Below are 250490 nucleotides of genomic sequence, written 5' to 3' on the forward strand. Positions count from 1 at the left end.
ATCCTAAAGGTGTGCAAGGGACACCAAATTCCTTTTTATTTGTAGAATATAAGGGAGTTTTGAAGCTTGCATTATGGGATAAGAAAGGACAGGATATTTGTTTGGCTGCTGCAACACAAGGGAAACAAATTAGTGGATCTGTAATTCCACTTCTATTAGCACAGCTACTAAGGGTGGTTGCTTTTCCCAGTTTCCATGGATAGTTTTGATGTTGGGAGGATTGCCATACTATCGGGAGGTTTTTGTTTTGTAACTTTTTGATACTTTGTGTTGAAGGAATAACTCATTAGTACTACTTTCATAAAAGTGGATCCAGGTAATAGTAGTGTGTATGTTCCTACTCTTGTGCTCTGCATGCCACCTCCTCAGCCTACCAGTGACCAAGAATATGTACCAAGAGCATCCACTAAGTGATTTCTTCCTTTTCGTGCCATATGGAGGAGAAGCCAATATTTATACCTCTCACTTGATAGAATTCATTAAAAATATTTTGCTAAATAACACTGTATATTACATATTCCTTGTCTAATATTTGCCCACAGAAGTAGTATTTGTAATGTGAGTTGAATGCCTAGTTAAGACCTAAATGAGTACAACATATTTAATATTTATTTGCTAGCACAATACAGTAGATACAGGGGTGATGAGAGAGAATGCAAATAGAGGAAGAAGTGATTAAAGGGCACAGATGGAACATGAAATATTTCTACATGACTGCAGTGATTCAGAAAAAAGTAAGCAGCATGAGAAGTTCAGTTATTTAGGTTTTAGGATTTAAAAGTCAATAATTTTAAGAAAAAAATCATGTTTAAGGAGATTGTAAATGACTATTAACAACAGTCATGCTTTGTCTAAAAATGTGTTGCTTTAAGAGAACTCCAGAAATGAGCTACTTCTCATCAGATCTGGACCATTTGGGTTCCCCACATTTAGGGCACCTTTTATCTTCAATGACAGGTCCTTAGTATGAGAAATCTTTATTTTAATTTTCTATTGTTTTAGTGTCTGATGTAGTGAGTAAAACTCCTACCACAGAAAATCTAGTCACAGCAATGACAACAAAATCCCCATGTGGTTGGGAGCTGTTAAAGCTCTGTTAAAGTCTGCTTACTAGAGAGATTGTATTGGTTAATGGGATTTTGTGAGAAATTACATTGCAGAATTTTTGGCAAAGAAAATGCTTTGGGCAGTAATTTGTTTTTCTGAAAATAATGTTTTGTTATAAGAGTAACATGCCCTGCTCTATTTTCTGAAATATAGTCTTTGAGAGCAAATGGAAATCACAACTGTGCACGCAGAGGAAGGATTGTGGCCATTTACATGATTTGAAGAAATCATGAATATAATCCACTACCAGCAAGATCCTGTGGCATGTTTAACAATGAACTTTTAATTTAATAAAAGCAAGTGAATAATGAAGTAAATATATCTTTACTTGACATGATACAAATGGAAGAAAAGCTCTATCAGACATTATACTGCTTATTTAACAGATATGTGTTTGCATTTGTAGCTGTGGACAGGATTTCAAAGGTGCCCTTTAGTAAATATAACCATGGAATAATCAACCTCATTTCTTTATTTGGTTTCTACCAATGAACTTCTCCTACTGTGTATCTGTGATTATTCAATCCAGACAGGTATTCCTAAGAATTTATTTTCTGTGTCTGTATATACTGGAATTGTGTGGTTGAGAATTCAATGGATTTTTTTCCAGTCACAATTAAGTGCATTATTAAATTTAAAGGGCAATTTGAAGAATTTTAATAGGCTTTTTCTAAGAAAGACACTTGTACACTACATCATATTATTTATCTTCCTATATTTAGTTAGTTCTGCTGGTTTTGCACTGTGTAATCAGAGTATCACTACTTTGGTAATGCAATCCCAAAGTGTGAAAACTGTTTTATTTGAAATTTAACTTTATTTTATGAAGAAAATATTTTTAACATCATGAGCAAATTTCAAAGTATTATCCTCAATTTTGAACAGGACAGCAATTTACCACCTAAAAAACCCTTATGGTACAGAAACAGCAGTTTTGAGTAAATAGTGTATTCTATGTTCATCCATCACAGCTTTCAGTTTCCTCTCCGAATGGATTCAATCATTTTATTGAAAAGATATCCCACAAACCAAATGCTGTCCATGATTAATTCCTACATGTGTTTGCTGTAACAGGCTCTTCTGTTACACTGCTGGCATGTTGTGCTGCTGGCTGCACAGTCTCTGCATGCATGGTCATACTATTTGTTGTATGGTGATGTCGTTTTGGTTTTGGATTTACCTGATTTTTTTTTTTTCTCCAATATTTTATGGTATTAGTTCCTTTCTTGGGAGTCACTAACATACATACCGACCACATTAATAAATGGGAAATGAGCGTTATGTATTGACAAATGGAATAGTATGATCTTCACAGAAAATTTCCAGGTAATATTATTTTCTTTTTTTCATTTGCAAAATTAAATTTTATTTTTAATTATTCCTGGCATCAGCTCATGTCTGGTAAAGCAACAAATAGGAGGGACCACGCAGCAACAAAACAGCACTGACATCATTGAGCAAGGAATTAAAATCAGCTGAAACAGAATGATTCTATGATTCTGTGATGAGTGTTATGATACTGTTTACAATACTGGGTTACTTTGTTAGCTGGTTTAACGCTCAGATGGTTGTCATTTCTTTCTGCACAAGGCACAGCACCGCGTGTTTCTGGCAGAGGTGCAGAGCAGCCGCGCTCACGGAGGACCAAAGCAGCGCTCACATCACAGCCATCCTGCACCACCTCTGGTCCTCCAGCTTGCTCGCTCTCCCAACAATTGCCTTCACCTTAGAGCAGTCAAAGTTGGCAAAAATGGCTAATATACCCCTCTGATGTATTTTAGGTCTGCACACTTTTTGTTTTTAATCACATCTGCAATTACTGTGAAGTAGAAAAGGACCTCGGAAGGGTCATGCACCTATGAAACCAATATAAAAACGCTCCCTCCGGAGAAATAGTTCTTTGCCCCCTGGTGGTGAATTAATTTTGAAAAATATTACAAAACACTTTTAGGGAAATTTACTTGAAATGAAAAATAAATGCTAATTGCTTCATTGAACACAAGTAATAATAAACTGCTAAGCAACATTTAGAGTTCAAACATAATTAGGAAAAATCCTATTATGAGAAAGCTCCATCAATCTTTGATAATCTCTGCAGAAAAATGAAAAATAGTTTGAAAACTGCATGAAACCTTCAATATTCCAAAATCATGCCTCTTACTTTGCTTTTTATGGGAGGATTAACATAAATGTCTTGAGAATGTGAGGTAGTCTTGCCATTCTTACTGGAAATGAACTATGGAAATTATATTCATCTGAACAGCTTCTTTACATCTTTACTTCTTTACCCCTTTTCTCTATGTTGCCCATACATTGAGTGCTCCCATTCTGGGCCACTAGAATAACATTCCCTGGATTAAACTTTAAAATAGCAGTACATATTTCTAAGGGTTGTCTAGAGGTTTTCAACTTGCATATGCTGAGCATCTCCATATGTGAATAGACTAGTAAGATGTAATTCTTGGAATAGTAATAACAAAATTAATGCTGGTAGTCACCCACTTGCAATTTTAGCCACAGATCATTTTGAAAGGTGTCATGAATACATTGTTTAAAGAGATGCCATTAGCCTTCTAATCACTGATTTTGTTCTGTCTTTTGATTATTGTGCCTCCAAAACTTCAGCCTGAGAGTGTTTTCCCATGTTGATGTTCTTCAGAAAATGTATATTAAAATTTAATGACAGACTATTGTCATGTCATGCAGCAAAACATTATACATTTATGCTGGGAAAGGGCCATTTATAATTATCAGGGTTTCCATGTTGGCTTTACACTGTTAGGGTATGACTGATATTCTGAAGATGATCTCACTTTTCCTGTTGCACACTCAGAGTATATTACCATATCTTGTACGATAGTAATGTGGCTTCAGGCAGATTTTGAGTTTGGAAAACAGCATCAAAGGTATGACATGCTCAGCAGGCACAATTGGGTGCTGGCACTAATGACATAACATGAAGAAAAAGAAAAGAGTGATGTAGCTAAGAGACGACTGAGCTGCCCAGACTAGGCACAAATGAGCTATTTTCTAAATAATATTCTTTCATGCCTGATGGACTGCAATAGCTTTCTGTTTTTAGCTCTGTAGCTTTTGCTTTTCTTCCCATTCCCACATTTCTTTACTTCGATTTCTGTCTGGCCTAAAGTAATAGCTGGTGTACACAAATGGCATATTCCTTACAAATCTTCCAGTGGGCAGCGTTACTATAAAGTGGTCCTGTCCCCACGGTCCTTCTTCTCCCACTGCCACGCTGGATGTCATCTTCCCCCGCGCTCCATTCCATTCGCCCGTTCGCATGGCTGACCGCTAAACTGCATCTGCAGAATGATCTGACTCTAGAACAAGATCCCTTAGAAAGGCGATAGGCAGGCGGCTGGCCGATGGGGAGGGAGCAGCGCTGCTCGGAGCGGGGCTGCCGCAGCCGCTGCGCTCGCTCGGGCAGAGCTTCTCTTCCGGGGCGAGTGCTGCGGCTGCTGCCGGCCGAGACAATTCCTGCTCCGCTCTGCCCAGCCCTGCTGCCAGCGTAGCGAGCCGCCAGCTCTCCGGATCTAGCTGTGCAGAGGGGTTTTTCACTGCAGAAAAGGCACTTTAAGTCGGGCTGTTTCCTGCCTGCTCTGCCCTCTTGCTCTTGCTCCCTCGCCGGGGCTCGCTGTCCCCGTGGTTGTGCGAGTGCAGCTGTTCGTGGGTTGAGTTGTACATCGCATCAGTGAAACGCCTGAGTTTTTCTGTGTGTGTGCTCGTGTGTGCGCGAGTTTTGCGGGGTTTTTTTTCTGTTTGTTTGTTTGTGGTTTTTGTTTATTTTTTTTTCTTTTAAAGCTGGATCATCTCAGTAGTTTGATTTATAATGTGGGCCACAAAGAGTTGAATTAGCACAGCTGAGGAGGCAGCAAACAGCGGCGCAGAGGTGGGAACCAGCGCCTGGGCTGGGGGGAGGGCGCAGGAAACTCTCAAGCCAGCTTTGTGAGCAGAGACAAGTACTGTGGCTGTACAAAACCGTGCCGAGCACCTACACTAACCAGCCAGAAGAGAGACTGGAATAGACCGCAGAGCAGCCAGGCTCTTCAATTGCTGGAGATAAGGCTTTATCTTTAGGAAGAAAAGGGGTGGTCCCTTAATAAGCTCTTTCCCCCAGACGTCTGCTCTTCATGTGAGACACCGAAATCGCAGGCTGTTTAGCTATTCAGAATATGATCGAGTGAATCCTACTGGGCTTATGAACCATGTTGGTCTTTCAGTGCTGTTAAAAACGCGAATAATAACTGGTTCATGCCTCGGGTCCTCGGTGCTACTGTCAATTAGTGTCAGAACAGAGATTTATTTAAACAAATTATTTCTGTACATGCCTCTTTCCCTTATGCTCTGTAAAGTAGAACTTCATGCTTAAGTGGATCTCTTTCAGTGACACCTGTCTGCATGTGCAAGCACAGAAAGAAAATGCTATCCTTGCCTTCATAGCTCTCTACATTCTTGAGTTAAAGGAGCTGCCCAGCTGCAGAGGCTATATGCAGGATTAAAAACTGCTCTCTGATCCTCTAGCAATTCAAATGTCATGGCTGAGTCACAGGAAAAAATACTAATACTTCCCAGCAGGAGTAATTTTAGACAATGATGAAAAAGCCATGTCTAGTCTTTTACTTTCCCCTCTACCTTTGTGTCAGAGTTTGCAATAGTGAGATTTAAATTGTCATCACATCACCAGGCTGTGATGTGTCATGTGTAGTTGGCCTCATAGAGAGGCCAAGCTTTGCTGAATTTGATTGTGTTTGTTTTATATTTTAAGTCTTTCTCTGCAGGCGAGAGAGAACCGACTCGTAATTTAACTGATTTTTTTTTTTTTTTTTTTTACTGGGGAGGCCTAATGTGACTTGGATTAATTGAAGTGCTGGACAAGGGTGAAGTACTCTTCATGACTCATTCTCATGACTTTAAAAAAGAAAACTGAAGAATGAGAAAATTTCATTATTATGGAGGCAGTTATAGCATTTTAATAGTATTTTCAGCATTTTCTTCCCAAAATTTCAGTATCTATGCTTGGAGTGCAGAACAATTTTAATGGAAATATTTAAACTGATCTCATATTGTAGAATTTTAAAAAATCCCTTTTGGAAATGTTCCATGCAGCATTAGGCCTCTGTTCCAATGGTTTAAGGAGCAGAATAAAAATGAGTCTCAAATTTCTCACACTGTTAAAACCAATTGGAGTAATTTAATTATGCTGACTTAAATTAAGAGATCTCTTAAATACGTGTTTTAGATAATCATAATCCCATTAACATTAGCACTTTTTTTTTTTTCTCCTATTATTCTTTCCAAATTCACATTCCTCTTGACTAAAAGAAGTCCATAATTTATCTGAACAATTCTGAGGTGTATCTTTAAAAATAGCTATTATCTGCTGTGTTCTCAGAAGCATTGGTGCCACAAACTACCTGCAATTTGTGTTCGGTGTTAGGATTGGCTTCCCTGATCTCGGTAGAATGGAATAAGTGACTTGTTTTTATCAGAGTTTCTAAGGGTTTTTTGACAGTTTCAGCAAGAGCAGCCAGAGGTGGGTTTGGAAAGGAGTAATTATTTACAACAAATTCCAAACACCCAAAAATAAGATGAAAATAACAAATGCTCCTCTTCAAGGTTCATCATCATACTAGATCAACTTAACAGGCTTAGAAGTTAATGAGACAAGAGGGAGTAGATATGAAAAATACAGAACAAGTCAGAAGGAAAGGAGAATTTGGAAGTATTTATTAAGGGCAATGAAATACCATTAATCTCACATTTAAAAAAATCTTCCACCTGGTTTAAAAACAATGTTACCTTATTAAACACTTTATTTACTCCTGGTTTCTGATGATACTTTGCATCTTTAAACTTTGTTCTACAACCTTATGGGCAGGTAATGTTGTGAATCCGAAGTTGATATTTTTGTGCAATAAAGCTTCAGACTTGAAAGAAGGGATAATGCAAATATACAGGGCAACAAATTTATACTGGCGTGGATACTGGCATGCAAAACAGAACAGATTAACAAAGTAAGGACGTGGGAAGAAACTGATCTATACCAGGTTCAGTTGCTCCAGCCAAACAAAGCAGCTGATAAATTAACTAACCCACGACTTTCTCTTTATTTGTCATTCTCTACAAATTTTTTTTTTTTTTTTTTTTGGTCTTTGTGATCAACTATCAACTATTCATTCTTATCATCTTTTTTAAGATGATAAGAATGAATAGTTAAGTGCACTTTTTTGTGAAGGGTAAGCTAAAAGAGTCTACATAAGTCACCGTTGGCTAAATTATAATTTCCTGGCAAATGGGTTTAGGACTCTTTTCAGAAAGCAGAGCCGGAGGCAGAATTGTGATCCTAAAAGCCCAGTGGGCATGCATATGGGATATGGAAACATGAGTTTAAATATCAATCTAATTAATATTTAAATAGTTTATACAGAAGGGAACAGTTTCAATAGTAGAGAATACCTAACACTACTCTATACTTTATGAGTTGGAAAATTGATAATGGCTATGTTGGTTCAAATCCCTACTCAGAATTGAGCAGAGTGGATTTTAAAGCCACATCTTGATATTCCCATGGAGTATCCAAGGAAGCGCTCTATTGTACAGTGGTTCTGTAAATGCTAGCTAGCTCCTCTTGTGTAAATCCAGGTGCAGATAAGATAAGCATTTGGGATTTTTTTCTTTAAATTGCAAACCCTATTTTTAAAAACTTAGTTCATGGATATTTTTCAGATGAGTGAATCTGTCTTTTCTTAAAAAGATTCCCATAAGTGAGTTATTAACCAGGCCTAGTTTTGAGAGAGATTAAACAGATGGGATGTGCCGAGGAGTATGCCCGTGCTGGAGAAAAGTGATTTAATGACGATAATTTGTATTGTTCGGCCATTATGTTTCCATCTAATTTCTCTTCTAGCGTCCCAGGTGAAACATTTCACATTAATTTAAGCAAGGAAAGAACAAAAGGTTCGGGGACAACACCTTAGAAATCGGGTTGATTTTGATTTTCCAACAATAGGATGGAGAGATTCTTAGGGTAAAATAGGTTACAAGAATCAAACACGCTCTTAAGGAGTTAATGAAGACAGAAAATCGAAAGACGATTTAGAGCGCGGGGGCCCCGCGGGCACCGCAGGCCCCGCAGACACCGGGATTTCATGGCCACCGCGGCAGCCGCGAGGGACCGGAGCCCTGCCCGTGTCCCCTCAGCCCCGTGTCCCCGCATCCCGGAGCCCTGTGTCCCTCAGCCCCGTATCCTGCAGCCCCGTGTCCCTGGAGTCCTGCGTTCACGTGTCCCCGTATCCCGCAGCCCTGTATCCTTCAGCCCCGTGCCCCCGTATCCCTCAGCCCCGTGCCCCCGTATCCCGTATCCCGTGTCCCCGTATCCTGTGTCCCCGTATCCCCTCAGCCCCATGTCCCCGTGTCCCCTCAGCCCCCTGTCCCCGCAGCCCCGTGTCCCCTCAGCCCCATGTCCCCGTGTCCCCTCAGCCCGGTGTCCCCAGCGGGAAGGGCGCGTGAGGGGGGAAGGGCGGGGCGGGGCGTCCGCGCGCACACAGCTCGCGCCCTTCCCCCTCCGGCCTCTCCACTGCGCGAGCGCCGACGGTTGCCGGGGCGCGTGACGTCACGAACCGCGGAGGCGGCGATTGGCCGGGCGGGGAGCGCCCCCCCTCCCCTCCCCCGCCGTGGGACCGCCGCTGCCGGGGCCGGGCCGGGCCTCGCGCGTCCCCTCAGTGCGGAGCGGCCGCCGCGGCGAGCGCGGTCTGTGCGGAGCCTCCCGGGCGCGTCCCCGCCCCGCCACCGCTCCGCTGCCGCCACCGCAGCCGGGGGTCATGGCCCGCCTGCGGCCCGCGCCGCGCCCTCGGCTGCTGCCGCTCCTGGCGCTGCTGGCGCTGCTTGCGCCCCGCGCCCGCTCCTGGGACAGCGGCGACTTGGAGCTCTTCGACTTGGTGGAGGAGGTGCCGCGGAACTTCTACGACTTCCTGGGGGTGCAGCAGGTGAGCGAGGGGCCGAGCCCGCCCGGCGCCGTGCCCTGCCCGAGCGCGTTCCGGGCCCCGCCGGTCCCGCCGCCCCTGGCCCCGGCACGGCGCTCAGCTGCCCGGCTTCCCCCGCCGGCCCCTCGGCCGCTCGCCGGGCGCTGTCACCTTCCTGCGGCCCCGGGGATCGGGGCCACGCGTCTGTCCCTTTCCAGCCTCCCCCGTCCCGCGGCGGGGGCTCTGCTCTGCTTCAGGTACTGCTCTCTTGCTTCTCCTTCCTGCCCCACCGTAAATGAGCCCTCTCTCTCGCACTGTACCTTTGTGTGTTCCCACTGCCTGTTGCTTTTCTGAACATACCTCATTTTCTCTAAATGCATCTACAGCCAGACAGAAGCAGCTTCTAGGCTTTTCACACTTCCCATTCATATCGTCGGTGTGGCAGTTTCTCACCTTTCCCTCGTTCTGCATAGCAGCTAGTTCCTTAAGATCCTGCATCACCATGTGTTGCAGCTCATATTTTCTCTCTCTCTCGTGCCATGCGGTAGACTGTGACCCTTTGCTATGTTAATGGCTTGTAGATTGTTATACTTGTTTACTTTCCATGTATCTTGGTTGTTGTGTGTGGCTTTCACCTCTCTTTGATAAGTAATACCTAAGATTATCTTAAAGAATTTTTTATGTATCTTCAGTTAATTTTTCATGCCAGTGTGGTCAAGACAGGAACTCCTGTTAGGAACATTTTTATCCCATGGTTCTTGTGTACATCTTAGATGTGGTTGCTGGTTTCGCTGCCATTTGGCATCTTCAACTTGTTTCACTTGTCTGGGCTCCCATGTGGTTCCCTTTCTTATCTCTAGATGCTCTGCTCTGTGTGTGACCTTGCTCAGTGTCTCTATGTGCATCTTAACGATTTTTTTTTTTTTTACTTTCTTCTAGTCAGTGTTCTTCTCCTCAATAATGAAATACACAATTCTATATATGCTGTTACTTCACCCAGAGTTCCTAAAAGACATTTTGCTCTTTCTCTGTCTCCTAGTACATTCTGTACCCCTAGTATCTTCTCTCTCAAGTGCTATATTCTGGTGAATGATCCTGTTTAAATGGCTTCCCTGCTGACTTTGAAGTTTATTCTGATTTAGTTCTTGCAGATTTTGAGAGTAATGACTGTATTTTCAGGTGCATTTCATTAAGGCCATGCCTAAAAAAGAGGAAAGATGTCTGCAATATATACGGGTCCAGTTTTGGAAACTACTGGCTGTGGATGTTCTGTTTCATCTCTTTCTTTCCTTCAGTCCTTCTTAAGCATCCATTGTTTAATACTATGGCATATCATCATCTATACAACACAGCAGTGACTGCTATTCATGTTTCATTTTCAAGACCCTAAAAAACTAGGTGTTAATTCTCAAAGACAATTTTACTGTTAGATAATTTAGGAATGCAAAACTTTGTTTCTGTTAGTGATGTTCGGGTCTGGTATGCAACTCTTTGTTAACATCTTCCACAGTCCTTTTTTCTAGGGCCAAATCTCTACCTTGCCCTGTATGTTTAGCAAAATGTTAATTTTAACAGGCAAATAATCTAGTTTACATTTCTACTCCTAGTCATAATGGAAAACTTGTATCACTTGCAGTGTGGGAGCAAGGATATAGTTGGTTGAAGTGCAACACAAATGAAACCAAGTTTTTCTTGTTTAAAGTGTGCTTTTGTTTAAAGTGATCACTAAGACTGTAAATGTACCTAGTGCTGATACTTTACACATGCAGCAGAATAGACCTGTGAGTGGGATAATGGAGTATGCAGTGTTGGAAATTGATCTTCAGTAGGAATTTGTGAGATTGTAAAATGCTGTGTGGATTTACGCGTTCATTCACACTGTATCCTTTGTGCCTGCTGCTTGCTTCTCAGGCTCTGACCTCTATCTGAAACTTCCAGCAAGGTCCTTGTGTCATCCTGAAGGGATGCTGTCTTGCAGTGACTCGCTGGCAGCTGCTGCTATTGAAGTTACCTTATGAGAAGGGTAGTTGGTCTTGTGACAGGATAAAGGGAAATGCACAAATCTCAGGTGTGCTCTATCCTAACTTGGATGTCTTAAGACAAAGTTGTCTTTTGCCACAATGTCTCTATGTGATGTTTGCACATTTCTTTAGGAATTCTTCTATTTTTTAATACTATGGTTTAATGGAGCTTGTTTATTTTGTATGTCATTATTGTTTTAGTTGAGATGTTTTTTACTACAGTGCTGTAATTTCACTTTTTGTCATTCTGATACTGGAGGTTTCCTTCCCTGAGTTCAGGTGGTTTACTTGTCAGCAAGAGTTGTGTGTGTGACAATAGCCTTTTATGGCCACACCTTTGAAGAACTGTTTAATTATCTTTCACTCATCAAAGCTTGCTTTTCCTCCCACCCATTCCTATTTAATTGCCTTGTATCATGTCCTGATAATCCTTTCTTCCTTCATGTAATTCTGGGAGAGGGTCAGCTTCTCCATTATGCAGGATGTAATGTCTACATCTGAGATAGCGATGTTCAACTGTGTTTGTTAACAGTAGTGTATCAGCGCTGCCAGATTTCTTCTAAACATGTCATTTTGTGTTTTGAAAAAATATAGGGAATGACTCCAATGCTTCCTTAAGGCATTAAAGCAGCTTAGGTTTTGATGGGAGAGCTGTGGCACTGATTGTTGAACCCATACACTATGTCAGAAGCTGATGTTGACCACAACTGACAAGATGCAGAAGGCATTGTGGGAAGTGCTGTAGCTCTCAAACATGCTTTGGTGAACTCTCTGACATGTGTATGTTTTTCACACAAATTGGAGGAAAATGATTGGAGTTTTGTTTTGTTGCTGCTCTATGCTTGCAGGAATATGGATTTTGTGTTTTGTCATTTTGAGGGCCTTGTGGAAGCCTCCTGGCATTGTCAGGTAACTCATCCTGCTCTACTAAGGTGTTGGGTTTGAGCTGCTGTAGTGTTTTCTGCTATCAATGGCAGAGATGGAGGATGATCTAAGCGAAGTGATTGTTATGATTCTGAATGTGGAATGACAAAGTAAGAGTAAGATTGTGACTGTTTTGGCTTAGTAACTTTTTTTTTTTTTTTTTTTTTTTTAATAACTGACCTTTGCTCCTGATTTCAAAGAGGAATTGGCTGAACAATCTGCGAATATTCGTGGAATAGCTGAGGCTGGAAGGTCCCTTCTTCTCCAACCTGCAGGTGTTAGGGCTGAGCACCTAGATGAAGAAGTATCTGATTTTTATTCAGGGACACAATCTATCTATTTTGGTTTTTTTATTAGATGTAATAGTAACACAGCATGAGGCAGTCTTGTACTGTTACATTATTACTATTGCTCTTCTGACCAGTGTGGGAATTGCTCTACTTTGCCTTTCTTTGGTGGTTCTTAAATTGATGATGTGATTAACTTAAATGGCTCATTTAGAACATTGTGTTTTCAAGAAGTCTGACCTGGCAGAATGGGGATGTAACCTTTGGCTTGAGAAAAGGTTCCCCAAGTGATTACTGAAGAAAATAGTCATACCATCTTGATAGATCTGATGTAATAATGATTTCAGTAATCACTTTAATACAGCCAGTTTCAAACCAATAAGGGAATCGGGACCAAATATTATTAATCTAAAAACTGAGATGAAGCAGCAGAATTAAACCAGAGGCTATGCAGACTCAGTAATATGATGACCTGTTACCTGAGAATGAGAACATAGAAATGCGATATTGACATTTTGGAAAAATTCTGGGAATATCTGAGGAGATATAATCTTGTATGGTGGACAAATGAATGAATCAAGTTAATGTTATAATCTCTTACAGCTTTTAATACTTGATACCTTCACGAATGTGATATGCTTTGGATAAATAAACTTTGCATCAGTTGAACCTGTGAATCTCCTTCCCAAAATATGCTTTTGATTATAATTTGTTAAAGCGGCTTCAAGGGAATTGTTTGTTCCTCCACTTTTTTTTTTTTTGGCTTGCAGCCAGGAAAGCCTCTGAATATATTTTTAAACTTTGTGATATAGTTCTTGGATATAAAGAACATGATAAAGAAATTTTTAGGTAATGTTTTTTGTGAAGATATATTAGAATCATGAGCTGTATTGCTGGAATCGAGCTGTGTAGAGCCATGTGCTATGTGTCAGGATCAAGGAAGGCTTTGGTTTCCACTGGTAATCACATAAGGAAAGTTCTGCTAGGCCTGTGCAGTGGAGAGAAACAAATGGAAGGGTTCTCTGGGTGCTCTTAAAGGTAATGAAAGAGGCCCTGGGAGCTCAGGTTCTTGAGAGAGAGTTAACAAGTATGACCAGCATGGTAGATAAATATATAACCTGAAAAATGCTGAGGGGGATATTTTCTTCAATATTGGCTTATGCCTTTCTTGTGGCACATGAGGTTTATATTGAACCAGGATCTAGTGTGTTTGTGTGGCTTTACTGTAGAGAACCAGGAGCATTATATCCACTGCAAGATGATGGGTTTGCTAGATGGTGTTGCAGCACAAAGTCAGACTTGTGTGTGCTCTACTGGATTTTGGTCTGACAGCCTGTGAGACATTGGTATGTTAGCAGCTCCAAGAAAGTGCATGATGTGAAACCCAAGGAGTTGGATTTCCATGGCTGTGGGAAACCACAACCTCTTCAGATGAGCTGGATGTGTTGGGCTAATAGCCTTCTTTCAAGAAGGCTGGAACAGATGAGCTGTTGTGTACTGTGTCAAGTTACAAGATCTAACAGGGTTATGTCTGTCGAATGCAATGTTTGGTGCTGCAGAATTGATGTCCATACTGTTTGCATTTCAGGGATTTTTTTTTTCTTGTTGTTGAACTAATTCCAGGCTGGCTGCATGGCCTCAATGCCTGTTTATGTTGAAATATGCTGTTTGTGCTCTTAGTTTCACATCTGAGGGTTCAGTTCTCTCTGAAAGGAATCCTGTTCATCCACTCCAGGACTGCTTTGTGATATGCAGTCAGTAGGTGCAATGAAGAAGTTTGCTTTCACATGCACTGAAAGTATGAGGTAGCTGCACCTTTAAGACTATAGTTTCTAGTAAATGTCTGACACTGAATTTTACTTCTTGGCATTGCTCTGTAAGAAGGGGGATGAACACAACACACTGTGTGGCTTTTATGGTATTATCAAGTGTTACTAGAGATGGAAGAAAATTCTCAGATGTTTCTACATGGTCTGTTTTATGCAAGTGCATCGACTGATGGCATGCAGTGAATACATCACCACAGTTTAAAATTTGTGAATTTCTACATTATATAAGTTCTTGGATGTAGATTAAGTAACCTATTTTTTAAAAAATAGTGGCAATGTTGGAAGTTGTCAGTGTTGTTTTGCCTGGCCCTGCCACAGTTTCGGCTTTGAATGGCTTATTGTTAAAAAAAAAAAAAAAAATCTACGTTGAACTATTTTTCCTATAGAGCTTCTAGGGAACTTTGAGTATGTAGATTGACCTTCTCAAGTGGGAAGAAACAGCTCTCCCTTATGTATCTGTCCAAGGAATACTCTTAAGTCCTCATCAAGAACAGCCTACCTGTACTCATGCAGTTCTGTCTTTCCTGGCAGACAAGGTACACATAATTAGAGCAAGGAAGGAGGGAAATAAGGAGAGGTGGCCTGGAAATTCAGCAGTTTGTTTGTTCTTCCCAATGACAACCTGGATCACTCTCCATAGACATATTTTGGTTGCTCTTTTAACACTTCAGACTGTCAGACTGTTCTCCCTGCTGCTCATTAAGGTTAATGTATGTGGATGCAGTGTTTCTAAAATCATGGCATGTGCATCATCTACAAACGTTTCATCAAAAATCTAGGTTGGTGATCGTGGTTCAGTCTTCCAAGCTTTGGAAGTATTTGATCAAGTGAGGCAAAACTTTTGCTTGCATGTGATTATAACATCATTTTTCAGATGATTGTGTCAAAAGTATGAGCTGTAAGCTATTCTAGCTTTGTTTTGCAAGATTATTTTGTCTTGCATGGCAAGTAAGATATTCACTGTGACCTTCAAAATTGTTGTGCTGTGAAATGATGTGGAGCCCTGTAGCACCTTGGTGTCTCACTCATTTCTGGCAAAGTTGTTTGGCTAGTGATCATGTCTAATGTCTCAGCCTGTTTTGAGATTGCTTTCTACTTCTTATTCAAAGTTATGCACATAACATATATGTTAAGGAGATCCAAATTGGAAGGCATTAGATTTTAACACACTGTCAATTGCAACATCAGAGTTCTCAGTTAGAAAGAGGAAATGTTTCCATTTTCTTGCTCCAAGCTTTCAAAAATAATTCACTTCCATAATGCACAACTGGGTGATAGTAGTAGCAGACCTTTATTTGGACACTGAGGGATTTTAGTAATTCCTGAAACTGTATTTCTTTTAAGCATGATTATGCTGTCAGCATTGAGGCAGTAATAGTCCATTGTACTGGTTCAAACAAAAATAGCATCAGAAAATCTAGTTTTGTTTCTGGTGGCTTTAGCTGTAATGCCAGTTCATTCCATAAAAGTAATTGTGTGTTTTCTCTTAGTATGTTACTGGGACACATGCCTAGATGATTTAAACTTCCTTTCTGAATCTGTTACTTGTAAATTATACATGGAACTGAGATTTTCAGCAGTTCTGGAAACTCTGCTTGTCCCTGAAGATGTGAATTATTAAGGTTGTGTGAAGTCATCATTAAGATTATTCACTTGGATCCTATAGAACAAAGTTGTTTTGATTTTGAGTAGCTTAATGTGTTGTAAGAGTCACCACAGAGAAGTGCTAATGATAACTGCAGCATTTGTAACTGAGGATGGTGCAGGGTACAGGTTTCTGTGTGTTTTGGGGTTTTAAAAAAATTGCTGAATTTACAGATAAGCTGCTGATAGATAATGTATTCTATTCTGTAAGTGCCCTGCCCTTATCTTTTTGTTCGCTGTTGTTGCATATAAAAATGTTTGAGACATCTAGACATGTAAAGCTTGTATTTTCCATAAAAATGGGTTTTCTGCATTGTTGCCTATTAGATTTCTGCTTGGATATTGTCCAATAATTTTTTTTCTTTCATTGTTGTCTTTTTTTTTTCCCTGAGACACTGAAGTGCTTTGGAATCCACCAATTTAAGTAGTTTTAAAGACACTTACTCTTGACTTTCCCTGACAACTCACTCATGTAGTACTTTCCCAATTTCTTTCAGATAATCTTTTTCTTCTTTCTTTCTGTTTAGAAGGACATACAGCAGTAGGAAATTACTATGTTTGGGAACCCAAGGGAACTGACAGTATGCAAAGTGCAGTAAAAAGAATAAAACAAGCAGTCTTGAATTGGTTTGGTTTGGGGTTTTTTTTTCTGTCTGCAGCAGCAATAATGTTTCAGCTCTTTCTCTCTGTACTTCTTGCTTCACTAATCCTTTAAGGATGTATCCATAATAGTTTGATCTTCAAATTGCAGAAATAAAAAATGGTTTTTTTTTTCCAAGTAGTTCTGTGTTCGATCTGTAATTCACTGAAGGGATTGACCAAATTCTCAGTGTAGAAGGGTAGGTAACCTGTGCTGAGGGACTTTGGTGTTTTATGCTTGTTCAAAATTAATCTCCTTTGCTGAAGTTCTAAATGTGTGTCCATGTTGGTATCTGAAGCAGCTACGTAATTGATCTAACATGGAATTTTGTAAACAGCTTCCCAGTGGGCCTTTTCCTATTTGACTACTGTGGATTGTCTGTAAATCTGTGTAAAAAAAAAATAAAAATCTTAGAGGCAGCCCTAATTTCATTCTGTTGAATGATAAAGCTTTTACACTCCATTTAGAGTAATTTTACAATTAAGATTAATGTGGTTTTCTAATCAGATCTAGAGAAAACTGTAGCTTTAAGGGAGATATTTGGAGGTATCCATGGTGCTATTTTAACTTTAAGTATGTGGTAAAATTTAAAAAATAAAATGAGAATTCAGCATGTAAGATGTTTCTTAATTGGCTTGGTGCTTCTTGTGCTCTCAGCAGAGCCTGTAACAAAGAGTCTGTGGTGCTGTTGCACAGCTGAGCCAGTGAGAATGAGTGTATAAGTGATAACAAAGGGATTTTTTTGTCTCTAAGAATGGGTCTGACATACATTAATTTCCTCCTTTTATTAATTTTAATATCTGAAATGTTTTGATTTTCCACAGAATCCTACTGGGCTAACAAAAGTCATGCAGCATATGAAAATCTGCAGTTTTGCTTTTGACTTGCTTCTTAGTCTTTGTGCTTTTGCTTTAGCTAGATGCTGTGCAAATTAGAAGTTTGCTTCTCTTTTGGTTTTTTTTCCCTTGCAGTATAAAATTGTTGGGTTTCCCTAAATTATGAGGAGATTTGGGGTTTCTGGGTTTCTTTTGCTTATTATTTGTGTATCAATCTTGTTTGGATGTTTCTAATACCGTATAAAAGTGATTTGTAAACAGTCTCACATACGTGGCAATATGTTGTACATGTGGTGTATGTTAGTTATGCAAACAGTAGCAGTTTAAAGCAGGATTGTGTGTTCCTGGGCTCTTATCTGAGGGTTTGCTTAAGTGCAGGTTTCTTAAATGATCTGGTTGCAGGCCTTGCAAACTGTTCTTACTGATGTCAAATGAGCAGTGGAGTGAGAAGTGAAGAAAGTTCATGTGCAGTCTCTGATAGGGATGAATTTCAGATCTATCAGTGTTAATCTGGAAAATTTGTGGAGGAAACCAGACGATGCATAGGAGCTGTTGAAATAAAGTAGTTTAGCAATCCTTTTATGACTGAAGAGAGAAAAACTAGAAGGGTCTTGCTACATGGATTATAATTATGAAATGCTGCTGTCTCAAATACTGTAAAGTACTTTCACTTGTTGAAGGAAGCATTTGGTGCTGATGAGGACAGGAGAAAGCTGTGAAATAGCCTTATTGCACTGATTTGGGTTGAATAGCTTCTCCATTAAGGGACGATGATTGTTTTTACCTACCCCTTAAACTATTGCTAATTATTTTTAGTGTGATTGAGAAATGCTTCATTAAATTTTATTTGTTTATTTATTTAGCCTAAATTTGTTTTCTCAAATTGATCAGTTTTAATTCAGTTTTATCAAACTGATTTAGACTAGCTTTTATATTCAATAAGCACCATTTCCAACTCTGATTTCTCTAGTGTTCTTCTATGGGATATAAATGCTGCAATAGGAGAGTAGAAGAGTTCGTATGCCATTTAACTTTGTGACAGTCCAAATCATATTATGAATTGCTTTACTGGATGTTGTGTCTAACAGAGGCTGCTAAAATGTTATAGTACAAAAAAATCTGTAAAACTTAATCCTATATGAAAGTCTTATTTAATTAATGCATTTCTTTCAGTTGATTAAAGTCTTGAAATAAATGTGTTTTCCAGTCTAAGTCTACCTATCTATTGAATAAAACATATTTATTCTGTATGTTGTAACTCATGTGGCTTGTAGTTTCAGTTCTACTTCAGAATTTTTTTTTCCACTTTAGTAGCCTTTCCACGCTCCAATCTAAGTCAACAACATTCAAAACAAAGCAATAAATTTGGGTGCTGGCTTGTGTCTCTTGAGAATGGAGTTTCCATAGTTGAAATACAGATTGAGGGGATCAGCCAATCAGTTGGTTTTTTTGCAGCTTACAATGGTGAAAGAGTACATAAGTTGTGTACTGTATTTGAAAATTAATTGTAGCTGACTTACATTCATTTTCACATACCTAGTACAGAGTTCCCATGCTGGAGTGCACCATTAGTCCATTTTGTAAATATTATTGGTCTTTGTGTTTTCTGGTTGAGTAATACTAGGTGCTGAATTAGAAAGCAGTTGTGTGAGCTTTTGGTTTTATTTTAAAGGAAATAAAGATTAAGCTAGTTGTCTGCTGAAGAGATAGAGACCTAGGCTATCAACGAGCTACTGACTTTAAGAGTTTTATCAATCATGAAATCTTTTCACTTATACTTACCTTTCTAACCTACAAACAGATATGATCTGTAGACACCTCGGTTTTCTGGATGAGGTGCAGACCTTTGTTTAGTGAACTTAGATTAAAGGACAATAGCTGTTGTATCAGCTAAAAATAATGTGATTTTTAATGCCCTTGAGAGTACTAAGCACACTTGTCTTGTCTGGGTTGTAGATGTTTAATAATAGTCTGGAGTTGTCTTGAGCAGTGTGTCCTGATGTCTGTGAGGGTCTGTTTCCATTCCATCATCTTGGTCTCCAGTTAGAGCAGCCTTCCATGTCATCCATGAGCTCCTTGGATACTTTCAAGGAATGCTAAATGCTGTCAATGTGCTGTCTGGTTTCTTCTCGTTTCTTATTATTTATGCTCTTCTGTATTATCTTTCTTTAGTAAAAGCAGTAAAGCCAGTGGCAATAAATGGTGTCACTGGGGAGCACGTGTAACCTAACCATGTTTTGCAGTCCATTTGCCCCCTGTACCTTTCAGCTGCCACAGTTTTTGATTAACAATGACCAAAGGTGCATTCCTGGTGGTACCTTTCAGTCTGGTGCTGTACAGTGGATTTGTAGAATTGTCAGCAATGTGTCTTGGATCACTCAGTGATTTATAATTGCAAGCTGCAAACTCTGCTCTGTGTTGGAAAGGTGTAGTTTAAGGCAACAGTCTTACCTACACTAAATCTCATCTCTCACTTTTTTGCTAGATCACTTGGTTTGGTATTCCCTTGCTTGTGTCTGGTACCTACCCAAAACATTTAGTGTCACTGCATGCTTGGCTCTTCAGGTTGTCTTTGAAAATGCTGAATGAAGCCAGTCCCAGCACCAATCCCCCAGCAGGAGACCTTTCAGCTGCCTCTTCTCTGCCCTGAAGACTGGCCATTAGACCTTGCTTTTTGTATCCTGTTCATTAATTTTCTATTTGTAAGACTTTTTCCTCCCATCTTGTGTGAAGTTAGTTACTTTAATAGCCTTTGGTATGGAACCTTGTCAAAAGGTTTTTCAAAATTGCCAGGTCCCTGGTGGCATTTTCTTTGCAGCACTGGCTTATCTTCCTCACCTGCAGGTGTGCAGTTTTCTGTATAAATTTATTTCAACAGTTTCAGGTGATAGCTATGGTCCTGACTTACTAGCATCTAGTTTATCTGTTTAAGGTAATAGGTCTAATATATATTTTCAAATTGAATTAGCTTTATTTGACCTGCAAAGGACACGTTGGTGTGGGAGTCTCTTGAGCATCTCCAAAAGGGAAGATTCATTAAGTGAATTATTAAATTACTTGGCTGTAACTTTGTTCCTGAATGAAACTTTTCATAGTTTTGTCATCAAGTCTCTAACACCCTGGCTTTGATTACATCTGAAAAAATAAAAGGGTTTTGAAAATCAAATAAATTGCCACTCTAGTTTGCTTGGACAAATGCAAAAGTCCTCAGTAACATGCTGGAAAGAAATAGGCAACACATTTTTTAGTTATGCATTCCTTGAATTCTAATGGAATTGGCACAAAAATCCACCATGTTACTGCTGTGGTTATTTATCATTAGAAGGAAAAAAACCTGCTGTTACACTGTTTTTGCTGTTTGATTAACTGCTGCACATGAATGATTGAGCACATTTTCATAGGAACCCAGGCTTTTAACTGAGATATCCATAGGGAGTTCAGGAATGTATTATCTGCTTCTGGTCACTGCTTTTGTTACTGGCCTCAACTCTGTAACATCTCAGTCATGGACAGTAGTTCTCTTTCCAGTAAGATAGAGGGCTGAGGCTTGTATTACTACTCTAGTTAAGACTTAAACAGAGTTGGTTTGTGTCCTGTTATTCCTCCTCCTTCCTTCTTTTTGACATATGGTTTCTTTATACCACAGTAAATCAGTGGATTTATTAATTCTGCAGCAAAGCTCTTACTTAAGTATAATATTTTGGAAACAATAAGATTATTTAAATCCAGTTATTGTAATTTTGATGGCACCAGTTACTTGCTATGTCTTTGCTTATTCCTACTGTTTAGGCAAAATTTTGGTATTGCATTGTTTGCTGTATAAATCACAATGAAAACTTCAATTTTGTGTCTTCTGTCAGACGTTGGGATTGTGAGGAGAAACATGACAGGATTATATGACATACCCTCACTTCTAGAAGTTTTTAAAAGGTAGAGACTTGCTGAAATAACTTTTGCAGCAGGGAACTTGTTTGAAATAGAGGAGCTTTAATTGAACATACTAAAGCTAAAAGTTGTATCAGATAAAGGGTATTGAATTTCAAGGTTTTAGTACAGTTATTTATTGTATAATCAATTTTCTTTTTCTTCTTAATAGAGTTGATCTGCTTATTGTTCAGGAACATAATAAAGTCTTAGTTCTGGGTCTTATTTAAAGGAATTAAGCCCTGTCTCTAATCCTATGTGTTGCTTCCATGCTGTGCATGCACCTTTGACTATCATCAAGAGATGAAAATTTAGGGTAGACTGTGCTGTTTGCTGGCATCTGCATGTCTGGTGCTGTACATTGAGAAGTTAAGTTTGAGACCACAAAGAAATGCTATCTGGAGAAAAGTGTGGGGTAATGAAAGACTAAATCAGACTTTTCTGGGAACAATAGTTTTGTAGGTGCAGTGTACTGGGTAGAGAGTTCAGGTGGAGAGTTTGGTAGCAGAGGTGTTGTTGGTAAATACTTCCTGGTTTCAGTTCCATTTGGGATTGTCTCTTTAAGGCAGCATTTTGTCGTAGTGTGTTGGCAAATTACAATATATAGTTAGCTTTATATTGATTTTTTATGTAAAACTGTAATATTTAATTTTCTCAGTCTTTGAAGATCTATGTTTGAGTAGGTTGTATTTACATCCAAAATGTGTAGGTAATACTACATTTTCCAATAAAAAGGGATAGAGTTAGAGAGAAATGCATTTAAATTAAAAATCACGCCATAACAATAAAGAGCTTTAATTTTGATATTATACTTCCTATTTTAAACCATGCTGTTTTAAAGTTTTCAGTACAAAACATTTGTTGGCATTTGTTTCATAATACCTGAAGTCTAAAAAGTAAATTGGAACACCTTCTGTTTAAAAAGTGCTTTTGCATAAGGTTGCCATTTTCCATTGCAGAATGTTGACTTCCCTTGTAAATATATTTGTGGAAATAACCACTGCTCAACATTGAATGTGGATATCCATGTTTTCTTTCTAAGAAACATTCTTTCATTTGTCTTCTGTATGTTTTACTCCCTCAAAGTTCAGATTTTTAACACAAAAACTTTTTTTTTTTTTTGTAAGAGAAAATATGACTGGTATTTAGACAACTGCTAACAGAAGCATTTCTTCTTCAATTTCTGACCTAAAAGATGCAGAAGGCTGTGAAATGTGAATATCTTTACTTCTGGAATATGTAAGATGCATTCCTGTAGCTTCTGGGGTCTCTCCTAACAGATTAACTCAAAGACACTGTCACTGAATTAATGGTATCCCATTATTATCAGGGTATTGGTTATCCTGTCTGCTGTCATGAGATATGAGAGCCTTACATGACAGCTGCTTAGATGTGATTGGATTGATACTATGGCCAGGAAAGACAGTACTGGACTAGGTTGCTTTCTGAAATTGATTTCTCAGTCAAGATAGAATTGTATCTTGATCAAGTATTCAATATTTTGCAATTCAGCTAAGACAAATATACAAACTATTTCCCATTCCAGCTGCAAGTGTAGAACTTGCTGTTGTCACACAACCAAACACCCACCCAGCCCCCAGCTTACACCAGGGTTGCTTGTGCAGTCTCAGAGTGTTTGGCTGCAAGCCTGGAAGGAGTACATATATTGTACTTACATTACATATGTATGTACTTATATATATATATATACTGCAAGCCTGGAAGGAGTACATATATTGCCATACTTCACCTGAGTATGAGATTCACAGGATAATTTGGTAAGATTACTATTTTGACTGTTCTTAAAGGATAACTTACTCAACTAGAGGTTCCTCTTGGACTCTTCACAAAAAAACCTGCTCTGTGTTCCCTCTGACCACTGCCCCTCCCCAGCCCAATCTATTAATGGATTTAGGCATGAAGGTAAGAATGCCTACAAAGATGGAATCTTGTATGAGTTGGCAAAGCTGAAACATAGCAAACTGTCACAATAAAAATCTAGTCTTTTGTTCAGTTATATGGTGAAACCAGTATTGCCAGTTAATGATGAGATGGTATGAATCCTGAAGTAGTGGTAAAAAGAAAAATTAAGACTCCGTGAAGGACACTGATATCTCAGATACTCTAAAAATATGGAAAAATCCAGTGAAATGTGGGAATTAACAGATCTTTTCCCCTCCCTCCCTGCTTAACTGTTGAGTTTCTGGGTTTTTTTTCGGTGTGACTGAATTAATACAAAAGATATTATCTTCTGTGCTAGGCTATGGTAAATGTATTTGAGATAATTTTTGGTCTAGAAAATGCTGTTCCAACTCTCAGCTCAAGGTTTTTGCTCTGGGATTTTGGTAGTAGCACATTCATATACTGGCCATAGGTACCTTGAAAACAGGATTTGTTTTCACAAGGATTCTCTCTTGCAGTGACTTAGTTAGGGAAAAACATGATTGCAAGAGGTGAAATAATATTCTAGATGAGCTATACTGGAGTAAAATCTATCAGTTTAGCTGATGCACAGTACAGGATAGCACTTAGCTAGGGCACAAGACTCTGGCAAGAGGAAGGAGACAGAAGAATAGAGTGAGCCAGCATGTGCTTAGACTGCAGGTTACTCCAAGGAAGTTTCTTATGGTCAGTCTTGGTGACCCATCTAACAGGCTTGAGGTCTTCGGTATTACATTTTTAAGATAAATATCTAATTGGTAATTTTAGCAAGAATTATTGCATGTGCTGTGGTATAACTGCTCTAAAATTGTGTTTCTTTTCAAGCATCAGGAAAAGTACTGCAGTTTCTAATATAACCCAAGGAAGGGAGCTAATCCTCAAGAGATTAATTGCTGATCTTTTGATGACATTTTGAAGTTGCATCTTGCTTATTATGCTGTCCTTTGGTTTCTGTTTAAGTTGCTTTTATTTGGATAAAATATGAATGCCTACCCCATTTTCTAGCAAAAGCCTGGTTCAGACGATATTTTGGATGAATTAATCTTCAATTTTTAGACCACAGCCTTTCTTCTGGACTCCCAGCGATAGTCCTGTCTTGACAGAGAAGGGCAAAGGCAGGTTTTCTTCTGGTTATCACTAGAATAACGCCTGTGGCCCCAAAAAGGAAGATGATGCTTCCTTCTAGACTTGCTGCATGTGTTTTTTTAATTGAGTTTTGTTGTATTCTTTACCCAGAAAAAATGCAAACAAACTCAAAATTACCTACACTGACAATTTTTTTGCTTCTTCAGTCTCTTCATTTCTGTCTAGATTTCATATCAGATCTTCCTTTGAGGACTTCATTTTCTAGGCTAATATTTGGCAACAGGTTTACAGTTTTTGCTGCTTTTAGCTTGCTGGACTTTCTGGTGGTTTTGTTGATGTGTTTTTGTTTTGCTTTTTTCTTTTTTTTACATCCTTTTCCCCCCAGATGAAATCCCTTTCTTCAAACCATTAATGCTAGAATAATGATGAAATACGAGGCAGTTAAGTAAATGGTTTCTTGTTCTTTGGTATGCCTTTGTTTTTCACCCAGCCAGTACCGAGTGTTTCTTGAATGAGGGCGGTGTCCGAGGTCCCTTGTGGCCGCAGCTGAGAACTGCTGTGCTGGTTGTGATGCTCGTAGTGTTACAGCTTTGTAAGTACATCCTAGGAACCTTCTGCAGTGCAGTTCTGGAGCTAATAATAATTCCATATTCTTTGATGGCATTTTCCATGGCTTCTGTGCTAGTTGTTTTTTGGTTTTCTTTCTGCTCTAATTTTTAGAAGGTGCAGGAATGAGCCGTCTAACAGTCCTCTCTGTTCTCCTTGAGTTATACTGTGCTTTGCCTTCTGAGTTCCTTTCCCTTTTGGTTTAAAGTTGTCCTGTCATTAAGAACCAGAGTTTCAATCAGGGATACTTTACAGGGATATCTATGACTTTTAAAGTACCCTTTTTCTGGTTACTTTTTCTTATCAATGCATTTGATTCTTCTGAGATATCTGTAATCAGTTCAAACTATACGTAATCATGTTTGGGAGGAAAAACTAAGGGGCTTAAAATTTCTTTTTAATCTCCAATGTCTTCTGTTTGTCACTCCTAATCTTTGAGGTCATCTTTTCTCTTTATTGTGTGGTTGGTTGGTTGTTTTTAAATGTATTCCTGCTGCCATCAAATTTTACTGTGGCTTTCACTGCTCATCATAAATTCAGTCTGCCCTTTTAGCTTGGAGCTAAAGTGGTTGCATGCACCCTGGTTAACTTACATTTCAATTACTTCAGGAACACCCTCTTTGTCTAATCCTTATGCTTTCTGTAACTAAAATGACTGTCTAAAATTGGTTTTGGCTTTTCAGTTGGACCTGGAGATGAATTGCCAAGCAACAGGCACTTAGTGTTGCCTTGATATTAAAGCTACATGTGGCTTTAGCCTGCATGTTACATTTGCCATGTATATTCCCATTTGTAAAATTCTGCTGTTTTAAAAAAATCCTCACTTAGTTTGGCATTATTGGTGCTTTTAAAATTTGTTTTTGGTTTGTTGGTTTTTTTTTTTTTGTTTGTTTGTTTGTTTGTTTTGTCTTTGACAGTTCACTGGTTTCTGTTCAGTTCTTAGTCTCTTTTTATTCATGTAATTCCTGAAGATGCGTTTTTACTTCTGCCTCCTGGTATCAGTTCTATCCCTCCTTTTCCAACATTGTAGAAGAAATAATTGTCCTAAGTTTCCTAATGCATGCTTTTATTATTTGTGGCTTTTAAAAGTAATTCTTAAATAAATACTTGATGTGTTCTAAATTTCAATATGTAGGTGTTGTATCAATTATTATTTTGAAGGAAGATATTTTACAACTGTGTATGAAAATTGCTGGTCTAGAAACTAAGTGTCTTTGGATGAGGTTCCAGGGTCAAGCAAACACAGAAGTCAGATTTTTCCAGCTGGAAGATGTCAGTCTGAAAGTTTGACTGTCTGGAGGTTGCTTTTTGAGTGGCAAAGTTTTAGCAGACTGCTTTCTGTGAGTCTTCTTTTCAGCAGAGATTGCTCTGCTCAGAAGTAGGTAAGTGGCCACCTTGTACTTACACAGATCAGGTTGAATCTGTGGACTGATGAACAGAGGGTTTGATAGAAGTGGATCAATAGTTCTTTCTTTACCAATGAAATAAGGATAAGGCATAGAATATCTCTGCTATTGAAAGATTTTTTTTCCTTGTTCATTTTAATTTGATACCTATTCCTTTTTCTGTTTTTAAATTTCTGCAACAGAAATTGAATTTCTAAGCTCCATTGCATGGGCTGATCACTATTCTAACAGGACACCACCAGGAAGTCTTTGTACTTTAACTTCTGCTATGTGCAACATACCCAATTGGAATAACTGCTGAAAAGAAAAGGTAGTGAAATAAGATTGTGTGCATGCAGGAGCACATAGAAGCTCTTAGTTCAGTGACACTGAGTGTATGCTAGGAGGTTTATTTCAGTGGAATTCCTAGTCATGGTGGAGAGCTTTTGGGCTTTCTGTAACTCAGAGTACTCTATGTGGGAGTGATGGGAGTAGTTGCACTATAAATTGAGGGGTTGAAATTGAAATGATCAAGGTCTCACAGCCTGGCTCCATTCTGGTCTTACTTTGTTAGCTCTTTTTCCTATTTATTTGATCTAGACAAACCCTCCCAGTTTTTTGGTGTGTTGTGTGCTTGTTTCCCAGCAGGTAACTTGGGACTGTAGAGCATTAAGGCTTCTCCTGACATAACAAATGTCCACAGTTGATTACAGCTGTGGAGCACAAAGAGGCTGACATAGCTGCATACTTGCTGCATTAGACACTGCTGGAGAGATGAGCTGCTGTTTCTCTCTTTCTTTTGAGTTACTGCCAGCAGGCAACATAGTCTGAGGAGATGTTTGTGCTGTTCCTTCTAATTATGTTATGAAATTCTTCCTAATTGCCAAATTAGATATTTTTAAAATGTTAAGCATCATGTTTATTATTTATTTTACATAAATAAATTCTTTTATTGTAATGCCATTCTTTTTCTAAATTTAATGTTGAGAAATATAGATGTAGATATTTATTCTGTGCAATTTGAAGTAAAAATAAAGCTTACAAAAAGTGATTTGAAACCATTGTTGAATTTATTGTGTGAGAGATTGTAGTGCTCTGGAGTATATATACCAGAACTTCAATGAAAAGTATACATAAAGATTTTCAATATTCAGTAATTATAGTTATCTCTCTACCATACTGATAATTTAATCTGATGATTGAGATTTTACATTTTTAAGTTCAGTTTGGGTTTCTTACCACTTGATGGCAGTGAAGGAGCTAGTGTTGCTGGGCAAAGGTTCAGGGCAAGAACCCATTATGAATAACAAAAGAGGAGGTACAAAGGAAGCCTCTGACATTTAATATTGTTCACATTTCTAGGTGATATTACATATACCACAAATGACAGTAGATGGAAAAAAGCCTCTAGATGGAGCTTCAGTACTTTCAATAGGGGAGAGATTTTTATACTCAAGTGGTTTTCTCCTATTTATAATAATTGTTTCTAACAACAACTTTCCCATTTAGACCTGGAATGATACCAGACATTATCAATAAGTAATGTCAGTGCTTCTGCTATTATAGCCATACTATGTGAAGAGCATGCAATTCTGGCTTGTTCTCACACCTTCTGTTCAAATCCTACAATCTCTCAAGATTCTAAGGAATTCTCAAGTATTGTTAGAAATGTGTGTTGTAGATTAAGGATCAACATAATTCTTCTTGATTTTGTAAGAAGAAAATAGTTGGATTTCACTGGTGACCAAAAAGAGAAACTTGAAAAATGCTGTTCACTGGGAGCTGCCCTGCAATATTTACTGTTGTGCGTGGTCTGGTCCCTTTGAGGAAGTGTTTGTTGTAACATTAATATTACAATGCACGGATGTGTGTTTGAGGAGCTTTATTAGTGAAGGTTCTTTTGCACTTCCTACACCCATGTACACCTCTTGCCAAGCTGGTATGGGGAAATGAACCATATAATGGCCCTGCTGTAGTAATTGGCTCCACATGGGTGGACTCTAGTGCACAGACAAAACCTTATTTGAAGTAATTGGTGCTTTGTGTAGGTACAAGGGTCTGTACATGCAGATTTATTTTGGATCCTGGGTCAAACCTTGGCATTAGTAAAGGTTTCAATTTCATGCAGTGTCTTTGACATGTAAGTGATTTTGAATGAGTATCAAAAACATCCATGCAGATTCAACTTGATTGAACTTTTTTGTTAAAATAGACATAGCTAATATTTTGCAGTTATATTTTTGATTGGATGGTAAGTAAAGGACTTGGTTTAAGTTTCTGTGTGTGCAGCCTGTTATTAATTTAAGAGAAAGTCAAAAAGCAAACTCTAAATTTGCATAATTATTGAATGTTTTAATCATTATCAACATTATTCTAGTTCTGTAATAATACTATATAAACTCACAGTTGAAAATAAGTTAATATTTCCGGAGCTATCAAATATTTATTTTGCTTTCAGGTGCCATTCTTATTTTTAAAAAGCATTAAAGCACATTATTCCTTGTAGTTAGTATTATTCCTCATATTAGTATTAGCAATTCAAATTGATGGATTGCTGTGCTGGTTTAATATAATGGCAGCCAGTGATACTTACTGGAAAAAATTCAAGTTTATCTTATCAAATAAGTAGCAAATACAAATTCTGTCTAGTGGTAGAAAGAAAAGGTTAGAAGATGGAGTCAAAGATAGTGCAGTATTTAGAATGATGGTTTTAGTCAGGGGAGACTCATTTGCTGGAAATGCCCTTGTGAGTCCGTAGCATTTCATCTATGGCATAAGTTCGTTGTGTTGCATAAAGCAGTATTGGAATGGGTTTCTTGTCAATGCTGTTTTCAATAAGATTTGTTAGAAAACAATGTGATTTTACTTCATTACATGGTATGCCTGCATTTATTTAATGTCATTGGAAAATCTTAGCTACTGTGGTGCACCACAATTTTATGATAAGGTGGTGCAAGCTTTTCTAGCTGCTACTGTTCAATTTAGGGGAATCTGAAATTTGAAAGCTACAAGAAAAGTATGGCAGCATTTGGAACATGAAATCTGTTTTAAGAAGTTAATGTTAATCTTACTGTGTTTTGCTTGCCAGGATGAGCAACATAAATGCCAAAAATCAGATATGGAAAGAATATGTGTATTTGTGCAAAATAAATTTTATTTTTTTAAGTGATTGTTAAGAATTTTAGCAAATGTAACTTTAAAAAAATCTGGTTTGTTTGTTTGGGTTTTTTTGATCCTAGAGATAAACTTTATCTAAGTGATGGGCAACTTATTCAGGGGTGCATGTTATGTTACTGCATGCAATTGATAAATACTGTATGGAAGAAATCACATTTTATAAAAGGGAGGAAAAAGACTGTCAGTATAGTGCAACTCTCGTGCTTCCTAGAGGGTAACTGGTTTGTGCTAAATAGTTTCTATATTAATCAGTGCAGTAGTAGCAATTCCCCAGAAGCAATGTGTTACTTTTATTTCTCCTTATCTGGTGAAGAGTTGCAGATAATAGTAAAGGTCTCAATTTCTAGGTTTTATCTCTGTGGAAGTCAGCAAATTCATATTGATCTTTTTAAAATCCTCTGGCCTTTTTCTTTTACTGTGCTAACACTTGGGATAATTTTTGCCCTGAAACTGTCTCTTAGTTATATCTTTATATTAACTTTATCATTAAAACTTTGAGGTTTGTTGATGTCATTTTTATTTATCCTTGACTGCTGAGCAAATCCCAAATGGTCACTTCCTGTGTGGGCAGAAGGAGCAAGTCAGTTCTTGGAAAAGGCATAAAATTGAACAAATTACCAACCAATATATGGAGTTAATATCCTTGAATATTCCTGTATTTACTCTGATGTGTATTTTAAACAAAGAATTAATTCCCTTTATGTAGGCAATTCTTTACTTTGTAATTTATGAACAAAAATGCCTTACCAGAACTGAAGACTGTTGTGGAGTTTGTTTTCACATTTACTTGCTTTTTAATAGTGGCAGAGAAGATTCACTACTCAAAGCTACTGAATTACTGAAAAGAAATCAGAAGTTTCCCTTCAGTGAAGAGACCTTCTAAACAATTCTATTTTATTTTGTTATAATTATAGAATGATAGAAAAAAAAAACCCTGATGAATCTGATTATAGAAAACTGTAATGATTAGCATTTCTTGTTGAAGTGTTTAGTGAGAACAGAATAAATATGAAGAATTCAAAATTGCTCATAGAAGTAACTCTTCATGTTTTATTTTGCTATAAGAGAGTCTTTCAGAATTTGAATTTCTGTTGCAACTTATTTATGCAGTGAACAGCAAGTTTTTTGTGTGCCCTTATTCAATACCCACTTATATTTCAGACCCAGCTAAAGATTTCTGTAGACTTGTTTCGTAAAGAAAGCAAAGTTTTTCAGTTTATAGCTATGAGTCTGACTGAAGATCTGTAAATATTATCAAATTAAACTTTAGTGTGCCTATCAGTTTGAGAGTGTAATTCCATCAGTATTTAAGCAGCAGATGCATTTGACTCCCATGTAAATAGATACATGTCCTAGGATTCCTGAAAACTTGTGTAGTTGGAATTTCAGTATTTAAAGCAATGTTGGTTTCATTGCATGCAAATTTTGATTACCCCATATGGGAATAGTATGGTTCTATATTTTAAGTTATTCTTTTATATAGTGCAGAAAAACTGCATCAAATATAAAATACATGAAACATTGTTTGAAAAATATTACTACAGTACTTAGAGTCTTGGGACTTTTTAAAGGAAAGGCTTGGATTAGTCATGTTTATTCAGCTTACTGAAATTTGTTTTCCATCTTTTCAACTCTTTGTCAAATGTTATACATTTAATGTGATAAATTGAGTTAGAAGCAATATAAAGTATTGTATGTCTTATATTGATAAATGATAACAATGCCATTCATATAAGTAAAATGATTTTGGATTATTTATAACTTCTGAAAATGTGCCTCACAAATCATATTTCAGTAAGATTCCAAATAATTTGGTTAAAATGTTGTTGCAGTTATTTGTGATCTAGAAGTAGACATCTTCATTTGTTTTTCTGGAGCATCCTATGGTGCAGGGAACTTCTGTTGAATTATTAAGGAAGAACTTTGTTGTGCTATAAGAGAATTAGTAATTAAAATACTTTACCACTTTCTCATGTGGCTGCCATTATTTTTAGAATCTCATTATTTTCATTATACTTGAGAGATTTTGCAAGGTGCTCGATCTTGGGCTGCTTTGTCATAGATGATAAAAATACATAAGCCTTGCAGAAAGTGCTTGGTAAATATTTCTGAGTCTTTTGAGACAAAAAGTACATTTTCCTGTAAGAGAATCATCAGTTGCATGGATACTGTTTCAGACCTGTCTGTCTACACCCAGGCTCGTCTGCTTCAAACGCAATCTCCTTTCCTTTCCTAACTGATGCATTTTCTTTACTGATTTCTCCAAGCCATTCTACAGTGATATTCTGATTTTTAGTTCTGTGCAGACACCGGTACTACTGCACATTTCAAAGAAACATTACACTTTTAAGGAAAAAATCGATTTTATGTTGTATTTGTGTTAAGATCTGTAATTTGAAATAGGCAAGTTGTTAACTAGCCAGATTGTTCTTAAATTTAGTGAGCCTGTTATAAACAAAATGATGCTTCAGAGAGCTGGGGTTTATTTAAAGGGAGGAGGGAAAAGCACTGCTTGTGAGTTAGTATTATAAAGCAAGTCTGCATTGGTTATGCAGTTTTTTTTTTCCTTTCCGAATCTGCTTGTTTCTGTCTTTTTGTACAGCAGCTATGTACCTTAATATCACTTTTAAAAGACTAGTAACAAATATCTGAGGCTGCGTATTCTAAAATTAGAGAATGTCAGTTTTCAGAGTGTCTCAAATCTTAATTTGGTTTCTTTGTGCTTGTTCATTGTGATGATTTTTAATTCACTACATTATATTCTACAGGGTCTTTACTTATTCAGGCTCAGGGAGAGATCTGGCCCCAGTGCAGCTTCAGGCTTATGTATTGAAAGAGACTGTTGTCTGTAAAAACTGTTTAACCTGTAGATGTTGAGGGTATGTCGAGAGTGGGGGAGAAGATTGCGAGGGGCGGGGGGAAATGGTTTCATGGGTAAGCTAGTCAGACGAAAAGTGCCCTTGAGGATTGAATTCTGTTCCTCTCTCTGCCACAGAATTCCTATGTGATGCTCGGCAAGTCGTTTAAACGAAACTTTTCCCAAGTGGTGACTAATTGATTTGAGTGCTCTGCAATTCTGGTTGCATAATTTGAGGTACTAGGGCCTTATATGCAGAAATGCTGAGGGTTTGCAGCTGCAGCTGAAGTCGATTAAAGTCTGTGCCCTGAATGTATGAGATGTTGTTTGATACTGAGCACTTGGAAAAATCATATCTGAGATAAAATTAGCACCTGAGATTACTGAGGATTTTACCTTAATCTGTGCCTCATTTTATGATATATTAGAAAAGGCAAGTAATGTCCTCTTGTCTCTTAAGATACTACAATGGTGAATAATATTGATGAACTCTGATGCCATTGAGATGAGCTTCAAAACAAATAACCACAGCTTCCAAACGTGTTTGAACAGCATGCAGCTACGAGCAGATGAGGCCACACATGAATAAATGCGTGGAGAAAAATCCTGAATAGCTGCTTGCTGGGTAAGCAGTCATCTTCTGTGTCACATAAAGACAGAGTGGCAGGAGCAATGACAACAGATTGTAGTTTCTTTTCAGGGACTCACTGAGTTCTTCCCAAATCCTCTTTACTAGTTTGGAATATTCATTGTTGTTTGTAGCATGTATTATCTTTATCATATTGCTGTTGTCTCCTAATTTGCAAACTGTAAATTTACATTTTAGATGGAATTAAATTCAAATGAACCTCTTATCTTTTGTAATCTCATTATTTTTTTAACCATCTCTTGCTACTTAGAAAGTTTCAGTCTGTCTTGATTCAAAGAACAAAAATAGAACTTGACCAAATATTTTTATCCTTTAGGTCTGTTTGCTCTTTGTTGACATTGCCACAGGGCATTGCTTCCACTGCTGGCATCTGCTTAAAGTTGGCTCAGGGTTTGTGTGGTACTAATTGGAAGAGGGGAGCTAGATGAGGAAACAGATTAATTTTAGTTCTTTCTTCTTGCTTACTGGTTTCTTCACTTTGAAGTAAATATTTCTATTACGTTGTCCAGTGGTACTCACTGGGACAGATTTTTTCAGAACTAATATTGCAGTATTTCTGCCACACTGTTTTGTGTTTGGGTTTTCTTCCTTTCAATAAAGACAAGTTATGAGAAGAAGAAATTGCATCTGATGGGAAAAAACACTCCATGGATTAGATTCCGTGGCTGGGATTGTGACACAGAGGGAAATGTAGTTTTGGTGAATTATTGTTACTTTCAGACTTGTCAGTAACAGAATGCTTATTTCCATGTAGTAGCTGTGTACTTGCAGTCCTTTCCTCTCCCCCGTGTGAAAAGTTAGCTACTAGTTATATTTTTGCTTGTATGTTGATTTTTCTTTTAGTCTTGACTTCATAACTTGAAAACTTGGATGAGAACCCACATTAGGATTTATCCTTGCTTCATTTAAATCCTACCTTATGCGTTTGAAATATTCTACATTTGCCAGTGTTTCTATTTTAGGCAGCAGAACACAGTTTTATCTTCCAACTTTCACTGTTATCTTTGATGCTGATAATCCTGTAATCCCATGTTGAGAGGCAAGTAATGAATTGGTAGTAGCCACTATCTTCTGCAGTCAGTTGGCTGAAACAGATTTCTGGGAGCACACTTAATGGGATGTAACCTGTGCCAAGTTTTTATTGCTGCTCACTCAACTGCTGATTCTTTTTTTTCCACAGGCATAGAAAAAGGCACACTTTTCCTCTTTATTTTGGGGGGTTTTTTTGCCTTTTGCAGTGTTTGTCTTGCTACCAGCTCTGCTCACCCAACTTTGTAGGTCCTGCAGTTGGCTATTGCTCTCTTTTCTGCTCTGTAATCCTTCCAGACCGAGGAGGTATCTTTGAAATACAGGTGTCATACGAAAATTCCTCTTATCTGTTGCTTCTGCTTGTGATGGTAGGGAAATTAAAATGGATATAGAAGAAGTGAGAGATTTCTTTAGTACTTCTGTTCCAACTCTGCTTTTATGACTTGAGCACAGGTCTCTATGGGTGGATGATACATGATGGGAGGCAAATGCAATCCATACATCTGCTATATGTGAATATAAGTAGCTGAAAAACTGAGCTTACATTAGCTCCTTCACTTGTTTTTCCCTCAGGAGCAGGGAGCATTTCCCAGTCTGTTTCAGGGCGAGTATTGAGTAGAGGCTTTCTGTGCGTTTCTCAGTGCTCTGAGGGTGACAGTGAACTATCTGTCTTTCTTACCAGCACAAAAGGCTTGTTTTTGCTGAATTATTTTTATGTATAAGGAGAGAAGCAGGCGCATACATGTGGTTGTTACCCATTGCCTTTTGTAGTGGTGAGGCTTTTGGGTATTGCACTCAGCTGACTGAAGAATGCTTGAAGTAGATCAGAAGTGTTTCCTTCACACTCGTCTTCTGTGCTTCTGTTCCTTGTGCAGCCCTGTGCTCTGTCTCTTGTCTTGTCTGTGTTTCAGGGTCTGGTTCAGCTCTTGCAGCCAAAAGAGGAGGCAGTTTATGGACCAGCATGAGTTACCCCCCCCTCCTTCCCTGATGCAAAAGATGCCTCCAAAGTACTGGAAGAGAAGAGCAATAACAGCTTGCAGGGAGTGGCTTTATGAAAAGCAGAGAAGGGATCTTTCTGCCCCTTACTTGGACCTGTGTGGTTCAGTTAAAACATTTTGATTTGAAAAACACAGAGGGCAATTCAGGGAACAGTGTGCCACTGTGCGTAACAGTATCTGCCCACAGCTGCCATAAATCTTGAGAGGTAATTATCTTCCTTAAGGATTATTTGACTCATTCTTGCTGGAAATAATGTCAGAAAAGCATTTTTAGAGACCATAATACCAGTTTTCCATACAAAATTACTAGTGAATGGGAAAGAGTGTTTTCAGGTCAGTCCCATCATAAGTCATTGCATATATGTGGCTTTTAAAATATGTCTGTAATTTTAAAATTTTAACATTATTTAGGCTTCAGTTGCCTATAAGTTAATTTTCTGTGTGAATTTTAATTGATGGTTTCTAATGCTAAACTTGATTTCTTTATGTGTGTACCTTTGGACATCAGCTTCCTAATTTATGACTCATACAGATTCTGGCAGATTTTGCCAATAGCTTTTTGTGATGATAATGTCCCCTGCCTCCTACCCTGGCCCTTGATCAGATTTGCAATATTTTATGCCATCAAACTGCAAGCTGAAGTCATCAGACAGTGCTCATGATTTCAACTCATTTTGTAGGAGTGTGCAAACATTTAGCAACACGGTGGGCTATAGTTATAGTAATCTGTTAAGCTTATTGGAATTTAGCTGAGATGCTTTTTAAGTTTTAGGCTGGGATGTGTCTTACATGGAGAAATTTTGCTGATGCTGGCATCTGAACTAGAGAGAGTGATGGAGGGCATTCCTACGTTCTTTCAAGGAGGCTATGTACTAACTCAGCAGTGAATTACTATATAGGTAGTGGCATGTTACAACCTCCCTGAGGTCTTCTGAGTCCCGAGGTAGTAATAGCTCATTAAAATGGTAGTTAATGAGTATAAAGGGATCATTATACGACTCTCCTACATAACGGGTAGGGCTAAATCCTAACTAGTTCAGTAGAAAGTATTCTAAATAAAGAAGGAAAGAATTTGACAAATGCTGCTGGTGGTTCTTTATAAATGTAGCTATTTAAAGCAATGTTTTTGAGAAAAATATTCATAGAAATAAATTTGGAATAAATTAGTACTGTTTTAAAAATGTATTTTAGGGCTTTCAGAAGTATTAGTATCCTGTATAATCTCTAAGTTACCTTAACATAGTGTAATGAAGCATCTTTGATTAAAAATATGCAGTTTTTTTAACTTCTGATCAGTTGGATTTGAAGTTACAAAAAAAAAAGAGAAAAATTATTTACCTCGTAAATGTTTGCATTTGATGGTTTTTTTATGATCACAGAATATTCTGAGTTGGAAGAGACCCTCAAGGGTGAAGTCTAACTCTTACATGAGTAGCCCATAGCTCAGAATTTGTAGACAGTTTCTGTCTTATATGCCAAAAATAAATAGTGGAACAATTTTGCCTTGTGGCAGGAGGGTGGCATTCCCCAGTATGGTTTTGTTCATGGAAAATATAACCACCTCACACATGAGGCAGTATTTTCTATTTCTTCATTTAGCTACAGTTATTTTCTGGAAAAAGGGGCTAAGAATTTATCCAAACTGAACAATGTGGATTTTGCAGCAGTGAGATGAAAAACTTTTTGATCTCACTTGATGTCTTCTTTTGGGCTCTAGGAGGATAAACAAACAGATGAAAGACTATGGACTCGGTACATCTGGATCTCACAGCTCAAGTGCAGTGGACAAGGTTATTTCTAAGTGTCCTTAACCTAAGAAAAATAACATTGCTTCTACAAAATGACCCCTTCAGTAATATTATAGGAAAAGGAAAGTGGAAGCAAATATGAAATATATAAAGATATTGTAAACATGTATAATATGTGTAAGATTTGGAGAGAGGTTGCTCCTGCTTTCTGTCTTAAATGAAGAAATTATGCCTACTGTGCATAGATGTGGTTTACTACTGCAGCTCTACCATATCCTAATTTATGTGTTTTTGTTGTAGCCTTTAAGGATGTATTTAAAATAAACCAAATACAGAACATTTTAAAATGTATAGTTTAATTTTGAAAATAAAGTTTTCCTTGTAGAAATTTCTGCTTGTTTTTCTTGTTCATCTTAGTCCTTAATTTCATCTGACATTGTCAAGATGAAAATACAGAACGTATCTGTTCTGTGTTACCAACTTTCAAGGTTAAAGCTGGTAATGGATGGAAAAGTATTCTAAACTCAAATTATATGTATGCCTTACTCATGATCACCTACTACAGAATGACTTTCTTAGTTTGGAGCAGCTGTGGTGTAACAGGAAAAAAATAAGCCTAATGCCCAGTAGAGCAAGTGGTAGAGTGGAATCCCATGGGGTTTCATAGCAAAGAAGTGTTTCCTGCCACCCTTTTTTATTTGCCACTCCTTTTGAGGCCCTTTTAAGTTTTGTGAAAATCTCATGGACTCTTCCAGCGTGAACATCTGTCATCTTCAGTGTGACAAGAATACTGTCTTTCAGCCAGGACCTTTTAAACTACATAAACAGATGCAGTAAATCCAGTTAGAATATTTTCAGAGTAATTATTAAATTGATCATCAAAAGGGTATTTAAATTCTAAAAGATAAGACTGTTAGTGACCTACTCTACCCTGCTGTGACAGAGCTGGTAAAATCTGAGTCCTGCCTGATAAATGTATGCAAGACTTGCTTGTAAAGGAGTCTTCAGCAGTCTGTTCCAGTGATATGCTAGTGTTGTTTATGGGATGTTTTCCTGGTACCTAGCTTGAATCTTCCTGTGCTGCCAGCTGACTAGTAGTGCTTAGCCCTGCGTAGATCAGGCAAAGCAATAAAGCTTCCCTTTAAAGCCACCTTTTGCATATTTAAAGATTTTATTTCCTTGTGTCAGCTGCCTTGTCTGTAAGCTTATATCACCCTAATTCTTTTGGTTTCTCTGAACAAGTCACTATTCTATTCTTCCAGACTTCTTATTAGTAAATTTTTTTTTTTGTTTATCATCTGAGCATGTTCCTGGCTGTCTTTAATTGTACTGTTTGAAGTGGATGCAGCAATCTGCTGAGGTCTTACAGCTGCTGTGTGCCATGGCTCGGCTGCTTGTTGCCATTCTGCTCGTGTCACAGCGCTGCGCGGTACAGAGAGGCAGCATCGTGCCTCTGGCTCAGCTCAGCTTGTGATTTACTGATCGTTTCTGCCTAACTGCTTTTGTCTATCCTATGGTTTTGTAGTTGATGAACTCTGTCCAGATGTAGACCATTAGTCTTTCACTTAGGAAATAATGTCTTATTTCTTTTCAGCAATTCTCCATTTTGTCCAGATATTTTTAAATTCTAGTTCTTTGATTGCATCATGTAGGCTTTTCAGGTTAGTGTTAAGTACTAGATTAATCACGGTTCTGTAATTTACCTGCTGGTTAAAATACTGAGTATGGATTTGGGACAGGCTTCATAAAATCCTGTTTGATACACCTTTTCATTTTTGACTGTTAGAGTCTTTAACTATTCAAGGTATATATTTCTGTTTTGTTCTGCGCTTGCAAGAGAAGCTTTATGATATCTGTGTTTTTGTCATCTATTTAAAAAAGATTGTACATTAAAAGCATTACTAAAGTCAACGTACAAAACTGGTCACACTACTCTTTCCAAGCTTATTTAACTATGTTCTTAGAATGTCTCATGAAGTAAAACAACAATTACAAGTATGGATTAGAGCATCCTATAAACATTAAGGACTGCTGGGAACATAAGGTTGTTTACACCTGTTTTTAAACTAGTGTGTGTATGTATGTGAAAATACATATGATGTATGTGTCAGGGAGCACGGGCATTTAAATTGGTGTCCTTTGCTGCTGATAGGCTTAAGAAGTTGCTAATAAATAGTTAATGTTAATTCTAAAAATTATTTCCTGTGGGGATTATTCACCTTGTAAATGTTGTTGATGCATAAGATAATGGGTAGGTTTTCAAAGACTTCTGTGTTGAAGGCAATTGTGCTCTGTTCACTTCTTGTGACACTTCTTTATAATGTTTTCAGTCATACTTCCTGTATCCTGTCCCTCAAATGCTGTTTCTTCATTTCTTGGCCATCAGAAGGAGGGTGATAACCACCTTACAAAAATATGGAAAGTTTTAGCAATTGAAATTATAGTCACAGAAGTGACAATAAATGTATAGGTGACACAGGAATTCAGTAATTAGAAGCTCAAGCAACTTTAGGGGGATTATTAATTTATTGTTATTTTTTTCAGTAGGTATTTAGTTTTTGTTAAGACTGAAGTCTGTAGTTATTAGAAATCTCCCTCCAAAAAGTTACCCTTGAACTGAAATCAGGGAAGCATTTTTTTGATAAGATGTCTAGGTGTGTTAGAGTGCATGAGTCAGTTCTGGTGGAAGGGTGCAATGAGAACAGGAATAGCAAAAGGAGGAAGAGGTAAAGGTGTGGTATGGATGTTACCTTGATGATTTTCTAATTTTCTTTAAGTCCCTGCCCTAAGAAAAGAAGTTGGAAACATTCTGAAGCAGAAATGTGGCAAGAAAACTATATAAACAAATAGCAGCATATTTTCAGCATTACATCATGGGAAGGGTTGGAACTTGTCAGATGCAACACCCCAAAATCTTTGCTCATGCTCCAGAGTGGTGAATGTGGACTGCATGCAGCTGTCCTTGGGTATAGAGTCACCTCTTGTCAATCAAGGCACTGTGCTATCTGAGAGCAAAGGCATTGTGCATGAAATGCACTGCAAGAGACACCACATTTTGCTTTTCCTGCCAACATGGGCTGCAAAAGCAGTAGTCTTTCTTTGGAGCAACTTAGTTCCTCTGAAAATGTTGCAGGATCAGGAATCTTGTAGGTGATGCTTTTATGTGAGAGCTATAGACTGGAAATCTGAGATGTAATAGGCAGATTTTTAAGAAAACTCACTAGAAACAACCATCTTTAGACTGTAAGGTGTATGCACACACATATATAAAAATATATACAACTATCTATATTATAAAAATATGTAACACATATAACTATGGAAACAATAAATGTAATACATCAAATAGAATAAAAAGAAATATGTAATAGTGTTTCTGGAAAAGCATATGAAATAAGTAAAGAATATCTGCTAATTCCTTTCTTTTGAACTATCAGAATACAAAACTAAATGGATATTGAATACAGCAGTAGGAAGAATTTTTAATAAGGCAATATTGCTTTGAATGTTCCTAGTTGTTATTTGGTAGCCTCAATCTGTTGTGAATTTGAAGAGTAATTCTAAAACTGTTGAGAGTTGATGAGTCTTCTCTGCATCTCAGAGACAAAGTTTATATTAAAATATAAACTTACAGTTATACATGACACTGTTCTCATGGACAAACTAATTTTTCCTAAGTAAGCAGCTTCTGAAAAAATGCAGAAGGTAAAATAGTTGAAAGCTGAGAGAACACTTTTTTTTTGGTTTCTCAAGCATGAGACAGCAGAATTTTCATTCATTTGGCATGCTAGGCTGAAAACAGAGTCTTCTTTCATTTGACACACTCCCCTGGAAACAAACATGCCAGTGAAGGGATTGTGCTAGTTATCAGAAGCTTACAGGAATACATTGTGCTGGTTTGTATTCATTTTTATTTCATGAATTGCTTCAAAACTTAACAGCATAAAAAAGCATTAAAACACCTTTTTAGCATTATTTTTAGTTCCTATTATATTTAGTTCCTATGTATTTAGTTCCTGCTGTGCTGTCATTCAGTTTAAATCAACGGAATGTTGTGATTTGGGTTTGTAGCAGAGCAGATCTCTCCTCCTGCCTGTGTATCCTCCGAGTATTCATCTGTAGATAAGCAGAAAATTTGAGTTAAACTCATTTTACATCCTTGGAAAAGATGAGTGTCTTAGAAAAAAAGTCCAGTAAAAATGAAGGGTAATTGAACAAAGGTTATGCAGCGAGAAATTTAAGCCAAAACTCAGCTGGTATCTATTAACTATGAAAGTTCACAGATAATGCTTGGTCTTCTGGGAGACACTTGTTTTCCTTTCCTGGAGTTATATTCTTCAGGGTTGCCAGCAGGTCCTTCCCACCTCTGGAATTTTCTACAAGATTCTATTTCCCTCATAAATGTTTTTCCACATGCAGACTTGGCAAATTCAGGTGTACTTCTTGGAACTAATCTGGTCATGGGAGCTTAAACAAGGACCAGGTTGCAGTGAGTATGTGTGAAATAAATCTGGGAGTGGTATTGAAAGTCCATGTCAGCCTGTGCTAAACCAAGAAGGGGGTAAAGAATAAGGAAGAAGGGTCACAGCTATATGGTTTCCATCCTAAGAGTTACCTAGAGTGGGGCTGTGAAGTCACAGCTGTCGCTGTTCTCTCCCCATATGATAAAGAGACACTGAGGAGGCGATCACCCTGAGTTCCTTAATGCTGCTTAAAGAATGAGGACAGTGGATGTTTCATCATTGACCTGCAGTCACCTTTGTTTGTTCTCTGACACTTAGGGATATTAGTTTTCTGTGGGCTTCACATGAAGACAAACAAATAGATAGTATCAATGTTGACACAATGTTTAATAGATGATGGTAGCTTCTGTCCAGTTATCTGCTTGTGAGTTTGGTGAGACAGGCTGTACATCCTGCTGTTTGAAATCGTAGTAGAAAGCCGGGTGATTATGAATTTACAAAGCTTACTTTGTTTCTTTTTCTGTACCATTCTGCTACAGCTTGTATGGCTGATGCTCACCAGAAGGAGAGTAGTGACTTATACCCTCTCTTCTGCACAGAAGTACTGAATGAAATGTTTTTGTTGAAGGAACCCAATACATTTGAATTGCTCTAGAATTTTTAAAAAAGCAGATTAGAAAATCCAAACACAGACGGTTCATAGGCTTGATTTATAGTTTGGGAAGGCTAAAAAGGGTCTCATGAAAGGTTGCCTGCACTAATGTTGCTTACAAGTTCAGACTTGAAATGAAGTCATCTGGTGCTCTATACAATTGTCACTTTTTGCCATATAGCTTCAGTGTCATGGCTGTGGAAAATTCTACACAGTCATTCAGCAGCTCTGGAATAAATAGATATATTGATGTCATTTTCCTTTCACCCATTAACTAGTGATTGGGCAAACTGCAAGTGAATACAAACGTGATTTCTCTCTGCATAGTTGGTTCCTGGGCCATGTGCCTTCCCATTGCTAATAAAGATACTGCCACCTATTTGAAGACATTGGCAGGCATATTTAAAACCCTAGATAAATTGAGCACATTTACTGTGTTAGAAGCAGTTGCTAAATTGTGAGTAACTAAGTCTTGTTGTATAACTGCATTGCACTCAAGGGAACAATTTAGGTTTTGAATTGTGTATGTTGGTAAGTGAAAACTATGTAGACATTGATTATTTTTTCCCCTTGACCTAATCACTGTTTGCCTATGGCAATATCTGATATGTTATGTGTTCACCAAGAATTGTCTTGGGAACACAATGAGGCTTTTTTTTTAGCTTCATTAGTAATCATAGTTACATTAGGAATAGAAGGCAATGGAGTAATATGCTTGTACTGTGTACTACACCAGTTGTTTGATTTATTGTAAAGGTGGCCATGAACGCTGTGGGACTCTGAATTTTTGTATAGACAGAGAAAGGGACCAGATTTAAAACTTTGTGCTTCTTGAGCAGGAATTCAATTTTTAAGGAATGGAAGTAAATGTGCCTTTTTTTTTGTTGTTGTTGTAAAAAATTCCTTTCTGTGTTCCCACTTATGTATTTGTAATATGAGAGAACTTTCCTGCGTAATACTAAAGAATATGGAAATGATGCTGAGTAAAATAAAATTTAGTAATGTGTTTTTCATTGTCAGAATTCAACAAGCTGCCAAAAGTACATCATAAATAGGGAGAAGAATGTTTCCTGTTCTATCCCACTCTTTGAATCTGACATATATTGCACTTTAGACAAAAATGTGAAAGTCCAACAGAGAACCTTAAGAAATGTGTTTAACTTTTGACATTCTGTTGATTACTTCCAATGTTAATTTTGTTTCTCTGCTAAAGTACGAGTTTGAAATATAAGGGGTTATTTTAAAAAATGTACAAGATTGAACTTCCAACTTCTGCCTAAAGTTCATGTAACTAGATACATGGACACTCTGATGGAGTGTTGGGCATTAAAAATGAATACTTGTATATTTCCATCCTTAAGAAGCCAGACTGTGGCCTACCTAAGTGTAGACTTGTTTGTATTTCTGAGAACTAATTCTAGCTCAAAATAAAGAGATGTTCAAGCTTGGAAGTATGATGGGACAATATTGCTTTGGAAAGATAGTTACTAGGAAATAAGGTGATGCTCATGATGTTTGTATCCACATGAGAGTGACATTGACAGGCTTATTGCCATAATTGGTGGCAAAACCTGCCAACCTTGAAGCAGTGTTGGAGAAATCAGTGAATGCACTTGCTGTCTAACAACACCAGCTCCTTCTGCTATTAACTGAGATGCCTCTACAGATTTTACTTTTCCCTCCTTAGATGCAATTGAGATTTCTCTTATAAACAAAGCAATCTAACATGTTGTTTCTTTAAAACAAGCAAAGCCTTGGTGTGGTCATGGCTTTCTCTAGTCTTCAGACTTCTGCTGTAATATGTATGATAATGTCTTACTCTGCAGAAAATACTGACTCCTAACTGTGTGTTTAAAAGCCTTAGTTTTTATAGAAATGTTATTGAGGGTGGCCAGCAGAGTCAGGTCTCTTAGAACAGCTGGCATCAATGTGAAGGATATTTCTCTATTGGTTGGAAAATAATCAGTCTTTATAGCTTATTTGGAGTCATACATGGTAGGAGGTTCTGTAGAGATGAGTCTTTTCTCAAAAACCAGTTACTTTAGTTCAGGGCAGGTCCTAGAGGATCTGGAACACTGCCTGAAGATGCCTAAATTATCCATAGGTGGCATTAATTGGCAAAATATTTGGAATATACAATGGTCCCGTGTTGTGTTTGGGGGTATTGTGGAGAACAGGTTAGCAGGCAGACTTTAGAAATTAGTATGTGCCAGGTGCAATAAAATAATTGACAGTAATATCCTATTATTTATTTGTTGATATTATAATATACTCTTCAACTTTTTACAGGCTTAATTACAATAACCTGATGTATTGGTAAAGATCACTTTCATGATTTGGATAAAACCATGGCCTGTAAAGTATTTCCTGTTTTTTTATTTGGTGTAGTAATGTTTAAATAGTTATATTTTGTTAGAAGACCAGCCCTTGTTGTTTATGAAGTAGCTGACTGGGTTGGTAGATGAGGAGAAACAAAGCAATCTCAATGTTATTTCTGGTAACTAAGATGAACAATCTGGTTTTGTAAATGTATACATTTTTATTTCAATTTCTCAAGGTGAAACAACATAAATATTTAAGCAACTTTATTATTTCAGAATTGTCTTGGTATCTTTTGCTTTGCTTAAGCATTGAAAAGAAAAATGATCTTTTGTCTTGATCTCTTACAAAAATAATCGTGCTTCACCCAAATAAAACTAAAGTTTCAATACTTCAGATACAACTGAAAACACTCTATCTTCTTTTTTGCTTATTTGTTTTTTGAAGTAATTGGAAGAATATTGCAGAACAGCTTCTAATATGCTTTTATCAGGTTTTTAACTGTTAATCATGAGTGCTCCAAAAATATCTAAATGTGTAGTAGAGAAGGAATAAGTTGTAGTTTATCCAAAACGCAAATCTAGAGGTACTCATTTGTCAAGGTTATCATGGTCTTGATCCCTAATTTTTAAAAGATACTTTTACATCTCATTTTCACATGTTTCATATAATTCTATTAAGTCTATGTCTCAAGGATTTAATGTTCTTTGAGCTTAGAATAGATATTTTGTCACTATCTCTTCCTTCCCCTTAGCTGAGAGTTAAAAATAAACCTATAAAACAATGGCAATATTAGCAGTAATCAAGCTGGAGAAAGCTGCTGTTTGAGCAGAGGAATTCTGCTTCGGTGTGCACATGCCTTTAGAAGTAGCTATTGAAAATGGAAAAATTTAAAAATTATATGTGGTCTTTTTGGGAGAAGTCTTCTTTCAGTATTAAAAGCATTTTCCTTTGACAGAGAAGAAACTATGGAAACTTTGGTCTTTTATTAGGGGAAAATGCAAACTTCCTTAAAGTATAGTTTCCATGCTGAATTTCCACAAATTCTGCATTTCTGCTTTTCTGCTTCCCCTTGTTCAGTCATTTTCTATTTATTCACTCTGGGCCTAAGCTTGTACACAGCATTTAAATAGCGTTATGTTATAAAACCGAAAATTTTAAAATTAAAGTAATGATCTGTAATAAAAAGCCTGGCAGACTAATTACAGTATTGCATTAATTGTTATCTTATTTCACTCCGTTCCACAGCTAATTCAGGTCCCTGTTTAGACTGTCATTTTGAGAGAGCAAATATGCTTAGAAACAATATATATAAAATCAAGAAATAAAAATTGTCAGATAAGCAGTTGATTTCTAAAGTATTGCCTTGGACATGTTACCAGTAAAATTCAAGTAGTTTTGTTTAAATGCTCTGCTTTGTGTATCTTCTGGTGAGGGTAACACCTATATGACATAGAACACAACTCTTGATATCTTCATTTCTGGATATCTTTACAGCATGTACTAAATAGCAGTCATTAATTCTGAAATTTGCATTTGTGCAGCTTACTTAGTACATCATTTTTTGTTTTGAGTTTTATTTTTTTCTCCCAAAATGTGTGCAATTCTTATAATGGTTAAGGTAAAGATTGATGTCAATGCTACAGTATAGCTCCAAGACTGCAATTTGAAGCTACTTTAGAAAAATACAATTCTTTAGACATGGTGAAGCTGAAGTTGAATGGAAGTCCTATTAGGAGTGAATTGCATGTAAATATTAATAAGGGAAGAGTTCCTAGCAAGTCCTGAGTTTGGGAAATTGAGCATGATAATTTGCTGAAATTATGTCTGTCTTGAAGATATGCAGATGCAATAATTTTCAGTTTTCAGTTGAACTTTTAAATGGTGCAGAAGGTGCCCAGGCTACGTTTTAAGCAAGAAAGTGTTTGGAAGTATTGGCAAATGTCGTTGTAATGGGTGTATGGTAATGAAAGGAGTTAAAATGAAAGATGAATTGGGCTGAATGGCTGTTAAGTCATTTAGGCTGGGCTGGTTTGGTTGTTAGATGTCTCAAATTACATTGCCTTAGTTCCTATACTCGGTTGGCTGTCTTCAGATCCTCAAAAAGTTCAGGGAATTGGTTTCTCACAATTTGCTTTGTTTTCCTTTTTTTCAGGATGCTTTGTCTGCAGACATTCGAAAAGCGTATCGAAAGCTTTCTCTAATTTTACACCCAGACAAGAATAAAGATGAAAATGCAGAAATACAGTTTAGGCAAGTAAGTGCAATTTATGGCAATAAAACTTCTAAGGGGAAAAAAAAAATTATGTTGATGTTGTTTTAGTAAGAACAGTGGTACCTTTGAAATTAGTAAGTTAAACATTGAATTACATTTTTGCTGATGCAGCTAGACTAAAACCAAGTGCACTTTTTTGAAATTAACTTGTTCAATAATGTGTATTTTGTATTTACCTATATATTAAAAATAATTTGAATGTAATACTTATGCACTTAGGAGGAAAATATGTTTTGCACTTCCAAAAGCAGTGGAGAAGATTTCTGATCAGTTCTCAACACAAGTCCTAGATAGGCATAATTTAATGAAAAGAAGTAATTTTATTTATTTTAAAATATTTATACAGTGAAATAATACTGTAATTAGCTCTACTGTTAAAAATGTACCTCAGGCTGAATTCAGCTTTCTTCATTTTAGTAAGATCTTCAGGAAGAAACAAGGGATACCTACCTGAGACAAGACTCAGTTTGATAGATGTGAGGACAGGAAGAAAGTCTTGTATAAGAGTTGCTTGTTTGTGTCTGATGACACTTTTTATATGAATATATTTCTCTTTCTTTTGCACACTGGGTTTGCTACTTAGGGGTATAGGGAAAAATGAAAACTAGCAAAGATCATTTGTTGGCAAATGTAAGTATAATACTGCTGGTCAAATTTTATAAAGTCAGTCACAAATTAAAATCTTTCTGTATTTTCTTTTTTGGTGTTTGTTTTAGTTAGTGGCCATCTATGAGGTTTTAAAGGATGAAGAAAGGAGGCAGAGGTGAGTTAAATTGCACAGGCTTTTAAATAAAGCATTCATACCAGTGCTATGTTGTCTTACAGCATTGTTTTCTGTTGCTTAGTTCATAGGAGGTTTTTTTCTTTTAGATGTATTATCTCTAATAGTGCAAACTTTTTAGTATTTTTTTACTAAATGCTAGTTGTCCTTGCTGCTTCAGGAGCAGTTCCAGCAGTACCTAAAGGGGTAGGATAAAGAGCTGGAAACCTGGGGCTAATTTGCTTTCTGGAAGATTATTCTGAACTTTTTTTTTCTGTTTTTAAACAAATAGGAATTTCAGCCAATGATTTCAGCCAATGATCTGAAAAACTGAGACACTGAAAGACTTTTGCTTTTGGGTTGGTGTTTTAGTAGATCATCTTTCAGCTTACAAGTCTTTAAACGGGGTTTTATGAGACATTTCTTGAAGGGATTTTGGCTTTGTAGATGTCTTGGCAGGAGTCCAGGGTTTATAGAACAGATTATCTACTTTTTTGATAATCCCCTTTTCAAGTGTCATGAAAATGTACTTCATAGAAGCACTTTTGGAAATTTGTGGGGTTTTTTATTTCATCCATCTAAGGAGAATTTAATTGTGAAGTTACACTTAACAAAAGTTTTAAAAAATGTTAGCTAAATTATTTCAGGCCACTTAAAGTGTATTATCCCCCAGATCTTCCCAACTTTTTGTTTATAGCATTGTTTGCATACACTTCAAAGTGTTGCTTCTCTGGAATTTAGTTCCATCATGGAACTTTTAGGAATCTCCTTGGAGCAGTAATAGAAGTTTTTTGCACTAAACTGTGATGCAGTAGCTTGCAAAAATTATGGTTTAAGCCTTACATACATTATAAATGTGGCTAGCTTACTCAAATAGTGTTAATTAGTGCATCAGTGATTAGGAATGAGAAGTTAAAGCAGCAGTGTTCTTTGATTGTCACTAACTTATTTTGTACATATTTTTCTTGCACTAGTGGATGTATGATTGATACTGATTTTATAGTTGAATAAATAGAAATGTGGTGGATTAAACAGTGCTTACTTTCTGAGAATTTTCTGGAAATAATATGCAGAGTTTAGAAATAACCTGTAGAGCAGAGCTATATGGTCTCATTGCTTTGAGAAGGCCTGTATTGATCAGGTTTATTGCACAGTGTAATGATAATCTCCCAGCTGTGCTGGTAAGTGGAGGGTGGCCTGTAAGGCCTTGTTGTAGCACGTCTCTAGTAAGTGTGATAGGAGCTGCTCTCCCTGTTATATTGGTTCTCTTGTAAGGTAACTCGAGACTTACTTGCAGCTGCACAGCAAACAAAAGTGTGGGAGTTGCTACTTTTTGGAATCTTTCTACTTTGAATGTTGATATTTGGCTTTGAATTGTGTGAGGTGATGGACATGGTGGAATAGGCTCAAAGCTTGCTCAGTGCCCCCACACTGGGCATAAACTGTGTGCAGCCTTACACTGGCTTCACCTGCATGGGGCAGGGCTTTACACCACTGGGAGAAGAGTCAGCTGCAGGCTCCTGTGCAGTAAAGTCAGCTGTACCTGGCTCTTTCTGCTCCTCTCAAAAGTGATGTAATCATTTTTGGTGTGTGCACAAAGAGTGGAGCCAGCAAAGGCAGGAATAAGGTCCTGCACTGTACCAGAGAGTGATGAACTCATTTTGAAACAATAAAACCCCTTCTCCGTGAATGTCATTCTTGGTGAGTGTCAGTGGTGGTGTTCATTTGTGTGAGTACAGAAACAGTGTTTTAAAAAGGCAGATCTGTTGGCCAGCTACATGTAATTATTTTTCTAAAGCCTTTGTGTTTTCTTATTTATCTCTGAATTTTTACTTTATCTGATGGCAGAAGCCTTTCTTAAAATATTACAGTTCTTCTACTGACAATTATATGACCGGGCTTTAAAATATGGTTTTCTTTTTTGAGAAAGTTGTGTAGTTGCTCATGAAGTGTACCAGTAGTATACTGTAGTAGTATATCATTAGTAGTACTACATAATATAGTAATACTACCATAGTATACATAGCATAGTAATACTACCATGTTAGTACTTCTCTCTTACACACTTTCGAGTGAAACATGGTCAAAATATTCAGATATTCTAACAATAAACATACATGCAGCATTATTTAATGTAGTACTGTTTAACATTAATTTAAACGTACATGCAGCAGAACACAATGTTTTATATTTTGTATAGACACTCCAGTGTGAAATTCTACAGAAAATTTAATCTTTAGGGTATGTAGAGATAGGTGCTTTTCCTGAAATACACTTCACCTTTAGGGCAGTTATTGGTAAATCAACTTCACAGTGATAAATTTTATTAGCCTTTGATTGTTTTAGTTTATGAAAAAATGGATCATTTTATGCACTTCTGTTAATTGTAATTAGACAAAAAAAAGAAATCTTAGATCTTAATTTCATTATTTGCTACTGTTTAAGGAGCCTTTTTTTCCTACCAGGCCTATCCTCTGTAACAATGTTGCCTTGATTACAGGAAACATTTGAAAAGGGATCAAAATACACTTGTGTAAAGTAAGAAAGGTGTCTGTCTTAGTTCTCATTAATAATTAAATGTCTGTATTTGTAGATATAAATTGTTCTGGCTGATGATGTGCTGGATGTCTTTGACAGCTTGAGGAAAATAGGACCCCAAAATAAAACCACCAATGCAATCTTTCCACAGTTCAGAATATTCCTCATTAATTCAAGGTTATAGTATATAAACTATATTAGATCTCTGAAATTATTTGAAATATGAAATGCAGTGGCTCTCTTAAAGGGAAAAGTAAATTATAATGATATTAAGATTGATGATACTGTAATTAGTTACTACAGTTAATGGACTTTTTACTTGCAATGTAATTGATTCACAAAGAACTCTAAAAACTATTTTATGAAATTTTACGGAAAAAAATGTTAATGATCTTGTAATTTATTACTTTTAGTGCAGGACTACCAAGCCTTTTATAGACTGCTGAGTTTTAAAATAAATACTTAACATAGTTTTAAATAGGGAATATTTTTGGCTTTCTGTTTCTGTAATGATGCTTTGGGGGTTATGTAGCTTGTTGACTGCTACATTTTGGAGATAACTGGTAGACATATTTCATGTGAAAAAAATTGCTGTTTTCTATGTGCATATGTTTGTGGGAAAAGCCCTGCAGATGTATCTTTTCAGGTTGTTTTTTTTTCCCTACATAGAGTTACAATTAATATAGGTTGCCCAAAGAATGCTTTGTAATTAAATTCCAAATGTAGTTCTTGATGCGCACGGATTAACTGTCTTTCATAGTCAATATAACTGTCTATACAGGAATTCTTTAATGAGAAACTTGCTTTTAATTAAATCACATTCTAAATTTGAAAATTAAGATTTAAAAATCATGGAAGCTTCTGAGTTCCAGTAGGATCATTTTCCAGTTGAAAACCTAAAAATCATTGATATCTTTATTTTTCAAATACAGAGCTTAATTACTATTGAAAGCAGTGATTTATCTTTTAACAGTATATATTCTAAAAAGTGGGTTATAATAGAAGCTATCTTCCCTTAAAATGGCCAGTCGTGTGAGCCATAATGCTCATTGATAGTAAAATCAATAGAGCATTGATTCTGAGACTTAATCCGTGGAGACTGTTGTTCAGAGCAGCGGACACAGCCTAGTAAATACCGAGTGCTGTTTAAAGCACTTAATGCAAGAGGCTCTGCTGTCTTAATTTATTTTTTCTTAACAGATAATATAGAATAGAACATGGTTGCCAAATGTTAGTTTGAAATCTTGGTTTGCCTATTACTGTATTGTTACCATCAGCATATATGGATTTTATTTATTCACTTGCCCCTTTTTCAGTATTATCAGTTAACAACCCTTAGTATTTAAGAAGGCAGCTGCTTAATAAATGTATATTAGTAATAAATTAGATTGTACATGTATTTCTCTGAAGATTTCGAAGGGAGAACATCTTATGCAAAACCTTGTTATCAATCTAATTTGTTTTAAAGATGGTTCTGTTTCTAAAATATTCTCTTCTATTATCACTAAAATCTTATAAATGCCTTAATCTTTTTAAAGGCTAAAACTTCTACTTATTTCTTAAACAAAAGTTAAGTAGAAAATTTAATTTTAAAATAATATTATAAGTGATTTTTCTGAACAGAGTTTGTATTAAGGTATCAGTAGTTAATTTGTTCTGACTTACTGGGAAGGGAAAAAAGTTAATAGTTCAAATTTTACAATAATGGGTGTTAACCTTCATATTCTCATAGTTATAATGGAAGATAGAATTTTGTAATATGAATTTTACTTCGGGTATCATTCAGAACACAGCAGAATCCTGAGATGTTAAATCTTTTATGCAGACATAATAATGCCAACTTGAACAAATGTTTTATCAGAAGTTAGCTTTTCAGATATGCACTATATTAAGGTATATTTTTTAATTGAAAACCACTACTTCTTTTTCTGCTTAAAATAAATTTGCTTGTAGAAAAATTTTTTTTAGTACATCTCCAAGGTATCAATTTAATAACTATCAAAGTAGCTAGTGCAGTTGTTGCATTTAAATTGATTTACATGTCAAGACTGGCAGTTTAGCAGCTGCGCTATTATTCCTGGATTGGTCAATTTACTTGAGAAAAACCTACTACTGAGTTCTACTGACCTGCATGACAATATAGACCCTATTTCTATTCCTGTAATTAGGCCTGCGACTAACTCAGAATATTTTTAATTAAAATATTTTGGTCAATGTGTTGCACCAAATTAGGCCTTTCAGTGCAGATTTAATTCTGGAAATGGTGTGATTAGAATATGTAATGAGTTGCGTTCAATTTGAGATTAACAGGTTGTGCATCTTGAACATACAGGTTTTTGAGTTTACTGTAGAGATTTTTGTTTGAAACTTTACTCTGAAAAGTTGATTTAAAAAAAAAAAATCTGGTTTGCATGTCTGTGGTTTGTTTATTTTTAAATTGATTAAATACTGTAAATAAAAGACCTCAGACATACTAAGATCTTTCAAGACATTTGTGTGAAAGAAAAGAGATTGTCATAAAATAGTTTCTGTACAGTTGGTAAGGCTAGTAATTAAATAGTTTTAAAATAGATTGATCTTTGAAGACAGTGTTTCAAATAGAAAATCAAAAACTGGTGAACTTTGTTTTCAAACATCAATATCAGGCCTCTAATTTAAACCCTTATTTTACAAAGAAGGTGTAAGTCTGTCATGTTCTTACCTAATGGATTTTGTGGCTCTAAAGGACAAAAACAAAAAGCAGAGGTACCTCTCCCCTCCCCCCAACACTTGTGCATTTAATTTGTAAAAGAAAAAAGGGTTTCTAGTGTCTGAGACGTTTGTTCTTGGCTACCTATTTAGTAGTTAGTGGGTTGTTACTTCGATCACGGAGACCTGCCCACTGATTACTGAGCACATAGAACAAATCGACATTTCTGGAAGTCTCTTACTTCCAGAGTGAATGAACTTGGAGGGGGAGGGGGGTAAGTGTTGCAGGAACATTTGAATTTTTTTTTTTTCCTGCCCCAGTGTTTGGAGCCTGTTTGTTTCCACATGCAAGCCTATCTGCTGACAAAACAAGGCATTGCTCTTGAAAAAAAAATTTACTAAATGATCTTTTGTGGGTGTATTGTTCAAGCACTCTGTGGATTATCTTTTGTTTTATAATTGGATGGTTTGGCTTATTTCATTTTTAGCTCTCCATGAAAGCTTGTTATGTTTGCCACTGTAGGTATGATGATATTCTGATCAATGGACTACCAGATTGGCGACAGCCTGTGTTCTACTACAGGCGGGTGAGAAAAATGAGCAATGCTGAGCTGGCATTACTCTTGTTCATTATACTCACAGTGGGTCATTATGCTGTGGTTTGGTCAATCTACCTGGAAAAACAGCTGGTAAGTATTGGTAATAAATCAAACTTGCTTCAATTATTACTACTGAATTTCCTATAGAAGTTTGTATATTGTAGTGATTTCTACCACTTCCCCTGGTTAGAATTTGGATTTTTGATAGTTTAAAATTATTATATTTAAAACTATGATAATTACAGAATGAGATATTTAGCATCTCAGAAATAGTCATCTAAAAACTACTTAATTTTTCTAGAATTGGTAATAATTTGCAAGAGCTGGTCCTGGGCTTTTAACTGGAAGGAAGAATAAAAAAAGTCTATCATTTGTTGATGAAGAATCATCTGCTACTGTAGTCATATCTAAGGTTTAAAAATAATCAGATTTTATTTGTTTAAAATTCATACTCGCTTTGCCTTTGTTCTAAGCTAAATGCTTTTTTGTTTTGGGTTTTTCTTAACAGGATGGGAATTGGTAAGCAGTATGAATCACATTATTTTTTGCTAATTTTTTTTTTTTTTGTTATATAAAAGTCTGTTTCACTTAGTAGACTAAGAAAAAAACTGAGCATAACTTGAAAATATTCATACATTAGCATCTATTTTTTTTTTTTTTATTTTTCCACTGCATTATTGAAGTTGATGAATGAGAAAGGAGGCAAGTTGAATGCTTTCTCCTCTTAGAAAACTTTGATTGCTATGGAGATACACATGAGTGACAGAACTGGACTTCATGTGTGTTTAAAGACTGGATACCATGGCAACAGTTATTGTTAAGATAGATCATTTTACTTAATCATGTAGGACCCCAGATACATTTGCATAAATGCTACTCTACTGTTTACCCTTCACATAAGAGTCCCAGTAACATTTGTAGTTTACATGCTAATGATAACCTGTAACCATAGTTCTTTCTATATCAAGGATGAACTGCTTAGCAGAAAAAAGAGGGAGAAGAAGAAAAAAACAGGCAGCAGGAGTACAGATGAAGCCAAACTTGCTGCTCTAGACAGAAATGAAAGGTGGGAAAAAACACTCTTATTTTCTGCATTTGAAAACATTCTGTCTGCTACTGATTTAGTCCTCTCGTTTTCTTTTTGCATTTTTTAAATACTCTGTGAGAAAAATGATTTTATTTGTAGTAACAGCCATTGCTGATACAAAGTATGCCAGTGCAGATGTGTTTTCAGGTTTGGATTTGTAAATAAACACGTGGTGTTTATTCAGCAGATCAATAGTAATTGAAATATTAAGGCTGAATTGAAGGCATCTGTCCTACAAAATGGTATTATTTCTACAAGTTGATTCTAGAAGTTTTTAGAACTTTTTCCTTCTTTAAGGATTTTTGCCTTTGATTACAGTTAACAAATTTCAATTTATTTGAGCTTTAATGTATTATTATTCCAAGCAACAAGTTTTTATGGTATTTTAATGCTTGTCTAAATAAATGCTTTTTATCTGATTAACTTAAAAATTAGCGTGTTGGTAAAGGTTTCTAACACATTGTTTGTCAAGGAACACATAGGGAAATAGTGACTTTCAGGACACTCCAAAAGATACCACTACTTCATCTATTGATTCATAGAAAGAAATAAAGGGTTTAAATAGTTCACACAGCAGGGGCATGAACTGGATCAATGAGGGATGGAGATCAGAGACCATTCTGCCTGTCGTCTTTGCTGATGACATCAGTGAGTAATGCTCCAGTGAACTGCAAATGACATTAATTTTTATGTATTGTTTTGTTTATGCTACAGTCTTCATATCTGGTTGTCAGCACTTGTGAACACTTGGTTGAGGCTTGAGTGGTTTTTTGGTTTGTTTTTTTATTTAAACTAAAGTGATTATGTGGCTTATGAATTTATTTTCTTGAAGAAAAGTCCTTTTCAAAATACAGAAATTATTAGAAGTTAGCTGTTACATATTTTGAATTAAATATTTAAAATGTATCTTTATTATTACATAGACATTTTTATGGGAGTTGACAAGTGCTAATCATCTTAAAGGATAATGGCAAAGTTCTGGTTTTAAAATTGTGTGGCAATAATGAAAAACCTACAATTTTATTTGACTGCAGGGTACTGGACAAACCACAGTGGCATGACTTACTTCCATGCAAGCTGGGAATATGGTTCTGTCTCACAGTGAAAGCTTTACCTCAGTTATTCCAGGTAACAGTAATAATGTTAAATTGTGATACTTAATTTTTTTATGGTGTTATTATGCATAATCAGATGTGTGACACTTGTTCTTAATTAATTTTTGGTTCAAACACATAGCATATATATATGTGTGTGTGTGTATATATATATATATATATAAATTACTCTTTGGAGGCAAATTTGATATCATAAGTTCATGGAAATATGAATGTATTTTAAATGCATATTAATCTTAATGAGCTAGGAAGGCAGTTTCTGTTAGGCAAAACTACAAGATTAAATTATGTGAGAGGGGTGATATATACCCATCTCATTAGGAATAGCAATGTTTTTTTAAGTGATGTTAACAAAAGTACTTTAATCTCAAATCAGCAAATGCACTTTCATAGCAAATTTTAATATGCCATTAAATTTGGGGTAACAGTGAAATTACATTTTATGATGGAGTTGCTTTCTCTAATTCACTGGATAATGATACAAATTGATACCTGAAATTGCTGAGGTAAAATAACAAAGATATGGTTGGGATTTATAAACATCAATGTGGCAGGCTTGCTCACAGTTATTGTGTTTTAATCTAATACTAAAAACTGTAAAATGTAGTTGGTGTTCAACCAATGGAAGTATTGTCATATCAGTTACCAGAATAATTTTTTTTAATATCACCTCATTTTTCTTTTCATCCTCCTTAAATACATTGTTTCCGTTTTAATACCTTTGTCACTGGTAATATGGGTCAGGCAGTGTGAGGTGGATTTTACTTTGGTTTACAGAAATATTGAGTAATAATTTAAAATTATAAGTAGTAGAAATGGGATCAGTGTTTGAGTTTTGTCTGTGTTCAAGCTAGAAAAAGACTGTAGTTACAATAGTTATCTTATTTAAACTCTTGTAAAAGTTATAAATACAGTAATGCCTGGTCTCTCAGCCTCCATGTTTATAGCCTTTAACTTTTCCTATGAACAGAGGCAAAAGTTAATCCATCTCTCTCTTAAAATTTTCATCAGAACTCTAGGGCTGTTTTATTAAAAAACCTTTCTTTTTTCGAGTGTGCGAAGCAAGTTGATTATGCTTAATCAACTGTTGTGTCCAAATTAAGCTTTGATGTTCATTCCTCATCAAGGTGAGTCAGAAAATAATTAAGCTCAGCAAACTCTGTTGCTGCATTTTTGAAACTTTATTCATAATTATACTACTTTCCCTTTTGCTTTAATTGCAAAATTTTTTAAAAAATCACATAATATAGTAAGATTACTGAATAATTTAAAATTAGGACTTCTTACAGGTTTCTTATAATTTTTATGATATTAAGATAGTGTTATGTTAGTATAAGAGGTTTCAGGTTTGCTTTTCAAAAAGCAGCTTCTTTGCTGTCAGAAAAAAAATACAACAAAAGTGATGTTTCATGCTTTGTAGAACTTAGCCTTTGTTTGGATTCCTATTCCATTAAATTAGTTGTACTGGAAAAAAAGCTGTCCAGTAATTGGAGACCATCAAGCAGGGGTTTGGTAGCAGGGGAAGCATGTTGTAGAGGAATTCAGAGCAGAAAGGCTTTGAAGCAAAGAGCATGGAAACAGGGGTTCTAGAGTAAATTGGCCTATATATAAACAACATTGCTGCTTAACTGCAGGGTTTGTTTTTTGTTTTTTAACATGACCCACTAGTTATGTGAGTTAAAATGCAACAAACCATAAATAATCTTCAATGTTAAAACTGTTCAGGACTTCAGGTGACTGAAATAAATTATTGTTGCTTATTATTTATTAATAAACAATACTTGAAGTATCATCTCTTCTGAAGAGGATAAGAGCAGCAGTGACCTCATGTTGGAACTGTTCTGAAATGACAGTTGAAAAGACACCTGGTATGTTATAACTACCTTGGCAGAGAGACCTGTGGGTTCTTTTTGATTTTTATATATATTTAACATTTTGGTGTAGTGACCAGTATGGAGCAAAAAGTTATCTATACTTGTAAGATTATACCCTGGTTCAGATGTCCTGTTTTAAATCTGAGTGCTCTTCAGTATTGCAAAGGTTTGAGATTTCAGGGTACTTAATGTTTTTAATATAAGTACAATCACTAAGGCAGAAGATGAAGGATCATACAGATACTGACTAGTGTTACATGTTGTATTGCAAGTGGTTGACATCAGGATGGATGCTACAGATTTTAGTTGTTTATTGTTTTAATCTAAATGATTTCTCCAGTCATTTAAGAGCCAACAAATAGTTTTCAAAATCTGTCGTTCAGCTGCAACTCATCCAATTGTAGATGAACTCAGGAAAATGCATCCATATTTAAATAAATCATGTTTGGGGCAGGAAAGGGGAAAAGTCAGCAATGCTTTTAACTGAATATTGCTCTGCCATTGAGATTTTCAAAGCCCTGCCAGTAAAACAGCTCAACTGTTTCCTCAAACTAACAAAACAAGCACCTGCCTGTAGCAGACATGTCCTTCCTCAGAAGAGACTTTGTTATAAAAACCCCAAAACAAATCAAATGTAGCAGCATAACAAGCATGCAAAATAGCAACAAATAAAACTTTTTAGCCTTTCTTGCATTTATTTTTTTTTACCTAGCATCCATCTCTCCCTCTATTAGTTAATGTGAATATTCTTCTTGCAACAGCTGTGTCTGAGGATTCAGGTGGCTGAGCTTCTGCTCATGCCTGACTCTCATTTATCCAATTGAGTGTCTTTCTCATACTTCCCTTCCTCCTTCAAAATGTCAGATTTCAGAAGGGGGCACTTAAAATAATTAAGGTGGGCCTTTACTGAAGAAAAATGCTTTGTTTTCATGCCCTTGTGATGGCCTATGCCACTTTATTGTAGCCTGCATTTTATGTCAAGAAACTGGAAAAAAAATGTGTGAGAGGAAGATGAGAGAAACTAAGAAAATGAGCAGGTTTTTTAAACTGTTGACAACTGTATTTTGAGAGAATAAACACAGATTTTTATACACACACATTGATTTTTGTTACATTTTGGAGTGAAAAAAAGCATTTTTAAGTTTGTTTGAAGAAGCAAGGCTGAAAAATACATAAAATGTATCATAAGTCAAATATGTGCTGTGAACGAAACGTTAAGTGGAGTGTAAATTACAGTGCCTATTACAAAGTTTAATTCTTATAATGCAGGATAGGAAAAAAATAGAAAAAGAAATTGTTTCTAAGGCCATTTTAATTAACACTTTCATGAGAATGGCCTGGAAAATAGCAATGTATTTTAAAAAAAGGGGAGAAAAGAACCCCCAAAAACTTAATTAAAATGCTTACTGAAACTGAATTTTCATCTTAGAGTGAAATAAACTGGCTACATGGAGTGTGCAAGAATTTCTGTTCAAATTGTGTACGTTATACAGAACAGATAGTTGTGTTAAGTGTTCTTATGTTTTGAGGGAGAACTGCCATAAGTAATTGCAGTTTATTCCAAAACCAGCTGACTAGAGGGTGGGTTTTTGTGGATGTTCGGACATGTAACTTAAGAAAAGCGATCTTTTTCAAAAATGTTTTTAATTGTTCTTCACAAAATCTTTCCTTCAAGAAACAAAAGATAGGCATATTTCTTAGTGTTTCTGTCAACTTTCCCTCCATACTGATGTGTTGAAGTTTAGCAGTGAACATCTTTATTTTAACACGGACTAAATTATGAGCCTGCTGTTGTCTGGAGGGTAATGGAACAGAAAGCATTTTTGTTTGTTTTGGACAGAAAGGCTTCTTGTTAGGAAAATAAAGTTTTCTTCTTCTATCTGTGTAATCCTGTAGGTGTAGAGCATACACACTTGCAGTGAGCTGTTGGGAGAACTGATGTCTCACCAGTAATGAGAGGGTAGTTTGAGCTCAGTACATAGTTGCACTGGGTATAACTTAGATTATCAACAAAGCTTTCAATTCCAGTTGAAACTTGTGTTTATAAAGACCTTCGTGTAGCACAAAGTGAATTAAAACAAAAAAGCCAATAATTTATTTTTATGTAGACTACCAGATGGTAATTACTGTATCTGATTTAGTAGTCTGGAATAGATTCAAACTAGTGACCCAGAGGTGTTTAATTTCTTGGCATTTTTTCCTCAGGTTTTCTTTTAATCCATGATCACAATTCAACACCTGTTTAGAGATGGTTCAGCTTTGGCCTTAAACGGATTGGCAATGTGTCATTAAACTCAAGAGGCTTTGCCAGCAGGGCATCTCCTTTGGCAAGTTAGCTTTCAAGCAAGATTTGATTAGTTCAGCAAATGTATTTGTGAGTCGTTTCTGTCTTCACATGTGACTTTATATAAAATTGTGTGAGATTAAAACAAAATTTATTGCATTTAATAACATACGCCTTAAAAACATTCTAAAAAAATTTATTAAAGTCTGTAAGGTTAAATATCTCTATTTCCCAGCTTTACAGGGTTTTGAGGGTTTTGACATGTTCCAATTTGCTGTATAGCACCAATGTTGGTGTAATTTGTGGGGAGTGAGCAATTGCAGGATGTGTGGCACGAGTGATTGCCCATTTGCTCTGTTTCTTGCTATTTCGCAGCTGTTGGGAGAACCAAAGTAAGGATGAAGCTCTTGACCCTGAGGTCAATTAGAAGCTTAGAAGCAGGTCAGAGGAGAATGGATTGTAAAACAAGTATTCTGGGTGTATGCAAGTGAAGAAAAATAATTTGTGTCTAACAGGGTACTGCTTGAAACTCTAGAGGAAAAATGTGCTGCAAAAATACTAAAAGTTTTAAATAAATGCAGGACAGTAAATAAATTTGCTTTTAGTTGCCTGCTGTGCTGTGGCAGCTTCTTTATATCACTTACTATAAGTCTACATGTCCTACCACATGAATGTGAGTAGCTCGTGTGTACGAGTCAATACTGGCTCTCAATTATTGCTACTGGTCTGCTGTGGTATGAGGCTTCATGGGGTGTGAAATGGGTCCCAGAAAGGCCTTGCAGCACTGACCTCTGTTTCCCCTTCTGGCTGCCTTTGTGTCACCACTGGGCACATGGAATTCCCAGCAGAGGCTGCAGTGGCACAGCCACTGCTGGTCACACAGGGCATTGAGGTTGGGAGCCAGGCCACGACTGCCCACGGGCTGTGCACAGCTGAAGAGCCCCTCCACACCTGGGATTATTCTACAGGAAAAGCATGATTTTTTGATTATAAAGGGGGAAGTAAGGCAATTCCTATTTGCCTACTAAATTACCTTTGGGCAAAGAAGTAAAAATACCAAAAAGAAGTATAAATCATAATGTTAAATTCTTTTTTGAAACATTATTTCTTACCATAAAACATTGATATCACTAGTCCAGAATCCTATCCAAAGAGTATTTTTGTTGTGTTGTAATGGCTGCAATTTTTATTGCATAGAAATACCAAATTGAAGGTTGGCTGGTAGAGTAAATTTAATTTAACTTTTTTTCTCGCTTTTTAATATAGATTGTATACAATAATACTGTGCTCAAAAAGACAAAAATTGGTTCAATAGCTCCATTAAAGTATTTATTTTTTGGATGCAATAAAAATTAGTCCAAAGATACTTAGTTCAGTATACTGATTTTAAGTATGCTTGTGAGAAAGTTTTCAGTTAACTGTGAATTTCATTTGTATCAGTCCCTTACCCAAAGAACTAAAATGTAAGCTGTTTTTATCACAAAATCTGAAATGAAGATTCTCATACAGCAAGTTGTTTCAAATTGTTTGCTTTCTTTCTCCTAATCTCCAGTTTCTTTTGAGGTATACCAGAAAGCCAGAAGGATTTAATATTTACTGGAGGGGAAAATGCCCAAACAAATACCCCAAAACCAAAAAGCAAGCAAACCAACAAAGTCTCCTCACCCTCCCCAAAAATCAAGGAGAAGCCAAAATGACTGAGTCTTACTCAGAATGAAAGGTTTTACTTCTAGAATTAGTACAGTGTGAATAAATGCTGTATCTCTTGATTTAAAAGCAACAAACAAAAAAACACCTGAAACCCCAACCAAGACCTCAAACCCTAAAACAAAGAAAGAAACCCTTCTAAGTTCAATATAAGGGATTTCTGTATTTCTGCATAATTCAGGCTCAGCTTTGTCTGGGCAATCTCAATTTAATAACATGAGATTATACTGATATAAAGAGAGAAACTATATTTTCAAGAATTTTTCAGTATTCTTCATTCTTATTTGTGATTAAAAATGAGAGTAATCATGGGATTTTCCTATATATGGCAGTTTAAATGTAATTTAGAAATAGTAATAGCAGAATTTTGCATTTCCAATGCATTCTTTTTTCATTCTGTTCCTTGATGTGAATTTATTCTATTCCTGTTTGAATTTATAGTATAATAAACCAGTGTACATCAGTCGTCTATTCTTTATGTTTAACTAATTATATGTTATACTGCTTTAATGGTGAGAAGAAATAGTGTATTTATTTTAATGGTTGTTTGAAAACTTCTTAAACTCCTGCAAATGAGATCATATTTCTGATTAGGTAAGGTGGAGTTTTAGTTAGAACTGTTCCAAGCTTTGTATTTGTGTCTCTTTTCTCTGTATCTTTCCACCCCAGATGTACAAAAATACTGCATTTCTTATGTCTATTACCTCTTGAAGATGAAGTATACATTAAGTATAAAATGTTGATGTTTTGAGCTATAAAATCATTGCTGAATCATGGGGAAGGTGCATTAGATTGGAAGAGACTGTGTCTATATAGTCAGTGTCTTTAGGGCACTAAAATGCTTGTATTGATACAAAATGACTGCTTAAATTTATCACTTTGAAAAAGTAAAAAATCTGAGCATAAATCTGTTTTTAAATACTTACACTACCAAAAGTGAATTTTCTTGAAAACAAATATTCCTATTTAGGCTGATTGAAAGCTAATGAAGAATAAATTGAAAGAGGCAGAAGTTTTCTTCAGAGAAATTCCTATGTTAAATGGTTTTCCAGTGTTTTTTTGTTTTGACACATAAAATTTGTGTCTGTGGTTAGTCTTTACTCAGGTATTCCTATTAATTTTCTCTACAACCTGTAGAGTCATTTTTTTGTGGGAAGGATTTGATTTTCAAATTTCAAAATCCATTTTGAGTTTAGCTTTTTGTTGGTTTTTTCTTTGCTATTCTTTATGTATATACATTTATGTATGCTTCAAAATGTGCAGTTTCCTCTTGTTTTATATTATGGTAGTAGCCATAATAATCTTACTGATAAGATAAAAGACTGATGCTGCTTTTGTTACCTGCATATTACTCCATTTGTAGTGATAATCCATTCTATATCTATAAAGTAACAATACTACCAAATTTCATTTACGTGCTTCTGACTAGTTTTCTTTGTTGTTCAGCTATTGTGTCTCATTTTCATCTGAGCCACATTTCCAATTGTTCTGTGATTGACGTGCTGGAGAGATTGACAGTTACCCCCTAGTGCCTGCTGTCTGGAGATCCCAAAAGCAATAATGGATTTTACACCAGAATTTAGCATCAAATATTGGCTTTCAGTGTCAAATGGGTTAAATTTAAATGCCAGTTAATTGTAGCCATTTTGAAATCATAGCCTTAAACAAAAGCGTTTTTTGGATATCCATAAATCAGAGTCCTGTGTATGCCATGCAACCTAAATGTCTCAAACTCAGCAGAAATGAACTATTGCATTTATGGCTGGTTTTGTTTCTTAATTTTGCAAGTAGACCAAACCTTGACAGTATAAGTAAAGTTTCAAGTGTGGAATTCTTATTTCAAGTTAACCACAAAGAGAACCAGTGCTGATCCTAATTTGGTAATTTAAATATGTCTCCTCTATGTACGTATCTGCTGGTAATGCTAGTCCTCTTTTAACTACACTTTTTTTTTTTTCAGCCAACAGCTCTACTTGGAGAAACCCCTTTTTCCCAATCCTAAAACTATTAGCATGTGAGATGCTCTCTTCTGTTATGTTTCACAAGCAGAGTTATGTAAACCCTTTAAAATTAGTTTTGTGTGCAGAGATTTCCTACATAAAACTAGCAAAAACTCCCAAACTTTCTATTTTCTGTACCCAGTTTAAAAATAATAATAAAAATATTTTTTTAAAAAGAGTAAGAAGAGTTGTTTTGGAAGGAGATGGGAATTTACTGATCTTTTGTGGGTATTTGTCAGAGTTGTTCTTTAAGCATGCTGACCTGTATCTATGAGATGTCTCCAAACCACTACAAAGTTCTGCTCAGATCTTGGTCACGATTCCTGTCATGTGCTTTCCAACCTCCCTCAAGTAGCTTTGAAAGGGTAGATGCAGGTATAAGGTGGAGAACAACTGTTGTATCTTTGCAGGGAGAATCTATCTAATACTGTAATTAATTTTTATGTGATACAATAAATATTCTGCATGCTTGATAAAGATAAATAACAATTTGTCTGTTTCAGCATTTCTATTATGGATTCCTTGTTTTGAATGACTAAAGAAGTCTCTTAAACTGGTGAGAGTAAGAAAGCTCTCTGTATTTCTTACTTTAGCAATCTGGTTGTTCATATTGGAAAGCTTTCATCAGAAATCCATAATTACTCTTTCATCAGATTTTGGAAGGGTGTACCTTATTGTGGTGCATGTATGACAGGACTTCCAGTTTTAAGTGTAACATTTGCTTTATCGATTTCAGATTAGAATCTTATCCTTGAAGGAAAAACAAGTATCTTTTCAACACTTTAATAGCAATGTAGAAGCTGGATTTAAAAAAAAAAAAAAAAAAAAAAAGAGGAACAAGTTGGCACATGCAGTTAGTGTTACCTTAATGAGTTCACATTAAGGTGATTGCTGCCTAGCAGTTGCCTTTGTTTGTCCCTACACACACTACTCTAATTAAAAACATCTCTTTCTCCCTTGAACTTCCAGATTGCTGATCTGAGCAAAGTGGGTGCATACTCTCTGCAAAGCTGTAGGTAGTTTCTGTAACCAATTTGCTTTTCAGGTTGTCAATGAACATCATAGTCTATAATATCAATGCTCTTATGTTTGAGCCTTTATTACATGGGTTCTATGTTTTAGACTGAAAATTGCTGTAATTCAAGGAAACAAATATCTTTTTTTTTTTTTTGTGAGGTTAAGTGAGATTTTAAAACAGAGCCATTGCAACTACTTGTTTGTATAAGAATGCTAATGCCATTGCAACATTTTCTTAAAGGATGCCAGACAATTATATGTAGAATATAAAGAAACAAAAATGAAGGCGAAAGAAGATGCCCTGGCTAAGGCTGAACTTGAAACACTTCAGAGTGAGTTTTTACCACTGTCTTAATAAACAAAGATGTAATACGATATACCTTCTACATTGGATGTATATGAACAGACAGTTTTCTAATCTTCTAATGCTTTATATATTTCTCTACTGCTATGAAATTTAAATAAGCTTTTAATTTCGTGGCTAATTTTGCAATAGGCTGCTGGTTTGTTCCTATAGAAACATACAACTCAGGTGGTCAGTTATATTGTAGCAAGAAGAACATATCTTGCTAGAAATGTTGCTTTGCTGGAGGGGAAGATCCCAGATACATTTTCAGAAGTGACCTCTTGGTTTTTTGAGCACTTTTGTATTCTCGTTGTTTGTAAGTATTTTTTTTTTTAAATCTTTTGTGCATATAGAGTTGATTTTTGTGCTAGAAAGTGACAATAATTTGAATTTCCAAAAGCATGGATGCAGATGTCAGAGATGAATTCATGCTGCTGTTGAAATAAATGCTTTAAAGTTTTTATACTTTTATAAAAGACCAGAGAAGGCAATTAACATTTCCTTTAATAAAGTATTCAGAATAATTATAGGTGACTTTTCCTTTTCTTCTTTCCGTTATTTGCTTTTGACAATGATTAAACCTACCCTTTTCTGAAGACAATTGTAACAGTTTTTTGTCCGTGTTTGTATGTGCATGCTTGCTTTATTTACTGTACTGAAGTGCATGCTTTTAAGTTCCTTTATTCTGAGAAGTGCATTGAGTGCTTTGTGATAATTTACTAGCTTGGAGTAAGCATAAGCCTTTAGGTACTTAAAATGCAGCTGCATTATTTATATTTACAAAATAGCTTAGTTTTGTAAAATCAGCAAAGAGATCCAGTTCCAGCAATAATTCCCAACTTATCTGTAGCTGAATCTATTTTGGGAAAATGAGCAACATTCAGCATCTCAGTGAGCATCATGGACCCAGGCCAAATCTAGCAAAATAGTGAATTTAATGCTTGTTGGGAAGACCTGCCTTTATGTTTGAGATACCTACCACAAAATGGGCTCTTGAAAAGGATATTGACTCAGGTTATTAAAAACTTGTTAAATTGTCAGTAATGTATTACCAGTGTTTGAAATAGCTGGCATGCATTCCTCATCAAAATCTGTGAACTACTGTTTTAAAAGGATTGTTTTTTGAAAACAAAAGTGCAAATGAAAGTATCAGGTTATTAATATCATAGTGTGTGTGTTCCTGTGTGTCACTGAAAGGCCACGTTTGAACTTTAAAGTATTTCCCTGCTGCCAGGTGTGTCATGAGAGTCACTTTTTGTTGTTGTTACCTCCAATAGCAGTGCCCTGAGAGGCACAAGTTTGGTGAGTTTGGCCTTCCAGGTCACCCCTGAGCTCTCACAGAAGCACCACCCTGTCCCCTGTCAGGCTGCTGGTGACTCCCATGTCTGCCAGGTGACCCAGTGTCACTCGTGTGAGCAGGGGCCAGTCCTCACCAGTCTCACTGACTGGCATCCTGCCCTCCCCTCCTAGGCTTGCAGGCAGGGAGCAAGGAGGATTGAGAATCACCACCTGTAATTAGCAGTTTGAGATTTGGCATGGAATTATTTGGTCAACCGTAGCAGTGCTATAGCTGGGCAGCAGAATGAGCTGTCAGTTACCTTTTTTTTATAATAAGTACGACTCCCAAGAGAGGAACAAGTGATGCATCCATGTTACTGTAGGCAAAAAAAAAAAAAAAAAAAAAATCTTTTTTTTCCTGAAGCTTGCATGCAAAGCATCTGCTAAATTTGCTTATTTCATTGTGTTGCTCTGCATTGTCACATCACATTTAGCATAAAAAGGTTGTAAATCGCCAAATGTGATTTTTGTTTCCACCCATTCTTCTTAATTTTAGACACTATCCCGGGGATGCAAGGTCATAATAAAGGTTCCTTCTATTTAATTGAGTAAACATATCTCATGCTGATTAGCAATAGCTGTTTTACACTGCTTGTTTTTTCATGCCCTAATTGCTCGTTTGCCCCCTTGCCTGTCTGCTTCCCCACAGATACTGCAGTATTCTGTAGGCAGCTTGAACTAAAACCAGAGTAGGGTACTGGAGAGGAAAATACAGTTTGCTAAGCAGGAAAGAGAGGACAGTATTGAGATGTCATTAAAGTTCTATTTTTAGGAAGGAGTGTGAAAAAATAATTTCTTGGTAAGTCAATATCATGCAGTTTTGATTTATTTTTCTGACACTTTTGCAGCACTTCTCAATCCATCCAGAACTATCATTGCTATATTAATAAAATATAGCAACTTTACCTTACATAAACAGAGCAACTTATAATGCAGTCTTAGGTGTCTAGGAAATATGGTTTTATAGGAATTATAGAAAGCTGTGTAGGGACAAAAGGGAAAATGGTACAAATGGTTTACACTACATTTTTTGATGCATTTTTCACATTTAAATGTAAGAATACAAAGTTTTATTTTTAAATGGAAGTGCTTTAATTAATAAATTTTCTTCCAACTTCTCCCTCTCCTGTGATGTCACATGTGTGATCCCTGCATCAGGGAATGGTTCTTTCACAATGGATAGCCCTGTTCCTCATGGTCGTGGGATATAAAGTACAATAGGTATTAGCTGCACTGAATAGGCATTATTAAACTAAGATGACATAGGCATACAATCAGGACAGATCACTCAGTTTTTAAATTTAAATAGCAAGTTTTGAGAGGTTTGAGTAGTTATCAGTAGAAATTCTAGCAGCTCTCAAGCTGTTTTTTCATGGAGTACTTCTTTCAATGATGTCCATTTTGGGGGAAACACATCTATTTTTCTTTCTTTATACTTAGCCTTGGCAGTTATCTTACTTTCCTTTCTTCTTAGTTTGTTTTCCCTGATATTCAGTATGAAAACTTAAATTTATTTTTAAAATACGCCTTTTCAAAAAAATGATGACTGCTAAGTATTGCAAGTGAACTCTTCACTGGCATCCCAGTTATGAAATATATTTTCATTGTAAATCCAGAATTCTTGCCATGATGTACAAGGCATCTGGAACAATCTATGCCAAGAAACTGTTTTGTTTCTACTTATAAACCATGTTGAATAGTATGTGGGTTTTTCTTCTTTTTCCTTACCCGCATCATTCAGGCTTCAACTGAAGTACAAAATTACAAGCCCTTTGGCTACTTGATGGGCTGCCTTTCTGTGTTGGGCTTTTATGATGTGATATTTATGTCTCTCCATAGGGTCTTACAGCACTCTTACCCGAGTGCCTGCCCCAAACATCCAGAGCTGTAGTGAAACCTTCAATACATTTGATCAGGTTTAGCTAGGCTTGGTTGGTCACCCTTCCCTGACAGTTTGGAATACAGCATGCTGCTTGAGTAGTTTGTTATATTGTTTCATGAAACCTAGGGATAGGAGACATCATTAGGTCTTTTAGCATAATGGGTTTATTTCAGACTCTTACAGGTGAAAATCAAGGAAAAACATTGATTCTCTTGACCTGTCTTGTTTGACTTGCACCAGTGGTGCTTTTCAAATTTGCACTTCCTTGTTACTCAAGGTACAACATAGATCAGTAAACCTTGAGATGCCTTCTGTTCTTTGAGGTTTGTTCAGATAATGAATTCTGCTGTTATATAGTTATATCCTAATTTCAGTATAAATTTCTCCAGGTTTAACTTTAAGTTGTTCATTATTAACATGCCTGTGCCTAAAAAAATTTATTTATCTGCAGGTTTTCTTAATATAAAGCTTTTCTTGATCCCTTAATTTCTGCGGATCTTCTGTACTTGATTTAGTCTTGCAATGTAACTAGAAGTATTGGCTCCTGGGCTTGTATATAGTGTTCTAAAGTTTGTCATCTTCTGATTATAAAATCATATTTCTTCTGTGGTTATTACAGAATCACAGATTACATTAGTTCCCATGCTCTGATAGTTCATTTCAGATTGCTTGTTCATTATTAATGCAACCCTTGATATCAAAGGCTCCTTTCCCAAAGTCCATTCTTAGTGCAGATGTGGCATAAGGCTCTTAACTGTGTAATTTTCAAAAATACTTTTGATTTGATAGTCCCCAGACTACCAGCTAGTCTGTGTTCCTACTTGTACTTTCCATTTCACTGTAAACAGTTTGATCCAAATTTATGGAATCTAGCACTATGCTGAAAGTTACTTTCCTTTTACTTCCAAATAATTGATAAATATTTCTGGTAATTGTGTTTAGTATTAATCTCTGCCAAAATGCAGTGTTGATATGGCTACTTAGTAATGATTTGCTGACAGACAGGTTCAGAGAAAATTAATTAATGCAATGCACACTTTTTTGGTTGGTATGAGTGTGAATGTTCTGCTCACTTAATTGTTACCTCTGAAGCCTAATTATGGCAAACTATGTATCATCCATTTCACTGATTGTTTTGGCAGGACTGCTGAAAGAATTTTGGACTTTCAAGCTTGTGTATTTTTCCAGTTGTTTTGACTAGGCTTGTAGGGTACCTCTCCCCACAAAACTTGCTTTAGAATTTATGGAAAATATTCCACAAAAATACAATATATGAGTCTCATTTGAGAGAGACATGCATTCTTCATTATATGTTGGAAGGCAAATTAGCACTCAAATATTGGAGCCTTAATAATAAACTTTCTAACCCTTTTGTATTTTGGGGGAATTGGAAGTTTTGGGAAGGGTAGGTCTTCAGGAGAAAAGGATGAAAGTCATCAAAAGCTGTAGCTTGAGAAGCATTTGCAGCTGAGGATACATTCATTCCTGAGCATGTCTTTAGTCAGTTTGCTCAAAAATAAACTAACTTGTACGTCCCAGTACAGAAGATAAGTATATCTGTCTCTAATTCTTCATGCATTCATATAATCCCTTTGACTTTGAGATAGAAATGTGTATTTTTTTAAGCATATGTATGTATTTGCATTGAACATAAATTGCTCCATTGTTTTTCAATAGACTGTCAAAACCTTAGTGTTTTTTTTTTTCCGGGCTTCTGGGTTCTTTGTGTTCTGTCTGACTGTGTTACTGTACATTTAAGTGAATTTTTCTCTTGTCATGTTTTCAACAAATTTTAATGCTACAGATGCTTTGGTTGTCTTTCATAGTTACATAAGTAAGAACTGTATTGAAAAAAGAGATACTGATTTGCCAGAAAGATGTTTGCTGTCTCCCTTTTTGTGTGGTCATATTTCTTGTTTACTAATGCATGAGATATCAGGCAGTTTGTCCCTTTGATTTTCAAGATATCACTGTCTTTTTGACTGTATTTTCTGTGAATTCTTGTTCATGCTTAAAGCTTGGAAGCCTTGTAGAGAGAGAGAGTTACAACTTGATGTGTCAAAATTTCTTTGCTGAAGTTCAGTGCTCAGTTTTGGTCTTATTTATTCCTCTGTGAAGCAGTTGTTTTTATATTTTGTGGAAATTCTCTGAGTTCTTTAGATCAGCTGACATGTAAAATCAATATAAATGTTTCTGAAAACTTTAAAATTCAGGACCTTTGATACTTGTTATGGAAAACACATCACTGTTTTATTACATGCCACTTGATCCATAGAGTCTAGTTGATTCCTTATCTGATTCCTGATGTATCTTAAAGCAAATAACCATTAGCTTGATACTATTAATTCTGCCAATGGTAAAATTATGTAGTAACAAGGTGGAAGAACTAATGAGGAAGATCAAAGTGTCTGATCATGTGCAAGTAATTCATCAGACTTCAAAACCCAGATCATGGCACCATAAACTAGTAAAATGTAAAGCAAGTAGAGGGAACAGTATTGGAGGTCTTTAGAAACATAAAGTGTTGTACTTTAGGAGAGTTAGCTAATTGTTATCTGTAAAGTCTGGGCATCCCAGTGATAGGTGTATTCATATGATGTTCAAACATAGGGGACATAGGCTGCACCTCTCTTTTTTAACTCTTACATTGTTAAACACACAGTAGATTTTATTCTTCTTGTAAAGAACTTGATAATTCTAAAGGTGTAAAATACTTTCAGAAATTAGTATTTTTGCCATATGAATTTGGAAAATGATAAAATTCCTCCTGCTGAAAAAGACTAGAACTTTCTAAAAGTTGTAAGTCATGTAAAATACTGATCTGTTGACATTGGGCTGGTAGATATTAAACAATTTCCATTGTGCTTACGATCTTGGATTCCATATACGCAAGAAAATTCCATTTGTTTTTTAAATTCTATTTATTAGACTAAAAAAGTTATTGCACTATAATTTGGCAATTAAAGTACATAATCTTCCCAGAAAATATTAATGAAAGTAAGCTTTTAATTTACCCTGTTGAAGTCAGGCTTTGTTTTACCAAGATTGTTTTCTCTCTCCAGTGTTTAGTTGTATGAGTGCCAGTAACTCTGGTTATAGTGAAGGTTTGCACTCTGGTCTGACTGGATCTCCAGCAGACACTGAGCTCACTGTCACAGAACTGAGAGGAACCTAGGAATTTTTTTCTGTATGTTTTTCCTGCATTTTAGGTAGATTTGGGTGTAACAATATTTGAGACTGGAGGAGGAAAACATCTTTTTAAAGCCTGTTCTGTTATAGTGCATGGCCTAAAACCAGCACCATTGGAAAACAACAGTAAAGATTAAGGGAACACTTGTGTTTCAAAATTTGGAATCACAGCTGCAGTTGTCAGCACGATCAAACACATCCTTCCTTTAGGTCATAGTGGTGGGCAGCTGCACCAACTTCCTGGCTGGCTGTCAAGCCTTAGCAGATACAGGATTCAGCTGTCTAGGCATCATCTACTATTTGGAAAACCTGATCCATATTCTCTTCAGGGCAAAGTGCCTGGTCAGGTCGGAAGTGTCTTTTAGGCTGCCAATTGAATTGCTGATAGTGAAAAGATAACAGGAAAGAGGGAAGTTTTCATCCTGAGTATCTCCTGTGCACTTCCGTTGTTTGGGTGAAATAGTTCCAGTGGTCTGTTTTGCTTTCTCCACATAAACCTGAGAGCACCAGTACTCAGCTGCCTTAAGTTGAGGCTTGATACTGCTAAATGTAAATTCTGAACTTCCTCTGTCTAAAATCCTTTATGATGTTACCATTAAACTGCTTTTTATGTGCTTTCCTATTCTGAAAAGCGGCTTTGAAAATTTTGAGGTGAAACTCTTCTTGATAAGTTATTGGGAGCCCTATGTCAAAGCTGCTGTGACTTCTATTTATTTTTTTTTTAATTCAGTATGGCAGCCATTGTGGTATCAAGAGATACAATGAACTCCTTCATCTTTTAGTGTATGCATGGGAGACAGTAGAGATAAGGTTTTTTTAATTCTGGTTGAGTGCTTGTTTGAGGTTGTACAGCCATCTTCTCTAGGTGGGATTTCTCATTCCTTTGATAGTCAGCAAACAGCAGGGTGTCTTATCTATGTTAGGTCTTCCTCTGTCACTTAACTGCCTGAAGAAAGCCTAGATACTGTCTTTGATACCTCATTTTAAAGTGGAGCACAGTGTCCTCTGGAAATAGTTACAGAAATACTTCCAAAACTACAGCAAAAGCCTAGATGACCTATTTCAGCCTATGCTCTTAATTTTTAAATGTTGGTTAGAAGCATTCAGGCTTTAACTATTTGCATATTTTGAGAGGTAAAATTAATAAGCAGTTGATAATGGGATGCAGGATACAGGAAAAGCCAACTGTCATGGGGTATCTCCACTGTTAAGTAATTCCAAGTGAACACACACAGTGTGCTTGATTATTTTGAGGGATTTAAATAAGGTGGTGAAAATTGTCATTGAATTTAATTTCCTAGAGTATTTTTGGCAGTATCAGTGTTTGCAATAAAGAGCTGGTAAAGCTATTGTTACTTTCCCATAATCTTAAGGGATTCTAGAAGCTGTTATACATGGCAGTTTTGGAGTAAAATGGGATCATATTTCATATATGTGATTTGATTATAAAATTTACCTTTTCAAATAGACAAAAAAATTGTACCCGTGTTGTCTTTACTATTATCTGCATAGTGAGGCAAATGCTGGTATTACACTTTTGGGTTTTCACTTGATTTTGAGTGTCATTTCAATATATTTTCTACACATCCCTACAGAAGGATGTTAAAAAGAAATCCGAATACATATTTTAACTTAGTATTTCATTTATTGATATTTGACAGGTAAAGTTGAAGATTCTTTACAAAAACAAGTCTCTGAACAATTTGCAGTGAGACTCTGAACAGTGAAAAGTTTAAAAACTCATTAGTCATCCTGTTAACTTTCAAGATCTGTATGACTTTTCTGTTCATTTTGGACTTGAAAAAGTTCTCTATCCCTTTATTGTTTTCTTGAATACTCAGTTCCAAGGGTTTGTCAAATCCCTAGAGTCTTTTTCAGTGTGCTGTTTCTGCACATGCACTTTTAGGAACAGAAATTCTGCTTAAGAGTCTGTAGGGAACAGTCCTCTATCCTCTTTAGGAATTTTTTAAAGAGATTTTTCTCCTCTGAAGTATTAAGGTGTGGTTGCAAAGGCAGATAAACTGATCAGACAAGTGTGGTTCTTCTTTTCCTTCCCCACCAACTTTAAATGACTTGGATTTTCTTCTATTTGTTTGAGTATTAAGAGTAGTTTTCTACTTGCTTAGTAAATTGAAGTAGTTTGCTGAGTGATTGGATGATTGTAGAAACACAGTAGAAGAGAGAGGAGCATAAAGACATGCAGTGGAGAGTGAAAAGGTGGAGTGGAGTGTAGAAATTCCCTCGATTGCAGTGGAGTATTAGATCAGTTGTTTTGGTTTAGGAGCATTTAGTTGTTGTCAATATGGCATATTTTGAACACAAGAGGGAAAAACAGAAGAGTCCCACTGGACACACCTGAGGCTTCTGGATGCTTTCTGTATGTTCAAGCTTCTTTCTGCTACTCATCTTCTTGTCTTTCCTAAAGTTCTGTCAATTGTCCCATTTTAAATCTTACTTTTGAAATCATCTTATATAATGGATGCATTTTTATGTGCTGGGGTTCAGGTTATTGTGGTCCTTCCTTCCTTCCTTTCCTGTGAGTTTGCTGCTCCCATTTAGTACCATTTGAAGGGAGGAGAGCAGAAAACAGTAATCAGTGTTAAGAAATGAGGCCCAAGGCCCAAAATTTAAATCTTCCTAGATGTGTAAGTGCTAGAACAGAGCTATTTGTGGTTGGAGAAATTTGAGAATAGAGAAGCCATCTGTTAACTCACAAGCTCCTACTTAGCATAGCTGACCATAAAGTAATACAGAATTTTCTAAAATTCACTTTGCCAAGTTCTCTGAAGCTAGCTGGACTTGAGAACCTTTTAACAGCTCCTATGCTTTTGTCTGTACTAATCTTCTTTGCCAAGTGGTGTAGCAGTAACAAGAGCTAACTCACCTGGCCCTTTCAGGCATAGTTCAGATGGAAGAGGGGCTAAGTGGGTTCATTGCTATTTACTTCTAATAAAAATAAAATTCTTATGCAAAACTCTGATTCGCTTTTTAACAAAGAAATTGAAGCCACTTCCTCAATGGAAGTTTTAAGATAGAATTAAGAGTTGAAGAGCTAAACCTGCTTCTGAAGTATTACCTGCAGTAATGCCTGCAGTACTAGTAGCATTATTTTTTCTTCTTTTTTGCTTTTGTATAGAAGAGAAGAAGCCTAAAGTCAAGAAACCAAAATTGGAATTCCCTGTATACACAGCTCTGGAATCAAGTGCATATATACCATCTTATGATCATGGTGCTTCAATTGAAGAGATTGAGGAACAGATGGATGATTGGTTGGGAGGCAGGAACAGAACCCAGAAAAAGAAGGTAAGTTCAAAATCTTCCATGTCGTTATATATTTTAAATGTTGATTCATTTGCTTGCCTCTCAGGAAAACAGAATATTGTGTATATACCACCACAGTATTCATATACCATTAAAATGTAGAGAAGTATTAATTGTCTGGCAGAGATATAACAGAAAAAATTATATTAATGTTCAGTGTAATTTGTGTAATGATACTGGAAATGTTGTTATAATAGGATGTCGTTGATTAAGCCTTTCTAATATAAATACTATTCTTGGTCACTAGAAATTAGTAGAACGTAATGCTGTCAAGTTGTATGAGGCTTGGTTCTTTCTCTTAATTGCAGTTAATAACATTTTGCTTGCAAGAATAGATTCTTCTCTATTAAAAGAAAAGCAAAGGAAAAAGAAGAAACCTTCTCTTTGTAATATGCAGATGTATAATCTTTTGATGATAGAACTGATTAGGTACTTTGTGCATTTTATCTGATGCATGGAACAGTTCTAACAATTCAATTTAGGCCTATTGTTAAGGTTCTTTCTACTCAGAGATAAGGGTTCTTAGTGGCAGTTAGTATAATTGTGTTCTGGTAAATTTTATTGAATCATACTAGCTTGAAAATGTATAATTTTCATGTTGGAACTGAGAATAAACATTGTGAATTAGTCTGCTGTCTTGAAAATCTACCTCCCTTGGAAGACAGGTGAAAAGGGTATGTTTGAAGTAAAGTTGGGTTGGTTGTGTGCTTGATCATCTGGATCCCCAAACTGATTTTCCCCTCCCCAAAGACAGAAATTGAGTCTGTCTTTAAATTTCCATGAAAATGGAGAAATTTAATAAGACTGGGCCTATTCCATATATAAATTTACATCTTACAAAAAATATAGAAGTTGTGTCTTCAGAGACACAGCTAGGAGAACTAGTTGTAGGTCCATCCTTCCAGGTGTCCTCAACAAAACTAACTTGATTTTCTGCACTTCATCTGGATATTCCAGTATTGTGTCTCATTACTTTGATAGTTTAGTGTATTTTAAAAATAACATTCTGTTACAAAAGGGATTTACCTTTTAGGGACAGCCAGGCAGTTTGTAGGTATGCTGTCTGGGTAAAGTGTTTGACCTGAACAAACTGATGAGTTGTGCTCCCTTTGCTTGACAGCTAATATGTTCATAGGGTGCAACATCAACAGTTAATACAGTTGTGAAGGGAAATAGATTCATAAACTGCACAAAGAAATGGAGAATATATGTCATGGGCTCTAGCAGCATGTAGGAGTCATTTGCATCTGATAGGAAAAGGGCTGTGTCACATGATTTGTAATAAGCTCACTGAGAAAATGGTTGTACCACAAGTGAATTGTTCCTAACTGTCATTTGACACATTTTCCATTTTAGAAATACATATTTTTCATCACATCATGGATGTGAACTGAATCAACATCCCTCTTCTGCCTCTTGCATGGACATGAAAGCAAGTGGTGTGTAATGTCCAGCTCTTAGTTCTGCTTGTTTTAGCAAAATGTTACTCTGTTGTAAATCATTTTGTCATCAGACCTTTTCTTGGGGTTGTCATTCTTCACTCATAAGGAAGCCTGTTAGCTTCTTTTTTCCCTTGTCTTCTGTGGTGGCTCAGGGATGTGGACTGTGTACCAGTCAACATCCAAGTAGTTTGCTAAAGTAGTATATTTGTCATCCTTCTAGGAGTAACAAGTGGAGTTGCTTTCCCTGCTATTGGCATCCCAAATGTAGATGATTACAGTAATTTAATATTGTTCAACAACTGCACTGCACTGTTGATATTTGTACTTTAGAGGTGCCTATTAATGAACTAGTGGAAGCGCTGTACTGTGCAAAGTGCCTGATTTGATAGAAAGATTAGATTATGTTCAGATCTTAGGTTGATTTATTATTTTTGAATACTTTGAGTTCTTTTTTTCTTGTGATTTATTCTTTTTGATTACTGCTTTTGTAGGATTTAGGTATCAAAGTAGAAAAAGAACAGGTTGTAGAGAAGAAAACAGCTTCCTTCTTAAGCATTGTAAAATGATCTACCAAGGAAAGGAGAAAGAGGAATGTTTTTCCTTTTCTTTCCATGAGATTATGTAGCTGGATGGAAACATGCTTACAGCATTATATAGGTATTTCTCTGCCCAAGTTTGAGAACTCACTGAGCTTATGTTCATAAGGAACTAGTTTTGCCATGTTGTTACTCTTTAGTTAGGACTGAAAATTAAATGAAATAATAAAAGAAAGCAAGTTGTTGGGAGATAGATAATATCAGTATTGCAAAACGAAGAGATAAATTTTCTGTATTTCTTCATAGCAGTGATGCATCTGCCTTTAGTACTTTTTTAGTATAGTTTTAACTGTGGTACTTGAGAAAAAAAAAAAAAGAATACTTTACAGAAAGACTAGGTCAATAATAGTAAATTTAGAAAATCGTATTTATGAAGGAAGGTTAAATAGTTGGAATTTTAGACCACAAAAAATGGAGAGGCTGTGTGGGAATAACAGGATACAATGCTTTTCTGGTCCGTTCCAGTTTTGTTTTAGGTAAAATTACTATAATTTATTATTATTTATTACTACCTTTCATAAATTCTGAGAGAAAGAAATACTCAATTTGCTTTGCAGTCAGGAGGCTTAAATTCAGATTTGGGAACACATGTAGGTGGAGGCACATACCAAGAGCATGTTACCTGTATATTTTATGAAACCTTTCCAACTGTCCTGTTCTTGAACTCGATCTGTTGGAAATCGTGTGAGCTGACTCAGTTGTATTTGATAGCATGTAAATGAAGTAATGGGACTCTAGAGAGGGTTTTGTGGGGTGTTTTTTTTTGCTATGCAGGAACTCATATACTTACCTAGGACTAAATTGCCTATTCGTATAGTGCTGGCTGTACTATTCATGCAAACTGCATGCAAACAACCTGGGAGGAATTGCTAAAAGCTTCTTCTCATGCTGATCAACAAAACTCTTCAAAGAAAAGCAAGCACAGAAAAAGTTTATTTCAAAGTTTATTTTTGTTTTATCGCTGAATGTTTGTGCTCTGTTTCTGAAAAGAAGATGTGTAAGATCTTACAGGTTGTTGAGATCTTAATTTACTTAGTTCGAGTTTTTTTCCCTGTATCTCACTAAAAGGTGACTGGAAAACTTGTTGTATGTATGCTTATTAGTGATTAAGGGAAATTTAGAGAGAATGGACTTCCTTTGAGATGTAATATTTTGTAGCCTGAATATGTTGTTAAGCCACTACTCATTAATTAGTAGTGATTTAACCCTTTGCTTCCCTATTGCACAACCTATTATGTGGACCTGGAAGAAAGAAAAGGAACTTATTAGAGGACATATTTTGTTACAATAATTTTGTTCAATCATTTCTGCAAATATTCATGCGAAAATATGTGTATTCACTGTTTTTTGGAATCATGCTATTGATGAATCATTTCTCTCAGTGGGATTTCCCTCATACTCTTTGTTCTGATTTGATTTTATGTGATTTGTAACACATGTTGTTTTCATGAGAGTTCATTGTGTATGTGAAGAATATTGTTGTTGCATGAAAATCTTGGCCCTTAAGAAATCATTGGGAGATTTATCATTGTCTTCAGTGGGACCAGGATTATAATTCCTTTTGGTTTACAGATTCCCCATCATCTCTGCTGGAATCTCCATTTCGTATCATTATTTCACTCATTCATCTATGAAGATACAGTTCCAAGTTCTGTCTCAATGAATGGTGAATACTTTTGACCTTTTGATATTTGCTTGCTCTGTAAAGAGGAGATAAAGGTGGAGAAAGACAGTGCCTGATCCCTTCCAGCTGGACCAGATGTATGGATAGAAAATGATGTTTCTCATTATTTTTGTTTTTCATGTTATCCTGCAGCATTTCTTGGCATTTTGGTATTTTTGATATTGCAGGAGCACCTGGCTTGATTTTACAAAAGCAGGAGCAGTAAAAACTTTTTGTGCATAGAGCATGGGAAACTTAGTATACATCATTTGCATTTGATATACTGTTAACCTTTAAATTAGGATTATTAAAAATACTGTGAAATAAAAGCATACATAAGCGTTGTTTTTATGCAGTTTATTAAGATGCTGGAAATGAAGTAATTACCACTTTTTCTTAATTATTGAACTGTAGACTCTGATCATTCTGCTGCTGAATTTCTTTCTGGTTAAAATGCATTTTGTGCTTTTGTTTTTCTCAGCCTGGGCCATCAAAGGACTGTGTTTCAGATATAAGATATTGATAACTGAGTGAGCTTTTTAATCATGTAGGTTTTATTTGAAAGCTGGCTGTGGAACAGCAATATAACTTTAAGTGTACAGAGGAGATCTCTCTGCTTTTTAATATTGAAAGGCAAAATGCTATACAAATGCTAAATTACTATTTTGTTAGCTTAAAATGTATAGCTTTGACAATTTAGTCATTTTATAACCTTGTACATTTTATAATTGCCAGCTAGCCTGCCACCTGCTCTCTTCTGCCTTGGATCTTCCCACATCTGTGTTGCTTTGAAATTTGAGTATGCTTTTTCTTTAGTAGCAAATAATGTGGTGCTTGTTCTAATCAGATGTCACGTGACAGATTACCTGAATACAGTTTCCAAGCTTTTAAAAAATTTTAATTTCTTAAACAAGCAGTTTGTATCTTAGCAGGATTAAGGTGCTGTGTAAACCAGATGTTATAATAAATTGGTCTTTGAGGGGAAGGGTTATTCTGTTCTGGTGTGCAGCCTGAGGTCATCTAGCTTTGAAATAATTTATTTTCACTTTCTAAGCAATGCAGCAAATATGCTATTTGTAAAGTGGGTGTGGATTCTAAGGCCCTTTTATTCTTGGGACAGGTACGAATAAGTAGCTAGCAGTCTGAGATTCCTCATAGTGTGAGCTACTGGGCCTTAACCCTGACTCAGAAGGATTGCTGTAGGTCCAGAAAGTAAATCTGTGTTCCCAGTGAATATAAGGTTCTGTATTGACACTGCCAGCAACCATGTTAGTGTCAGTTATGAAGCTATTCATTGGAGCTAGTCTAAGTTCATAACACATTTTAACCTGAGCTCCAAATTCTCATCAAATGTTGATGACTTTGAGTCATTATTGATCTGGGCCATATTGAATTTAGTAACCCTGAGGTGAAAATCTCAGTATTCTATTACTAAACTCTTAAAAATGTAATGTTACTGAAAAGGTGCTTAATTAAAATAAAAAAAAAATAAAATCTGCATTGTGTTACTGAAAGCGTTAAGAGTTCAGACTTTGCTGTGGTTTTTTATGCTTAATGTTGCTGCAAATATTGCAGACTCAGCCTGAGCAGAATACTGGGGTTTGCATGTTTAAAAAATGGTACAATTTATGTTGCATAAGCTACTCCTGCCGTTGGCATATTTACATTTGAGTTATTACTATTAATGAAAAATTATACACATTCTTTTTAAAAGAATTGTTTAAATCTACCTGTTTTCTTTGGCTCCTGTCTGAGGTTGGTGGACAGGTATGGAACAATGTATATATTTTTCTTCTGTGCAACAGAATTCTAGTGATGAAGTATTGATAAGTTAGAATGATAAAAGCATTTAGGTTTGAAAAGACCTCTCAACATCATCTAGTCCAACTCAGCACCACCATGTTCACCACTAAGCTACATGTAAGTGCCACATCTGTCAGTCTCTTGAAAACTTCCAAGGACAGTGATTCCACTGCTTCCCTGGGTAGCCTGTTCCAATACTTGACCAGTCTTTAAGTGAAGAAATTTTTTCTACTATCCAATCTAAAACTCCTCTGGTGCAATTTGAGGCCATTTTCTCATTACCTGATTTATCCTGAGCCTCCTTTTCTCCAGGTTAAACATCTCCAGCTCCCTCAGCTGCTCCTCATCAGGCTTGTGCTCCAGACTCTTCCTCAGCTCCATTGCCCTTCCCTGGTCTCTCTGCTGCACTTCAGTGTCCTTTTGGAATTGAGGGGCCCAGAACTGAGCACAGGATTCAGGGTGTGGCCTCCCCAGTGCTGAATACAGGGGGATGGTCCCTGCCCTGGTCCTGCTGGCCACACTGTTGCTGCTCCAGGCCAGGATGCCATTGGCCTCCTTGGCCCCCTGGGCACTCACTGGCTCATGTTCAGCTGCTGTTGACCAGCACCCCCAAATCCTTTTCCAGCCTGCATCTTTGCAGGCACTCTGCCCCAGCCTGTAGCCCTGCAGGGGCTGTTGTGACCCAAGGGCAGGAGCAGGCACAAGCACTTGGCCTTGTTGAGCCTCAGAGCTGTGGCCTCTGCCCATCAATGCAGCCTGGCCAGATCCCCCTGCAGAGCCTTCCTGCCCTCCAGCAGATCAACACTCCCAGCCAGCTCAGTGTGGCTGCAAACTCACTGAGGGTGTCCTGGATCCCCTCAGTGGGTCATTGATAAAGATATTCACCAGAACTGGTCCCAGCACTGAGCCCTGGGGATCAGCACTGGATGTGATTCCATTCACCAACAGCCTCTGGGCCCAGCCATCCCAACAGTTCTGTGTGCATCCAACAGAGCAGCTGGCCAAGCCATGAGCAGCCAGCTTCTGCAGGAGATGCTGTGGGAAAGGGTGTCCAAGGCTTTCCTGAAGTCCAGGTGGGCACATCCAGAGCCTTTCACTGATCCACTAAGTGTGTCATCTTATGATAGAAAAGGAGATGAGGTCAGTGAAGCAGAACTTGCCTTTCAGAAACCTGTGCTGGCTGAGCCTGAAACCCTGCTTGTTCTGCACGTCATGACTCTCAAGAGGTTCTGCTCCATGACCTTCCCTGGTACCCAGGGAGAGTGTGCAGAAGGCATCCTTTTGTTTCATGTTATGTTGGTGATGAAGAGAACAGGATATACCAATATAGTAGTTTTACAGCTTGGTTATTCTAAAATGTTTATTTAATTACATATTGATGGTTCTATTCCACTTTCTTTTCCTCTTTGCTAGCCACCAACTCAGTCAGCCTAAGGAGCACAAGAAAACCAGAAAGCTTTTTTTCAATTTTTCAAGCTTCTTAACTGACAGCTAAGTTTTTGTTGGTTTTCTGGCTAATCTGATTTTCTTTATGTGACTGTTGAACCAGAGCAGTCTGTTTCTAGGAAATTAGTGTATTTAGCATATTTCTATCCTGTCCATCTTGTTTAGAAACAATAAATTTATTTACTTTTACATCCTCTTTGAGTCATCTTTCCTTAAATGCAGACAGTAACCTTCTTTTCAGGCTTCTATCTTGAGTATTTAGGCTTCTAAGTACTTTACTTTGGACTTGAATAGCTTTAAGGAGAGAATAAATGTGATTCTAAAAAAGTATTATTTTTAATTATTAAGTTTTCCTTGGAGAGGATGACCCACATATTTAAATCTAGAGTAAGGCTTGTCTGCTTTTGAGCTGTGAATATCAAATCATTTGGGTCAGGAATCTAATTTAATCTGCAGTATTAAACATGCAAAGCTTTTCAGTCCTTGGGTTTTCTTAAAGAAGAATAAAATGATGGGATGATGATGTATTCTTTTACTAGCATCTCGAGTTGGTGATTTCAATGTTATGGCAAATATATTTCAAAGAACAAATTGTATTTGTAAACACATAATGAAGTAATTAATTTCTCCTATTCTTGGATTCAGAGAAAATAGTTATGACTGAGACAAATGCCACAAATAGTAAGCATGAAAGCAAGAGTTAGGGAGTTTTGTCTGAAATAGGTCATGACCATGTAAAGACTGTGAATAAACACAAACTGAATAACTGCTATGTAAGTATGTGTAATTTATGTGGGGTTTTTTTCTGTCTTTGACCTTTAGTTAGGTTAGGTTAGGTTAACAAAGCATAGGAAACATTATTTCTTTATTTATTCTTGTATTTTTTAAAAAAGTAATGGTGTGTTTTCAGAATATAGATCATTCAGTAATATCCTGCTTGCAAATATACCGTACTCAGGCCAGCTAGAACTGCAAGCAAGAAAGTCATGCTATGAACTTGTAAAGATAATATTAAAATTTATCTAAATGATATAGAGAAATTATTTGATATGACAACCAGAAAAAGAAGGGGGTTTGGAAAAGGTATGTTTTACAGCAGATCCAAAATTCAGTCTAAATTGCAAAGGAAACAAAGAGCCAAAATATATATTTCCCTAAGGACATTTCCTAAAGATAGTAACAATATGTTATATAAACACTTGTGCACTAGTTAAAAACATAAATCAGCCATGCATATGTGTTGAATTAAGGCAATACAGTTGACATTTGCCTGATATTTCCTGATTTTGATTGAGTTTTTAAACTTTCCTTCTAATTATTATAGTGGCATGGGTTCTTGTCTTGTACAGACCAGAGTAATACACTGATTTCAACACCATGCTATAGATGTTGTGGTGTCAAATTTTAGCTTTCAATAGTTTTCCAACTGAATCTGTGTTCCAGAAGAAGGGATTGATGTGACTTGCTGTCATAATTCAATCTGACTAGTTTCACACATGTACTTTCAGTATGTAGTCCTCAGTTTTTTGAGTCTCTCAGCTGAAAACTACCAGAGCGCTCTAGTTAATTGTGCTAAGTACTAACCTGTGGGGACACTAATGCAGTGTTTTTTAAATGCAGCTTTGTTTCTGCACTAGGCAGTACTATAATCTCAATTCAGGCACCTGCCTGGGTCCAGGTTAGGGCTGTGTAGCTTTTTACATTAACTTTCATAGTTCTGGTTAGACTTGTTAATCTACCTCAGATCCCGAGTCCTGTTGCATTTCTGAGATTGACATGGTAGTTGTGTATCACAGAAAAACATGGTAGTTGACAGAATAGAAACCTCATTCCTGTGAGGAGAAACTGGACATTGAGCCTTCCCAGTCAATCCTTGAAGATCTGACTTTTGTCATTGTCCGTGTCTCTTCTGTCCTGAAGGGCGTATCCATTTTGCATAAATTTGCAAGAAATTGTGCAGTGCTTTTGTAATTGATAGTTTTTGTTGCACCAGTTTTGTTTTCCTCTCAGCCTGGGAAGATGTGGAAAAACATCTGATGGGACTGCTCTGATTTAGCCCAGTTGGAGTCAAAGGCTGATGGAAATCCTAGTTTTCCTAGGTAGAGTTCCCTCACTCACTTCCCAAAACAAAGTCACTCCTATCTCAACTACGAAAGGAAGAGTAAAGAAGCAGAGGGAGTAGTTGCACATATCAGGGAGCTGGAAGAAGATATGAAAGCTGGTTAATCACTGTGACCTTGCCCCACTTGCCTGACCATCCAAGAGAAGAGAGAGAGCAATTCAACAATCCCTGTATCCTCACAATTTTGGCAACAAATGAGAAGCAAGGATGTTAAGTATCCCTGAAATGGGATTTTCACAGGATCCACAACTTAGGGATCAGAAAGAATTTGTAGTTTATAGCACTGACTTCTGTAGTTCAATTCACTGCTGCTCTTTTTGGCTTTTTAACATGAATTTGAAAAGTGCAAACTCTTGCAAAATAGTTACTTATTTTTCTTCATATGATTTTAGCTATCTTTAAGGTGGAGAAGGAAGTTAGCTTCAAATAAATCCAGTTTTAATTTATAAGTGTAAATCCATAGTGATGTTTCTATATCATATTTTCCAGACAAACCAATTAAAATTTGGTTAGATTCAGCATCTTTCTTTCACAGTGCATAGTGCTGTTACTTTCCTCTCCTTTTCTTCCTAAGACTATGAATATAGTGAGATTTGGTCAAATTTATTTATAGAAATTACCCAGAAATTGTAATTTGTGGTAGACTTCAATTATTAAAAATAAACTGAACAGTGTGAGAGATATTTGGTTTTTGTTGTTGTAGTAAAGATAAATATATAATCCTGCCTTGCAAAGGAACAATTTAATGTGTCTGACATAAGCATTTTGTCACTTCAGAATTTTCAGAGAATCTCAACCAGTTAATTAATGATTTTCTGTATAGGTTTTGTCAGGCAGGATGCAGTCTTGAAAAGATCACTTTTAGTCTTCAAACTCTCAGTTTGTACTTGAGCATGCAATTGTATTCCATTTAAAGGAATAGGAGTTGTGTCCATAACCATTCCTATAAAATGTTACTGTGTAATATATTACTCATCCAAACCTGCAAAAGAGGAGAGCACTCTTAAAGTTGGCACAGTATGAGAAATGGTACATTGTAGTAAGGTGAGTTTGTCATCGTGATGGCTCTTCCTATAATTTCCAAAATGCAGAATTTTTTAAATACCGTGACTTGAGATGCAAATTGTGAAGGAGTAGATGTTCTTGCATTATTTGCAATTGAGTATTATGGAAAGCTTGTGGTCTTTTACAGCCCCCAGACTTTCACAAAGTAAGCATGCATTTACAGTGTGCATTCCCCTTTTATGTTGTTTAGCATCAGATTTTTTTTACACAGACCTCTTAGGGAGCATCAGCATTCTGACCATCCACCCCCTGTGGTGTTCTTTTTATAATCATAAAGTAAACTGTGTGGCTGGGTGTGTTTGTTTTTTGGTTTGTTTTTTTTAAAGAAACATACAAACGTGAACATGGAAATCATAATACTTCAATTTTTGCTATTCACTTGGTGATATTTGTAATTCACATTGGAAATCTGGATTGAGATAGGTCTAGAAAGAAAATGTATCAATTGAGAATCTAGGTTTGTAGCTTCTAGTGTATGAGTGTATTTTGTCTTTTTTTAATGATGCTGGTCTCAATGACTGGTTATATACCAGCAACTGCAGTATATCACTGCCTTGAGCAATTTTTTTTATTGTCCTTGGTCAGAAAACTTGCCTGGTAATGAGAAAGTGAGCACAGGAAGAGTGAGGCTGACGTTAGTGGGACATTTTCAAATGGCCACAAATTATGGGAAAGAAAATCTGTGCATGTGAATAAAAGGCTACCTTTGATTTTTTAATTAGCCCAAACTTTATGGTTATATTTGGGAATTTGACAGGCATGTTCACTGTTTATATGTTTTAACTAGTTTTACTAGTGTTTCCCTTCTTTTCAATTACATGTATATTATTTCATCACAATTAACAATTTTGAATTTTGGGAGGTTTTTGGCAGTGCTCTGCTTGAGGTTGTCATCACAGATTTGTGTTTTATGAATATGTGAAAACTTCTCAGATTCCCCCACCCCCCCAACCCCCTTCATTATTACTTGACAGCTTAAGACTGTTGGAAAACAGAACAGAAGTCGAGTTTAGTACAGGCCATGTTCGTGATATTTTCCAGGTAGTCCATTTAGGATCCTAAATGCATATAATGTTTCTGATTCTTTCTGACTTATTCTGCTGGGACAGTCGATTTTTTCTTTTTCCTTTCTGTTTCTTTTTCTGTCTTACTTCATAGCCAAGATTCTCACTTGCCTTGAGCCATGTCAGAATATCTGTTAGGTTGTCAGTGAGATACCATTCTCTTTGTTTTTCTCTACAAAAGTGAATTTATATGTTGAAAGCAAGTGTCTAGTTTTGGTATTCTTTGTAGCAGAATGTTATCATCTTTGGTCATCTTGTCCCTTTGTAGAAGGGTGCTGAATTTTTCCTTTGGGTTTTAACATACTGGTAGACCTGAGTCATACTTATATACTAGTGGATTCCACTATGTCTACACACTTTGGGGATGCAAAGTATCTCCTGCATTTGAGTTAAACATTAAGAGATCAGAATATTCAGGCTGGTTTAGGGCATTAGAGCAAGATTGCACTGCTAGTAAAAGAAATTAGTTGCATTTGATGTGAAAAGAAAAACATTATTTAGACATTATCTGTGGTGGTGAAATACTTCAGAGGGAGACAGTTACAACTATATTTGAAGGAAGTCAAGGGACGCAAAAGCCCCTTGATTTTGGACAAGCTATTTAACATGAATGAAGGTAGGAGAAATATGTTGCCAGTACAGACAAATGTTAAAAAAAACCCCACAAAACAAAAAAAAAATCAAATGTTATTGGGGTAAGATCTTGAGCTTATGATAAATTGTGCCAGGAAGCCTGACAGAGAAGCTGGATAAAGGATAGAAAAAGGAGAAGAGGACAGCACTGCAGAGCAGTCAGCAGGATTAGCTATGTAATAGTATCTTGTTCATTATGACACCATCACAGGTTGGTTTACTGTATTGAATGTATTTAAATACCATATGTTAATGTTTTCAGAATACCCATAATATGCCATGTTGTACTGAAGTTGGTAAAAGAAGAGTATACAGGCTGATGCTGTAAAATATTTGACACTTTCATGAGTAAAATAATAACCTTGCAAGAAAAAACACTCCTTATTAGTAAGGACTAATCATATGCTTTAATGTATCTGCATGCCCTTGGGCTTGTCTTCTCCAGTGAATTTAGCATGGCTGAAGATTTTTAATGTGTCAAGTAATTATGAAATAAGCTGCCACGTGCAATCTGTTGAGACTTACTACCCTATGTACTTATTAAAGTTTATGACTTTTACAAAATTCTCCTGAAGAATTCATTGATCTATGTACTACAGAAGATTTTCAATTTCATGTTTTCTATCCAATGGAAATACTTTTCAAACCACATTTAAGAATCCTAATAGAGTGGTGTTTGAGGGAGAATGGAATGAAATGAAAAACATTCATTCCCTTTCTTTCAGAATTTGTCTCCACATTAATGTATCACAGGCCAAACCTAATTACATATTCAACCTATATTTTATTTGATCTACATGCCTGAGTGTCCTACAATCAAATTTACTGAAGAGGTTCTCACTTTTTTCTGCATTAAAACAATTGCCTTGAAGCAGCTAACAATTAAAAAATAAATGAGTTAACACTTTCTGCTAAGTGCTACCATTTAAGTTGTAATATGCAATTAAAAACTACATTTTAATTTCTGTTCAATTACATTGACTTAAATAGTAATTTTAGTGTTATACTTATGAACCATTTAATTGTGACATTTTTCCTCTGGCATGCATGATGCAAAAGTAGATTTGATTTTGAGAATGTGGCAACCTTTTCCCCCTCATGGTTTGCTGTAATGACAAAAAGAAAAGGAATTACCTGGGCATTGTGTAAATATGAAGGAACAATTTAATTTCAAAAGCCATAAAAATATGTTGGGATTCAAATAATTTTTCATGTTTTTAAAAACTATTTCAGAGGATGAATAGTCAGATTGCTTTATGGTAACATAGATGGATATTTGAAACATCCGTGCACGTGTTTGGTCACGTTAACAGCTATAGGTTATGGAAGGCTTTGTGTTAAGTCTAAACCCAAAACCTGGTAGAACCTGAAGTGTGAAAAATTACATTGTAGAGCAGTGGCCTTTTTCAGGTGTATATTACTGGAGACAGATGCTTTACTACTTTGACTTTAGCTCCTTATTTTAAAAAGAAAATGGTTTATGAGTTGATGCATTGCGAACAGCTAGTTAACACATTTTTATGTTAATGCTAGAGAAAACTTGCTATATAACAAGGTTCTTATCAGAATAGATTAAGGTTTTATTTTCCCCTCTGAACCCTCCAGGTCCTTTTAGCATGCTGAAAATCACATTGAAGCGTTTTCTAATGTCCAGAATAAACTTTTGGTAAATAACAATAAGCCAAGTCTGTGATATGTTATTCTGTTCTGTTCAGATTACTGGCTGTAGGGGTGTAAATATAATCAGAGAACTGTGATTAAGCAAAACAAAACCTGGCTTAAAGTGAGGTTGTGTCTCTGGGAGAATCTTGTTTCATCCATTTGGTAGTATCTTTTGTTGTTTTGATCTCTGAATAACAGAGGTGGTTTATAGTGACCCTTTGCCAGTAAACCTGGCTCTATATCACTTGCAATTGATGAGTTTCCAGCTTATGTATAAATTGAAAGTATCATGCACTTTATTCAATGCCATCCCAATTATATTACCAGACTCATAAAGTTCTTAAGATGTGCTGATCTTTGCAAAGAACCAGAATTTTAGAGTATTTTTTCTGGTATTCAATCCTGCATCATGAAAAATTGTATCTTAGGGATGATATGAACCTTAAGAATGAGCCTCTAGTTGTATTTCTTTCTATTACATAAGTTCAGGTATTGCCATGAACTGTGCCTCAGATGCTGTGGTGAGGACACAGCAGCTTCACTACCAAGAAGGGCTCTCAAAGAGATTGTTGCTGGAGAGGACATCACAGAACAGTGCTGTGGGTTTGGAATATTATTTCCCAATTTAGGATTATCAGTTATACACTCCAAACCATGTTCTCCTGATTGATCACTCCCCCCCTCTCCCTGTGATAGGCTGCAGAGGAGACTTGGAGGTACAAAAGATAAAGATCATGGGTTGAGATAGGAATAATTTACTGGAAACAGCAATGAGATAAAAAGGTGAACAGCAACAATAGTAATGACAGAGTTTACAGGAAAAGGTGAACGATTGACATGTGATTGCTCAACTTCCACAGAAACCCCCTGACAATACCTGACCTCAGCCCTTGCCACCTGTAAGGGAGCCCTTCCCCAGTTCCCAGATGACATGAGCTGGTATAGAATAATCTCCAAGTCCTAATGATGCTTCCTTCTGGCTGCTACAAAAATTAACTCTGTTCTGACCAGGACCAAAACAGTTTTTCAGTTCCAGTCCCAACCTCCTAACTTAGTGTCTTCAAACAGCAGTGTCAGCATGACTGGTGGACCTGCGTAGGAAGGGAGAAAGAGTACAATGTAAGAAAACTGTGTAGAATTTTAAGAAGTATGACTTTGAAAAACGTTTGATTTTTCTTAACAATTTCCCGTTTGATAAATCACTTGAACCTTCATCTAAATTCAAATGTTCTGACAGGTCTTTGTGGCTCAGGATACAAGAGTGGTTGCGAATGTGTCTCTCTGAATATCAGGAATGCTTTCTTATTGTGGGAGTGGCAGACCACTGACACAGGTAGCCCAGAGAGATTGTGGAGTCTCCCTCCTTGGAGACAGATATTCAAAAACTGGTCATGATCCTTTGCAGCTGACTCTAGTGAACCTGCTTGAGCTTCCTGGTTGAACCAGGTGACCTCCAGAGGTGCCTTCCAACCTCAGCTGCTCAGCTCCCTGTATTACGTGGTGTGTATTTACTCATGGACTTTAACCCTAGTCTCAAACAATTCCAGGGTGATGTCAGTTTAACTGACTGTAAGAAAGTATTCTGAGAGAAACATCTTATTCTTCAGATATAAGTGATGTCTTGTATCTTCCTGATCAAATAAAACTGAAATAGGAGTGATTCTTCCAAACACCTCTAGAAGAAAACCAAGGGTTCATTAGTTCATTTAGGCTTCTAATACTTCTGAGCTGTGGGCTCTGTAGGGAGTAATTGTTCTCTGACTTCAAATGGGGTCATTTATGGCCTAATGACCTATTTTTGGCTGTGTGTCCTTTTCATATGTGCTCATTTTATCTAGAATTGGAATAGAATTGGAATTTTTATGGAATTGGAATTTTTATCTGTAATCTCTTTGAACCTTTGAGATCATGAAAGGGCTTCAGCATGTAAGTGAAGTTAATCAGTATGTTCTGCCACTTAAAAGGGATGACAGCAGAGATGCCACCAGCTTGGCTCACAGGCTCAGCTGTGTCCTGCAGTGGGTCTGCAGTGCCCAACACAGGGCAGCTCCTCACCTCCTCTCAGAGAGGCTGCCTTGGCTACCAAAATTCTGCCCACAGGCAGATGATAAAAAATTCTCAGTTTTTCTGCCATATTTCTAGAAATTTTTGCAGCTAAATACTGTTTTCATTCTTCTACATCCCATTTTTCCAAGATGATGTAGCTTTAACCAGATTACTTTATATCAATGACTAAGCATTTAACAAGTCATTGTTTTTGAGCACTTTTAGCTCTATTGACAAGAAAGTATTTTTATTAAAGTAATATAAAGTTGTTTTTGAGATATTCTTGTTCTACAAAACCTAAGAATTCTGTTTAGCTGTGTCTTCCTCTACAGATTATTGATTAAGAACTGGAGCATTTTTAAAGTCAGTACTCAAAACTCCTCTTGGCTCTGAATTCTTGAAGCAGGAATAAATAATGAGTAGGAAAGGGGAAGGAAAATCAACTCTGAGTGGTTCATTGTCATTTAGAGATTTCCTTTTAAAAAAGGTGTAAAATAGATATAAAAAAAATCTAGAAATTTCTGAAGGGTTGGAAATAGTATCTACTGATATTTGGAGAGGGACCTTTATGGGAGAAAATACTTATTATTAAGGGTTTGCTTTAATACATCTGGGAGGAAGACAGCAAAAGGCAGAGATGTTGGAATGATTGTAGAATAATATAGCACTCATCTTGTGAGTATACAGCACATCTTGTGCTTCATTTTCAAGTCTCTGTTTGCCACCTTTTCTGTAGATGACTGATTAATACTGTTTTTCAAGTATCTGCAACTTTCTGAATATAGTCATAAATTTTAAAAATGTCTTACTTCTCCATATACTGGTTCTTAAATTGATTTATATTTAATTCTCCTCCTCCCCTGCTTTTTGCCTGTTTTTTTGAACACAAATTCTTCAGTCTTAAGGTATGGCTTATTCCAAATCTAGGAATACTCTGGCAGCACCAAATAATACTGCTGAAGGTGGAGAATCTCTAATTCATTACAGCTTCCTGCTGAGGTTAAGTAAGATACATGTGGATATATTTATATATAAATATATAGAGAGGCACGTCTTAGAAATGAGAGAACTGAATAGTAATTACTTTTGGACCTACATTAACTGTGAAGTGTACTTGTAAATAAATATTTTCGTTGCTGTTTCTGGTTTTTTTTCCCTAATATGTATGGAATGTGTTGTACTGGCATTATATGTTTATGGACATATTTGCATTTTGTTTTGTAATATGCTGAAACTCTCAAAGTTGAGTTTTAGTTTTGGTTTTTTTCATGGGGGGGTTTGATTTTGTTTGTTTATTTCAATGCTTACAGATCATCTCTTGACATGCAGTTAGGATGGGTTAATATATAGCTTGAAGGTAAAACAAAATTGTCAAAATTGTGAATAATTAATAGGGTGGCCAGAGGAGGAATCACAAATATAACCATTTTGCTGGAATTAAGTTATTCTTGCCTCAGATTACAAGTGAAGATATCTGCTTGGTGAGGAGCTCCAGAAAGGGAAAGGCTTATGCAAATCCAGAATAAGGTAAACCCAAGAACAAAAAAATTACAACTTTTTGTTTTCCCAAGAAATAGAGAAAGAAACATTGTCAAGGATTTTGATGAAATACTGAATGGTCAAAATATAAAGCAGTTTCTAGAAGATGCTAGGGCCAAAAGTTCTTTTCACCCATGTTTACTACAAGAAGTTTGGAGACTTTTGACATCATATATTGAAGACAAGTGAGAAGGGAATGTTTTAGATTGAAGTGTTCATCTGAGGATGATAAATAACAAATTGCTTGGAACAATGGTCTTCACCATTCGTTGACCTGAAAAGAACTCCAATATCAAATCCATTTAATACTGCTGTTAATATTTTAGCAATTACTTAAATGAGCCTTGAAATGAAAGATAGAAATAGGATACCAGTTTTTGAGTTTGCTTGAGGATTCTGGGAAGTACAGACTGTTTAGTATGAATTCCATACTGGGTAATTTTTTTAAGTTATGAAATGAATGGTACTATTAGGAATGCCAATTTAAAAATAATAGTAAGAAGTCAGTTTGAATTTAAAGAAAAGTTATGCCATACTATTAGAGCTTTACAGTGCACTTGGATTTTATAAAGGTTTTGACAGGTTCTGTCAGCAAGATTTCTTATAGACACAAAGTAATGTTAAGATGGAAAGGAAAATCTTTAGAGTAATGCTTGTCAAGAACAAGAAACAGATACATTTTTGTTATTGCCAAATGTCAGTAGAGGAGTTTCATATAAATCTGCAAGGATCTGTTCAGTACTGGAAATGGTCTATAGTGCAGTGATTTGCAAGGGGTAACAGAGTTATTCAGGGCAGCACTAATTGAAATATCTGTGAAATCCTCATTCTCAAACAGGCAAGGTTTAGAAAAGTCTCTCCAAGGAATTCTGTCTTTTCCTATGGACTCTCTTCAGCTGTGGATTTAGAAAGTAAAGAAATTGGGTTTAGAAAGTAAAGAAATCACATGACTGGGAGTGTGGGTTTTGGTGGGTTTCATTTTTTTAATGTGGTTTTATTCCCTTCTCCCTCATATATTATATCTGAAGCTGTAGAGCACAGCAGAAATATATGGGACAGAGAAGTGAAAAAGCATCAGGGTATGGTAAGAAGTGAGAAACTGAATGTGTAGAAAACCAGCTTATGATGTTGATTTAGAACAAAAATGGGATGAGGAGAGTGAACAACTTCATCATTGGCTTTGTATCCAAAATTGACTCAACTTCATGCTTAAGAAATCACTAATCCAAGCTGTGAGGAAGGAAAGAATCTCTGTCCTACAATATTTGCTGCTGCATATGGTGGAAGACCTGATACTGAGGCAGATGAAACTTCATGCTTCTGTTCTTAGATTTTCACTCTTCTCTAGGAGCTGTTGTCTACTTATGTATATTGTTTAATATTTTAATGCTTTTAATGCCAAAGGCGTTCCTGTCTGAGGAATAGTATAAACAAAAAATGGTTATGGTTAGGTTATTATTTTGACAACTTTGTAAGAGAAGACAGTTACTTCTATCTTCATGTTTACATGTAGTTGCTTTGAAAAATTCTAGAATTAATGTTCCTTTAAACCTCTGTAATATATTGTTTAAGATTAAATTATTTAAGTTACTGGGACCAGAGGATGTGCAACACAGAGTTCAAAGAAAATTTAAGGATTAAATAATTCAAGTAACTGTTTATATTCATGGGTGCCTGGGGACTGAAATGGCAAATGTGTCATTTTGCATATTTATTAAGTTGTCAGTGCAATTCAGGGACCTTTACAGGTCTGTACTTTCAACAGCTCTTTAGAGAAAACTAAAAAAAACTGATACAAAGAGAAGAATTTGTGAGCATCAGGTAAATATGACCTGCAGGGAGTCCTGAACATTGCTTCTATAATGGGAAGTCCTGCCTTAAACCCTTTGTGCTTCATAGAACGTTTAACAAACATGCAGGGAGAAGGTCATCTGATTGATAATGTCTATTTGTTTTGTTTTCCAGAAGGGTTTAAAAAGATTTATAGGTTTTTAAGGAAAGAAAACAGTCTTGGAATAAGAGGCTATTTCCCAGACAAATAATTAATTAGAAGATGGGAAATGGAGGGTAGAAATAAATACCTCTTTCAATAGAGTAAGTTTCTTTCAATAGAGCAGTGCAGTTTGGCTGAATTTCTGCTAGGAATTTTGTTCAATGTATTCATATAGTGAAGATGGTAATATGGTAAAAAGATGATTCTTGAGGTGGGAGAGTTTATCAGTGATAGTACTGTGTTGAACAGTGAACATGAGAACAAACACTGAAGAACTGCAGAGTCATCTTAGGAGTTTGACTACTTGGGCAATAAAATAGCAGAAGAATTTCCCACTATATAAATACTTAGTGATGCAAAGGTTGATACAGTGGATGGCTGTCTAAACTTCATGCACAAGATAATGAGCTCAGAGCTGACCTTGATCCTTGAAGAGTTGCTTCATTGAAAACATCAGCTCAGGATCATTCTAAAAACCAATGCAAATTGTCAAAATTATTAAAAAAAAAAAAAAAGGAAGAATCCATATTCCACTGTATAACTTATGATTAATCCTGCTCTGTGCAGTTTGGTACCTCATTTCAAAGAGATTGGTTACAATGGAATTGCATGTGATTTAGAAAAAGGCACAGTGGGAAGCATTGTGTGTAACATGGCTTTACAGCTAAGTAGATCAGAACTCTTTAGCCAGAAAGAGACAACTTAGAGAGGAATACTCTTTAGGGGTATATTGAACAAATTTGTGGAAGTCAGTAGATGCAGACTATTTGGAGGTGACTCTCTGAAAGCTGAGACAGATGTCATCAAAGCTAGTGGGAGCCAGGTTCAAACACAAAATTAGCTGAATTCTTGTATAGTGAGTAGCAGAATCATGAAGCACCTCATGAACACGATGTTGCAAATCCAGAAAGTTTACTTAGTTTCACGGGAACTGGAAAAAACTGATGAGCAGATTAATTGAGATAAATAAATCTAAATAGCTAAAGTATATCAGACTAGAGAAATTGCTTGAGATGAAAATAATTTGAGTTGAGAGAATATTAGGGGAAGTGTTGGTTACCTGTATGCTTGTCTTCATCTAACTCCTGTATGTGCATATGGTTCCTGTTTTTTCAGAGCAGGGTGGGACTGAAAAGAATGAATGATAAACATAATCTTTCTTGTTATCACAAAGTTTTCTGCTGCACTCCCTGAGCACAAACTGACCTGCTTTGGCCATTGCTCTGAAACAGCATAGCTGTCTTTTTGTTGGCTCACCTAATAAAAACAGTACTAGTGAAAGTTGGATGTGAATAAGAGCTTTGGAGGACCAAAGGGTTATATATGAACGTGTGGCTTTGAATATGAGTTCAGGTCATTAATACCCTTTAGCTGATCTTCAGAGATTCACAACACATCTTTAGAACTGGAGCAAGACCCTTTGTGTTCAGCAACAGCTAGATCACAATGCCAAATGTGTATTTGACTAGATAAAACAAGACTGACTTTAGACTTCTTGTAGGTAAAGCAAGAAATTGTAACAATATAGAAGAATATTGTAATAAAAATAAGATATTATGAGCAAAAAATTACAAATCAGGAAAACTTTCACATTCTGTTCCTTAGTTACTGCACCAAAACTCTACCATCTAGTAGGTTAAATGTTTTCTGATTTGCAAAATTTTCCACAGTTTTACTAGGACCTTTGGTCTAAAAATATTTGTACAGGTATTTTTAAATAGGTGCTGCCTCAGGTTTTATTGCAAGATCATAGACTAGATCTGCTCAAAATCAGTGAATAATCAAAATTAAATTAAGTGTAGCACAAAGTTCTAAGTAGATTGAAATGTTAGCCAAACTTCCATACAGCAGTGATTTTAATTGAATATGGACTATATTGGTGACAGGAAGAAATTATCTAAATTTTAGATCTAAAAATTTAATGTAGAAAAATCACATTATTTCAATGTCAAGGTACTGTAAATTACCCTGAAAGTTTCCTTAAAAACTCTCAAATACCAGCTACTTTCCCATTTTATCAATAAAAGCATATATAGTCTAATGCTTATTAACAGAATTAAATGAGTCAGACTTATCTTGACAAGAAATGCTTTGTTGTCTAAAAACTTGCTTTTAATGTAATTGAAAATAGTGTTGCTCATATTTTAAAAAATCCTAATAGTGTAAAACTGTCATGCTGAAAGAGGTGGGATGGAATTGCCAAGTGCAGATGCACATGTAAGAGTGATGCTGAACAATAAACTGAATTCATATTTCTTTTCTGTAGAAGGTGCATAGTGGTTTGAGTGAACTAATCCCTCAATATTGCCAGCTATGTATGATAAATCATGCTAAAGGATTATTATTTATGGGAATGCTATGAATTTTTTTTATATCTACACTTGTAGCTTATTTTCATTTTAAAGACTTTAGACCATAACTCTGTGCTTTTAATTTTGTATTCAGTATGGGGAGTTAATCCCAGAATGGGGCTTTTTGGATGCAAAATCTGAATGCTCGTGTAGTAACAACAGCTGTCCCCTCACCATGTGGTGTCTTCCACTGCTTTACTGTAGAGATGAATTTTGGCCCAGTGTTTCAGTAATATTGGACACACATGGTTTTAGGTGACAAAGCAGTATGTTTATGCATTCATTTGACTCTCACAGTTACAGTTGGCTACAGATTAGAACAGGGAGAATACATTCACACCATGACCACCCTCGTAGCTGCTTGTAGTACTTGGATCACAGTAGGCGCTGTTGCATCTAAAGACACAATTAACTGTTGCTGAGGAATTGCAAATTCACAAAAGCTCCTTTACAGCTTTTGCTGTTGAGAGTGGATTTTCTTAAAAAAAAAAAGGGTTTTCAGAGATTTTCCAAGTTTATATATGTTTTAGATCTTCACATTCTAAAATTATTGTCAGCTTGAAATAAGAATAAGAAGTTGATATTTTAATGTAGCTAATGAATTCATGTGCCCTGAATTAGCTATGTAATTAACTGCAGATCTACAGAATGGTTGCAGTTTTGTCCATTATTTAGGAAGATAACCTCAAGAGTTCTGTAATATTTACAAGTGGTTAGTAAAACTGTGAGCACAAATCAAAGTTTACAAAAAAGTCTGAAAATAAAACTTAGCAGAAACCTTCCGACATCTGTATATCACTGAAAGATCATCTTGATTTCCATGTGTAATTGCTTAGATATGCTTTGGATATGGTAAGAGAGAATAGCTATGAATGTAGCTGAGAATCTATTTTAAAAAGCAAAACACAAACAAACAAAACCCCCACCAAGTTTTAGTACAAATTAAATAGAAAATTACAGTAAACAGCATATTAACCCTAATTTTGAAGTATGAAATTTGGCTGATTTTTAAAGAAAAGGCATTTTACCAGAACTTTTTAGGAGAATTCATTATTTTAATACAGTGATAAAAATTTTTATAAGTAGAATATTGGGCACTGGAAATGTTTCTTTACAAAAATCCCTGGGAAATATTTTCATATGAAATATCTATGTGAAGTATAATGTAATAAAGGGATATAGTAAATTAACTTGTTTAAACCAGTAAAATTAATAAGGCTATTTTGCAATGTGGAGATTTTTTCTATGGATGTAAATTCTTCTGTAGGCCAGTGTGCAATTGTATAATGCAAGCAATATGTGTGTGAGATCTCTCACATACACACACGTTACTTAAGCATCTTGTGTTTGAATCATCAGAGATAATTCATTTTATTCTTGTATTAAAAACTATGAATGTTTGAGGCTTTCAGCATTGAATAAAGGACTACATGGATCCAAACCAGGACGATTGATAAAATCCTTGCTACTATTGGCTATTATTTACTGTCTTTTAAGTGGCAGGTTGTATTTATGCCAATTTATCTGCTTCAGGGAACACTCTTGATAGCAGAACAAAGTGAATAAAAGTAGTTTGCTTTGCAAATGAATGCAAATGGTGAAGCCTTTCGGGAAGCCCTTTAACGGGAGCAATGCACTTTGATTATGAGTGAAGCTGCCATTTGGACATGGTGAAAAGAGCACGCTTGAACCATTGATTGGGGGAGACAGTAAAAAGTCAGGAAGGGCCCCGTTAAGCTTGCAGTGCGGCGGGCGGATGTCAGTGTGGTTAGAGCACAGTGGGAGAATGACAGGCAGGATTAGTGTCAGGGAGAAGCTTTGCTGCAGTTGTGGAGATGGTCCCTGGGGTCACTCACCTCTGACTGTTGTTCTGTGCTGATGGCTCTGTAATGCAAACCGCTTGATATGTGCCTGTTCATTATCGGAAATGCTGATTAGAAGAGGTATGTCATAAAGAATTCCTTAAAAATAAATAAAGTGGCAAACTGCTGATGATAACAAAGATTTGGCTCTGCAGTCATTGCCAAAGATGCTGCAAATGTCAAAGATGGTTACTGCGTTTTGCCTTCTCAAGGCAACTACGATTTCATGCCTTAAACTGCTCTAATTGTGTGTTCCTTGCTTTGTTCACTTTTATTTGGCCGTTATGAAGACAGTCATTGTTAACAGCCTGGCACGCAGTTAGAGTAAAACATTTTTATATCTTTTGGTTATTGGGTAGTAGAAGCATCCGGTCTGGTTTTGTGGCATAACTGCATTTTAGGGAGGGGGAGGGGTGTTGTTTAATTGTCTTGATGGACTGTTAGAGTCAACAGATTTCATTCCTGGTTCATTCTAGAAGCTAAAACACAGGATGGTAACAGTGACAAAAAGCTAAAGATGACTGTTCTGTTTCATTTAGAGGCTTTGTTAATATGTCAAAATGGACATATTTTCTGTGTCTTTGCTGAAAAGATATTAGATAGGCAATTAAGTAAATGTTTAAAACTTTGTGTCTTAAACTGTGATTTAATCATGGAATCATTTAAGTTGGAAAAGGTCATTCATATCATTGACTCTAACCATTAATCCAGCACTATGAAGCCCACCAGGTGTCACATCCACATTGTCTTTCAAATACCTCCAGGAATGGCAATTCCTCCACTTCCCTGGGCAGCCAGTTACAATGCTCTTGTAACAGGCTCTTCTGCACCTTTCGGTGAAGAAACTTTTCCTAATATGAAATCTAAAGCTCCCCTGGAACAACTTCAGGCCATTTCCTCTTGTCCTAGATGTTATTACGTGGGAAAGAGACCAATCTGCACCTTGCCAAAGCTTCCTATCTCAGGCAGCTGTAGAGAGCAAAAAGGTTTCCTCTAAGCCTCATTTTCTTTAATGAGCCTTGTTTAAACATCTCGAGCTCACTCAGCTGCTCCTCATCAGGCTTGTGCTCCAGACCCTTCCCCACCTCCATTGCCCTTCCCTGATCTCTCTGCTGCACTTCAGTGTCCTTTTGGAATTGAGGGGCCCAGAACTGAGCACAGGATTCAGGGTGTAGCCTCCCCAGTGCTGAATACAGGGGGATGGTCCCTGCCCTGGTCCTGCTGGCCACACTGTTGCTGCTCCAGGCCAGGATGCCATTGGCCTCCTTGGCCCCCTGGGCACTCACTGGCTCATGTTCAGCTGCTGTTGACCAGCACCCCCAAATCTTTTTCCAGCCTGCATCTTTGCAGGCACTCTGCCCCAGCCTGTAGCCCTGCAGGGGCTGTTGTGACCCAAAGGCAGGAGCAGGCACAAGCACTTGGCCTTGTTGAGCCTCAGAGCTGTGGCCTCTGCCCATCAATGCAGCCTGGCCAGATCCCCCTGCAGAGCCTTCCTGCCCTCCAGCAGATCAACACTCCCAGCCAGCTCAGTGTGGCTGCAAACTCACTGAGGGTGTCCTGGATCCCCTCAGTGGGTCATTGATAAAGATATTCACCAGAACTGGTCCCAGCACTGAGCCCTGGGGATCAGCACTGGATGTGATTCCATTCACCAACAGCCTCTGGGCCCAGCCATCCCAACAGTTCTGTGTGCATCCAACAGAGCAGCTGGCCAAGCCATGAGCAGCCAGCTTCTGCAGGAGATGCTGTGGGAAAGGGTGTCCAAGGCTTTCCTGAAGTCCAGGTGGGCACATCCAGAGCCTTTCACTGATCCACTGAGTGTGTCATGATAGAAAAGGAGATGAGGTCAGTGAAGCAGAACTTGCCTTTCAGAAACCTGTGCTGGCTGAGCCTGAAACCCTGCTTGTTCTGCACGTCATGGCTATTAATACTATCTGCTCCATGACCTTCCCTGGCACCAATGTATGACTGATAAGTCTGTAGTTCCCTGGATCTTCCTTCTAACCCTTCTTCTAGATAGATATTGCATTTGGAAACCTCTTGTAAACTGGGACCTCCCCAGTCACCTGGGTGTGCTGGTAAACATTTGAAAGGGACTCAGTGAGCACTTCCTTCAGCTCCCTCAGTTCCCTTGGATGGATCCCATTCAGCATCATGGATTTGTGTGTATGTCAGGTCATTGTGCTCTGTCTTCCAGGTCAGGGACTGGGTACATGGAGACCAATGGATCTTTCCATTAAAGACTGAGGCAAAGGGGAGATATGAAGTACCTCTCCTCATCCTGTGTCATTGTTTCTGCCTGCATCTAGTAGAGGATAGAGATGCTCCTTAGCTCTCCTTTTGTTGCTCATGGATTTGCAGAATTGTTGTCTTTTATGGCAGTAGTCAGATGAAGTTCTTATTTGACTTGGGCCCATCTAATTTTTGCATAACCCCAAAATCTAATAAAAAATATTGTTGAATATTATCTTTATTGCATTTTATAGTGTTGTGTTATGTATGTTGTTTTAAAATTAATAGAAATTAAATGTGTTAGGCTGCATATAATAAACAAGGTGCAATTTTTGAGTATTCAGGATTTATTTTATCTTACTGTTGGTTTGTTGTTTTTATCCATTTTCAGCAACAAGACACAGAGAAGATACCAAAATTTATTTTTTTACATTAATAGATTAATTTGTTTAAAGATTTTTTTTTTGTCTGTATATTACCTTGCAAATAAATGTCCAATATTCCAGTGTAATGAATGTTTTACAAATGTTTTACAGGCACCTGAATGGACAGAGGAGGACCTGAGCCAGCTGACAAGAAGTATGGTTAAGTTCCCAGGGGGGACCCCCGGTCGATGGGAAAAGATTGCTCACGAATTGGGTCGATCAGTGGCAGATGTGAGTTCACTCAGATTTGCATTGTGTAGAGGATGACAAACCAGAACAAGACAGGCAGTGTAGAAGGCAGACATATATGGGGGCTGACATTGTCTTTTGAGAGAAGCTACAATCCTTTTAGGACCTGGAAGTGAACCATTAACTAACTGTGCAAGAAGCAGATGTCAGCCAGTCTCTCCCTCCACAATTAACAGCTGTAACTGATCAGCTGGATGGGGCATTCTGGTGCTTACAAACTTCAGCTACTGTAACCCAACAACAGAAAAACAATGCTGCAGGTTTTGTAGCAACCTCACTGCAAGTGAATGTTTGTGTGACTTGGTTAAAGATTACATCTCTGTTTCAGGCCAGTCCTTCAAAAACGCATATGAGCTAATGGTGTTTAGACAGGTGGTTTCCATTAATTAAGCAGAAATATCTTTACAAATTCTAAAACAAGTAATGTGTATGATACTATTTCAGTGTCTTTTTCAGTATTATAGCATGCTTAAAAACATATTATGTAAAATAATTAATGTCCTTCTTAATTCATATTTTATAGTGTGTACCAGATACCAAAGCAAGCTTGTACTTATGCTTTTTAAGTGTTATGATCTTAAAACCCATTAGGGGCCAGGCTGTAAAAGACTTTTCCTTTTCAAGCTATAGATCACTAGAACATGATGTAGTGTCTGCTGAGGACCATTTGAAAGCCCTTTCAGCTGACCCTATTTTTATAGGCTCTGTAGGGGTTAATGAGAATAATGTTTGAATCTGTTCATATGCATTTTGAGATTAGATGTTCTTTATTTATCATATTTCAGGAATTATCTTAAATAATGGGAAACAAAACCACTGACTACAGTGAAATATTAAAGCCCTCTGGGAAATTTTTGCGCTTCTTAATCTTTTTTTCCATTGTTGATATAATCACAAAAATATATTTTTAGAACTTGCTTTTAAATTAATGCACTTATACCATTCTGATATATATACACACTAAAAAAATAAGGTTTTTGCACTATACTAATTTTAGAACAATACATTATTTGCAAATAGTGTGTGTAAGCAAGAAGTTACTAACCTGCTAATCAAATGAAATTAGGGTTTTTGAGGTTTATTGTGTTCTGTATTATTATATTTCTTGAAATATTCATACTACTGAACTGGAGTGTTTTATTAACAAAATGATACATTTTACTGATGTTAGCAGCAAAAATATTTCACATGTGTTGGTAGTATACAGAGTTCATTGCAAAGAGTTTTTGAGATGGGTTTGGAAAATTTGATTATCTTGATACAGAAAGCATGGACGTGTGAAATGTCTCTACATATATCCATCACAAAACTAACACTATCTTCAGATTGCTTTTGCACCCACTGTCTGCTTTGTTCCTTGACTTGGGTATATTAAGATTCCTGTTCATAATATATTTGGCCATCATACTTGCACATATCCAGTACTGGAAAGAGAAAAACAAAGCTCAGTTGTTTCTTCTATTAGATGAGAAGTCCTCAGCAACTTGCTGTTTTGTTTCAGTGAGTAGGAAAGAGAAATGAAAGAAATGTGGTTGTCCATTTTGTTGTATGAAAAAAGGAATTTCCAGGATTTTTATGTGTGGAGAAAAGTCTGAGTATAATCCTTTTTACTTCTAGTAATCTCCAACTATATTGTTAATATAATTGTTTTCCACATATTTTTAGTTCTGTAAAAATACTCAACTGCTGCTAATGCTAGGTCAGGTTTCTTGACACAAGCTGATTTATTAGAGTTTCTGCTACTTTTATCATTACATTACACAGAATTGCAGCAATTAGGTATTACAAGGAAACAAAAACTAATGTTTTTACAAAAAAGAAAAGCTTCATGGGAACTTCTTTGGGTCTCAGATTGTTACTGCATCAGTACTAGAAATGGTGAGACTGGAAAATACTTCAGATACTTCCATTCAGTAAGATTTCAGTATTCAATGAGATGTACAACTTAGCCTGTATATTTCTTGAAGATAACATAGAATCTCAATTTACAGCAAGGATTCTTACTTTGTTTGTGCATCACTATAATTAGATAAGAAATGTTACGGTAAAGCTGCAGGAGAAACTTCTGGGTTGTTAAAACTTTGTGTGCAGTAAAAAAGGTGTTTGCATGTGCAGGCAGCATTTGCTGCCCAAACAGCTGTTCCCTGTTTCTGCTGGGAGCAAGGCAAGGATGGGTAAGTTCTGGGATACAAGGTGCTGCTTTGAAACAGCTTGTGTAGCAGAGGTAGGGAATGCCTTGCTTACAGCTGGTTTAACAGGAGTCAAGCCAGAGAGGGTTTGAAGTATGTATTATCTAGTAAATGCATTGGGTCTTTAAAAAGAAAAACATTCAAGGACAAATTTGAATTTGGTTTTCTAATATTTTCTATTATAGGAAATACTTTTTAAAAACTTGAGATTAATGTCTGCTTCTTTCTTCTCCTGCAAAGCATCAAGAGCAGTAAGGCTTGATTTTCTTTTCACAGTTAGAGAATTATGACAGAAAGGATTGATAAGGTACAATGTGCTTGTTTCCAAGGGAATTTATGCATTCAAACCTTATTTAATAGTAGATTAGCTAAATAGGTATTAATAAAAATAGCTCAGAGTAATCCAGTCCAAAATGCTGTCTCCATTGTTGCTTCTGTCTCAAAGCTTTCTTCCTCAGAAAAAAAAAAATAGTTAGAAAAGAATATTCTTTATATTCTTTAAAGAATAAACTGAAACCATTCATATATATAGAAGAGCATCAATGAAATTCACTCTCTCTAACCAAAGAAATTCTATTTTGTCTTAAATTTATTCTTTTTTTTAAAGAAATAAATTCCTACTATGTCCAACTGTTTCCACTTGCAGTTTTTAAGCAGTGTGAAGCACTGACCCGAGGAGTTTTTTGAACTTTTCAGCTTCATAGTGTTGTTTTAACTTACTACATCCTTAGTTTGTTTCTAATATTGCACTTAAACATGTGGTTTGATAGAAAGAGTCCAAATGAGAATAATAGGTTCCTAGAATGTTATCTACAGTGGAAGATTGTGAAGGAATTCATGTTGTTGAACTAAAAAAAAAGAGAAAAACCAAACTGAGACTGTAAGTATTCAACTACATAAAAAGAAAACCATAATGAGGAAGGGTCTTGTCCACTGTATTAGTTTTACAGGGCATGAAGTTATTGCCTCAAATTTAATCAGAGGCTGCTGAAGGACAAAGAATTGCAATGGAGATGATAAAACAGCGGAGTCTCTGTATTTGTGAGCCTTTAAGAACAGGTTACACAAACATCTGCAAGAAAAAACATCAATATAGTTGTTCTGCCTGAGGTTAGGTCCTTCTCTTCATATGGTCTGTGATTACACTAGCAAGTGCAAGCTATCTGGGAGGAAAAGGGGAGGAAACAAAACCTTCCCTACAATTGGAAGCATGTGTGAACTCACTTTTAAAAATGTAGAATTAAAGCCAGATAGTCACCGTAATTGGTTGGTAATCACTGCATATACCTTAGCTTGACTTCTTAAATTCAGTAATTCCTAATAGTGTTCCTTCAGCTTTTTTCTTGTCTAGTACTATTCAAGTTGGTGTTTTGTAGATGTTTAGTTTGTTATTTCCCAAAGCACGGGCCAAATAAGGATTACTGTAAAGCCCATTAGTTAAGTATGTCTACCAGATTCCCTGTCCAAACAAGTACATCCACCCGGGGTGATGCAGGCTGCTGGGAAAGTGCCAGCCAAAATCCAGCAATGAGCAGCTACATCCGTGCTGTAGTGCCCCTGAGCTCACTCAGCTCCACTGTTTCCATTGATGCTGCCTCATGCAGAAATATCTTAGCAGCATATTCCTGTGCTTCTCACCTCAGAGCTAGGGTAGGCTTGGTACAGACACACTGTATGAAGGGTTACTGCTTTAACTTCTGTCATGGTAGATGGAGGACGTGTTTATCTTGTCTCTCTTTGGGAAGACATCTTTTAACAGCCAATGAATAATCGACCCAAAATAGATGAGGTTAAGCTGTGATTGATTTATCAGTATGTTTAATTATTTAAATTATTTAAATTGCTAATTGTCACTTCAGTGTATGCATATAGGGAATTTAGCAATCTTTCCCTATAAAGATGGTTTTCAGCTGGCTTAGTATAATGAAATCTTATTGCTTTCATAACTGAAAGCTTCTGCAGCTTTTTAAGTCATTTTTATTGCAATTGGCTGTTATTGTAAATTAGGTTTTCAAGTATTTTGATTATGAAAGGGAAATGGAGTTCAGTTAACTCTAATCAGGATTCCTGCCTGCTGACCTGGTTACCTGTACCACTGCTCTCTGTCATCCTCCAAACATCTGTTCTTTGACCCATTTTCCTTGCTGAATTTGTTGCTCCAGGGTTAGTTCTCATTCCTGTCTGCCAATACTTAAGGAAATAATTGACCTTTTAAAACAAAATAAAAAAGTTATGTTTGAATTTCCTAAGCACTGTGAACACTCTGCAACATAGTATAAATAATGAATGGAGTGGAGTTGCAATACTACTATTTCTGCGAAAATTATATTATTTGATTTGACAAATGCTAAGCCTTATGAAGATTTATAATAATGATTGTCAGCTTTTGCTGAATTCAAAAAAATGAGAAAAAGCACTTACTTAGATGTGAAATTATAGAATTATATTGTGCTTGACAATACCAACCTTTATAGATAAAAAGTTTAAAAAAAATATTTGCTGAAAGGCATAAATTAATTTCAGTAACTACAAAGGACGTTCAAATTGTAAAAATAATAGAGGAAGTAAAAGCTGTCTGGCATGCCAAACAGACTTTAATGTGATTATTAGGTACAGGTTTTTTAAATTAAAGGCAAAGAGATCTCAGATTTCATACTTGTGAAGTAATATCATTCACTTGTCTTACAGGATTTAAACTGATTCTGTTTGCTCCTGCAGCCACTAATCTCATGCATTTGTGTTGCAAAAACAGACTGATTGGGATTTGCTGCTTGTATAGAAGAAACTGAGGTAGACAGCAAAACAAAAGCCAGGTGGCAGACATTCTGAATTACCATGAAACCTGAAAGCATAAGGTTTGGGGGGTGGGTGCTTATTTTGTGGTATCTCTTGTATGCCCAAGCAACAGTTTCAGCCTGTAAGTCTGACTGTGAGTTCATACTCATTACACTTTATATGTCATTGTAAAATAGATTTCTTATTTTTGACAAATGCAAGCTCATTACTTTGGCAACAAGAAAACATCTAAATGAGAAATGGTCCATATGTAAAAGCTCATGAATTTATTAGGTCTTTTGCTTGTGGAGATTAACTGTTTTCCTAAGACCGTTTTACATTTCATTTTGTGTACTGTGTCCGTGTTAAGTCAGTTACAGTGCAATCCAGTTATATGTGGATATTCTGAAACACCCTTAGCAGTTTGCATATATTTATGTAATCAATAGTTCTCCCAGTTGCTTATTGAAGTATAAAGACCTAGATGGAGGTCGAAGAGATGTTATGAATATCTAAGATGGGGTTTAGATATTATATAAGTCATGTAGATCCCTCAATCTGAGAGGGAAGTCTTCAAAACACCTGTCTAATCCCACAGACACACCAGAGTGACCCTGTTGGTACTTGGAGGGAAGAAAAGGTGGTTGCTGTTCACAGCACTCTCACTGTACAATTTTGTTCTGTGCACCCCTACAGCTGCCCTTGCCATTTTTACAGGGTTGGGCAGTACGATGCCCCTTATAAACAAAATGGATTTTTGTCTAATAATGCATGATCAGAACATTCTTCTCACTTTAAGGAAAAGTGATTTTTTTTTTTTTTTTTTTTTTTTACAGAAGGCAGTGGGACAACAATTTTTGATCCAGATAGATGGCTTGTGAAGGGGTTAAGCCAGTGATGCTGCAGTTTTTTATAGAGTGGTGTAAATTAATGTAATGTCTCACAAGGCTCACAGTGAGCTGGGTTTGAATTTCATTGGAGAATTCAAATTTATGGCTGTAAAATAATGCATTTTGCATCATCAGTAACAAAATAAGATGTCCAAGTAGTTGTTGCAGTGGGTATTTGAGTCAAACTCCTCTCCTGCATAGGACAGAGCTAAAGACTCTCATGGATTTTAACTGTACACAGTATGAAGTCTCCAGCATTTTCACAAGACTAATTGTAGATACTTGCTCTTGCATCCTGAAAAAAAGGAGCAATTATTTTGCTGCTTTAAATTAACTGTTTGGGGACTTAAACTGGGTAAAGTTCTACATTTGGTGATTTAGGTCAAATTTTTCTTTTTGGCAGGCCACATCTTAAACTACCTCATAATTAAACTAATAGTTGTTTTGGGGATTTCTGTTGCTGTGGTGAAGTTCAGAATCACACATGGCTTCAAAGTCGCAAGCAGAAGAAAACTGTATAGGTGCTGTCTGCAACTGCCCGTTCTAAGCAAACTCAGTTAAATTCGTAACATGTTCTGTAGTTCTTGCAAAAATGTTCTCCTTAAAATGCTCATTTGCTGAGTTAGTATCAAATTCAACCAATGCAGTGGCTAGAGATTAGTTACATTAGAACTTTTGTGAAAGTTTGTAACACTCTACTAAGCTAACTGTTACAAGCAGTTACAAAGGTACATCTGATTTGAAATACTTACTTGAAGTGGTCCTGTAAGTTGCAAGTGAGGATACTTGGAAAAATGGAGAATGATTTGGCTCAATGCCTCAGTATTTGAAACTTCCCCAATCTGGTAAAACTGAAAGATCATTTTAGAAGCTCTTTTAGTATCTAAAAGTGAAGTCCTTGTATGAAGCAACAAATTCTGAGTCAAGGAATGGGTCATTATTGTTGTCTGACTTGAATCAAACAGTGCTTGATACAGTTGTGGCTGATATGAAAAAAGGAAAATTCAGTGCAGCAGGTGTTATTTTGGTTACAAGAGAAGAACTTTAAATTTGGCAAGTTATTGTGTGTGGTTCTGGTATATCCACAAAAATGTAGATTTGTAAAAACCTACTACTTTGACAGAGCCATGAAGGCATTAAAATCCTCCTGTATCTGGCTTTCCCTAGTAAGAAAAAAAGTGATTACAACTCAAATTAGCCTCAAAGATTCAAGAAATTTCTTATTGCTTCATAGTAACCTCAACTAGTCATAGGCTGTGTCCACATTATTTTTTCCTGTAATTCCACTGATCTTGGCATTTTTTCATGACATAACTAGATGGGGAGCGTGCAGGAAGTTAACAACTGGGTGTTCAAATGCAGGTTTTCTTTCTCTACAAAGGAAGAAAATATCTCTATTATTTTCTCAAAATATTAGAACCCAGGAGGTGTTTACTTCTGTGACTAACTGCTGCAATCCTAGTCAAAATGCTATCCTAGAGAAGGAAGGTGGGTTGTTGCCCACAGAAGATTCCCAGAACACAGAGAATGGTGAAGGTTTCAATGGCACCTGTGTGCCCTGCAGAGTTGGGCTGGGGGTGGTGCTGGAGGGCTCAGCTGAGCTGGTGGCTGCTGCTGTGGGAATGGGGAATTGTTCTTCATCTTCTGCAAAAGGGTTCTGTCTCTGTGTTTAGCACCAGTAGGATCACTGTACCTGGCTTTACAGGGTTTTCCCTCTAGGTGTGTCATAGTTCTGTGCTTTTTTTATGTCTGCCTTCCCTGCAGTGTGAAAAGTACCCTCTCATTCATCTGATAGCAAAATTTGCTTTTGCCTGTGCATCTAAGAGGTTTTTAAGCTGATATTTTTTTCCTATATATCTCTGAAGTATCAATTGTCCCATCTGAAAGAGGTGGCAGGTGTCCAGAGTAATAAGAGATTTAACATCTGGATGGTCATGATGAGGAATGTTTTTCACTGCTAGGTATCTTGTTAGGTAGCAACTAGTCTGTGGTCTGGACTAATTGTTAGCAGTACAGGAGGAAACCAGCTCTGTCTGGCTTTCATCACATAAAATCATCCCACTAATCCCACTTGCTTTCGATGGAATCTTTTTATAGCTGAAGAGCTATTGAAACTGAGTTCAGAAGGGAGTTCTCAGAAGCAAATTGTTCCTGTGATTTCTTTCTGTAGGTCCCATAGTAAGATAGTTTGATTTCTACTCCAGCAATTTGATTGCTTGCATCCAGGGGTTTTTTTGTCATCTTTATCTGTCTAAGGAAATCTGTTTCACTGTGTATGATATTACCTGACTTTATTTGTGACTTCTGTTATCCCTGGTGGACTACAACATTTAAAGTTGATTCCTATAAAATAATACAGTGTGTCTGTTCAGCAGTACAAATACTTGCAGGAATATGAGATCTTCTGTCTTCTGTTTTAAATCAATTTCACAGTCTTGATCCTTATTATTTAAGGTGTCCCCAGACCCAGGATTTCTTATGGGGTTTGGCTGATACTCTGGTGAAAGCTGTTTTCAATAATAGCAGGCTTTTAGCACACCTTCTCACAGTCAGGACAAAACTCATAATTTAATATACATGAAAACTATAATTTTGAAGCATTATGCAGGAAAAAATAGCAGTAATAACTATAAGAGAATATTTTACAACTGCTTCATACTTGGAATAATTCTTTCCAAGTATGTTATCTTTTAACTAATGAAAATTATATAAAATCATATAAGCAAGCTATGATAAGTAATTGAGTAGAGGAAGCAATAGTTATGTTGTATAACTTATTGATTTTTTTATGAATCAGTTAGGAACTAGCTAGTAAATGACACTATTCACCCCTGGAGAGGAAATTTAAAGTAATATTAAGGATGTCAAAAAGCAAGGAGAACTGGGCAACAGAAGAGTCTGCAGATTTGAGTGGCAAGAACAATGATTAAACTCCAACAGATCAAATTGAAATACAATTTCATATGTTCCATAGGCTGGATTCCTAATAATCCTCAGCAGTTTAATACCAACATGTTAACAATTCTTGCCCTGTGTCAGCATCTGGAATGACAATGACAGCTGAGGCTGATGGACACAGAAATCTGAAGCCTAAATAAGTGATACCTGAACTCTCAGTGATCAGAGCTGGAGTGAACATGAACTGTACATAGCACCTGGAAAAGGACTTGCAAACATCCTTATGAAGAAGAGAGCTGACAAAAATAATAATAGACAAATAATCTTCCCCTGTAACCTGTGAATGATGATAGTAAAGCTGTGGGAAGCTTGATGAGTTGTCAAATTTATGTCAACTGAAGGTACTTGTTCAATGTTTGAAATAGTAGATTTTCAGTATCTAAACCATACACACAGTTGTTATTTCCAGCTTACCTGGTGAATGTTCAAATTGAAAGTCTATCAAAATATGAACAGATATCATAAAGCCTTCAAGAGATAAAGTCTTGGAAATATTAGATGTGATGAATGAAGTAACTTAATACTTGGTTTCACCAAGCTATAAAGAGTGAAGTTGGCAACAGAAGATAACCTATGGAAAGACTGTTACTCCTGAATTTTTTGCATGTAAACAGAAATACAAAATGCAGTCAGGTCTGGGAATAAGCCAAAATCCTTCATGGGTCAAATGGTGAGGTACAGTTTAGATTTCCAGTCCAATTAGATGTGATGTGCAGCAAAATATGGGATACATACACTAACTGAATTTGGGGACACCTGTCTTGTAAAGAAAACTGAAATTCAGCTGATTTGCAGCACTTCCAAAGCAAAGTCTGTGTTGCATGTGTAGTCTCATCTTAAAAGACAGAATGATAATTGCTGATCTCTGAAAATGCCAGAGGTTCAACAGAGAGAAAACTGAACTCAGTTGGCACTGAGGCAGCAGCTTATGGTACCTGTCTGTGCTGCAATTCATTCTGCTCTGTTTTATTCAGGGAATCTTTTCTGCTCTCTTTTTCTTGCCTTCATGTCCTTATAAGCAGAATGTAAATCTCTGAAAGACCTACTTTAAAGATAGCAAGATGGCTTAGAGACAGTTTTCTGGAATACACAAAGATAGATAGGGCCTTGTTGTGTTTACAATGAATCCACTGTGTCATTGCAGGAAGCTCTAAAAGCTACTTGTTTGCATGGCAAATTCTTCTCCCTCTTTTGAAAATAATCTATTATAATCCAGTTTATATAACATGATTTCTATTTAAGAGATGCATAGCAGGATGCCACTAAGGATCCATTCTGTTCAGCAGTCGAGTGGTTTCCGTTCCTCTCAGCCTTTTAAATCATTGGTACTGTAGAGACACTGCTGAAGATGGAACAACATTTCAATTTTGATTATTTTAGAATATAATTTTTTTAAGAAAGGCAATTTCTATTAATGGATCACATTTTTCAAGGAAGATCATTTTTGTTGTTTCAATATTGGGATCCCAGAGATCCCAGAGCTGTTAGTGCCACTTAAAATTATCTTTTCATATTACAGTATTCTGACTTTTTTTTTTTTTGAACAATTAAAACTTTATCATACTGCAACAGTAGAAACTGGAGTTTCTGTGCCAGATGTCTACCTCTGGATAAAGGTTTTGGTTAATTAGAGTTGGGATTTCATTGTTCACAGAGTTTTCATTTGAACTTAATCATCCCAGAAAATGAGGCTTAATTTGTAGGGAAAATAGACCACTTTGCCTTGTTAAGTCTTGCTGTCATTTCCTTAAGGAGATCCAGCACGAGCCTATTTTTACAGCAAACTGCTGCAATTTTGTGGGCAGAAAGGTGGGTGGGAGGAACCAAACAGACCAGACTAGAAGCAGATGGTACCAAGGTATTTTAACTGTTGAGGTGCTCACTTATAAATCTTGTCACAGAACAAAAATCATGAATCTTAATATTTAATTCTTCTCACAGCTAAAGGCTTTACAATGCTCTGGCAGATTTGCTCTCTAGTGCTACTCTGAGTAAGGAATAATTGCTATTGTTAACATTAGGTAGCTGAAACAGCTAAGTCTCTGCTGTGGCTCAGGAGGACTTTTTTTGGGGTTAAATCCCATAAATCCCACACAGAGGAATTCCTGACTTTGTAAGTGATGTATTTTTTATTTTTGCTTTGGGCAGCACACTACCACACATCATACATTACATGGATATTAACATCTGAGGTCAGGTTCAGAGAGCAGGAAGCACAGAGAACCCATCCCATGTAGTATCAGGTTTGATTCAGTTGTTGCCCATTCACATTTTAAATTTGGTTTAGGTGGTTCAGATTACTTGATTTCAATTTCTAGCTTTTTTAATAAGTCCTCACGTTCAAAAAAAAAAATATATCTAGTTTGTATCAAACATTTTCAGTAATTAAAAAGATTGTGTAATTTTTTGAATACTGCATTTTAAGATGCTTTTTTGTGTTACCTGAATTTGGGACTGTAGGCTGCTACCTAAAAGGAGCTACAAGAGAGCTGGAGAGGGACTTTTTACAAGTGCCTGTAGTGACAGGACAAGGGACAAGGGCTTCAAACTGACAGGAAGTAAGTTTAGATGACATACTAGGGAGAATTTTTTTTACTGTGAGGGTGGTAGGGCACAGGAGAAGGTTGCCCAGAGAAGGCATAGATGCCTGGAAATGTTCAAGGCCTGGTTGGTCCAGTGGAAGGTGTCTTCATGGCCAGAGGGTTAGAACCAGATGATCCTTAGATGATCTCTTTCAACCCAAGCCATTCTATAATTCTGTGATCATTTTACATAACAAAGATGCTAAGTAATTAAAGAATCTCAAAATTAAGTGAAGCCTGGCTTGTTATCTGTAGTGTAGTCCAGAAATTTAGGATGAGGAAACTCCTTGTTCTGGGTGGGGAAAAAACCTGTTTGCTTACAAGCAGAATAAATTTTGAAACATTTTTTACTCTAAAAAAATCCAAAATTGCTGAAACTATGTTATTTTTCTCCCAGGACTGAGGTTTCAGTAACCTAGAGAGGTTGAATCAAGCTGCTCTCTATCCTCTGGACTATCAGTAATAACTTTTGCTGCAGTACCAGGACTCAGGAGGTGTCTTTGCTGATCTTTGGCAGTCAAACTGTTATCTTTCATTTGAGGACTGAATGCCTTAACACTTGTGTGCTTCATCATCTGCACCTATGTGGGTTATTTTGTTCTTTTGTTCTGTATTGGGAAACTAATATATAGATGATAACTCGTTTGCTTCTTCCTATTCTTGCAGTATTTTTAGGCCAGAAAATTGGGGTTTAACAAGGAAAGAAAATAAAATTTGAGTAGATCAACTCAATTCAGTAAATCAATTGTGTGTGTAGCATCATTTATATTAATAAGCCAGGAATGGTTTAGAAAGAGCAAAATCTAGAAGGTTATTTGAACTCCACATATGAGCAAATGCAGCTGAAGAACAACAGCCACATCATATTTACTGTGTCTTCAATGTAGGGATTTTGTGGTAAGGTAATAATTATTTAATACCCCCCAATAATATATTAATAGTCCTTCATTTTTGTTGTTTTCATGCAGGTTACCCTGAAAGCCAAACAGGTGAAGGATTCTGTTACACATACACCAGGTGTGTGCTTATGAAAATTTTTTGGTTTGGGTGATAGTTGTGCCTTTCAGAGTCTGCTCTGCAGAGATTTTTGCAACTTTGCCTTACTTTGAGAAAAGAGAACTGCTGGGTATTGTGAGAGAACATTTCCCTTTAGCTATATCCTCCCAGGCTTTATTATTTTGGTTTTTTTTTTTTTTGTGGGGTTTGGTCATTTGTTCAAGTTGCTCTTTTTTATATCATGTGGGAATTTAGTAGCACTTCCCATAGATCAGATAAGCTCCTAATTGGCAAAGTTCATCACCTTGATGATCAAGTGAATGCTTTGATTTCTCTATTTTGTTTTTCTTAAGCTGTCAGTCAAGAAGAGTTCTTTGTCCACTCTGCACTATTCTGAGAACCTTTAATATGTGGGCAGTTCCCTGCTTGTTTGTGGGCTGTTTTACTTTTTCAGAAGTGTAACAGCAGTGCTTCTAACAGGTATCATTAGACTCTCAGAGCTTAAAACGCTGGCTCACAACTCCAAAAATTTCAAAGTCAACATGAATCTGCCAGATCACATAATCACCCAGCGGGAAAGGGAAGAGGAAGTGGAGGAGGAGGGGAACTACAATCTTGTATCAGAGCAGATGGATATCCAGACAGATCCAAAGGAGACCATGGCAGGTGAAACTAGACACCGCAGACGAAAAATTGTCAAAGCACCTGAAGCGACTCTGCTGGCAACAAAAGAGGCACCAGAAGAGAAGGGCAGAGGGAGACGCCAGAAGGATTTTGATAACACTGAGCAAGAGGAAGAGAGTGATGATGAAAGCAGAAGAAGGGAGAAAAGCCGTGCACCAGAAGAACTGTGGACTCAAAATCAACAGAAACTTCTTGAAATGGCCTTGCAGCAATATCCAAAGGGAACATCAGACCGCTGGGATAAAATAGCAAAGTGCGTTCCTGGAAAAAGCAAGGTATGACTGGTTTTGACTCAACTATAGTATCAATTGAGGGGAAACATATTTACTACCAGTTGATGAGTACCTCAGGAATGAGGGTCCGTATAGAAAGGTGAGGCCTTTACTTGGCTTCTCAGTCCAGACTCAGAGCATTACTGTCACATTTGTTGCTTTATTTAAAACATTGTTCCATTTATTTCAGCTTGTTTTATCTAATACAGAAAATGTAGAAATAACTCCTGTTTCATTTAAAATACCTACTTTCTCCTCTGCCTTTTAGATCTTCAATTGCAGGACAAAATTAGATTTTAAAACAAATTCTGATTCAAAGTTAGTAACCAAACATGGATGAATTGCTTTGCTTACACTTTCACAATACCTTTCTCAACCCATCTCAATGAACAAACAAAATAATAATCTATCTGCAAGTGTTAAATGCTCCATAATCAATCTGATGTTATTTTTGTAAGTATAATTTTTAACAATGGCATTGTCATTGATATAGATGGTCTGTACTAGATTTTCCTAACAGTTGTGATGGCTTAGTTTGCTTGCTTCAGCCATAGTAGCTGCAGAAAAGCCCTGTAATATTTGTGACAGGCACAGTGAGGGAGCAGGCAGTGCGGTGGGGAAGGATTTGGGTCTCTCTGGCTCTGAAGTTCTGCAGTTTCTGGTGTCAGCATTAGTGACCTTGAAGGCTTGGCTTAACCTGCCTGCAGTGTGGCTCACACCAGAGTAACTGTTTTAAACAGACACTGCAATACAGCCCTTCCATAACTGCTCTTGCAGTCATTGTCAAGAAGTACTGGGCAACTCCTGGGTTTGTGTGCTCTTCAAACAGATACATGAACCACTAAGAAATGGAAATTGCAAGTTCATTTTTCTAATCCCCTCTTCACTAGATGTAGAATCTCAAATCCAGTGTGCAGCTTTAAAACAAGAAAATGACCAACCAACCAATCAAGAAAAAAAAAAAGCAACAAAAGCCCCACAACAAAAAACCCCTCAAAACAAAAATAAAAACAAAAAAACACCAACAAAAGAAAAAACCAGACCCAAACAAAAAGCCCCTACACAGCCCCCAGAACCCAGCTGCTCTTCTAGAATAAAGTGGCATCTATAGAGTTAAAGCAGTACTAAAATATCAACCTTTGAATAACACTTTTGTATTTTCTTTCAGGAGGAGTGTATAGCAAGATACAAGTTGCTTGTTGAACTGGTACAAAAGAAAAAAATGGCTAAAAGCTGAATGTTGTGAGCAAGAAGAGACATAGCTCATCTTTGTCAAAATGGGGTTCTAAATCTCATATGCAGGAAATTGCATTTTTGTACCTCAGTATTTCTATACGTCATGTGCCTTAGTAGAAGAAAATATTAATAAATCTTATACAATCTTACCTGATTTGTGTGTTGAAGAATGAAGGTATGTTTGTATTGAAAAGCTGCTTATGCAGATGTGTGATGACAGTCTAAAAGTGAGCTTCAGGAAAATTCCCTATGATAATCACATACTGAATCTGGCAGGTTTGCAGCCAGTGGATTTACAAATAACTTATATTTGTTTTGAAAGAGAGAATTGACCTGAAACTGTTAAGCAAGCACTCAAAATATATTTTCCTTTCTTGCACCTCTAAATCTAAGACCATATGCTTATAAATACCTTATTCTTATAAATATCTAGTAATGCTTTGAAATAAGTAGTATTTCTAATATTAAATTCTACATATATTTATGTGCACCTGCAGTATCTTCTTTTGGAAACATTACAAAATAATGTATCAGTTTGTTTTTTTTTTTTTCACAGAACTTCACAGCTTAACTGCACTGGAAGTTAAACATATTTAGAAGCTGTGATTTGGGTGCTAAGCAATGAAACAGGAATTCTGTGCTGCTTTGAAGGATCTTAGTGAGATAAGTGAGGTACTTTAAAGAGGTATCAGGAAAACTTGACTTTCAAAAGCTTTTAGTCATCCAGAACACTCAATGAGAGATGACAAGATGTAAAGCACAGTAATTGAAATGGCTGCAAAGAAAAGCTGCTAAATTGGTGAAAATTAATGGGTGGAGCTGGGGTAGAACATGAGCAAATGGAGTTGTACTGTTCATGAAAAAAACAGACTGGTAATGGGAATATTTCTGCAGTTTATAAAAGAGAAAGTAATGGGAGAGTTTAGCCTGTCAGGAAGAGAGAGTCATGTTTCTTTTCCACTCTGGCTTTACAAGACTTGACCTGGGATGGTGTGCCTGGTTCAGTGTATCACACTTTGGGATGTGGAGCATCCAGACGAGAGCATTGTTTTTCTAAAACTTTCTGTCCATGAAAAACAAGGTCACTCAAGACTTTGGATTTAAGCAATTTCTTCCAGCTTTTGTTCTAGCACAGAATCTAGCAGATTTCCTTTAAGCAATATTAATATTTGCCTACTAGCAAGATACATTTACTTTTCTGGGCAGTTTTGAGCTGTACCTCAGCAATGCTTCTGCACCATAACTTTGTGTTCAGTCCTAGAGAAAGTCTGTGCTGAAGTTTTACACTCTGACTTGCACCTGAACGGGTCCAATCTGAGCCTGCTTTGAGTGTCTTTGCTTAGAGCACTATGGAAAGGAGTTGTTTGGAGCAGATGAGGCAGGGAGGGCAATATTCCCTTACCATGCTGAGGATAAAGTCAACTGCCAAGCTAGAGGATCCTGACAACCATACACAAGTGAGTAAGTAGAATATGACTCAGATGCTGTGAGGTGCTCTCATTTAGGCTGTTTAGTTCTAGAGGAAAGACCAGCAGATGCTGTTAAGCAGTGTCTTTTGTAAATGTAGCTGTTTGGACTTTATAGTTCTTAGTGTTTGAACTAACTTTTAAAACAGATTGAAGATGTTTCAGGAAAGATTTTGCAACGTGACCTCTTTGTGAGATGATGAGACCTGAAAACAACAGGAACACTGAAGAGTTCTCCTTTAGGCAGACCCAACAGTAAGATTTTACTGCAGAAAAACAGGCATCAGAAAACTAGTCAGTTTACATGTCACACAGTGCTACTGCTGGATGAGTTGCTCCTGCTAACACAGCTTGAATGGATAAAGTTGATAAAAGCAGAATTTCAGATGTTGTAGGCTGTCCAGAATTAGTTGGCTTCTGTTAGCCATAAGTTTTGTTGTCATTGTTGGGAGTAAAGTGGGGTTTTGGTGAAAAATCTTCTGAATGCAGCAGCTTTAGTCTGTGCTGCTTTTGTGACACTGAGCCCAGAGCAGTTCCCAGCACACTTGGAGAGCTCAGCAGCTTGGCTGCCAGGGACCTGCAAGGGGCCTGGGCTGCTTTGGCATCCAAGGCATTCCACAGGGACAGCACTGTGGGCTTTACTGAACTGGTGCCAACTCAGCCACAGACCATCATCTCTCATGTCAGGACCTGAAAAATCACTGAAACAGTGAAACAATGGTTTTGACTGCATCTGGCCCTCATGTGAATTTGGCTTTGATGTGGTCTCTTTCTTTAAAGGGCTGGTGAATTGAATTTTTGTTAGAATGTCAGAACTGCCCTCATTATTTCCTTGCTGTGGCTGTTGGTGTACCAGGAGTGTGGTACTGTAAACTACCCATTGCTATCCTGAGCTTCTGGCAGCAATCTCTTTTGACAATTTCACAAGTATTTCTAACTTTGCCGCTTTCACACTTCCCTTGCCAGTAGACAGGTACCAGAGTTTAGGCAGTCCAACAGAAGAAATACACAAGGAAAGGCAGGACTTAGCACTTTTACTGATTTCTATGGTATTGCTCCAATTGGAGCAAGGTGATTTGTATTGCCTAAGCCCTTTTTTCTTTGGTTTAGGCCCATGAATAAAGCAGCAGTCCATGGCTCCAGAAGTGGCACTCAGCATTCCCTGAAGGCCTTGTGCCAGGAGCAGGGGCAGATTGGGCTTTTTTTCCCCCTCCTCTCAGTCTGTGACTTTGGGGTCCAGCCTTCTGTGCTCTGTAGTGTCCCTTCAGCACTGACCAACAGCCACTGCTCAACAGGACCAAACCCTGACACCTCCTGAGCTCTGGCCCTGGTACAGGTTTAATCAGCAGAAATGCTGAGAGGTCTCCTCAACCTCTTCACCTCAAAGCATAAAACATTCATCAAACTACCCCTAAAATGTCAGGAGGTTTTTTCCAGTCCTGGGAGGGTGGGAGCAAGTGATGCCCCTTTGCTGTGCCAGGTGATGGTTCACATTTCCCTACTGTAAGTTCTGAGCTTGTTCATTTACCAGTCTTTTTTCAGGATTCCAGTTTTCCCAATTGGAAAACAAAACATATATATTCAATACTTGTGCTTTGAGCAGATGGACAACATTCAGATGGCACAGGCCCACAGAAACACCATCTTCCTGCTGCTTGTCCCAGAAGCTGCTCTGAGCCTCAGGCTGCCCCTGACTAGAGAGGGGCTAAAAAGTGTGAGGAAGCCATAATGCATCTCTTGTCTGTCAAGCCCTGATGAGCACAACCCCTTACATTTTATCTTCAAGTGACCATACAAGGTGGGTCAAGTTCTCTTTGCTTCCTGGGAAATAAAAAACCAGGAGCAAACCCTTCTGATCTTGTGATGTTAATAGAAATATTCCTTTCTTCTGCAAGACTCACATTCACACAAGTGATATACAATGATAAACATTATTAAAGTTTATTAACAAAAGCTTTGTACATATCTTTTCATACACTTGGAATTTTACATCTAGTCAAAATAACAGCACATTTCCATCTTACCTTTTGTACAAATTGTTACAGAATATCCACCAGTGGGGCGAGTAAGTAAAATAAACCACTGGTTTACTTTTGTAAAGTATCTACAAAAGTGATTTGTGACATTTTTTAAAAATTCCCCAGAACATATAAAAATAAATTATTTTTACTTTTTCAATTAAATCTACTAATTAGAAATATTACAAATCAAAATATCAATGTTTTCTTATGAATTCTTCACAATACAAAACAGATTCACAAAACTTTATTTACAGAAATGAGGTAAGAACTGTGCAATGTTTAACTAAGAAACATATTGCAGAATTAACATGTTCTTCCAAATAAGTACACAGTGGAGGTCTAATTACAGCTGGGTCGTTTCCGCTAATAATTCCCACCTCACTCTTGATTAGTGGTCATCACCCCCATTGAAACTGTCCTTCACCACCCTGCATAGACTCGCCAGAGATCAGCAACTGCCACAAGTGTTGGAACACAAGTTCACCCGTTTCAACCACTGGGAAATTTTAGTGGGAAATGGTAACTCACTTTTTTGGTACTTTATTAGTGAAAAGTGACCCAGGTAACAATCTGCCTGAGCTCTCTACAGTGGTATAAACACCTCTAGGGAAGGCAGAACAAGGCTGCTGGTGCAAGACAGAGTATTCCCGCTGCTAACACGGACACGTCTAGTGCATGATCAGCTGTTTGCAGCCATTTCAACAAAATGGAGGTAGCAACAGGCACTTGGTTTAGGCCAAACACTACACAAACTTCTTCCAGTGTGGCCTTCTCATCTGGTAAGAAAACTTTGTCACTGGAACCAAACTGGTTCCTTTAAAAACCTCAGAACTCTAAAACCTACACCAAAATTAATAAACTTTGGATTCCATTCCATAATTCTTATTCAAGAAAAACTCCAACTATACAACAATAGGAATTTAAAGGAATAAAAAGTTCAGAAGTCAATTCCCTTATGAGTCAGGTTCCAAAACAGGTATGTAAAAAAAGAAACAATGAACAGCAAGTCCCAGCTGCCATTACAAGCTCAGTCCAAAAGGATCTAATATAACTGCAGCAGCAAGATCAGATGGGCTGGGGTTGGGCTGTTAAAACTACTGCTTTGAAACCAAAGCAATGCAGCACTGCAGACAGTTTACAGCCTTTCAGTCTCTGAGATTAGGACTCAAGAGTCAAGTGGATGTTCTTCTGTGGTTGAATTTGTACTTAGTACCATCATATTGACAAAATAATTATGATTTGCAGAGTTTTATCTACTTCACAGTCTGAGACATTAAAAAGTACATCAATTTTAGTGCAACAAGAAAGCAAATGAAAGCCTACCAAAAATATCCTTATGAAAATTATTAACCTCTTGCTGTGCAGTAAGAGTTCCTTGTTGCTCTTTTTCAATCTGCAGAAAGGGAACCCGGGGTTTGCAGCCACATGAAGTGCTATAACAGCAGGACGTGCAGGGCTCAAGTGTCATTCAAATGTCAACTCTTCTCTGACGCAACTGGTCCAGTTTTATCATTGAGCCTCTGTGTAAGAGAAAATACTTCTAAAAATCAGATTATAACATACAGAGCTAAGTAAAATTCAATTCATAAAGGTGACAAAGCAGCTGAGGTACATTCACTAGAGCAATCTAAGTAGTAACTTCTGCATTGTAAAAAATAACTATGTACTGTAGAATAAAAAGTGGGAAAGGAGAGAATAATTAAAGCAGCAGTTCTGTATTGAAGCAACTCACGCTAAGGTCATGCCAGGCAGCATCACAAAACACCAACTCTCCTTCTACTTTCCCTCCAACAAAAGTGGCTAATCCTGGCCATGGGTGTCTCTAAAACTGCAAGGTGGTTAAGAAAAACACCAAGTGACCTCTGCTACTTTTGCCCACTGGACAGAGCTGAAATCTACACTTCTCCACCAGAACAATTTCCAATTTGCCCATCACAACTCTTTCTTTCATATATTGCTACAAAGACATTTCCTGAAGCATTGAATGGGACTGAGCAAAAATTTTATCTCATTCTCTGAGCATTCAGAAATGCCTGAAAACCTGTTTAAACTAGAAATGAGATTAAACCAGTCAAATTCTGCAAATAATTTGTTAAAAATAGTTCAACAATCTATGCAACTTGTCTCAACTCTAGCCTTAAAAAATATAAAATCAATTTCAAAAGAAACTTTTGGTAAGGGATTTGTTCGAAACATGTTTTGAGATTTCTTGGAATTATTTACAGCTAACTGTTAGCATAAAAACTGTAATAACATACTTTTTAAAGTACTGCACTGTACAGACCTAGCAGTGGCCATTTAAAAAAAAATCAAAATAAAATCACACAGAATATTTTGCTTGGATATACACCAAATATAGGGTCTTAGTTCTACTCACTATTAACTTTTGGAAAATATGGGGAGATTAGTTTTAAACATATGAGAACAAACTGTGAAAATTTCTGAATGAAGGCAATGCCTGGAGGCAATACCAGCACATTTGTTGTGACAGTCAGTGACCCTGACAGCAGGGCCCGACCACAGTGACCATTCACAGCCACAATGTCACAACTGCCCAAAGCACAAAGCTGAACAAAAGTGAGTGCTTGCAATTTGGAATGGAAGGGAGCTGCTTCCAGGAAAAATAATCTTGAGAATTCATCATTTATGTGGTTTGTGTCTGGAAGTACCACAGAAGCACAGCCCAGTCCTCTATCACAGTGCTACTAAAGTAGCTGGAGGATTTGGGAGGGGAGCAGACAGGGGATTCACATTTAGCCCACACTCTCCCCACCTGCTCTTGCAGACAAGCTTCTCTTTCTTCTCTACCACTACCACTTGCTGTCTTCTCCAAGGAATGCTGAAACTTTATGTCTTCCTGCTCTATTCATCCTTTGTTTACCAAGTTTCATATGCTCCTTCCTTTATCCTTAACTGTACGATCCTTAAAGAATGAAGCCTGTTCTCTGATTTCCTGAAGAAAGAATTCTTGTCTTGGGGATGGAGATATAGGCAAATACTGAAGATAATGGAACATCTTTGCCAGAAAAATGTGTCCAGTTTCTTTATCTGCCCAGGAAAGGTTTTATTGGTCTGTGAAGCAGAAGAGCTGCTCAGCCTCCCAATGTACAGCCTCATTTTCCCAGGCCAGCACCAAGATGCTCATTCTCCTCACACTGACTCCACCTTCCCAGCAATGGGCTCCTCACCTCTCAAGCCATCAGCTAAACCCCAAGCTCCACAGGGCCTGAGGCCTGGCCAAGGCAAATTCACCAGCAAGGTGGTAAAAGAAATGATCCACAAAACACTGGACACAATGCTGGGGAAGAAGTAGGGTGAGGAGGACTAGGGCTGCAATTGTAATTACAAGAGGAAGGCAAGGTCCACTGGACTGGTGTCCTGATCCAGGGAAGCAACAGCATGCAGCAGACATGTTTGGTGTGACTAAAAGTTCACAGAGATTCTGAGCCTCATTTAGGTGCAGCCCAAGGCTCAAGAAAAATAAAAAAAGACGAAAAAATCCACGATCTTTGATTTGTAAGAACAGGCACTTTAACTGCTTCTTATCTTTTAGTTACCTCCTGGAGGTACTGCATGGAAAGTGAGGTGAGAAGTATACTTACTGTCACCTTCTGAGCTGTGTTATCTCCATGAATTGTAAGGAATGGGTTGGTAGCAGCTGCATTAAGTGGTGAGGCCTGCGTGCCTGAAAGTAAGTTGTTTATGGGTATCTGTGCTCCTCCAGTAATCTGCAATTGCTGTACTTCAGACTGGTGGTGTTGGTGATGGTGATGTTGTTGCTGTACTAATTGATACAAAAGGGCCTGATGTTGTTCCTTGATGAGTAATATGGAGAGAGGGAGGAGGAAGAAAAAAAGATCAATAATTAGTTGCTGAAAAATAGCTCCTCCCTGTGTTCCTGCTTATCCAGATCTTCAGTCAGTGCAGCCCTTAAACTAATCCCAGCTAATTTAGGTCACACTAATTAAGTTCCATGAGACTATGGGAAAGAAATTCCTGTCAGACTTCCTGAAATCAGTAGCTCAGCAGAAGTTCAGCTGAGCCTGCTGGCTTCATCAGGCCTGTGTCAGAACAAACATACCTGAGAAGACTGTGTACTAAAACCACACAATGATACAAATAGTAAACCAGTTACTTAATGGCTTGTATGAATACTACAAGCAGAGTAAAGACAGCTCAGGAGATGATATCCAAAAGTTTTTGCTAGTGTTCCAGTGGAATCAAAGACAGGTCACAATACTGTTAAATGCACACATGCTCCCAAGCTCTGCTGCCCACAGCTGATGCTGAGAGAGACAAGGCTCCATGTCCACATAGGACAAAATGGAACTGAAGGCACGAGGGAATGATTCTTCTAGCCATACAAACAGCCCAATAATATCCTAACATTTTATATTACTATTATCCAAAAAAGTTTGAAGCAACTGAAAGACTAAAATATTATCAAAGCCTTTAATATCAAGTTAAATGCATTACTATTGTTTATATTAAGCTGAGGAGTTTATCCATGCCTTAGAATACAATAGAGGAATAAGTCATAATTAACTGAGAAACTTACTGATGTGAGTTGCTGGGTACTTAGTAATTGCTGAAATTGCTGGTGCTGTTGATGGAGTAATAGTTGTCTCTGTTGGTCAGAAAGCAATCCTAGTCCCGAGGCACTGTAGGGTTTGACAGGGTAATACTGTGGTTTATATGGAAGTATGGGAACTTCTTTGCTCCAGCTTTCCATTAAAGAAAAGATGTACACAAACAGACAGACCCTATTCAGCACTTGATTTCGCACTGCAAATATGGTCTGACCATCCAGATGCAATTTCTGACACCACCCTCACTCAAGTCTCATTTATGTTGAGCAACAGCAACATGTCTACTCCATGCATGTTATTTGAAACTCAGATAATAATTACCAGTTATAAAGTACTTTTCAAATAGTTTATACAGAAAGGCCACATTTCATATTACAAGACAGCTCTTGCCAAAGTTTAACATCTAGTTACGAAGCATTTATTTTACCTTGGTTTCCTTCTAATCTTTTGTGTCATTCAAACCACTTATATTGCCCACACCATGTCTGTATTCAGCAAATACCTTCAGCCTTGCAAGGGGCCAGGGGATGCTGTCATGGAATGAAGCTGCCTCTGTTTTTGCCAACTACTTCACTCCCAGTCTCTATTTTCATGCCTACATAAAATTGTCTGCAAATATTTAGGGAATTGGGCAGGGCACAGATCCAGCTGACAATTAGGCTGTAAATAAAGGGTTTCTTCAGCTATACCAGTTTACTGCAAGACCAACAGCATGAACAAGGCTGTTGGGAATAGAAGACCAAGAAGACAGCTGGATTTACTCTTTCAGTACAGTGTTAGCTTTTACTAGTTTTAAACACCCATTAAAATATTAAGGTGTTGTTTCATGATAGGTTTATCCTGCTGTTGAAAAATTAAGTATTTCCCTTTCAGCTGTACACTTCTGTCCCCTCCCCTCATACTAGTCTTGCATAACGGACTGCAACCTGTGGGAACTAAACTTAAACTTTAAACAACACAAAACACACTGACAGATTCTCTATTAATGTAGATGAGGTCACTTATGTAATGCAGAAGTTCTAGCAAGAAGGTGTGCACAGGATGACAGGATTGCTTGTTGGGATTGGTAGTAAGGAATTATTCACTTAAATCAGTTACAAATCCACACCATTAGGCTACAATCATGTAGCTCCTCAGGGCATAATATTTATCTTGCATTTTTACAGCAGCCAGCAAACTGTAGCCCAACTGCTGTAATTTGACTTGTGCTAACCAGCCAATATAAAAATACCCAAAGATCACCATTCTCTCCTACTGGCAAAGGGCAAGCCACGTATAAACTTTATCTCATACTTTGTTGCATGGTCTCAGTGCTACAGGACACACCTGGTGGGCTGCACTTAGTATTTCCTAAGGGGAAACGGAAGTCTATGTCAATGGGAAGTTTATGGGCTGGATAGAATCCACCTAAGGCTACTGAGGGAGCTGATGGAAGTACACAGAGACACTTTCAACCATCTTCCAGCAGCTCTGGCTGACTGGGATCTCGAGATCCCAGCTGACTACAAGATAGCAAATGTAATGCCTTTCTAGAAGGGCTGGAAGGAGGATCTTGGCATCAGGCCTTGTCAGCCTGACCTCTGCCAGGGAAGGTCCTGGAGCAGAGCCTCTTGAAAGCCATCACATGTGCAGGACAAGCAGGGGATCAGGCCTAACCAGCACAGGTCTCTGAAAGGGAGGTCCTGCTTGACTGACCTATCTCCTGAGACAAGATAATCTGTTTGGTGAATGAGGGAAAGGCTGAACATGCATCTACCCAGACTGAGGTAAAGCCTTTCACACTATCTATTTCCTACAGTATTCTCGCTAATATTACCATTATTGCCTTCTTCTTTTTACCTCACTTTTTCTGTATTCTTCTATACTGGAATGAATCTTCTCAGCTCTTTTTGTTCATTCTTTTATCCCATTCTTTCTTTTTCCCAGATCATGTTTTACCTTTGCACTTCTTTTTTCTGCTGTTGTTCTCCCTTCTCTTTAATCACTCTGCCTGCCTCTCTTGCTCTGCATTGGCACTTGAAAGAAAATACCCTCAGTCAGCAGCTGAGATCTCAGTTTCTAGAAACAAAACCAAGCTGCAGAGGACAAAATGCTGCAGCTCCCAAGCTTCCCAGAAGAGACAGTTCACTAGATTTCACCACAGAGCTTTCTCTAAACCAGACCAGCTTGGAATGTAAATTTAATCCTTTTCAGCTTCTCATTAAAAGGTACATGATCAGCCTGAAACTCTCCATCCTACACTCTTCTCTGGTCGTGAGAATGTAAAGAAACAATCCTATCTCTTTCCTCAAATCACTTAATCTCCTACTTGCTGGCAATCTGTACTAAGCCATCTATTTCCCCAGAAAAGGATCAAGTATTTTCCTCTGCCAAATGAATGTGGGTTCTTTTACCTACAACTTGAAACTCTCTCCAACAACAATGTGCAAATCAGTGTTCTCTCACCTCCTTGCGTGCCACAGTTAGAGAGTTCATATGAATAAGGACAATATGCATAAAGAAGTCTTCATGTATTGGTGAACACTCTGCCTATTTCTCACATTAAACTGTTGGAACAGATTCTGAAGCTTGGGAAGTTATTGTAACAAGCAACTTCCAGGAACATCTGGCAAGTCTTTTAAAATTACAGAACAATACCCTGAAGTTAGGGCTGAGTTCTCTCATAGTTTTCCAACATGTTGCCAATACTGATTTAAACCACCTCCAACCTTGACCCCAGCACACAATCTACCAGGGTCCAACAGCTCACGTCACCACAGCACCTAATCTTTGAGCCTGTCTGTGCTTGGTACCACTCAGCCTTCCCACCAGAGCAGTTCAAAGAGCAGGGGTACCCTGGGAAATACAGCATTAAAGAAACAGTCAACCAGTTGCCACTGAAGCAGCACCAAACTCAAGCCTGGCAGGTGTCCCATAGAGTTCCAGAACCAATAATTTCAACCAATGGAAAGTATTTTTTATCTATTTTTTTTCCTTTCTTCAAAATCATACCAGAGCCTCTTTGCAACTCAGTTCCCATGACAAAATGTTTTTTCATATATTTCACTAAGGCATTTGTAGTGGGACAAACAGGAACTAGGAATGCACACGTCATTACCAGAATCATATTAGCACTAACATTTCTGAACTTTTCCCTTCTAAACATACAACCAGAAATACTGAGAAGTCACAGAAAATGAGGGTAATTTTCAAACACCTCAAAAGGAAGAGAGCCTGGGAAATAATGTGGGTGAGCTCAAATGAAGTAGAGAACTGTGTGAAAAGTGCACTTTTAAATTTAATATAAACATTAATTTTAAATTAGCATTATTGAGTGAGCAGAAAGAGATCATGCCATAATAGAAACAGAGAAGTGGAAGTGCTGACAGATTTGTACAGCATAAGCTTGTTGTGGCAGAAAACAGGAGTCATTGGGAGTATTCCAGACTCTACTAAAGGTTAGAATGAGAGTTTAAGAACAGGATACTGGCTGCAGTATTTTGCATGAATTGGAACATTCTACTACAGGGCTACACAATGAAGAGCTACAGCACTTAAAGTGGATATTAAAAAATAAATAGAAGAACTTCTGCAATACAAAGAGGAGCAAATCATCTCTGAATAAACAAAATCATTTGAGAAAACAGTGGCATGACTGGTATTTAGCATAACTGATATATTCTGGCAGTACCTGAAAGTGGAAAGTGGCATGCAAATGGTTAATATGATTGCTCTTTAGTATTCCTCACTCTTTCTCACACTTTTCGGGGAGAGAATACAAAATTTTTGTGGTTTTTGCAAACCTCTGATGCTCAAGACAAGCTTTTCACAAACAAAACGTATGTTGTTTATCCCATAAAACCTCATGTTCACAAAGGACATAAAACTATGAAAAATAAGGGTCCTCAGGAAAAATGTAATGACACATGCAAACAGTATACACCTGAAAGTATCAGATATTATGAGCCTACTAAAGCAATACCACACAATGTTACACAAATATTCAGGAGCTACCAAACCAAAAGGAAGCAAAGAAACTGGAAAGGAAGCTAGGAAATTAGGGATCCCTTGCCTCATTCCAATCACTTATGTCTTTTTTTGATGGATAATCCACCATAATCTCCAAAAATAAACTCTACTTAAAGACAAGTAATCCGCTCCCTATTTACAGGCACTTCTTTCTACTAGAACTGTAGCTCTCCTTCCTAAGTGAAGGACAGGACAAGGGGTATGGAAAAGTGAGAAAGAGTTGGCCAAGGCTTTGCTCTATCCCAAAATACTTCCAGACCAAGAAGTCCATTACACCTCCTGGAAAGCAGCTGTCTCCTTTTATTACCCATTTGCCTTGCAGCTCAAGCAGCAGCAGTTTATGCTACCAAGGGTACCTGGCTTTGGGGAAGGGCTGTTAGGAATCCTCACAAATTAATCTTTCTATGCATTTAGAAATCCATAGGAACACTGCTTGAAAAACTGAATTTGTTTGGTTTGGATTCACTGCAGGCAACTGAAAACCATGCAACTGTATTACAACTTTGGTTAGTTATGCCTATTACATCTTGAATTACATGACCATATACCCTTCTCCTTCTCCCCCTCCCCCCTTCTTTCTGCAACAAATGGTAGCTTTTCCAGTGCTCCTTTAATCCTGGAAGAACAATTGGCAGGGCAAAGAATATTGTTTTCTGAACTAAATAAAAGAGCTGAAGCACATTTACATAATTACATTTGTTTGGGAATGTGACTTGATTAAAAAACAGGAATTCAGTAGGATTCCCAGAAGCTCTAGAGAAAACATCTTTTCTTTAACTTAACTAGTTGTGCTTCCATTAAATGCCTCCTCACTTTCATTCATAGGCCAGGAGCAAAAGTTACTTCGACAATTATGGGCAAAGGAATAAACAATGTATTTGGAGTAAGACAAAAAAACCCAGCTAAGCTGAAGAACAGCAGGCACTAGGAGGAAAACATTAAATCAGCAAATTCTTACCTGTTATTTAGCGTGGTTGGCAGAGGATGTGTTGCATTGGGTGGCACAGTTGCATGAGTGAGAGAAGGGTTCTGTGATATTGTTGCTGGGGTCTGAATTACCCCATTTAAAGCCCCTACAATTCCATTGATTGCCAGCTGGCTGGCTGGCAGTGCTCCAATTATTCCACCCACAGCCGGCACTGCAGGAATGGTGGAGGTTACAGTCTGCATACCACTAGCCAGTGCCCCCACTGTCACACCATTGACCTGCTGAACTCCGGGCACTCCTGAGCCTTGCTGGGCCGGACTCTGCCCAGCAGGTGGTGGAGTGGAAAGCGCTGATGAACTGCTGGTGCTTTGTCCGCTGGAGGTTATCTCCTGGTGTCAAAACAAACAACAAAGCCCCCTCAGCTGCATAAAATTTCACCTAACACCACAATGCAAGGACTGGGATGAGTTAACTTGTAACAACTTTAGGTTTAGAAGAAAAAAATAAAAATTACCTGATTTAATACAGGAAGAGAATTGTCCGGTAAAAAACTGTTTCCCAGATGAGGGCTTTTACTGCTGTTCAAGGAATCAGTGCTAGGTGCTAGGTAATTATTTCAAAAAACACACAGTGGTTAAATTTCTGTAACATGTAAAAAGATTCAGAATAATTATTTCAAAATTATGACAAAGCTAAACATAGAAAATGTAAAATCAACTTTAAAATCATTGCTGAAAATATTAACTATGTAATTGGTGAATCAATAGATTCAAACAGATGCGATCCAAACTGAAGTAAAAGAGAAACTGCACTGAAACAAGCAGTAATGTAAAAATCAAGATGTTTAAACATTTAACACACCAGCAAATACTTGATCTATATTCATCCTACATTTACATTCATCTCCCATCAATGGCATGTGTGGATGAAATAGATTATTTCATATAAATACATGTTCAAATTACTCTGACACTTTAATAATCCCCTCTACTTACGTGCTTGTACTGGAAAGGCATGTACTTGATGAGAAGGGCTGGGATTTGAAGTTATTGTTGGAAAGGGCACTGAAAGCTGTGCATTGAGGAGCTGCAGTCGCTCCTTCTTTGCGGTCAGATTCTTTATCTGCTCTTCCAACCGCCTATTTTCAACTTGAAGTTGGTGTAATGATTTAAGCATTCCTAAAACTAAGACAAAAGTGCACACATTATATTCCACAGACACATTCAATGAACAAGTAACACCTTCACTCAGTTTTAAATTCTGCATTACATTAAGACTAGCATAAATGTGAAAATATAAAATTATTACAGATGTCTGGAATTTAGTGGAAATATTTAAGATTAATTTTGAGTAATTTAAATTGCAGGAGAAAAGTTCACAGTGTGTTGTGATAGTAATTTTGGAATATCTCTACATCCTGGCTTAAATACTGAGAGAGTGGCATCATTGGGCCAGCATACATTTTACAGCAGCACGATAACCTAGTCCCAAATCAGAATATAAAGGCAGTAGTATTTAAGTAGCACAGGTTAGCTGCCTAGCTGGGATAAATCCAGTTCAGCTGCAGTATTAGGAATTGCAAACCTTATAAAGCAAAAAAGTTTGACAAGAACGTGCTCAACTAACAACACAGGCAACCAACAACGTCTATATAAAAACAACCAAGTTTATGGAAAGAGAGTTTTTTTTTATTTAATGGCTTTTGCATTGACTCATGAATGAATAGGAGCAATGAAAACCCAGCAGTCCCCCAGCGAATCGGTCCCAGCGCACCTCGGCGGGAGCTCGCCGGCGATCTCGGATTCCCCCAGCAGGGAGCACTCTGTGAGCACCGCACCCACCCCCGCCTGCCCAGAACCGGGCATCACCTCCCCACCGGCCTCGCTCTTACCAAACGCAGTTTGCTCAAACTCCCATTTGGTTTCAGAACTTGGATTTCCCAAGCAGTACCAGAGTGTGACTGTAAAGCCACAGGGATAACCTCCTTTTTTTTTTTTTTTTTCTTTTTTTAAATTCTAAATTGTATTTGTTTAACATGACCTCTGGAGCTACTACAGACATAAGTCTACTGGTACAGGCACATCTGGTCATTTCCCAAGGATTTAGCTTTTATCCCTCCTCTTCAAGAACATACAAAGGAACCCTCAGTGAGCTCAAATGAGATGCAATAAGACTTAGCTAAACCTGTCCTCCAGCTATCATGTTTAAAGGATTATCCCTGCATGAATTTCCTCACAATTAGCATTTTTGTCAGGATACCATTCATAAAAATACTAACTAGATACCTCTTTACACTACAAATGAGAAGAATAATGTGTGCAATAAAATATAATGTAAACCATAACCTGGAATAAAATTTTTAACATATTCAGTGATTGTCTTTGATACTGATACATTGCTGAAAATAGAGATCCATGTGATCTACTGATCACTTATGCTTTTAACATATTCATTCTCAGACTATTCCACTCTATTAAACATAACTTGAGAAAATAGTAATTTGCTTGCTTTAGGAACTCACAAGAAAGAACATAATAAAGACACGAAAGCCCAGTAGGATACCTGCCTAACATTTGTAAATGTTTTATTTTCAAACTGCAACTGAAGTAGAAAAGTCAGATTTAAAAGATAGAGCAAAAAAAAATTATTATGCCAATTTAGATCACACAATAAAAAGAAAAATGGGGAACTACTATAATATTTACAGTAGTGGATCTAAGAGTTCAGAATTCTTTTCCAAACACTGCAACTGGACCTGCAAGTTACTTCCTCTTTCATGACACAACTTCCCCATCTATAAAAATGTAGATATAGAGAAGTCTTCTGCAATCTACTGATGCCACGTGCTGCACTAAGAACTATGCTAGAACTGCACACCACAGTTATATTTCAATTCACAGCAGAAAACAAATTTTATTAAAATTCTTGGACAAGCACAGAATAGCAGTTCTGAGTAACAGTTGGCAAAAGTCATAATAAACAGATTGTGAGTACTTACTGTCACTGGGGGTGCCTTGCTCTAATAAAAACTGTTGTCCTTCACTCCACTGCCTCTCGAGAAGCTGTTCTATGCTGGCTGCTACTGGGGGTAAATTTTCCCCACAACCATTCCCTGATTGATCATATCGAATCTGCAAGCTGCTCACAGGGGATCTGTGGAAAATATTGCAATTTATTGTTTAAAGAAAAGGATGAAAGGAAATGTATTTGAAAAAGGCTGTTGAAATTTTTTATCTTCTTTCAGCTCTTAGCACCTACATATCTTATGCTTCCAAGACTAAGTTAATTCATCAAATCATGAAGAACTCCTGGTTCTCACTGCCAGGGCTTTAATAAAAGAAAGACATATTATTACAGTGTGAGAATTTATACTGAGAAAGCACATAACCTCTTCTTGCATACAGACTAACAAGACAGTAACTGACAAACAGCACTGAATTAAATTATACAACACACACTTCTGCAGCAGGAAACCATTACAATATGGATACACAGGGCACCGATTTGGAGGGCAAAAAAAAAAAAACCCACACCAAACTTCAAACCTTTCCCTGAGAAAACTGGGGAAAATAAAATCAATTTATTAAAATCATCACATAGAAAGGCCATATATAATTCTATTGACTAACTTGTTCCAAAACCAGTCATATAAATCTAGATTTTTGGAGGACTGCATAAAAATATTTGTTCACTAGAGATGTAATGCAAGTTAGAAGTTACCCTCTGCCTGTACTGTGAACACTTAATAGACCTCCTTTTTTACTCAATCACACACAGTTGAAAGAATAATCCCCTTGCCACATGTCTTTTCTCATTCAGGAGAAAATTAAATATTCAGCACACAGCCACTGAGAAAGCTGGCTACCTCTCAGGCCCTAGGAGAAGGCTTCTTTTGCATTGGATGAGGCACAATTTAACTTGTGGGCAAAGCCAGATATTCTGTGTATTTCTGACTCAGGTTTCGGGTCTCATGCATGCATGGTCCCATTCCTCCTAGAGGACCAACACCAAAGCCCACTAAATGCTGGTGCTTGGTTTTGTTGTTGGTTGTTTGGGGGGTGGGGGAGAGGGGTAGGGAGGGGGAGGTTAATCAATTCCAGGGAGCTCAGATTCTCAGATATTAGTTATTACTGCAAGCAATTGGTGCCATCATGGGATCACAGCCATACTGTTCCACTCATAGTGCTAACTTACCAACAAGACCACCACAGTCCCAGTACAGGACAACACAGAGAGCTCAGGAAATCAGTGTGTTAATTATGATTACCATAATAAGCAGTGGTCACAGCACATTAGCTACCTAATGACTGTCGAGTATTTTGTAGGCACCAGAGCAAAGCGATTTTTTACGAGAAAAGGTTTTAAGTAGGTGACTTAAGAGCTCTGTTAAGTATTTATAAATAGCTCCTCTTTTGCATACAGGAAGAAAGGAAAGGACTTGTTAAAACAAAAAGCCCTGATGAATGGGTAACCAAGGTAGTGTTTTTTGACAAGAGATGACAACAGCATGTAACAGTTCAGCACAGAGACAGCAAAAACAGTCTTAAAATGCACTGTTTACACGATGTGCTGAAGTAGTAAGAAGGAAAGTTTATGCAGAAATATTCTACACAGAACTACACTTACACTTCACACAAACAACCCACTTCAGGAAAAAAAAAAAAACATAACAAAACCAGAAAGCAAATACATAAAACCCCTGAACAACTCCACCAGAAACTTCCCTATCTGGCTGCATGTTCCTGAGCAGCACATAATGCTGCTCTAACATATTGTGCCTTTGGAATTTTAAATCACCAACAAAATTCTTGTTGGGCTTTGGACTGCTTCCTATCAATTTTGCAAAGGCAGAAACAAAGCAGTACATGACGTATAACCTCTGCAATCCTTCACTGGAAGCCTGTACAAGAGAAGAATAAAAAAAAGTAAAATGTAGATTTCTGGGTATTGCAACATTACTCAAATCTCTCCTCTTCCAACTGAACCCCCAGCTCATCCTTTAGTCAGGATATGGTTCATGTGTGCTAGGGTTGAATGCTTATTCCAAATAGTATTTGATCAGAGTTTCCAAGAGGATTATAAATATGCATTCTGGACTGGTCCAAGCCTGCCACGGAGATGAGAACATTGTTTCACAGCTTGCCTGCTTTCATAACTGTTTTTTGATTAAGTTTGGTAAAGTTATCCATACTACAGAGCATTAATTAGAAGCAATACTGCATTTAGATATAAGCACACATACAGATGTCACTGCAGGTATTACATAACACATTTTTAAATCTAAGGTTAAGTATGGAGTAAAAAAAAGTTTAAGCGCTACCTTGGGAAAAGCAGCAATTCCTTTGCAAAATGGAAACAGCTCACATACACCGGGTATATTTATATTTCTCATATATACATTAAAAGTTAAAATACGACAGCTTAAACATCAAACGCTGTGGTTATATTGGGGTACAAAGATATAACAATATGAATTGGAAATGACCATACAAGCTCATGAGTCACATATGTCTTCTCCGAAGAGCTGCAATCAGCTGCGTCATCAACAGCAAACAAATGTTCTGCAAGTGTTTTTATTTTAAGCAACTCGCTGAAAATCACATGGTTCTTTCGGAGAACTGTGTTATTTATGTATCTCATAAGCTTCAAAGGGAACAGAGTCAGAACTTGCAGCTAAATAATTTTAATAGATAAAGCAGGTAACATTCGGAGTCGCAAAGTTTCCAGACAGCAGATTTTTTTCAAGTTAGCTTTATATTCACTATAAACCCATATTTTAAGTAACCAGAGTTACTTATTTACTGAAGTGGGGAAGGTGGGGAGTTACCCACATTTTAGAAACTTTGGCATATGTCTGGTCTTTTTTGTCACGCAAACCAGGGGTGAAATTCGCTTACTACTGAACTTAACTGAATGAGTAGGTTTTCTAAATTTTTTCCATGCTAGGTATTTCAGACTAAGTTTTTCCATCTTTCAATTCTGCTACTACAGCACCAATTTTCCCCCTTGCTTTCTCTCACACCACTCCCACCCCCTCTTTTTTTTTTGGCTTGTTTTTGAACAACCCTGCCAAGCAAAATCTCTCTCCTCTTTGCAAAGTGCTACAGCTTCCATACACTGCAGGAAGCTTTTCAATTGTGGACTGAGGTGGCCTTTGTATCATCCAGTTCCCCTTCAGCATCCCCATCAAAACCAATTGGTATTTTATCATGCTGCAAGTACTAGACTGTACATACACACTCTGTAGAAGCATCATATTTAAGAAGTCTACCTTCCCAAACATTCAACCAAAAGACAGACTGAACTCAGCTACGACCACTGCAAATCGTGCACAGACCAGGTGTTTGCATATTAACTAAGAAGGCATTAAAACTCAGAATTACAGTAACATGTATGCATGAGAGCACTACTTAATATAAAATCAGAAGTTCTGGAATTTCCTAATTGTTGAGCATTTCCCTTTGCAAAATTCTCTGAAATTCCTTGTCTGTATAGATCAATTTATATGCTAATGTAAGTACACATATTTATGCTAAGAATACCATCTAAACTAATTTGTAAATTCTCTATTTATTATTTTAGAAGCAACACATACTGGAAAACTTAAAAACAAGTTCATGACTAGGTAATAACACCTAAGTATTATAATGGATAATCTCATCCCAGCAAGATGTCTTTTGATTAATTAAGGAATATAATACAAGATCAACAACACCAGGCATGTACATTAAATTATCCAATTTGGAGATATTTGTTATAAATTACCATAATAAACACATGCTATAGCAATAAAATTCAGTATTATAATGCTATTTCTGTGTAACTCGCATTTTTTAACTATCTTAAAATCTTTTTCAGGATAAATCTTTTTTTCAGATACATCTTTTTCATGGTTAGTCCCTAAGTAAAAACCACAGTAATAACACCATAAAATCTAACTCACATTGGATCCAGTATGGAAGACAAAGCCCTCTAAAACAGAGATTTGCTTAAAATATACAGAAAACGCTACTGAAATACTTAAAACACAATATTGAAATTTTAACAGCAAATATTTTAAAACAAAATAGCATACATTTTCAGCAGAATTCTTATCTCAAAGTTTTCTAGCAAATGTGAATTGTAACAGAACAAAAAAATACGGTTTTTTTACAGAGAATTGCTACAAATTTTGAAGTTAGGAAGGAAAAGGAAGAAAATATTTGCTTGGAATTTTTACTGATATTTAATGTTTCACACCACCTTATTCTTGTGATCACTGTTAAGCATATGTGATTTTGGAATTTTTGCAAATACTACTAAACTAGGATTGTGGTAGCAAATTTGAGGAGATAAGTGGTACATAAGGATTAAATGATAGATAAATCCCTCTAAAGCAAGATTCCATTTCTTAAGTGAGAGAGTAAACTAACTTACTGACATGTTAATTTGTAAACCTAACTTCAGTTGATACAAAAGTAAATTTCAGCACAATTTCAGCTCTTGGGATGTATGAGGGATTTTTTTAGAAGGACATATTGATACAAAAATACATGTATTTATACATGTGTGTTTATATTTTTATATGTATGGGCTTTTAAAACACTTTGGTATTGCTGGTAAAAACAGTGAAGTTTGCAAATCTTAAAACATTTCCTCTGCCTGCACTTTCCAATGTAAATAATGCTTACCGTGGTGAGAGACTTCCTCTGGGTGATCCTCCTCTGCCAACAAGGCTTCGGCTGTTATCTCCGAGATCTTGATCTGCAGTGTAAATATTTCACAGCTGATAAATCGCCTTTTCTTAGATAAGAGCTTTAATATCTGATGTAGATATTTTAAAAATACCTTCAATCTCAACTTCTATCTGTAGTTACTGCTGAAGAGTGAATAAGTAACTAGTTTAAGATTGCTGAACTGTAGCATGTAAGGTGTTGTCCTTACACATTTCTGAGGCTGTACCAGGCCATGGATTATGTTCACTTCTTTCATTCCTTTCAGTTTTACAGCACAGAAGCGTGGTTTGCATTTGCAGTACCCTCCCCTCAGCCACTTTTAATTTGTACGGTGAAAGTAATGAATCACAGCTGTGGACAGCTAATCTGTATGCTTATCACAGCAAATCCTGATGCTCTGTATTTTTTTAACACTTTGCATCCCAAAACAACTCATAAAATATATAACGTATTAAACTTACTGCTGCCATCTAACAAGCACGCATTATTCTGCAAATTTACTGAAAACTTTATGAAAGCGTATAATTCACTAATTCCTATTTATAAGCAAAGGATAGGAAAGCCCCTTGCTAAAAAGGTAGTAAAACAAACAAAAAAGGCCTCATTAAATATACGAAAACGTTTTGCTTGGAAGGACTCAAAAGGGTTATTTTCCCTATGGCCTCTCAATAAAATAACCCTATCTGCCCCCTTCAAGGTTGCCCTCCCCCTATTCTGAGTCAAGCGACCTCCGACCCCTTGGAGGGCAAAGACATGACTGATCCATTCTTGGTAAACTGCTAAACTCATTCCCTTCCCCCAAACAGGCATGACTACTACGACATGTCAACAAATCCTTACGGAGGGAATGAAACAAAGCAAAGCCAGCGGCTCATTAAAACCGCAGCGGAGAGCCCGCGGTACCAAATGCCAATCGGTAAATATTCACAAGATTATTAAATGCTGCACAAGTTCTCTAACGGGATCTCTTTCACACGAACTTGTATGTAATGCAATTTCATGAATTATGCAAATAAAGGTTTCAACTATTCACGACAAAACCCAGAGCTGTGTCACTCTGGTTGCAAAGAGCTGGGAACTGAGCGCATCAATCACAGGAGTCACAAGAGACACTGGTGCATTCCTGCCTGCTGATGGCTCTGCTTAAACATTTACATTTCACACACCGAGGGAAAAAAAGGGGGAAGAAAACCCGCGCTGTTCCACAGAACAACTAGAATTTACTTCCAACACAGAACAACTTTGTACAGACATTTAATAATCAAAAGTTGAGCAGAAATCAAAAATGCTACTTAACAACCTTTTTAAAAACAAGGAGCTCTGTGAAGCTGGACATTTGCATCAGCAGAGGAAGCTTACCTGCTTGGCTGTTTTCAGACTGAGCTATAAGTGCTGCCATGGCTGAATTTGGATTCAGCCTATTGCCGTACATGTGGGATGGAGGCAGACTGAGAGAAGATCCAGGTAGGGTGTTCGCCTGCAAGAAACCAATTAAAACTTGAATCCTTTTTGTATAACGGGAAAAAATGTTAAATGTATTTTAAGGAAGCCTTTTTAATGTGCATTTATTATTTTTTAAGTAGAATGCTTTTTAAAACAATGTATTTAAAAGACAGAAGATTTTCAATTTCTGAGTATAGAAATAGAATTGCAATACTTCAAAAAATAGATCAGGTTTTAAAGTGTGTTGTATTGTGGCTGGCAAGATCTTATAATTAAAGAAAACCCTTCTATTAAAAAAGTACTGTAGCAAATATTAAAAATACCTAAAGTGCATTTTAAAACAAGCACAGTTTGCAGGATGGGCAGACTTCCTTGCAATCCTGAAGTATGCGCTCAATGCTAGGACTTAGTAGCATGGCGACCATGTGGTTATCCTACTAATTATTTAATCTTATTAAACCATTTACAAAATAAGGGCAGGTAGACAACAGATGTCTCACAAATGCTTGGGCTCCTTACATCACAAGCCGGCTGTGGAGGTCAAAAGGTCCAACTTTCAGCTCTATAGTTTAACTACACAGAGCCATATTTCCTTTGCTCGACTCCGTCATTAGTAAAACGTGCACAGTATTTTGTTACTTCCTATTTTGATAGACTTGGAAGCCTGGTGTTTTTTTGTTTTGTTTTGTTTTTATTTTAAAGAACGCAAACAGCCATTACAAGTATGTTTTCTATACAATAGGGGGCTCCGGGAACCACAGCTTTGCCCTGACCCCATATAAGGAACTGTATTTTTGGCAGTTGGCCAGCTCTACTTATTGAAGAGCTCCCAAAGTTTGTGTTCATTCATGTTGCTAACCACAATTCTGAAGGTCTCTGCTGGGACTTGTGCCAAACAAGCGAAAATGAACCCTTAAACAGATGAAGCTAAGGAGGCTGGCCAAAATCTTGCATAATCCAATGCAATAAAAATACCTTCTTCCTTGGCTGCTTATGCTTTTTCCCTTTCGAAGAAAAAAGATTTGTGTCAAATGCTAAGTTGCAGAGACAGGCAATCAAAGAAATAAAAGCACGGCTGCTTATTTTAAAGGCATTTCCCTACCTGATAAAAAAAAAAAATTCAGAACAAAGAAAAGATTACAGGGGGGTAGAGGAGGTGGAATCAAAGATACACAAACTGGTGTGATGACTGGTTTTAAAATGAATCTTCTAAGAAAATGTAAACAACCTTTACAAATGAAAACTTTTTTGAAAAATGAAAAAAGAAGGTGAACAGTAAGGAACTCGATTTGTAGGACATTTTGACATGCATAACTGCACACAAGAGACAGGGGAAACATACTGGTTATTACAGCAAAATATTACAGAGTATAAACTATGTCTCTGGAAAGAATCACACACTACCATTAACTTTTGGCCTTCTGCCAACATATTAAACTTGATGAATGGACTTTTATGAATTCACACAACTGTTTTCAATGATGCTTTATTTACTATATACTGGTGAGAAATTGTGCCTGATATTTACATTCTTTTACTGTCACAAAGTTAGAAAAAGCCACAAGTAATTGCTTACAATGATCAGGGGTTCATTCACTTTTCAGTTTATAGGTGCATACAAGATTGCTAAACGTGGAACTACAGCATTGCTTCAAATCTGGCTGTTACTTCTTCTGGTTGTTTGTTGGGGGTTTTTTTAAAGAATTGCATATCTTTTGTAGAATTAATCTGAATTGTTTCTAAGACTTAAAAATAATGCAGGCATTTCCACCTACTCAGGTACAACAGTTTCTGTGACACTGAGGAAGGCAGCAATACTGCACAGGTTGCTCCCAAAAACCTTCAGCTGTTTTCTCCTCAAAACCAAACAAACTTCAGTCAAATCATTTCACTGATATAATCTTAAGAGAATGGAATATTAAGAGATTCAACCAGTATTATCATTCAACCATACCTAAAAGGTCAAATGAGGAAAATAGAAGTTTATACGCTGGTATGAGTTCTACTCATAGCTTCAGGGATAGGGTGGGGGCAGGTTTTAAACTTCAAACACCAGGTCTTATTTCCGTTTAGTTTTAGCATTTTTCCAGTAAGTGTATGTGCTGATCACATTTTACACAGAAGCTACTATACTTAACTCTCAGTCCATGTAATTCACTGCAAGGCTGCTTAAAACTGTGCAATAGCAGCTATATATTAATTTATGATGGCAGGGTAGCTATAATCAGCAAGGGGATAGACATCTATTTGACTGAGGCGTACACAAACAGCTTTAAGAACTTTCTGAAAGTACCTAAGTAACTTGAAGGGAGTTGCTAAAGTTTGTTGATTAACTATCACACCACGAAACAGAAGACATCAAAGGAATTAAACGTTTGCTAAGTGTGTTGATGTAACAGATCAAAAGACTTAGCAGGATTTAAATGGTATCTAAGAACTTGAGTTTTTTCACAAGTAGTGGTTTCACCCTAAATGTTACCCCAGTTTGCATTTTAAAATAATAGTAAAGATGTCTTAAAAGTTGGAACTATGTAAGTACCAATAGCATCCTGCATCCAATGCAACTCTTAAAGCAAAAAGACACAGTAAAATTGTTCAAGTAAGTTGAAGGCAAATTAAAAAACCTCTGAAGATACTTTTTAAAAATGGCAATGTAAAATGACAAGAATAATGATTTGTGAAGCTTTCTTATATATGTGACGACTTCATCTGACAAGGAAGTGGAGAAGGTGGAGGAGTGCTACATTATTTAAAGGTGAAATAGGAGCTTCATGTTTCACTCACAGTCGAAACAAGCTGTAGCAAGCATTTATTAAAAATGCACAATCATCCTGTCAATACTTATTAAGGTCACAGGACTGACACATGTTCTAAAATGCAGAACTTTTAATGCTGTATTATTCTTTATTTCAACTGTTTCTATTTAAACACTCAACACAATACATGATCAAAATGTATGAACTAACAAAAACCCAAGACTACTAAGTATTTATTTTGAAAAGGCAGCAGATTTTCCTGAAAATATTTTAGCAGAAGGATTTAAGCCCATCTAGAGGTATACAACACACTGCCTTCCTCTATGGCACGTTCAATAAATCAGTAAAGCCGTAAGCAGCAGAGCAGCACAGAAGGATGATGCATTGTAATTCAGAGAATGCCCAAGTGCAGTAAGAAATGATTGATATTTGACTGATGTTTAAAAATACTTCCTCTACAGCAAGAAAGAAAGTACAAGCATATTCTTCTAATTAAAGAACAAGACTTGCAAGTTAACTACATTTTACTTATATATATAGATGTCCTCCAAAGTATTTAGAATACTTTTATATGTTTGCATGACTCCAGGATAGTATTTAATGGTATGGCTATAAAGTTTACAGAGCATTCATATTTGAACATTTACTCCCATCTGAAATTTCCAGGGAAAGCAGTCTCTTCAATCAAAAGTTACATGTTCTTTCAGCAGAAGAAAACAAATGGAAGAAAAATGAGACAATGCTTAGCTGTATGCAATCAGATTGAGTTGCAAAACTTTGAGACACTTTGAACATGCCTTTTCCCCCATTCCTTTCAAGTTTTATGCTATGAAATATTTTCTGATAACAGGCCTCATTTCTGTCTCAGCTCCATACCAGTAAGGTTTTAATACTCAGCGTGTGATGAGAGATGAAACCAAGTGTGAACAACTTTTGGGTCCCATGAGTAGGCTGACTGTTGAAGCTGTCAGATTCAATTGCATCATTCCACATTATTCAATGCCCCAAACTGCTCCCTAATTGTTAGAGGCTTAACATATTCAAAACCATTGTTTAGGCTAATGCTGAAATGCCTACAGTTGAGTTTCCACAAAGAAAGGGGAGGGATTTAATTGTAGTTAAACCATTACTGAACTCTCTTCCTTTCGTGATAGGGCAACAAGGATAGCCAGGACAACCAATTCCAAGACAGCTTCTTAATCAGTTTATATCCAATCAACACCCCTTTCCCCCTCTGCTTTAAAAACTGTGATTGCTATATTGTAGCTTTGTGTGATATCACCATAATGCTTTACAATTAGTGACACATTACCTAATTACCTATTTCTGCCAATATTTATTTGTCAAAAATAATTTCAAAGGTTAATTTTATTCCTTGTTTAAAATAAAAACATATCATTGATCCTGTGGTTGGGGTCACACCATTTACCAATCATACCAGGTTATTCATCACAGCATGATGCTGTGATATGAAGTGCAGAACTCCCCCTTGTTCCTACTAATAGAAAGTCAAGAAATAAAGAGCATTAGAAATTCCCCTAACAACAACATGGCCAACTACGACTGAAACCATACAAAAAATTTCGATGCAGATGAAATTTAAAGCTAAATTTTCTGCAAGATGTTCAGCTACACTTCTGAGATGTTATGAACACTTTGCATGAATGTCTGGCTTCATTAAATATGGAAGGAAATCCAAGCACAGGACCAAGTGTTAGCATCAATTTACTTCATCTAGAAGACATCTTAAGCTGATGCATTTTGGTCTATGGCAAGCAACATTTATCTGAAAAATTAATTAATTAAAATATGCATTGAAATTGAATGAAATTAAATATGAACACATACTTTTATAATGTGCATATACATAAACTATTTTATTCTCTTGAGAGGTGAAAAGAGATGCCTATCCAGTGACAGCAGCAGAAGAAACCTTGCCTTGTGTTTCCTATCTTAACTTGGGCAAGTGAAGAAATGTTACTTTTATCCCTAGAATTTTTAAGGCCTTTGCTTTGGTATTGAAGGCAATTGGAAGAATATGCCACTGCTTCCTTTTATTCTTTCAGTACTTATGGTACAACCTTTAACTGCATTTAGGAGAGCTGAGGGACCCACCAATACCCACCATCACTTGCCTGCTGTGAACTTTCAGCTGGGATGGCAAAGCTGATCACCAAAGGGTGATCACAGCACAATCCACAGCAATACACAGGAGTCCTGCCACATGACACCTTCTCATGCATCCCTTCCTGTGACACAAACCTTGAAAATTTTCACCACAAATACAGAATTCACTTAGATAGCTTAGAATGCTTATCAAGACCTTATTTCCAATGAAAAAACAAAAATCTAAATTCCTCTTTATTCTCCAATATTCAAAGGAACATAGATGGAAGACAACACAGAGAAACCTTAATGAAATACAGTCCCCCACACTTTTTCCAAAAATTTTCATCTGACTTTTCAAAACAACTAGCACAACACAATATTAATCTGTAGTATGATAATTATTATTAATATATTTTAATTAAATTGATACTTTGATTTACATCTTCTTAAAATATGTTTTGGCTCTCTTAAGCTGAACATAACCAAATTTAAAGCAAACAATATTGAACATTTTACCTAAACACTACTACAGCACTACTGACAACTGGAATCAGAGTGAATTTTTCCACCAAACCTCATCTCCCCTGCTATCACAATCACCAAGGCAAACCAAACCTAAACATCTACAGTAGTTTTTTACACATTCATTCTATGAAAGCTACACTAAAATTGAAAAGATAGCCCTCCCACACTGCCACCATTATCATTCAACCACTCTGAAGCCCTTGAAGTTTGGGGATTTTTTTTAAAACAGATAATCAAGGTTCAATTGCACAAAAAATATTTTTGCCACTTGGCTGAAATAAAAGAATTACCTGGAAAGTATAATTAGGAGGTTGGAAACATTAAAATAAAATCAGAAAAATGATTTATGATGTCTTAGAAGAAGCAGCTTTTAATTCAAGAAGAAAAAGAACATCATTTACAAGTGTACAAATTGTCATAATTTAAATCAGTCAGGAAAACTATACTTGTGACACCATTCCATGGATACACTATTCACATTACTAGTACTTTGTCTGTCTGCAGCAAAAATAAATCCTTTGAACTTCTAGCTGTAATGAAGACTCCAGCTTATGAACAAGCTAATAATCAAATACTGTCTTTGAGAATCAATTGTTTTGATTAAACATACAAATAAAACCTTCAATTAAATTAAACCATCTAACCTTCAAACACCAGCAGTCAAGTATTTCCAAGAAAGCCACGAATGAATACAACTGGGAAACACAGTGGGATTTGAAAGGCAAAATGAAAAATTAATGGCACACCTACAGAAACTAATTTATACCTCTGCCCAGTGTACAACAAGGGCACATAAAGTCATTAAAAACCACATGGATAGAAGGCCTATCTTCCAATAATGTGAAAACATTATAACCTCAACTGTACTACCACTTTGCTCCTCTCTTTCCTGTTAACTAACTAGATTTTATATAAATTTTTAAACAATTAAGATCTATTTATTTATATACCAGACATGAAAAAGACTTAAAAAAACTTACTAGAATGCTACCTCATTAAGAAGTCTTTTTTGTTAGGTTGGGTTTTTTTTGTTAGGGGGTTTTGTTTTGTTGCAGGTTTTGGTTTGTTTTTTAAAGGAGGCTTTGTAGAGATAAGACCCTGGGATTCCTCCACAAACCTAACTGAAAACAGAGCCATCCTTTCAACACAAAGCCCTTTCACCTTAAGTTGATTGCTCTACCGTTTCCATCTACCTCTGTCTTCACAGCACTTAAACCGTATGTGCTCTACATGAACATGGAAATGGTATCTTGCCCAAGAATCTGTTTTACTTAAGAACTTTAATCTCTATATGAGGAATCTCAATTTCACTCTCACATTGACTAGCAGAAAAAATGACTTTATTAGGAAACAAACTCAGTACACCCAAAGAGGAATCTATTCTTACCAATATTCTAAAGAAAGCCAAACACCTGCAATAATGGCAAATAATAGATGTCTAATAAATCTAACAGAAAAGTAACTGCTTTTGAGATCATCCATAATTTCAAAAAGAATAATAATAAAGAATCAGTTACTTATTCATAAGCACGGACATTTTAACTACCTAAATATCAACAATCTTTGCTATTTAAGTGATGAAACAAACACCTTCAGTAGCAGAATTGCTGCTGTGCAAAAACACTTGCAAGATACTCAACATTTATACAAGGCCTATAAGGCCACCTCAGCAAGCAACTCTGTAGCTTGCAACAAAGACACACCATGTACACTTGAAATCTTTTTCAAGTAAGACCTAAACATTGTTTCATCTAAATAGTTTGATTATTTCCATTGCATACAAACTGGAAAATTTCACACTTTTTACATTCAACACCATTATTATTGTCTCAGGCAGCTAAATTGAAGTAGTTCTACACTCAGTTCAACGAAGAGGTCAATGTGCCTCAGTTGCCTGGAGACTGATGGTTGCTACAGCAGCACCAGATAAGCCAAGCTAAATAAGCTTCAGCTTGAAGGCAGAAAACATTTATTGCTAGAGCGAAACATTGATGCAGTTGTCTCAGCATGCGGCACTGTGCAAAACCTCACAACTGCTTTTCAGACTACGTCTCTATTGCACAAGTCTACATGAAGACAAGCTTTCTGAAGCAAGAGGAAAACAAGAATTTCATTGGGCTAAATGCTAGATTATTTGCAACTATGATTCCTTTGTTCTTCTACTTGAGTCACATGTTAGAAGGAATTTTCCCTCTGGCTGTAAATTCTTCCTCCTTGCTACTCTCCTCCTCCCCCACCCCAAAAATCCTCAGTTAGAGTGCACAAAAAGAAAATTAGATTTTTACTCGTTTTGCCCAGAAGTAGCTAGAAATTAAAACAAATTTTAAGTGAGAAAAAAGACAATTTTGATGGAAAAACTTTTCGTAGTACAGCTCTTTCACAGTTTTCATTTTGCAAGACTGAAATTTAAGTGACTGTGACACAAATATGATTTAGTAGGTTTGGAAGGAAAGTCTCTGTTTTGCACTGACATCCTACACCACAATATCAGACCTCTCTGTCTACCACATACTGAAAGATGCATTTAGCACACTTCCCAAACCTAAAGCACTAGCAATTTCCTGTGGCAAAGAGTCCTAGAGATGAGCAAGTACTCTGTTAAGAATGATTTCTTTTTGTTCTAGATGAGATTTCCTTTTGTATCTTTTTGTTAAGTTACAAGATAAGGAAAACCAAATAACTTCAGCATCCAAAAAGCCTAGGATCCCTGTTGATATTTTTACCTTTCACCCAGCGGGCAGGAGCCTCTTTCAAGAGACTTTATCATCAAGAGGTGTTTTGATAGTAACATAAAATATGTTAATTGGTTTTCATGTATCCAGCATTTCTATCGATTAGAGAATTCTAGTATGGCAGTAAGGATCTAATTTCCTTTTTCTGGAAGCATGCTGCTTAAACCACGCAACATCATTATCTCCAGATGTTTTATTAGTCTCTTTTTAATTATCATTCATATTAAAGGTAATACAAACAAAAAAACAAACCTAAAACATCAAAAAAAACCACTAAACCTCCAACCAACAACATCTCTTCCCCAAACCAACAACATACTCTGCATGATAATGTATAAACATAACTCAAAAAATGAACTAACTTACTTGTTTTGGAGAAATTTAGCAATATTTTAACATATTGTCATAATTGCTGTCTACACTTTACCTCAATGACTAATTACTGAGAGGTGAGACGTTTCACCACAAGGCACGCACCAAATATGCAGGAGAAATCTGAACTATCTGCACTCTGGACTTCCTAAGAGCTCTTACAGCATTCAGTATCTCAATGATTTCTATGTTAAGGAACAGACTTCAGAAAGTGGCCTGAAAAAAATGTAAAAAGAGAGTAAAGTTCTTAAGTTCTGGAAATCATCTCTGATTACAAGTCTAATGCAGTTCAATTACGCTAAGTTCCTTTGCACTGCAGAAAACAAAAAAAATATTGCTTAAATAAGTTTGTCGAGGTCATGTCAAAGACTCTAGTTTTAAGATGTTCTGATCCAAAAGTGACTACAGGAGTTTTACACCAATTCTTAACTTACATATTGTTGAGATGTGCATCTTTGGGAGCTGAGCAGGAATCTCATTTAAGAAACCAATCAACTAATTCAGGTCACATCTGTCACATTCTTAAGTCCTAGAACTGAGGGCAGCTTGACTTTTTTTTTCCACGTATTTATTTTACTCACCAAATACAATTTGATTAAACACTGATAGCTGATAGACCTGCCATATTCTAGAGTATCCACGGGGGGGGTGGTCCAGAACCATCCCTTAAAACACTGCAGGTCTGCCCAGCTCTAGCAAACTTCAGATGCCTGAAATTTTCCTTCTTTCCTTCCTCACATTTACTTTGTGCTGAATATTAAATTTTAAAAATCACAAATCCAAACCAGCAGGAAACGGGGAATGTTTCCTTGAACAAGAATGGGAAACAAAAGTGGACAAAAAAGTATGTTCCTTGGCCATACTGAATTTAAGAATGCAGCATCCATAAGTTGAGGTTACAACTGTAAACTTGGAAGCAATATCAGTCAGGTAGGTGCATTTTACTGTCCCATGAAAATGTCCAAACCCCACTCCTGCAGACTTGTAAAAACCCTCTCAATTTGAATTTTCAGCAAAGGAACATCTACTTGTTTAAGATGTACTATTAAATTTCTTCATAATTCCAGCCCTGTTGTGGAAATGTACAAGTAAGACTGGTCCCAAAACTTTTCCTAACTTCTCTGTAGAAAGGAACAAAAACTAAGAATAGAGTTCCTATTTCCTGTCTTTTCATTTATTTTCCCATGAGTGCCAGAATATAAAATAAAAAGGACAAGAAAGTTCCCTTGATAGCATGCAAAATGATGAGCAGACTTAAACTATGACAAGAAACAAACCCACTAAGACAGAAAGCCAAAAATAGTGTAGACTAGTAATTTGGAGAAAGAGCAGGGGAATACAGAGATCCAAAATTAGGGACTAGATTAATTCAGAAAATGAGAAAATAAAAACCACAGGACAGAGGCATCTGAAGCATCACATGCCCTATATTCAGAAAAGATCTCAGGACTCCTCAGCTTTCACATTCCTCTACTGTTAACAAATAACTTCAAATCTACTGGGGGGAGGGGGGGGAGAAATAAGCCTTATCTCCCCCTAGAAGTCGATCAGACAAAGGAGGATAACCACCTCTATATGAATGCTAAAGAAAATCCTGCTGCTTTTGTACTGCTCCTAATGGAAATAAACCCAAAGGAACTTTGGGAGGGACAATGGAAGTGATAAAAAGCAAACTTCCTTCACTCAGAATTGCAACACAGCAGCAGCACCTACCCTCCCAATTACCACATCTACATCCTGGAGGTAGTAGTACATTACACTATGTTGAAGTGGACCTATCATGCCATCACAAATAAATCCTGGATGTAAAGAACAACGAACAGCAACTGTTCAGTTTCCCTGTCCCTGTGCAAGCCACAAGGACTGCTGTTACAGATACTTCTTGTCCTTTCCTCTCTTCATTATCGGCCTCTGTGGCAAGGGAAGCACTGTGCATAAAGCAAGAAAATAAAACAGCAGCTGCAGAGGAAAAAAACACTTAGAAAAGAAAAATAATCTAGCAGCAGCAAAAAAATCCCACTTTAAGAAAATCTTCTGGATTATATTTTAGAAGAGGTCAGTAACAAGCATGTGCCATATTGCTTGAAATTGCCTCACAGATGTACTTATTACAGCCACCAAGAGCAGAGGTACCATCACACAACAGAATGAAAAAAAATCAAATACAAAGTGAAAATTTGATATTGAATTTTAAGAGTAAGAATAAAATCTTAAAATGTCTCAATGAACTGAGATTATTATGATGAAAAGATCATACCTTACTGGATCATATAGTAACAACCCCAGAAATTTGATGAGATACAAATTTTTTAAGTAAAAGACTGCGTATTTAAGCAAACTACTACATGTCATTTCCACTCCCACTAAAAGCACAATTGAAACGAGATTACAAGACACTTAAATACATTTTTTTCTTGAAGAAATATAGACTGAACCATTGAATGGCTTTAACAATCAATGGCTGAAGAAAGCCCAGTCAAAAACCTTTACTCCCAGTTCTGCAGTTTTGATTCTGCATTCAGCACCTGGGATCCCAGAAACAATTGGCCACAGAGCTCCAGTAGGGTAATTTCACTAATTTAAGTCATCAAAAAGAACACACAGCTCAAGCAATTTCAATCTCCACTCCAACCAAAGCAGCAAACATTCAATTATACAGTACTAAATGAATGAAAACAAATCCTGCTGTACACGACCAGGAGATGCTGAGGCACCCAGATTACCACTTTTTTATAAACATGCAAATAATTAAGAATAACTTACCAGAAAGAGCAGTACAACAAATTGTTACAGAACAGCGCAACAGGCTAACAAACACTTTTTTCTATAATTATGAAGCACTATGAAATATTTGAGATAGAAACAATGTTCAAGTAGTGCAACTCATGACCTGGCTCAAAAGGGGAAAGTTAAAGATTATATTCACAATCCAAATGGAAGAAAGAGATTCTTACCAAAAACAGAGCACGCATCAATAATCATATGAAAGTTAAAGATATAACTCTGAAAGAAAAGACACAAGTTTGGGATACAGCAATTTTCTGCTACATATGAATTAGGCAGTACCCACAAACATGTCAAGAGCACCAATTCATGGAAAACCAGGAGAAAATATTTGTGTGGACTGTACCCCTTTTCTACCACATTTTGCAACTGCTAAATGCATTGTTAGCTAATAAAGCCTTTTTGTAATTAAGCAGTGTATGCTTAATATATATTTTATATTTTGAATAAGCAGTCTATGCCCAAAACGATAAAAAAAAGAACAGTATGTAAAATAATCAGCATTTCTATCACATGGCATCTTCATTGTCCACTAGTTCCCACCTGGTGAGGAACACCAGCACTTCAAATCCATTATGGCATAGTATGGAACACAAGTTCATAATGTCTTCTGGATTTATTTGGAACAAAAATTATGAAAAAGAATTATGAGCGGCATGAGAGAAAAAAAAATTAGGCAGAAAAGGGGATTGTAACAAGGTCCATACAGTGTTTTTGTCTTACAAACAAACAAACAAAACCACAGTATGGAAATTATCATACTAGTCAATAGAACTAAAATTCAAAACTCAGATTTTCAAGTTGTGGGTTTTTTTAAGCTTTAAAAAAAATCAGTGTTCCTTAGTTGTTGAAGAAAAAAAAGCAGTTTGGGATTTTAATCGTCAAAGTTTTAAACAGGCCAGTAAGTTATTAAAAATAATAGAAGTTATTTTGTCATTTTGAGTAGCAGTAATTTAATAGCAGTTTTTAATAATAGTATTACCTAATTTAGGGCAGTTACTTTCAACTGTTTGCAAGTTTTTCAAGGCTATGAACAAAATTTTCTGCATTAAATGCCTATCATGCCATTTTAATCAGAAAGTATCAGCTAATTCTGAGACTAATTCTTTGGGGACATATTTTTTCCCCGAGACATTCTCTTTAGAATTTCTTAACACCCTTTAAAAAATTAGACATGCACAAAAATCCTTTAAAAATACATATATTTATGATGTTCCCAAAATCATAATTACAAGTGCCCAACAGACATCTAAAAAAACCACCTGAAATCTTACAGGATGCACCTAAGCAGCACATCTTTGAGGCAACTACAAGTTTTAGCATTATTCCAATAGCACATCTGCTAACATGACTGAATAAGTGAGCAGACAAGTTCGCTCACCTTGCTCTCTCAACTAAGAGTTTAACTAAAACCTAATTTTTTAACTATTACTTTTTACCTGCTATAGAGGTACAAGCTTACCTCAGCTTACAACCTAGGATGATGATTTTCTTTTAATCAGAATACTACACAAGAAACATACTAGCACACTCTTGTTTGAAGACTTCCATAGTCAGGAGATGGGTAAACATTGAGAATACATCCACAAGAGCCCAGAAAGCAGATAACACTCTCTGGAGTGGAATTTTGCAGAAATAAGTAGCTAAACCCTAGCCCTTGACATAAAATCAGTCATTTATGCTAAATGGGAAGTGAGTGGGGGAAGAGATTATATATAAATAAAATAAATAAGCAAAACAAACAAACAAACAAATAAATAAATAAAGGGCTGCTTCAAGTGGAGAGCAGCTGCATGGTAAACTAGGCTCTCCTGACTGAACCAAGGTAGTACAAACCTTATGCACTGAAAGAAGATTCACTGAAGCACTGGAGACTTTGTTAATTCAAATACAGGAGCACACCTTTACAGTTGTCAATCAAAACTCACAATTTCTATCCCCTTGTATATCTAAAACCCAGAACTCTAAATAGTACCTTGAATAACATCCTGACAAGTAAATCTATGACCACTTGAAAACAAGTTTGGTAGTGAGGCAAGACACACAACTCCTTTGCTTCTGTGGCAATGAAAAAAAAAAGCCCCTAAGGCAACTCACAAGAAACAAAGGCAAAGGAAGGACTGGAATTTTAAGCAGTTAACCTATGGAGGGCTCTCTAGTTCAGCTAAACAGTAAGAGAAGGTCCATCTCCTAGGGTATACGTCTCTTTTTTTGTGAGAATATGAAGGAAAAAAATACTATGGTATTTCTTTTCCTGACTCATAAAATATGGGTTTTGTCCAATTTCTTTTCCAATCTGTTTATCTTCTGACAGAGGTTAACAAACAGAAGTGCTGGTGCACAACTCCTGCTTATTTAACTTCTCCATGTCAATTGATTTTACAGACCTTTGTCTTATCCCATCTCAGTGTCTCTTTTTGAGGCCACGAGTCCTTCACTATTTACTCACTCCTTATAAAGATGTTCTTCGCCATTGTTCACTACCATGGCTCTTCTTGTACCTCTTTTGGCATGTACCGTATCTGTTTTGAATAGAAACTCTCCTCTCCTTTTAACATTGGTTTTATTTGCCCTCTTACCACCTTGTCAACACAGGCTGGTGAGGTCTTTTAGCAGTTTGTGACAGCTGATCCTCATAATGGCTCATTGCATAACCCAGCATAATCAGCAAACTTGGCGTGTGTTCCTCCTTTCCCCAGACCATTTATGAATGCCTTGACCTGTACACAAGGCCAAGTCTTCCCGAGACTCTGATGGCAAACCTCTACTCTGTGAAAACTGAGTATTGACTTAGTTGGGTTTTTTTTAAAACTTTTAACCTGCTACTAAACTATGACACAACCCTTTCTCTGAACTCCAAACTGTTCAATTAAAGTGCTGTCACTGAGTTAGTGTGTGCAGTGATCTCTGGAAATGAAAAAAAGAGGAGAACTACTTAAAGTACCACAATTTTAATTAATTTCTTTAAAGTAGTTTCTATCAATTTATGCAAAAGAGGTATCATTCAATTTTGGGTGAAAACACCTTATTTCTTTAGCAAACCAGTCCAGAAGAATGATGTAAAAATATGAACTGCCACCTATAAGAACAAATTGCTCTTTGATATTGAAATGTAATCTGTGTTGGTCTTCACACAGCATTTCTGCTATCCATGCACTATACACATCTGCTTATGCACACGCACACACATTAAGCTTGATTTTTTTCACGTTTATATCTACTTTCTTAGATCATTGTAGATAAATTACAAGTTCATTGTTTATAAGCACACAAAAAGATTTATAATTGGCATGTTCATTGGAAGAGAGATTCCCATTGCAAAATGAAAAATGCAAGAAACAAGGAGCATAAATTCATCATATATACTGTAGTATTCCTTCATACTTCAACAGTAATAACAGTGACTTTCTGCAACTATAACTTCATACTCTCTTATCTTGATAAATGTAATTTTGTCCAATTTAAATTCATACAAAACACTATCATAAAGGTATTTTTTCTGGTTCATTACTTCAACTGTGCCATCCTCCTGCACTTCTCCCATGCCTCCCTTATTCCTTCTCCATCAAACAAGAACTATGGATCTTCATTTGCATGACTTTTCAAATACAAAACCGTAACATATACATCAACATTCATTTGTTACCAAGATGTCAGCCTTGGCTATCTCTTTACTAGAACTAACATAGCTGTCCATTTGTTAAATCTCTCAAATAAACCACTCTTTAACTGATACCATCACTTTCGCATAAACACAGAAAATGTTATGTATTTTACTTTTTCAAATCCTATGTTCTGATAAAACATTGGTTAGAACACTGATGAAATGCAACCAGCATTTATGCTACTAGTCAAAATACAGTTGTTATTAATAAGCACTCACTCAGAGTACATTTTAAAAAGTCTATGTGCTCTACAAATTAAGACTATGTAATACTATGGGGAACTTCCAGACACTACAACATTTCACAACAAATATAATGCTTATTTAACCTATATTCCAAACAAATTATGGTTTCTTTTAACACTGAAATTAAGCAGATCAGTAACACGGTTTTCTATCTTAAAACTCTTGTGATAGTTTACCTGAGTTGCAGCAACAACAGTAGTTATAGAAGGCGCAGTTGAAGGTGATAGAGCTCCCACTTGCTGCAAGTGGCCTGAAGCCTGCTGAGGTAAATGAGAACTGGAAACGGGAGTGCTAGATCCTGAGCCAGATACTGCATTTGGAAATGATACTGCTACATCATTGCTGCTAAAAATACCTGAAAAAAATTACAAAAACGATTACATGCATCTCTCTCTCTCCCCCTCCCTCTGTTTACTAGTAACCATGTAAATATGCAGTAGAAAATTAATCAAGACAAACAAGATCACTTAATACGTAATGCAGAAAGCTCCCGTGTAGAAATTCTAACCATGCTGATTGATAAAATGCTCTCGTCATTTAACATTCTATAGTTCAGGGAACACAGATTGATTCACTTTTAAATTTTTGTAAAACATGTGTGATAAATCAAATATTTATGTGCATTACAAACTGCTCAAATATTAACAGTGGCAGAATTTCTGGCTAAAATGCCTGCCTTCAACTGAGTCTGCAGTCAGAGTTCTTTCAATGTATTACTGTTAAGTAAAGAATGAAGTATTGGGCTATATAACTGAACGCACACCATACAAATAGAAAAAGTACTTTTTAACTTTAAAATAAATGTTACTAAACAACATACATTTGTTCAAAACTGTAATTTTGCAACTAAGGACTGCTTGTGCTTTTTCTGAAAAATATTGACAGCAAGTCTGAGGACAAGGTACTCAGATTTGCCAGTAGAACTGGTGATATTTCATTTATTCACAAACTATAATCCATCCATGGTCTAAACGAATGCTTGACTAACATTTCTGCTAGAACAGCCAACAAATAAAAACTAAACACGTTAACATTAGTCAGACTTGTAAGTTAGCAATTTAAATAGGAAGAGTTCACACCCCTCTGTGAAGCCATTACTTCTGTTCATCTACATGCAAGGTAAAGTTCATTATAGAGGTTGGGAAAAAAAACCCTACTGACCAGAAGCCCAGGACAAGAAGTAGTACCTGTCTATGAAACCGTTAGGCTCCACGTGCATTAGATAAGTGAGCTGTCAGCTGGCCAAGGAATATCAAGCATGGTAGCACTGAACTGCAGTTAGAGGAAGAGTGCCACAGGGAGTAAACAGAAGTAGAATGAACATGGTTAGATCAAAAAAAGCAACAGAACTGAAATGCCAGTTAGAAGGCAAAGGGTGGAGCTAGTTTGTCACTCATACAAATAATGATTTGAAGAAGGCAGTGACAATAAGAAGATACGCAATGTTAAAACACCACTCGCCACCCAGATATCCCTCTGAGCACAGGCAGTCAAGGGAGACTAACACCATCCAAACCCACACATAATATGCAAACACTGATGCATCTTAAATTCCCTGACTCTATTAACTGTCAAGAAAAATGGAAGAGAAAATCAGCCAGACCCACTAGAGAAAGAAGATACGAAAAAGCAGCTGAAGACACTTCACAACAACATTTTCTCCTGCCTAACCAAGGTTAGTGACTTATCTTCTCCCCAGTCTCTTCATCATAGAGAAATTCCATACCTGCTCTGCTTTCCTACTAACCTTCATATCTTTTTCCACTTATCATACCTCCCCCTCCTTGTTTTTTTTCTTGGTCACCATCCCCAAAAGCTAGAGTTACAACCTTATTAGCAGTTAAGATCCTTCAAGTGTTTACTTTGTTATGATCTTTTTCCAGTCCTAGCTAGACCATTTAACTGGACGGCACACTTTATGCATCCTGCTGTAATTTGTCCCTACACACCACCAAAATGACCATGATTAAAAAACAGCCTAGTTACTGAGTCTACTCTTAAATGTGACGTAACTACAGCCACAAAAACTGAAATATAACCCAAGTCCTCAAAAGATTTTTAAATTTGCTTTAAATCACCAATTTCATATTAATAAAAAGGATGAGATTTGACCCTTTGTTTTTTGATTGCAGTAAAACAATTAAATATACAAACCTTCTTGAAAATATGAGATTCTCATGAATTATCAGGCTTCAGGAACCATACATTTTAAGAATAAAAATAATGAAATATCACAACACCTGTGAGCAAACCATAAGAGCTCATCACCACAAACACTATCACTCTCATAAAACATCAACAGCAATGAGAGGAGAAAACAAAATTTTTGGTGAGAGACAAGTACTAAAAATGAAGGATATTTTGCCAGAAAGGGAAAACAATTCCAACATTTTAAAGTTATTATAGATTTTTTTTATTCTTAATTTTTTAAAATCTTACATATTTAATAACTGCAGAGCTTCTGCTGCTTCTATTTTAATGATAAGGTTTATTCTTCCTCTTAAAAATAAAGTTCTGGAATACAAGCAGATAGTTATGAAATCACAGGCAAAAGAATATTTCAAAAGAAAGAAAAGCAGCGAACTGGTTTGCCAGTGGAATGAGATATGCTAATATTTGTTGCCAGTTGTTGTAGTAGTATTAAAAACACTATTTGTTGGACAAATATGACCTATCAGCACACGTTTTTTGGGGTAAGTATTTCCATTTAGAAACACCTTACTTAACACAAAGTGCATGCACTTTCTGAAACTAGTCATGCAACTACTCCATGCAGCATTCGAATAAGAACTGTATGCTGAACACTCAAATAAAGTAGTGATTTTCACACTGTTTCAAAAATACCTGTATAAAAACTATGTATGTATCATGTTAGAAAGCCAAGACAGTACACATCTAAGTTGTCCTATGGGGTTTGGGGAGAGATAAATCACTTTCTGGATCAAGAAGGAATGATAACAAAAACCTGAGCAAATCTCTGTAAACTACATTAATGTTTAAAACAAACAAACCACCTTCCTATATTACTGAAAAGCCAAAAAGCTGTAACTTGTGATGAATGGCATTGTGCAATTTGCCAGCAGCATAAATAGCATGGTCAAATACAATCTTCAGCATTAATCAGAGCACAGTTCTTCAGCTCCAGATGGAAATGGACAGAGTGTTGTTCAGGTAAAGTCTGACTGTGCATGACACCACTAACACAGCTGCAGAACATGGATTTCAGGTTCTAACAGATAAAATGCACATGTAGCCTACATGGATGGCTAGAAAGGCTTAACAAAAAGGAAACTGCAAAAAAAATTTAGAAGTGTCTCTGGCCAACAAATAACTGCCTGCTTAGCACAGAAATGTAGTATATATACAGAAGGGAACATATCAGATAATGCAGACTGGAAAAAAGACATTATTTGTGCATCATCAATGACAAATTCGGTAACAGGATATAAAAGCACTTCAAGAATAGTGAAAATCAAGACAGCCTCAAAACTAGCAAGGTGGCACACAGAACGATTTTACTGGTTTTATTCAAAATCTCAAAAATAAATAGTATCATGAGAAGAGGAGGTAACAAAACTAATTAAATCCTGCATTTCCACAGTGCTGCATCTCACAGATGACATCAATACACAAAGTTTTCCCACCACAATTTCTGTATTTAGCTATGAAATCCTCACTGCTTATTTTCTAGTACTACATCCCCCCATTATCCAGCTCTCTTACATCCCCTTATTATGCTGGTGACTGCCTAGTTCAGCAAGAGAAAAAAAAACAGGCAGTGGTTGGTTACTTTTGTACCCATATACCATCTGTTCCTATTACAGGAATAGATGTTTTAGACTTTTTTTACTGTAAACTGGACAGCAGACTTAAAGCTTAAAGCTTGAGCCAAAATCAAGAGGGACAACATCTTGACTGCTTAGCAAGCTCGGAAAATGGTCTCCCTAAAGCTGCATTTTCTTCTGTAGGTCAGAAATTTAAAACTATTACCACAATTCTGAAAAGAGGAAGCCATCTGAGATATTTTTCATAGGTTGCTCATCTTAGCATTTTTTCAAAACTTCAGGAATAAGAAGCTGCCAAAGCTTCTTATTTTTCAAATGTAAACTTGTAGGCCCACAGAAGTTGCACAGAACTACAAAAGGGGAGGACAGATGGGCATGGAGTTGGGACAACAACCTTAAGGGAACTCATAGTAAAAATCACAGTAATAGAAGGAAATCTTGAGTTATAAGAACAAGAACTTCTCTATACAAACTGAAGCGATAAGCACATTTTCAGTACCTTCACTTCATGTGGTAAGCTCAAAAAGTCTCCCTTAAAACCATGGCAACTTCCAACACAATGCAAAATGAAAAAGTGCCTTTGCAGGAAGCAGCCCATTCATCAGTAACTAAACACATACAAAGAAGTGATTAAGTTTCATTACACAAGAAAGAACATCTCCTGTTCCAGTGCAATGTCAACAGGGGAAGAAAAACCCCACTACATTATTTTTAATATCATAAACAGAAGTGAATCTAATGCAAAACAGAAGCAAATAAAAACGGATTATTTTTGACAGTTGTCAAAGGAGATGAAAGTTGCACTTGAAACTGCCAAGGTAACAACAATATTTCACTTAAACTTATGAGATAATGAGCTCGGATGCTAGGGCCAATCTGTTCCCTTCATGAAGGAACCTGCAATCTAAGAATCAAATAATCATACAATTTTCCTGCTGGGGGTAGAGGGGAGAATGAAAGATACAAAGTACAAGCGTACTCAATATTTTCAAAACTGTTTTTCTAATTGTTTTGAAACAGTTGTTCCAGGTTCATACCTATTGACAGAAGGTAGACTGCCACAATTATTCCCTTTGAGAACACTCTGTAGAGTGGATTTATAGTCATAGACCAAAATAGTTGACAAGAATCTTGACACAACTGAGGAACATACTGCCAGCATGGGCAATATGACACATATATGGTGAATCCATGAACATATCACCTACATATACACCAAAGACCTGAAGTCTGCTATCAAACTCCATTACAATTAATCCCAAATCCTTGGCAGCTCAGCCAGCAAAAGATATTCAGGTGATCTCTTCTGTCTACTCCTCTCCCTATGGTCAAACCAACTGTACAGCTATCTATAATCAATCAGAAATGTGTTCAGCAATAGGGTGGGGGTGAAGGATCAGAATAGATCCATGTGCTACTGAAATGGTCAACTGTGTTCAGCTAGTACCAGCTGCTAAAGTGAACTTGATTTTACACTTGATTCCACGTTCATTGATGACCACTCATGTCAGCAGTCACGTTCCCACTTTGATTAATCCAAGCTGATGCAAGTCTTACATTGCAGCCCTCCACTGCAGAAAGGCTCAAACCCACATTTTCACAGCCCACCCAAGATGAATTTTCTCTCTAAGAGAAAAGGTGAATGTGACATGAGGAGACAGATGAATGACATGCTAGACCAGGAAGACAGGGAGAACTGTACTGTTTTTCTAGCTCACTATATCCATCTCTAACAGTGAACAATAATAGCCACACAAGGTAAAGTACAAAAAGGGGCAAGCATGTAATAATACTTTCCTCAAATGTTCTCCCAGCCTCTAGAAACCTATAATGTATGAATCTTGAGTGTGAGCAGTGGTCTTTGTAATTATTAGCCGTAAATATGCTTCCAGCCTTGCCGCAATGAATATCTTCCATCCTTTCTGAAGAGTTGAAATTTTCACAGCGTATCTCATGGCAAAGTTACACCTTATTTAAAGTGTGCAGTCTTTTTTTTGGGGTGGAAGATGGCCAACACAGGGACAAAACTCCTTTCACTGGTTTCCTCCAGATGTTCTGACTTCTCACAATAATCTTTGAAATGCTTTATAACTGCCCGTTTATGTTTCACAAGTAATTCAGCTTTATGAAATAGGACATGTTAAGAATTTCATGCTTATTCTACCATGAGTCAGAAAGTTTTCAAGTACTCTTCTAGAAAAGATACCACGAAAAAGAGCTCCGTGATCATAACTGACACACATGCTCATAACCACAAAAAACACCTGTACTTCAAGTGTGCCACAACACAGAAAGATCTTTGTAAAAGAAACAGTTAAACAGATACATAAGAACAATTGATAAAGACCTTAACTTTTTGAGATTCAACATTTAAAATGCTCACTTTTGTAACAGTGAGCCAATACATACAATCCTAAGTTCCTTAAATACAATAAACTAAAACCAAAGCAGTTTTAGGCCCACTAAATGAGTATTCATGAACAGAAGCATGACTTGTAATCTACATTTCTTAATGATTTCAGAAAAACTTACTGTGTTTGCTTAAGATCTCTGAAATTATAGCTTAGCTAAAACCATTGTGACAGCCATCTACCTCAGTGCTGGATGTTGAGTCACTGGAACGACTAGATTCCTCTTCACTGTGAACATAATAGCCTTTTATGGGAGTTTCTCCCTTTTGGATTCCAGTGATCTGAGGCTGGGGAGGGAGCAGGAGGGAAGGTGGGACAGCTGTTACTCAAATTTCTGAAGGCTTACAAATAGTTGTCATTAGCAGCAGTTACAGCTTTTAAGTGGTATTCTATTCATGATCAGACAGTTACACTTAAGACTGCTATATCTGACAACCAAACAGTAATTACTCAGTACTTAAAAATGTGCATAACAGAACTACTTCAGGCTGACTTTTTAATTTGCCCTTCTCTTGTTCTTCGTTTTTATCAATTTAGATAGTTTAGCTGAGCACTAATGTCTTCATGCTTCAATATAGGCAGATGCCTTTTTATCAACACTGAAAAACTCTGCCCAAGTTGGGCTAGATTCAAAAATTTCAATTCACTCTCAGTAGAGATTCTGTTTAGTTTAGGTTATCTTGTTAAAAAAATCATACCATATATACTGAATTTTGCCTGCATTGACAGAGAGGCCAAGGCTACAGAACTGAAGTTTCTTTGGAAACATGTTGTCCTCTAAAAACAATCACAGCACTGAGACTGGCACAACGGATGTCTGTTCTGTATTATGACTCTCCTCACTGCAACTCAGAAATCAGCATGAGACAGAACAATCAATAACAAAGACCTAAAAACAGCAACAGGAGTATGAAATAAAACAGACAGAAGACAGAACAAGCAAGAACTGAAGAAACCACAGAAAGGCAACAAACGTACGTTACAATTTACAACTATCCCTAACAAAGTAATCAGGTGATTGCTTCTCATAGTCTTTTCTGAAGTATTTAGTATTAAGTATATTATTTAGTATAAAGTATTTTTAAAATTGTCAAGAGGTATGTGTGCTCTATATATATGGAGATGCGTATACAGACATGTATATCCCTCTTGCTCCTTTTCACTGGTACACCCATAGAAGAAGAGATGAGACTGCAATATCAAGTCAAAAAAGTTTGACTGCAAGATGCAGAGTACAACTTGGAAAGACAAAACACATTGTTATCACACAGTGAACAGCAGTGTCAACTTTACATGTCAACAGCAAATTGTGTGGTTTTTAGAAAAAGGCTTTGAAAAAAGCATGAAAGATATAAGAAGTTGACTATACAACTGCAAAATACAGCACTGAGTACACCAAGTCTCTTACAGGCAAAACTGCAGTGTTCCACTGCCTGCCTTCAAGTATCTTGACTCCTTTCTCTTCAGGCAGGCATCTTAATGGAACAGCTTTCATGACTCCATTTTCTAGTCCTCTTCTTTAGGACTAGATTCTTTCAAACCAGTTCAATATTTTAGCTATTATCTTTCCTCCTTCAGAGTTTGTCAGCACCAAATTTCAGCTGGCAGGGTTTGCCCATCTTTATAGCAAAACTGTTAATAATAAACCTCTCTGTTGCAAACTTGTATTTGTTTCCACTCAAACTGAAACTCACAGGTTTTCTTTTTGGTACTTTATTGCTGATGTGCAGCTGGCTTAAACTCAGTGCAAGAGAAAACAAGCTCCTCATACAGACTCTATCAAAACTCTTACTGACAGTGACACTTACAATCCTCAGCATTACTTGACACATAATCTGAATATGCTGTTGGAGTAAATGATCTTCTTGTATTAAAATATTTATCTCAAGTTTTAATACTTCCTTTTCATCCTATATAAGCACACGTGACAAGATCTCTTCTCTCTATTCATATTTGTGTGGGGAGGGAGGGAAGGAGAGAAAGGCAATACTGGGGGAAAAAAGCAAGCAACTTAACCTCAGAAGGTATCATGAAACATCACCACCACCCAACCACCCCAAGAGAAGGCAATTAGATGATAAATCCTGTCCAAACACCATTCTAAAACAAACATTTAGCTACCATTATGCTGCTCCACAGCAGTAAGTTATATAAAGCATTACTATTGTTTGGCAATACATGCCCTTCCAACTATCCATGCCATTAGTTTAAAAAACAGAAAGTGCTATGTGCAAAGAAGTCACAAATGGCATTCCATCTATTTCTATTCTGCACCCTCTTGTGAATCTATACCTCTTCAACATGAAACAGCAAAAAGGGCTCTGCTTTTAAAACAGCAGAAACTCACCAAGTCCAAATTCAGCACACTTTGTCAGATACCCTTCAGATGTTTTATTTTTGTTCAGAAAAATGGTGAGCTTGCTTTCCTTCATCTCAAAGCTGGTTCAGAGCACTGTAAACCTGGGAGAGTGAGAGGGAAACCCTATATCAAAAGAGAAAAAAGCTAAACCTATTTTACTAAAGCAAGGCAAATCTAGAGAAATTTCAATATTTCTCACCACGTGTAGACTACAAAACATAAAACTAATGTAATATTGAAATTTTTGTTATTTTAGAAACCCACCACCCTAGACTTCTGCCTAACAGGTATAATTTATGGCTCTGACAGTGTGAAAAGCAAAAAATCTATAAAACCATAACGATCTTAAAATGCATAAAACTTGACCAAGCAGTTTCAAACATTTAAATTCTTTTGCATACACTGAATTTCAAGTCAATACAATTAGCAATGCATACAGCACTACTCTTCTAACATACATGCACTGCATTGTGGCTGCCACAATTAGATAAAAATTTCCAATTTTTATTAACAGATCACCTGAGACCAATTAAATATCACATTGAGAAAAAAACTTGATAAATCTTCAAAATTAGCCTTATGAGAGAGTTTTAAATCTTCCAGGCACTTGTGAATACAGCTATAATTTTTTCCTACAAACTAACAATACTCTTGAAAAAGTAAACCAAGTTCTAATTTAATAAGATATTTCATTTCCACTGGCTATGAGTGAATACAGAAACAGGGGTACAAAGCAGATGCTGAATACTAAAAGGAAACAGCCATCAGATACATTAAAGATTCAATATTGCTCCCTCTGAAACTGATAGTTCTGTTATCAGTGACACAAATGAGCAGCATCAGGCTGTCAGAACAAAGAATGGACAAAACAAGGCTACCTTCACATGCATTACTTGTAGTAATTTAAGTAGTCAGGAAGGGAAGTGGGAGAATGCCTGAGGTAGACACCACTGTAACACACCTATGAATGGAGCACAGAAGAAGGACCAGAAAACACTATTCACAAAATTAAAGAAAAGAATCTCAGAACTGGAATAAAACTGTTATCGTTTTACTTCACACATACAAAAAGATCATAAAAAGAGAACTGAGGAACTATTGACCTATCAGGCTCCTGCAGACAATCTACAAAAGTTTTCACTCAAGTACTGAACAATTGACGCACTGCAGACCTGTATTTCACCGAATCCATAGAATATGCAGACCTTCAATCAGGCTTTTCCACAAAAGGCTACCCTTTGTGATAAATGAACCTCTGAAAAAGATTCTAATATAACTTACCATTATGTATGGCATTCATCAACTTTGCAAAAGCTTTTGAGTTAGCAGAAAAAGGGCTTCATGTTAAGATCATGTTTAACAGACACACAAAAGAATGTATGTATAGATAGGAACTTCAGTGGACAATAATATAGCTGAATACATCTTTCTTGTATTAGAGCTCTGATCATTTACAGTAGCACAAATTGTAAAATGGATTTATTTCTATCTACTACAATTTTTTACTTCTATTTCTTTTATCAGTGTTGGTTAGATATTAAATGTCGAGTATAAGAACATTCCAGTACATGCCAATTAGCTGTACTCTAAAGCTAGTATTACAAATAAAAATTCAAATTCTTTCCAGTGGCAATCAGTCCCCCCAAGAAAAGACTGATTTTAATTTCATTGTCTGAAACAAATTTAGGAACTCAAATGGAAGTTGCCTTGCTAATTTTAATCACAAGGCATCTGTTTTGCTTCACTGATAGATTGAGATGAACTCAAGCAATCAAGTCTAACAGAAAATGGTTGTGTCTCCTGGACTTAAGAGAGCTCAGTTCAAGAACAACTCAGATACATACAAAGAACATCCAACAAGTGGCACACCACAGGAGATGCTCACATAACTTCCTTTCCTTCATGGGCTGGGGTTTTTAGAGAGTACTGATCTCTGATGCTGAAGTGCCAGAACACACTCACATGCTCCAGCCCAGCCTCCACAGCCCCTCAGCACTGCAATGCCCAGCTGCAGAGTGGGGCAGTCATGAGGGTACCAGCCCTCTCCCACTTAACCCACCAGCTCGCTCCTGCTTAGGGTATCATTACTACAGAATCAATTTAGTTTGTTTGCTTGTTCACTCTGTCACAGTGCTAAGGAACAAAGCCCTCAGTTTACACACCTGGCTGTACAAGGTAATCAAATGAATGATTTTAGAGGCCAGAGTAGGGTGAACACCTCTGTCATATTCCCATAAGGGAATTTTCTACCTGCATCAGCCTCTGAGATCTGACTGTACTAACCTATTTGGGTTCCAACAGGGCAACTGCCTTTAATGCTTTATTTTTCTCTTCTTTACTCTTACCACAACTGAAAACTACTAAACACTGCTGTCATAAGCCATATTTTAACTCTTCTGAAGGGCCTTCTGAACATCAGAATTAAAAAAAATGAATGAAGACATCTTAAACTTCTGTCATTCATACTCAAAGATTACAAAAATAACTAAAAAGCAATTTTATAAAATTCAAAAGCTTTGACTTTCACCTATTGACTAAAACTGAATCAAAAAAAAGCCAAAGGTACTTCAGTGGAAATACTTCTAAAATTTTGAATACTTAAATTAAATCATTAGGTACAAAACGTGCTCTCTAAAGAAACATAAATACTAATGTTTGGGGGTTTAAACTTTATGGTACAGAAAAAACGCACAATGTACAAAATTCTGTATTATTCTTGACAGAAGTGCATTAATCTGAAATAAATTAAACTGATAATTTTAATTAACCTTAGCAGTTTCCAGAGAACTAACAAAACACAAAAAACCACTCATAATTTACAAGGAAAAAAATTACTAAAATGCACAGAACTAATATGACTGGAATCACATTATACTACACAGACAAATTCTTTCTCAGGTGCAGAGGACACAATGCAACTGCAGTCTGCCACTCTTAAGTGCTGAATCACTTCACCCACACCTACTCTCCACAGCCTTTATTTGATTATAATTGTATCTGTTCTCTCCAGTTATGCTCAATTTTTGTGCACAAGAAATAGCAGCCATTTTGATCCATCACTGTTTTCAATGCTAAAGAAAGTCCTTTTCAAATTTAAGGAGTCATTGGGTAGGTTTGGAAAGAGACTTGGAGTGGTGTTTTTTTTTTCTCTTCTTTATTTTTTAATGCCAAAGCTAGATCTTTTGCTTTTGTTTCTTTAATACTATACCAAAAAGGAGCCACCAATAACCCAAGCAATCACTTACAATGTATTCCCAAACATAATTCAACAAGTCTGAGAAAGTTTCAAAGCAGAATACACTAGGTATGTCCCAATACAAAATTTACTACTCTAAGATAATACTTCATAGACAAACAGGGAAGATATGCAGTTAAAGAGCTAACAAAACATTAGCTGTTCTAACATAGATCTCATCCAATCACACAAGGAAGGGCCAGCACTAGATCAGTCCTGCTTGTGACTGATGGAGCTCGTTCTAGACTTCCCCCAAGCCTCTCCACAGAACAGAAGGACAACTGTTCCTCTACCACCACTCCCTTCCACACTCCATACACTAGTAGAAGGCAGATGAAAAAAGGTGTTTTATTCGGGATGGAAAAAAGAGCTACTGTCTTGGTTCCTGTGTAACTGCTTTTACTGACAGCTAGGTCTTTCCTGACTCCTGCACTGAAGTACCCCATCCCAGCCACCCAGTTTTCTGCTACAATGTACAGCCAAATTGAAATCCAACCTGCTAAGGTGCCAAGAAGGGTTAGGGATGGTGAATGGCAACTATATACATATATTTATAAATATATATATTTGTGTGTGCTGTAATAGCTGGACTTCAGTTCTCATTGTTTTCCTTTATTTGTCATCTCTGCTGCTTCCCACATTTTTGTATCAGTCTTGGCTAAATCTTTCCTCTCTTCATCCAGTCCTTACAGCAGCTGCTGTTGTTTGCTTTATTTAGAACCTCACAATTATTCCTCCTTATAATCAATTCTGCTCAGGAAAAACCTTGATGCCTCCAGCTCATTCATTTCAACTTCTGAAATGACTCATCATTAATACCTACATCCAAGCCACCACTCTCTGGCTGTTCATTACTCATTTTTAAGGAAATTGGTTATGCATACAAAAATGTAAGTTCCATTCTAAGCTTACCACTATTCCACAATAGAAAAAAAGACTAGTGACTTTGTCCCTAGGAAGGATTATATTTGCTGTAACCAAACCCTAAATCCATCAGATTAGGCATTTGGCCATGACAGTTATCACACTTTAAGGAAAAAAAAAAAAAAAAGAAAGTGAAAAAACCCAAACAAAACAAATTCCAACAACTTGCATTAGACATTCTTATGTGAAAGCTAACTATATTGACAGCTTATAAGCCACTTTTTTTGTTTAGGGGAATGAGGGGTGTGTTGGGTGTTTGGTTTTTTGTTTTTTTGCTCAGGGGTTCTGTTGAGGTTTTTCAATTTACTTGGAACTTCTAGTTATTCTTATCTCACAGATGTTCAAAACATATAAACAATGGGAAACAGAAATAAAATCAAGTCAAGTAGGTAGGATCTAACAGAACTACTCACGCACAAGTCCCAGTCACATGTTCATATTCTTCAGTTCCTGGACCAGTTTCCACTAATCCCTTCTCAACTCAGATTTCTAGAGCTATACTGGTCCAAAGAACATAGATGCTGACTCACTTTTTAACAACCAAAATGTTCCATTTTTTCCTGTTACTTAGGTTAGTGAAAATCCTTTTCTGAACCTTCTACCAATGCATGTATTCTCCCACAAAAACATATGCAGCAAGCTAGATCACTGTCAAAATGAATAGTTTCCTTCTTGTTATCCTTATGGCCTTCTCACACATCTACCAAATCTGACACTGAAAGATGAAGATTTCTATTTAAAAACTGAATTTAAAGTATATAAAGAGCAATATGAAGCAATGAGTTTGCATCTAAACGAGGTGTTAAATCCCAGTTTGGTTCAAATGAACAAAAAATGGATTTAAATTCAGAATTGGATATGTAGCAGCTTTTCTAACAATACAAATAGTTTATTTCAGTTACTATTTCCTGCATTACCACCACAAAAGCCCTAGCAACAACTGTCCTGCTAAGAATTTTGACAGCACACTTTGTGTAAATTACATACCTGCATATCAAGTTCCTACAAAACCTTTCCAGAAATGCCTAATACTCTTGAAAGAGAGTTTTATTTGAGTAAATTTCTGGAAATACACTGTTGCCAATTTTCTGCACATTGGAAATAGATTTTAATCATGTTGGGGAGATTTATCAAAAATGAGCTCACATTCAGATGGTTCTACACGCAGACCATGCAGGTACAGGTAATGTTTGTACAATATCAGGAATTCCATGTAGTGAAAAGTTACCAGGACACACTGTCAACTTACTGTACCCAAGGCACATCTTTATGCACATGGAGCTACCAGAGTCCCACCTGGCTGCAAATCCTCCACTACAGAGCTAGAATTGCTGGGGTGCATGTGCTGCAGCACTGTGCCAAGTGACATGTTACAGTACCACAGGCGAGCTGGAGCTTCAGAAAGCTGCTGTTCTTAGTCCTATCACACCCATATAACCTGCTCAAGGAAGAAAAATTAATAAGAATTCTCACATAATAATTCTTAATTAATAATAATTCTTACATAAGAAGGTAGCATAGGGACTTGATAATCAGACACTTAGCCCTATTATAATTGTTTCAAAAAGCAGTATAGCTCCTATATGAATGTGAGTGTCATCCTATATGAGAGTCACATGAATCTCTCCATTCTCAGTCTTAATGGATTTGTCCCTGAGCAACATCTTTCACTGAAAAGCTCAATTATTTTAAGGTAACTAGTCTTTTTTATGCCACTGTATTATGCTAGCATTTCTATTTAATTTTTTTATTTTCTTTTTGAAACTTTACAAAGGAATTACAAGAAATCATTATGATAATCAACAACAGCTCTAGACATCTCAGCTTCTCCCCAGATATAATCCTGAGACAACTTTCAGCCTGTTTAACTTCTGGCACTGCAGCTCTTCACATCAAATAAATGGAAAATTTAAATGCTAAGTACACGTCCTTCTAATTTTAAAAACCTGACTGTAGCATTGTCACATCTGACTGACAACAAAAACAAAAAAAATAATTTTACCATATGAATTGGACAGTCTTCAGAAGTACAAAAATGTTTCAAGAACTACCAACACATATACATCACTTATTTTTCAGATATATTTGATTTCTGAAAGGCTTGAAAGTCTGTAAGATCTGAAAAGTACAGTTTTCAAGGAAGGGTAAAAAACCCTACTGCTCCTATTATAGTCAAGCCTCTTCTCTACCCTCCCCCACACGCACTTTTTTATGTTCCCATGTCACCTTTAACAGATTTTATGGAGTTAAAAGACTGATTGCTATCTCACATTTGACTTACAAAGAATGCCATACTCTAGTAATGGACTCCAGATGCTGAAAAATGTTCACACTCAAGAAGATGAATATTTTAAATTTAAAATACATATATACAAAATCCACTTAATTTGATACCATTTTGAAAGTCCTTTTTTCAAAATTAAGTCATTTTAAAGGAGTTTCTGGGAAGTAAACAGTTGCAAGTTGCAAACACTTGTATCTCACTTTACTTTCCAAGAAGCAACAGAATTAAGGAATATATCCTTGATCTCCAGAAAAGGGATACACATCCAAAGTAAATATCAAGTTATGCAACAAAGACATCTGATAGGACAGAAATTTTAATTGCTTCACAGTGTCTCCTTATTCCTCCACTCTAGTTAAAATTATAATTCTTAGTTTTATAATAAAAGTTAAAGAACTAACACAATCTAAGCACAAAACTGGAAGTTTCAGTACATTTTCTACCCTTGTTTTTTTTAATGTAATAATGATAATACCACATATTTTCACTCCATGTATCTGCAAAGACAATCAGCCACTGGAAAAGCAGGCAATTAATTTTCTTCACTATGGAGACAACAACAGTAGCAAAGCTGCCAGCCAGATCTCATTCATGCAGGGTAGTGCAGGCAGATTACTCAGGCCTAAACTAAGTTTTTATTCAAACCTAACACCAAATATATACCAGGCACTTTGTAAGCTATGGGTCAAATAGAACATAAAAGCAAGCAGTTTACAAAAGCTCATGAACTTCACTGAAAACCTCCCCTTACCAAACAAAACAGATTTATAGCTAAATTTGGAAAGTAGTAAGTACTGAAACTTAAGTAGCCTTTAAGCCCTTTCCCAGTCCATTTTCTTCTTTGCCAGTATAGTTACAACTAATAATAAAGATAGTTATTATGTTTCAAAAAGACTGTGTTTAGATTCCAATTCTGCAAATAATTCTGTATGGGCAAAAACCCAGACCTGCAGAATTTCTTGTATTTGTTATTAAATTAGTATTTGGGCAGAAGACTCACAAAGCTTGAATAACAACAGTATTTCAAACAGTTTAGAAATATTTACATCTTTCTGCTAAGCTGTTTAAAAGTATGTCTTTCTCCTGAAATTACTATCTACCAAAATTTTCTCTATTTTGTTATTAAATGAAAGACCTAAAAGGGAAGTCAAGAAAATACACATTCTCTTTCCCATATTGATTTTTTGCTTTGTTGTGGGATTTTTTAGCATCTGAAATGTATTACAAGATCATAATTTAAACACACAATTTGCTGTTGACTGTCAGAGTATAACAAATAAATAAATAATGACATTTTTTGAAATTTAAATAGAAGCTAATGCCCAGACTCACCATAATTTAGGAATCAAGTTTAAAGACACCATTTTCAAAATTTCTATTTTAACCTGACTGACACATTCTCATACAAGAATTAACTGGTCACATAATTTCCACAGCTGCCAACATCTTCTCTGAAATCAGCAGGCCTTAGCAGCTTGACATGGAAGCTCTATCCTAATTATTAGAACTTCCCTTCCCTGGACCATTTATTTTTTTTTTTTTCACTTCAGAAAGCCCTCCCATCTGTTTTCACTCAAAACAAAAAACTTTACAATTTTTTGAGAAAGAAAAACTTTTGTCTTGTTTTAAATCAAGTTTTGTTTCAAAGCAAAAGTTCAAAAAGTTTCTGGTCTTGCAACACTCACAGGGAAGCTGATTTGCATCTCATGCACAAAACACTGCTTCCATGGAAAGTCAGGCAGCTTGGAAACTTCAAGAATGGAACAGGCTGAACATTTCTCATTTTCAGCAGCCCATCCAATTAAGCACTATATTGCATTTTTCTATTAACTTTCTTTTTTTTAAAAAACAGAACAGAATATAGGGCAATTACCAGTATGCAATTACCAAAACCATTTTGACCAGGAATAGTAATTCTTTTTGTACAATAATTATGATCATGTTTCTAAACATTTTTGTAAACTGAAATATTCTCAAATTCAAGATATTCCAGTCCAGCACAGAGCTTCAGGCTCTTTGAAAAGTATGTTTTAAAAATAGCAATCATTGTATGCTTCTTCTCAACTTTCACATTCATAGTCATATTTTAGGAGGAAATTAGCATCTTAAATAAATATAGTACTTTGCTACCTGCAACATGTAGGGAGTAATTTCAATTAACTGTGATGTAATTTTTATACCCCTTCTTGAAATGAGTGTCACAGTGATGACAACAGCCTTTCCCCCCTTGAAGTATAATAATGTTCAGTTCTCCATCATTATTCAGAAGTTTTTCATAACTGTTTTCAAAACACATCTCCATTAGAAGGTTCATTGTTCAGTACTTTTTGGTCCTTCTTAATCGAGGAATTCTTATTTATTACATTCAAGCACATTTTTTACAATATACGTTTTTAGAAACCACTCTGAACCCAGCAAAGACGACTTAACTTCTCAATCTCTGATAAAAGCATAGAACATACTAGGCTGGAAACTAATTCCAGCAGACCCATGATGCCTGAAAATTTACTAACTACTGTATTTTAAAATGCATTCATTGCCCAGTTACAAATTATGTCATATGCTAAACTGATGCACCATGCTAATATTTTTTTTTTTTAAATCAGAGACAATACAGCACATAATTAAGTTCACAGGTAAGGACCAAACAAGAATCTTTGCAAGCACATTGACTTCTTAGCTCCAGAACTTCCTGAACCTGTAAATCAAATAAATACATTCAACTAAACTATATCTTCTAGAAAATAAGTTTTCAGAACTAAGATTTGTTCAACTATTACTTTCTCTCACTTGATCATGTTTTACTTTTTTGTTAGGATAAGGATCATTGTATCAGTTTTCAGTTCCTCATATGATATCCAGAGTTTGATAAACTTACTCCTTAGCTATTCTCCAGTACTGTGCTTTTTTCAGTCACTGAATCCTTCTCATGGCTCTTTTCTTTACACAGAGCAAATTGCAGAACCACACATAGTAGACCAGACACACTCTCAATGTGGAGCTGCCTTCCTCATTAGCTCGCTGTTTATGCATTAAAACCTTTTTAAACACAGCTCAGCACTGGAAACTCAGACACAACTGATTAATCACCTTTATCCTTTTTCTCTACAGTCCTTCTTTCCCCAGAAGGCCATCATTAGCCTGCAACCATACATCCATCTTTCTAAGACAATCTTCTACTTTAGCTCTACCAACATAACTCTTAGTTTGTACTGCTGACCAAGAGATTCATTTTACCCTGTCCTCATAACCAGAATTTTTCAAAAACTGAGGAATTTTCCAATAGATTTCACAGACTATTCTGAATTGGAAGGAACTCACAAAGATTGCCTAGTACAACCCTTAGGCAAATTGAGAATTGAAGCTGTGACCTTGGTGTTATGAACACCATGCTCTGACCAACTGAGCATAAGTGGAAATAACAAAACAAAGCAAATATTGGTTTAATAATTCTCTGACCAAAATAAAATTGAAACTTACCTATTAACTACAGTTAATGCAAGGATTTGATGACTTCCTATCACTACAAGACTTTATTTAAAATGTATCAACTGAAATGCAGATTACTACATCACTTCTTAATTTAAAAAAAACAAATAAAATTAGCCCAGTAAGTTATTTCCCATAACTTTTAATATCCACCACTAATCATAACACCTTTGTATGTCTTAGTATCTTCCTTTCTTCTGTCAGACACATCCTAATTGCATATCATTAACTACTTGCCAGTCTCTCTTAGAACTTCATGAGTTTTAAACTTCATGAGTTTTAACACTGACAGTCTAAAAGCATGGAAGTACGAGGTATTCATCATCAAGGAATGTCAATACTTCTGGCTGTAGCTGCTAATAACAACTGTTTAATTTAAGAACTTTGATGCATTTCATTATAATCCCCATTTTCTTAAGCTACGACCTCTCGTGATTTCTTCACTGTTACCTGATGAACATCTCTATGTTTTCTACACCAACAATCTTCAATTTTAACATTTTAATCTTGCACACCATTCACCAATCTCAACACCATTTCTGTTCAGTCTCAACTATGAAGAATGAAATTCTCCACACATTGATTTTTGCCTCATATACTTTCTACCCTATTTGCTTAGTCCTAAAAGGCCATTAATATCTATTAGTATCAATTTGTTCTTTATATTCTATCTCCTCTGAATACAAACTGGCTTTTTAAAACAGCAAGACTTCTGCTTTGGTGCACTTTGCAGATAAACATAACAGCACAAACTGTTTCAGAATAATTTTTCCTAAACTCTTTCTCCCAGTAGATTCAGCTACTAAACCAAACTTTAAGCACAGCATCAGGAAGATTAACATAAGTACTGAGGGACTGTATCTCAATGAGAATAATTTCAAATTTCTCTTCTACTTTGAAACTCAGAGTTCCCTTATGTCATCAGTGCAACAATGAGCTTAACAGTATGATGATCTTGCACAGCATAACGTGCACAACACTGGCAAAGGTTTCAGCACTGCTTGAATCAGATGGGAAAGGAGAACAAAATACATGGAACTAATCTGAAGCATTTAGAAAACTCGTATATAAGGCTGAAACTTGACTGCACAAAACAAGATCAACTCAGAGGGACCTGTGCCAAAAACATTACCGGTTTTTAGAATTTGAAATACTGCTTTAATAAAGTACAGTACTGGGTTTGGATGAGTCCTTTATTCCAAAAAGTGCCTACTGTTACCAACCAGAGAATACTGAAGATTGGCTAAGGGCAGAATATATATGATGTAGAGATAAAAATGTAGAGAGACAAATTCTAATTTTGCCTCAGTCAGGACAAAGGAATTCCAGAAGATGGACACAAGTAAAGGTGCTGAAACAATGGGCTAATAATTTGGAGGCCCAGTTGGTAATTTAATCTTTTCCAGTCTTCTTAAACAAAAAACAACAAACAAACAAAAAAAATTTATTAGGGTTTACAGTACACATAACAGCACAAAATCTATTTTACAAGAATTAAAATACTGAAGCAAATAATCCCCTGAAGTCTTTAGCTACCAAAGTTGATACCACACAATTTGTTGCACACTTGAAATCAAGAGCAGAACTGGGAAAGGCAGAGAAGTGCCAAAAGCACTGTAATAATTCTAGCAGCAATTATCCATGCTGAACTTGGAAGACAACTGCACAAGAACCATGAAACAGAAATTTCAGTTAACTTCTGATACTTGATTCTTCCCATTTTACATTGCTACATTATTCCATAAAATTCAGAAGGTACTGTACATCACATAAAATGTTCTTTTTCCTATTGCTGAGTGACACAAGCTCTCAATGCTTTACAATACTAGACTAGAAATCTTCAAATATTATTCCCTAGAAGGATGCTGAGAATTAGCTTAATCCTGAGAATACCACCAGCATGACCTGGAAAATTAGATAACTCTATAAAATTGTTGAGTTCAGATGAAATCTACACACACACACACCCCTCTATTAAAAGATTCGGATCCTGAAATCACTCCAAAGACCAGCCCTATTTGAGATGAACCACTATCAGCTTTATATAACTCCTTCAATAACTGACTTAGGCATTTTTAGACAATAAACTTAAAATGCTTCTGAATTTTCAACAAAAAAGAGAAGTATGGTTTGTAAATAAGCTGATATTTAAAGAATTTTGGTGGCTTTTTTTTTTTTTAAAGAGAGTACTAGCAGAATGTTAATTTACTGCAAAAATTCTGTATCACCCTACCAATTTAAATTTTGTTTCATTTTTTAGAGTTAATTTTATTCCTTTGAATACAATGCTAAAGTAATGCATAAAATGTTTCCCATCAGGTTATAAATACATTTCAGAAAAAATAATAAAGAGCCTAAAGATTGAACACTGAGGTTTAACCTTGAACACATTAGATCTGTCACATGGCAACTGAAATACAACCTGAGTGTGCAATAACTGCTTCTAATAACACGTCCTTACACTATACCTATATTCATGGTACATCTCTGTTCTTATTAAGCAGGAAAAAGAAGCCCAGTGGACTAGGTAAGTTCAGAAATGACAAATATTTTTACAAAATTAGTTGAATATACTTATTCTGAATAAATTTTTTGGGGAAGACATTTAGTTAGGTATAAATAGTACATGATGAATCTGCATTACCTTTAAAATAAGCTTCCCTTCACACTTCATCTCACTTGAATATTAACTATGAACACAATTATCATACATCTGTGAAGTCATGTTTTTCATAATTTTTATGGATCTCAACAAGTGCTCTTAAGAAAGTTGAAAGAAGGATAGCTTTAGATAGCTGCTGTTAGGAAGACTATTAAAAAAAAAAAAAAAAAAGAGGAGATTCTTGCAAAAGTGCCTCAAAAGCTTTGTTTGGTACACTCTAGCTCATTCCTGATTTGGCTTCTTTGAGGCATCAAGGTAATTCCATGTAAGAGGCAATAAAAACTTTTTGACTTGAGTACTCTGTGTTTTCACTCACTACATTTATATGCACAAAATCTTATCCAGGGGCCTGGATCAAAGAATTTAGATTCACTTGCCGAATCTTGTTACTGAGATATTTCACATTGGCACATTGAAAAGAGAAACATTAGCACATAATACTTGAGAAAATACATGTTTCTGATAATACTGGTACTATTCATATGTCCCTACTTCACTGCAACACAAAATATTGTTGTAAATTGCATTACTGGATTGATAAACCAAAAAATGCTTATGATGAAGCAAGGAGAGAATCACTACAACCATAAGAAAAACAGGAGATGAGGGAGAAGAGTACATCACAAAAACATGCTCAATTCAAGTGAAAAGTTTCTGGTTAAATTTAGAGCTCGTGCTCAAAGACATCCCATTTGGTTTTGTATCTCTGGGTTTTCTTGTTTTTGCTGGGATGATTTTGTTTATTAACTTAGTTTGTTCATATACTCATATCCATAATCTTTGGCATCCTTAGAAAATATCACTGTTTATGGACAGGTCTAATGCTGGCCACCAAGAATCTAAGTATATTTAATAGATGTGAAAATATAGGCTGAATATCGTGATAAAAGTAATAAAGCCAACATGGTATTTCCATGCATGTATTTATTTACAAAGAGTTTAACATTATCACTGGCATTTTCAAGAAGGAAGAGTGAGATGTAATGAAGACAAAGGAAGCAAGAACGGACCTGGAGGGAAAAAGACCTGTTCAAGGAGCGGGTGAGAGCAGAATATTCGACAACAAACATAAGAGGGGAATGTGGATCACTCACTTCAAACCAAGACCTTGTACTTCTCTCTCCTAGCCCAACAACAATACATAATCCACCTCAAAGAGATTATAAAGGAATAAGAAAGTTCATACTATAAAAACAGAACATGGATGTAAATCTATTAGATGCTCACTGCTCATAACAGGTAAGAGGTGAAAATGTTCTTAAAACTGTATTTTAAACAAAGAAAACTAGTGAACTACGAAGTTTTGTCATATACCATTTCTTTTCATCAACTATAATACAGGAAAAGTATTTTTTTAATTTAGTTGCTACTGCTATTGCCATTATTACCTATAATAAAAATGATAATTTTGCCTGTATCTAACTGCTTTAAACAATGTGGCTTTGACATCAAGGTTTTAAGCCTTTTTCTGAAAGGGTTTTTTTCCTTGAACTATGCATATTTTTAAAATATCTCTTGCTTATAAAGTATACAGTACAAAAAACATAAAAACCTCCCCACAAGCAAGTATTCAAGCTCAATTTCTCTTTTCACCCAAATTAGAAAAATTAAGCAAAAAAAAACCAAACCAAACAAACAAACAAAAAAAAACCCACTCTAACAACAAAAAGGACAAAATTTTGAAGTTTCAAAAGTGAGGCAATTTGTTATTTTTTATACCACAAAAGCTTTGAAAGAAACTTCAGAGCAGCAAAGACTTGGGTAGAGAAGAGTATTCTGTCAGGCCATTCCACACACAGGTTTACTGGAAACAGAAAGCCTCTCGCAGCCCCAGATGTGCATAACATTTAAGAACAGAGGAAGAACAAACCAGCCAATTTCAATTGCTAAACAGCACACAAGAATATGAAAATGTCATCCAGCTGGCACAGGAATCCAGATTTAGAATATAATTCTACATGTTTAAACTGGTCATTCTCCATGTAGGCATTTTGATTTTCACTTAAGCTAAATTGGGAAAATATAAATGAGCAACACATTCAGCAAAGCTGACGCACCTGAGTACCAATTTTGTTTTCTCTGTGTAACAGAACACACAGACAATCAAGTCCATACTAGCAATCACTTTTTTCTGTTAAACCTGCCACATGTAATTTTCAAAGAACCTTTTTTTCATGCAACTTTCCCCCCTACAGCTGAAAAACCTGCATTAGCCTCTAGGTCAATACACAGGTCAACCTAGTACAGCCACCTACAGCACAGTGGCACCTATACAAGGAACAAAACTTACTTTTCCAACAGTCCTTTCTTCCCCAGTGTAATTTCCACAATACTTTACATGATACTATGTTCTTGAAATGCATACTCAGAATTACAGCTAAAATAATAAAAACATATTTTGAAGTAGGAAAACAAATCCAGTAAGTGCCTACCTGAACCCACTGGAGATGAACCAACACTAAGACTTTGTAAACTTCCATTCCTGAGCAAAGTTGGAGATTTTTGAAGACCAGAGCTTGTCACACTTCCTGCAGCAGATGCCACAGACGAAGTTGGGGAAGCAGAAGAAACTGAAAGATGGGAAAGACTTTCTTGACTCTTATTTCCTTTAGGTCTACCAGGCCCATGTTTACTTTGCTTATTTCCTTTCCGTTTCTTCTCTGTTACAGTTTCTTCCTCTATTCCAGAAGTTTGAGCTCGTTTGTATGCTGTAGAAGTAAGGCTTGAGTTACTTATGTCTCCAGGCGAGCTGTCAAAGTTTTTAGATTGGGAAACAGCTGCTGACGATGAAGGGAGACCAATTAAGGAAGTGAAACAATTGACTCCTCCCTCTTGGCTCCCAGCCTCTCCTTTATGTACATCTTTGGTTGAGGAAGCCTGTTGAGAATGCGTGAAACTGTCACTTCGCAGATCTGTGTCTGTAAAACTCAAAAAATCTTGGGGAGACTGAACTGAACTTCCAGAAGATGACTTTATGCTCCCAGGAGTGCCCAAAAAGCTTCCTAAAAAAAGAAAAAAGTGCAATTATGTTTTTTGCTGTAGTTGATGAAAATTGAGGGGAGGTATAACAAACTTAGAATAAAATACTTTAATGTGGAAGGAATTTATGAAAATCTTTAACAAGAGTTAAAGAATTTTTTTAATAACTCATTGGCTCTCCTGCTCATCTTCACTTTGCTGGATATGATTCTCGGACTCCTGTCTGAGATTCAGATAATTACATCTGGGGCACAAATAAGGTGAAAACAAATAAAAGAAGAATAACAACTTTGTTGCTTAGGCAATTTCAATATCCATCATGTTTTGAAGCCATAACAAACACTTGGTGCAAACTGAAGCAGGTTTTCTTGAACAAACACATATATAAAAAGAAAGCAGATAGAAATGTGCTTGATCACATATACACTATGACTGCAATCCTCCTTAGCATTCTGTCTAAAATCAAGGGTCTGACACAGGTCAAGGGAACAACAATTGGGCTTAATTCTCCCTGGCTGAGGAGGAGCTCCACAGAAGACATATTCTTCAAAAGTACAAGAGAGAAAGTGAAAAACAGTGTATAAAATTGGCATTTTAGGATTTCTTTAGCACTGTCACAGAACCATAAAGATCTTTTGTGTAACAGAATTACATTCCTTCTTCAGTATTTGCAATGCAGTCATTTCACCACTGTATTAGTGCATTCAAGGCAGAAAATGAAGCACTCTTGGGAAAGACAAACATCTACTTGCACTGAAATACACTAATTTTATACAGATGGGTGTATGTGGGTACTGTTCCCCAGAATTCAGACTGATGACAACATCAAGAAAACATTCCTAAATATGACATTAGGTATAAAAAACCCATGTCCTTTAAAAACTAGTGTGTTAACATTAGTACTCCACTAAACACTGTTAAGAATTCAAATTAAAATACAATTTACATAAATACAGCTATTAAAAAAAATTAAAATATCATTGTTTTGTATTTTAAGTAAGTTGTATCAACTTCACTTAATGCAGCCTGAAGAAAATGCATGCACATAGCAAAGATCTATCTTGCCATCTGCAGTAAGATTTTTCTTTAAATGAAGAATTCCAGAAGGTACTTTTCAAAGCTTTGAGAATTTAAACAAAAAAACACTTCTTCTTTCAAGTAAAAAACCCTGAAATATTGAAAGAGCTAAGTGTTTACTGCATAAATAAAGAATCAACATCACAAAGCATAAAGGACAGTCAGCTACTAGACACCACAGTGAAAATTACTAGAAATTACTTTATAGAAGGCCTAGTTTACTGCGTTTCCAAATAACATGCTTTAATGATTAAGGAACTTTTTTAAAATCCTTTAAATTTTTTAATCATTTTTTTTTCAACTCTGACAAAGATGCTATAATAAAATTTGCTTTTTAGAAGGGTTCATAGTGCACATAAGTGGGTTTTAGCAAGTTCAAAAAGTAAAAGATTTTATATTACCTAAGGGAAAGAAACCTTACATACTTTTCACATACTCACCTTTTGTTTATATATTTCAATGACAAAACAATTAAGTAGAAAGGTCTTTCATTCTGAAGAAAATTCTATACTTTATGTATCTGCATCTTGAAAAAGTATTGAGGGGCCAATGCATCCTACACATTAGGTAGTCCAGTTCTGTTCCTTAGCTAGTGCACTCACTAAAAAACATCAGTATTACTTCCCTTAAAAAGCTAAAACATCTAGACTCAAATGCATAATAAAGTTTACCCCACACTAAATTTCTGGCACATAAAGACACTTCTGTTTTTAGCTAAAGAGAATACCCTAACAGTCTGAACAAAAGCATCGGTTCTGCCTTCTAAAAATGGACAACTTTTTTTCATGCTATAGCAACAAACATCTTTACCCTGAAAAAAGTCGGGTTTTTCCCTAAAGTGAAATAACATTCTCAGTACTGAGAATAAAAGATTCAAGTTATGCATCCATAAAATTTCTAATTCATGACAAAGCAGAAGCTGTGTTCCAATGTAACAATCAGTACCTTGCTGAAAAGGGCTAGCTGCAGTCACAGTTGTTCCTGGATTTCTTGCAGCACCAGGCTTTCTTCCCCTCTGACTCGAGCTGTGACCTGCAGATTTCTTCCCTTTGCTCTCTGACCCTCTAGCCTCTGAAGAATCTTTTCCACTTGAAACGTGTGTAGGAACTTCCTGGAAATTTGCATTTGTAAATCGAGCTGAGGTATCTTCCAACCGCTTCAAGGAGCCTGACATGGAGTTGTTGCTAGTGCTTGTGTATGTCTGGCATTTTAAAAGAGAGAAGAAATTAAAGAAACAAGTCACACAAAAAACTGTAAGAACTTTTTAAAGGACCTCATTCTCTCAAACAAACACAGAAGTGTTCAAATATTGCTGCTAGAAAGAGCAGGAATTACAGCAGCTGAACTGTGAAGATTCTCAGCAAACAACTGAAGTGCATAAAACATGATTTTGTGGAAAAAATGCACAATGGTTTTGGTTGAAATTTTTACTTCACTAAGGCAAATGGAAAAATCTCATGAGTACAGTCTTTATAGTGTATTTAAATAGGATATTGTTATTTTATGCTTAAAATTAAAAATTAGAAAATAAACTTTGAGTGCTTTTCTGGATGTTCAATTTTTATGCCTTTTTTGTTAACCTGAAAATGTTCCATCAGCAGTAGAATTGTTGAAGGCATCAGAACCTAAGAACTTGGATTTTTACCACTTCATAGCCTCAACATCAAACCAAAATCAGCTTCCTGGCATATGAACCACCCCCCATTCATCCAATTCCTTAAGAATCACCAAGTAAAGAAGACACATGAGAGACCTGAAAAAGACAAGCTTACTTCAAACCTGCTCTCTGACAGGTACAAAAACTCTCTTGAGCTCCCAATGCAAATTTCTTTCTCAACCCCTACCCAACCCTAAGAATTCTGGCAATTTTCCTACACTCAAACACTCCCCACCAGGCTTTCAAAAATTTCAGCTTTAGGTTGTTTGTTAAATTTTGCCAGAATTGTTCCTATTGGTGAACAATAGTCAAAAGAGGTTTCACAGAAAGTAATTAATTAGGTGGGCAGGGAAACTGCATACACAACATTAGGAAACTATACAAGGGAGTAGTATTGTTCTCATGACAGAAAAAAGTTGGAGTGGAGTTGTGGTAACAGAATTTTAATAACATAAGAAAGAAAATGAAAGCAAAATCAGGAAAAAGAAAAAAAAATTTACTGTTATTTATAATCAAGCCATCTAGTAAAATAGCCGTTTAAGGCTTCTTAAAAAAAATATGGATCAAACCAAGAAGCTACTCATCTGTTCAAAACTAGCTTGTCTGTTTTTCAGTTCTCTACAGAATAGAATCTAAAATAGTATCTACAGTTATCTCCATTAAAGACCACACAAACACACACTTCTTAAAATTGAGCATACACACACATTTTCCCTGCCCCAAGTGGGATGCTTGCTGAATTTAGGCCTACAACAGAATGTTTCTTCATCTTTACATAAAGCTTTGTATAGCAGCTATACAAAGTTTTCCATATTTCACTAAAATAGCTAAGACATTTACATAAGCCTTACTTTTCAGTTGCAAATGACAGAAGACAACTAAATATACAAGCCTTGAGGAAAGCAAATATTTCAATCTATTTGCATACCAGGCCAGGCAATGACAAGTAGACATTAATTTGCAAACACTGTGCTGTGATTTGATTTGACTGCAAGCCTGAATCCCACTCCTGGCAGATTTTGAAGAATATGCATGCACAACACCATTCTGCTTTGGAAAATTTTGCTCCCACAGCTGTTTGCATTTCAGAAGGTGCTATAAGGTGTACTGAAATCTACATGCTTACTCAGAGAATCATGAACACTAACATGATGAAATATACCCTAAGCACAGAGAGCTACTGTCATTTTTATGCTCTCCATCTATCACTCTCTGCACCCTGAGGAGTTACACCATCCATCTGCAGCAAGTCTTAAAACTTCTGGGGATTTAAAGTAAACATGCAATAATCACACTTGGTATACACAGGGATTTTCAAGGTTTGAGTGGCCTTTAGCCCTACGCAGATGTATAAGGCAGTATCCTTGCAGAGAAAAGGGAAGGACCACAGCAAGAAATTCTGCACAAAAATACCAGATGGTAAGAGCAGAGTCACAGCAAAAACCAACCAACCCAAAAACCTCCCCAAAACTAACTGGGTTTGCATGGCCAGGCTTTGGTAGAGGGGGGGCTATAGGAGGGACTTGTGTGAGAAGCTGACAGAGGTTTCCTACATGTCCAGCAGAGCCAATTCCAACCGGCTCCAGGACCAACCAATGCTGGCCAGGGCTGAGCCCACCAGAAATGGTGGTAACACCTCTGTGACAATATACTGAAGAAGGAAAAACAAAAAGGGTTATTGGGCAGATGTAACTGCAGCCAGAGAAGAGCAGACTGAGAACACGTGAGAGAATCAACTCTGCAGATGCCAGTCAGTGAAGAAGGAGGGGCAGGAGGTTCTCCAGGCACCAGAGCCAAGATTCCCCTGCAGCCCCATGGTGAAGACCACGGAGAGCCCATGGAAATCCATGGGGATGCAGAGATCGACCTGCAGCCCATGTAAGAAACCTACACCAGAGCAAGTGGATGGACACATGGCTGTGTCCCCATGGAGCAGGTTCCTGGCAGGACCTGGAGACCTGGAGAGAGGAGCCCACGCTGGAGCAGGTTTCCTGATAGGACATGTGACCCTGTTGGGGATCCATACTGGAGGCAGGCTGTGCCTGAAGGACTGCACCCATGGAGAAGTGATCCACATTGAAGCAGTCAGTGGAGAAGTGTAGCCCATGGGATGGACTCATGATTGAGAAGTTCACAAAGAACTGTCTTCCATGGAGGGATGCTGGAGCTGGGGAAGGACTATTCTCCCTAAGCAGCTGCAGGAGCAACCAGTGATGAACTGATCATAACCCTCACTCCCATCTCCCTACACTGCTGGAGGGAGCCAAAGCTCAAAATAAGAGACAGAAATTTTTTACCAGGAGTAAATATGGGGCTGATGGCTCTTCCCAACTAAGAAGGCAGCCAGAGGAAAAGGCAGCAAAGAATTCAAATTCCTAAGTTGTTGTAGTTCTGCTTAAAACATTCTGTATCTATATCCCAAAAGTGAAAAAATACAGTGCTACTACATTAATCAAAGAATAGTCAGGCATTTCTTATTTCAAACTTCCTCAAACTTAACTGATTCAGACTGAACAATATTTGCTGTGACATTACAGGAATGCACAACAGTGCCTCTCAAAACAGGAGAGGCTGGACCCTTGTAAGATTTGTTGAAGTAAGATTTCTTGAAATTAAATTCTGCAGAACAAACAGGCAATTCAACTACACTAACAGAAGGTAAATTGAGTTTATCATGCAACCCTTCATGATTCCATGTAAAAACCACTGATTCAGATAACAACATGCTTTAAGACATCACCTGCATAAATGGTCATTACCACTGAATTTACAAAGGTTTAACATCTTTAAAAAGGAAAAACAAATTCCATTACAAATTTCAGTTCCCCCCACAAGAACGTTATGGTAGCAGAAGTGATTATATACCACGATAAAGTCATGTATTCAATACAAAGAAAGACTGTGAAACAGAGATCAGGTTCAAAACAATTCTAGCAACTTTATGTAAAAGGAGACATAAAAGTAATACATTAATACAATATTCTGAACCAAATATTCATCTTGGGAAAAAATAAAGCTTGTTTCATCATTAAAATTTCTAGGTTTTGAGGAACATATTATGAGTTTATAACCTAGAAAAGCAAATGCATGTAATGGTGCTAAAAGAACTTGGGACAAAAAAAATTAACTGAAGGGACTAGCCCAACAATAAAAAAAAAAAAATCATTTCCATATATCCACTAGATACTTAAAAAAAAAAAGATTATCACACTTAGGAACCTCTGAACACCCACTTTCCAATAAAAACACCAATAAAAAACTGAACACCAGATTTCGTGAGGATAAAAAAAGGCAATAAATGAAGGAAACAGGTTTGGTAAAGAAAACGCACATGCAAAAGATTAAATAAAAGTAAAAACGCATGATGATATTCAAATTCCACAATTAATATTCTGTTTTAGTTTAATTAAATTATATATTAATTTCTAGAATTAGAGATTTTCTGTTCACTTTAGTGTTTGCTCTAGCTCCTGCTTGTGACTATCCATATGAGTAAACCTTGTAATTAGGAAAAGCATAGGGAGGACAAAGCAATCAGAAATAAGCTTAGCAGAAAAACAAATTCCAACTGTGCCTTTGGCATTAAAAGCATATTCTAATAGGCAGGATGCAAAAAAGATAATAAATATTTCCATATAATTTCTTTAACTTTTACAGAAATACAGTAATATCACTTTTTGTAAAAACTTAAGATGATTAGATAATCAAAGTACAAGAGGGATGTAATTCAAGAAAGATAAGATTCTACACAGTATAAAACCTTAACAAAGATTGTAAAATTTAAAGAAGTTTCCATACAAGTTTCCACAAAGCCTCTCCTACAGGCTATGAATTTTAAAAGTTGTCTCAGACTCAAAATGAGTAAGTTCAGGGGCAAATTAATAAAATTAAATAACCAATGATGTGGACCAGTCAATATTACTCAAAGTGTTCTACAACCTAATTTCAATAGAAACTGTCACACTCACTGATTGCAATCTCTAACTGCTCTTAAACCAAGCCAGCAAAGTGGCAAAGTGACTCTACTTTTTCTTCTATTTTTTTAGTAGAGAGTTATTGAGAGTTTTGAAAATCACTGACTACAAAGTCTCACTTGACGCAATAGCATCAAAGAGAATACAGCAAAGCAAGAAACAAGACTTTTAACAGAAGTGTGAGCTACAAATAATAGGATGTTAGCAGCTATGAATTCTCAAGTTAATAATCTTATCATTGAGAATAAAGAAATATGCAAGCATACGAAAATTAACTTTCTTGGAGATTATTACTGAAATTGATACCACTAATTGAGAGAATGCTTTCTAAGACCAGAGGAAGTTGGTATTTCAATCATTTCACCCCATCCTGACGAGGTCTTGGTGTACCATAGGCAAACAAACATTTGTTGAATGTAACACCTCAGCAACCAAACTACACACAGTTAATACAAGCCTCAACACCTTTGCTAAAACACAATGATCTGTGTACTAAGCACGATTCAATTCAAACCATGATTCCCTGACTCTGATGTCAAACATCCCCACATGAATGGGACACATTTTTTCCGACTTTGAAATCAGAAAACCCTCAAAAGTACTTTCCACTCTGCAATGCCAACATTAGTGTCATTTTATTGGTGGATAGCAAAAGTGATTCTTGCTGAATACTGTCAATGAGAACTGTCATAATTTAACCCTGTATGTTGCTGCTGGATTTAGGTATTTTTTAACACATCAACAGGAAGGAAAGGCCAGAGAACCTAACAGAACAACCTGCTGATAAGGCAAATTTTAAGTATATGAAGTGTGAGCTATAACTTCATAACTACCACATTTAAATGCTTACAGGTTCAGTGTCAGCTCAGCATAAAGTGAATTCTGAAGGAAAGACTTTCTAAAATTTCTCAAATTATTAAATACACATAAATTAAGTCAAACTTACTGGAGTATCACTGGCACCTGACACACAATTTAACTATAAAACTCTAAGCCTTCCTCCATATGGTAAACCTCCAAGTATTTCAGGATTTTACATTACAGGAAAAAATACCAAGAGTGCTTGATAATTATAAAATTTATCCCATTATAAAGTTCCTGCATACATAGTGGAATCATTACATCATGAAATTTTGACAGAAGTAACTGAGGTGAAAGAGGAGAAAAAACACAATGACTTACTTTTTCTGTAGTTACAGTAAGAGATGGAACCAAAGATGGTGACGACTCCGACTGCTTCTTATACTTTTGCTTGTGTTTATCTTTCTCTTTATATTTCTAGAAGTTGTAAAAGACAATAAAAACTCAGTTCAGCTTCCCCTTTAACATAACCCAGTCTGTATTGCATCAAGTGTTATCAAAATTAAAGAGATGGCAATAACGTCCTGTACTATGTTTTATAATATAATTTCATAAAAGCAAATTAAGTATTTATGTTTGTTTTCAAAGTGCATAAACTGAAATTCCTCAATTATAACCAGCATTTATGAATGCACTGTTGTTAGAATAACCCATCTTTACAATAATTACTTAATCAACAAAATAAACTAGAATAAAAACAGAGATATGGCTTCTATTTCAAAAATGTTCATTCATTTTTCACCAAAGATTTCTATCTTTCTGCATCTCTGCACCTGCACAGTATTTTTTGTTGGGATACCAATGTAAATTAATGCAAAGTTTTAGCTCTGGCTCCCCTACTGACATCTCCATGCATAAGAATGTGAAATCTGATTTAGATTTCATTTCCAAAAAGGGATATACATTTTACTGACTAAATAAGTATTTTCTATGATAAACTGAATAAAATATCAAAAGCTATACAAATCAAATGTGCTTCGTAAAACAGCTGAGAATGCAATCAGTTTGATTTAATTTTTATTTTTTAAAACATGAATGAAGCATTGGCAGTGTGAACAAAATTGTGCCAACAGAGAGAAAATGACTTCTTATCCCAGAGCCTTTACAGTCTAACAGAAGTCTTTCATACTGGCAAAAATCAATTTTTGGAGGATTACAGACCCAAATTGTATTTGTTTGAATAGTTTACACAAATGCTATATAAAAATAGCGAGTCTGACAAAACTAATGATTAAACTTAGAACACAGAAGTTCAGTGTTTTTTCCTGTCTAATCATAAACAAGTAATTTCTTTTCCTTAACAATGTAATACGGTTTACTTAGACAGTCAGTGTCAGAAGATGCAAAGAAACTGCAGCTGTGGGAGAAAGTTACAAGCTACTGGAACTCAAGTATTTTGGTTTTTTAATTATGTATTTATGGAATTTTTGTGGACTAACACTGAACTGCAGAACAGCACAATGCATTTGTCCAAACTGCTTCTACAGAGAGCTAGTTAAAAACGTACATATATAAGGCTTGATACAAGGGGTTTAAAAATCCCACTGAGCAGCATGAAAAGATGTGTAAGTGAACAGCCATATGAAAACTCAGTAACTGCTTTTTTTAAAAACTACCCATGCTCATCTTTCTTTAACTATCAAAATGATTGTCCAGCCTTTCAGAAGATCATTTGCTCAACAGCAACTGCACAACCATCTCACCAAGCAGCAGTACATGCATGCTCTAGTCAGGTATGACCAAATAGCACCTTTCTATTTCTGACACAACAGAAGAAATATCAGAAACTAATGAAATACAATTTAACTAAGAAAATTCATAAATCAAGTAATATCAGCACCAAAATATTATGTAAAACTATACTTGCTAAATGCAATATATAAAGTTATTTTAATTTTTGTACACTTCTTAAAACTTAAAGATAGGTACACTTTAAAAAGTTGGTGGGGATTTCTAGGTTTGGGGTTTTTACACACACAAGTGAACCTAGGGCACACTGCCACATGGATAGAAATATGGAGTTTTTCCCTTCATAATAGAGTAAGCAGATGTCATAATTACAATGACATATACCATAAGGTAGGTTTTAAATTTTTAAAACCTAATATAGGCTTGTTGAAGGAGCTTTAGATCAAGGAGGTTGTGCTTGTTTTCTTTTGTGTTTTTCTTGAGGGGAAATTGTTTGTTTGTCTCTTTTTTTGATCTGGAAAGCACATGAGAAAGAAAAAAAACTACTGTGGAAAGGAAGGATCAAAATGCACTGCACAGTCTTTTCAATAACATCTTAAATGCAACAGTCCCTGAAGTGCTAGGCATACAGAAAAGCAAGCATCATACCAAGACTGCCATGTTATCCATTGATTCTTTTGATACAAAAGATTTTCACCAGTGCTAAGCTACCAAACTTACTACATCATCAGTAGATGTGCTTAGAAAAACTTGAGTAACAATTTCACTGAACCCCAGACAAGCTTCAAGAAGGCAGCTAACCACTGCCAGAGTTTCTTTGGTTTCCATCATTCTACTGGAAAATTCAAATCACCCTAAAGAATTTTTTTATTTCTAATTTTGGAGCCAAGGGGCAATGACTTTGGTACACTTTAAGATTAAACTTCACAATAATACCAGTAAACAATATGAAAACTTTTAAATGAACACGTTTCACAATCTTTTCTGCCAACTTTCTACTGTTCTTTTACTTCCACTGTTAATTTCATCTAAAAGGCAAAAACCATAAAATTCTGATCAAAGAAACATTTATCAGGACTCCAAATTACATTTCAGTAGCATACTGAAATCAACAGTAGTCCTGACACATAAGGGGTGTCAGGAAGGACAAGGCCACAAGAACAGCAGGAAGGAAGTGGGCATAAACAGCCCTTGTGTCCAGAAAGAATATGCTAGACTTCTGTAAAGTGAAGCATCAGCAACCACATCAAATTCCTCTCCCAGATCCAAACCATCAAGACAAAGTTTTCCAGGACAGCTTACCCAGGTTACAGCTTTCCACTCAAAGCCAGTGCACAGGTAACCCATCCAAAGGCCTTCTGCATACAAATATCTCGTTCACAAGACATCTGCTGTCCTTAACACTACATTTCCTCCTCCTTTTAGGTTATACCTCCTCTCACCATTTCTTTATTTTTTTTATTTTAATTCTCCTTTATCTTCCCAATGAAAGTTGAGAAGTGTTAGTTCTGAATCTGAATTAACTTCAAATGCATACAACATCAAATAACTGGAGAACACTGCAGGAAAATCTCTGAAAGAAATGCTCAGCTTTTACACTGATAAGAATAAAAATTTCAACAACATGCTGCTGAGACTGCTGAAGAGACATAGCTCCCACAAAATGACTTCTTGCAGTTGCACCCTTTTCTACCACAAAGATGCATAAAAAGTATAAGAAGAGCTCTGAAATACCCACTTGGGAATTCAGAAAAGGATTAACAGAGGTACATGAATTCCCACAATATTTAATAAATATGACAGCTTTCAATCAAGTCTGTCTCAAAGGCCACACAAACTAACTATCTTCCCTACTGCCAGAAAAACAGCAAACTGTTAGCCCCTCATGGCTAACTCTGCATGCTTCACTTTTGTAAGACCTCTATTCAGTGACAGCTCTAAAAAAACTCCAAAAAAAGTAGCAACAGCTCACCAAGATAAATATCCATATCCATAAAGCCACATGGGAACCTCCCATTCTAGGGAATGGTAATGACATCAAATGTCTGATCTTTTAAAAGCTTTACTATAAGGAAAATAAAGGACAGAAATTACTCTTAACAAGGTCTGAAAACAATATTGCCAGTGAGTGAAAGCTAAGGGAGCTTTAACAGCAGGCAGAACACACATATCCCATTTATATACTTAGGAATGAGTTCAGATCTTCCAAACTCCTGTGCAGAACTGATAAATGCAATCTGTACATTCTGTAAAACCAAGATTCAGCAGAAGACACTATTCCAAGGAAGAATATATTAAAAAAATAAACGGCCAATGAGAATACTGACAAAACAAACTTTAATCTTGGTTCACAAGTAAGATAACTGACCAGACCAGATTCAGGCAACTCTTGAAATCTTTCTTACTCTAAGATAAATAAGGGATGATTGCCATGCAGCCCTTGGGTAAGCATCTCTAACAATACTCATCTTGAACAACTTCAAGAGCCCAGATTTATGGTGCAGCTAGATACCAATACAAAATGCCTTGAGCTCATACATCATGATTAATCAGAAAGCTTTATTTCTTACCAAGGATCTCATTTTTGGATTTGTTTCTTACCTAAAAAATTATGTAATCCCATCTCAACTCCAACAGCTACATGTTGCTAGACAACAAAACAAATATGGTGCAAAATTTCTGAAATGCTACAGCACCTTCTGTGCACTGCTTTCCTGTAGAGCAGGGGGTAAGGGAATGAAGAAGGGGAAGGAAATACATTCTGATTGTTTCTATTTCTCCCACAAAGATTCAATCTACAAAATTATTAACATAATATGACTCCACAAATACACTTTGTTTCTAATACTTTTTTTAAACTCATTTACTTGTTTCATCGCTCTAAAGATCAGCACTTGCTCACTCATTTTTTTTTTTAACTTACTTTCAGAGAAACATTTGTCAGATGAGTGAAAGAGACAAGCATCTCATCAAAATATCAAATTAAGGATACATGTATAACTACATTTTAGCTCTGATCTGTTACCAGAAGAAGAGATGATAAAATGTATCTTTTCAAACTTTGGACTTCTGAAGTATGGAAAATATGAATAACACAAAAGAACAATAGCTCACTTCTAGTGAACCAGAATTATTTCTAGTACAGAAGATACAAATGAGTTCAGCTTTGCTTTTAAATAGCATTAATAATTCATAACATTGCCACGTGGAAGTATCATTTAACTTGTTGAAGGTATTTACACCTACTTGCAATTCATTTTTATCTCAGGAATGCATAGCCTCTTGAAAGGGGTTTCTACAGGAGTTTATTTGATTAAAATACATTCCAAAGCATTTAACAGTTCACTGTTACAAAGGAATAAAAAAGGTTTTCTGACCCACTCTCACCTTTCTCAGAGTGCTTAGCTTGTCAGACCTTCCCTGTGCCCACTCACTTCTGAACAGCAGCAACAAAAAAACAAGTGGAGGGTTTTCTATTGTTTTAGTGAGCTACATTAGTTCTACGAAGGAACATGTAAGATGGGCAGTAACAGACACAAGAGACAAATGCAGAACAGAGAAACAAGAGCTCAGGGAACAGGAGACTAACTTCTGTTTTGGAAGAACTAAAACAAATGTACACTATCAGCAACCACCAGTGCTTAGTCCTTCAAGACCAAACTGCTTGGGTTGACCGTGAATTACTGCATTTTACGCCTTCTCTATTACAAAAATCCTTATCCTCCACTACCTTTGGCTGTTTCAAGTTTTTAAACCTCAACAACATTTTGAAACCTACTTTCCTTATTGACTACTGTAAACAAAATCATCTGAATGCCTAAACCCCTAACTGTTCAGCTGCTGTTTGACTTCCTTAAATAATTCTAATGTATCAGAATGTTCTATTAGCAGGGAGCACTCATATTGGTCATTCTGTCATTTATAGATTTTCCGCACTTTATATCACCAAAGACTGTAAATCCTGAGCTGTCACATCACAACTAACATTCTCAATGGAAAGCTGTGCATAGTTCCTGCTCATCCCAAATAAGAGGCCAGATCTGCTTGGACTCCTATTTGGGACTAGTGGCTATTAGTAATATAGCCAAAATAACTGCAGAATGAAAAATGACACAGTCCCCAATTTTCAAACTCAAAAACCTGATTTGTCTTGTTTTTATAAGAACAACCCTTGCTTAGGCATTCATCTAGCTAACATTATAACCTAGCTAACATCTAGCTAACAGTATAACCCACAGCAGAAAAAAATCAGTGCAGCAGCAGTGTTGCTGCAGTCACAGTAATAAAAGCATACAGGCAAGAGACAGTTTATAGGGAGAGGTAGGACACTACTGCCAGCATTATTCATACACATACAGCTCTAAACATGACATTTGTTCTTAAGAATCAGTTCTTGATTTAGTTACTTAAAATACCCAAAAGCCTCGCTTAAATACAGGAATAATGGTCATAATTTTAACTGTCAATGGTAAAAAGACTCAAGAATCAATGGTAAAAATGCCATCCAAAGCTTCTATGAGGTGCAAGACTACCAACTCTTATCCAAAATGGGCTACTTCTTTGATATTTAACACTAAAATACACTGCTTCTATTATTTGCACAGTTTAATATTAATTGTTAGTAACAAATATGCAGTGCCAAACACTCAAGTAGCACTTTACACTTCAAAAATGGTGCAAGATTAACTAAATCAATGCAACTATGTATTGCCAGTGCTCACCTTTATTCATCCCTATAAAAATTACAAGTTTAAATTATGTATTGTGTTACATACTATGAAATGCTCCACTGACTGCAAGGTAACATAAAGATATCTATCAAATATATATCACAAAATAGGTGAGCAGAATGGAATACAAGAGGAAACCATTCAATTCTCCTGTCTCAGTTAGGTTAACATCACAGATCATCTTTAACTGTATATGATTCACCAGAATCCAAAGCACGGTGGGGGTGAAATATGCACCTTCATAAAAAAGTATCCAGATTACCTCCCAGAAACTGTTACAAAGTCAAAGTACTAGTAATCGTGTATTAATCCAGGATCCCAAGCCTACAAAATGGTATTTCGAAGCATCTTTTACTCCTGCATCTCACAGTAATAAGGTATAAAAACTGAAATCATGCTGATTGTGAATGGGATAGAGTTAATTTACTTCACCTAGTTGGTGTGGGGCTGTGTTTTAGATTTGTGCTGAAAACAATGTTAATAACACCAGAATGTTTTCATTTTTGCTTAGCAACCCTTTTACAGGACCAATGCCTTTTCTGCTTCTCACACCACCAGTGTGTGGGCTGGAGGTGCACCAGAATTTAGGAAGGGATACAGTCAGGCTAGCTGACCCTAAATGGCCATGGATACCCTATTCCATATGGCATCATGCTCAGTATATGAAAGTCAGGGAAGAAGAAGAAAAGGGGGGATATTCAGAGTGACAGCAGTTGTCTTCCCAGGTAACAGTTACATGTGATGGAGCTTCATCCTGCTTTCCTGGGGATGCCTGAACACCTGCCTGCCCATGGGAAGTGGTGAATAAATTCCTTGTTTTGCTCTGCTTGCATGCACAATTTCTGCTTTACCTATTAAACTGTCTTTATGTCAACCAACAAGTTTTTGCATTTTTTTTTTCTCTTCTGAGCCTCTCCCCCATCCCATAGGGAAGGAGAATGAGCAAGTGGCTGTGTGGGGATGAGCTGCTGGCCAGGGGTTTTGAGTTTATTTTCTTTCATAGTAAAAGTCAGAGACTAAAATGTGTACTTTGAGATGGAAAAAGACAGTTACAACTTAGGCAGCCTTACAAAATTCCACATTTGCAGAGTAGTTTTTAGGTATACCTGAGGTGGCATGTTTGTAATTTTGATTTTATAATAATTAACTAATCCCAGCTGACAAAAGCTTAATACTATTGAGGTGTTTGCTGTGCTAATGTACAGTAAAACTCTTTTTGGTAATGATGTGCTACTATAAGGTTAAAAAATGAGATAGTCAAATCAATAATTCCATAATCTTAAGAATTGAGACAAAAAGTTCCTACTTTTACTAAATTAAAATATAAATTAAAATCAGCTTATATTCTTACGTATTTTTTCTCTACCCCCACAATAGATTACCACGCTAGTGCCAGCTCCAGTAAATTTGATGCAGCTGATTATCAGGATGACAGCAGTATACACAGAAAACAACGTAAGTTAACAGAGAATTTTAGCAAGGAACAAGTCAAACAAAATTGTCACCTTTCCTCTTAATCTTACAGATAAAAATACCTATTACTAAATATACTCAAATTGAGTAGCTTTCTAATGAAATTTTGTTTACACAGCCTCATGCTGTCAGTTTTCCCAAACAGCTATACTTTCAACAGAATGACATTAAGAGACGTATTAAAAAAGAAAAATCTACACTTCTACAAGTCAGTACAGAACAGATGCCCAGACAGAAAAATGCTATTCATTGGCAACAACAGTAAAGACTGAAGGATCGAAGACATTCCCCTTTTTGAACTCATGGAACCCACACAAAAACTCAGTTTTAGGAAGCAGGAACTGGGTTCTGCATCTTGGACAGGTATTAGTGTATCTATACACTGAGATACATGTGGTTCATATTTATAGACCTGCTTTTAGAGGTGTTTTAGAGGCATGCTTCTTTCCCTCGGACTGGATAGAATTTGGAGTAAGCTAACACAGGTAGGCATCACCATTAGCATCTATATCACACAGTTCTTATTCGAATAATATTTATCTAGCATTACTTCAATTACTAAAATTGAAGTTATTTCAAAGTGGTTGCAAATCACTTTTCTTCTAGTTATCTCTAGTATTCTTACAATTTTGCTTCAGACATCTCAAGCATCTCACATTTTCAGCAGCTCAAAGGACAAAACAGTCAAATACATTAAACTGATTAACAAAACTTATAAATTTAATAAAAATGCAATGGAAAACTGTAGTACTGAGATGGGTCTGGAGCTTTTTTTCCCTAAAAAGTTAGATAAAACCCCCAACATTCAAGTAGCATCACTTAGTTTATGAAATGAGGCAATTCATAGAGGAATGACTCCATTAGAATCATCTTTAAAACACTCTAGACAACATTATAAAGTTACTCCTTGGGACTAAAACAGGTTTTTTTGTTGTTGTTTTCTAAGACAAAAAAGAAACCACTGCTTATACAACTGAATGATAACCCAAAAACTTGCAATCTGATCTGATTTTTACCTATTTAGAATCTTTTGTGATGTCTAATAGGTCCATTTTAACCTTTTCACATTCAGTTGCTCAGACAGTGAGGAAACACCCCAGGAACTCCTGATCTGAGTGTTTACAACATACCTTGTAACAGCTTACACAGTGCATTAAATTCATTAAAAAGCATAAAGCACCTTTTTCCCAAATGAAATTCATGGCCCTGACACATAAGCACAGGTTCTTTCACAACATATTGACAAAGTCTGGGTAGTTCCAAACCAACACACAGCCTACAGAAACTTCCAGTGCATAGGCATGCTTTAAATCTTCCCTTCCCATGGGCCCCACAACCCAACTCCCAGCTACAGTGGAACCTGAGGAGGGTGACACACTGCCACAACCTCTTCTTAGCTGTTCAAGTTTCTAGCCACAAAATCAGAAAAGCTGTAATGCTTCTCTAAGAACAAGGCAAGCAGCAAAAAGATGCCCACAATACATCAGTAGCTCAGTGTTTAGGAGACTTATAGTGGGTCCTGCATTTTAGGTTCTCCTCTGAAGCTCTCCAACTTCTGTGATAGTGGCAAGAGGCTCCTTGTCACTATTTTATTCTTTTTGCCTCTTCAATCACAACTTCTTAGACATCTGCAGTCTTCAGTCACGAGCCCACTTTTGTTTAATTTACATTATATGAGTCACTACAGCAGAGTTTTAAATTTTCCCTTCCTGCTCAGCTCAGACCAAAGCACTTCTAATAAAAAAGGCACCTGTGTAATTCAGCTGCTATATATAATATAATATATTCACATTTTTCAGAAGTTATAAACATAAAAAGCAAGTAGCGCCTAATTTTCATGTCAGTAGCAAAAAAAGACTTCTACTATACAAAGGTCGATTCCACATATGTTTAATTACTTCTTTAGTACTTCCAAATATAAGACTGCAAGTAACATTAAAGCAAGGCATTCTTCCACAGCCTCATGGTGGCCTAAGTTTTCCCAAGAAAGTCTGAGTAAACACCTGGGCCCTGAAAGAAAGGGATATTATAATGGAATGTCAAGCAACGTACTACCAATCCTCTTTATAAGGGACATAGCCTCATCACTAATCATTTCCAAATAGCATCTCTGCCACAGAAACTAACAATGCTTAGGCAGCAGTAATCAGGGTATAATGAAGCTATTTATTCTGTAGCTTCAACATCATCATGAAAATTAAATCACACCAAAGGTTTGGTTAGATTTGTTCAGGACTTGCCTTTTTAATTATTATTATACCCTTATATATTTGTTACTGATTTTGTCAGCAGAGCAGCCAGAGGAGACTAAAAACATACTATGGCAGGGAAACATAGGCTTTCAGCTGAGTGTATTTTAAAAAATGACAGTTACCTATATTAACAATTTCAGACCAACCTCCTTACTGCAGTGTAATATTTCACATGCACAAATGGATAGCTTTTGAGGTCTTAGCAAGAAAAGCGATTCCAAACCACAACTCATACAGCTACTGCTTGGCAAAACAGAAAGATTTAATGATGCCTTACAGATCACATTATCCAAATTTCCAAAGAACAAAGATGAAAGATAAAACAGAAACTACAGTTGTCTTGAAGGAGATGTGGGTGCCACACACACACAAACATTACTGTATCTATGAAGAAAGATACAAATATTTATGGTAATCCAACAGAAATCCAGATTCTCAAGGGATTTACAAAAGAGGAAATAAGGAAAATCACCCTAAAGAACTGCTCTATTCCTCCAAGATACTTCATACAGTAAATCAAATATACAGCATAAGCTGGAAAAACAGCTGACACTATTGACTGAACACAATCAAAGTCCCTCCAAGTGTAGCCTGTAGATTTCAGAAGTATGACCTTGGAAGCATAGTATCTTCAGTCAAATTAAGAAAAACAAAAAATAAAACCCAAAATAAAACGAAAAACCACAAACCCATCAACTTACAAGTTTTGTCAATGTGAGTAAAAATCCATGCATGTACTTTGATAAAACATGACCTGAACTATGATAGTAGTGAAAAACTGAGAAAAAATACGGCAAATATTAGTAAGGTTTACTGTGCAGCTAAATCTGTAGTTTGGAATTCAAAACTGGTTTTTTTTTCTACCAACATGCTACTAAAGAAAAAAGTCTACCAAAATCAATAATTTAATAATTTTAGGCTAAATTCAGATTTAGAGGTACAACAGCATCACAGCTCACACTCTTTTCGGCATCACCAGATAAAGATGGAATGATTCACCTACACCATTAAACAAGTCTAAAGATTAGGCTTTTTATATTACCTAAGAACAACTGGCAATCAATATTCATCCAAAATGGAAGGGATCTTAAAATCCAAATCAAATATTAAGGAGACTAAGAGTCTAAAGACTGACATTTGCTATTCAATTTCCTGTTTCTATAAATACAGCTCCTTTATAATACATACTTGGTCAAAAGATTCTTTGATTCTGATTTTCATGGAATGATATTTAATAATGTAAAACTAAGTTTACCCACATCCACACAAAAACCTATTAAGCTATTTGTACAGAATGTGTGCTAGTAAGCAGTTTTGCATGTATCTTTAGAGGCTAAAAAAAGTGCCAAAGTGTATTTGCATTATTGTGCCTGTGATCACCCTCTGTTGAATTTAGATGACAAATCTACAGGCAACTGTTAATGCAGCAGTAATAAAAACCTAAAACAGTAATCACCACAGATTTGAAATTATTTTTTTAATAATAAGCAAAGTCAAATCATTAAAAGAATATACCCACATTAGAAATCGGCAGTTATGTTCTTTGTACCCTCATAGCAAGATTTCCCAGGTGGGTAACAAGGTATTCTACCAGCACAGTGGGCATGACCACTGGTACCAGTAAAATGTGTCAAGAAGGGATGTCAGTTCTTTGATGAGAGAAAGGTACAACAGGAAAGATACAACTGGTTGAAACATAAGGAATTAGACACGTCTTTAGCCACACATTTGCTGAAACATCTACTGCTGGTTTTCTTCCCCATGCAGTCACAAAGGCTACACAAGAAAAGCTCTAACAGAAAACTAAGGCAAAGGAAGTTTCATGGAACAACCTTCCCAATGGATATGCGTCAGTATCTCAAAACTGAATACAAACAGAAACAGGAAAGAGCATATACATATGCACCTGAAGAGGTTTCCTCACTGGATGCCAGAAACTATGATTTATCACGTGTTATTTATTATTCAGTGCTTAAGAACAAGATTTTCTTCACACCTTTCAGCAAAAATTAAATTTACCAGAAAGTGCTACTTTTAAGCAGATGTGCCACACAATTAGCAACGACAAATCCACTTACTTTTTTCTCCTTCTCATGATGTTTATCCTGAGAGTGAGAGGAAGAATCACTTAAACTTTGATCATATGACCTATTAGATCCCCGTTTGCTCTTTTTCTAAAAAGAGAAAATATATTTATGGACAGAGAAAAGGAACCATTTGAATAAATAAAAAGTATAAAGCATTTCCACTGACAAGATGCCTACTGCTTGAGGAAAAAAACTTCAGTGCTTCTGTTACTGAAAGCTGACTAATTACTGACACCAAAATTCACAAGACTACTGAATGTACGCCAGGAAAAAAGCCTATCCCTGTATCAACTTCTACACCTCCCACAAATTTGCAAGATATGCTTTCCAAAGAGAAATGAAATACGTCACTTTTTAAAGATTAAAAGCTGCTAGACACATTTTCAAGTTTACATAACATAAAACAAAAAAGATGCTGCTCAAATGAGTATCACGTGAAGCCACAATGATGCCCTGACACATGCCTGAAATGCATTGTAAGGTGACTTCATGACTCATTTATTATTCAAGAGATCTGTCTGGTATATTTTCATTAAAACTGATTAAAATCCAGGACACAGAATGCTACAGTCATTTCTGTGATTATAAGTGGCAGATGTAATTGCCTGTATTTCTGTAATGTTCGAGAGCCTAGTTCAGAACTGCAAATACTTTATGCTGGGCCAGTTGTTCTAAATGTTGGTTTTCTAGTAACTGAGGAAGCATTTAAAGACTTCAGGCCACTCTTTTGTCAACCAGCTTTCAGTGGAATAGTAGATGTGGAACACTCATCACATTCAGTGGTAAATACTAAGCACCTGTATTTACCAGGCATTAACAGTAACAAAAATCCTAAAGAAAAAACTGAAACATTTAAAACAATTTTTACTGTTCTTACCACTATAGCTTCATATGGGAACTAACTAATTACATGTATAATAAAGAGTTATGACTTTATCACTGAACTTCGTTTTTAAATAAACACACCTGCTCTCAATCATATCAGCACTGCAACATTCAAATCAAAGGCATAACAGCATAAGGGTTTGCCTTCATCACTAAATAAGAGACCATTTTCGCTCTTTTTGCATATACTTAGCTCAAACAGTTTAAAAAAAATCTCAGCTTAGTAAGAGCCTAGAAAAGCTCTGACTTATCTTCATTATGAAGCAACTTCATCAGTATTCACAAAAGCACTAAACTAAACTCATCAACCTTATCTTCTAGAAATTAAAACGGTTGACTGGTCCTGTGTTTTTACTTCACTGCACCCTAAGTCACACCAAGTATTCAAATTTTTTGGCAGTGAAAATAAGCAATCTGCAAGTTAAACTATACTTACAACAGTATCTGAACATAAGGCTTTATATTTTAGTAATAATAAACAACATTTTTTAAACATCAGCAGGCCCTAGAAGTCCACACACTCACAACATGTACACAGAAACAGATACCTGGAACTGTCAAACTGGTAAGAAGTGAAAGGAAAGACTAGAGTTCTGATCCAAAACCTACTGCATTAACTGAGAAAATTCAATGTTTTTCATTACTTGTTTGCTTTTTAAAAATCAAGCCTCAAGTCACTTCCTTAAGGTTGTGTTTCAGAGAACTTGTAAGGCGGGAATATTCAGTGGCTACACAGTGAGAGATAGAACAAAAGAGGTTGGGCAGAAGAGTAACAGAAGCAGAAAGAAATGGAGTGCTTCTTCTTTATTCTCTACAAGTAATATTTTCTAGTTTATTCCAAAATGAACTGAAGGCACTTAAACAAATAGCAAAAGAAAACATTTCAGTAACTCAATGAAAAAAAAGCCCTCTAAATGTGAATGCTATTTCTGGCAGAGGGGAAAAACCCACACATCTATAAAGTAACCACTTATAAAAACATTTCCAGCTAGTACTTCTGTAACTGTGATTAAAACATTTGTTTTAATGAAATACAATCTACTTTTTGAACTACATGAAAATATTATTTCTAGTGAAAATGGCAATTCAGAATTAAAAAAAAAAGTCAGTAACATTTATTTATAGAATTTAATGAATACATACCAGTTTATTAAAATGGTATTTACAGTAGCCACAGTATTGGACGTTATCTGCACCATTGCCTTCCTCTTCACAAAGAAGTCCTGCAAACTGTGCACTAAAAATAAACCAAACAACTTTCAAGGAAAACAATTTTATACCAGTTTGTACCACAATATCACACCTGATAACACATAGATGCTTATATCCGCAATTAATAAGAGATTTTCACGCAAATAACTTCCAGTGGCATGTGAGCACATAACCAACCTTTGTAGACCAAGGAAAAACATGCATAATTCTTGCTCTGGCCTGTTGTCTTTTTTCAGAATCTTTAAGCCATTTACACAAGCTTACAGCTTGCAAATCTACATTTACTATGCAGCTACTTGCACAAATAAATAAATAAAGCAGTCTACAATGACTCTTTGCTCAAATTCAAGCAAAAAAAAAAAAAAAAAAAAAAAAAAAGGGAAATAATAGCTTTTAACAAAACCATACTACTGGTCCAAGTAAGAGTTTTTTCAGAATTTACATATATGCTTCACTGATTTGTAATGAAAATTACTGGGTTTTTTTTTTAATCTCACTTAAATTACATAGTAAATCGAACTAGTATTTGCTAATTTAAAATTCTATGGCAGGCTAATTTCTTTTAAAAATATCAACACTTACAGTTTGCATTGACTGGATTATTACCTTATCCTACTACAATTTTTTTCAAAACAATTTTCTTTTTCACCATTTGTAATGTTGATATATTTTCTTTATCAAAACCAACTTAGATATTGACAAACCAAATATTGTTACATTTTCTATATAATTTTCAGTCCCATATGTTCGGGTTTAGGATTCTTCCTTTTGTTTCGTTCTCTTAGGGAATTTTCTCCCATCTGTTGCTAGGAGATAACAACTACTGGGTACTTAAGGGAGACAAAAGAAGTTGCCAAACTCAGGGGAGGAGAACACCTGGCTGCACTTCTCGTATCTGAGGGTTTCTCTGGGAGGGGCAGAGATACCAGAGAACAGGGCTGTAAGAAAGGGCAGCTGCTAGGTCTGGGCACTGGGAGGGGAGAGAGGCTGGGCTGCTGTGGGGGGATTCATCACCACTGCGGGCTTCAGTCTCCTGCTGCCTTTCTGCTGCAAAGAGCGGCCTCTGCACTCCTATTAACCCCAAACAGGGAATCCCCAGGATCCCCGAGCCCCATCCCGCCCCAAGGGAGTCTCTCTGCCCTGTGCGGGAGGTGGGCTGCAACTGCCCGACCGCCCGCCCGCCTGTTTTCTGTGCCATTATTCCTCGTTTTTTGCCGGGACATCCCCGCGGTTCCAGCTACAACTGAGGAGCCCCTGACACATTTCATCTACCGCTCCGGGATTGTGCTCGTCCCTGCCGCTCCAGCTGCCTGCGCCCGAGGGCCCTGCCGGGGCACCAGCACTGACTGCCCCAGGGAATTTGTGAAGCAAAGCCTTTCTAAGGTCCTGCCCCAGGGGGTTTGTGAAGCAAAGCCTTTCTAAGGTCTTGCCCCAGGGGGTTTGTGGAGCAAAGCCTTTCTCCCACCCATCCCCTCCCGGCCCTCGAGCCCGCGCCACACACAGCGCCCCCTGCAGCCGCGGGGGAATCACCGCACCCGCCCTGCCGGCCGGGAGCCAGCAGCGCCCCTGGCGGCTGTGCCCGGAACTGCACCAAGGGAAAAGGGCTTAAAGAGTGAGAAGAGGCTGTTCGCTGGAGTTTGCAGTTGGTTTTTCTCTTTTTGTTTGTTGTGCTGCCATTGTTGTTGTTTGTTTGCCTTTTTATACGCATACATATAGTAAGGAATTGTTATTCCTTTTCACACATCTTTGCCTGAAAGATCCTTAATTCCAAAGTTAAAATAATTCGGAGGGAGGGAGTCATACTCTCCATTCTAAGGGAGGCTCCCACCTTCCTTGCCAGACATTTGTCTTTCAAACCATGCCACCATAATAATGCAATGTTACAGTCAAAATAATACACGGGAGTATTTAAACGAAAAAGGACTATATAATGTGGTTCATTTTTGCACATTTTTAAAAATATGTTCTTGGAAAACCCAGAAATACTAAATACATGCACATCTACAGCTGATACCAACTAGAAAAAATAATTAAGAGGACATTTTTAAGCAAAGATCTATTGTTTATAGATTTTCTTACCAAGCACTCAAGCTCATTTTTCATTAGACAATAGTATTGATAATCCCAATTTGATACACCTTGCCCTGGATTTCTAGTAGTCTTCACATTTTTCTTCCATTTTTAAAAAATATTACAGAAGCCTCTAATGATATCCAGTCATACTACTCTCCAGCTAGATATCATTTCATAGTACAGACCACGTTTTTGAACTTAAGCCTCATGCTCTTTACAGTATCCACTGAAACCAGAGTTTTGGAATAAAATAAAAAGATGAAAAGGACTCTTGTATGTATCCAAGTGGTTGAAAGGAAATAGACTTTTTCATACAAGCCCTTGGATGTATACATTTTTTCACATCTGTAAATAATCCCTTTACACGGTATGCACGGTTTGAGGAACACAATCCATTTGCACCATAAAAAAAAAGCCTTGACATTGATCACATCCAATGAAGAATTAGATGCTTGTGAAAGAACAAAACCTGTGAAGTAATCAAGCAATTAAAAGAAAAAAAATAAATGAGGAGTTGTCAAGATTATCAGCACCAAAACAATGGAATTAAACCATTCAAGATCTCCACAAGACATACAAATTATCAGTTGGAAACACTGAAGAAAATACATTTAAGTGATTTAAGTTGATGTGTACATACCATTTCCCTGACTAAACTGGTCATGAAGCAGCATACTGGGGCAGTCATAAAACAGACAGGTAAATCCATAATTATGTAGCTAGCTAGCCTATATAAATCTGTCTGCTATGGTAAAGTAACTCCAGCTGAAACTGGAAAAACAAATAATGCCTGCAAATTTTGGAGTGGAACTCTTTTTGCCTCCTTTTACCTCCTGACATGTGGTTTAATCTAATTATCCAGCCTCTTTTAGATGTTCATAAAGTAAAACTAAGTATCTTGAAGTGGAATGAATCAGGTGATGGAGAACACAGCTTTTTTTCTTCAGCAGTAACACATGAAATCTGAATATTTCAGGATGATTTGTACCATTTAGATAAAACCAGTGAAGTGAGCTACTCCCAAATGTTTGGAAATCCATACCAGAATGGATGAGTGTGCATTTTTAAGTACAGCTCAGTAATTTTCCCACTGATTTACCAAAAGTAAAAATCAAAATATGTTAGCAGGCAATGCTAACAGTGTCTTCACACTCTCATATCCCATTAAACATCCTCTAAGAAAAATAACCTAAGACCAAGGAAAAAAAAACAAACTTATTCACAAGAGCACACATCATTTAATACCACCCAAGGGAGTACTATCAGACAGTTTTTGCAGCTCATAGCACAATCTATGCTGCCACTGCCACATTGTTAGTAAACACTATTATAAAAACAAACCACTTTATTGTACTTCTTTACTCAAAGACGTACTAAATAAGGAGTTTATTCATTACACTCTATGTACTGATTCTTTCTGGAACATCAGAGATATTAAATAATAAAATATACTTACCATGTTACGTGAAAAGCTTGTCGACATCCATGTTTATTACATGTCATACAAGCACCAGTGGCTGCTTTACTTTCTCTGCCTTGTTCATCACATATATAGCATGTCTATTAAAGAGAAAACACTTAATTTGATAAGCATACCAATAAGTTCTGCGTTAAAGAGATTCTAGGTTGAGAACTATTGCATTTTGCAGTGAAGCCAGTGTAAGAACTTCTTCATGAAAGTCTAATCATGCTTGTTTGCAAAAGGAGATCACTTGGTAGTTTCTTGGGATTTGTGTAACACTTCAGCAATGTTAAGGCAGTACAAATACTAATTTGCTTGTATTTCATACTATTGTCAACCAGCCAAAGGTTTAAACAGTCAAGGGTTAACAGCATTAGGCTTCCCAACTGTCCTTGCTTTCAAGTTTGTGTTTATGTCCTTTTAAGTCTCAATCATTTTCATATTCATTTAACATAACCTGTATTCATGGCATTCAGAAACATCAGATGAGTGCCTAATGGTACAATGTGCCATATAGTTTATATCTACAGCTACATAATTACAAACAAAAACTGCAAACTTGGAATCTTATTTATACATTTGGTACAAAGAATTTTCAGAAGTATCATAGCATGTTTCAATATTCATATGATGTTCAGCCACCTTTAATTAAATTAGTGTTTAATAGTACTCTGCTTTGTTTGGATGACTACTTCAGCATGACTTGGACAACCCCATGAATATTTTGTAAATTAATCTATCAAGAACCTTCCGTAAAAAAGCTTACATGAGTATACCAAACCCATTTCAACCTCCAAAACAAGCTAAAATGAAAATAACCTATCAGTACCTGGAAATCTTTTTATATTATTTCCATCAATTTATTTCTATTTCTGGGATGCCATGGCAATTTTTAATCTTTTCAAAAACATACTTAGTAAAACAGAAGAAATTAAGACAAAACATTCAAATTCTTCCTCATTATTCAACACTTTTTCTTTTTTTAACACATGGATAAATATGGATACATACTGTATGGAAGCTCACTACTATACTAGTGGTCACTACAAACTCTTGCTAGTACTCCAGGGAGAAACATCAGGCAAAACTAAATCTCTTCTCTTTTTCCTGTTCTTACTACTGAAACAGCATTTAGAGAGATTCTGTATCATACCACATTCATGTGTAAAACTTAACAACTTGAGAAGAGATTATTAATAAAAGTATTATCCAGCTCTGAGTGGTTTAAGTGGTTTTATATGAGAGAACCTCACTGAGTATCAAACATTAAGGACACTCCTACCTCTGTGGAAATCCCATTAATAAGATCCTTAATGAGACAAGAGGAACTTCTTAATGCCAAAAAATAAATTTGTCTCTATTTTGACTTAATTTTCTTCACAACCTCCTTTTAGTGAGGCAGAGAATGAGTAGAATAATAAATAAAAGTAACATCAACTATGAGTAGTAGAAAACACTGTGGAAAAACATGGACCAAAAGACCACTGAAATTTAAAAAAAAAAAAAAACAACAGAATGGAAAACCAACGTTACTTAGACAGGAAAATGAGTGAAATTCTGAGATCAGAACAGCCTGTTACAGAGGTTTTAGGAACAACATCAAACAGGAGGTGTCAGCTAACTAAAACATTTTTGTTAATGTGCAAGCCTTGAGAGAGAGTTATTCTTGTACAGTTTCCACACTACTTTAAAAAGCTACTAGATCCTAAAATCACACCCTATAACCTAACATTTAAAAGATCAGAAAGGGGATAATCCAACTTAATTCTTTGCCTTGCTTCTTTTGTACATCAAGGTGATGAACACTGATAATTCAGCTGTTTGACAAGGTCTGAGACTGGCTGCTTTTTACCTTTCCATACCATGACCTGACACACTTAGATTTTAGGAATGAACAAGGTCATGATTTATCAACATCTGAGTCACTATATTAAGTGTAAGTAACTTCAAAGTAAGATACTCTATAAACAGAGAGTTCAACAAACCCCATAAAACCCAACCTCCAGTTACTTTCTGGTTTTTTCAGAGTTTTGCTTCAAGTTCTGTAAGTTTTTTCCTCACTGAAGCTCAAAAAGAAAAGCAATACAAGCACTCCACTTACTAGAGACAGACTCCATTTTTCAGTATTTACGTTACGTGTAGGGTCTCTGTTTTGGGACCTCTTCAAGCAATTTATAGTAAAATGACTGGAAAATTACTACAAACTACATTATGAACAAGTTTAAACACAACATGGTGGACTGACTACTCATTTTAAGAAGCTCAAAGAACTCTCCTTCAATAGTGATGATAAGCATTAAACCAGTTTCCTAGTATTCCATATGAAATGGGGACAAAGAAGTTCACCCTCCCATTCTGACAGTAAGCTCTCTACAGCTGAGCTTCTCATATTTGCACATTCTCTCAGACACACAAACAATTCCAGAAGCTCAAGAACCTCTTTCACAAAAGAATAGTTGCACGTATTTGCAAATCCATACAAATGCTACACCTCTGAACTCTCTGAAATGTGGAAGTTTAAAACTGTGTCCCACCACCTACAGCTGTACTCCTTCAAAGCTCTTAAGACAAGAGAGTACACTCCCAAATTCACTGGAAAAGAAGCAAAAGCTTTTGACTCAGCAAGGAAATGTTACTCAAAAACACATATACCTTACTTCCTTTAAAGGCAAAATATATAATTTGCACAGCTGTCTTTATGTTACTGTCAGTATTCTCCCTTCAAAGATTCAAAGTGTAACTTTCTTTGTAAAAGCAAAGACAGAAGGGAAAGTAAGGCAAAAAAAATTATAAGGCAAAAAGTAATTTCAGAAATAGTTTATTTTACTCATATCAGCTACCCAGTGGCATTCCCTGAACAGAAAATCAAACCTAGGAAATATACAAAAATTTCTCATTGATGCAGCAAGTACTGGAAGAGAATTTGCTGGCTGCATTCAACACTAGGCAAATCAAGAAACTTCAAACGCATCTTTTAATCAGTTCTTAAAAGAGATTCCTAAAAGCAGTAGTTATATACAATTATTAAATAGTTTCAAACAAACCTGAAAGAAAAAAGAGCAACAAATAGTCAATTTCTTTTTTGGAAGCAACTGTATAAGAAGAGCTTTCCTGACAGCTCACTCATTAATCAAACCATTCAGTGGGTGTGTAAGGTGATGGGTTTTATCCCAGAAGCAGGCAAACTTCAGGGAAATAGCAGCCAAATGTCTCTATATGGACAAGCCCCATGCTTTGGCAAATACAGCATTTCTCCTTACATTTAAGATTACTGTATTTGATAATATTATGTATTTTGCAGTGTTCAGTAAAGAAGCAAGTGCATAGGGAAAAAAATCCAAACATTAAATTAAGTACTACATCCTGGCAAAACTTCTACAATATTTAAAGATTACAGTATAATTTCTCCCTTATGGTAATTTTCTTGGGCTCTATTTTCACCCAATTCCATATGCTAGTGTTCTATATGTATCCAGCCATGCACAGAGAATTATTTAGAACTTCACAGGAAAAAATATCTTACTTAAAATCTCCTATTCCAACTTGAGCAGACAAACAATTAAATTATAACTAAACCTCTCTAAAAAAAAAAAAGAAAAAACAACTCCAGTCAGTTTTTTCTAATTACATGTTTGCATTTGTTCTAAATCTGCAACAAATGCTTCAATAACTGTTTGTCATATCTACTTCTCAAAGAAACAGCTTCTATTTCCCATTTTTAGGCAAATTAATAGTCAGAGTGAAATGCTTTACAAAATATCCGATCTAAAAAAATGTATCATTTAAATAACCACAAATTATCTTGAATAGCAATAGGAGTAGAAGGTGAAATTATTGCAGGCTACATGAAAAGAGAACTAATATTTTTATTGGTTTTGGGGGATATTGCTCAAAAATAGCCTACTAGGGAACCCGTGGCAGTTCAACCACAGCAGTGCTAAATCCAGCACCAGCTATCAACCTATCAACCCTGTCAGCCAATACTTCTCAAAGGTTTGCTGCAGCAGTACTGCCATTTCTTGGATTCTCCTAAAATCCACAGCTGCTATCTCCCTGACCCAAAAAGACCAAATAACAATAGGGAAATCTCAGTTCTGTAAAAAAGAAAGAACAAAAATAATAATGATTTGCAAGCTAGGAGTGTGACCCCAAACTTTGACATTTCTGACACCGGTCTCATTGTACTTCAATAAACTAGTGGCCTGATGAAAGCAGTTTTAGGCTGACTGCTAGCATGGAAAATAGGTCTCAATAAGAACACCTGCCCAGAGCACAGAGAACTAAGAGCTAGACAACACCAGGAACTCTCTCTACATTAACTGTATGGTGCTAGTAACTATCTAGTGAGAAAAAAAAATCACAGTAAATACAGACCAAAAAAAAAAAGAAACTGGGATTTTAGCAGCAAAACACAACTGTACTGTCATACATCTAGAACAAAAACTCTATGAGAAAGAAGTAACTTTAGTTATGATGAAAAGGAATTAAACACTAAAGACGAACAATGGATTTTGTCAACAAGCAATAATAAAAGATGCAGAGTACATTTTTTAAAGTTACAAGGATTTACTCATCCAATATCCAATTATCATCAATGGAAATGGTGCAAGATAAAACAAAATCTAAAGTGTCCCATGAAATTTTTGAAGTACATTAAGGGACAACAGCTACCAATTTAGAAAAATAAATTATGACTGACTACATACTCTGTCTCCTCAGAGTTGGGGAGAGAGAGAAAATAAATTCATTTGTTATAGCACATCTTTAATGCTTTGTTTCCAAGCAGAAACATTTCATCAGTTCTGTACTGAATCTCACTGTTGCATGTTCTTGCCAATGCAGAGGGAAGCAAATAGTAAGATGGGAATAAATATGCTCAGGTAATAATGAGAAAGCTTGAGAAAAACCTAGACTTTGATTCCTGGTTTTTCAGCTCACTGGTATATAAGACAGACAAAGCATATTGACAGCAACTGGAGAAAATGAAACAGAAAAGACCAAAGAAAGCAAAAAGGAAGAGGGCTAGAAAAATGGAGGGGCAGCCCATAAATCAAAGAGGGAAACTTGGAAAGGGATGTGGAGGGTGTGAGAAGTCACAGAGGCAACATAAACAGGGATTGGTCTCCCTGTAGAAAGAACACAACACATGATACATGCCTTCTTCTTCTTTCTCTTTTTTATAATACAGTCTATTCCTACTTTACTCCAATGTTCACAAACTACCATAAAATATAGTAAAAAAAGAAACTAGAGATTAAAAGAACCAGATGAGAAAAATATGTAACACATTTCATCAGAAATTCAGACAGTTTGCATCTGCAGGAAGGAACATACAAAGACCTTTGTAGTTAAGCGAGGAGAAAGTAACACAAGTGAAATAAGAAAAATGTAACTATCAATAAAGAACACTAACAAGCTACTGGTTTATTGCTCTGCCTTTAGGTTTTTTTTTTTTCCTTTAAAGTCTCACCACACTTTATAAAACATTCAATCTCACTGACAATTATTTAGAAGCAGTTCTCCCATAAGCAAATAATCCCACTTAAGAGAATGTTGTTTACAAAGGCAAAAGTCTGCAAGCACTTGCCTTAATATATTAGCATAGCTTTCTGTCCTAAAATAAATGCTTATAAACATGTTTACATTAATATCAACACTTAAAACACTAGGACTTTGTGGTAATTAATAATAACATCTCATATAAGCTGCAACAGTATTTTAACCTATGGAAAATATTTCAGATTCCTTTCAAAATAAACTGTTATTCAAAAATCACAGTATTTTTAATTAACAAAACAGTTTCTAATCTGTAGAAGACTAGTAAGACATGGCAGATAACCTTACAGCTTTATTTAATAATACAGTTTTCTTAATTCTTCAATTTACCACAAAGACATTGCAAAAAACTTACAGCATTACTGCACACATTTAGGAATTTTATACAAAGTGCATTCTAAGAAGTGTAGTTTTATATTATTAAAGCTCACAAGTTTTAAAATAAATACATTAGATATAAAAAGACATATAATTATACCTTATTATAACGATCATGAGGAACAGACTGCAACACGATAGGCTCCATTGTAGAAACATTTGCAAACTGCACCTCGGGAATGTACAGAGCACAAACCACATGAGCCCAACCTACAAAAAGTTATAATTGTATTTAATGTTTTCTAGAAGCTTAAAGGACATTTCAGTGTAGTACAATTGTAGTACAAAGAACCTTTTACAACACTTTTTTTTTCCACAGTCTATTTTAACTGTTTAGAATGTTAATGACATAAACTACACTTAAGTCATGTTAGCATTTCATTTTTGTTATCCAAAGTTTAGATGACCAGTAATACACTGTTTTTATGTAGTCAGGGAGAATTTATGTGAGTAATACTCCATGAAATTCAAAGACTAATGATTTATACAAACAGTGACACATAAACAGAAAAATTATTATTTTTTTATTTCTTGGATCAACACAGTGATTGCATAAAAACTACACAAAGTCCTGCAAAAAGGAAGCAGCATCTGACCAAACTGGCATTTTTAAAGCACAGCATCATAGAAGACTTCAGTCTGTAATTTTTATTTTTAAAATGTCATTCTGATTTGAATAGACTCCTGTTTCTTTCTGGAGAAAGAAATTGCAATACATACACACAGTCTCACATCCCCTCTATGAAATCTCTTGCTTTTCTATTTAGAAAGTTGTGGCCAACTCATTTTCTCATAGGAATCTTTATATCCAGATATAAATACTTATATCTAGTCCTATTCTATTTCATTAACTTGAGATCATCAATAAATGATTCATTACTTACCACAGTGGTTTTTTTTAACAACATTTTGAAAAAGTCAACATTCTTAATTATCTGACATTTGGTTGGATGGAGATGGAGGAAAGCACGAAGTCAGAGGCAAACCTACTAATTTGAAGCCTTTTTTCAACACAGAGATTCTGAGAGCTGTTGGTTTGTTTCAGTGAAGGATCATATGCCATAACTGTAAATTTAGCAGAAGCTGCTACATAGCTAACTCAACATATTGCTATACTGATATTAATAATTGAATTATTCAAAGTATTATCACCTCATCTAAAAGTGAATTTGGTGCAGCTAATCACTTGATGCAAATTCTGTTCTTCCCCAAGAGAAAAACTCTTGTCACAAGATTCTCAGTATACTTTAAAAATAATTCTGCTTTCCTCCTACCCAAGCTTACTTGTATGCAAACATTAAGGACATAAAATGTCAGATTTACATAATTGGATAATCTAGTAGATTATTAGATTAGGCAAATCAAGTAAATAATCATTGTGCAAATGCATGCTATAATAAAAAAAACAACAACAAGAATAAAGAATAATAATTAAAAAAAAAAATTAAACACAAATCCCACCATATACCGTCCCAATGCAGACCTTTCATCTTGGATTTTCTCTCTTCTACAGAATCTAAAAGTTCTTCACCAAACTGTACTCTGACTCAAACTGAGCTGAACACAAAGGTGTGCTTGCTCACAGTAGTACTGTTGAGACTCTGGAACTGAGACTTAGAATAAAAAGTGCATATGCAATTCCAGATACTTTTCTTAAAGAACAAATATTTTCCAGCTTTTGCCAATAGATCTGGTGTCCCCCCCTCCATTTACTAAATTGGTAGTTACAATTTCTACAGGAAATGAAAAGTGCACACATATACAACAGTTATAGTCAACATCCACAGTCAACACCACACACATTGTTCTAGTATTTCAACTGCAATTAAATATAGTATCTCTGCCGCTCCGTAATTTTACTCTCAAATAGTCTTTAGAATTATTCTGTACAGAAAATGCATGAGACTAATGAAAGTGTAGGACAAAAAAAGTATAAACTGCCAACTTGAGCTGCTTTTAAAACCTTTCCAACAGACCGTTTTAAAATCATCATTAACAGACAGAACGAGAAAAAATAAAAACCACAGTCTTTTCTGTTCGTTTGTCTACTTTTAATATCTTCAGGGAAAGAATGTTTATAAGGGGTTTTCTAAGAATTGCAAACTGCCTTAAGTCAGAATCATCTTACTAAAGACAAATAAATATTAACATGGTTGTGATGAGTATTTATCTTTAAATCTTCTCTCAAACAATTAACTCAAATAGAAACACTATTCATCTAATAGTCATTAAACCAATAAAAATGTGACACAAATTTTGAAAAAAATAAATCTTTTTCAATTGGCTACACATAATCAGATGGCAAAACCTTTTACTTCAGACATAATTAAGCCTGTACTCCAGTTACACTTCTGTATAATGGAATATTATTATATAAATATATAAAATATACCAGAGGCATTAGGGGGAAAAAAATCACATACTAAGTGAACTGAAATTCGGGTAGGTAAAGAATTTTTACTATAAGGAACCATTTCAGGAGTAACTTTAACTGAACAGTACTCCACCATTATCCAACAAAAAAAAAAAAAAAAAAAAAAAAAAAAAAAAAAAAAAAAAAAAAAAAAATTAAAAAAATTAAAAAAAAAAAAAAACCAACTTTTTTTACTTTACAAATAGAAAGTACACATCCAAGACAGCTGTGGCCAGTAGCAGCCTTTGAACTTTCATGAGATCAAAACCAGTATCTATACAATGAAACAAATGAAGAACCACAATGCTAAACCACTTTTTGAACATGGGTTATTAGTAAGTGCTCGTGGACTTGAGGAGAAGGTACATTTTCCACTTGTTTCCATCTGGGACCTTCAGACCCCAGATAATCTGGCCTTCTTGGAAAATCACAATAATACAAATTCACAATAATGTCCAACAATAATTTAACCAGAGGGGTGTTTGCAGTACCCTTATGTTACCTGCTTCAAACACCTACACCAAAATAGAAGCCTAACTCCAGCACCAGCTTCCACTTGGATCCATGACACCCTGTACACAACTTCTTAAATATTCTTTTCTCCAAAGTTTAACTGCTGAAGAAATGCAGAATAGTCAAAAAGCAACACCCAGTTGACCTGGAAGTGTCAAGGAGCATTCCCTTTAGGAAGAGTAAGGAAGATACTTTTCCATAACAAACGTGGTCAAGATTGTCTAAAGGTGCTGTGCAATCTCTACCTTCTGAGAACTCAAGGTCTGTAGACTCCTCCATGAAACTTTTATAGTTAAGGGAGGTCAAGAAGATTCCATTTCACCATGCAAATACCAGACAGCAGGAGGCAAACAGAAAAAAGCAAACAAGAACCATTTTCTGAAGCATCAAGAGAATGGCCACTATTGCTCCAAAGCACAAGCTTGGAATTAAGGACACCTATAGCCAAAGTGTGAGAGGTGTCCTCAGTCTCACTGATGAGAGAACAAGCTACTAACCTACCAACAGTTTTATTTGTAATGTTTTGTTCAACTGAGAGTGTTCCTGGCTATATAACACAGTGTAAAAACCTTCTGATCCTCTGCTGACATACTCAGGCAGAGCACAGAGCTCAGAATTGCAGCAGAATAAAGGACCTATTGCCACGTTCAAAGTTGAAGGCTTTTGTCTCCTGTTTCCTACTGGATGATAACTGCCTTCTTTGTCTGCAGGGACAATGAAACCTTCCAAAGACACCCATCTAAACTGTACATAGAAGTCCATATGAAAAGCAAGCACTTAAAAGAATGTGTGGTATTTAAGACTACCTTAAAATATGTATTTTCCCATTTACTCCACCTAAGTCATAAAGTTTGCACTACAAACTTCCTATTAAAATCACTTACTACATTATTCTAGAGCAATTAGAATTTCACCAGCAACTATACACCTTTTCCCTCCTCACCCAGGAATAAAAAACATCACTAAATCCTGTCCTTTTAAGCTTTACCAATGTTTAAGTCATTGTACAGCCATGTTTTAGATCATTAAATAAAAACCTCCAACAGCACTGTTCTACACACTCAAAAACATTCAAAACATTCTTCCTAGATTCTATTGCAACTGAAATTATTTTATTACCTCTCCTCTTCACCCAGACACCGCACAGAAATAATAGCAAGATATTCCTATTTTCTCTTAATTGTTCTCCAAATTTAGCCAGGAACTCAGCCATTTTTGAGATTACTTTTGTTCCAAATGAGTTCATTAAACTCATCACTATAAACCATATCATTTACTCTTTAAATCAATGATAAGATTCCATTCACTTTAATTATGTGTGGTTTGAATCCAGGCAAATGGTCACAGATATATTACTCACTTCTAAAATTTTACTTATGAAACTTGCAGTAATTGCTAACAAACTCTTACGGAATTCCTTATATCAAATTTACTTTTGGTTTCATCTCACTTTCAGGACAACTGGAAGAGAGTGCAGGACACATTTTTGCAAATAGAGATACTGGCAGCTTGCAAAATGCTCTTAAATTTTCCCTTAGATTTATTTATTTTTCAATCTTTGAGACAGTGCCTTCTCAATAATATTATTCTTACCACACAATATTGTTTTCCTTGCTTACTTGAATGAATTTAATTTCTTGTTTTTAAACTAGAAAGCCTAAACAACATATCATAAGGATTCAAATTAGCTATCAAGTTTGCTTGTTTCTCTGCACTCTAATTAGAACTGTTTTCTCTGAAACTGCTGAAGAAACCCCTCAGGCTACAACGGGCTGACAGATTCACTGCCTCTTTTGCTTCAAAAAACCCCAATGTCCTACAACAATTACTGTCTCCATCCAGAAATTATAAAACATAATTTTTAATTTTTATTTATCGGTGATAGACAAAGTTTAAAGTATTTACAACTGCACTTTTAGTTCAGTAACTTTAGGAAATGCTGCTTACTTTTAAAAAAGAAATTCAGTGTGTTTTCTAAAAAACATCACACAAATAGAACTAACACATTTTCCTTTGGAAAGATCTTAGAAAACAAATTCTACCAACTTTAAAACAACATGAAAAACCACATATAAAGTAACTCTAAGATCTTCTTTGATAACAACAATGAAATCAATTTTTTCCAACATTGAAAACTGGAAATGCATGCTGAGAAGTCTTCAAAGTTTAAACCACAATATGAGACTTGTACCATTTCACTTAAGTGAATTTTTATTTTGATTTATCTCTTAGAAAGACACACCATTGTATTTTGTAAATTTTTACTTTTCATTCTAGTTCACAAAATGCTTAATTACCACCATAGATTCTATCCATGTTACCAATCTTTCACAGAGATTTTTATTTCTGGTGCCTTACTGACTTTTAACTCAGTGCACTACGTAATTATCAGGTATAATTTTAATATACATTGTTCACTAATGTTCAGAGTAACAAAGCTCAGACTTCAGATCCCTAGCTGAAAATTAATAGTTGATCTGTTATCCCAATGTGACAGGAAAAAGTAATTTCTAGCAACTCCACCATCAGCAAAGATAAGACTGTTGCCAACAAAGAGTTCTATAATTAGAAGTAAACTCTACCAAAGTAAATTAACAAAGAAAACCCAGGGCAGTAAACAACACATAGTATGTTTACCCATCTAACTAAATTTTTGCCTTTACAACTACTGCTTAATGGCTCAAAATTTGATTCACAAGCGCTTTCCCCCTAAATAAACTCGCAATACTTTTAAACTGCCTTCCAATGAGGATTTTCAAACTTAGCTTTTATAGTCTTTGACTTCATAATAAAATAACAGGAACAAACATATAAGCCATCCTACCATCCACAGCAAGGGAAGCCCACATCTTGCTTATGAACTGAGGCACAGAGCAGGGACTCCTCGACGAGCCACGGTCAGTGCTGAAGCTGCACAGCAAAGCACTGACACACTGCAGAGACCAGAATGGTGAAGCCACTCTGAACCCCAGCCACAGCACCAGCCTGGTAGCACAAGAGTTCTGGGATATTATCACCCTCCCCTAACCATGCATCAATATCAGAGCAAAATTTGTTTATGCATTTTAAGTTCCTAAAGAGTCCATTACATTTAATTAAAGAAGTCTTACTTTATTTCTAACTACAGCTCACTCCCAAGCCAAGAGGATGTATTTATTATTCTAGTGTGGAAAAAATTTCCTTTATTGAAATGTTAGTTTCATATGAGGATTGCTTCAAGGTGTCAATTAAGGATACATCTCAATGCATTCCAGCTGTAGACTATCACTGAAAAGCAGGATCTCACCTTACTCTTCACTTTCAACTGTACATTTTTGCACTCTCCTTGCAGTATGAGTTTGTATGTAGCAGGAAAATAATCTCTTTTTCATCTCATTACTAAATTTGCTGGAAACTTAGTAGTTTACCTTTGAGCAAAATCAGTCACTGGCTTGAAGCAATCCACACTGAGGTCCCATGATTACCATACACAAAACCATCAGTGCAGAAACACCCAGCCAGGGGAAAAGCACAGTCCCCTCCTTTCAGCAGAGGTCAACAGCTGTCCTAGATTACATGAAATTGCACCCTCCATTTCCACAACTATCAGATCTGCTGACTGACCCAAAGGCTGAGCTCTATCCAACTCTGCTGGATTCAACTTTCAAACATGTACTTAAGACCATTACTGTTAGTCTTTGCCAAAGGGAAAGATTAAGTACTATTTTAAACCTTTAGTTAAGTGTCTCTTCATTAAGACATTCCATATACTTTTAACCCTGATCTTTTTTTCTCGTGAAAACAAAAAAACTTGCAGATAAGAAATCTGTCAGCTGAAGTTACTGACTTTTCCTTACTCTACTAAATAAAGATTTAGAGTTTGCTATGAATAATACAGCATTATTCATACTACATTGTTTGATCCACTCTTTGAAGTGGGGTAAAAAGAAAGTGCCACACTAACCAGTAGAGCTCTCAGTTTTGTGGCTGGTAGTCAACCTCATCATTGGTATAGAATGGACAATTTGCTAAAAAGGTAAAATAAATACTATTTGTCTATGAAGAAAAAGGCTTCATCCTACAAAGTCCTACTACTGGATTTCACAAAATACTCCATTTAGAAAAATCTGCTCCTCGAGCAAAGAATTGATTAATTTTGAATCATCACTGTGCAGTGAAACAAATAATTGGTCTATGAAACAGCTACAGACGAAAGTCCATTAGTCTACTGAGTAAGCTAATAGCTTTAATTATTTTATCTGGCATGCTATGGAATTACTGAATTTCTTCCACCTCTCTCAAGAAATCCTTTCATACAACAAAAGGAAGAAATGTGTAAATAAGCACCTAAAACACTTTAAAAAATTTCTAGATATACACCGTGATTAACCGTAATGTAAATCATAAATATACAATACTTTCTATGGTAATATATGCATTTTTATTACTGCACTATTTTAAATTTATTATCTTTTTTCTTTACCAATTTAAAAAAATACATAAACACTGCTGTAAAATCTGCTCCAAAAGGCCAGAACATTTGTAGGTAAGCACTTGCAAAATGCATACGCCTCAGTGTGTACATATAACATTATACCATCCACATTCTTAGACATTAACACCAAGAAAACTCATCAGAACAGTAAACCAGACAGTGAGACTCTAATAATAACAACAGCAACGGGAAAGCCTAGCATATAATGTTTTTATAGACTTGGGAGATCCTGCCTCTAACCCAGGGGGTGGGAAGAGGGTCTGGACCATGACATAAAACCACCACATTGTTAGCTGGCCTTCCCCCAAGCAGCTGCATGAAAGAAGTCTTGGTGAAAAGTCACACAAAGAATGCTGTTACACAGCATTCCTGATCATCATCCACTGGAATCAGATTTCAAAGTAACAGCTTGTATAGCAAAATCAAACCTTTTAAGCTTACAGAGAATTTTGTTGTAGATTACTGCAAGAAAAGATTACTGCAAGAAAACTATTTGAAAGTGAGATGCGCTGTATTAGATACAAGTAAACAATTTGCTTAAAAACCAGAATGCATACTCAGTATTACAAGAAGATAAAAGAACTGAGATTCAAAAAGCTATAATCAGTCCAAATAGTCATGATTTTATTTCCTCCTCACTGAGTGTCAAAAATCCAAAGAAAATTACTGTAACAGTTAAGGAAATATTACTAGACAGAAAGGCCCAAAATCGTCAAATGCCAACAGTTCTCAAGTACCTTCAAACAAATGTCACTTGATACTTCCCTGTTTTTAAAAAAATGTGTTTATATTTTATTCAACTACTAATCCACCTACCAATCCATCAAGTTAAAAGAAAATTAATCTTTCAATAGCCTTCTTACACATAAGACAGAAAATCAATAAGAAACTCATATATGTATCAGGTTTTCTCATTTTAAAAAACTTTCATATTCAGTCATGTTTAAAAAATGTTTAATTTAGGTTCCCCTAAATTAACGTGAACACCAAATCTATTGAGGAGTTCTGTCATATATTCAGAGAGAAAAGTTCCTTTTTCAATTCAATCTTACTTTTCTACTTCTAGTATCAATAAGAAAACAGTAATTAATTTTTTTTAAACAGGTAATAGTTTAACAGAATTTATGTAATTCCAGTATCTGAACACTGAGAAAGTCCTAATGTTTTTATAAGAATGAAGTCCACATGCAGGAAGGATTATTTTTTGTTCACAAAACTTAACCTTAGCCCTAAGACAGTCATAGATACTAGGCAGACAAAATACTAGAACTTATTCAAAGCTAATTCTTAAAATTTGTTACAAATACCCTGCTCATAATTGTGCAATGTCCTATTACACTTAAAAATTAATTAAATCAAATGTGTAGCTAAATACAGTCAACTCTTAACAATCCTTAGGACAGATAAGCCCGTTGGCAGATAAAGCACACCACAGATACTAGTCCAGACTCCATTTGGCTAATGCAAGAGTATTGTTTCCAAGATCTGTGCAAGGGCAGGAGCAGAACAGCCACTTTCACACAGTGCAGAGACTGAACAAGCATGGGCAAACAGACCTCAGCTGCTCCTGCTCGAGGCCAGTCCAGGTCTCTGACAATGGAAAGACCAGGAGGGACACTGAAGCAGACTAGGATATATTCCACACAAATCCAGACAGAACTATCTCCTTGGGCTCACTTCAGGTTCTGATTACAGCACCAGTAGCCACCACCACCAAACCAACAACAGGCAGGCATCTGTGTACTCTCCAGTATATCCAAGAAGGTTACAGGAAGAAAGGTGAACACAGAATAACTGACCTTTGCTATCCCAGTTTGCAAATACCAAGTGGCATCAAATAAAACCATGAGGTAACAGGTTCAAAAGAAACTCATGGACCCATCATACTGAATAACTGCAAAATGCCTTGCCACACAACATTATGGACACTAAACTTTATACAGAAGACAGTACCTCAATAGTGTGACAGACTCATCTTCCATTAAACACAAAAAGACCGTATCTGGAGCAAGAAGTCACAAAGCATAAATGCCTGTAGGCCAGGAAACTATTCTGAGAAGGCACATGAGACCCTTCTCAAGAATCCAGTTCACAATGACAAAGAGAGCAGGACAAATATTGTTTGGCCTCCATGATATACTCCTCTTACTATCTCAGGCTGTCACTTCTAAGTTTTCTGTAAAATCCATGACAGTAAAGCTCCAATAATGCTGTATTTAGTAACACTCCAATAATGCTGTATTTAAGGAATCACTAAAAATTGTAATTCTGTATTTGACATAGATGACACTAGAGGACCCACATTAACCTGATATGCACAACTAAGGCAGAATCAGACAGACTCCAAATGGAAACATAAAACCTCAGAAGCAAATTTAAAGAAAGTGGTCTCCAAAAGGTCAGATAAGCAGCAACAGCCCAGTAAAAGGAGGGGGAGAAGGAAGAAGAATGCACACAAAGGAACTTTGCACTATGTGGGGAGGGGTTGGGAGGAAGGGACAAAAATTCACAAAATACCAACACAACCACACGATATGCTACCATAATATAAATCAGTTAATTACACCTATAGTCAGTTAATAATACTTATAAAAAACACAAGTTTGATTCCCAGACTACTGTTATACATGTAGTGCCCTAGAGTTCTTAAAGGTAAAATAAGACCATTACAGAAGAGCTCTAAGATTAGGCTGCCTTCAGTTACAATTGTGCAACTGACTTAACACAGGTAATTTAGGCTGCTGCTAAAAGAACAATCCTGGTCATTCCTTCTATCAGCATTAGCATGGGCAGCTAGGTCAGGGAAGTTTTCATGCAGCTGAAAAGGAATGCAGGGGCAGGAAAAAAGAGTTTTAAAAGCTAGTACCATCACACAGGACCACAAAACAATGCATAGCAAGGACCCTCACTGTAGTAACAGCATCATACTGCAGGTTAAGAAAAGCATGGAGCACTATAACAAAAGCTCAGTACCCCGTTAATCTTCTAAACATAAAAGAAAATACAGTACCTTCAATGCCCAAAATAGTCCTTCACCTTATTATAAAGCAAATATCCAGAAGACTTTAAAAAAAATAAAAACTACAGGAGCAGCAGGACATTTATGGGCTAAGGTATCTGCATATTCGAAACAAAAAAACACTGTTTTTTTTTGGGCTACAAAATGAAGTTATTTGTTGCCAGAAGGCAGAAAGATGAAAAACCTTTTATCACTGACTTAAAATCAGCAATTTCTTCTCTTGTTCTGAAAAGCTAAGACCATTTAATTATCTCTCTACTTCAAAAAAGTCTGCATAATTACAAGTTTATAAAGTTAGATTCTTACAAGGTTTTACAAGAATTGTTTGTTTCCAAGTTTCTTCTCAAGTACCTGCATCTTTTTATGATTTGCGTGGCAAAAGTGTAACAGCATTAAAAAAAAATTAAGCATTAACCTACTGAAAATGCCATTTTCAACTGGCAAGCCCATTATCTGATCTTCAACAGTATTTCTTTAAGTCTAAAAATCTTCTGGCACATTCTTTTGTTAGGTAACTCTGAAAGGAAAGCTTCAAGTAAGAATGCAGATTTCTAAAATGCAACACGAGTCAAAGTCTTTTCCAAGGTGCACATCCTTCTGTAAAGCTATTATTTAAAGGGCATTTGGTCCACAAAGTAGAATTCACTGTTTTCAACACCACAGACAAGATCTGTTGCAGAGGCTGGGTATTTTCAGAAGAAAATTCTTAAGCCTCTCAGCTATGATATTTTCACTATGAAGCTTTCAATGATAAAACTTTTGGATATTAAAATTACAGTACAGTGTTATATCTTTGCTATTTAAACTCAAAGGATTTCAATTTTATAAAGTGATTCACTTTCAGACAAGAATTTATAATTACAATTAATAGAGTCATATGAAAGATAACTAAGAGGATGCTCACATCTTTGATGCACACTATCAGAGTAAGTTCTCAAGACTTCAAGCAAATATGTTTCAAGGTCACCACAGAGCAAAGCATTCCCAAATACTACTTTTAAGTATAAAACCAGAAAACACTTCAACTACTTTACACTTCACAAATTTTACTGTATATTTCAAGACATTTCAGGCTTTCTTATTACTATTTCCTAAAAAGAAAGTGTCCAGCTGCCATTTCTAAAGAAATTAATTCAACATTGCATGTATCAACATAAGAAGAATAATAAAGAAGAGGAAGACTTAAGTACTGGGCACTAAGTTCAGTGATGTGTTTGAGCCAGTTGACACTAAGATGGAAAGCCTAGAGCATATATATATATATATATATATATATATATGAACAGAGCAGTCAAGGGTTCATAAGGGAAAAGGTAGACCAGCACAAACATGAGCAGGCCCTGTGTTCCTGCAACTCAACTGAAACAGAAATAGCAAAGCTGCATCAACACTAAGTTAAGATTTAATTAGCTAGAATATTACGTACACAGCATGGAATCTGCAGCATACAATTTACATATACTGTCCAAGTGAATTCCAGAATACAGATCATATTTTCTCCTCTCACAAGAGAAAAGGTTCAGAATCAAAATGACTTGGCTATTTACAGATAGATGATGGATAGGAATTTAGAACTACCTACTAGAGAGAGAGAAGGCAACATTCCAAAAGTGATTGAAAAGTTAATTGAATTTTTTCACTCATATCACCCAGCTATTAATATAATCATAATCAAGACAGGATATTCAGTGGAGACTTTCTCTGGCAGTTCTACTCAGCAGGAGTAGAACTGATGATAACCTGAACAGTGAGATTAGAAAGATGCAAGAGAGAGGTAACTTTCCAGCTCTAACTTCTTTCTTGTAGAACCTATTAGTAAATCAGGCATGAAAGAGTCAACCTTAGAAAATGCACTGGTGCACTGAGTCTAGGCTATAGACATAAAACATTCCACTTTCCTCCATGAATGGTACACTTTCAACAGCTTTCTATAAATGCTCAGGCTCCAACTAAATACACATAAAATTCATCCATTTTACCCATTAAATCTTATGTTAAAATGCACTATTGTAACTACTACTATTGTAACTTTTTTCCTAAAACTTAAACTAAGAATGACAGATGTCCTCAAAGTAAATTGAGCCTAGAATGGACAAATAAGAGTTACTAAAATAGTCATCTCTTTCCAATGCAGTCTGTGTTTTCTTTTATGTTAGGATCCCTCTAATTTTATTTCCACAGATTCATTTCCCTCATACAAAACAATAGAGTTCACAAAAAGCAAGAATAAAACTTACCCCCATTATCTGTTCTCTTTAAAGCACCATCCTTATGAGGGCATAATTCACATCTCTAGGAAAAAAAAGCAAAAATAAAATAAAAAAATGGAATGATCATAGAAGCATTGAAAAAGAAACCACATACATTAAAACTGTTATCTGATATTAATGAAGCAACCATTCTTTAAAAGTGAATGGGTGTGTTTTCACTTAACCTTTACTTAAATATTAATGTTAGTTTCTGAAAAATAAAGCATTCTCCTCCAGATCTTGGAACTATGACATACATTCAAGCTACTCGCAGTTCTACTTCCAAGATTTTCTTCCTGGGTTCCACACCATGGAATTCTGGAGACAAGCCTCCAAAAACTATAGCCTAAGGTAGTCTTTAATGCCAAGAAGCAGCCCAAAAACCTCCCTACTGTATTTCCTTCTCCTAGCCTCTCTGTATTTACCAACACGGTCAGTCACAAAGAAGTGTTGTGGATATGATCAGCACAGGTGCACATAACTGACAGACAAAAACCAACCTCACTCTCTGTCTTGGAAAAAGGAGGTCAGAAATTATCAACTGTAGCAAAACCACATGTCTGGAAATATGCAGTTTGATCACAGAATGACAGAATAAACTGGGACCCACAAGGTTCATCAAAGACCAGCTCTTAACCCTGCGCAGCACCACCCCAAGAGTCATCCCAGTGTGCCCGAGAGTAGTGTCCAAACAGTTCTGGAACTGTGTCAGCACTCTTAGCACTGTGATCACCTCCCTGGGGAGCCTGTTAAGTGTGCAACCACCCTCTGGTTGAAGAACATTTATCTAACATCCAACTTCAACCTCCCATGACACAACTCAGACCATTCCCTGGGGCCCTGCCACTGGTTACTACAGAGAAGAGATCACTGCCTGACCCTCCTCTTCCCCTCATGAGGAAATTGCAGACTCCAGCGATGTCTTCTCTTAGTCTTCTCCAAGATGAACAACCCAAGAGACCTCAGCTGCTCTTCACACAGCTTCCCCTCAATGCCTTTCACCATTCTCATGGCCCTATACTCTAACAGTTTCATGTCTTTTTTTATATTGTAGCACCCAGAACAGCACTCGTGGTGAAGCTACCCCAGTGCAGAGCAGAGCAGGACAATCCCTCCTTTGCCCTGCTGCTGATGCAGTTCCTGATGCCCCCCAGGACAGGGTTGGCCCTCCTGGCTGCCAGGGCACTGCTGGCTCATGTTCAACTTGCCATGGACCAGCACCCCAGGTCCCTTTCTGTGGCACTGCTCTCCAGCCTCTCATTCCCCAGTCTGTTTGTACATCCAGGGTTGCCCCATCCCAGGTGCAGAATCCAGCACTTCTCCTCACTGAGCTTCATGTGGTTGGTGATTGCCCAGCCCTCTGACTTGTTGAGGGGTCTGCAGGACCTTTTTGCCTTTGAGGGAGTGAACAGCTCCTGCCAGTTTTGTATCATCTGCAAACTTCCTTCATGTCCCTGCCAGCCCTGGGTCAAAGTCATCTATGATATAATATTCTTCCAACATATACCAGCATCACAATAGAACAGTTTTTCTGCTATCACTGCCTCCTATCAAGTTCCTAATAGCATGTTTATTTCTAAGTATCCTAGAGCATGTGAACTAATTCCAAACCAGAGATGACAGAAATTACCAGATTTGACACATATGCCATGTCAAGTGCTCCAAATTACTAGCACAGGAACACCAGTATATCAGATCCTATACCAAGGAATCACCATATTCCAACCTTCATATTTTTCCCAATTAGGGACAACTCAAAGCATACAAATCTAATAATCTTCTTAAGCAAATCAAGATCATCAGATGCAAACTTAACACATATCCTTCAAACAGAGTGGGAAACCTCATCTTTTTGCTGTTCCCTGAACAGTGCAATTCTCCATTACTAGCTAACTGACAAGACAGCAGATAAAGGAGCCTATGATGCTAAAAGTGCCTCAGAAACAGATTGTGCAAACCTTTTTGAGGAACTAGAAATTCCATTCCTGAAATTCATATGGCTAAAGTATATCTCAAGGACTATCTTAACCTGTAAGAAATTTGTAAGATTATCCTTCTTAACCTGTAAAAAAATTTATATTAGCAGCAAAGATGTTTTCATGGAAGGTAAACTAGAAAAAAACCTTATTTTTTCTCAGTGCACTGGTATAGAGAGCTGCACACAGAAAGAAGAATCCTTTTGTCCTTTGCTTCACTAATCTCTCTCTCACTAAAATAATCAGCAATTTATTGAAAGTCAGCATTAAGTCCACAGTGAAATTCAGATATAAAAGTGATCTTAACCATTCTGCAAGTTGCCTGCAGACTTGGATCATTACACCTTTTTTTTTTTAAAGTATATTTGTGAGCTGCATCTTAACACTTCAACTCTCCAAGTATTAAATACTAAAACACTGAGAGACACACAGTAGCAACAGTTTCATTTCAGTGAATTTCTCATACACTGAACCAGATTTCTAAAAAAAAAAAAAGCCTGGAATGTATTGATGGTCACAGTGCAATAAAATTTGCTCCCACCCCAAAGCTGCAAGCTGGCAGCTTAAAGCCAATGAGATGAGATGATGTGAAAGAGAAGCTGCCAACATCTTCTACCTTGCCCCACCTTTGCAAGCCTATGGAAGTCTGACATGCATTTTCACTAGTGGCAAAACCAGTTTAGGAGGTTCACTTCTTCCCTTCACCTCCCCCTTAATTTTTCCCTCCACCACTCCCTCAGCTACTAACACAACTATCTGTAGGGCTGCCCCTTAGAACAGATCAGTGAAATAGAATGAAATAAACTTTTTAACATTTTTAATTCAGATCATACCAACAATGCAATTTAAGCATAATCACACAGTTGCATCAGCAAAACTAAAGACAGGGAGCCACAGCACTGCAGAACCAGTAATAAAAGAATCAGAAAGCTTCTTGTGCAAACTTTACCACAAAATAAATCAAAATGATCACAGGACACTAAGATGTAATAACCTGAGTCAGTCCTTTATGCAGAAGAGTTAAGTATGCTCCATTCAGTCTCATCAGCTTCACCTGAATTATTTTCATCTGCTATGTCTACAAGGACCCAGGTCCCTCAATAATCCTCCAAAGTCCTGGCTGCAACCAGTCAGAGAAGATGCAAGACAGAAAACTGAAGTGGAGGAGGAAGCTTTGACAGTGGAAGAAAACTTGAGTGCAGAATTGCACTCATCTCTCAAGGTGCTGACAACTGGTAACTGCGCAGAGATATTTGCACTTAGATAACACAGAGCACTTCTGGTGCCATGAAATCTGGCCACAATCTGCAATAAAGTAGCACCCTAGTAAGCTAACACAGCACACAGCCATCCGGAGCCCATCTCTGCATTAGGAACCTAACTCCTTCCCAGCCTCCACGCTCAGATTCTGTCACCCATTTCTGCTTGCCAAGTTTCAATACATACCACGTAGTAAAACCAGGACCTTTGCCAGGTAGGAACAGTGAATCTCATGCTTTGAGACAAGTAGCTACCAGATATTTTTTTTTCATTCAACTAACACTTTATTACTAGTTCTAAAATGGAGGGAATAGTATTTTGATCTTTTTATCATGCATGTTGATGCAACACAGTAGATGGAATAATCTGATGATCCACACATATGGTCTCTAATATTTGAGCACATGGACTATAACAAGGCTCTTTTCTCCAGTTGTGTGTTATAAGTCTTATCTCTGGCAAAGGATTTCTGAAACAGATTTATTGTCTGAGCATTCAGAAAGACTGTGAGGAACTTCTAAACCAGTCGTGCAGGGTAGACAGAGCAGGTAGCAGGGGTAGATACAACACCTACAAGACACCACAGCACAAATAGGACAAGCTGCTATGACTGATTAACAATTCAGATAAATATCATTAGGCTAAGCAGTGTAAATGTGAGCACTACAGACGCTGATTGTGACCCTAGAGAATAATCACATCCTCTGGTGTGCTAAAGGGCAGCTCAGGAGGTGCAGCAGCACATGTGGTGCTATAGGTACAGGCAGCTGAATCAGATCTGAAGAGAGTGAAGAGACAAATACCAGCTGAAGGAACACAGTGAAGTTGTAGAAAATGACATAATCCTTTTCCTTCCTGTCCTTGCCGAGTGTAAGGACATGTCACTTTTGCAGCTCTTTGGTGGAAGAGATGAAGTTCATGGATCTAGATTCTGTCCATGCAGAACTGGGTGAACTCTCAGCAGGAATGGCTTTGGACTATGAGGCTTCCTGTAGAGGACTAAAGTGAAACTAATCTCAAAGCTGTGAAGCTGGAAGAGTCTGACAGCGTGACTGTCACAACTCACTTCTGAGCTACATAAACAGCAACTCAATTAAGTAAACAAAGACTGATCCTATACCTTTAGCATTCAGGCAAATTGCCTGGGTCTGAGGAAAAACCCATTGCCTCCTGAGGAGTCCAGTCTTTAAAACATCACCCAGCAGAGAACTAAATTCAAAAGCATGAGATATCCATACAGAAAAAGAAAGAAACTTTTTATCCTCTCAATATTATTTAAGAAGTAAAAATAACCAAGAAGAAATAAAAGAACTGAAATAATACCATAAAAGAACAGAAGTGTCTACTAAAGACACCCATCAGAATAAAGTTGCAAGAATGGAAGACCAAAGTAAAACAAGGAGCTAAACAATTCCAGCTTCCCATACTGAATAATTTATAGTCCAATCTGGCTCCACTATATTGTGGTATAAAGTGTTTTTCCTCTATTCTAGATACATATGCCTTTCCATTTTAACCAGGACTAAGAGCTACCTTAAGCAGCATTAGGTAACATTACACAAATATCATTTTCCAAGTCTTTTTGCTAAACCTAGCTCTACCAATTTTTCAACTGGAAAGGCATAGAGAAACTGATTCAATCCAAGAGACTACTTTATTCATGTTGAAATGAAGGGAAAGAGCAAAAGGCACATGGCAAATATGGAAGCTAAAGAGAGACAGAGACAAGACTACACAAGCAGGAAAGAAGAAAAATAGTAATATGAATATAACATTGTTCTTCCCTCAGGGTTCTGAAAATTTGGAGCACGTTCATAAAGCATCATCTGCAGACATCCATTACATGCTGCCTCTTGTTATAAGAAAACAAAGGTGAAAGAATTCTTGTGCAAGTAATTTACTGAATTGTCGCCCAAGCTAGGCCATTGGAACCATTCACCTGAATAATGACTGTCAACCAAGTAAAATCCTGCAGGACTGAATTCCCAGCATTGCAATGAAGCAATAAAATGTTTCTTTCAGTGTGACCTGTTAACCTAAATAACACAGGATCTACAGCAGATCAAACAGACCACACTTCCTTAAAGTTAGTCAAGACATCAGGCTGCAGTTCCAGCTGACTTTACTACAGGCTCACTTTAAGGCAGCATAATTGCACTGTGCTGCCTGAAGAAGATCACGAAGAGCTCTGACCATCCCCTGCTGTGTTCTTTCTACTGTCTTCCTTGCTCTGGCAAAAGCACTCAATTGACTAATGGAAATCCTAACCAGCAACCTAAAAAAAATTTTTTTTCCAGTCAGATCCCTTCTTTGAGCCACCTTTCCATAAGGCTACAAGAACAACATCAGATAACAAATGTAAGAGGAACGCAGAGAGGTGGTCAAGAAAAGATATAAAGGATATAACTACCTTATTTGGGAGGTGGCATTATCTATACTGGCTAAAAATGGCAAGGGAAGGCGAAAAGGGAGAAGGGAAAAAAACATACACTTGAAACAGACTAAATTTATGTTGCTAGTAATACAGATTTCTTGCTCAATTTTGTTTTGATATTTCCCTGACATTCATGTATTTAAAGATTTCCAACAGGCATCAGCCATACATGCAAAATGTCACATTTGGAAGCTTAAATTCCCTGTCAAGGTGCATATACCCAGTATGACACTCTTCCACAACAGTTTTTATTCTCCAAAGTACATTTTGATCACAGAATTACTGTTTCATACTGCTTGACAAAAGGAGAAAAAAAAGCAAAACCCCAAGCCCCAACAGTATTTAACTGAAAGAAACAACTCTATGAGATGGCAGTATGTGATCCATAAAGTTACAAATAACAAAAACAGAGAGTTACATACAATCAGCATAACAGTTCTTGAAAGTCAACACTCAAGCTCTTTCAATTTTTTTTTGTCAACAGAAGTTAAAAGTTATCAGACAAAATATTTTATTCTGCTGCTCCTGGTAATCATTAAACAAACAGAAGAATGGTTAAATCCACTTCTTGCTGCAATTTTAAACCACATTTTAGTAAAAATATAGGCTGGAAGACAGAATCAGGTCCCCATAATCCAAAAGGAAAATTGTCAGTGACCTGCCCTGCCATTTAGACAATCACAAGTCTATGGAGCTGGATGGGATCCATGGGTACTGAGGGAGATGGCAGAAGAGCTTGCCAACTCACTTTCAATCACTTTTCAGCCTTGGCTAACCAGGGAGGTCTCAGTTGAGTGGGGATTAGCAATTAAGACATTTTATCCACAAGAAAGGCTGAATGGAAGATCCAGGGAATTGCAGGACTATCATGGGCACAGCCAGCATGGGCAGGTCCTTATTGACCAACCTGATCTCTTTTTCTATCATAAGATGACACACTCAGTGGATCAGTGAAAGGCTCTGGATGTGCCCACCTGGACTTCAGGAAAGCCTTGGACACCCTTTCCCACAGCATCTCCTGCAGAAGCTGGCTGCTCATGGCTTGGCCAGCTGCTCTGTTGGATGCACACAGAACTGTTGGGATGGCTGGGCCCAGAGGCTCTTGGTGAATGGAATCACATCCAGTGCTGATCCCCAGGGCTCAGTGCTGGGACCAGTTCTGGTGAATATCTTTATCAATGACCCACTGAGGGGATCCAGGACACCCTCAGTGAGTTTGCAGCCACACTGAGCTGGCTGGGAGTGTTGATCTGCTGGAGGGCAGGAAGGCTCTGCAGGGGGATCTGGCCAGGCTGCACTGATGGGCAGAGGCCACAGCTCTGAGGCTCAACAAGGCCAAGTGCTTGTGCCTGCTCCTGCCCTTGGGTCACAACAGCCCCTGCAGGGCTACAGGCTGGGGCAGAGTGCCTGCAAAGATGCAGGCTGGAAAAGGATTTGGGGGTGCTGGTCAACAGCAGCTGAACATGAGCCAGTGAGTGCCCAGGGGGCCAAGGAGGCCAATGGCATCCTGGCCTGGAGCAGCAACAGTGTGGCCAGCAGGACCAGGGCAGGGACCATCCCCCTGTATTCAGCACTGGGGAGGCCACACCCTGAATCCTGTGCTCAGTTCTGGGCCCCCCAATTCCAAAAGGACACTGAAGTGCAGCAGAGAGACCAGGGAAGGGCAATGGAGCTGAGGAAGAGTCTGGAGCACAAGCCTGATGAGGAGCAGCTGAGGGAGTTGGGGGTTTAATCTGGAAGAGGCTCAGGGAATATTTAATCTACAACTCCACATCTCTCTGCTCTCTGAAAAAGGGTGTAGCAAGGTGGGTGTCAGACTCTTCCCCAGGTGAAAAGTAACAGGACAAGTAGAAATCACCTCAAGTTTCACCACAGTAGGTTTAGACTGGATATTGGGAAAATTTTCTTCATTGAAAGGGTGATCAGGCTGATCAGAATAGGCTGCCCAGGCAAATGGCAAAAGCACCATCTCTGAAGTGCTCAAAAGGCATGTGAGAGACACAGTTTAGTCGTGAATAACATCTGAGTTAACATCTGGGCTCTATGATCACAGTTTTCTTCCAACCTTAACTATTAGATGATTCCATGAATCCTTCAAATTCTTATCACTTTTAAAATTAACCTAGGAGGAAAGAGTCAATTGCCAAGTCTTTTATTGCTTTACTTCCAAATTTGCTTTCAAATACATCTATTTTACAGCACACCATGATACTGGGTGTTTCTGTGCATATCAAGATGTACTAACTCAACAATCTTTTCCAAAGCACATGGCAGATTTACAAAGGTGAGCAAAGCAGCTGATCAGAGGGTCAGCTTCTAACTGATGGCTTTCCAACTGGCAGCCCATAATGCTCAGCAGCCCTGACTGCCATTTATATGTAGCTGCCATAGTTTGCAGCACAACTGACTGTGTCCAGATAGCCATATCCCAGGTTCTGTGGTACAGCTTCATGTGCCTTCACCAGCATTCCATAACATTTTGTCTCACCCTTGGGTTTTACCAGAAGAAAAGACACCTGTAGAAGACCCCTATAATATTCTTTATTATATCTAGGATGATCTTCCCCAATCCTACAGACTACAAATATGCTAGGTAGTCTTAAATGCTCCTGCTTCAAATAATACCTTAATAATAGTAATAATAATAATAATAATAATAATGACCTAATAATATCTTAATATGAATTTAAAAATTGGTTTAGATGGGTAAAGATCTTGATATGGGTAGTTATTTTAGTTAAAGTAAAACAATTTAATGCTGGCAGACACAAACCTATTTCTGTCAAAAATGTATATATTCTGAGGAAAAAAAGACTATCTAGAAAACCACTCTGAACAAAAAGTTTATTAAAAATTACATCTAGAGTTTCAGTAATGCCAATGCTGTACATATGCCATCCAATCTATACACAACTATTTGAAGCTTATTCACTTCTTTCAATGAAAAATTATCTCCTAAGTTCAAAACCTTCTTGTTATTTATTTTCCTTCTCCCCTAAAGGATCTGAAACTAGTATTTGATTTTCTCCAGGGGAAAGAATCCTGTATTTTATAATTTTGTTTTATACTTTACACATTCCTCTCACTCTAGTGTGTTTTCTTCAGTAGGAAAAAATAAAAGTAAAATACAACACATGTACATTGGAATGAAAACACTGAAGACAGGAAAAATTCTCCTTTCCCCCCTAATAAACCTGGAAAAATTTAGGGTAAATTTAGTGGCTATTTTGTGTTAAGTTCAGAAAAATATGGTGCTGAGCAACCAATGTATACACAGCTCTGTCTAAAAAGACACCATATTCTAAAGGCACTTCAATGAAAGTGTGCTAATTAAGAACCACACACAGATTATAGTTAATAGAAAACCTAACTTAAGTTCAGCTAATCAGAGCCTATCTACAGAAAAATAAGTATCTTAGAGCTTTCAAGGAAACAAATTTTGCAAGACTAGACAACAAAAAGAAAAATCCACAGACAATTTGCAGAGAAATGCAAACCACTACACTGCTGCCAAGACATTTTTATCTGGAAATTTAAATCTTCGCATCAATTCTATCAATCGATGTGAAGTTACAGGCAGTTAGCATAAGAACAGACCCAGCAACAGGATATGCACCAGACTGACCACATCTACACCTGCTGGCAACCCCCAGCCCTCAGAATGCAGTGACTTCTCATCTTTCTATTCCCTGCTTCAAGCAATCTTCAATGAAGCAAGATCACTACTGACTATGTACAAACACTAACCAGGGAAGATCAACACCTCAGCCCTTGAAGCCTCCAGAAACTCCAAAAAACTCACAAGCATTCCCAGCTGCTGCTGAAAATTATTGAATATCTACTTACACCAAACTTAGGCTATCCATTCATACCAAATGCTATTACTCTGATATTTTACTGATTTTTTGGGGTTTTTTCTTCAAAACCAATTAGGTACTATGAAAACTCCCATTAGAGTTCCTTTCTATTTTAACATTCATGCTTTGTAATACTCTTCAGAGTCTAAAGTTCATTTTTCCCCGACACAGTACAGCTGTGATGAGGATGAGCTGCTTTAGGAACATGTGGCTCAGCCAAAGAAGAGACTTCTATCTACAGAACAAAATCCACACTTCCTTATTTATCAGTTTCTAAATTACAGTGGGATAGTAATATACCTTATCAATGCTCTTCACCTATGGTATGTTCAAACATTATATACCCTATATAAACCTTATAAACTCACAAAATACCCACCTTCACTATTTTGATCTAGATGACTCTATAAATAATATCTTACAACCATGCCAGGATTTGAAACAGAAGTCAGCAAGGAGCTAACTACACAAATTTCAAATATCAAAAAAAAGGCAAATTAAAGCTGCAATGTTCTGCTATGATTCATGCTAGACTCCAGTGTTCATAAACCACAATGAAGCACCAACAGGAATCAAAGTATTTTCTGCCACATATAAGAATCCCCAGCTGGCTGACATCACTAATAAAGCAAACGAATGCATGCTGTCAGTACTTCTCTTCCAAAATGCTGTGTTCTACAACTTGACAACTTAAGAAATTAAGTCATCTTCATCTTAAAATTACCATTTCTTGATGCTGATAAATTTGCCAAATCTCTGCCCCATCTCTATTCAGTCATCTGTCCCAGGAGAAGGAAAGAACTTTTTTTTAAAGCAGACAGTTGACAGATGAAAGAAAAACAGACTGACTATCCAAAGCATTTTAGCGTTTATACCTGGATAAATTAAAGAGAGTTGACCTAGTTCTTTTTATCAAGGCATCAGATAAAAATATATGCAGATTCAGTTAGCTCTATCAAAAACATCTACTATAGATACTAAATTTGTAGACTGTGACAGGAAGATTAGAGGCACTCAACATGCAAATCAGCATTCTTCCAAGACCATCCACACTTAGTCATACTTTCACTCAGCGTCTGTAAGGTAACTGAAAGTGAAATAATGTAGGGTACAATGTAACACAGTGATAGCAAACAAGGTGTATCATGATCTGGCTACTACAACTTTGGAAATCCAAAACCATAAATCTCCTCCCATATACTTCAAACTAGTAAGCCCTGCTAAGATGTTGCAAGAATCCAAGTTATAAACATACAAAAAGTTTAAGATTCATACACTGATCTTTAATATAAAGCATCAGAAGACTATGAGAAATTCCTATCACATTTGGCTGCATTTCCAACTAAACACCAACAATTTTTTTTATCAGCCTAAAGTATGCGACTGACCCAATTCAATCTACATGAAGAAAATACAGTATGCAATGGTTAATTTCAATGTTCTTCTGCAACATACTGTCCCTGTAAGGCTAGAAAGCAGGCTTCATGCGGAAAGCAGAAGCAGCAGTGATTTATTGCAGAAGTAAACACACTTTTATAGACTGGTTCACAGAACTAATGGATAGAATCAGCTCATTGGTCCAAGGAAGGCAACATGTCCTGTAGACATGCTTTTACCAAAACATCACATTTCTCACCCACTCCTCCTGTCCACAACAGCAGGTGCTAGCTTTGTTATTAATTATTTCCCTTCTGTTTTCTTTTGAGTAGCTTGGGATAATTCACACTGCTTATTTTTTTCCTGACTCTCACCAGCCTCCACAACATACCATAGCTTTATCCTAAAAATTCCTAGCTATAAAATGTTAGCATCAATTCTAAGCAAGGCTTCTCACCACTTGAAGAACTCCTTGTTTACTTTAGAGACTTCTGCCAATGAACACAATGAAACAAACAGTCATAAAACATTTCCACATAAGGATTATGCAATTCCTGTAAGGGAAAATATTTTGTTCTAGCCTCACTTCGGTTAGTAATTTTGCCAAAGAACCTTTCAACTATTCACTGAAGTACCTGTTAAATCAAAATCTATGTTTAAAAGTTTTTGATCAAGTAGTACTTGAGTCATGTAACACTAACACTGTTTTAAAGCCTGAATACTCTATGTAACCATAATTTGTATAATGTAATTATAAACTACTGCACGAATTACATGTATGTTTCAGTAAACTGTAGCTAGTCAAAACTTAGAAGTAGCAGACCTTTGCTGCAGGAAAGTGCTTCAGATAAGTTTATGAACTCATCTATCTATTTACAAACCAAGTACACATACAAGCAGGGAAAAATGCAGCACAAAAAGAAAGGAAGAAAAAAAGAGCATGAAGGAAGCACAATCAGAAATGGCATTAATACTCCCACTTTGATACACTGGGGAAGTACACACAAACTACACTGCACTTCTAGTACTCCTAACCTTGAAGACCAGACACTGTAATGATAAGCAATTCAGTCATCCTTTGAGCTGCAGTACAATAAGGTTTCAGGTCTGTATTCACTATATACACCAACAAAACACGCACAGGAAAAAATATTTTCTCATACTCATGAAATGTAATGCAAACAACATTCACCCATCTATGTAATGGACAAGAAACATGCATCGCTCAATCAATAGCATTTCAAAATAAAAATTTGCACCTTCACCACAATCAGAACAACACAAAGTCTCCACAATCATTTCACTTTTCTCTCTAATTCTGTTCAGTCCAAGTTTTGGCTGCTGCCTCCACAATTACTTTCCTTATCCTGACTTCCCTATGCCTCATCTGTGGCACCAAAACACACCATGGTGAGTTGGACCTGGCTGGATACTAGGTGCCCATCAACACTCACTCCCTTCCTCAGCTGGACAGGGGACAGAAATTGAAGAAAAGGCTCCTAGTAAACAAAAAGAGAGAAACTACTCACTAGTTACCATCATGGGTAAAGCAAATTCAATTTAGGGAAAAATTGATTTATTACTAAGCAAGTCAGAGTAGGATAATGAGAAAATGAAAACTGAATCTTAAAATACCTTCTCTCCATCCCTCAATTTTTCCCAGGCTCAGCTTCACTCCCCATTTCTACTACCTCCTCTCACCCAACAGCAGAGAAGAACGGGAGAACGGGAGCTGTGGTAAGTTCACCACATGCTGTTTCCTCTTTCATCTCAGGGGTAGAAATCCTCACACTCTTCCCCTGCTTCAGCATGGGGTCCCTCCCAAAGGAGACAATCCTCTACCAACTTCTCCAAAGTATGTCTTTCTCACAGGCACTAGTTCTTCACAAACTGCTTCAGTATGCCCCCCCTTCCATGGGGAGCAGTCCCATAGGAAGGCTGCTCCACTAGGGAATCCCCACAGGTCCCAAGTCCTGTCAGCAAAGCTGTTCCAGCATGGGCCTCTCTCTATACAAGTCCTGACAGGAGCCTGCTCCAGCACGGGCTTCCCATGGGGTCACAGCCTTCTTCAGGCACATCTACCTGCTCCAGCACGGGGTCTTCCATGGGCTGCATGTGGGTTTCTGTTCCCCAGCTGACTTCCATGGACTGCAGGGGGACAGCCTGGCTTCCCACAGTCTTCACCACCAGCTGCAAGGGAATGTCCACTCCAGCACCTGGAGCACCTCCTCCCCCTCCTTCTTCAGCGACCTTGGTGTCTGCAGAGTTGTTTCTCTCACACATTCTCACTTCTCTCTCCAGCTGCAGTTTCTGTACAGCAGGGTTTTTTTATCTGTTCTTAAATATGTTATCCCAGGGGCACTGCCACGGTTGCTGATTGGCTCAGCCTTGGCCAGCAGCAGGTCTGTCCTGGAGCCAGGCTGCCATTGACTCCAGCAGACACAGGGGATGTTTCTGGCAGCTTCTCAGGGAAATCTTTCCTGGTGCCCCTTTATTAACAAAACCTTGTCACATAAACCAAATACAATATGTTCTCTCTAAGTATCTCCTTAGGCAGACTTTTTATTCAAGATATACAGCTACAAACTAATATTCAATGCCTTCTAGACTGTACAGCCATTCATAAATAACAGACAAATAACAAAAGCAAAAAGATTCATTTTTCTGCAGTGCGCTCAAAACTAATGCAATTCTTCTAGTAATGTTTGTTACAATATTCTTAAAGTGGCTGTAGTAATATTCTTACATGAAGTGTCCCTTAAGAAAAAATATGGATACACATTAAAGAAACATAAATTTCTACATTTTTTTAAGAATTATTTCAAGGGATGTCTAGAGACTTCACAGTATAATAGTCCTTATTGATGGACAGTATTCAAATTGAAGAAAAAAAAATCAGCAAGTTGTCTTCTTTTAAAATAAAGTTTAGTTCACCTGTACTGTTTATCAACATTCATTCTAGTTTAGACAGTCAGGTTTTAATAAGCAGAGATCCCACTCCCCTGCAGGCAACCTTTTGAGCCAGAGGTGTCAGAGCACTGACCAAAAACATGTCTGCACATCAAAAGGCTGCATTCCTAATTCCTCCTTCTTTGCCTCTGTTTAGGCAAAAGGCAAGTAATACAGCATTCTTGCTTATTTTAGAATACATAAATGCTGGGGGTGAGGTGTAAAAACATGGATACATCAAACAATTCTTATGAGCAACTTCACAAAAAAAGTTTGTAGATGAATGTGATGAGACTTTTTTTAAAGAAAATTTGGAGAGAGCCTCAACTCTTGTTATATTCATGACTATAAATAAATAAATAAATAAAGTTCAATTGTTCAGACTCTGGATCATCTGTGCAGCAGCTGCAAATGCAGCTCAGGTGTCATAGGACAACCAAGAGGAATCTATCACTATGAGCACACAGCATACCTGAACTGGGTAAACAGTATAGTTGCATTTCTACTGCTCTGAACCCTTAAGTACTGAGTACTGTATGGTCAAAACTTACTCTACAATGACAGTCCTTTTGTCTCCACACCAAGTTCCAAAAAGCACATGTGCAAGCACAGACTCCAGTTATGCCAGACAGAGCTGAGATACAGAGGGAGGCTATGCCATGTCTTAGGTGGCTAGCTCCACAGCGAGTCACAGCCCCCTCAGCAAGCACATTTCCCAAGACTAAAATCTAGATGGCTTATTAGGCAAGCTGTAGTGTCACACAAATATGCTGATTCAGTTCTGGACCATGACTGCATTTAACTTCAGAAGCCACCCCACCAAAAAAACCCCACGGAAATGCCAAGCAAAAAACCACCACTGTTACAACATTAGGGTAACTTGTACCAAGTCTAAACTGATTCTTCCAGACGCAAGGACAGGCTACAACACTCATATTCCAGTGAAACAGGTCAACATAGTGATTCACCTGCAATGCAAGCAATCCAACTTCATATTTAGCATCTGAGCTACACTTTGAGGTAGCAAAACTTCCTGGAATTCTTAACACTTGAGTTCAGTACAGAGATCTCCTGGTCTCTGATTCAAGTTGGATTCAGAAGAACAGAACCTACACATAGCTAAAAAGCCTGACCAATCCACCCGTACAAATAGTGACCTCCCACCTGGACTCCATCATACAGATTACTGCAGCTCCTTCATGATGAGTATGAAGAGTAGTAGCTTGCACTAAGCCATAAACACATTGTCTATTTTTACCCCACTATATATTCTATATAAATTATTCTTAACATAAGATCATCAAGGAAGACGCTTGACACACAACATGATTATGGCAGGGGAAAAAGCCTTTTTCAACAACACTTGTACTACAAATCCTAAATTTAGTTCTCCAGTCTTTCTTTGGGTACCAGAACTATCACCCCTTGGACAACATGCATGCACCATCCAATTTCTTAAGCCAGGAACCAAAGTCCCAAATGTAGTAGTCCATATGTATATAACCTCACATAGACCTCAAAATTAACTTTTTCTACATCAATACGTTTTTGCCCTGCTTTTTGACTCAGAAGTTCAGACACATCTGAAGACACCAAAAGGGCCCACAGTGCACGGTTATAACAGCTGGTGCTGACACAGGCAAAGCTGAGAGCAGTCACTACCTATCTTGAAGAGACTTGAATTTCAAGCTCACCGTAGATCAGCTAAGAGAAATGAGCTGATTTAGAGAAAACTAAGATTTTTCAAGCAATAGTTACAAACTTACACAGTGACGTAAGAAGTGCATACTGGGATTACAATCTTCAACTATGTACTACATAAGCACGATTAAAAAGGAAGAAAAATAATTACCAGCCACCTCAATATATACATTATCCAAACAGCTCAGTTTCAGAAAAGTCACACTTTCTCTCACAGAGGAAAACATGACCCTGCTGGATTCAAAATTCAGTATGACTTGTCCGGCATGGAGCAGTGCTTTCCAACTGACCATGCAGCAGCCAAGGCACTGGCTCCCAGCTCCCCACAAAAACACACAAGTCAACCAGCCACCACTTTGGCTCCCACCCAGGATGTACCAGCCTAGAGGCAGCACACAAAAAAAGGGAACACAGTACACACCAGTGCATAACACTTGATAGTACGTGGAAGTACCTGTCCAAGTCTGCTGTTAAGCTAACTTCTCTGGTGACCCACCAGCTTGCATCACGTGCTCCTGAATCAGCCCATTTCTTCTCATTGTTAAAACAAGACTAACTTTAGTGTAAGCAATTAACTGCAGTTGCTTATCAGACTGAATTTATTTGTCCAGCAACTGAAGATTAAAAAAGAAAAACAACCAAGAAAGGCACCCCAAAAACACACAACACAGACAGCATCATCATAGATATATATATATGCCTTGAGCACAATACTGAGGTCTTTTTAAAGATTAAAAGTAAGCAGAAACATAGCCAATGTAATATGATTAACTTAATTCTGATTTGTTTATAGGCAAAAAGGCCAAGAGAAAAAACAAACTTCAGTCTCATACAGTGATGATAAGGACGTTTGGTTTTGTAAGCAAGTGCATTAAAACTTCTGCATCTGGTAAACTGCTTACTGTAAAGCTCCAGTTTCCATACAGAAGTCAGGGCTTGAGTTTACATTCTGAATGTCAAGAGCTGCTCCAAGACACTTCAGATACAGCCACCATGTTTCTAACTCACTAATACACAAATAGTTGTTAAAACTTCAACTGTTACACCTCACATGCAATCAGTTTCACCTGAGAACCACTTAAACCTACACTACATTACAAATGGGATTTCTTTTTTCAAAACAAAATCAGCAATCAGTATGTTGAATTAAAGAGACATTGTTTGGTGGAAACAATAACAGAATACACTTGGCAGAAAATTCAGTTATTATATTATATTGCTTCTTCAATTCAAACAGCAAAGTAAAGTAGTCTATCAAAGCTATTCTCTTGGTAAACTCAAGAAATTATCCTAATACAGCGAGACACTATTTATACTCTGGACAGTTCTCTTTCACTCCTTGTGAAGCCAGGATTAACTACATTACAAACCACAAGGATTCCCTATCATAGTCTAGGAAAATTCTCTTGTAGTCACCAGCTTTCTCTCTCTCCTCTGTATTTTAACTTTTCTATCAACCTGTACATATCAAACTCAGCAACATTAAAAAATGCTACTCTTAAAACTTTACACAGCTGATGCTCTCCCCAGGAAAAGAAACAAGTCTTTCTTCAGAAAGGGTTTTGATTTTCTATTGACAAATACTTCAGGAACATACAAAAACCAATCCCTTCTTGCTCATACCAACAGGTCTGCTTTGGAAGAACTAAGTCTCAATTGCCCTGGGCATTGTGAACACGTTAGTGGCAAAAAGCAGAGGAGAGAGATTCTTTAGATCTGTGCCAAAAATTCATTCAACAGTAAGTCTTGCCACCATTTCTATAGCACTTTATTTATATTAGAGAAGGAAATAGGTGCAGCAAACAGGTCATGTAAACACACTGATAGTCACTGACAGTAACTGAAAATTTGGTCTCTGACTCGTCACCTGTTTTTAGATATGAAAGTTACAAACAGTTTACACACAGCTCTAAGATGCTGCACCACCTTCTCTTCCAATGGCATTTTTTTCAGAGGCAAAGAACAGCTTACTTTTTGTAATACTCTCACTTCTCTCAGTTTATCTTTTGCTGGAAGACAAAATAGGAAGTGCCAAGTAGGGAGAAATGGGATTCTCTGTTTCTAAAAATGCCTGACATCACCCAGTTTCATCTTACAAACATACAAGTCTGACCAAAACAAAACCTCATACAGCCATGTTAAAAAAAAAGAAAAGCATTATCTGAATCCCCAATATCTACTATAAAAGAATTAGAAAGACAAAAGAAAATACTTCTTCAATTCTAAGTATCACACTCCAAGTAAGCATTATTTTTTGAAATTAACACTACTCATTGGGAGTGTTCCTAGACTGAAGCTTTTAACTGGCAACCTAAGGTTGCTATAAAAGAAAATTAGAGACAGATTTTATTTACCTCCTGTAGCTAACTATGTAAGTGTTAAACCAACAAAGTTAACCAAAACCTACACGATAGAGAAAAAAAAAAAATAAAAACCAGACAAATAAATAAACCAACTAAAAAAAAATCACCACCTAAAATAAAAACCCCACACCCTGACACTGTGACACTTTGAATACTTCAAAGACAGTTACATATTTCCACTTAAAAAAAAAAAAAAAAAAAGATAAATGGTCTTTCTGAGCAGCATTTAGAGGAATTACAACAAAAAGCAAAGCTCTCTTCTGTCATTACTGTAACACTTGGGTAAATATTATCCACACAAGGATTATAACTAGCATTACTTAATAAACAAAACACATACCACTCTGGCTGCTCTTTCCTGAGATTCACACTTTCTGCAAAACCACGGTCCAGTGGGTACTTGGACAATTCCATAGCAAGCTGTTTTGAACAAAACAAAACAATTCAGCAAACATAAATAGCTCTACAACACTAACAATACGTTCTAAAAGAAACTTACTATCAGTTGATCCCACAATTTCAATTATAAAGAAACTGACATCTATACACTGCACATGAAATCCTATCACAAAAGCACAAGAAATCAAGTACAAGCTTATGTTTTAAATATTATGCAGAATTTGCTAAATGAAAAAAGAACACATTAGCTTGAAAAGTAATATAACAATTCAAAAGCAGCAACGATTCATATGTGACCTGTTTTGCTATTTATTTATCTGCAAAACAGGTGAGACACTTCACTATAAATGGTAGATGATTGTTATTAAGAGGTCTTTTTTAAGAGAAAACTAAAAATAACTAACAAATGTGTGTTTTTCCCAAGACATTTATTCATACCTTTACTATCCAGCTTTCTTACTTGTGTAAGTAAGTTAAATGGTCTTAAGCAGAAAATCCATAGTGAACAAAGTTTGCTTTTTTACCCCAGAAAATTCACAGAGCTGTAAATACAAACTGAACTGAGCATCAGGACTTGGACTAGTTGCAACTTGAGCCAGGATACAATATAAATCCTTAGGAAAGAGATTTTCAGACATGCAGATTTATCTGCAAAACAGTCATTGATATTTTTGCAGTATATAAGAGCAACCCCAAAAGTTTGTTATTAAATTCCACAGAAAATAAGAGTTTAGCAATTTGGCAACACTGCTCATGCTTGAAATGCACACATCAAGCAACCTCAAGAACTACAGAGGGAATGAACATACAAGAACACAAGTGCTGTGAGCATACCCTAATATTTGTGTGGATGTAGCAAATAAAGAACCAAAGAGCCAAACATTTTGCTCAAAGATAATTCCAAAGTATTAAAGATAACTCAGACTCAATTCTCAACAATCATATGTTACTTAAATACAAAAATCGGGTTTAAGTGTGTAAGTAGAAAAAAAAAAAAATTATTAATTTAAAGTTATGAAGAAAGCTAAGATTAAATTAGTAATTTCTAGTTGCACTACACAAATGTATTGATTTTGTGATAGCATGGAAATGAAAAATAGTAATGCAACAGTGTTATAAAAACATCTGGCTAATACACCTTCATTTCCATGAAGGAAAGTCAATGAAATCATTTTCTATTAAATACATAGTCATATTAAGATCAGTTGTCAGATTTTCAAATACTTTATTAAATACCTCCAGTCCAAACTATGCTGATAGCCCTTTCTAATGTACAATAAAATTCTTTAATATGAGTAAAAAAAAAAAAAAAAACTTGTTTTCATTGCATCTATATTAACCACAGATGAGGGGGACTCTGAATTTCTCTTCAGATATTGAGAGGAAGATTTTAAATGTGCAATCATACATTTAGGTTAGCAAGTGACAATGCAGAATAGGAAACAAGCATAAAATGCAACTCAGAGACAAGGCTAGCAAATAGATCCAGAGGCAACACGAGTTGGGCAAAGAACAAATTTGAAGGGAAGCACTTCTAGATCTGCCAGGGTAACAGAGCACACCTAGAGTCCAGAAGAGCCCATCACAGGGTTATGCTCTGATATCCCATAATACCATTTACAGAGTTTTGTTTATACTTCCACTGCTGTGCAAAGCTTCTTTAAACACAAGAAAAAATCTTCACAACTTGCCAATGACTTAACAACTGAAAAAAACTTTCCTCTGAACTAAGAATAATTATAATGACAAAACAAATCAGTCAATAAAGTTTTATGGATAATACTGCTGTTTGTACTTCAAATACAGACTATCTGCTTTGACCAAGAGGATTACTACATTTACTACAGGAAGTCCACAAAAAGAGAGGACATGCCTCCTCCACCACCTTTGTTCACATGATGTATCAAATCCAAAACATAAAGTGTTAATGTTATAGTAAATCAAAACATGGAGTTCTTCTTTTCTTATGATCTCTATAACAGCTTCTGGATTTATAACAAGCAGTACTTTGCATACTTCCTGACAGATTCCAATTCAGGCTTGGATATGACTTGAAAAAAAAAAACAAGTTAATTTTCTTGTACCTGCTGAAGTGTGTCTCTATACTAGGAATACTTTCTATAACTGACTTTTGTTCCTATTTTGTTCCCGAGCTATTTCAGCTCCAACTGTCCAACTGCTGCTATCATCCAAATCTCTCACTGCAAATATCAGCAAGGCTATAGATACAAAGGAAGATGTCCAAGATAATGCAAAAGGAATAGCTGTTTCAAGTATGACTTCTAGTAGTATTCACATTTTACTGTTCATGATCCTAAGATTCCACAAAAGCAGTCAATCTACTGATTAACAGTACTCAGTTCTTAAGACGACAGAAAACCAATTCAAAAGCAGATTAATTTCAGAGGTCCTGTCAGCTCCCCTCTGTGTTCAATCCAATGCTAACAATAATAACTTCATTATTTTTTATATCTCCTTAAATCACTACTATTTCTCACAATTTGCCAACTTACAAGGGAGCATATACTTGGAACAATCAACTGTACATGACATCAGCACACTTTAAGACCAAGCATGAGACACACATTAGTAGCAATTTCACATGCATTAGGCATTCAGATTAATGAATTGGATTTAGGATTTTCTGTCTCCTCCAATTTGTCCACCACCTGTAAGAAGTCAAAAAGCCAGCCACTGAGTTCATATGACTGCTTAAGAGCTGGTACAGAAAAATTGCCATTTTATTCTTATTTCTGCAACCGTAAAGGAAAAGTTATGATTACTTCCTTTCTTACAATGTAAGCAGCAGAATCAGTTTTTTCCTCTGCTCTCACACGAAGGGTCAACCCACTGACAGAAACAAAACAATCACACAGAGGGAACATGCCAGCTCCTGAACTGAGCTGGAAACAAACCAACCAGCCTCCACTAAGCCAAACAAATCCAGCATCAGCCATTCCAAAGAGCACCCTCCCCCTGCAGAACCACAACAGGAAGTCTCTTCATCTACCAGGGAACATCAGCCAAATTCAAGGAAAGGCAGGCAGAGATAGAAATCACATGACAGATAAATCTTTTCTACACACCCCTCTCTTCCAACCCTAAACCCTCCCTGTCTCCTAGCTGCCCCTCAAATAAATTTTTCAAACTTGGGAAAGGCAGGGACAACAGGGATCCCATAGGGCAAAAAAGAAATAGAGCAATAACTACCAGAAGAGTATAGTAACAAGTCCTACCAAGACTGAAAGCAATTTTAAGTGAGTCTGAAACGCTGCAGCTGAGGTTGTTAACAGGGTGCAGAGGCAGACTGGGAAACACAAACACAGAAAACATGCAGGAGAAGAGGAAAGGGGAAAAAAATTTGAAGGTGGAGTTCTTCCTTTCTCACAGCCATAATGCAGAGGAACATACTATACTAAGTCTCATGTGAAGGAAAAGAGACAGACGGGAAGGAGAGAAGATGACAGAGCAAGTCAAACCAGAAAGCACGTGGCCTTAGAAACAGGGAAACAGGCTTCATGGGTAAAAAGAAGGAGCTGGGAGGGGGAGGGAGAAAAAGGGGGAAAAACGGCCGGGGGGTGGGGAGGAGAAGGCAGCAGGCCCAGGGGAAGAAGCCAGGGAGCACCAAGAGGGCAGTGGGGAGGCTGAGGGCGGAGCGGGTGCGCTGCCCTCGCCTGCCCGCTCACCTTGATGCACTGCGACATTGCAGCCGTGCCCGTCGCAGTAGACGAGCGGGTTCTCGGCCCAGCCCCGCTCGTCGGAGCACACGCAGCAGCCGCCGATCATCTCCTTCATGCTACTGGAGAACTCGCCCTCCAGTGACACCGGCAGCAGCAGCGGCTCGCTGGAGACCATCTAAGGGTTAAAAACACCGTCGTCAACACCGCGCACGCCACACGCGCCTCGCCCTCCGCCTGCCCCCTCCCCCGGCGGGGTCTCCCCTCAGTCACTCAGCCGCAGCCGCCGCCACCGCCGCCGCGGCAGCGCTTCGGGACCCATGACCGCCGGCTGAGCGCCTCGTCTCGCCCCCGCCCGACCAACCGGCCAGGCTGTGTCGGTCGGGCCGCGGCGGCTCCTGAGGCGGACGCGGCTCCGCGGGCGGGCACGGCGGCGGCGCCGGCGCGCAGGCGCACTGCGCGCGCGCCCGCGGGGCGGGCAGGCCTCGGCCCGGGGCCTCCTCGCGAGGGTTCGCGCGCCGCCCGCGGAACGTGAGCGCCGCCGCGGCGCCCCGAGCGCGCGCGCCCCCTCCGCCCCCCCCCCCCACCCCACCCCGAGAGAGAGCGTGCGCGGGAGCGCGCGCGGCGCCCCGCCGACCCCGCGCGCACCTGACGGCCCCGCGCGCGCGCACCCACCTCGGCGCGCGGCCACGGCCCGTCCCCCGCGCGGGACATGGCGGGGCCCCCCCCCCGCGCGCCGGGGCCGCGGGACAGCCCGCGCGCCGCCGCTCCCGCCCGGCCCTCCCGCCCCCGCCCGCGCCGCACGCGCCGCGCGCTGCCCCCCGCCCGCCCCTCGGCCGCGGGGGCGGGGAGGCGGCGGACACGCGGACATGCGCCCCGCTCCCACCCGCGCCGCTCCGCGGGCCCCCTTCAGGAAGGCCGCAGGACGCGCCCCACGCCCGCCCCCTCCCCACCCCCCCGGAATCATTTTTACTATCTTGTTTATTTTCCCCCTGATGTGACTGCAGGACTAATGCATTCCCGCTCCCAACTTTTATTATCCTGTTTATATCCCCTCGGTGTGCCTGCAGGACTAATGCGTTCTCGCTATTACGCCACTTGCCTGCCCTCACCGCAACTTTCAGTATTTTGTTTATTTTCCCTGCGATGGGGCTGCAAAGCTAATGCATTATTAATCCCGCTCTTTCCTCTTCCCTCAAAACTCATGGCGCGGATGCGGCGCTGCCTGGCTGTTCTGCCGCGGCGGCGAAAGTGACGCTGAGCGGCAGAGCTGACAAACAGAGAAACCAGGGAGGCCGCGGACACACAAAAACAAACAGCTTCAATACAGCTGCTCTCTACTTTTACTCAGAGGTGGACGTGTCTTTCTAGAAGTTGGGCCATTGGGATTTTTTTTTAGTAAAACGATTCTGCTATTCTGTTGTCTCTCTAAATTAAAAGGGGGGGTGCAAAAGAGACAAAAACTGAGGGGAGCGAGCTGAGGTGGTCAGCAGAGAGGAAAATCTCAGTATATTCAGTTCTCCTTTGTAAGCAGGTATTCCTGTAGCAGAAGGACTAATTGTGGTGATTGTTAGGAGCAGAGAGAAATTAAATGCAGCCTTGCAAAATCCTGGTCACTCACTTGCCCCCGGCCTAGCGTATATTTATTTGTTTCTTTATTTATTTTATTTTGTGTTGGGCAAGGAAGATATCATTGATTCATCTTCATTATGCTAAAATGCAGAGAAGCAGAATATGTGCTATTTTGTGGAATACACTGGGATTTTTGTGTTTTTCACGATGATTTTGCAAGGTCAGCTTAGCTGCTGTCTGTACAAATCACTACTGAATTCTGCACATTCCTGGACACAGCACTACCTAGACCCACACATGTGCAGATTATATTTTATACACTGTCATAGTCCTGTACACAAGTCCAGATGTTTCATTAGTTAACAAACTGCTACGTAGAAGGGAGAGGTGGGATGTGCACAACTCTACCCCCTGCAGACATCCGAGTCTGCAGTTTGTATTCAGGATATCTTAGGTCAAGCTCTTTTCTCTCCTTCAAGTTTTAAGTGAAATTATTTTGATAGAGGAAGAATGGCAGGCAGGCAAAAAAGAATCGTGGAGGTAGCTTCCTACGTGCAAGGCCCAACCAAACATGAGATTATTGCAGCCATTTGAGGCTCATTCTAAGCATTTCTCTGTAAATACATGCTCCAAATAGCCATAAGAGCTTAGAAATTTTTAAGATACGTGAAAAAAATGGAAGGGGAGGAGATTGGAATGTAGTATGTTTCACTTGTGTAAAATTAAAGATTGCTCCAAAAAAAAAAACCACCCTGCACCAAATGACCTATCAACACTGAAGAACACAAATTTGAGCATAAAACTATTTGTTATAAAACATACTTAAAACACTGTTTTTATTACTTTAAATGCTCATAAAAATATCCTGAAAATTGCAGGTGCAAGCAATTACTTTGTAAGAAAATAAAGCAATTAATATATCCTGGTGTTTTAACAAAAAAACGCAAATTATTTGAAGCTGATAGATACAGTGTCGCAGCCCTTCTTCATTCTTGTCAAGAAAATGACATCTAATTTAAAAAGCATTCTCAATGATTTTGCTAACCCTAACAAAAAAAAAAAAAAAAAAAAGAAAAAAAATAAGAAGAAGAAAAAAAAAAAAGTCACGGTATAGCAGCAAATCTATCCTTTATTTCCCTGAGAGATAAATTTAAAAAAATATCCTTTTAAAAGGAAAATGTATTTAAAAATATTTGTTGGATATACTAAAACGTGTATTGTAACAAACAATTGTAAATTTTTCTCACCACTTTTTTTTTTCAATTCAATTAGGTCTTCCTGCAATTTCTTCTCTGAAAAGCAACTAGTACAATCAATTCCCAAGCGTCTTTTTTTTATGTTAGCTATTTTAAAGCTCAGTCTTTAGTTTTATAAAGAAGCATCACCAAAGAAAAAATAATTGCTTTGCAACAACTTGATTAAAGCTGCACCATAGCAACAAGAGTATATTCCTGAAGAACCTACTGTATAGTTTTCAAATAAAAATTTTGTAATCTCACATCATGTAATACACCAACTCAGTATTGAACAGCCCGAAATTTTGCTTTGGTTAAAATTCAGTCAAGCCTAATACATTCAATTATTTAATGAAACATTTGTTGTTTTCTTACAGATTTCTATTTAATTCTTTCTATAGAAAGAGTATACATGGACTGGAAGAAACTCCATGACTATCACTTCATGGTATTGTGTAATATTTGATTGAAAAATTTAGATAACCTCTTGATAGTTCTGCAAAACAATCATTTAGAGAAGACCTTTGAAATGCAAAATAGGAAAAGAAATGCATTACCACTAAATAAGAACTGCAAACACTAAGCCTATAACGGCTATGGAACCAGAATATAAAATCTAGTATGTTCCTATGATTGTAGTATTTAATAAGCATTGACATGACACAGAAGGCCAATTTTCTTTTTTTAAAAAAGGAAGCCTGTCCTTCTTATAGTGATATATAAGAGATTAAAATAATTAGAGAAGAATATAATTCAGTGAGTAAAATGAATAATTTTATTGTTAATCTAAATGCAAGGAGAAAATCCAATTCACTTAAAGGTACCTACAAAATCTAGAAGTTAAACAAGTTAGAATACAAGAAACTTACAAGAAGATTCTGTGTTTCAATTTTTCTTAGATACTTGCACAGAATGAATGTGTAAGTGAAAAAAACTTACACTCTCCAATTGCAAATTGTTTTTTAAAGTTTAAGGCATTCCTCAAGAAAACATTACCATATATGAGTGAATAGCACTTCAGTTTCAAAAACAAAAATAAAGATGTACTCACAAATTTTTACTACAAAACAATCAGTTGCAACAGTAAAACTATGATTTTTGAATGCTTGGTTTAAATGTCACCTTTTTTTCCTTAAAATGTGCAAAATCATATTGTAACTTTAGTGAATAAAACAAAGCATTGAACAAGAAAAAGTCTTTAATTTACAAAGCTACATTACCAGTTGAATATAATCATCAGAAGAATCTTTCAAAAATAACAGAAAAAGCATAGACTTGATATAAAAAGCACACTATATTGGAAAACATAAATCTATACTGGAAAACATAAATCGATATTGGGACTTGGAGCTGTAGAGCAGGAAAACTCACTTCCTTCCAGAAAGCAAACTTCTCACAGTAATTTTTACTCCATTTTCAGTTTGGGTCTTTGTTGAGAAAGCTGTGATCTTTACCTATGTGCAAAAAGATTCAAGCTACAGCTAAACAGATGCAACTGAAAACAGAAAAATTGCAGTAGCTTAGTGATGTTCAATAGGTAGAATGATCCATCTCTTGATTATCCATTTAAAATACATTGATGCTTGTCTGTCTTTTGTTTATGTGGTTTTAAATCATTAACAGCATTCACTGAAATACCTTCTAATCGTGGGTATTGGCTTCATTTCTGGGAAGGCAGCAGTGAAATGGTCACTTTACAGAAAATAAAATGCAACTCTTACGTGTTGACTCTTGCACGCAGTGCATTTTAAATGGCAATCTGCCTTACATCCAACAAATTCTGCCTATCCATGTTCAGTTATGAAGGATACATGTCTACAGAACCCACGTTAATAAAGTAAATGTATGTTTACATGCTTTCTCCTAAACTGTATTGAGAAAGAGTAAAGTTTTCTTTTTCCTCTTCCTCTTTTTAAATATACTGCTAAAATCTGTATCTAACACCTATCCAAATGCAACGTCCTGAATAATTTACACGTCTCAACATTTAACATGCAGTCACTTGGTGATGTGGAATTTGCATTGCTCTGTATATTTACAAGTCATGCAAGTACAGGTAGCAGCATTGGAGGTCATGTCAGTGCATCTCCTGGACACCATGCCTCTTCATATGTTGTGCTATTTTCTTTTATGCAAACATATTTACAAGTTTTGTAGTTCTTTAGACTGAAAAAAAAGGGGAAAATAATTCCACCAACTATTGCATTCATTTTCTTGCTTTTAATTGTATTATCACCTTTGGAGAGTTTGGTAAATTCCACTTAGCTAGCAGCAATGGATAAAATTGGTGGTTTTCAAGTACTGCTTCTGTTACTAGTGTTGGCATTTAAATGTTAATTTCAGACTGAGGTTTACAGTAAACATGAAACAAGGGATTTTCTTTGAATGAACAATCTCAAATCAAAATTCTAAATAAAGGAAACCTAGCACAGGATGTTTTTAAGTGCAGTGATTATTTCCTTTTAAAGATTTAACATTCCCTAAGTGATAGAAGTTAAATAAGTTAAATGTGACAGTTAATTTATAATACTCTACATTAAAAAAACATTTAAATGCTAACCACATTTTTATATGAGTTAAGTCAAAGTAATGATAATTACAGTATGATACAAAAGAACCTGAAATAAACTTCTAGCAAACCATATTGAATATTAATGCCGTATTAAGCCCTGAAAAGCTGGGTTAGTAAACTCTGGAATGTAGATTATATGCAACTTAAATGTAACACAGGGCTTTTCTTCAAAGAATTCTTCGTTTCAAAGTTGGGATTTTTATGAGGTATGTATTAATTCATTGGATTTATATTAAATACACGTACATAGCATCACTGCAAGACCAAGCCTCGGATTACCTCTATTGGCATATTTCTGTGTAGGATTTGCTAAATTAACATTCCATATAAATTAATAGCCTTCTTTTCATGTTTGTTGTGTTACGATCGGCATTGTGATACTGTGTTGTGTCACAGGTCACATTTATTTGATTTCAATTCAGGAATGGTATCTATACAACATATTAAATACGAGAAACAACATGCTGAATTTCCCATCAAATCTCTTAAATGCAGAGCTATTTTAGATGGGTTTGTATAAACAAAACACATATATCTAATATAAGCGTGGGAAAGGAAAAGCTGGTTTGTTATATGCTAAAGCAAATTGGAGTAAATCAACCGCATCCGTGGGCTGGATAAGCAATACTACTCTGCTTTTCCCACTACCATTTGGACAAGACAATGTTACTTTTTTATTTAAAGTGTTTTCTTCTCAACAAGGGGCCACCACTTCCCAATCTCAAAAACACGCCCCAGAATATGTTAATTAATTGTATTGTGTCTCTGAAAGAAAGAGGTTGCCAAATGCAATAAAAAAAAAAAAAGAAAAGGTCTTTTCGATCAGTGAGCTGCATTCCCACTGCTAGTTACCATCTCATTTCAATTCCATGTAGAAATACATGGATACATTTCCTCCAGGTACAACTTTGACCATTAAAAGCTGTCTAAGAGCAAAAGTCTAACTTGACCACATAGGGTGTATATGGGCAGCTTAACATTCCTGGTGAATTAAGCGCACAAGCCTCGGATCATTTTTTGTCAATCCTACTACGCTACTTCAGAGTCGGGAATGTGGATAATTTCTATAACGTGGTACTTCCCAATTAAAAGTAACAACAATGCTCCTCTGTGAAAAAAAAAATTAATATATAAAATATGTCAACACATTCTACACAAATACAAAATAAAGGGCAATAAAGAATGGCAACAAAAGGTCTCTTCCTATTTTTTTTTTTAAATCTTCCATTTCAATGAGATAATTTTCAAATAGAGATATAGTTTTTTAACAAATGCAAGAGTATTAAATGTCCTTTTGAATGATGCCTTCTAAATTTGTAGTAACCCTCTGAAAATTCCCAAGCAGCAATCAAGAGCAAATACATCTCCGGAATACTCATGCAGGACAAGTAAAAAAAAAACAAAACTCTTTCTTTCCTCGATCTTACAGCTAATGCCTTTAAATATTACCAGGGTGGTGTTTTCTATATATTACATGCATCTTCAGCTTTTGAATAATACACGTGCTTTTAACCATCTAAACTGAACTGAGTTTTTATTTGGAGGAGTCCAACAAAAGCCTGCAAGTTTTCCAAGAGTGAAAGAAAAGTCCCAAACGGTATTATCTTAAACAATGACTGCAAGCATGCAACTTCCCAAGTGTGCATGGGAGAAAAAAAAGTCACTTCAGAATTATTTTCAGCTAGGTGATATTGATAAACATCAACCTTTAATTTCTTTTACCCACTGATCACCATCTATGAAAAATCCTAATTTTTTGGCATATATTTAATTTTTTTAAAGAAGTCCAGGAATTACTTCTAATATTTTAAAATAAATTCAAAAGCACTCGGCGACAACTTGCTAAAAATAAACACAATTCTCCTAGAAATTATTTTCTTAAAATAACCAGTTCTCTAGAAACTCTTTTGTCATCACAAATATGAGTCCCTACACGTTTTAATTTTATCTTCCCGAAACAATGTGCAAATATGCTTTTTTTTTTCTTCCTTAGATGATTAAGGGCACTTGTTGGAAATTTTCGTGAACACCAAGTTACTTAATTCTTCCCCTATGGAAATACATGAGAAAGTTCAGTCTGAAATGGTGTACCGAAAAAAATTTAATTTACAATTATTTTCAGGGGAAAAAAATGCAACAAACACTTTTTCTATAAAATAAATCTTTTAAAATATCAAGCCAACGTAAAACAATCACTTGGGAGGGAAAAATCCATCATGGTGCTTACATGAAAAACAGGATAAGATTAATCGTCGTTTATATAGACAGTCTTAAGAATAGTTCCTTCCAAAATTTCTCTTTGGCTACATTTACTAATCCAAATCCAGTGGGTCGGAGCAGTTTTTCCCAATTTCTTTAACAAGTCCTGCTCTAAAATCCACCCAGAAACAGATGTTACTTTATGTACAATTCCGCTGCGGTAGTTGGGGGGTTTTTACCTTTCAAGTAACACGTGAGCTACAGCCTCACGGAGCTCCCTCAGTGGATGGCACTTCTAAAGGCTCCTCTCTACTCATGAACCCGCTTTCCCGGCGGGTTCCCCCGCGCCGCCGCCTGCCAGCGCGCAGCGTGCGGGGCCCGGGGCTCTCCCTCCTCCCCGCCGGCGGAAAGCGGCGCGAAAAGAGGCGGCCGGGGAACAATGGGGAGCGCCGGGAGCAGGGGGAGCCCCGGCCGCGCTTCCTCCGGCCCCGCCGCCGCTTCCT

General features: G+C 36.8%; 2 protein-coding genes and 1 long non-coding RNA gene across 11 annotated transcripts in view; 1 reads left to right on the forward strand and 2 right to left on the reverse strand.

Moving 5' to 3' along the window:
- The first annotated feature begins 8749 nt into the window (after positions 1–8749).
- DNAJC1 (DnaJ heat shock protein family (Hsp40) member C1) lies at positions 8750–115045 on the forward strand. The gene is made up of 12 exons (XM_079300851.1): positions 8750–9110; positions 46257–46358; positions 47093–47139; positions 52886–53051; positions 53930–54027; positions 55083–55176; positions 64287–64377; positions 73937–74103; positions 100177–100296; positions 112677–112725; positions 113185–113663; positions 114829–115045. Exons 1-12 carry the CDS (start codon positions 8946–8948, stop codon positions 114895–114897), a joined length of 1647 nt encoding a protein of 548 aa, XP_079156977.1. The 5' UTR covers positions 8750–8945; the 3' UTR covers positions 114898–115045.
- Positions 115046–118279: 3234 nt separating this feature from the next.
- On the reverse strand, positions 118280–243391 carry MLLT10 (MLLT10 histone lysine methyltransferase DOT1L cofactor). Of its 9 annotated transcripts, none has more exons than XM_079300841.1 (21): positions 243296–243391; positions 242419–242587; positions 238674–238753; positions 220405–220459; positions 207849–207958; positions 201809–201912; positions 198211–198304; positions 196174–196269; positions 184273–184368; positions 178405–178660; positions 175836–176405; positions 152431–152609; positions 136983–137100; positions 135579–135651; positions 130907–131061; positions 128904–129092; positions 128423–128511; positions 127939–128297; positions 122942–123044; positions 121986–122198; positions 118280–119903 (listed from the first exon to the last, which is right to left on the reverse strand). In XM_079300841.1, the coding sequence occupies exons 1-21, from the start codon at positions 243374–243376 to the stop codon at positions 119859–119861; spliced, it is 3234 nt and encodes a 1077-aa protein (XP_079156967.1). In that variant the 5' UTR covers positions 243377–243391; the 3' UTR covers positions 118280–119858. The 9 variants fall into 9 exon arrangements, with proteins under 9 accessions (XP_079156967.1, XP_079156966.1, XP_079156968.1 ...); XM_079300840.1 differs by having other exon boundaries at positions 118280–119920; XM_079300842.1 differs by lacking the exon at positions 243296–243391 and adding an exon at positions 243085–243163 and having other exon boundaries at positions 118280–119920.
- Positions 243392–246491: 3100 nt separating this feature from the next.
- LOC306799604 overlaps positions 246492–250490 on the reverse strand; it is a 5229-nt gene continuing 1230 nt past the window's right edge. Inside the window, exons 1-2 of the long non-coding RNA XR_013773639.1 lie at positions 250227–250490; positions 246492–246670 (exon numbers count right to left, since the gene is read on the reverse strand). The exon at positions 250227–250490 is cut by the window's right edge and continues 1230 nt beyond it. This is a non-coding gene — a long non-coding RNA (uncharacterized lncRNA). The remainder of the gene's footprint in view (positions 246671–250226) is intronic.

Source organism: Erithacus rubecula, assembly GCF_903797595.1.
Source record: "Erithacus rubecula genome assembly, chromosome: 3".
Taxonomy (NCBI): Eukaryota; Metazoa; Chordata; class Aves; order Passeriformes; family Muscicapidae; genus Erithacus; species Erithacus rubecula.

Bases quoted from the DNA above. Each gene is read 5' to 3' on its own strand.
- DNAJC1 (XM_079300851.1), top strand. From the start codon at position 8,946: ATGGCCCGCCTGCGGCCCGCGCCGCGCCCTCGGCTGCTGCCGCTCCTG. The intron at 53,052-53,929 runs GTAAGTATTGGT...TTCTATATCAAG, and splicing joins TCTACCTGGAAAAACAGCTG to GATGAACTGCTTAGCAGAAA. The intron at 113,664-114,828 runs GTATGACTGGTT...ATTTTCTTTCAG, and splicing joins GCGTTCCTGGAAAAAGCAAG to GAGGAGTGTATAGCAAGATA.
- MLLT10 (XM_079300840.1), bottom strand. From the start codon at position 243,376: ATGATTCCGGGGGGGTGGGGAGGGGGCGGGCGTGGGGCGCGTCCTGCG. The intron at 201,913-207,848 runs GTATAATTATAT...TCTCTTTAATAG, and splicing joins CTCATGATCGTTATAATAAG to ACATGCTATATATGTGATGA. The intron at 176,406-178,404 runs GTACTGATTGTT...TTCTTTTTTTAG, and splicing joins AGCTAGCCCTTTTCAGCAAG to GAAGCTTTTTGGGCACTCCT.